General features: G+C 40.3%; 5 protein-coding genes across 6 annotated transcripts in view; 3 read left to right on the top strand and 2 right to left on the bottom strand.

Annotated features, from left to right (window-relative positions):
* The first annotated feature begins 21,272 nt into the window (after positions 1 to 21,272).
* CAPRIN1 (cell cycle associated protein 1) lies at positions 21,273 to 49,903 on the top strand. The gene is made up of 19 exons (XM_015863535.1): positions 21,273 to 21,462; positions 21,746 to 21,951; positions 30,101 to 30,163; positions 31,465 to 31,551; positions 33,345 to 33,583; positions 33,702 to 33,784; positions 34,935 to 35,072; positions 36,344 to 36,396; positions 36,483 to 36,569; positions 39,107 to 39,262; positions 40,109 to 40,217; positions 40,647 to 40,708; positions 41,412 to 41,522; positions 41,790 to 41,939; positions 42,147 to 42,297; positions 43,257 to 43,451; positions 44,997 to 45,097; positions 45,888 to 45,951; positions 47,253 to 49,903. The coding sequence occupies exons 2-19, from the start codon at positions 21,748 to 21,750 to the stop codon at positions 47,315 to 47,317; spliced, it is 2,118 nt and encodes a 705-aa protein (XP_015719021.1). The 5' UTR covers positions 21,273 to 21,462; positions 21,746 to 21,747; the 3' UTR covers positions 47,318 to 49,903.
* Positions 49,904 to 52,848: 2,945 nt separating this feature from the next.
* NAT10 (N-acetyltransferase 10) lies at positions 52,849 to 73,187 on the top strand. Its single transcript, XM_015863532.2, has 28 exons — positions 52,849 to 53,097; positions 54,042 to 54,133; positions 54,788 to 54,959; positions 55,250 to 55,372; positions 55,958 to 56,019; positions 56,877 to 56,991; positions 57,689 to 57,796; positions 58,629 to 58,762; positions 59,128 to 59,221; positions 59,607 to 59,705; positions 60,081 to 60,217; positions 60,732 to 60,856; positions 61,180 to 61,330; positions 61,809 to 61,905; positions 62,308 to 62,424; positions 63,298 to 63,399; positions 63,504 to 63,578; positions 63,984 to 64,100; positions 64,289 to 64,422; positions 65,975 to 66,023; positions 66,643 to 66,736; positions 66,824 to 66,934; positions 67,310 to 67,482; positions 68,017 to 68,136; positions 68,878 to 68,976; positions 69,393 to 69,466; positions 71,493 to 71,576; positions 72,445 to 73,187. Exons 1-28 carry the CDS (start codon positions 52,990 to 52,992, stop codon positions 72,536 to 72,538), a joined length of 3,060 nt encoding a protein of 1,019 aa, XP_015719018.1. The 5' UTR covers positions 52,849 to 52,989; the 3' UTR covers positions 72,539 to 73,187.
* A 5,153-nt stretch (positions 73,188 to 78,340) lies between these two features.
* ABTB2 (ankyrin repeat and BTB domain containing 2) lies at positions 78,341 to 204,327 on the bottom strand. Its single transcript, XM_015863534.2, has 17 exons — positions 203,056 to 204,327; positions 122,392 to 122,538; positions 119,534 to 119,744; positions 97,258 to 97,410; positions 94,115 to 94,280; positions 92,741 to 92,830; positions 92,162 to 92,263; positions 90,574 to 90,670; positions 89,259 to 89,394; positions 87,366 to 87,592; positions 86,454 to 86,632; positions 85,747 to 85,852; positions 85,528 to 85,630; positions 84,775 to 84,865; positions 82,962 to 83,030; positions 82,056 to 82,169; positions 78,341 to 80,787 (listed from the first exon to the last, which is right to left on the bottom strand). The coding sequence occupies exons 1-17, from the start codon at positions 203,918 to 203,920 to the stop codon at positions 80,590 to 80,592; spliced, it is 3,054 nt and encodes a 1,017-aa protein (XP_015719020.1). The 5' UTR covers positions 203,921 to 204,327; the 3' UTR covers positions 78,341 to 80,589.
* Positions 204,328 to 218,751: 14,424 nt separating this feature from the next.
* On the top strand, positions 218,752 to 235,323 carry CAT (catalase). The gene is made up of 13 exons (XM_015863594.1): positions 218,752 to 219,023; positions 222,575 to 222,746; positions 223,885 to 223,995; positions 224,815 to 224,945; positions 225,584 to 225,688; positions 226,863 to 226,988; positions 227,941 to 228,132; positions 228,686 to 228,838; positions 229,620 to 229,758; positions 231,161 to 231,291; positions 231,903 to 232,010; positions 232,610 to 232,696; positions 233,132 to 235,323. The coding sequence occupies exons 1-13, from the start codon at positions 218,958 to 218,960 to the stop codon at positions 233,195 to 233,197; spliced, it is 1,587 nt and encodes a 528-aa protein (XP_015719080.1). The 5' UTR covers positions 218,752 to 218,957; the 3' UTR covers positions 233,198 to 235,323.
* Positions 235,324 to 245,816: 10,493 nt separating this feature from the next.
* The window catches only part of ELF5 (E74 like ETS transcription factor 5), a 13,498-nt gene continuing 12,515 nt past the window's right edge, over positions 245,817 to 246,799 (bottom strand). For both annotated transcript variants that reach the window (XM_015863606.2, XM_015863607.2), the window contains exon 7: positions 245,817 to 246,799. This exon is cut by the window's right edge and continues 193 nt beyond it. The gene's annotated coding sequence lies outside the window, so the exon portion shown is untranslated.

Genomic DNA, 246,799 nt, shown 5'->3' with positions numbered 1-246,799 from the left:
TGATTTCACCAAAGACAGCACTAGTCTGTAGTTCTGGAAGTGTACTGGCAACCAGAACATCTGGTTAAAAAAAAACAACAAAACAATCTCTTTGTATAGCTAAATTTGTACAAAATGCAACTGAATTCTGTTGACTTTACTGTGGTTGGCATTTCCTCCCCAGTTCTATTCCTAGCTCTACTTCTGCTCCCCAGTATGAATCTGGGAAATAATATCATTTAAACCCTCTCATTTACTTGTTTTAGTGCTTAATTGACTGCAGAAATGAAGTTAAAAATTTGGCACAGTTTGATTGGACTACTGTGCATTTCTGGTGTGCCCAGACATCTCCATGTTGAGGCTAAAGTGTGTGCTTCTAACCTCCTCATTGGAGAACTCTCTGGATACAAAGGGTGTGTGTCTGTGGTGAGAGAAGCCCTATCTCACTGAAGTAGAGCAGAGAAAGGAAATGACTCAGGCATCAAAAGGCCCTCCTTCCTCAGGGAACTATCCTTAATCAGTATTATCCCACTACAATAACACTATTTCAGAAGGACTGTGAACCAGAGCACTGCGTAGCCATGTAAACTGCTTCCTGTATTTGCCAAACAAAACAGCTGCAACGCAAAAGTGCCAGTGCTTCTGTGTTAACGTTTACCAGTTTCATAGTGCTACTCACATTACTGGGGGCAGCCTATCAGTTGGTCTCCATCAAGTTCTCAGTACCAGTTGATCAGTACAGTATCTGCTCTGGGATTACTCCCAGCAGATACTGGTGGAGGTAGCTAGCCAGCCAGATGTCCACCTACACCCCTTATTACTGCAACTATATATATGTATAGATATAATAGATATATATAGATATATAACTGTGTGCATATATATATATATAAGCAGAAGACAAAGAACCACATATTAAAGCAGAATCATTCAGAAGGCAAGGAGACTTGCTTACAGCTACAGAGCAGTTCCTCACAGGCAAGCTTCTTCTGCAGAATCTAGAGGCAGCTTACTCACGTTTCCAAGCTAACACAATCCCTTTCTCATGCACTAATCACCCTTTCAGGCCATGATCTATATTTTTCTATACAACAGCACTCCACAACTAATAGAATTTACCTATTAGTCCTGCTATGATAAAACAACAAACACAGCTGTTAATCCCACTGCCCACCTTGCTGTAATCCTTCTCCCAGCAAGACTCCTTCTAAGTTTGGAGCTGCCTTGCCTCTCTTCCACAGTCTTTCTTACCAGCAAAGAATAAACCAGACTGCTTGCATTTTGCTTGGCTCAAAAGGCCATAGCTATGAAAACTGTCCTCATTACCCTTGCAAGAGCTATTGCAAAGCTCCTTCCTGGGATACCCTGATTAGTCATTGCTATAGAATTAAGCTGGGATACTTTGTGCTGCTTGCCAGGAACCATGTACAATCTCTACCTTTTGGTTCTTGATAAAAGGCAGCTACAGAAATTGGCAGCAGAAGCTATAGAATAAAGCAATGGGTCCTTCAGAGCCCAGGGACCAGAAGCATTACAGAGACTCAGCTCTTCATAATTAACTCCGATTAGACACAGCCACAGATGTGCAGCATCTCAGCAACAAATGGGCCATTTGTTCTTCTTTGATTTGATAGAGGAGAAGCTCATGATATGACAAGAAAATGCCACTTGTAACCACCTCTCCTCTCACCATTCCCTTTTACAGCTGTCAACCAGCCATCTCTGAGGCTCAGCATGGAGGGTTCTGTACACATCCTACAGTAAAACTCATACCCTGGATGGGGCAGAAGCTTCTGTTCCTTATAGTCACATCTACTGCTTGCTGCATTTGAAATTATGGAAGGAACTAAATTCTTATGTAGGAACCAAGACTCTACTGTAGCTGGCCCTGTGTAAGCACACAGCAAGCAGACTTTGATTGGAGGAGCTTTCACAGCACTATCAGACAGGATAGAACAGGTGAACACAGAAGACAAGACTGGATAAATGCTAAATAACAGCTGTTACCCAGATTAGAGTAATAAGCATGCTAAACGCACAATGAAAAGTATTCTTGCATTTGTTAACTTCATTGTGTATTTGCTTTCAAATATGCAAAGTAATCTCAAACAAGATGCAAAAACTTAGCTAGTAAAATCTGCAAGGTTCTTTCTTCATAAGATAGGAAAAAAAATGAATTTTAGATATACAAAAAATGAACTTTGAGCGTATCAGTCAGATAATTATGTGCCCAAGAAGACACTGAGGATGCCCAGCTACTCAGAATTACTTCATCAGCGTGGGCTTTGCTCCCAAGAATAAATTAGCTGATATCCAAACAGACTTAATATGGGCATTTCAATATGCTTTGTAAACACTGGCTTTGAAGTCTTTCCATGCAGACTCCATAGGCTTACAGAAGTCTGACTGCCATGGCAGAGCTTTGTCTGGGAGGTTTCAAAACAAAACCATAGCACCAGCCTTGGGCTCTGGGTTTGGTTCTAGAGTTGGGAGTCTTTAACCAAATGGACTGCGTGTTTCAAACACAAGGAGTAAGATAAAAACAGAACAGTGGAAAAGAACATGTGCCTCTACTTTACAAGGAAATGCATGGTACCAACTTCAGCTTCTATCTCAGCTGGTTTCTGGTTACTGCCTCAGTGGGAAATGATAAAAATGCAAAATCAATACATTAGGATCTCCTCGTCGCAAGAGGTGAAACTAATGGCCTAAATTTACGGCTGAAGCAATTTCATTGCAGTCACTGCAGATTCTCACCATATGCTCAGGCTATTTTACACATGATGAAGCTGAATGGTATTGATGGCACTGTGACAGCTGTGATGTCTTATTTCAACTCAGAAAATCTGTCTGAAAACTTTCCACTCTATAATAATCCTGAGGGGATAAGTGTAGAAGCAGCATTGCATATCTGATGCTCAAGTCTTTGTATGAGATTTGCAAGAATAGCATCAAAGAATTTGCCAAGGAAAAAAAAGACTTTTCTTTAAGTACTCTGTATACAAATAAGACACCACCTGCAACAAAACTAGGCTTCAGTTAAAGCCACAGATTTTAAAAGAGACTATGATGACACCAATGAATTAAATGGGAGACATGGCTAATAATGTGAAGTTGCAAAAATAAATCCCTTCCTTATTGCACTGACTGCCAGGGTACAGATCTCCTGTGACCCGCTTTAACTGAACTTCTAGGTGTCAGCTGACAAAAAGAGAGGTTAGCATTCTTTTCTGCTTTGGATAAGGTCTTATCTTTGCCTGAGAAAAAAAAACAATAGACATTTTTGCATTTGGGACTCTATTCAAAAAACACTAAAATCAAAGCATTCTTTCCACTAGTTTTGGATTAGGAAATAAACTGATGGGATAAGGAAGGATGGTCTTTGAAGGACTCAGGAACTATTATTTCAAGTATTGGCTGTACCAGAGGTTCCCAGGGCGCTCTGGGAATGACTGCCTCATCTGCCTGTGGAGATTTTCCACGCACATAGTCGAACAAATCACTGCTTCCTTCCTACCCACCTTTCTCTAGCTTGTCCTTTAAACTCTTTGGGTAGGATCCGTCTCATACAGGACTCTGTACAGCACCTGTCAAACTGGAGTCCACAATGAGACAAAATTATCAAGAAGGCCATAGGAGTGAATGGAAATTATGGATTCATGGGAAGAATATTACTTAGTAAATATTGCTTGAAAAAGCCAGAGGTTCAATAAGCAAAACATTAAATACTTCACACTGCACTGCTTTACTCTCCATTTAAACTTCCTTAGATGGATTGTTTTCACATTTTGTGCTGAAGGTAAAAAGCAAGTGAATTTCTTTAATGAATTCTTTCTTAAAATTCCATCATTAGAAACGTCCACCAGAATGTTAGCAATTCATTAGAAGCTCAGTGAAACAAAGAAACAAGAGCATCAAGAATATCAGCAGGGCCTTCCAGAATTTGCTTTGATATTCAAATAGAAATTGAGAAAAAAAAACACCACTTGAAAACCTAGTTATGCCTCAGTCTTTCACCATACTGCAACCATGTAACGTCAAGCCATTAAAACAAATAGATAAACAATAAATCCAGCAGCTATCTCACCCAAGATCTCACTGACCCAGACTGCAGTCAGCATCTTGTGGAGCTAGCTCGGGGTTTTAGGAAGGTGAAAGAGGGTGATTTTGAGTCTACTTAGACTCAGCTATCCCATTTATTATCGCTGTCTGAATCGCCTCCAAGTTGGAAAAGACAAAGCAATGCTCTATGGAGCTACTTTGTATCATCACCACATGCAGAGCAACCCAGACTGCATGGCCAAACATGTCCTTATTTAGAATAAACAGACAGTGGCTGTGACTTCTCCTTTTCACTGAGGTATCCAAAGGAAGATTGCCTGGTACCTCCCTCCTTTCTGCACATTAGATAGGGACAAGGTCACTCTCCATTTCATCAGCAGCATTGAATTTGTCATCCGTAGGGCTTGATTTAACGGTAGGATCTAGAAACACTTCCCACTCACTATTGCTGCCATAATGTTACCTAAACAATCACAATCTTTAACCTCCTCCAAACAGCTTTCTGTGAGGTGAGCCAGTACTGCACAACAGCAGCACCACCAAGACTTGGAGGCTGCTCCTAACAAGTGGACACATTTTAAATAAACAATGAACCTCTGGGGGAACATTTAAAGGCATCCTCCTTACTCATTAGAATACCAGGAACATCTGCATTTCAGCAGCTATCACCATTCCAATCTACTTAGTTTCACCAACCTAATTTGGCTAGATGTTCTTTTTCCCTCTAAATTTGCTAGCTATGCATCCATAGACATCCTCATTCATAATAAATCACGAGCATTAGGGATCTGAATGTGTTTAATGTCTATAGCAACCCAAGGCAGATTTGCAAATGAAACCTTTGTTTATTATGGCAACTAATCAGGAAAAATCTTCTTTCAGGATTATAACATTAAATCAGAAAGGGCAGAGGCACAATAAATCAAAGTCTCTGGTAATACAAGGTGGGGGGGGGGGGGGGGGGTGGGAGGGCATACCTGGATAAAAAAAAAATATACAAACCCAGTTGGGTAAGCATTCAATTCACTGAGATACAAAAATCAGTCTTTCTGGGCAAGATAACAAAAGAGTGAAAAGCTAAGTTCAATAGCAAAAAGTATGCAAGGTCAGATCCATCTTGCCTTTGTTAAATGAAGTCTATAGAGACTTCTCTTGATAGAACCAGATCTATCCAAAGCATAGGAAAATACAGTTAGTGATCTGTTGCAACAGATTCTTGTCAGGTTCTCCAAAATTACTTTGTAAATGTCTTTTCTTCAATGCTAGACTTGTCCCTGGCTATTAACCATCTGCCCAATTGTAGCACTACTTGAAAGACTACCCAGTGTTAAACCTCAAAACAAAATAAATGTTCTCTAACACAGGCTAATATGTGTATAAACAAATGGAAAAATAGATCGCCTTCTGATGGTTATATAAGACAGCAGGAAACACACCCACATGAATTTGTCTACACACAAACTGTGCTATGTTAACTTAAGAGAGCTCCCTTGAGAATACAACATTTGTTGTAAGCTGAAGGGGAGAAGTTTCTCTATGCAAGGGAACATTCACATCACCTTGGACCTGTTTTGGCTCCTTCCTTGTTCCCTGAGCTTCTTATCTATCAGCATGTACCCCCTATTACTCTAGGCATGCCACAAAGCAGTTGCTGGCCCAGAATATTTGTAGACAAAAGCTTAGTTATATAGAGATCTTCATAGCATAGAAATATTCTGGTAGAAAACCATAGGGCTGCAAAAAATCTCATAGTTAATTACATGCCTAAGAGGTTTCAGATCAAGAGCAGATGTGGTGCAGAACATCAGCTTTCTTCCCAGTATGCTTTAACCAGAACTACATAAAGGGTGTGAAGTATACAGAGTCCTTTAAGAAATGTAGAATAGTCACAACTTAAATAAAATCACCTACCCAATAAAAGTGCAGTGACAACTGCAAGGAGTGAGGAATGCTCAGGAAGGATGGTTACAGAAAAATGCTCTACATAGGGAAGGAGCCCAGAGTTAACACAGAGGACCAGAGGCCAGGTTGGAAATATTGGAGTAACCGCAACAAGCCTGGCTGCCTGCTGGCCCTCCTAAAGGCTGTAGGTACCCATGAGGATGAGCTGCCAAGGGAAGCAGGCTGTTATTTCCACTGATCCTAGCTGTGGGGAGCTTGGAGAAAACCGGCTCTAAGAAGGATGGTATTCCCTTCAGGGTCTTCCTTGGAGAGCAAAAGCTTTTAAAGAAGAAAGGATGGAGAATTAAAAGACAACGGATTGCTGGCACATCGCTGACTGCTGAAAGAAGGCAACCTGGTCTCCTGAAAGCATAATGACAGGTGCCATTCTGCTGGTACCTCACCTGAGGTAATCTTTACCCAAATTTTTCATGCTTAGGGCTCCAGGTTTGAGCTTTCCAAACATGCTCTAGGTGGGCAGGCTCCATGTTGCCAAAACGCAGCTGAAGGAGCTGATAAAGTTGCTTAACAATAATGAAAGAAACACAAAGTACAAACACAGGCAGTGCAGCTGAGGCACAAGTTGCCGAGTGCTTTCTCTGCAAGGCAATGATAATGAGGAGACACAGCTATCCCTCCTCCCATGTCCCAGCAACTCGGAAAGAGCGAGCAGAGGCAGAGGAAAGGGAAAGGCTGTGTGGTCAGCGGGTGGGGTGAGCCCACCGCCCCACACCATCCTTATCGGCTGTCACAGAGACCCAAACACGCCTCTCACAAGGGTGTGTAAAACAGTCTTCAAAGTGATAGCAACGGAACCAACTGAGAAAAGGCCTGAGAAAAGAAATAAGAACAAAAACTTGCTTTTTTTTCCCCCCCCGTTCTTCTTTTCTCCAAACCCATCCTGAGCACAGAGCCTGCAGCCTGGCAGACCAAATCATCTGCATTAAACAAGTCACCTCCAAGGGCTGCTTTTCTCTTACTTTTGGGAAATGCCCCCAACACAACCTCTGTCAAATGCCACAGTGTGTGCCAGAGTACAGCGAGAAAAGGAAACATACAAAATGTACTGAGCTCTGGGAAACTCACGTAGGAGGGCGAGCAGGGTGAGTAATAGGGAGTGAAAAAGTGCTTAATCATCTGCTGGTTGGTTTTTAATCTTCAAGCTATTTCATATTTGAGAGAAGCTGAACATAAATATGTTTAACACACCCTGAAAGATTCAATGGGTCAAATTCATCACTGATTCTACACCACAAATGCAGTGGACACATCAATCCAGTATGACCTAAGGATTTGTTCTGCAAGCTGCTGAACTTCTTCACATCTGCTGCAGTGGGAGGAGGAGGGACTCAAACTTCAAAGGCACAATGAATATCATAAACTGGGTGCAAATACAAAGGGTTCATAGGAGGGAAAATGAAAGAAAGTGAAGGAAGATAGCAAAGAAGTTAGAGAGGAAAGCTGAGGAATGAGATGCTGTATATGATTAAGGCCAAACTTGTAGCTGGAACACAGTGACAAGAAACCACATGGTTCACTGTCATGGAAGCACTCGAGTGCATCCGTTAACATAACGGCCCATCTTTATGGGAACAACACACAGAAGGGCTTTAAAATTCAAATCATAAATACTTAATGCTAACTTTCTTTTTTCCTGTAACAGAAATTTTAACAGCGAGCAACAGGAAAAGTCACAGTAAAGTCAAACTCGGAGTCAACTTTCCTGTCTCCATAGCACAAAAAGAAGGCAACGTTTTGTGACGTTAAAAGGCACTTCTTTCACATTATCCAAAGACTTTTATTTTCTATCCAGTGAGCAGCCAAGCCATGCAAAGCACTGCCATCATGTTTAAAATCTAGCTTACGCAACAACTCCAGGCTGGATTTTCAGTTCTTGTGCAAATAACAAAAGCATTCCCAAACACACCTGGAACAATAAAAGAGCCACACAGTTTTCCTGACCATCTGTCAACTAACCAACAGAAACTAAGACAAAAATGTTTCCTGTCAATGTTTTCTTCCTTCTCCCATCTCAGAGTTGCCCACTAAATTTCAACTCTGCCCGTTGCCAAAGTCCTGCAACGAATGACCTAAGATTCCCTACATCATCTGTGAATGATGACTTGAGAATAACCCTTTCCACTCAGATCTCTTCTTTCTTTGGCTGCAGAGAGTGGGGATATGGGGTTGAAATCCAAGGGTCTGACATAGCACAATCCATACATCTTTATAAAACTGTTCATAGCAGCCAGAAATTTATGAATTAAACCACACTTCCCAGTAGAGTGACTTTGTTATACCTCACACATCAAAAAAAAGAAGAAATTCCAAGACCGCCTGTTTACATTTGCTACTATGAGTAGTAGAACTTAGTTATATATTAAGCTTTAATGATAAGACACAGCATAGGCAACATGAACATGTTTGTGTATGGATGATTTAAAGGTGCTCTGCAAGAACAGACATGTTAACCTGTAAGGTAGTGCTGAATAAGTACTTGGCCAGGATCAGAAGAACAGACAACACAGTGAATCAGTCAAAAATGAGAAAGGTTTTGGAGCTCATACAAAAATACAAACAGCTGTGGGGGTGAGAGAAAATACCAGGTGACTGGCTGAAGGCAATTACTATACCAAACCTGGCCAAAAGAGATCCTGCTGATCAAAATAATTACGGAGGTGTAAGCTTATTGTCGGGACTGAGAAAAACTCTGATGAAAGCAACAGTCAACAGATCAAAGCCAGCTCTAGATGGAACAGTGAGAGAAAAACCACACTGCTTCAGAGTAGGGTGAAGTTGCATTAATCAGATATTCAGATTTTTACAGCTGATGGGGAAAAAAAAAGGAAGGAGGTTCAAAAGTGTTTGCTACCTTCCTCAATGCCACAAAAGCATTGCATTTGGTTTGGAAGGAGCTACTGTAGAACACAGTAGAAATAATCCAACAATCAGGTAAGCATATTGGTAATATAAACACTGGAAACTCCTGCAAAGCAATAGGAATTGGCAGAAAATTAAACAACTGGTTCAAACCCAGCCTGGTATGAAACAAAAGGCCACGAATTCACCAACACTTTCAACAAATACTTCAAACAGACATTAGGATAGTAATGGCATTAAATAGCAGCATCTGTTATTCAGGTATCCAATTGCTGCTGATGGAGTTCTTCAAAAGGAAATAAGTATTATGTAAAGTAAGAATGGCAGAGAAACAGATAGCAGGAAAGGATGTTAAGTCAAGGTCTGAGATCTACAGAAATACAGTGGAAAAAACATGGCAGTGAGGGAGAAAGGACATAGATGACAATGACACTCACAGATCAAAACCACCAAGGGCTGAGCAGTGCAGAAACTGGCCTGCAACCAAATGGCTGGACATTTCCTACAGGAAGGTGATAGAATTGCATTTGACAGAGGCATAAGCTCTAGACAAGGATGTTATACTACCCCTGAGTTTGCACAAATGAGGCAGGAAAGTCAACATATTACAGTCTCTGCCTTGGCCAAACTCCAACTCAATTAATTACAAATCTGTCTTTTAAAACTCCCTTGAAGTTTCAGCTAGATAATACGTTCTTCCCTGCATGTCCTATGAGGTTGAGAAGTGTCACAGCCCACCGCTGAGCCCTAGCATGATTTCTGTGTGCAATTCTTATGTCAGGTCACACTTCTGAAGGCCTGGGGACCCTTGAAAATGGGAATTGCTCGGTAGGCCAAAGATGATGAATCCACAGAAAAATAGCAGTAGTCACCTTGCTATATATCTTCCCAGTGTGCAGTTTTTTGTGTGAACATGCTCATTAAACCTCTCCTCTGCCTCCTAGTGGATAGCATACAGAAGAGAATAGCAAGAAAAAAGGAAGGCAAAAATATGTAGTTTCATATTCCACAATATAATTAATAACAAGACCCGAAGATCAGACTAAAACAAACTGGTATTTGTTACTTAGAATCATGGAATTACTCTAGTTGGAAAAGACCTTAAAGATAATCAAGTCCAACTGCAATGTTACTTATAGCAGTAACTCTTGCATTCAGTTCTCACTCTCACTTCCCTTGGTAATAAAGCTCATTACAATACTTTCATTGACTGCAATGGTATGAAACAGAATTCTTCTCTTTAAAAACTGACCAAACCCTGCACAGAAGGCCAAGAATACTGAAACATTCAGTACAGAACTGATTTTAATTACTACAGACAAACCCCACATCTATTCCTGGCCACATTATAAATAATTCTGACCTTAATACAAAGGACAGAAAAATTGCCTTCTATGCCAGGAGGCTTTGCAAGAAGGTGGTTTTCAATCTGGTGTAAGTAGCAGCACATAGGAAATGCAGATTGCCACTTCACTTTCCTTCAGGTAAGCAATCAATGCTCAGTTTGGTTTCCAAGTAAGTTCAGTATCTGCAGCTTATGCTGATGTTCTGTAAACTTTCAAACGAGACTAATGATACATCAACTCAAAATCAATGAGAGCAAATGCAAAGACTCCTCTAAGCTTGATGAATGCATCCCCAGATCTATACATTACTGCACACCAGAAATCACAATGAAACCCAAGGGTTTCTGGATGAGTAGAGCACATTAAGGCTTGCTGGAACTATTTACAAAAAGATCTTTGTTATTTTGTATTCTGATGCATACAATGGCTTTGTCAGATAGGAGAATAAAAAGTCAGTCCAACCAGCTGGGCAGCAACCCTGCTAAAAGAAACCTGAGTGACTTGGTGAGTATCAGCTCACAGTGTGTCAGGCAACAAAGAAGATCAGAGGCATCCTGGGCTCTGTTAAAAGGAACATTAACTGCACAGAGTTCAGTGCCCAGCCTTGGAGGTTTAGGATATAGGCCCAGAGAGCATCCAGCACCTTCCAACCTGAGCTATTCTCTGATGATCTGATTTGAGGTATCTCAGATCATAGAAGTTACCTAAAGTCAAAGAGTTTGGGGATATTCTTCTGGAAGAGAGGCCTGACTGATTCTTATCTATCAACTCCTTCACTGATTCAAGCAGACAAGGAGATGAGCTTCAAAGGCTTCAGGAAGAAGACCATCTCTTGCTATCAGGAATATTTTGACATCATTTGCAGTGGAGCTGAAGTGTGGCCCTTAGGCCCTCCACATATACTGTACTCTCCTGTGCAGGACAGAGGAGCCGTTTCATGCTCCAGTATAAAAAAGGGGCTGGGGGTTATTGTTCCCCCTCTGTTCCTGCCGTCGTTAGTTACAAAGTAGATATTAAAAGCGGTGCTGGGGCGCCCTCTTGTGGTTCAAACTCCAAACACTTCCAATCTCACCCATTGCCTTCTCACCTCAATACAATTAATCCATCTCCTCTAACGACTCATGCATCCCCGAGTCGCACACAGTATTCAAGTCGTGACGGTAGTTACTTTATTAAAACTATTAATGGGTACTCGAACAGGGTTTTCTGCTACACAAGCACAAGGACTGATGTGGGTTGGACTAGACCAGGTAAGTCCATTCCAACATTACTCATCGATTCTTTTAATCTAACATCATGGCTGTGTATCAAGTAATATTCTCCCTTTTATTTGGCCAGCTCGCAAACTGCAATTTTCATCCTACAGTGTGTATCCAAGGGTCGGTTCACAGTGAAAATTCACATTATCCACAGATACAAATTCATTCCTTGACAACTTTCTTACCACGTATTTCAGGTACCCTTACTGACACACTTCCTATAACAGCCATTCAAGCTCCTCACAGAATAACTAAATATATATCACAGACGATGCTAATTTTCATTTCACAGCAGAAAGAGAAGTTGAGAAAGAACTGGGTGACCCAGTTATGGAAATCTAGCAACTACTAGACCAAAGGACAGATTAAAGCAAGGAACAGGCAGCAGACAGCCATGACAAAATGCTTGCGCTGTGTATGAATAACTAGTAGCTTTCAAGCCTGTGTCCAAGTGAATATTTGCATGGAACGTTATTTACAAACCTTTTCAAATGTTAATTGCAACCAGTCTTGCAAAAACAAGCACCCCTGTTCACAGACATATAATTTGAATGTTCTCATTTCTTTCCTACACTGTTTGTTTTATAAACAATGTTTTCTTGTTGGCCTGGCTTTCACATCACAGTTACTACCTTAAACATCATCATCTCTTCAGCCATCAGACTGCTTCAGGTAGTCTGAAGGAAACTGGAATGTTTGCCCAGTAACAACCCTACACCAAAATACTGGGTTGTATGAACTCTTGTGTGAGTTGTATATCCCTAGTGCTTATTACAAATCACATATTTTGCAATTTATATTTTGACGCAGTATTTGTTCATTGCAATACAACTCTTCTGTAATGTAAGAACTCTAGGTCCTAATCTACCAAATAATGGCACTTCTGGCATGCTGAGTTGTGATGGCAGAGAGCACATACAGCATTTCTCCAAGTTACAACAGCCTCTTCTCCAACAGTTTCCTTCACAGGAAGCTGTTATCCTTAAACTATTCTCCTTCCTTCAGTTTCACCCTCCACCTTCTCCAAAAGACCTTGTGATTCCTTGGTAGCAAATCCTCACACAGAGGGAACATTCCCCTGCCAACCACCCCTCCCCATAACAGAGTATGTAAGTAGACCTGTGGCCTCCAAGCTGCAGTGCTGCATCTTGCTAAGATTTTTGGCACTCAGCACATTTGCAAATAGAGAATGCAATCTAAATGGTTTCATCATTTAAATGCTTTCTCTAGCTTGCTGTTGGATTAGGGCTTCCTCCTTCTCCAGCAGCTGTCCCACATACTGCCAAACACAAGTCTTGGCTCTTGCAGTGAGCTCCTCAGGTCTAGCAAGGCCTCCTGTCTCAGAAGTGGTGATGCAGCGAATCTTGGTAGGCCTCTGAGGAACTGCTGCAAGCGTGCTTCCAAATACCGTGACGGTAAGGAAAGTGTTCTGCATACCAGCCAAATTGCATTCCCTGTTAATTCTTCATGACATTTCCCAGCCTTCATCCTAATGAAAATTTCTCTGCTATTAAGTAATTAAAACATGATGTAATTATTTTTTTCTAATTAGATGATTGTTCTGCCTTGCAGTTCTTGGAGTGCAATATGTTATTACTGCAATATGTTAGTTACTAATGTCAGTGAATTAATCTTTTTCTAAACCTTGAAATCTTGTGTTGGTCCCCAGATAATCTAGTATTGTGCTACAGTCTCCTTATGAAAGCTGATCTTAAACATTTCCTCAGCTGTGCTAGAGTCCTAACCTGCATGTTCATAACACGCTTAAATAGTTGCCTGATAAGCAGCTCTGCTGCTTTTCTAAGACAATTATAACTCATTATTCATCAGCTTCTCTAAAATTACCCAGGGGACTTCAGGGATTTGAAGATGAAGAGTTTGGGCTTCATGACTAGAAAGATCATCACTCCAAAAAATGACTGAGCATAGTCATGCACAGGCTGCCAGCAACTGCTTCACAATGGGAGGAGAGACAGGACTTGAGAAAAAGCACTGATCCTTCTGACCAGACCACAGCCCTGCAATACTTGCATCAGAACAGCACAGAGACAAGTTCCACTGAGAAACCATCAGCAGAGGTGAGGTGACAAAGACCAGGTCTATCCAAATCCAACAGAATAACAGAACATCCCTAGTTTGGAGGGACCCATAAGGATCACTGAGTGCAACTCCTGACTCCACACAGGACCATCCAAAAGTCAACCCCCATGTCTGAGACTGTTGCCCAGATGCTTCTTGAACTCTGGCAGTTCGTGGCCACAACAAGCCTGTTCTATACCTGACCACCCTCCCAGAGAAGAACATTCTCCTGATATTCAACTTGAATCCATGTTCAGGAGGGCTTGAGCACAGGCCTTTTCTAACATAGTTCAGTGTTGTTCCCCCCCCCCCCCCAAAAAAAAAAAAAAACCTCAGATGTTAAAGGACAAGAAAAATCAGCAATAAGCCTGAAATTGTAGGTTATCACTTGCTTTAATGTGATTTTAGGCCTTTGTTTGCTTGGTTAGTTTGGTTTGGCTGCTTAGTTGAGCAGAAGAATTTGGAATCCTTTAATGGAAGAATTCTTCAGCATATGTGGGTTGCATGTGACTTTGAAGAACATAATTATGTACACTTACTACAGTGCTGAGAAGTCTGATGGAAAAGGATTACAACACCAGCGGCACTGCTAAAGACAGTGTGCCTTCAAAAGGTAGCTGTAATACTGCCACACTAGGAAACAGTTGTTTAATCCAACCATTAGTTTTTACTCAAAGTACCTGTACTTGAACAGAAGGTTTGTGAAGTCTTTCTCAAAATAGAGCAACTGAGCCTCAAGAAATGACGATAGCTTGCTAATCATCAACTTGTTCATGCTCTCTTCTGAACTGGAGATATTTTATACCTATATACCTTCATTCTGTATTCTTACTACAAATATTCACTCTGAGATCCAATTCTACTACTCCTCATAGTCTTTGAAAGTCAGGACTTAAACATGATGTACAATGAACCATAAAGCATCCCTTTACTTCAGTTACATTCTTACTATTTAAAGACTGTACTGTACAATTTGCACTTGTTCTTTGTTAACCACAGAAGCTTCAAATACTGTTTACAGCAACTTCCAGGTCTTACAAACACACTAAGCACACTTGACTTCTCCATCCGAGCATATTTTATATAAGAGGTTTTCTGTATTCCCTGTTTTTATCTGTGTTGTTCTGAAACAGACATTACTAAAAATAATTGCAGCTGCATGATAAAGCCTGAGATAGGCAGGTCAGAATAAACAAGTACACAATGTCAGAGGGGTACATTCTCACCTCCATGCAGAGAAGGGGAATCATTGAAGTTCATCAAGTCCAACTCCTGACGTAAAGGCAGCAAACTGCAAGCCACTTGTAGATTGAGCTGCATACTAGAACTTCCTAAATTGTCTTTGAGGTGCTATGCCATTATTCACAAACATTCAAAGTGACTGGGAATAAAGGAGATAAGTAACAATCTACATAGATTTATTATAACCAAGATATGTCAAGGTATTTAATCTCCCTTCTTGAAGAAAACCATGTGGATAGAGGAGAGGTAGGTTACAATTTGACCTCAGTAAGGCTTCTAATACTTCCTCACACAGCTCACAAGTAAAATAAAAATATATGACCTAAATGAAGGTACTCTAAAGCAGAAGCAGATCTGGTCTATTTAAAGAATAATTGCTAGTGATTCCTCATCAAAATGAATGGAATATCAACAAGCAAGGTATCACCAGAACTTGTTCATATTTCTTCACCACTGAATACTTTCATTATGACCTAGATGGTGGAACAGAGGTTATAAATGTTGGAAAGAAATATCAAACACTTTGGAGACAAAATGAAGAAGTCATCACAAGAGATTTAACTCAGTGCTGATAAATCAATTTAGGCAACAGTAAGCAGCTACATACACTCATGTTGGAGGTTAATGGGCTAGCTGGTATTTCTGCAGATCTGGAGGTGATAATGGATTACAAGCTGAAGCCCAGCATACAGTGTGAGTTTGTTGCAAAAAAGCAAGCAGCATATATAGATGCACAAACAGTAACATACCCTATGAAGCACATAATGTAACTGCACCATGCTGTCATCAAGAAGGACTCTGAAGTAATGTACCCAGTTTTAAGCACTGTATTTGAAGGTACGTACAGACCTGTAGGAGACAAGGGTGAGAAAAACATCAAGAATGATCAGAAGTATAAAAAACATCACCAGTATGGAAAGACTGAAGGAACAGGGGCTGCTTGACCCACTGAGAAACATAACTATGTTATCATATTGTGTTATGCGTGATGTGTTATGTATGATGGCTTCAAAGAGAAAGAACTGATATTAAGCATGAGGAAAGTGGCTAACAGATGCAAATTGTGAATAGAAAACTACTGTTTAGGAATGCATTATGGTTGGAGTTGCAACACCTGTCATGTCAATACCCAAAACAGCCATTAACAGTAAAGAAATGCACAAATTTACTCAAGATCTTTGGAAAATAATTAGAGGGGGAATAGGCATAAAATAACCTAGATCACATAGTAAGCTTGATCCATTCATATTAGTTAATTCAGGCAAATAGAAAGCTCTGAGCAATTTTGATTTACTCCTCAGTGCAGAGACTTTTCCTTTGGTATGTATGACCAACCTTCCTGTGTAGGCACTGTCTACGAAAAGGAATGCTTGAAGTACTTTGCATGTACTATACAAAGCAAAGTACTGCCCCACCCTGGGTATTTACTTTTGAAAGTTGAAGGTTTTTGTAAGGAAATACTTTCCATAACCAGGCCAAAGAACTCTGACATCAGTAGAAACAAGTAGGTTTTATACTGATTTTCCATCAATGCTTTCATAGAGAAATCTATAATTCAGCTGCATTTGGTATTAGATTGGAACTATGCTAGTTTTGACTAAGTTTGCCATCAAACATCATTTAGCCTCATTTGAACCCAAATATCTTCTGAATTTATTGATCTGGATGCTACACTCAGTGTTTGGCATCCATTGCACAAAATTTCTAATTTAATCTTATTCAGATAAAAACACCTACTGAGCTTTTAATCTTTATTCGAAGAGAGGTTTATTTCAATGGTGTTTAATTTTTTTCAGTCAGCCTTCGGCATTAGGTAGAATGGGAATTTATCTGCCTTGAGAAAATTCCTTTGGGAAAGGAAAAATCTAGATAAGAATGAAGTGGCAACTTTCTAAAGCTGCCTGATAACAGTAGAAACAGCAGCTTTTGAAATATGCAGATTAGGCCCATTTTTAGGTCTCATTCAGGAACGGACTGACAAATAGGTCTATGATAGCAAGCAAGAATACCTTCATCTTAGCCTTAAGTATTCTATTTAAGGGCAGGGAAGTACAATAAAATAAACTTATTATTTTACTTGTTTATTCAGAAAAATTCTGAGTGTAAGGGCCACAAAATAATACGCAGAGAACAGTGTGCTAGGTCATTTTGGGGAGGCAGCAAACTGATGTACTGAGTGGGAATGCTGGGGAGACAGAGGTTTAACTACTATCCCAGAGAGGCAGGAAATAGATTTAAGAACACAGGCCTGGAACGAGGACAAAACACCTTGCTGGAAAGTCACCAAACCCTTTGGCCATGAGGGGAACATGGAACAGGAAGGGCTGAGGTGTGTCAGGACTAACAGAACTGACATACTGAGACAGATGAGGAAAGCACTGCTGAGTCCTCACTTCAGTGAGGCTTTACATCCCCCACAGACTATTTGCATTACAACTGAGCCTTGATTACAGGTACAGCAGCAAGCTTAAAGACTTGATCTCTCCTCCAACGTTTTTTCCCCTTGTAACAGGTTGGTTATGTTTTTTACAACACCTGCATCTGGTTTTGCTCATTTGCTTTTCTGAGGGCTAGAAACACAAACAGAGAAGCTAATAAAAGGTAGCATAAAATAATGTCAAATAAAACCTAGAGATAACTAGCATGGGAAAAGTCTCCTGAGAACATGAAGAGCAAAGCTGAATATCTTCTTGCTCTGGATTGCCACACTAAAAGCTTCCCTTTATCTCAAGCAGTGTTGTCTAAAGGTTCACATTTGTAAAAGCGCTGCTTGTACTTGCATTCGTTCGGGACTTTCACTTTCCATAGTGACTAAACAAATGTGAATCCAAAATGACCAGCTCCAGATCTGGCTTTCACTTACACTGTTTGCAATAATAAAATGCAAACCTGGTGTGCTTCAAATAAATCTTATCTAAAACAAAACTATGCACAAGTGTGATTTTAACCAGATAGATAACTGGTGAAAAGACCTGAACCCTAAACCAGAAAAGACCAAACTAAACGGTAAATGTGAAAGGAAAATATTAGTGCTGACTGCTGATTTCTTCCAGACAACTCAGCTGTATCACTACCACAGTGAATGACAACAACCTCATGCTTCAGGACTATTTAGATAGTGTTATCCCTCTGATTACATAGGGCCCAAAGGTTACAAAAGTTTCCGTCAAGTTCAAGTTCATAGATGGCTCCATTCTCCAAAACACAGAAACTGCTTAACCAACATGTTTAACTCCTTCTATAATTGAGTGACTGTTGCTATCACCTACCTAAACTTCAGCAAAGCCTTTAAAGCTGTCTCTTAAAGCATTTACCTAGAAAAAACTAGCAGTCCATAGCTTAGAAAGGTATGCACTTTACTAGATAAAAAAAACACTGGATAGCTAAGCCTGGAAAACATAACACAACAAAAAGCACTGAAATAATAGCAGAGCAACAAGGTACCAGGCTACAACAAGTGAGAATTTGCTCAAACGCAACAGCTAAAAGCCCAAAAATAAAGACACTGTTTACCTTCAGAAGACCCCAGGTATGCAAAGAGCTCCAGTAAAACAACCTTACCTCCATTGCCAACCCTTAAATGAGACCAGGGAGGGGGCGGATGCTGGCTTCTCCCCTTCCGGTCACTCAGGTTCATTACATGCACCTGAGCTCCCCTGGGTTGGCCCTGCTTTCCTACCAGGTGCTCAATCACTTAGCATTTCCACTGCCGTGGTGACTGGAGTTAAATCCAACTGACAATGGGCCACAAGCTGTGTTTTCTGGGGGCTAGTATCAGCACATCTCCTGTTTAAAACCTCTGATGACCTTAACAAGGGGATTGAGTAAGCTCAAGTAAGCTTGCAAGTGACACCAAACTGGGAAGAATCATCAGTCTGTTTGAGTGTAGCCTCCCCTCCTTCAGAGCAATTTGGATACGCTGGAACACTGGGCTGAGGCCAGTGGGATGAAGTCCAACAAGACCAAGTGCTGGGTCACACACTTTGGCCACAATAACCCTAAGCAAGATTACAGCCACAGAGCAGAGAAAATGGAAGACTACGTGGAAGAAACAGACTTGAGAGTGTTGGTTGATGCTGACCAACACGTGAGCTATCTACCTGCCTAAGTAACCAAGAAGGCCAACAGTATTCTGGCTTGTGTCAAAAACAGCGCTTCTAGCAGGAACACACAAGAAATCATTCCTCTATACTCAGCTCTGGTGAGACCATATCATGAACATTGTGTTCAGTTTTAGACCCTGTACAATGACAATAAAAGAAACATAGTGGTTACAAAAACCCAAAAGGTTATTTACAGGAAAAACTCACCCACATGGAAATCATCAGTCTGCTAGGAAATGCTGAAGCAACATCCACCAAGAAACAATCTCCAAGAGATGCTGCCTTAGTGGTGGTCAGCCCTTAAATGGGGTCTAGAGGAGATGGAGTCAAGCTCCACCCCTTCCAGGAGCACAGCTAAATTACTCTCACCTGTGCTCCCACAGCTGACCCACACTTGCCTCAGCTGATTAATCAGAGGTTCACGCTGTGATTACCAATTTCCCATATACTCCCTCACTATAAAAAAGACATCAAGGCTCAAGAGGTTGTCTAGAAGAAGTGTAACAAAGCTGGTGAGGAGTCTAGAACACAAGTCTTATAAGGAACAACTGAGGAAACTCAGTTTGGAGGAGGCTCAGGGGAGACCTACCTGAAAGAACACTGAAGCAAGGTGGATGTTGACCTTTTCTCCTGTATAACTAGTGATAGGACTAGAGGGAATGACATCAGGTGGTGCTAGGGGGAGGTTTAGGTTAGTTATTAGGAAGCCTTTTGTCTCTGAAAGGCTGATCAGGCACTGAAATGGGCTACTCAGGGAGGTGGTTGAATCACACTCCCTAGAGGTGTTCAAGAAATGCTTAGATGTGGTACTAAGGGAAATGGCTTAATGGGAAAATACTGGTGGTAGGTGGGTGGTTGGATGGGATGTTCCTGGGGGACTTTTCCATTCTGTGTGTGATTCTGCACATATGCATTTTGCATCTGTGTGTAAGCATAAAGATTGATTTAGGATATCCTGTGATTAAGTTCACGAATCTTGTCGTCTTTGAATTCGTAATCAAGTTGCTATTTAATTATTACTTATTTCCCTACATCTTCTTAAGTCTCTCAATTAGCTAATGATTACATGCTGTTATAATCCAATCCTTTAATTTACTTCACATTACCATTGTATCTTAAATTACTACCGAACATAACCAAGTTAAATATTTGTTCATGTCTGGTGGTGACGCATTGCTTGAATTCACTAATGTCATTTTTTCAGTATGGTATGAGAGTCCCTTTGCAGTTCTGCATACATATGTAATGCTTTGTTTATGCTTTAGTGCATAAGCTCAGTTATAGAGTTCTATCTTTGGCCGACAAAAAGGCATCCACTGTAATTATGAANGATACATATGTAATGCTTTGTTTATGCTTTAGTGCATAAGCTCAGTTATAGAGTTCTATCTTTGGCCGACAAAAAGGCATCCACTGTAATTATGAAGAGCTTTGATTCAGTAATTGTCACATAATTATTGCTTGTGCAATCTCATGTAATAACCGTTCTCAGGAGCAGTATCATTAGCCTTTTTGCGGGACTGAAGACTCGCTATTTTCTTGTGCACTAAGAATCAATTTTTTACATTGATGGACAAAATCTTTATTCAGAGCCAACAGATATTGCTTCATTTACTATCACACATCCTTCCACCAACTCTGCTTTTTGTTTTCCTTGCAGATTTGGCGTTCTTTGGAAATACAGCTTTGAGTACAAACGATGCTGACTTTCAACATCTGAGGACACACTTGTTTAAGTGAAATACATGGGATTGGCTGATTATTGCACTTCTCTTATAACCTGTCATGCAAAATGCACTGATCTGGAAAGCAAATTGCCCATTATAAATTGCCAAAGCATCCGGCTGATATTTAAAATGCATGAATAGATGTAAAGGCTACAAAACAGTATTTACAGATGCCATGAAAAAAAATTCTGAATATTCAGGTATTAATTACTAAAGAAAATTCTGAGTATTGAGGTATTAACTACTAAAGCATGATGTCAAAAGAAGCTCTTTTTATTACCAACCCGAATTAACTCGGGGGCAGCTACAATTAGAACTGGGGCTGTGTGACTGTGCACAGGGGGGGCTGGGAAGGAGAAGGGGATTTCTCCTTTCTGATGTGAAGAGCCATTCGAGGCACAGCTCTCACTTGCGCTGCTGCTTTCAGACAAACACAAAGCCCAGTAGGACATAGGCACACAACAGGGGGCTCCACACGGGCACACAGGGGACAACATGGCGGACAGCAGTCGCCCCGCCCCGCTATTGTGTCTGGCGCTGAGGCGCCCACCGCGCGCCTGAAGGACCCGAGCTCCAGCGGCGCGGCTGGAAGGCGCCTCCTCCGCCTGCTCGCCGGATTCAGGCGTTCTCCACGGGCACTCTCTGTATCCGAGGACCCCGCGTCGCTCGCTCCCGCGCCGCCCGCCTTACGCGCTCGCGTGCGCGCTCCCGCTCTCTGCCATAGTAGCGCTGTGCGGAGGTGGAAGGAGCGGCGCGGGGCCGGAGTGTGCTGAGGCGGTCATATCTCAGAGCCAGAGCGCGACGCACCGAGTCCCCCCCTCCCCTTGGGCCACTCACGCACACGGTGAGGGGGGCGGCGAGGCCCTCCGGACACCGGCGGGGTGGGGAGGGATGTGGGGGGGTGTTAATGGCCGCGCTGGGGCGATGACCGTTGGCTGGGCGAGCGGCGGCGCGCCTGCCCGTCACGTGACCGCCTTGAGCGCGCTCCCGACGCCGAGTGAGTGGCGCGGGAGCGCGCTCGGCGGGCAGGTGCGGCTGGGCGGGGAGAAGCGGCCGAGTGCGCGCCCGGCCTCACGCGTGTCCCCTGCGGCGGCCTGCTCTCCTCACGCCCGCTCTCTCCCTCGCAGAGATGCCCTCGGCTACCAACAGCACCATGGCGAGCAGCGGGAAGGCGGGACCGGGCGGCAGCGAGCAGGCACCGGCCACGGCCCCGGCGGCGACAGCGGCGGCCCCGCAGGCGTCGGGAGGCAGCATCACTTCGGTTCAGACCGAGGCCATGAAGCAGATCTTGGGAGTGATCGACAAAAAGCTCCGCAACCTCGAGAAGAAAAAGGTGCTCGCTTCTCCCTTCCCTCCTCCTCCCCAAGCCTGGCTGCCTCCAAAGGGAGGTCGCGGGCCCCTCGGGTTCCCCCCGCTGGGCCCCGGGCAGCCCGTTCCCCGTCCCGCCGCTGTCCCTTCCCCGAGCTGGGCCATGATGTTCCCCACGTCCCCGCTCCGGGCCGCGCGGGTTGTTCCCGGTGTCGCCCCCAGGGGCCGCCCGCTGGAAGGTTCCAGAAGGGCGAGCCGCGCTCTTTAGGCCATTCCCCCCTTCCTCTTATGGGGGTCCCCTCCGCAGGCTGACCCCAAGTCGGGCCCCGCTCAGCCCCAATGGCCGGACTCAGCCCTGCCCCCCTTCCCCACCGGGCTGTGGCTGAGGGTTGGGGCCGACGGGTGTAGCTCCGCTACAGATTGCGGCCCCCTCCCGGAGAGCCCCCAGTGGCGCGGCCCCCTCCCCCTTCCGCCTTTTGTTCATTGCGGCGTGTCTCTGCCGGGCTGTAGTGCGGAAGGGCCGCCGTTCCCGGCCTTCCTGCTGCCCCGCACCCCACGGGCAGCGCTCCCCCTGCCCGCTGGAGCTGACCGAGCCGTGGGGCCGGGGCTCCGCGTCCCCCCCGAGCCGCGCACATGGAGGCAGGAGCTAACATGGCGGCGGTGAGGCCGCCTAAGCCTCCCCGCCGGAACTGCATTGTGCCAGCAGCCCGCACAAAGCCGGGCCGCCCCGCCCGCTGCTCTTCGCTTCGCTCCGCTCTTGCCCCTCGGGAGTCCCGGGTCAGCTGAGAGCGGCCTTTAGGCAGTTATTTATAGAAAGAACCGCTGCTAAATCCGTGATCCTCGGCGGGTTCGGGTTTGTGACAGCGAGAAGATGATGCCGTGGTTAGTGGGGATTTACACGGCGCCGTGCCGTGCTTTGAGTTGTGGGATGCAGGGAGGGGTTCCCAACCCTCTGAGCACGAGGGATCTTTCATTAGGGCACCAGCAGGCACGGAGCCTGTAGACGGACTGGGAAACAGCATCTCCAAACTGAAATTTGGGACTTCTTTGGGATTTCTTAGTGCTGAGGCCCTAAATCTGTATTAGCTCTTAAGAGTTAATAAGCACAGTTACACTTAAGCTTTTTAACCTGTGTTTTAGGTTCTAGTAGTCTAGACGACTAGAGTACGGCAAGCAAAAACGTTAGCTCTTACAGATGAATTGCGAATGAAGCGAGCTATGTTTTATTTTGCATCTGTAAATGTGTGTGTATGGTGGTTTCTCACTTAAACCCCACAACATTGGATTTGCTACTGCTTAAGAAGCAAAAAGAAATAGGCTGGGAGCTTTTAGATAAGCTTAGAATTGAAGGATCACTTCTTGACCCTTGTCTGAATACTGTTGTGTATGGGAAATTGGTAATCACAGCCTGAACCTCTGATTAATCAGCTGAGGCAAGTGTTGGGTCAGCTGCAGGAGCACAGGTGAGAGTAATTGAGCTGTGCTCCTGGAAGAGATGGAGCTTGACTTCACCTCCTCTAGACCTCATTTAAGGGCTGACCACCACTAAGGCAGCACCTCTTGGAGATTGCTCCTTGGCAGTTGAAAAGAAGAAATGAAGAGGATCAGCATGCCCTTACTGATGTGCAAGGAACCTTTCCAGCAGTGTTTTTATTTACGTTTTCAAATAAATAAATCACACCTAATTTACACTTGGCTTGTCCATTCCCTTCTGTTTGAATGGGCCTTCTGGAGGGCTTCTGTAGTACCTGAAGTTAAAAGGGTGTGTGGAAGGCCATTATTTCAATGGAACACAGTGAAATATTAGGGTTATTGCTGATTAATGACCTGATTCTTGTTATTTTTTGTATAACTGCTGCTGTGGCTGCTGTGATGATGTTTTGATCATTATGGCGTCATAGGAGCTATATGGGAAATTGGTAATCACAGCCTGAACCTCTAATCAGCTGAGGCAAGTGTTGGGTCAGCTGTGGGAGCACAGGTGAGAGTAATTTAGCTGTGCTCCTGGAAGGGGTGGAGCTTGACTCCATCTCCTCTAGACCTCATTTAAGGGCTGACCACCTCTAAGGCAGCATCTCTTGGATGTGGTTCCCAGCTGACCAAAGGCTTCCATATGGGTGAGTTTTTCCTGTAAATAACCTTTTGGGTATTTACAATTACCATCTTATCGTTATTGTCGCCATACAGCTGCTGACTGCAGGGTAAGTAGCTTTTTTTTCTGGAAAAGTAATTCCATTAAAATTACTTAGAGTGTCTCTTTGGGAGAATCAATGCTCTGCCTCCCCCTCCATTGATCCATATGTATTAAATAAGAGTTACTGATCTGTCAACTTGAGCTTGTCTTTTAGTTGGGGAACCAACAGTTGTTGAGTAGATGAGCATTCTTTCATTGAAGAGAACAATCAATGTGTAACTTACCGTACATGTGGACTTAAGTATTTCTACTGTATTACTTAATAACTTTATGAAAACGCATAAATTAATCTTCCATGACCTTTTTTTTTTAACTATGGAGAAAGCAAAATCACGCTGATTAGTGTCCAGTTGGGAATGAGTGGGAAAACTGTATAAATCACACAGAAAATTCCTGCTTAGCTGAACATGCAGTAGTTTGTCAGGTTAGTTTGAGGGCTCCGTTTTTGAGAGCTGTTATAACATCATATTTGTCTAAGACGTGCTTCTGGTGGATGAAGAGTAAGAAGTACTGCCTTAACTCTGAAATGCAGTGGGCAGCTTTAAGTTTAATAAGGGTTATTCCTTCTGAAGGAACTCAAAGTTGGAAGTAAATTGTTGTCACGTTCCATTTTAAGCTCTGAGCACAAAGTTGCATGACCAGCAAAATATGGTATAGAACTCATAATGTTACTCAGCTTTGTACTATTTTGCATGGGTCTGAGTATTTTGGAAATAGGAAGGTGTTACGGTTTTATGTTCTTCTCTTAAAAGTTATCTCATTACTTCAAACAAGTCTGGCTTAGTTTAAAGGCTTTTAAGAGAAACTGAATTGTTGTTCGTAAATGTATGTGGAAACATGGCCTGGAAATGTCTGTGTTGTCTTCATCTCTTTGTGTTTGGAAGTGGTAGGAATGCCAGCCTGTTTTTTTTCTTTCTTTCATTAGGTGAGTAGATCCTTTCCAAATGAAGCTGATTGAATACAGATCAAACCCATGTCCTCTTACAATGGGGAGTGAAAAAACAAAGAGAGCCTTATGATTCAGCTAATAAAAACAATGTTTAAAACCAAATATTCTCTGAAAGGGACAAAATCTCTCATTTGCTAACATGCTTTAAGATACTGGCAGGCAATCACCTAGATGATTCTTGGGGCACTGCAGCTATGAAGTACGTTATCTTAAAGTACTTGATGTGACCTGGCCTTGGTGTGTTTGATTTACAGTTGTAAAGATGAGGCATTGTAGCTGTTGCTGGTAATGTAGGATCCTGTTGCTTTATCAGCTTATCTTTGAATTTCTGAATACATGTAATCCCAATTGGGTTGATAAAATTTAAATAGCCTCAGTAACTGTTATCCAGCTACTATTCCAGACCAAATTCCTGTGTATTCAGGTTGTTCTGACCTAACAGGCAGCTGTCCTCCCTATTCAGTAAATTGTTGGATTAACAGCTAGCGGCCTATAGTAGAAGCTGAGATCAGTTTTCTATTCCTGTAGATGCAGCTTGTGATAGCAGGAAAGTGCCATGTTCCAAGTGGCCTGTCAGCATGCCTAAGTGCTTTTGTACCATTATTTGGGCCACTTGGATGTTCAGGGACATGTTGGGTCTTCCCAGAACCCTTCTCCTTGTGAAGCTTGGTTCTACCAGCACTTTGCCCTGTAAGTGGGCTGTTTTGTTTTATGGCAATGGATCAGCGCTAGGGTTAGTCTGGATTTACAGCCTGTGTGAGTCCTGTCCTGTTAAGATGAACATAACTGTCCCCGTTGCCAGCACGGTGCAGGTGTCCTGTCTGCAATCTCTATAGCAGTGGAAGCATGCAGGATACGTTGCTGATTGCTGCAGCTATTATGGTCTGTCACTGTTGCACACTGTTCTTCAAAGAAGGAATCGTCACCTCCTCTTTCTCTTTTTCTTCACCCACACATGTAAGTTGATTCTTCTGGAATGCTGATCTAGAAGTTACTGAAAAACAAGTGCTGCTTCAGTAAGGTCCTGTTGCCGTATGTGCTGGACGAAGTATGGGGCTAGTTCAGATTTATCTTTAGAGATGAGACGTGACTTTGAAAGAGTGTTAGAGATTTCAGAAAACAGACTTGAATTAGTCCTCTCAACCTTTTCATTGCTGTAGTGAGGTGTGTGTTAGAGAGTTTGCTTCAGTGTGTTGGTGTTCACCCCCTTCCCTTCCACACTGCACCTTTTAATGTACGCATGTGCTGATGCAACTAGCATAAATGATATCGTTGGAAGTACCTGGTTAAATATAGTGCCTCCTTGCTCCTGGCCTCCACCCTTTTTAAGGGTTATTTTTAATCAGATCGTTCCGATGATCCAGTTTATAGCATAGCACTGTAAATGATTCCTAGCAGCACAGCTGAGTGGTCAGGCATTTTTGAAACCAATATTGATTCTGAAACTAATGTCATGTAACTGCTTATTTTTTCACTTTGCTTTGACTGAATGTCAGCAGGTAATGAGTGAATGAGTTTCCTCTCACCTCAGTGTGCTCCCTCTGCCTGGACATGTGGCCTGTATGTAGTACTTTCCTCCAAGGGAAGTCTAAAGCACTTCAAAAATCTCAGTGAAGAAGAGCTGAAGTGTGGTGGCTTTCTGTCTGCAGAACTGGGGTCTTCTGACTCATGAGCTGTTCAGTGGGTTATTTGTATGCTTACTAAGTATTTTCTGCCCGTTTAGCTTATATACTTCAATGTGAGTGAAGGTGAAGTTGTGGAATGGGCATAAAGTTAAGACAATCCTTTCTTCTTGCAGACACTGCAGTAGGTCGTGGAGTGGGAGTTTTACTGCAGTTATTTTACAGCACTAATGCTGCTGTTAGATTGCTGTTAGTTCACAGTGCAGATTAAAAGCATTGTCCTTCCTTAAGCTTCTGTAACATAATGTTCTGATCTTATATTTTCTTGGGATTGATAAAAAAAATGCACATTATCACAAAGATTTCAAGTGCCAAGTAAGCAACTGAGTACACGTTTACTTCTCCTCTGCATTGCAGCTGAAAGGGCTTCCCTCCTTTTGCTTTTATGTTTCTGATATGAATGCATTTAGGGCAGAAAAAGAGAAGTAACTCTTCCAATTCTTAGGAATAGACATACTACCCTTCCTTTTTTTTCATTTTATACAACCATGGAATGAAAACCATATAAACAAAATATTTATGTTTGACTTAAAATAATTGACCATTGAAGAAAAACTTCACAGTATTTTGGTTACTGCACCAGACTGTGATACTGTGATAGTAGCAAAACATGTGAGTTTTTTGCAGCATAGTTTTGCAACGTGTTCAACAAAAGTTTTATAGGAATGGCTTGGAAGAGACCTTAAAGATGATTAAATTCCAACCCACCTGCCACCCACCAGCTCAGGCTGTCCAGGGCTCTGTCCAACCTGGTCATCAACAGCTCCAGGCATCCTCAGCTTCTCTGGGCAACCTATTTCAGCACCTCACCATTCCTTCTAACTTCCAGATGGCCTCTCTTTTAGTTTAAAGTAGTTCCCTTCTCCTGTCCCTATCAGACTGCATAAAAAGTCAGTCTCTCTCATGCTTGGAAGCATGGAAGTACTGTTAGACTGCAGTGAGGTTCTACCAGAGCCGTCTTTTCTCCAAGCTTAACAATCCCAGCTCCCTCAGCTTTTCTTTATAGGAAATGTGTTCCATCTCTTTGGTCGTCTCTAAAATCATTTAAAATACTTCTCTACTTACATTATTGTCCAGCCACATTTTCATCTGTTTTAATACTAGGCAATGTATTTGAGAATTGAATTTCATTGTTTCCTGATGTGGTAGATTTCCAATACACTGAATGCTTTTCAGGGCAATTCTGTTGATGTGTTTCCAACTGTGGCTGCTGCATTTGACAGCTTTTTTACAGGGCTAGCATCTGTCTCCAGCATAAAATTCCCTATAATATGTTGTTAGAGCTCAGGAAGTTCTTATTTCTTGGACTTGGCTTAGGCCATTACCGGCTCTAATGCACTGTAAGGCAAAGTAGTGAAATCCAGTGGGTAGAATTTTCAAATAATTGTTTTTTTGTTTTGTCTCCAGGTGATACCGAAAGAACCAAGTCACAGCAGTGTGTTTCTGTGTTTGACTAAGTGATGCTGCACATCAAATAACAGCTACAAATAATATAAGCTTTGTTCACAGAATCACAGAATGACCCGGGTTGGAAGGGACCTCAAGGATCATGTAGTTCCAACCCCCTGCCTGGCAGGGCCACCAAACATACTAGATCAGGTTGCCCAGGGCCCTGTCCAACCTGGTCTTGGAACACCTCCAAGGACGGGGCATCCACAACCTCCCTGGGCAGCCTGTTCCAGGACCTAACCACTCTCCTAGTGAAGAACTTCCCCTTAACATCCAACCTAAATCTTCCCTCTTTTAACTTAAAACCATTTCCCCTAGTCCTGCTATTGTCAGCCCTTTCGAAGAGTTTACTCCCCTCCTGGGAGTAAGTTCCCTTCAGGTATTGAAAGGCTGCAATGAGGTCACCCCGCAACCTTCTCTTCTCTAGGCTGAACCTCTCTTCTCTAGTTCAGCTCTTCGGTAGTTCATTCTAAGAGGTCTGGGGTTGAGCAGAGGAGGTGAATTAACTAGAAAAACTAGTAAAGAGACGAAACAAAGACCCACAAATGAGCTGCCACCAAAACAAACAAGCAAAGAACAAAAAAACCATGTAACTCAGTGACAAATATAAGCTAAAAGTATGGTTGAATCAGGGTTTTAATTCTTCTGTGTTCAAAAAGAAGTTTGCCTGCTCTCATTTTCATATTGTTTTTATACTAGATCAGGAAAATTATGAATAAGGATCATTTAAAAGCTTTTAAGAAGTTCAAGGCAAGCCTAATGAAATTATGATCAGTTGTGATAGGTAGAAATAGTAGAAACTTAGATATCTTTTGTAGAGAGTGTTTTTACAGCTAGTTAGCTGAGATGGGTCGTAAACACAGTGCAGCTAGACAAGCAGCCGTATCACCTGCAAGGACAGTTAGAATAACAAGATGCCCTGGGATGGTGAGAAACTAGCCATGGTTCTGGGAACTCAGCAAGGGAGTAGCTTTCAGGATGATAACAAGAAGCTGCAAAGATACTTGGGGATGGTATGTAATTGGGAACCAATGATGAGCTCCACTTTTGCAATATGTATGAGCTAATTATCCGTATTATAAATGTACACGCAGTCAAGGAATAAACGAGATTAGCTGATCATATGTCTGTGACAGGTGTGGTCGTCTGCTTTTCTCCCGCCGTTCTGCAACAATCTTTATGTTAGACTTCGCTTCCTGCCTAAAACCCTTAAAGTTCAGCCTCTAAATCCTTTATGTTCTTTTGGGCCTGCATAAGTTTCACCTGCTTTTGGTTACTGTCAGCATTTTGCACAGTTTTGTTTTTAAGCAGGTTAGAGACTTGGTCCTGCTGGAAATGAAGCTAATGATCCCCTTTCAGTGTCTCTCATAGAGAAAGAAATCTTTCTGCCTTTGAATAGAAGTGTTTTATTGTTGTTAGCATGAGCTGTGTTGATGGCCATTCCTGCACTATCTAAACTAGTACAAATGGGAAGAATTAGAGTTTTGAGTCTTATTAGCAGTGGCTTTTTCCTCTATAGTCAAGTTTTTGGTATTGTACTGATATTACTGTGGCTCAGGACTCTGTTCAGTTCTGTAATTAGGAATGAAAAAAGTGTGCAGTCAGAACATTCTCCACATGAGGAAAAACGTGTCCTTGCTTGGAAACTGAGGTAGTTCATGAAGATATGTTGTTCTAGCCTAAGTAAGAGTTGTAAATGCTTTCCAAGAGACATATATTTTCATTTTTAACCCAGGGGGTGAGTTTTCTTGGGTACTGTTTCTAGATGATGGTTGCATGTTTGTGTAATATGCTACAGTCTGCATTTACTGTAATATGACAGTATTTGATTTTGCTGGCAGAAAAAGCGGTAACTGATTTTGTCTCTGTGTAATAGGATCTTTCTTTCCTTTCCTTTCAGAGCAAACTTGATGATTACCAGGAACGAATGAACAAGGGAGAACGTCTAAATCAAGATCAACTGGTAAAAAGAACAAAATAATAACCAGATTATTCTTAATGTTGGGTGATGTTTTGGAGGGAAGAGATGAATTTCACTTCCTTTTACACTTGTTCAAAGCTAGGTTTTTAAGAGCTTAGACTCGACTTCTGTTTCTTATTGTCTGGAAGATCTTAGTTTTTGTGTTCATAAGAAACTGAGGGAATCTGTAGAGGAATTTGTCATAATGCTTTGTTATGCTTGGTGAGGCCAGGTTGCAAGCAGGCTGTGGTGAAGAACGGCCTATGTTGTAATCTGGTACTGTTGAAAGAGCTAAACAGTACCTTGAAGGTTCCCTGGACATCATTTCTTTTTCTTCCTAGAAAATGTGCCCAGGGAGAACTTAAAGAGCTTAGTCATTTGATCACACTTAACTTAAAAATAAACAGTCTAGAGGTTTAGCTTAGATTGATTTCTGCAGGGCTCTAAGGAGCTGTGACCCGCTAGGTAAACTGGGCTTGCTATCTGTATGTATATGTATGCGTGTGTATATCTCTAGATACCTACAGAAAATGCTTCTCTTTCTGTTCAGGCTGTTAAAGCAGAAGCTTGTTGAGCTCACCTTAACAGCTGTTTTCTAGTTGTAATAAATATGAAGCAAGTATCAAATTCAGTTGTATTACATAAACATGTGTATTGATATTAGAGATTGCCAGGTGCTTAGTAATCAGCAATATTTTGTTGATGATTTTCAGCATGGACAAGACCGAAAAAAGCATACTCAGCAGCAGTTGTAGCTGTTCATGTTACCTAACTCAGTTACTTCCCTTGTTACATGCCATCTTTTCATCTGTTTAGTCTTATTCTATTTCACTTAGACTAGTGAAATGGCATCAATTGATGTATTTCTGTTTTTTTTAATGGCAGTATTGTGAAAATAAGCCATGAGAAGTTTTCTGCTTAAGCAGGGAATTTTGCACATCAGTTAATAAGGTTCTTACTTGTATTGCAAACAGAAGTATCTGGAGATTTGAAAAACAAAATAGTTCATGCTCCTTGCTTTTCAAAGAAAGTCAGCGTATTCATGCACATTGCAGTGTACTTCCTAAGAAAAAGCAGGCCCTGAAGACATACAAGACATGTGCAAGTTCCTTCCATATTTTGGCCAGTGAGAGTTCAAAACTTGACATTGCCGCAGCTTGTTCACAGATGGTTACCTGTGCAGCTGTGCCTCGCTTAGAAATTGAAAGTGCAGTAAATAGTTTTTTTGGAAGCAGATATTCTTTTTTTTCTGATTGGTTGATTTTTTTTTTTTTTTATTTATATTTATTTTTTTGCTTTTTCAGGATGCAGTGTCAAAATACCAGGAAGTGACAAATAATCTGGAATTTGCTAAAGAACTGCAAAGGAGCTTTATGGCACTGAGCCAAGATGTAAGTAAAGCGATCTGGTGTGGGCTTTCAGCTGCAGTGTGTAGCACTTGGGGTTTAAATTGACTTTCACCAACACCAGGTGCAGCAGTCTCTCTTACAGAAGGCTGAATGCTCATTGTATCTGTGTTTGACTATTTAGTGTTAGTATAGTACAAGCTTGTGACAGGTTTCCTCAAAACTACTCCTAGAAGATGTTTTCTGAAGCACTGCCTGAAGATACAGGAACAAAAATGATGTAATTTCCTGACAAAAGAGACATTTTTAAGACACTGATCACTGGACAGGCCTCTTATTGCCATAAGTAATTTTTTTTTTCCTAAAAGACAAGAGGGATTTCACAGGCCTACTTCTTTGGGAAGTGGCTGAATGTTTTTATTTCCTTATGTTAGCTTATCAAGTTTCAGCAATGGAAGGTATTGCAGTTCCTTTTCCAAGATTTTTCTTGTCTTAGGAATTGTAAATGCAATCTGAAGCTATGATTTGTTCAAGTTTCAAGACTAAGATAATTTTCATAGATTATAAGGTAACTGAATACTACTTAAAATAGATCATCTTTGCAACTGCTGTTGTGTCCAGGCTGTAAAACAATAGTGTGATCAAGAAGTTCTGAAATTCCAAGACAATTCCAGTTACAAGAGCAGCTTTTCTCTCTTCTTCAAGAAGAAATTCAAAAGACACAGTTTAGACCTATTCAATGTCATTTCAAGGAAGAATTAATGCAGGTGCAAACAGAAGTCATAATCCATCCCACATGAATGGAACATTGTAAACTTAGTTAGAATTGATGACTTACAGACAGAGCAATAACAATATTAGAATTCATCAGTGTTAAACCAGTCTGCTGCATTAACAAATGTATTCAATTTAAGAACAAGCGATGTGACAAAATCAAGGACAGTCAGACCCTGCCATTATAGGCTGCTCTCTGCATTTCTTTTGATTGTAAACTTAGAAGCATGTAAGCCAAGCCTTTGTTGGTTTATATTTTTTGTTTGTTTGTTTTTGCTTTGCTTGCATCAGGTTTCCATGTATCTTCATGGAACGTTTGTAACAAAGCTTCTTTCCTCCGACCTGTATGTCCTGAAATGTTTCCTGGTCAGCTGACTGCCAGCAGAAAGGGGGAAAGCCTTTCATGGCAACACATCCCACGAGTTCCGTCCCATTAGTACTTATATTTATCTGTTTTAAGTTGACCTCCAAGTAGTTCCAGTGAATGCCTTGTACCAACTGTGATGGGATATGGTGTATAACTGCTCCATTAGTTCTAGTGACCACTGTGGACTCTTTAAAAAAAAATAAAATCTGGATCGCTTTTATACCTCCAAATTGTAAAGCATGAACTTGGGCTGTAAATAGCCATAATGCTTGTTTAAAAGGTACTTTGCTTTGTGCATTTCTTTACTTTCATGTATATCAAAATCATTTAGACTTTACAGAATAATTCAGAAATGAGGCTGATAATATTAATCCAAGCTTGTTTCACACAGCACCTTTGTGTCTGAATCTTTATACATTAGGGCTGCAGTTGCTTGACTAAATGACTCATAAGTCATGCAGAGAAGATTCATTCAGATAAGAATATAATGAAAATCCAATGTAATCTAATGTTTATGGCATTGATTCTAAACTTTGGCTTAATTTGCAGGCTTTTGACTTTGCTTGAAAGATAATTTTCACGCTTCACTGATAATTCTGCTGTAATGTTAGATTGATAAGTGGCAGTTCAACATCCATCTTTACTAACCAATAAAATACATTTCCAATCTGTTTAATTCCTTTTTGAATCTGAACAGATCCAGAAAACAATAAAAAAGACAGCTCGCAGGGAGCAGCTGATGCGAGAAGAGGCTGAGCAGAAGCGTTTAAAGACTGTGCTAGAGCTGCAGTTTATTTTGGACAAGTTGGGTGATGATGAAGTGCGCAGTGACTTGAAACAAGGATCAAATGGAGTACCTGTACTGACAGAGGAGGAACTGACAATGCTGGATGAATTTTACAAGCTAGTTTACCCTGAAAGAGACATGAACATGAGGTGAGCTTATAGGGAAGTACTTTCCTTTACGGTTGTCGTTCAGTTAATGATGTGTATTTATTTAGTGATTAAATTACCACAAACCTAGTAAGAAATTAACTCCTTATTAATTTTCAAGGTTGAATGAGCAGTATGAGCAAGCATCTGTTCACCTGTGGGACTTACTGGAAGGGAAGGAAAAACCTGTTTGTGGAACAACCTGTAAGTATTGTGTCTGTTTTAAAGAGACAGTGCACTGAATTTGTGCTTGACCTAAATTACAGTGTCTGATGTGAAAGAATTCTGGTAGTTAAATGACTTTCCAGCATTTTATAGTTGTTATTTTTTCTCAAACGTTGCCTAAACTATAATGGCATACCTCACTGAAGTACAAATTCAGCATGTACTGTATTTTTTTCACTGATGCAGCATTGCTCAGTATTTAAGCATAGTCCATTCCTACTGTTTCAGCAGTATTTTACTACTGTTGATGCTTTGTAACAATTCTTTGTTTTCTGGAAACGTGTGTATGGACCAGGAGCTTAGACAGTAACATGATCTAATATATAAACTGGTGTGACCTTATTTAGTTTGATGTGTTATTCTCCCTGTCCCTTCCTACAAAAACACTTTATTTTTGTTTCTGACCTAATTTTAAACAATTGTAAATAGGTGCATGATCATTCCCATGGATTGCATCCTTGCAGAAATGTCAATTCTGAGACAGTAGGTATTGCTGCCTTTCCAATATGGCTGTACAAATTTGTTCTAGGCTAAGATGCTGCTGCATTCATATGGGGCACTGAGTGCAATGAAGGCTTGTTCTTGTTTCACTTGCAAAGCCTGTTCTGAGTCACTTTCCTCAGGGAAACAGTCTCTGTGATGATGGTACCTTTGTAGATTGGTACCGATGGCTGTTGTTTTTTCTTGAGAAATTGACTTGCATTGAGGTTTCTTAAGTACAAAATCAGAAAGAAATTGGGTTGATACTTCAGTTGGTTCTGGAAACTTTTCAGTCAAATCTAAGCAACTTGAGATTTTTGAAATAGTAGTAAAAGTATACTTAAATTTGAGTACCTTATGCTCGCTTCAAAGTGTTTCATTAGTTTACTGAATGGTGTTGCATATTCTTCTCTTTGCCCTTCAGATATTTGTCTGAATTAAAGCAGATAGTATGTTTATTTAATATGATCTGGTAATACAGATGGTAGTTCTGTAACAACAATAGTGTCTGTTCGGGACTAGTTTGGGGCAGCAATGTCTTCCTTGCAAAAGGGCAGTAAAATGTTCTTGGGATCTTTGGGAAGAAAGGAAAATGAGTAGGATAAAGATTAGTGTTGAGTGGCTGTTAATTTTTAACTTCTTTTTCCAGACAAATCCTTAAAGGAGGTTGTTGAACGTATTCTTCAAACTAGTTACTTTGATAGCACCCATAACCATCAGAATGGATTATGTGAGGAAGAGGAGGCAGCGCCCACACCTGCAGTAGAAGACACTGTAGCAGAAGCTGGTAAGAACGTGAAGATCCACTGTTTTCTGGCATGTTTTTGCTGTACTGTCAGGTCTCTTTGGATTCATCAGGCTAATGAAATTGCAAATGTAATTTTATGTACAAAGTGTTTTGAGTAGAAATTTAATTACTGGATTATCAGATATACAAGTATCTGGGCAACCTATATAGGGACATTCAACCACTTGTTAGACCCTGTTCTGAGACATGAGGATAGAAGAGCAGAACAGCATTTCTGATGAGTTCAGTAAGAGTTACTTTAGCTAGTTACTTTTCTGAACAGACCCTAATCCTTAATAGGGATCACACTGTTAAACGTCCTCAGTTACCACATCAAAAAGCTGGCTATTGTAGCTGTGTACCATCAGCTGAATGGAGAAACAGTGTCACCTGGTAGGATTTCTTTTTTGAACACATCCTTCAGCATTTGTCCAGCATGTCACTTGCAGAAAGAAGAACCAAAGCCAAAACTAAATGATTTAGAAGCTGTTTTGTGCAGATGTGAATTATTTCCAACATCTTTCCTATTTTTTTCTTGTTGAACTTAACAGTTTGCAGATTCTTAAATAAAACATTTTGTTTGTAGTATTGAAACTATCAAAGATGTAAGTTCTAGCTGCTGGAGCCCTTCCATTTTGCTGTCATTCCACCACTTAGTCCCTTCTTTAGAAGGGAGAAGCATTTGAAGTAGAGTATGTTTACACACAAGGAATTTGAAAATGTGGTTCTATACTTGAAGAAAAGATTCCTGCCTTTTTTGTCCTTTTGAACATGCTGTGGAGGATAATAAATTTGGAGGTAGCAGAATGTAATTCTTCATAGTAAGAGTTTTACGTGAATTGTTGTATTTTGGTTTATTATTTTCAGAACTTAAGAAATCTTTGTTAGTGCTTAGTTCTCTGTTCTGATGTTTTCGTTGTTCTGGGGAAGATGTTTCTTTATCTGCCATTTATGATTAAATTTGTTTCTGAGCCCAGCAGACATGTAACTATAGAAGTTATGTTGAGGCTCTAATTTCAGATCTAATTAGGATCCTACCTGCTTAAGGGTGTGTGATGAAGCAGCTCTTTCCTTAATGTATAGCAGGCTTCTAATGTTAGGTATTAACATAAGTCAAGTGTAAATGTTTATCTGTTCATTCTTACACGTAGTGGTTCTTCCTGATTACTAGCTATCTTCATGTCTTCAAAGTATATGTTTTTGGTAATGTCTTGTGGGTTGTTTTTTGTTTGTTTGTTTTCCTTCACATAAATGGTTTATTTTTCTCACAGAACCTGATCCAGCAGAAGAATTTACTGAACCTACTGAAGTTGAATCGACCGAGGTATTATTCACTGGACATACTGTCATTTTATATAGCTTTAATGCCACTTACTTTTACTTTCATACCCTTTCTTATTTTTATTTTAGTATGTAAACAGACAATTCATGGCAGAGACTCAGTTCAGCAGTAGTGAGAAGGAACAGGTAGATGAGTGGACAGTTGAAACGGTTGAGGTAAGATCTTGTGTACTGCAGGTAAAATTGTAATCCCTGTTTCCACTGACTCACAGTTCATGATGAGTTGCAGTATTTTACCCTCTCTCCCTTAACATGTATAAAAGTATATATTTAAATAGGCTTGAATTGACTACTCGCCTTTCAGTTGTATATTTAGCTCAGGAGTAATTAAAATAAAGACAATGCAGCCTGGCTAAGTATGTGGAGATGTTGCTTTGTTCAGTAGTGGCTTTTGGGAAAATATAGAATAAGGATTTGGACTTAGAAAGACTTATAATTTTTTGGGGGGGAGATTTTTTACTGTTCTTTTTGTTGTATTTTTTTTTGTCTCTAAGATGACTTTTGTGCTGATGTAGAACATCTGTTAAGACCAAATAGGAGCAACACCTCTCAGATGCTGGAGATTTATTTTTTGAGTCACTGTAGTTTTCTGCAGCACCAAATTCCAGAAGGCTACTTTTTTAGACTCTGCTTCTTTGGTGCCTTTAGGTTCTTAAAATGTTGGAGAGGAATGTATTCATCATCTCTTCAAATGATGAAAAAAGGTGTTATTTTGACATTGTTATTTATTCTGCCTGATCTTACAGTGTATTAATGAAATTTGTCTAATGGCCTTGTGGACCACTAAGAGATTTAATAATATTTAGGGTGGATGTGAAGCTTCTGTAACTAACTTTGCCACATTTGTGAAAGATTATAGTAGTACCTTCTCACCCTATTCTGTACTTCCACTTAAACTTACTCTACGATACCACTGCTATTGAATATGGTCCAAGAAAGAATGGTTCTAGGGGTATTAGGTTGTGGAATTCATAGAAGACACGGTAGTTTAATGTTGAAGCCTAATTGGCTTCAGTCTGTCTTGAAGCATAATCACATCTGTATTTATACCAAGTGTGCAGTGTAGCTCAGAGGTTTTCTGTAGTCCTTAAGGTAAGTAGTATGGATGAAGACATGAGAGAGTAGGAATTGTCATTATGATTGAAACCTGGTGTGCTTCCTTGTGCTCTTCAAGTATTAAGACTATTACACTGTTAAAAACTTGAGACACTTACTCTTGGGAATCATAATATGGAGTAGTCATAGTATGGTGGGAAATATTAAGTGACTTCTGAAGTTATGGCCGCATTATTTGTAAACAAGTAAGACAGATAAAAATTGTCCTATTCTGTGTTTCTGATTATTCCAACAGCTGTTTTTTGTGTGTTTTTGTTTTTTTTTCATGAATATATTAAATGCTTTAGAGTGATTTGGTCTTAATGTTACTTTGAGTGATAAGATTTTCTAGCAGTAATTAGGTTGGTTGTGAGTAGCTGCTAGTTTTCCTCCTGGATTCCATGTAGTCATCTGGTTGGCTTTTTTCATTTCATTTTAAAGCGTTGTAATACAAAAAGACCATATATGTACTTTAGATGGCGTTTTCAAAAATACTTTTTTTAGTCATGGGGCTTTCTTACTTGGCAATAACCCAGAATTTGCAGTTGGGGGATGATAGTGTAATAGACTGGAGCTGTCATGCTTGTTTTGCATTGTTGACAGCCTTAGGGCATACTTAAGGGAATTGTCAGAAGAGTTTCTAGTTGTATGCTAATAGTAGAGAGCTCGGCATGAAGGGACTCATGAAGAAGAACTCAAGTTGTGGCTGGCTTATACAATTGTTAAAACATCTATTTTTTTTATCACAGGTTGTTAGGGATTTGGTAAAGAGAAAACCCACCATAGTTTGTCACAAGTGTGCAAAATGTAACATATCTGTGCAAATGTGCATATCTGAGCAAGGGAGGGTCATGTGGGAAGGTGTGCGAGGTTTCTTTGAGAAGCTTTCAAAAATAAATTCTCGGCTATGAGGTTGGATTGAGGGAGCTGAAGTTTAAAGTTCAGACCAATGATAATAGGACAGGTCTTGTGGTTCACCGTGACTGCTGTACAAAATGTCTTCTGAAAGTCTTGTGAGAATCCAACTGTTTTAGGTAAATCTAATTATTTTCAACTTCCAGGTGCACATATGCTAATTTAAATCCTGTTCTACTGTAACTTTTAGCTTTGCTTATATATTTAGGAGATGATTATTAGCGAAGCTCGTGGGAATAAAGAAGCAGTAGACAAGTTCTTGTCTTTTAAAAGGGTAGTTGTAGATGTGAATGCAGATTGCAAATGATGCTTGTATATTATGGGAGTTACCTGAAAAGCGAAACTGATTAGAAAAGCAGAACTACTGCAGCTTCTTGTGCATCTCAGTCATCCTTGTAACAATCTGCTTTTAAACTTCTTGATGATGGCTGTGTTTACAGGCTTGCATTCAGCTTTCCTGGTTGCCCTATCATCTTCAGTATGGTGGTATTTGAAAGCTTTCAAACCTTATGAATTGCACAGATCAAGTCTATTGGAGGCTATAACGTTTTTTGTTAAGAACACTGTAGTAACTATGTCCCTAATGAATAAAAGTTCCTTGTATTATGTAGCTACTGTCTCAGTTGTTTCTGTGCATTGTTACCTTAAGCTGAAATTTCAGTTAGTTGTTTGTTTCTTGCTAGGTTGTAAATTCACTGCAGCAACAAACACAAGCTACATCTCCTCCAGTTCCTGAACCTCATACACTCACTACTGTGGCTCAAGCGGATCCTCTTGTTAGAAGACAGAGAGTACAGGACCTTATGGCCCAGATGCAGGGTCCATACAACTTCATGCAGGTATGGTGAAGCTCCTGTGGTATTCACAAGTGGAAAAACAAAATAGCTTCTTCTGCCTGGCTTTTAGTTACTCAAAGAGCCTGGTGTAGATCAATTGAAAAATACAGTGGTCTTAGAAGCCTTAGAGTGCTGTATGGCAGTGTCCCGTTCAAAACCCACTAATCTGTATTGCTGTACGATGATAGTGCTATTTTCATTTTTTGCTCTCTGCAGAGGAGTTGAAAAGCTGTGGACGCTGGAGTGTGTGCTGTATTGTGACTAAGTGAGACAGCTATAAAATAGCCTTTCTTTAAGCCAGCTTAAAATTTTGTACTATGAAATAATTGTACAAAACTTCGGGTAGTTTTTTGGAGGCTTTCTAAAACATAAACGTTTCCTGAAGTTTCTAGCATCTTCTAACCTCTAAAATTGTAACCAACTAGAAATGGGAATTAAGCGCTTGTATCAGGAAAAGCTTCTCTTTTTGCTCCATAAAAAAAGAGTAATCACCTTGATAACAAATGAGGCATATGCTTAAGTTCACTGGGATTTCAGTTTGGTTTGTTTGGGTTTTTTTTCCCCTAAAGAGCCAGATCATCTCTATTCTTCCTGACTGTTCTTTTTCAATTGTTATTTTGTGAAATAAGCTCTAATTTATGTATATAGGCTGAATTTTCATTCTGCTAAATACTTCTGGAATTCTTAGTATCTACATTTAAAATATATGGCAAAACTAGATATTGCCTAACTGTGGGCCTAGGCTACCTTCATTGTGACCTGGTCGGTCATTTCTAGAGTCTAAGCATCAAATCCTTCAAAAATCCAATAAACTAGATTTAATTTCTGTATCACTGTTTTTATTCTAAGGACTCTATGCTGGAGTTTGAGAACCAGACACTTGATCCTGCCATTGTATCTGCACAGCCCATGAATCCAGCACAGAATTTGGACATGCCGCAGATGGTCTGCCCTCCAGGTTTGTAATGGAAAATACTAAATATAAATATCGGGGAAGCCTGCAAGTCATCTGTTAGAAATGTTTCAGTTACTGTTATGTTGAAGGGATCATCATGAGTCATTTAGCGGTACGTTTTAGGTGTATTTCAAAGAAATGTGATTGTACTTCTGAGGCGTATTGTTTATAGATTTGGATCTTCGCTTCCTGCTAGTTGGAACATAGAATGTTTTTTAAATGGGTGAAAAAGATTTCTGCTCAGTCTTTTGGTAACTGCGGGGTTACTTTGTATGGAAAACTTACTTAGTATTTCAAACATAGTTTTGCCAAGCTAGGGGAATAATTATCTACTATGATGAGGTCTCAAATAACTGAATTAGATAAGATAGTAATGTTATTCTTGAAAAGGTTTTAGTGTACTATGTAGTAAGTGAAGTTATTTTATTTCAGTTCATACGGAGTCAAGACTTGCCCAGCCTAATCAAGTTCCTGTGCAACCAGAAGCTACACAGGTAAAATGTTTAGGAAACTGTATTTTGTAGTTAAAATTTTATTTCATTTGCTTATTTGCAACAGAAATGGCAAAGAACAGAATCGCAGTCTGTATCTGTTCTACTGACGATCAGACTAAAAGCAGATTTTATAGCTTAACTAAATAGGTTTTGTTTTTATTTTTGATTTGTTCTCTTAGGAATTTGTCCCAGCTGCTTGCTTGTATAATACTTGATACTGGAGTTAGAGAGGAGTCAGAATAAATTTGAATGCAGTTTTCAGTTGAGCTCTTGCAATTCCTGTTTAAGCAGCATTGGCCTGTTTCTGCAATGCACACGCGATATTTACCTTTTCTTCATGATGTGTCAGTTTCTTACTGATGGTTTAGTGATTACAGAATTAATAAGAACTTCCTGATTTTCTGTTATGTTTGTATAATGTCTCTTGCATTAACACAGATAGGTGTCCAGCTGATTAATAAGTACCAAAAAGAAGAAAATTTGGTGGGGGTGGGTGATATGACAAGTCAGGCTATGTCAAGATGAGGTGGGTAGTTCTCTGCTAGTTAAGAAGCAGTAAATTTCTAATGGTTGTAAAGTTTTGCTGAATACATAGTTTTACTAAAGAGTACCTATGATGCATTCCAGAGTTCTTTGATACTTGTTACAGTAGTGTCTGTGAGGATCAGTTGACTTGGAGGACTTTTGGTATTTATTTTGTCAGGTTCCCTTGGTCTCTTCTACAAGTGAGGGATATACAGCCTCCCAACCCATGTATCAGCCTTCTCATACCACAGAGCAACGACCACAGAAGGAATCAATTGACCAGATTCAGGTAAGTCAGATTTCATAGGGGTGGAAATGACTGTTTCCAGATGGGATCAGATGTTAATCTTTGTTTATATGAAAATAAATAAACTTTGTGACCTCATTTACCGATAGGTCTGATTCAGTTCATTATAAGTTCAAAATTTTGAAGGAGTCTGTCATTCATAGTGAAATGTTCACTGTCTGAAATTAAACTAAGGCCTTTCCCTTTAAGGGAAAAAAGATCTCAGTACTATTCAAAAGCTACCAGAATGTTGTCTGCTTTAATTACTAGGCTTCAATGTCACTGAATGCAGACCAGACCCCGTCATCATCGTCGCTTCCCACTGCATCCCAGCCGCAAGTTTTCCAAGCTGGATCTAGCAAACCTTTGCATAGCAGCGGAATCAATGTTAATGCAGCTCCATTCCAATCCATGCAGACAGTAAGTAGCAAATGAGTTTCGAACTATACTTTATTCTGGTAGTCATTCCTTTTGTTGTTTCTCACAGTGTTGGAATTTGTTGTGTAGTTGCATAATATAGTCTTCCATTATTCTCATTTGACTGTATTGCATTATTTCTTTCAATAATTTGAGAATTCATATAAAAAAAATGGATTGGAGCAGAGCTCTATTTTTCTAACATTATAGGTATTCAACATGAATGCACCTGTTCCTCCTGTTAATGAGCCAGAAACCCTTAAGCAACAAAATCAGTACCAGGCCAGTTACAACCAGAGTTTCTCCAATCAGCCGCACCAAGTAGAACAATCAGATCTTCAGCAAGAGCAGCTCCAGACAGGTAAACTAATTTCAGAGAAAATTAAAGTGGTCACAGCTTTGGTACAGCAGATAATCAAGGCTGTGAAATCTTAAGATAAGTAGTTATCCAGAGAGCTATAGGGAACTTCGTAGCGCCATATGGCTAAGTAAGGTTGAACTGAAGTAGTGCTTTGTGTTGAATAATGAAACCTTGCTTTCCTGCATATGAAATAGGAGGGCTAATCTCTTAAATGTTGAGATCTTGCTTTAACATTTGGTGTCAAACTAAGGTTTATAGCTCTTTCACTCTTAGATACAGAACTACATGTTACGCTTACTGAGCCTGTAATCCTTGGATTGTGTTCACAGTCCATTTCTGATGATTCCTGTGATGTGTAGATAATGTGGCATACCTTTTTTCAAGAAGCAAATAGTCTCAAGCTATCTATCCAGCTTTTGCCACTTTGATCTATGTGTTCTGTAGGAGGAAAGAACCCCCAGCCTGTACAGGCAAAATGGCATCTCAAAACCACAGTCTCACCTTTAGTTAGCACAGCTGTGTCCAGCAGAGAGAATGTAGAGTGATAGTAAAGATTTATTAGTGGCTGTCTGCCAGTTCAGACAGAAAGAAGCTCCAAAAGCAGGTTAGCTCTCATTATTTTTTACAGTATGTGTATGTTGGTGATTTTTAAAGGAATCAAAATGGCACACTGATAAATGTTACCTGCATTAGGAATATTTGTTGCTGAGCTTAGGCCAGAGGGTTCTTGGCATTGATTCAAAGTGGTACAGAGCTTATTTACCTTCATTGACATATCACCCAGTATGAAATTTGATGCAGTTCTGCAGATTAATTTTCTTCAAATGGTTAAGCATTTGTTGATGTGTTCAGTGGTACTTCAAAGCTTTGTATGTTGAGTTTGAAGATAAGCATATGTGGGAATGTCAATGGAGAAACTCAGGATTCTGTACTGTACTTTTTCCCCACTTCAAATATAGTGGTTGGTACTTACCATGGTTCTCCGGACCAGACTCATCAAGTGGCAGGTAACCACCAGCAACCTCCACAACAGAATACTGGATTTCCACGCAACAGTCAGCCTTATTACAACAGTCGGGGAGTTTCTCGTGGTGGATCACGTGGGACTCGTGGCTTGATGAATGGTTACAGGGGACCTGCAAATGGATTTAGAGGTAAACAGCTTAATTAAGCACTCTCATCTGACTTCTTTCTGGATATACTGTGTCATGATGCTGTGTGTTACACTGACCTACTGTGATTTGTATACGCTAGTAGTATCTTTGTAACCTATTGAAACTTGAAATTTCTGTTTACTTTAGCTTACTTAAGCAGCTAAATAAGCTACACTTAAGCAGATAAATTTTTGGTCATAGGTTAGACTCTGAAGATATAAATAAATTAGTCTTTTTTCTGTTCTACATTGAAAGCTGATGATTAGTTTGTGTAGAGGAAAGGCTAATTCAGGGCCTAAAGCAGTGATTGAGCACCTGGTGTGAAGGCAGGGCCAACCCAGGGAGCTTAGGTGCATGCAGTGTGATACACCTGAGCGACCAGCAGGGGTAGAGCCAGGATCCACACCTTTCCAACCCTTAAATGGGCAAGGGCATCTCTTGGTGGAGATCCCTGCCTACCTGAGGCCTTTTAAAGGTAAGCAGCTCTTTCATTTCTGCATTTGTCGCTGCTGCATTTGGGTTTGTTCACATCTGCTATAGTCAAAGAGTTTGTCACCCTGTTATCCCTTTATAGCATTACAGTTTATTGAGGCATTTGTTGCTATTGCAAGCACAAACATGGAATTATCCAACAGAACATGTTCATGAACATCAGTTGGCAAGTTCAGAGGCCAATTGATATTTCAGGAATGTTTTGTTCCCAGTTCTGTTAGAAATAGTCTACTTGAAAGAATTTTCTCTTCCATCATATTGAGAATGAGTTTGATTATACAGTACTAGAAGAACAGAAATGCAGATGTCAATAATCTGAAGGAATTTATAGGAGCAGAAGAATGATGTGATAGATCTAGATGGATAAATAAAAACATTTGTGGAGCTAATTTTATGTGGCTTTCAGTATTGCAGAGATATAGCCAGGGTATGTATGTTAGAATAGGAAAGATGCAGTTTCCTTTTTGTGTGTTAAGGGGTTAGACTAGGGAATATAGCACTTGGTGTATTTGGATCCCCTTGCCCTTTTCTCATCCTCTTAAGTGACTGGAGAAAAGAGGAGGAACTTATATAATAAAAAGACAGTTGATTAGAGTTGGCAGTACTGTGTTCACATTTGTCTGTTTAAAATCAATCTGGACTTCAGATTTTAGACTTGGGACTGAAGCCATGCTTGTGCTTGTTTCCTGCCTCAGAAGAACCTTTACTCAGTAGCAGCTTGAGTTGGCTGTTGTGACCTTGCAGGTTGCAGCTGTTAGATTTAGATCCCAGTATTACATCTAGCTCTGGTTTTCTGTTTTGTAAATTAAACCTTAAAATACTGGAGAAATGCACATAATGGTTCTTTCCTCCCAGTTGTCATTTGGGTTCCTTGTAATAAATAGTATTATTGCTGATGTTGCAAACACTTGCTTGACTTGCAGAAACAACATTACTAAATGTGTTTTTTCCTTAGATTTAGGTTAAAAGCTTTTTATGCTACCATTTAAAAAAAAAAGCCTTGTGTAACAGATTGTCATTTCCAAGTTGAAAGACTTGTATATTTCTCCTTAGGAGGATATGATGGCTACCGTCCTTCATTTTCTAACACTCCGAACAGTGGTTACACGCAGCCCCAATTTAACGCTCCTCGAGATTATTCAAACTACCAGCGGGTAAGAAAGCACTGCAAGAAATATGTGTGCATCAGCAAAAGCACAAGCGCAAGTCAATTAGTCTAAAGTTTTCCTATGACTTTTACAATGCTAATGAAGACAGAAGTTATAGATACTTAGAAATAGCAGGATTTGACGTGGCTGGTTATAATTGGGAGCGCTGTTTGGCTACGTGGTCTCTGAAGTAGCTAAGGCAAAGTTGAGTTGTGAAAACCTGAGAGAGTTCTTAATATCTCCGTGAGAAAGGACACTCAGAACTGTGATCCATTGAAATTCTCAAGCTTGTAAGGGGGCTGCCCATCTTCTGCATTTCTGATAAGTTACTCTGAAATTTGTATAGACTTCCATTATTTTTTTTTAGGAAATGTACAGTCTGCTCAAAGCTTAGTCTGACTGACTGGAAAACGACCTGCTCATCCTCAGCCATGTATTTGTATGCAGATGAGATGGCTAATTTTGATACTGTCAATTAGAATCTTCATTTTGTTGACTGCTCCTATGGGAAACCCATCTGTGTTTGACCTCTGTGTAGTTTGAAAAATTGAATACTAGTTCTATTTGCATTTGTTGTTTATATTGAAGAAAATATTGTTCTGCGTTATTAGAGCTGCTAGGTACTTGAAGGAGTAAGAGCTTGTTTTTCTCATGTTAATTAAAACTAACAGTGCAGTCTGCTGAAGTTACAGATATTTCATCAGTGTAGATGGTTTTAAAAGCTTTTTTACTGAGACCTATTAAACCAAGAAAAGCCCATGTTTTATGTCATAACTTGTCCATTTTTATGTTTCAGGATGGATATCAACAGAACTTCAAACGTGGTTCTGGACAAAGTGGGCCTCGGGGAGCTCCTCGAGGTAATTCCTGAGTAGAGTGTATTTGATTTGAGCTGAATGGAATCTTTTGATTGAATTTCTGGAGTTTGCTATTAAAGAAAGCAACCTCAGTCCTTTTCCAATAGATCACAGTTGAGCAATAAGCTTTATTTTCCCTGACTTCATAGTTGACTCTGCTTTGGAAGGAGGGATTGGACTTGGAGGGTCTTTTGAGGTCCTTTCAGGCTTGAGTTACACTGTTACCCTATGAACTACATGTTGAATGAGGAATTATTTGAGAAGAAATTGAAAAGATATTTGCTTTTGGTGCTTTCAAGTAGCAGTTAATAATGAAAGACTTGATGCTTTTTTTTTTTTTCTCTGAATCTGTTGTAATTTAAAACCTGCTTAGTTAGGTGCTTGAGTATTCTGTAAGTACCTTTTAGGTACTGAAAGGCTGCAGTTAGGTTCTATCCTTCAGGCTGAACAGGGCCAGCTCCCTCAGCCTGTCTTCCTAGGGGAGGTGCTCCAGCCCTCTGATATCTTTGTGGCCCCCTGGGCCCTCTCCAGCAGCTTTCTGTTCTCACACACTGTGAGCTGCAGACAGTCCCGTTCTTAATTAGGAAAGAATGGAAGTAAAAGGAAAGAATGACCTCATTGCAGCCTTTCAATACCTGAAGGGAACTTACTCCCAGGAGGGGAGTAAACTCTAAAGGGCTGACAATAGCAGGACTAGGGGAAATGGTTTTAAGTTAAAAGAGGGAAGATTTAGGTTGGATGTTAGGGGGAAGTTCTTCACTAGGAGAGTGGTTCGGCCCTGGAACAGGCTGCCCAGGGAGGTTGTGGATGCCCCGTCCTTGGAAGTGTTCAAGACCAGGTTGGACGGGGCCCTGGGCAACCTGATCTAGTAAATGTGTATGTTTGGTGGCCCTGCCAGGCAGGGGGTTGGAACTACATGATCCTTGAGGTCCCTTCCAACCCGGGTCATTCTGTGATCTGTGTAAAAATGTGATTAGTTAGCTTGCAGTATTTAAAATTGTGGCAAACCAATGATTGTCTTACATTACTCCAAAAATTCTAGTTTCACTCTTCAGATCTCATGAGTAAATTTTTGCATACAGCTTCATAGTTTGGGGGAAAGTATTGAGATAATGATGAAAACCATAAAGGCAATCTGTACGCCTGTGAATGTTGATGTAAAGAAACTTCTAAAAGCATCTGCAGCCCAAGTAGCAAGATTAAACCAGAACCTGTAGTTCTTTGGTTTGTGTTCTGTTTTGTTGTTGTTGCTGTATTTGTTTTGTTTCCATGCATAATTGTTGTGCCTCTCACATATTTTCTAGGTCGTGGAGGGCCCCCGAGACCAAACAGAGGGATGCCTCAAATGAACGCTCAGCAAGTGAATTAAACGAATTCACGGGATTACGTTACAACGCCAAAAACACACTGGCCAGTGTACTATACATGTTACCAGAAGAGTTATCATCTATTTGTTCTCCCTTACAGGAAGTTTGTTGTAAAGGGACTATTTTCATTACCCATAATGACAGGACTACAGTTGCCAGCTTTATATTACCTGGATATGGAAAGAAACGAAACAACGTTTACTCTGCATGTTCTGTCCTAAGCATCATCTTGAGCCTTGCACATGAGATTCAGATTCCTCACCCTTGCTAAGAATAATGCAAAAAAGGCAATTTTCAGGGTGATCCAGTCTCTCCATGGTTAACCGAAGTGGCAGGAAAAAGCAAAGACTCACTTCTGACATAAAAAAGTGATGCAACAAATTTGGATGTAATCTGCAAATTCGTAAAGAATTACTGTGGTGGCAAAACCTAACGTGACGAAACTTAACGTTCCCATGAAAGGATTGAAAAAGTGAAGTGTGGCTTGGTAGAGCAACTGCATTTCAGCTTTTTCATATTAAACTGAAGCACTGAACAGTTAAAGATGTGTAGCGATGCATATTTCCCTAAGTAGGCTTATAGCCAGTTTCTGACAAAGAAGCAGCGCCCTTAGCTACAGTGTTGCTCATCACCAGGGCCCCGTTTACTGTGGCTAAGGATTTAAGACCGCTTGCGTAACTGCTAATGTTACTGTGTAATTTTTATTTTTGAAGAAAAAAAGCTTTGATTTGGCACTTGAACCAAATTTTGCAACAAACGCGAGTTATAATCTGGATGGCCACTGTATATTTGATGTGAAGTATTTAGGTATCTCTTTGAAACACATTTAAGTTTCTTTGATAGCAATGACTTTTGTAAGGATTGGTACTCTCTATCATTCCTTATGACTTGCACATTGTCTGTCACTAATACTTGACTTTGCTGTATTATCACCTAAATAACTGATGCCGGTACTGATGGAAATCTCTAATGGATAATCATAACACTTTTGGTCACATGTCCTTTTGTCTTTCCTGCAGCCTTGAAGGTTTTAAGAAATCTCAAATGCCCGCTGCTGCTGCCCTTTTAATTGCTATCTTTTGAAAAGCACCAGTATGTGTTTGAATTGATTTCCCCTTTTAAGGGAAATGACAGCCAGCAGTTACAGTTCTAATGGTATAAGCGAGACAAATAAAACATGTTTATAAAAATTGTATCCCGAACACTGGTTTTCAGCGACTGAAACAAATCTAATGTAATGGGTTTACACCGCATAAGGTTTTCTTTTTTTCTCAATGAAAGATTTTCCTGAACAGTTGTCAAACTCTCGTTTTCTGATTTGATTATATTATATCTGTGACATGTAGGACATCGTTCTTCGTGTGGAGCCTTTCCTTTTCATCAAGGCAGTGGTGTCTAGAAGAAAAGGTCTAAGACTAGGAGCTGGAAATTACCAAGTTTTACTCAAGTTTTTACTGTATACTTGTGGTATAATCTTCGGAAAATCACTTGTGCCTAACTTTTGTGCACACGCACGCTCTCTGCAGTGGGGAGAATATATTGATAGCTGCCTCCATAGAGGTGTTGGTAGTTCTGTTGCATTTATAGCATGTGCAAGAAGAAAAGTGCTGTGTTGCTCATCATATATAATTCCTGCGTGTGGAAGGTTGACGTTAAGGAACAGCTACCCATTGTTTAACTGTTGTATACAAAACTAAAGGTTGTTTTTGCTGAGAGGTTTGCTCAGAGGGACGTTTCTACTTTGTATCGCAACTGAACTTTCAGAACTTCTTGTATTTTTTGACTTCGTTGCTGAATAGTCTGCAATTCCATACAAATAGGTGGTAATATCACTTTTCCATCTCACATGTGAAGAGCACAAACAAGTTTTTACAGAGGAGTGATAAGCTTTTGAAGATGATGCTCCACAGCAAACATTTGAATCAATGCTGCTGGCCAGAAGCACAGCAGTTGTAGTCAAGGCCTAGGAACATTCCAAACCAGTGTAGAGATAAAAACTGCAGTCCGGTAAGAAGTTGCTGTTGTGTGTCTTTTTTAGGAAGCTATTACTGAGATAATAGTCCCAATTGGTTTTCTTTTTTTTAACTGGAAAAAAAAAAAAAAAAAATAGAATACAAACCCTTTAATGCTGAACTGATGTAGGAAGCAGTTGATTTCTTTCTTTTCCTTTTTGTGTGCATCAGCTTACTTTGAAATGGTTGGTAGAATATAAGCTATTCAGCCTTTTCTGTTGCACACCAAATGCTAATTCAATAGCTAATTGTAGTTGGGTAGTAAACTTGCAGCATACTGAATTAAAGACCACTGAATTGATCAGAACATTCCGCTCAAGTTTTTATTTTGAAGCATAATTTAAATTTATTAATAAAACCCGGGTGTTTGAGAGGCCTCTTATTTGAGATGCAAAGTTGTAAGCCTTTTCGTGTATGAAAATGGTCTTTAGAATAGCTGTTCTACTGTATGCTGATAGAGGGAGATGTGTTGCGATAATAACTATAAAACAAGTACTTAATACGTGTTTAATCTGGGAATTTGCACTGACTCCTTTAATCTCAATACATGCAGCTAATAAACAGTATACTGAAAAATTGCCTCGAGTCACACTATGGCACGTAGATTCATTAACTGGTTTTCTGGCCTGTTCAGGGGGTCCATCAGTCAGCTTCATGGTTGATTGTAAGGGCCCAGCTTGTTTTCTTTGTTTGGTCCACTGCAGTGCAAGTGTGGTGCTACACGTTTTAAAAAGCTATTGAGAGAGAGGACTTGAGAGCTTTTAAGTACCTTCACTGCTTAGATGACTAATAGATCTGAGCTGCATTCGGATCAAAAGCAATTCTAGATCGCTTTCATTTAGGAAAAACAAATCTGTCTTCTGAACATCAAACAGTTATGATGGTAAGAAAGTGCAATAGGTAGCAGGTCTGGCCTGGTTCTGTTGTAGAGCCCTTTCTGGACACCAGTGAGCAAATTCCATACTTCTGTATTTAGATTCACCAATTGTTTCCATGGTAGTTAACTTTATTTTTCTCTGAATTGGTCTCTTTGCAGCATAACAGAAAGTAATGATTGTCTTCTGGCATGTGTAGCTATTACGAGAGAGGTGTTTTTATTCCTAACTGGGACTTCATTATCCAACATAGCAAGGCTGTGATAACATACAGTGTGTTTGAGAACCAGCTTTTATCGTTGCAGTCTGTAATAAAAGGATTCTTGAGTAAATCATGTGTAAAGTGGTTCCAGAGTTTCCCAGATGTTTCTGCCTAATATTGCTGTGTCTGGGACACTTAAGACCTTTCTGGACAATCTTGAGCTGCTTGTACTTAAGGTCAACCATGTCCTACTTACTTTTCCCTATATATTGGCTCTCTTCTGAAGAACAGCCCACCAATACAAATGTTGGATTTTGCTATGAAGATAATTCTTAATTCTAGGCTTAACTATGATTTTTCTTGTCAGGATATAGTAGTGAAGCATTGAAGTCTTATGATCAGACATGGTCCAGACTAGCTGCAAGAATGATAGTGATGGCAGGCTAAGAGCTACTGATGCGTACTGCTGGGACTCTGTAACTTTCAGAGAATTTCAGGACCTTAAAAGTCTTCTCAAACCTTATAATTTAGGTAGATTATCTGATTAGGTTTGAGGTTACCTTAATGTATATTGTTGTATAGAATGGGCGAGCTGTACTCTTCCCAAATGGCATTTGAGTAATGACTTTGGAAAGGGAGGTGTTGAAATGGCTTTAACCCTAGGCAAATATTCAAAGTGTGATAATAACAAATAATAAACAAAAACTTCCTGTGATTAACTGCAGATAGGGCAAAAACTTCGTAATCCAGCAGAATAAGGTAAATGATCAGAAGATTTTTGACCTTCCTGGTCTTTATTTGAAGGTCTGGCAGTAGCCGAGCCAGGTAGCTGATTTCTTCTTTTTAAACCATTTCTTTGCAATTATTATTCCTCAGAAATGCTTATCTGAGATGCAGATGTTAAGCATCAGTGGGCAAAACTGTGCTGTAATCTTCTGATTTCTCCTTATCTCAAGTCTGCTGTAGGTAATAAGGGACGTGAAGAAGCTGCTCGTTAAGTTCTGTGAAAGACCATCGGAGTCACACTTTGAAAGCTAAAGCTCCTTCCTCTTGTCCATGCAAAACTCATCTTGAATGAACTTTTTGAGGACTATAAAGATAGGAATTCGTAGATGGAGATGAGGTTTGCAATTAAATGAACAGAACTGCCTCAGTCTTTCAGATCCGCGTACCTTATTGTTACAGTGTTCCATCTGCCTTCTGTGTAGAACAATGAAGGCATTTAATCAGCTGAGCTGACACCATCAGTTCTGCAGATAAGATGGGTAGTTATCTTTTACCTCTGAGTGACCTGAAAATCAGTGCTTTGTTTGAGCTGCAAGCAAGAAGTCCTAAACAAGAAAGTTTTCCTTCTGGGCTTCAAGAGATAGTGGTTTTCTTTTTAAAACTTAAGCTTAAATATAGTTATGATCATCTTCTAGAAAATGCCTTGCAAAACTGCTTTGGGATCCTTGTAATTCTTTCTGTAAATCATAAGGCTACCTTATTCCATCGCAACATCAGAAACTAAGCGTGCAATTAGTCTTATACTAATGTCACATTCCTTACGTTCAGCTGCAGGATTAAGCACAAGAAGCTTTTACGTTACCTTTGGGAATATTCCGTTCTTTAATGTGAGATCAGCACACTCTATGCTCATGAAGAAAGGTAATGACTTAAACTCCTTTTGTTTGGCCGTGATGATTTTTTCAGAGGGGGAGGGAGAAGGTCCTTCAAGCTGTCCCAGCTGCAACTATTTGCATTTTGTGGCATATTAAATGTTTTTCATCCCAATCAGCACATCTTAAAGGATGCAAAGAGGATGTTTACTGTTAGCACTGCACCTGGCTGTTTGGGGATTGATATTGCATTCAAATAATCTAATTTAAGCATTAGGGAATGTAACCTGAGGGGAAAGCTGTAAGTGGGCTTTTAATGAAGCTTGAAGACTATACCTGAAAGAAAGCTCTGACCCTCATCTATTTATATAAAGATTTAGAGGCAGCATCTTGGATTTCTGTCTCTTTCTACATAATTTCATAATCTGGGTATGTTGGATTTCAGGTGTGGTATCACAGAGCCTCTGATAAGAAACTAATTTCCTAAATGGCTTATCTAGGAGGTGCTGTTCTATTTGTTTTCTTAGGCTTTTTAATATGATGTGATCAGTGTTGTTTGTGATTCTGTAGGTCTAGCCTTAATGGAAGCAAGGAAAATAGTTTCCCATATTCACATCTTAAAGCCAACTGGAGCAGTGCTATAGAGAACTGTATTAGCAATATGCTGTTCTAACTCAACAGTAATGCTTGTTTGGGGTGAGACTGATGAGTATCAGCTCTTAATAGGATAACAGCTGCACCAGAAGTCATGTTCCTTCAGCCCCCATCCCCCTTTATTCCTTCGCCCCGCGCTGAGGGAGCCGCCGCTGTCAGGCGCTCTCCGGGGCAGCCTCTCCTCGAGGTCCTTCCTGAGCGGCGTCGCTCTCGCCCTGCGCCGCGCGGCTCCCACGTGTGTTGGGGGCAGCTCCGCGGGCGCTGCTTGTGGAACCGGCGGTTTCGGCCGGGACACGGAGTGAGGGGAGAAGGGCCGAGAGCTCGGACGGCAACATGCAGCGCCGCAAGGTGGACAACCGCATCCGGGTGCTGATCGAGAACGGGGTGGCCGAGCGGCAGAGGGGCCTCTTCGTGGTGGTAGGTGACCGCGGCAAGGACCAGGTGAGCAATGAGCAGGGACGCCTCCGCTTGATGAGGTGCTCACAGCACTTCTATCCTGGCCTTTGGTGTCCGGAAAGCAAATGGGATCCTGGGGCTCCATCAGGAGAGGGGTGGTCAGCAGGGATAGGGAGCTGATTGTCCCTCTCTACTCTGCTCTTGTGAGGCCCCATCTGGAGTACTGTGTCCAGGTGTGGAGCCCTCAGTACAAAAAAGACATGGAGATTTTGGAAAGGGTCCAGAGGAGGGCCACAAAGATGATCAGGGGGATGGAGCACCTCCCCTATGAGGACAGGCTGAGGGAGTTGGGTTTGTTCAGCCTGGAGAAGAGAAGGTTGCGGGGTGACCTCATTGCAGCCTTTCAGTACCTGAAGGGAACTTACTGCCAGGAGGGGAGTAAACTCTAAAGGGCTGACAATAACAGGACTAGGGGAAATGGTTTTAAGTTAAAAGAGGGAAGATTTAGGTTGGATGTTAGGGGGAAGTTCTTCACTAGGAGAGTGGTTAGGCCCTGGAACAGGCTGCCCAGGGAGGTTGTGGATGCCCCGTCTTTGGAGGTGTTCAAGACCAGGTTGGATGGGGCCCTGGGCAACCTGATCTAGTAAATGTGTATGTTTGGTGGCCCTGCCAGGCAGGGGGGTTGGAACTACATGATCCTTGAGGTCCCTTCCAACCCGGGTCATTCTGTGTGATTCTGTGTGATGAGGTGCTCAGAGCACATCCATCCTGGCCTTTGGTGTCTACAGGGATGGGGCATCTGCTGTCTCTCTGGGCAACCTGTGCCAGCGCCTCACCGCCCTTACTATAAACATATTCTTCCTTTCATCCACTCTGTTAATTTGAAACCATTTGCCCTTGTCTTGTCTCAGCAGACCCTGCTGAAATGTATGTTGCTCCTTGTTAGCTTATGAATACAATCATGCGTTGATATTTCTGTGTCTTGGCAGGTGGTTATACTGCACCACATGTTGTCCAAAGCAACTGTCAAGGCCAGGCCGTCCGTCCTGTGGTGTTACAAGAAGGAGCTGGGCTTTAGCAGGTAAAGGGGCCTTTTGCATCTCGTGTTGCAGTAGTACTCTGTGTGAAGGGGAAGCTGTGTGGCTGCTCTGCATAGTACGGGCTGATTTGATTATCAGGAGAAACAAGTCTTATTTTTGCAGCAGATACAGGATGCTCAGTTTTCCAGAGCTAAGATTTGGCTTCACTGGTATGGTTGGCATCAGTGCTACGTACTTCTGGTTTCCTTATGTAGTTTCAACACTAACCCTGTTGTCCTGAGCCAATTTCTCCCTCACCTTTCTAATCTCAAACAGCCAAAACTTCAGTGCCTCAGTAGTATGTACAGCTGGGTACAGATGAGGCATTACAGTTGCTTTCATTTCAAAAAGGGGTTTAAAACGTTAGTTCTTAGATTTGCGATCATACTTGAAGTCCAGGCACAAAACTGGGAAGGGTTACTTGAAACTGTGTGATTCCAACCAGATGATTTCTTCCAAAAACAGCTGGTTCAGTGTTGTTTGTGCTGCTCTGGGCCAAAGGCACTGGGGAACATACCCTGAGTACAGTGTTTGTAATGCAAGACTTTTCCTTGGAGCCCGAGCTCTGAATTCCATTTAGACTTGAAACTAGGAATGAGAGCAGAGTCTTCTCAAACCATTTCCCAGAAAAACTTACATGGAGTTTTATTCTCCAGCCACCGGAAGAAGAGAATGAGGCAACTGCAGAAGAAGATTAAAAGTGGAACCTTGAACATAAAAGATGATGATCCTTTCGAATTGTTTATAGCAGCCACAAACATTCGCTACTGCTATTACAATGAAACTCATAAGATCCTTGGTAACACTTTTGGCATGTGTGTGCTTCAGGTAAGGAATTCAGCTTTTTACGTAAAGGATGTTGCACTAGTATTGATTGCTTTGAGTTGAACAGCTGCAGTAATTCTATTTGTTGCTTCTGTTACTTAAGTTTTGATGGCCTTACTTATGAGTTTTGTGGGGGGTCACAGCCTTAGAATTGTAATGGAAAGTTGGTTAATGCAAATGTTAAGTTTAATTCAAACTCTGATAAATGTTTATAGTTCTTCTCTTCTTTTTAGTAGCTGCTATTGCACTTGAGAATTCTAGGCAACTTTAAGGTTTATTTTTTCATTTCCAAGGATTTTGAAGCCTTGACTCCAAACCTGCTGGCTAGAACTGTAGAAACAGTGGAAGGGGGTGGAATTGTAGTAATTCTGCTGAGAACAATGAACTCACTGAAGCAGCTCTATACAATGACCATGGTAAGTTCAATGCAATATGTCTGTTTTACATAGGCAGGTACATTTGGTGATGTTAAGTGCTTAGTTTTTGCTTTTGTTATGGGTTGGAGTCTTCTTTCCATTACTTCTGCTGCTGGTTCTTTCATTTAACCTGGAGTGAGGTTTGTGTTTGTGCAGTTACACCATTCCTTGTGCTGCCAACAAACATAGCTGTGTTTTCTGGCCCAGTGCTAAGTCACCCAGAGCTTCACCATTCCCATGTTTATAATGCCAGTAGGTGAATTAAAGCATTAAATTATTTCTACTTAGCATCTCTGTGCTGCTTTAAATGTTCTGTATGTAGTAGATGTGGCCTTTAAATCAGACAAGAATACGTAAGACTGCACTGAAAAGTCTTGGTGGGAGAAGTATGTTTTTAAAGCAGTATTTGGAATATCTGATTGTCTCAGCAAACAAAGTCAGAATCCAGTCTGGGATGCAGCGCTGATGGAGAGAGTGAATGTAGTCCACAAGGGTGGAAAATAAATGGGATTGTCCCATGAGGTAATAATGTTTTAAGTGTCTCTGCTACTGCTGCTCCTTCTCCAGACTGACTTTTTGTTTCAGGATGTCCACTCTCGATATAGAACAGAGGCACATCAGGACGTGGTAGGACGCTTTAATGAAAGGTATGTCATCGGGCATTCAAAGTGTGTGTCAGAAGGGTGCCTAGAGCAACATCATGTGTTCATATCAGGAAAGTATCCTGTAAGTTTGCATGAGAATTAGGGATTCTTTGCTGCTTCTGTGAAGTTTATATGTACTGTCCTGGAATGAATGTTATATCTTGTTGGAGAAACTGTATACAAAATTTTAGCGTTATATTACAAAGGATGTGCAAATTTTCCCAGATTTGTAAAATCTTCTGAGTTCTGTTATTGAAATGCTACATAGAAACATGTACTCTAGATAAGGAAATTCAGATACTTGGTGCTTACTATACCTACTATAAAACATGAAACTGCTCACTGTGGAGTCTTCTCTGTGGCTTTAGAACTTCCGTTTAAAGGTGATTCCTCTCCTTTTGTTGTATCAATGAAGTTGTTATTGAGTGACTGAGCCCCTGCTGTAGCCATTGGAAAAAATCGTTCTTTTGCATGCAAGGGGTATTTTTGTGGTGTCTGAAATTAGAAGGATGAATAAACCAGGCGCTGACCACAGTCTTTGCTGGTGGTCAGCATTTGTCACAATTATCTTGAACTTCTATGCAGCCACCTCCCGCTTAAATGCTGGAAGTTGCTTTCTAGTTCTCTTGGTGGATCATCATATGTTAGCAGTTTTCTTTGGAGGCGTGTTCCCCTGTAAGTGGATGTCTGTCCTGCATAAACTATCCTGATAAGAGGCATGTTACCAGTTATGTGAACTTGTCTCATCTTAGTTTTAAGCTGCTGTTGCTGTAAACACTTAGAACAGAGGTTTAATTAATCATCAAGATGCAGTAGTGTTGCTAGTGCTTTTACTGAGTTGCCTTTGCTTGACTGCTCAGGTTCATTCTGTCTCTGGCCTCATGCAAGAATTGCATCGTGATTGATGATCAGCTGAATATCTTGCCCATCTCCAGTCACGTTGCAAACATCACACCTGTTCCACCACAGTCACAGGTCAGTAAGCAATGACAGACACTTCTCACTGGGAGAAACTAGTCTGAGTTGAAAAGCATTAAAGGGCTGAAAAAGAGACGGCTTTCCTTTCACACTGATTGATATCAGATAATGGCATAGACAGATGCCTTTGGAATTTTCAGTGACAATTAGGAAATTCAGAATCTGTTTCTACTTGAAATGGATTTCTTTTGTGTCTGAGCTAATTGATTGGCTTTCAGAATATTGGCATTGGTTAGAAAACTGACCAATTGCTGCTGCTTCCTCTTAAATTACAGTATGTAGATCCCATATGACAGGTATAATGAAGATCGTAACATTTTGGCTTATCCTGAAGACTGAAAAATGGATTAAATTCTTCAGAAAAAAATTGTCTGTGGTCTCTTCTTTCTATCACTGCCACTATCCCGTTACCACACACTGAAAAATACTATGCTTTTTTCTTCCGAGCTTGGGGAATCCAACATACTTGTTGTATAATACATCACTGTTTTGAAAATGCATTAAAATTGAATTGTTAAGTATCTGTCTACACGTTTAAACTTTCCTTTCTTTAGAGAGCTTATTCAACTTGTGGTAACGCTTTCTTTCAGATATCTTTCTTTACCTGATAAAAGATATCCCAGGATGTCACAAAAGTGTAATTGTGCTGAGGTGTCCCGTACTAATCCTGTTATGGAAAATTCTGTGTTTATAGGAAGATAGTCTCCGGCCACAAGACTTGGAGCTGAAAGAGCTGAAGGAGAGCCTGCAGGATACACAGCCTGTAGGAGTTCTGGTGGATGGCTGTAAAACCTTGGATCAGGTTGGTGTAGTACTTAAATACAAGATCCCGTGTGCTTGACAAATCACTGTAGGAGCAGGTATTTGTGTCTCATCTCTCAAGTAACCAAGTCTGAAAGCATGAACGTCGATGGAAGCTGTCTTAGAGTTCTTGAAAAATTGTTTGGACAGAATAGCTCAAAGACTATAGTGGTGACTTTCTGTATGAGGATGAGAATAAATGAGAGGGCTAAAATGGAGACAGGAAGCTGATCTGGAGAAGTCAGCATTTAAAAAGTTGCTGATAGCTCAAGGGTTTGTAATAAGCAGGAAATAAATGTTAACAGTCTGTATTAATGTACTCTCATAACTGCTTCCCTGACACTTTTTCTTAGTCCCGTTTGAGAATCACTGACTAGTGTAAAGGAAGGCAGCATTGTAAGTTCTTTCCTGTTTCAGAATAGACACTGAGAAGTTGCTGTTCAGCACAGAGTTTCTGAGACTTGTGCACTGCTTTAAGGCTTTTTCATAGTTGGCCTTCTCACTGTCCGGATACGTTCATATTCCTCTGATAACTCCCTAGCAGTGTACCTCTTCCTATCTTTCTGAATGTATTTTGTGGTCATTGGCTTGGGAGCAGTAATTGAGCTGTGATGATTGTTCATGTGTGTTTTAGCCTGACCAAATTCAAGAACTCAATGCGTCAAGAAGTTTCTTTGGTACCATTTGTCCGGGCTTTAACGTTCAGCCTTCTCATCTTGTTTTAATTCTCCTCCTTCCCTAAGGAAAATCACATGTGGCTGTAGCAGTAGGTCTGAGTAATGCTGAAAACAATTTAATCAAAGTGAATTTTTTTGCACTTTTCTGATCATCAGGCAAAAGCAGTTCTGAAATTTATTGAAGCCATTTCTGAGAAGACCCTGAGGAGCACCGTGGCATTAACAGCAGCCAGGGGACGTGGGAAATCTGCTGCTTTGGGACTGGCTATTGCTGGAGCAGTAGCTTTTGGGTGAGAAAGGTCCCCCATGTCCCAAGTATTATTTGCATCCATGAAATTAAAAAAAACATGTGATAAGGTTTAATATATTTACAGTTTCCAGTCCTACATACTTCCCTTCTGTTGTTCTTATATTTTTTAGTTGCTGTGTAAACTGATATGCAAGTTTGTTTTGTTTTATAGTAATCAGAAATCTTCAGTCTTTCAAAATTTATCACACAGTAAATAGTGAGATAAGTATATAAAAGAATCTGCTGTTATTAAGTAGGAAAGAAATCTGGTTATTAAGTAAAATCAACCCCTCCTATTAAAATAAATCCTTTGTGTGTAAATTTGGTAGAAAAAGAGTTAAATTCTTGTTTCATTTTTCTCTGCAGTTACTCCAATATTTTTGTCACATCTCCAAGTCCTGATAACCTTCACACTCTCTTTGAGTTCATATTTAAAGGCTTTGATGCACTGCAGTATCAGGTAAGGAGGGCACGCAGTTTTACAACGCTTTCATAGAGTCCCTGTTAGGGGACTTGCATCTCATCTCCATTGTCTGTTGTGTATATTGGCTATCAGCTTTTGCCCCCACCAGCCTGTTTAATAATGCTCTGTAAAAGCGAATCATAGTATGATTACATTTACCTGTATTTATAGGTTGGGAAATTTGGTTCCTTTCTGTGTAAAAATAGTTCTTAACAGGTGAATCTTCTCGGTTCTTGGGCTCCTGAAGGTTTTGTTACGAGATTTCTCAACTGTAATCTGAAATACCAGGCCACACGTAGCAAACGTGTTTTGATGGTAATGATAAACAGTAGTTTTCTAAGCTCTTGGCCTTTTCATATGATTTTACAATGTTTTCTTTTAGGAACACCTTGATTATGAGATTATTCAGTCTTTAAACCCAGAGTTTAACAAAGCTGTTGTCAGAGTGAATGTGTTCAAGGAGCACCGACAGACCATTCAGGTAGCTGGCCTTTGTAGACTGGCCTTTCTTTTTGTTCATAACTGTTGGCTTTATTGATTGGTGTAGTTGTTTGTTTTATGTAACGTGTAACTATCCTGGATAATTGTGCTTTGAAGCAGACCCTGAATCTGGTGTGACTTTCACAAAATATTTTAGATCATTGAGGTATTTTGGTGATCTGTGCAGATAAATGCATGTGGAAATGTTTAAAACTATATGTGATTGATGCTCCCTTTTTTAGGATAACATGAACTCTTCCCTGTGGGTTCTCTTCATTCTTGAGGAATAGGGATAACAAACAGATTGTCAGATCTCAAGCTTCACCATCTCTGATATTTCCCAACGTTGTTGATGGTGTGCTCTCATACCTTGCAGTACATACACCCAGCTGATTCTGTGAAACTGGGTCAGGCTGAACTTGTGGTGATTGATGAAGCTGCTGCCATTCCTCTCCCTCTGGTGAAAAAACTGCTAGGTCCTTACCTTGTGTTCATGGCTTCTACGATCAATGGGTAAGACTTACGCATCACCGGTCTACCTGGGAAAGCAGTTTTGTGACTGCTAATGGACCGTTTCTTGTCTATTGTGTTTCTTTTTGTACTCCACACTATCATAATTGGGTCTTGCTGATTTTTGATCATGTGGAACTGTTCTTAAGAATAACAAAGAGTCAGCACTAACACTTGCTGCTTTCCTTTTGGTTCCACTGCATGTTCATTGAGTATTTTCCTTATGCCTCTTCTGTTCTGCTAAAAGGAGCATATGAATGATATTACACAGTCTGTTAGGAGAGGAGTGAAGACTTCTTTCCAGTATGATGAGACTAAAAATGTACGGGGTAGGTTGCTCTGTCCTATATGTGCAACAGTAACAAAACACAGCAATTCTCATAGATGGATGAAGCCATTACAGGCCTCAGAATGGCACATAATTCTGCATATCAGCATAGTTCTGTGTTGGAGCTTCCTCATGGCTCAGGATTGCCATTTGGTCACTTGCTACAGACTTTTGTCTTCCGTTTTGCAGGTATGAGGGTACTGGTCGATCACTGTCTTTGAAGCTAATTCAGCAGCTCCGGCAACAGAGTGCACAAGCCCAAGTCTCCATGACAGCCGAGAACAAATCTACAGCTACAGCCAAACTTGCCTCAGGTACTTCATTGATTTCTGGACTATACTGTACAGCCCCGATGTTTGGTGTCACTGCTCAGCAAACCCTATGTCCCTGTACTGTGCAGCTGTAGGATGGTAGAGGTATGGGAAAATGAGGGAGCTCTTCTCATATCTTTTTTCCCTCAAGATTCTCAGATGTCAAGGCATTTAGGGGATCAAAGCTATGCAAGTAGTGATCATTGTACCTTCCTCCTGATGTTATATGAAGAAGCAGGCTGTGAAGGCTCCAGCTGGAACAGTTACTTTTCAAGTGGTTTCTCTACTGTTCATATTTGGGTGTGTTTCTAATCTCTGTCTTGCAGCTCGTACGTTGCATGAGGTGTCCCTCCATGAGTCAATCAGGTATGCACCTGGTGATCCAGTTGAAAAGTGGCTGAATGATCTGCTGTGTTTGGACTGTCTCAACATCACCAGAATTATCTCCGGTTGCCCACTGCCTGAGGCCTGTGACCTGTATCCTTACTCAAGTGATGTGCTCTGGTAAAATATATTGCTTTTGGGTGATGCAGGCTTTCACAAGCTGACGTATAGTGAATTCTCAAGCTAACATAATAACCTTAGAGCATGATCTTTTGGCAGAAGTAAACTAAGACCACGTTTCTGGAGTTGAGCTCTTATCACTGCCTGATAAGATGCCTGTGATACCAGGACATTACTAAACTTCATTATTATTGCAGTGACTAAGGAAGGGCTGAGCAGAAGGAAATTCTGGTTAGAGTTATGCTGCGTTAAGCTTTACAGATTAAAGGAGTGAAAGGTATGAATGATACCCAGTCATTAATTCACTCGTGTAGATAAAGCTGTAGACTCCTAATTGCTTAAGCCAGCACATATCCTGAGGCTGAATGGAAAATTTAACTGTAAAACCAAAAAGGAGGTGTTTTTTTATCCCTGTTTTCCAGGGAGTTTAATTCCTTAACCCTGCGTTTAGATATTATGTAAATAGAGACACACTCTTTTGTTACCACAGAGCATCAGAAGTTTTTCTGCAGAGACTGATGGCCCTCTATGTGGCTTCGCACTACAAGGTAAAGGTCACGCCGCTCCTGTTAAAATTTCAGCTAGGAATTGTGTGGAGGGAGCACTGCTTGTTTCAGGAAGTCTAATTGAATTGGTGTTCAACGTCTCAAAAGAGATGTTGTTTGGTAGCATAACAGCCACAAGCTGCCCTGTTAGGAGATTCAACTGTCAATATCATAGAATCATAGAATTAGCCAGGTTGGAAAAGACCTCGAAGATCATCAAGTCCAACCACAGCCTAACCATAGTACCCTAACTCTAACAATCCTCTGCTAAATCGTATCTCTGAGCAATATATATTGTTCTAGTTCCAACTTTCTTAATAGCCCTAAATTCAGACAATGGAGGATTGTTTAGAGCTCTTCTTGTGAAATAACATTTAAGCTTTCTGATCCATATTTACCTTCTAGAACTCTCCCAATGACCTCCAGATGTTATCTGATGCACCTGCCCATCATCTTTTTTGCCTTTTGCCTCCTGTTCCACCTACCCAGAATTCGTTACCAGAAGTACTTGCTGTTGTTCAGGTGAGTGCGTCCTGTATCTGTGAACTGTTGTGTAATGAAGCAGGGATAATACACAGTGAGGAAGCAGTGTACTGTCCAGGAGTAGAAGGTGGCTTCAGACTGTGTTTTTAAGGACCACAACAGTGTATTAAGGCTGTTTGGGGTTGTTGTTGGTTTTCTTTACTTTTTGTTAACGCTAATTGCTACATGAGTACATTGTGATGCTGTAAAATGTTTTTGTGCTGAGAAGCCTTTTGAGAAGCTCAGCTGCTGGCTCAATAAATGATCATCCTGCTGTTCCGAACGCCTGCCAAGACGAGCTGATTCACTGGTTCATTATGTGTCTGGCATTCCTTTTACTCGCAATAGAACTGCAAAAATACAAATTCCTCAGACAGAGATGCCCACAGTTGTAGAAATACTTGTCCTTGACTACCTGACACAATGCTTCCTTCTTTCCTTGAGAACACAGATTATTACTTATTAGTGTTCAGTACAGCTAGTTAAATTGACTGTATCTTAAATGAAAAAAAAAGGCCCATTTACATGAGAGATATGTGATACTTAAAGAGAAGTACTGGGAGATGAGATTTAATGTTTGCTGTTGGCAGACTACAGAAAATACATAGAGCACATCCTGTGCTTTAATCTCTTTTGGCTTCTTTAGTACCATCGTGCCTGCTCATTAATGTGCCTTTTGAGACTGTTGTAGGGACAGAGCCTGTTCAGTGGCACATATCTGTTAGCTCACCATGTTGCAGGATAGGCATCAGGTGACATGTCAGTTCTGCATAGTGAACTCATCAGCTGAGGACAGGTTTTGGTATTTTCTGGTGGTATGACTGTGAGAGAAACACTTTTTCTCCATTCATGGCCTTTTACCTTTTCTGGCAGGTGTGCATGGAAGGAGAGATCTCTCGCCAGTCTATCATGAACAGCCTTTCTAGGGGAAAGAAAGCTTCTGGCGATCTTATTCCCTGGACCATTTCAGAGCAGGTAAATAATTTGGCTGTGTATTTGTACTATTGATGCCTTTCAGCACTATTGCTTGTTTCCAAAGTATCCTGAGTAATTCACATTGACTTTTGTCTCTTATGCAGTTCCAGGATCCAGACTTTGGGGCCCTGTCTGGTGGGCGCGTTGTTCGCATTGCAGTTCATCCAGATTATCAGGGGGTAAAGTATTTTGAAACCCAGCTATTAGTAGTCAGCAGAGCTACTACCAGTCAGCCAGACCAGAGCTTTGTCTGGCCCAGTATGCAGAGTAGATCTGATGATGCTTATTGTTAATGTAACAAATGTTCACACTGGTGTTTGATATTTTCAGAACACCAGAGGTATGTAGTGACAGTTATTGTTCTGTCCTGCACTCCTGACTGGGCTCTTGTTATTTTGGTCATCCAGCTGGTTCTGTATTATTATTACTCATGGAGTTCTTATGTTGTAATCAAAGTACGTTTTTGCAGTGGCTGAGTAATTTTTAAACTTAGATTGTTATTGGATTTGTAAGGGGAAAATGTTGTTCAGCTTTAGAAAATAGATCTGTATTTTTGCTTATAGTGTATTCTTCCTATTTCACAGATGGGCTATGGCAGCCGAGCTCTGAATTTACTGCAGATGTACTATGAAGGCAAATTCCCATGCTTGGAAGAAAAACCAGTTCAAAAGCCAAAAGAAATTGCAACTGTAAGCAGTGAGGTATGGAACTCAGTATATTTACCATATTTCCCATTGTGCTAAGCTATCTACTTCTCACTGTAAGACTCAGTATTGATTTCTCTAAGTAAATACAAAATATTCCTATTTATCTTTTATGCAGAATGAAGGATTTAATTAGCAGATTGCCCTGAGCAATGCTGTTAACTCATTTCCACTTTCTCTTTCAGACTGTTAGTCTGTTAGAAGAAGTTGTGACACCTCGGAAAGACTTGCCACCTTTACTTCTCAAACTGAGTGAGAGACAAGCTGAGAGTCTGGATTACCTTGGAGTATCATATGGCCTAACACCAAGATTACTTAAGTAAGATCTTGTTCTGTTTACTAGGTACACCCAGTGTAAAAGTATAACTACGGAGATCATAGAACATCTATAATTTGTGAACAATATAAATATAGATGCAAATATTTTACCTCTCAGGCATTCTTTTCCTTTCTCTGTGCTTCCACTGATTTCAAAATCTGGGCAGTTCCAAGCCTTGTACTCCTGCAAGCCCTTTTCTTGTGCAGTGTAGCTGAACCTGATCACTTAGTGCGTCCTCCAGAGTAGTTTTTCCTCAAACTCATTGTGAAGGAAAACCCATTTTCTTCTCCATCAGCTCGGGAACTGCTCGTTTTTTCTAAGCTCAAACAGTGAGAACAACCTGTAATAAGAAGGGATGAGTTAAATGCTCCTTCTTGTGACCTCTAGAAACACAAGCTGCTGCTAACTTCCAAGTTACCTGTTTGTTTAAATTTCTTAATGTAAATACATTTCAACAGAAATTTCTGCTGTTTCTCATTTTTCTCACCAAGAGGAACTGAGTTACTGCAGCAAGAAATAATTGAGAAATTTTACTAAAATTTGCTCTCTGTGTCATAGTTTTATATAAGAAGTTAAACTTTAATAAATTGTAACTTAAAGAAAATATTACGCAATACTGTAACACATTTACATTTCTGAGACTCTGTATGGAAAGTTGTGAATTCATAGTTTAGGAGACAGCTTCAAAACTGTGTAGAATTCTTCCTGTTACTAATCTAACAGCAAAGTAGTAGTTTACCACCTGAAACTTTGGTTCTGTGCATGGCTTTGTTCCATGACAAGCACACTGCAGTCTTCATACCAAAATATGAGGGTGACTTATTTGGTGGAACAGAGCATCCAAACTGAACAGTTCTGAAAAAAGTCTTAATCTCTGTGAATTAAAAGGAAATCGTTCATCATTATTGAGCAATTCCTTTCAGGACAGGAGGAAGGAATAAGCGTTTACTGCTTTTTGAATTGTTTGTCTGTTAGGTGTGGTGGGAATAGGTAAAGCAAAGAGGAATAATGGCATAGAGTTGCTGGGGTGCTCATGTAAGGCTTGCTACTGAAATTTGCAACAACCTGCATGGCTGATGAGTAGTCATCCTTTAGGCTGTGGAGGCGGATTGCCAGTGACAGTTGTTCTGGGGCCTGACTTTCTTTTGTCTGAGACACCATATGTTTCGCCTCAGCAGGACTTTTACACTAGTATTCCTTTTCATGGGCAAAATGAAATTAGTATCAGTTCACAGCCAAGATGCAGGAGAGGAGGATGAAAAGGGATATCAGCAGGATTTCTCAAGTCTGTCTGGGGCTCTGTCTGGTCTGTAGGCGATTATTGAAGAGGAGTGGAGTCTCTGAAGTGAATTATAAATCCTTCACAGTTTCCCCAGGAGATCCTGTTGGTATTTTCTGTCAGTGTTAATTTTTATTATTTATTTGGCTGGGTAGTGCCTACCTTCCAACAGTTGTTGTTGTATAGTAAATAGATTTTATTTAACTACAAGTATTACTGCAAAATCAACAGCTCCATATTTCTCTCTGTGCTTTCTCTTGTCATTTTCCCTAGGTTTTGGAAACGTGCTGGATTTGTGCCAGTTTACCTGAGGCAGACACCAGTAAGTAGGATACTGTTTCTGAATGAAATCCAGCCCTGTTAAAATCACTGGGCGTATTTCCATTGGTTTCTGAGAGATCTCATTTGGGCAAAAACATTTTCTAAGGCTACATTTGAAGTTTGTTTTATTTTCCTTTTGGTCTAATTGTTTACTAAAGGAATCAAGTATTAGGGTTGTGAATGTGGAATTCTAAGTACTTTGCACTTAAAGAAATAGAGCAAAGGTGCAGGTGGTCAGGGTTATTGCTGTAGTCAGGGGTAAAATAATCAAGTTGTTCTTGAACTGACTGCCATCATTTTTCTAGGTATTTACCCCAAGTAGCTGTAGTGATTATTGTACTTTTGGAGAGAACAATTTTCTTGTCTTATATCATTGCGTTTTGCTTGAGTTTTTCTGGCTCTTGTGCTGTACGTTGTATTTGCAACATTAGTCGAATATCTCAAGGAGCCAAAATCCCTCAGCATGGGGGTTTACCAAATTGCAGAAGTTAATCGTTTTGTGGTGGTCATCAGTAGCAAAGGATATTTGAGTCGTTGATTTAGAAGACCTCTGCCTTCTTTAGTTTAGCATAGAATGCAAACGGTTGATGCTGATGATGAAAATGCATCTTCATTATTAGAATGATCTGACCGGTGAGCATTCGTGCATCATGATGAAGATGCTGAATGAAGAGGACGCGGAACAGGAACCTTGGCTTACTGCCTTCTGGAAAGGTAACTGAACTAAAACTAGGAAAAAATGCTGCAGACTTTATTCTGGAGGTTCACAGGACTAATTTATGTTTTCATCTTGTTGTATAGATTTTAGGAGGCGGTTCCTTTCTCTGCTCTCCTACCAGTTCAGCACATTCTCTCCCTCGCTTGCACTGAATATCTTACAGAACAAAAATATCAAGCAGCAGTCACAACCCCGTGAGTATCCACGCTCAGTATATTTATCCAGATCACAATTTAAAGTCTTTGTATAAGTTTGTCAGAGTTCTCAAACTTATGCACTATATGAAGTCTCTTGTGAAGTGCTATGTGTTGCTTTTAGTCATTTTCTGTGTCTAATATCACGCTTGCATTTTTGATTAAAACCTGCTGGTCTGTTTTGACAGTTGCAATGCTGTTGAATAAGCAAGCCAGTCTGAGCAGCAGTGGTATTCCTAGTGTCTTGCCTTCTGCAAGTATATTGGGATAGCAGTTGGACTTCAGTCGATGATGTCTAAAAGGAGTTTGTTAAATACTGAGATCCTGGACAGCTTCGAGGAACAGTCTTGATACTGATGTCTCTTTATTGTTCAGCCATCAGCCGTGCTGAATTAGAATCTGCTTTCATCCCATATGACCTGAAGAGATTAGAGATGTACTCTCGCAACATGGTGGACTATCATCTTATCATGGACATGGTACCTACCATTGCCAGGATGTTTTTTCTCAACCAGTTGGGTGATATCTCTCTCTCTGCAGCACAGTCGGTATGTTTCACTATGAGAACAAGCCAAATTTCACCTCTTTTCACTTCCCTGCTGTCTCATAATTTTGGAGTGGTTTCCCATTTCATGGCATTTTTGAAAAGCCTTTGCTTTAGGTGATTGCTGCTTCTGTGATCCTTTTCATGATTTCTTCTGCTTATCATGTTATTCTACTTTTAGTTTTTGCTTTGAATAAAATCAGTAGAGGATCATATTCTGTTGTATGTTCAGTGAAGCATTCCATTCATTTGTAATACTGTGTGAACTATGGCTGAAAAAAGCCTTAAAGTCTTGTTTCCTGAGCCTATGCCTCATCTATGTAGTCATCAGTATTAAGTATGGAATGATGCCTACTGACTACAGAGTAATTTAGAGGTTTCACTGCATCTGAGCAAGGCTTCAGCATGTACTAGAGAAGCCTGATATTGTCGGAGTAGAGTGAGGACTTGGTAAAATGCAGGGGGTTAAAGGTTACTGTTGATATGCTAGTGTTTGCTCTAAAAGCCTCTGCAACTGAAATATATGCCATTTCTTCAGGCCCTTCTTCTAGGGATTGGCCTACAGCATAAATCTCTAGACCAGCTGGAAAAGGAGGTGGAGCTGCCTAGCAGTCAATTGATGGGTCTCTTCAACAGAATCATCCGCAAAGTAGTCCAGGTAATTGCATCATGACAAGGTTTGTCTTGGTAGTATCAGACCAAGGAGTAATTCCAGTACCAAGTGTGATGGCAGTCGAAGGCTGAATTAGAACTGTGTATTTTTAATATGGCCACAAAAAATGATGGTTAACTTATTTTGTGAGAATGGAAAATCCTTGTGGAAATGGCAGTATTTATGCTATTGATTTGTACTTTGTTTTCCCAAGTGAGAGTGCTTGATATGTTTTTAAATAGCGAAGTGCTCATAACAAAATGCTGAGCGTGCAGCCTGTGATGCCAGCTGAGCTTGAGCCATTTGTTTCTGGTGGTTCACTGCATTGGTGGTATCACAACAAAAATCAAACATGAGACTTCCCCAGTATCATTTAGAGATGGACTTGAACTCCAGTGAAATCACTATAGAAACTTTGTGTCTGTCTTTCTTTTTCCCTAGTATGTTAATACAGAGTATTGTTAACTGTCAGCTTTCTGAGCTTGTGCTAGTGACAGTGTTAACTAACTGTTCTTAGTTTTTATACTTTTTAATGAAAGCTATTATGTATTTTTTTCTTAAGAAAGCAACCTTGAGCTTCTTATTTCAGTATGACTGAATGTATGCATCAAAAATAAATAACTGCCTGAAATATTTGCGCAGTTAGAAGAGTTTTTGCTTTGGGGACAACCAGCATTTCTTATTTATTTTAAAGCACCAATGTAGAAGATACAGTGTTTTACATGTGCGGGCTTACTTCATTTTCAGTTGTTCAACACCGTCCAGGAAAAGGCTGTGGAAGAACAGATGGTAGCAACGAAGGACATTGTAATGGAGCCAACAATTAAATCTTTAAATGATGATTTGGTAATTATGAGTTTTCTTCCTAGTACACACATAAACACTCTTCATGGTGCTCTCTCAAGCATAGAAACCTTGCAATCAAAATGTTCTTGGATCAGAAATATTCCATGTCATGTCTGTTAGTTTTTGGTAGTTATAGAGCTAGCCAGCTTTACATTGCATTCTTAGTCATGCTTTTCTAATCAGCCATACAGATTTTCATAGAACGTACAGAGGTGTTCTTGGAGTAATGCATTACAACTATACGTATAGCCATTAAATAAAAATGAAAGTACGTAAGAGATAAAAACTACAAGACCATGTGATATTTGTTTTATGAGATGTTCTTCCATTTGAATAGGAAAAGAGTTTTGCTTGTATTGCATGGCTAGTGTTGCACTTTACACGTAGTAATACATCCGTGTTCTGTCCTGTTGTAGGAAGAAGCTGCAAAGGAATTCCAAGAAAAACACAAGCAAGAAGTGGGGAAGCTGAAGGAAATGGACCTTACACAGTAAGAATTTATCTGTATGAGTCTCAGCTCCCAGTTTTTCCCTGCTAGTTATTTGAATGCAGGGTTACCAGCTCTGGCACATCTTGCTGAGACTTGTGCGCAAGGCTGAGGTTGTAATATGATTGCAAACCATCTATAAATGAGAAAAAGCAATGAGCGTCTTTCAGTATTGTCCAGGTTGGATAAGTATATGCCTCTATTCTGACGAAAACTTTGGGTTTTTTGTCCTGATAGACAGTAATTGTTTTCATCAGCTCTCTTGGCAGTTGCTTTGTTTCACACTCAAAACAAAGAATCATAGAATCATCAAGGTTGGAAAAGACCTAAAAGATCATCCAGTCCAACCGTTCACCAAATACACCTATTACATTATTTGCAGTAGAAGATAAATTCAGTAGCAGTGCTTATTTGTTCAGGGTCATTCACCTGTATAACTCAGTACATTCATTGTTTTCCTGAAGAATGTGGCACAGGCATTAACTTTACTTTTTGCCAAGCGTGAAGGTACTGATTTCCTTTTCTCTGTCGATGTTTTGCACAAAGAGAAAGAGGTGATAAATTTGCAAACAACAGTTTGATCAACAGTAAGGTCTGTCTGTGGAACTGCAGAACTGAATTATTAAAGGTGGAGCTCATCATTATACTGCTGCACATAGAAGATGTGGAAATGCTGGTTCAATTCCTGGTACCTCTGGCATTAGCTTGAGTGCTTCCGTTCCCCTTTGTCTCTTTATATGGTAAATTATGTTACTCTGGCAAGAACTCATACTGTGTATCCATATGAAGCTCTTGGTCCTGGCTGTGTAGAGAATGTATATTATACATATATAATTTACCTAGTACTATAACAAGGAGTAATAAAGTAAGCATCCTGAGTGTGGACTCCTTATAATTTGATACAGTAGTTAGTTTCCTCAAATCTGGATATGTGGGTCATGTTGTGTGATGGCCAGTTTTTCTGTGTGCAGCTGGCTTCAACTCCAGTAAAAATAGTAGCTGGCTAAATTTAGTATTCTAGTATTTAAAAAGGAAAACAAACAAAACAAATAACCCATCCAAAAAAAACCCCAAAAACTATACAAAAACACCCCAAAGCCAACAGAAAAGAACAACCAACGAGAGCTTCCTTCACTCACTGCCGTGTGCATGGATGCCTTTACAATACTGAGTTGCTTGCTGAACTTCCTTGAAATGTCAGCAGATGTCTCTCTCTGAACCAACAGGAATTCCACCTGCCATTTGGATCATCTCCCTTCTCTCTCTTCTCCTCCTTCCCCCCCTTTTTGTCTCATAAATCCATTGCTCTCTACGGGTATTACAACAGAAAAAGGAAGTCTAATTTGGCTCTAGATCAATCAAGGTTAGATCTCTGAGTCTTTGGTTTTCTTTTTTGAGGGTAGGACAAAAGTGGATGTGATTTGAAATGATTTGTAAGTCGGTCACAGTAGGGAAACAAAATGATCAGTACTTTTTAATTGAAGTTTTAATTTTGGTTTTTATATCTGATAGTATGACATGCCTGTTTGTCATTTTGGACCATGTTCACTTTTTCTTCATCCAGAAACAGATTTCTGTTTGTTTCTCTGAGGAAAGAGGGACAGAAATCTATTTTGAACACTTGAATACAGGTCATAGAAAACTAAAGAAAAGTCCAAGCTGTTTGGTTTGGCTCTGTTCAGTGTTGTACAGCCTTGTATGAACAAAACCTAATTTTCTGATGTTTGCAGCACTGTCTTCTGAGAGAAAGAGCTTCATCTGCCACTGGCAAGCTTTGGCTGAACACTAGTATTGGTTGCTATTAACCTATGGACTAGCTTGTTTGCTGACAGAGTCATGGCAAGCTATTGTATCCCGTTGCCTGTCTGGTTTTATATGTATTTCCAAATACTGATTTGGTGGGGTGTGATGCCCTGGCTTTGTTTGAAGTTGAGTACTGTCTGTGTATGAACACAGAATTGCCTATTTGTCCCATTCTACTTAGACCTGAAAATTTTACTTGATTTTCTTGTACCTTTTTTTCACTTAGATACATTATCCAGGGTGATGATGAAGAATGGAATGAGGTGCTCAGCAAAGCAGGACAGAACGCATCCATCGTCAGTGTGAAAAGGTTAGGAAAGTTGAAATACTGTGGAAAGGTCTCTCCTGTCTTTCCTGCTGGCTTTAGTGTAATGGACAGCACTCATTCCGCATCCTTGTCCTGCTGCTGTAGGAGCCTCTGATGTTCCCATTGGAGAAAAATGGGAAATTGGTGGAGGATTCTTTCAAATTTGAGCTTAATCCTGCAAGATGTTGAGTCTGCCTTTCTGCAGTTTGTTCCTTCCTTTTAGTCCATCTTCTTTTACCTTGCACAACATGGAGGTTCACCTTGGGGGTTTATAAACTTGCCTATTTCCCTTGCTTGTTTCTCCTTTCCATGGTGACTGACACCTTAATTAATTGTGGTCTTTCTTGCATTTCTATTTCATCTTTTGTGTGTTCGTGTTCTTTTCATGGATGCTGGAAGCTCTGAATTTCTAGAAGTCTTACAGTAGTGAGGGAGTCTTATCAATACTTATAAAGACTAGAGTTCTTGATCTAGTCAGAATCTAGAGTGAAACTGTGTACTTACATCTACAGCTGTCAGTGATAGTAGGTTTTTTTTAGGCAGTCTAACTTGCAGATGCCCCGTGTGAATAGCCTTTAGGAAACATGTCTTATTCAAAAGCAGTGACAAAATGTAGCTAAAAATAAAGATCTCTTACGAGATTCAAGTCAGGCTAAGGATTTTGTAGTCTAGAGATTGTACTCTTGTTCATGCTTTCTGCAAAAGACTCTGAGCGACCCATGAAACTGGAATTATTTCTTTCTAGCCACTTTCTTGGGGTTGGCCCAGAAGTCTTGAGGCAAACATTTCTGTGTAGGCTCTCCCCACTTCTCCATAGAACCAAGTGGGCATCCGGCGTACTTTTAACAGATATTTTCTTCCCATTTCCCAGTGAGAAGAAAAGAAAACTAGATGCACTAAGAGGACACAAGCAGCAGAAGAAGTTTAAGAAGACTAAAGATATAAAGCAGAAGCGGAAGAAATGACTCTAAAATGAATCAGTGAACTTGAAATAACGAGTGATGGGTCTGTACCATTCTCCTTTCAAACCAAAAGACTTTCTTGAGGAGCAGGAGGGTGAGCACTGAAGGGAAGGAAAAGCCTAAGAGGCATTTTAAAAGTGTTTGTATTAAGAGAAGTGCAGTGACACTGCCAGGAGACTGTCTGCGGAGATGTTTTATGAAGTGTGACTGCAGGGCTTGTGTGAAGCACTCTGCAAAACACTGGGATATTATGAGGGGTGCCTTAGGAGCTACAGTTTCCATTCAGACTGACAGATCAATCTCTTAACTTTCCTGCTTCTTAATGGTTGATGTCTATTAAAAAAAGAGTTTGGATAACAAAGCATGAAAACGCATTATCCTTTGGTACACGACTGTGTTGTAGCATTGCTGTACAGCTGGATATATTCAGATACTGGTCAGTAATAAAACCATTCCTTTGTAGCTGTTGGGAGGTGCCACCATGGGAAACACATTTAATTTGGGGCTCGTTACTCTGAGCCCTAACCATATTGTCAGTCCCTGCTCAAAAAATTTCAGAACACTTCTGTTTTGGAACACAACGTTTAGTTTCTGCATACTGTGCTCCTCAAACAGCTGTAATAAAAGGCTCTTTTACATTCCCATTTGCTTACAAGGTCTCAGCGTTCCCATTGCTCAGTAACCTACATTTCCTAGTTCCCAGACAGGATAAAGTGATTAACAGTTGCTGGAAAAGTGTCTTTGACTGTTGTCTGTCTTGCTGTCTGTTCACCAAGTGATGCTACTTGGCTTTGTTGGAAAGTTTTCTGTGAGGGTTGCCAGGAAATCAGCACTGTCATACCAACACCTGATCCCAGCCATCTTTAATAGGGGATAGGTAAGCTCCAGCTCTGCTACCTGCTTGGCAATAAATGTGCATCAGTCTGGAATTAGGATTTCTTGTGACTGCAGACTCCAGAGACTTCAGAACCAGGGCTGACTTCTGATACAGAACTCTCCCTGTTCTGAACCTTGCTGCCGTTGTGCATTGGCTTGATGTTCCAGCATAAAGATTTAGAAAAGACTTAACTACAGGCAGTGTGTAGCCATGTGCTATTTACTTGTAGATCTCAGAGCATCTTTTTCCAGAAGATCCTTAAAGAAGAACATTCTTCTTTGTTAACACACTATTTGTTTTCTAGGATGATTTTTATAAAAGATCTAAATTAAATGTAGGCCTCGTACAACACAGCCTGCATCTACCTTTGGTTAACAGACTGAAAATCAGCAACAGCACATCACCCACACTGGGGGGCAGCTGAGATCTGCAGCTGCAGCTCTTAAAGGCTTAATGAGGAGCCTGATTATCAGCCAGCTGTGCCCAAGTGGCTGCAGCACCTGGCAGCAATTAGTGGTGGTTGCTTGCCTTGAAATGGCTCTGAAGAAGTTGGGAAAGGAGCAGATAGGAAGTGTGAGACTTTTTGTCTTTGGAAAGTCTTTGGGAAGAAAAGGTGAGTGTGAATTCTGTATGTTTTTACTGTTGCTGCTGTTAGCAGTGGGATGATGTCGGCTTGCTTACTTCCAATGCTCTGCTTTGAGAGATGCAGCAGCATTCTAACAGGCTGCAGGAGAAAGCTTTTGAGGCTTGTAGAGTCCCTTCAAAGCACACCAAAACGTAGCATTGATGTGACACCAGCAGTTTAATTGGATTCTGTGTGGATTGTTGGTTTGTTCATGTAGGTGGTAGTGTTCTGCTCTGGGTGCAGATGATGGTATCAGAATGCTTTCTTTTTATTGCATGTTAAACTTTTGTGGTAAGAAAACATCAATTTCTTAAAACGTCAAAGTGGTGTGAATTACAACATATATCTTATGAGTACTGCTATACTCTGGTTCTACTTAAGCCTTCATTTTTTATCTTTAAGGGGATTTTTAATAGTTATCTGCATGTTGTTAAGGCTCGGGAATTGTTTGACTGTCCTTTGCTTCTGCTGTGACTGTACCAGAGCTGTGACCTGCACAGCTCAGTGGACCACTCTTTTATCTGTGGTTATGATACAAAGCTGTTCCGATGCCTGGAACTGGAGGGAGGTGGAGGTTGTTTCAGGAAATACGGTCTCATGCTGGTAGGCTGCAAGTGCCTGTAACAACTTGGCTGTGTGTTTTATTGGCACTGTCTTGGGGAAGGTACATTTACTTATTGATGCAGGAGCCAGACTGGCAGTGGGGAAGAAACAAGTAATTTCTGAGCCTAAGTCCAGGGGTGCTCAGAGATCTGGGAGGGAGGTGTAGGATGCTTTCTGAAATAGAGGTGAGGATGTAAGAAAGGTGATCCTGTCATGTCTCCTTGTATGCTTTTTTTTCCTCCTTAAGCCAAGTTCTGCCAACCTTTACTAATGAGTACTGTGACATAAAATAGGAAACTGGCGTGTTCTGCCAGTAGTGAGGAGGTGATCGGTGAACGTATTCATGTAGTCCAGCAAAGCTTCTTGTAACTCCTAAGTCAAAATAGAAGGTAGTAGGCAAAATTAAAATGGATTCTTCACGCAAATGAGGATTTTACTATTTAGCAGCATCTGTGTTCAGCTGTCTCTCATGCTTGCTGTCTGTTGTGGGCTGCAGTCATATTTGCTCTGTTACCTGTGAGTTTATCCTTTAGCTGGAGGGAAGGACTTGAGGGCTTTGAGCTTTGTGTTTGTACTTGCACTTCTCGGGTGTTATTAATGACTGTGCCCCTCCGTGCCAGACTGGGAGTTGTACTGGATCAGAATTATGCTATTCCTACTAAAATGACTTTATTCAGAGCTGAACCGTTCTTCTTCAAGTTTTCCGTATACACTGTGATTCCTGGCAGCTTCTTGGATTCCTCTGCCTGTCAATTGCTCTTTGAACAGCAAAATGGAAAAAAGATCTCACTTTCTAAAATAAGTGAGAGAGGTGGTTTTATTTTTTCTTTTTAAATTCTATTTTACCAACTCTGGTCAAACCACATTTTATTTTCCTCTGTCTGTGCTTTAGCTCAAATGAACTGGGTTATAATCCCAGCTGGAGGAAGGGCCAGGTGGATGTGCTCCAGCAGCAGGGCAGGGCTACCTGTCTGTCCCTTCAGTAGCTGAGGTGCAGCAAGCTGTCACACAGCATGGAAGCTGAGAAGGGAAGGGGTTCTGCATCTCCAGATGTTACGGTCTGTTTTGTTTTTGTTTGCTTCGTCACAATAAGTTTCCCTCTGACTGAGATCATGTTACTTCTGTACCAGGGCACAGAGGGGATGTATGTGCGAAGAAGTCTGAAGTGGGCTGTTGTCACAGTGTGTGCTTGTACCTGAAGGCAGAGCCCCCTTGGCTCTCTATGGTCCATGTTTCCTGTGCTGGGGACAGTTTCTTGGACAACTGTAACCAGATGCTATAGCATTTCAGGCTGTTTTAAACACACCAGGTCAGCTTAAAGATTTTTAACCTTGCTCCCAGGCTGCTGATCGAGTGCCTGGCATGTTGCTGTACATCAGCTCTCTCCTGTGCTCACACCAGCTTGTTTGCCTGCGGTGACAGAGTGCTGGGGCTAATTGGTAGCGAGAGGAAAAGCCACGTTTAGTGAGCAGCAACCTGCAGGTGGTGGGTAGCTGTGACCTAGTTGTCAGTGGAATCATCCTGCTCGCTGGAGCCCATGAGCTGTTTTGACAGCTGGAAGGAGCTGACCTCTGTGAGGTATCTGGGAGGAAGTGAAAGCAATGAAGCTGAGGACCTTCCCTGCTGCTGGGAGCTGGCTTTATATTGTGGGTGGAGGGTGAGCTCCCACGGCTGTGCTACTGCTCCTGTGAGTGGTTTGGAAGGTAAAGGTGGTTGTGAAGTGCAAAGGCTGAATGTGGAAACACAGCTGTACCCTCATGGCTGAGCTGGCACTGGAGGCAGAGCTGAGCTGTGTAATATTCTGTATTGCCTGTCCTGTGAGTGGTTTGTGAAGCCATGGGCTTGGACCCTTCCGACTGAGGGCAGGAATGGCTTTGAGCTGGCTTGCTTTCTAGTTATGAGCAGTAGGAAAACAGGCAGCTCTGGGACTGGAAATGGCTCTAGTTCTGAAACTGTGCCAACCCATACCAGTAAGGCCATTTTCCTTGCTTGTGCTGTGATTTTTTTCATCATGCAACAGCAGCTTTGTGGGTTTTTTGTTTGTTTGTTTGTTTGTCCTTCTGCATGGGCAAATAGTACTGAGAGCAGTATACTATATTTGCTGTGCACCAGTGGATCCCTTTTACTCAGAACCTCTGGGGGGAGCCAAATCTACCTTTTGCATCCTCTGTCACCAGCAGTGGAGGCAGCAGCTTACAGCCCCCATTCCTCAAAGGAGTTGCCACTCTCCTCTCGTGTTCCCCTGGCTGTGTCTGTTACAGCAGGTGCACGAAGCAGTATCTGGTTGCTTGCACAGTGTTTGGGGAGGGCAGAAGGCCAGTTGGTAGCAGTGCTACATTCACTGGTGCTTACCTGCTGTGTAAGGGCTTATCATAAAGTAGAGAGGTTTTATTTGTCTCTCCAAGTGTTCAGGCAGGTGTATAAGTGCTATTTCCTCTGCTCTGTGAAACCGTACAACTATGACCAGTGCAAAGTTTTGCACCAACGTGTTCTAGGACTCCAAAGGCAGTACTGCGTAAAATAGAGGTGTGTGCAACTAGTTAGATGAAAAAATTCTGTTTAATCTACTTTCTAGAGCAGAAGTGCTCCAAAGGGAATCTTAGATCTTTGTCTGCTATGACTCTTGAGAACAAGTCAGGATTTGCACTGGTTGTACTGGTGCAGTACAAAAGAAAGCATCCCTTGTGCATCATTCCCAGCAGTATGCTTTTAGATCACATCAATCATATGCTTAGAACTGCTTGCGAAGCTCATTTACTGTAGAACTGGATTTCTGGTCTTGCCTCAGCAGAGAGGTGTGCTGCACAGCGCCCTTTGTTTAGGTGTGTGCTGAGAAATTGAAGGAAAGAACCATTAATGGGTCCTCGACAGCTGCACGCTTGTTCTGGCTGTATTAATGGCTTCAATTCTGAAGTCCTTAGAATTGGTGTTCTAAGAAGCAAAGTATTTGAGTCCTCCTGCAGGGTAATGCTAAATCCAGAGTTACAGTTCAGGCATTATCCGAACACTGCAGGGGGCTGAAAGATTTATGGGGCAGACTTAGAGAGGGAAAGAAATAGTTATTTCTGGGTCAAATTCTTGCTGTCAGCAGAAAGAAACCTCTGTACATCTGACTTCACAGATGAGTAAATGCCCTTGCTCTTTGCAGCCTGGTTATAGCAAGCCACTATTTTTGATGAGTACAATAAGAGGAAGAGATTGTGAGTGTGTCTAGCAGCTTTCCATTCAGGTATTCTGTTCTTGGTCATTGCTGAAATCACTGGCTTTGTCATCTGATTGTTAGGGATGAAACCCATGCAGCTGTGGCTGTCTCCTTAGCCTCTGTCTCTGGGGAAAGCTGTGTGTGGGTGACACTTGTGGCCAGGGTTCAGGAGGGCTCCCTGTGCTGCTGCTTACCTGACTGCAGGTGGTTGCCTGTGTGCTCTTCAAACACTGTGCTCTGGAATGAGTCCTGCTACCACCAGAACAAAACAGCAGCCACCTACACCTGTCAGAGCAATCCCAGCCTTGTGGGTGCCAGGGGCGTGACATAAGAAGCGTTCCCTGCTCCATCACCTCTTCTTTGTTACTGTTAGAGTGGAGTGGGTCAGACCTTTAAGTCCCGAGGTCTGACTGAAATGTGTAGGAGAAGAATCCCAGAATTAGGGTTTTTCTTTCACAACTGCTTCTTTTCAATGAAGGGCACCCAGGTAAACGTCTCTTGAGCAAGGAAAAACGCAAGTTTCATTTATTACACCAAAATAAAGTGTGAACCCAGGACAGGGGAATGAATGCCTCTTTATCCCTTGCTTTGAAGCAGCAAGTTAGGTACGTATACCAAAGCGATGCAAGGTGGTAGAAGTGCAACTGCCTTTTCCACAGAAGTTTTAAAATACGTTTTTGTCGTTGTTAGAGAAGCGGAATAAATAACAGCAGCTCTGTATTTTAAAATTACGTTGTTAATAAAATCCCGGTACATTTACATAAATGACAACAGGAATGTACAATTAACAAAGCATTGTAATATTACAGCAACAAAAGAGGACCTACATTTTTGTACAGATAGCTGGAGCAGCTGCTTGAAAATACCTTCCAAGATAGGGCCATTTGTGGTGGTTTTCAGGCAGAACAGTGATAATTTTGTAGCATCTTTATGGCTTTCTGGTAATAAATAGGGTTACTGAAGCTGGTGATCTTCAAAAGTGGATGTGTACACAAATTGGTGTGTGTGCTCTGACCAGCATGTCTGTCAGATGACTGATTGTAGGCTGATGGTTCTCCTTGCGTGCATTGTGCCTGTGATGCAAACCCCTCAGGAAAGCAGGGATGGCAGGCTTTGGTGAATTTAGGGATGCTATGGTTCATTCTCCATCTATTTAAACCACTTCCACACCTTGCAGTGGAGCTTGTGCCCAGTTGAGCCTACCTCTACCAGTGTGCTTAGTTACACTATAAATTGTTGGATTTTTTAAGTGGTAGTTTCCCACCTTGAAGTGTTGCTTTCTCTTCTCCTTCATCCACCTGTAGCCAATGAGCACATCTTAGTATTTACTTTTGGAGGGTGCTTACAGAGATCAGGGGAACAGCAGAAGGTTGGTGAGAGCAAGGTGTGTGGCTGTATACAACTAACCAGCTTCTTATTTAAAAGGAGAAAGATAAGTGACCTCAGACACTAAACCGCATCTTGAACTGTTTCCTTCCACTTAAGTCAACTAGGAGAATGTTTAGCGCAAGGTCTTTCTGAACAGAAACATTTATCTGCTGTGAGCAAGGAAAAAAGGTGAATCTTGAGTATTTCGGTTGAGGCATCTTGTATAAGTGCTGCAGCCCAAATGTCAGAGCGCAGCCTACCTCGAGGCAGCAGTCAGCATTGAGCTGTGCACGGTCTTCCCTGAGGTAGTGGAAACATCACCCCATGGATGAGGATGTGGAGGCAGAGACTTGATTTCAGAGCTTGTATCCCCAGCTTCTCTCCAGAGAGAGAACAAAGCATCAAGCTGTATGTTTCTCATACTTCTGGGGAGAGTTTTATTGCTTATTTATGCTATCAGACAGTTTTTCAGCTTAGCGATAGCTGCTTCTACACCTGAGTCTTTTAGAAAGTATCTCTTGTGATGTCAGGTCTTGCAGATAATGTTCACAAACATGTTTTTAAGGTAACAGTGAATTGGGCTATCAAACCTTTACTGTGAAAGGGTAGACAGTACTTTTTCCTCTCAAATTGGATCCAGATTAAACATTTAGCACAGTGAAACCGTATTGTAAAAGGCTTTCTTCCCTCCCTGCCCCAGCTTGGATCTTCATATTAGGTGTGAAGAGTGTAATTCCAGAGTTAGTAGTTCCTACTCAGCCTCATACATCTACACAATTTCTCCCTCAAGGTGCAAACAGTTCAGGGGAAAACTTATGCCAGAGTCTCCTGCCATGTGTGGAAACTGGTGTTTATTACTGCAGTGAAGGGGTCTGCGTACATCAGCTTCTGTGTTCAGACTGATGACTTGTTGAATGGGCAGTGGTCCATAGGATTAGAATACTCCTTCTATGCAGCCTTTCTACAAGTAAAGTATCTACACATATGAACTCGGTGGCCATTGTGGTATGTAGACGGATGCTTAAGACTACATATTAGGTGTTAGATCTAGGTAAATTGCCTCACTTCTCTACCAGGCCTGCATTGTACTTTGTTTGAATGGCAGCATTGATGTTTTCAGTTGGAGTTCTTTGCTTGCATCCCCCGTTCTTGATCACACTGTTCACACAGTGTAGCTCTGACAGTAGTAGCACAGAGAAGCCAGCTCCCCTCCTTCAGTGGGACGAGGCACCCCCCCCTTGCTGATGGGGCATCTGTTGTAGGGGACTTCCAGCAAGAACTGATGACTCCAGAAGGCAGACAGGAAAGCCTCAGCTCTGCTTGAGGTCGTGTCCCTGTGCAGTTTGAACCAGTGCTTCCGACACAGCCTTGTTCCTGCTTCACACCCTTGAGGTGACATACACAGAATGCAGGCGGCCAGCCAGGGTTGCCTGCAAGTCCCGCAGAGGGTCCAAGCCTTGCACTTTGCTGTTCCTGCTGTAGATCAGCTGTCTGAATGAGTCCTGCTCTAGAAGAGAGCTCATATGTTTGAGGAAGAAGCCTTCACAAAAAGCTGCTAGTTCAGGTGCGTTATGAATCTGCAGAAGAGTACAGTCAGTTAGCTCTTTATGTCACAGACCTACAGAACGTGCCTGGGCCTAATTTCATTTCCAGTGTTTTCTGAGATTAAAAAAACAACAGTAATGACTATGGAAAAGAATTCTGGAAGGACCAGTGATGACTGGTGATTTCTTTTGATGCTTTTTGCAGGCACAGGTGTGAGCAGAGAGGCATTTAAGCTTTGTTTAATTTCTTCCCCTGGTGGCCTGCTGCTGGCAGAGCCACGGGGCCTGCAGACCAGTCGCTTCCTCTTAAAGGAGGAGAGCAGCTGCCTGATGAGGTGGCCAAGGTACCTGCTCTGCTGTGCAGGCAAGGAGTGCGTGCCACAATGTAAAGTAACGCATTGCCAGATGGTTAGCACAACTTGTGGCAATAGGAAATATGGTTCTGCTAGAGAAAGGAGGTGACTGTAGGAAAATAGGGATTTTGCTCTTCTGAAACATGGTAGAGGGGCAGTCTGGCTGTGATCCAGTTTCCTTACCTTCAGAGCTGCTGGGGGCAGCCAGGTAACAGAAGAAAAATGAAGTGTTCAGTACTTGGAAGCACTGTGTACACACACTGGGGTTCTGGGAGCTTTGTGCAAATAGTTATTTAATGAAAAGTACTAAAGGCAAGGGAAGAATGGTCCTTTCCACCTCTCTACTGTTCCATAAAGTTAAATTTTAGGCTGTAAAATGGACCAGCCTGAGTTCCGTGGGGGTTGGAGGGGGGGAAAGGCCAAGCATGATAGCCAGGCAACAAATCAAATCCATGCACCACAATGGGCTAACAAGGGTGCACATCACTGCCCCTAATACTTCTGCTTGTCTTTTAAGGGATCTGATCCTGTGTCTGACAAACTTGTGGGAATGGCAGCTGCTTCCTCAATGATTTTACTGATAATGTAGGTTGGGTTGTTTGATATAAAGGTTTCTGCTTAATTGCAGTACCAAGTGCCTCTGCTGCTCTGAGAATGTGAATCTCTCAGGCTTTGCTGAATGATGTTGCTGTTTCAGCACCCCAAGTCATCTCTACACAGCTCTGTAGGGATCTCTCATCGATTTCATACATGATTGCTTTGGATGGAAAAACATACTAGTGTTGTGTAGAACTTCACAGGCTGAAACGTAATACATCATCTCATTTGCGGTTGTGGCTGGGGCAGTTACCAGCATAGCAGGTACCTATTCTACACCCATTATATTTAGTCACTGAAATGAGACTGCTGCTTCATTGTGATTCTCAAATAAGACAGTTTGGCATGTACCTTTGCATATTTATAGATGCTAACAGAGTTTTCCATGCTGATCGTCTGGGCACAGAGGATTTCACAGTGTCTCTGGAGGCCGTCCAGTTGAAACAGGCTGGCAGCCGACAACAGCTATTAGGAGGAGAGAAGCTCGTGAGCCTTGAAAGAGTTAGGGAACGTGGACAGACAACTGACGATCTCTTCTCTGAACACTTTGTGACTGCCTCGTTTAATGGCTCAGTCCTCACGAAGGAGCAGAAAGGCCACTAGCACAGGCTTGTTTCTCCTGCATTGGTGCTGCCTTTTGTCACTATGACAGACAAGACCTAGACTGCTGAACACCCCCTTTTCTCAAAACAAAGTGGAACAGCTGTGCATAGTCTTTAGCAGTGAACTTCAATCTCACCAGACCACTTGTGACTAAACAGCATTATTGTAAGAGGGCCCATTTGTAACGGGCAAGTGCTCTTAGTCTGATCTTTGCTGAATCGTAAGTAGTGCTGCAGAAATTCCGCTTGTTTCACTTGCTTCTCTGTGATCTTTAAGCCCCTTGCTGTTTGGCTTGCTGCAGGCAGCAGAGCTGTGGCATCAGCTACGCCATCTCTGTGCCCCACCATAAATGCTGCACAGCTTTATTGCTGCCACCTTCCTTCTCCCAGTGCAGAGAGGAGAACCTGTAGAGGAAGGTTTCACCCTGCTCTAGTACTGAAAGCACTGCAGTGGTGTGTTGTTGTTTTTTTTCCCCCTTGCATCTTGTGGACATAATCTCAAATAATTGCTAATTATCCTTTCCAAGCAGCTACACTGAATCTCTAAACTTCTCTACTCTTGGATTGCAAGCTTGCTGTTAGCTCCTTGTTTTTGCCTTTCAAAACCTGTTTATGTCCTGGTGCACTTAGCAAGTTTAGAAGAAAATACTCTCACCTCTAAGATATCAGTGGTGGGAATTTCCATGGATTCTGTTCCTCCATAGTATAAGTACTGCATCAGCATCTGGAATGGGAAGAAGGCCAGCCGTGAAGCTGTTATCACTGAAGTCACAGGGGGCTGTGAATGACTGCACCTCCCCTTCCTGAGCAGACAGGGATCACATAATGTGCTGGCTCCAGTCTCCACTTGGCTCTTTTTCTGCTGTTGTAAGTTTGCTGCCTTCTAATACTTATTTCTTCTCAGGCTTTGAAGGGGGCCCTACTGAAGTTTTTAAGCTGTGTGATAGCATGTCTCCGATATGAACATCCTTGTAAAAACCTTCTTGTTTGGTAAAGCCTCGCAGGCTGGTCACACAGCTGCCAGCTAGCTGGAGCACTGAGTCTGCCATGCCATGAGCATGTGTGTTGCAGGGACCCCCCAGCCACTTGCCTCCCCTGCTGTGCTTCTAATCAGCTTCCAGCCTCATCCCCCACCCCCATTGGGGCAGGAGGAAAATGCCTAATTGTTTGCAGCAATGGCTCTTTGATCTCCATATGCGCACCCCAGCTAAACCAGGACAGCCATATTTAGGGAACAGCTCAGTTTGGTATTGGAAAGGGAAGACACTCCCCTGCTCTTATACTGTGCAAGCAGGTATGGATGCATGCTGTGCTTACTACTTCTGACAGCAGTGGTAACAAAATTAAGCTTGTACTTGTAAAGCTTTCTTATTTGAGCAATGCGAGCACAGGGAAGGCAAGCTGCTTTCCAGCAGAGCCCTGAACAGAAACTAGAGCTCCAGTGATCCAGTTTGCTGTCCCATCCTCTGAGTACTGTAATTGAGATTACTGTAGAATGTCAGAACCTGTTTAACTAGCCTGATTTTATTTACCATCACATCATATAGCTTCAGGAAGTATTCACATTGTTTTACCTCTTTTTTTATTAGTTGCACTCTTAAGTGAAGCAGAAGTTTCATCTTCAGAAACCTTTTGATGTAAAAATTTGTTAGGGATGTTTATTTAATTCCCTTGATTCTATTTCACTTTTTGTTACTTCCGGAGCTGCATAGTTTGGTGTTGGATAGATGGCATCCAAACTTCTATAGCCCCTTTCAATTAGGACCAAGATGTTCCAACAGGCACCTTCCATTCTCTCAATGTGAGGTGATGTTACTGCTGAATCGCAGCTTTGTATGCATCATAGAAAGAGCTCAGCTCTGTTGGGAAGCAATTACAAAACCCATTCTGCACTTTAGATTTCTCTGTTTTGTACCTTTCATCCAAATGTGAAGTGCAGACCTGGAAACCTGGAATAACTTAACTGGCACACTTCTCTGCTTGTTTTTGTCCTTGGGTATGTGCTAAGTAACCATCTTTATCTACATCATGAATTTTAGGCCCATTAGACCCAGAAATGTCATAAAAGTGAAGTGAAATTCTTGATTTTGAGCCTTTCTTGAAAAGGATGTCACTAATTTCTGATAACGTGATTTGAATTAATATGAAGCCTGGTAGTCTGCCTGCAAGTAACCTTACCTTTTGGTTAAAAGAACATGAGATTTGCTCAGGAACCTTTTACAAGTAAGTGAAGAATGTTTTGCCAGCTCTATGGAAGAGCCAGTTGTCTAGTGAGACTATAAAAATGTAAGCTGTAAGTTTCTGTTTGGATTTAGTCCTAGCTGAAAAGCTTTAGACAGAAATCAGACTCATGAAATACAGAGGTTGAATTTAAACCCATCTCTAGTTGTAGATTAAGTCTGGCCCTTGCAGCTTTCCCAGTACGTGAGAAGATGATGAGTAAAGAAGAGGTGGGATATGCTACATACCTTGAAAATATTGTATTTCATATCGCTAATTTCAACAGTCTTGCTTCCGTGGCTGTCATGTTCCGTTTTATTGGTCATCAGAGTCTTAAACCTGAGAATAATTTTAACAGATTTCTGTATTATTACTTCACACACCCATTGCCTTCTGACAAACAGCATAAGCAAGGTGAAAGAGCTTCCTTTGTTACCATTTTTAAGCTGACAACTGACACATTTCTTTTAATCTAAAGATAATTGTTTTGGAACTTCAGGGGCAAATTAACCAGTAAATTGCACACATCTCCTTCAATCCCATGTCATAATAGTTGAAAACACTTATTTTGCCAGTGAGAGAGATATATGTGCATACCAACCATGGCTGAAACGTGGAACAATTGTGGCTCTAGCTAGGAAACTGAGGGGGGTAATTAGAAAGGTGTGGAATGCCTGGGTCTGTGCACTCCCAACTACTGCACTGGTTTCTAGGAGTTATTACTGGTCAGTCCATGTCAGAGCAGCCCAGGACTTCCTTAACACGTATAGGAATGACTAGGAAAAACTGAATGGCTAGAAAAACTCATCTTTATGCTGTGTACTTAACATTAGCAAATATGTTAGAGATTGCTCCTGCAGCCCTGAATTATTTCTGCAGTCCATATCCTCAGCAGCTGCATTACTGCAGTGAGTGATTAAGAATTAGTCACAAAAAAAATAAAGAGGGGCCAGAGCTTCCTTTTATATTAGATATAGAGCTGTAGAAAGTGAGTTGTTTACCTGTTAGAAGCAGTAACCAGCAGGACTTTGTGTGCATAAAACAGCTTTCCTTCCACTAAGAAAGTCACATCAGACATTTCTTTATTGTTTAGAAAGTGAGGATCTGGTAAGGTAAGAAAACGAGAATGAGGTTTTTTGATGATTTTTGGTTGTTTTTGAAACCGTGTGTGCTTTAAAAGAAATATTACAAAAGCTTCAGTGTTTGGGTGAGCATCTTACCGAGCCGAGCTGGCAGTGTCTTGCGGATTTCAGGAATACTGGGTATAGGACTGCTGCCATAGCAATGGGTGAAGATGGTTGCGAGCTGCTGATTGATGGAATCATTCTGTGAGGAGGATAGAACAGATAACAATCAGCACTTTGATCTGAGAAAGTTTCAAGCATTTTGTAACAGCTCTCTCAAGGCTTATAGCAACTGCTCCCCTAAGAACAGCCTCTAAACACAAGGACCAGCACATGATCTAACAGTGAACTCTGAAAGAATGCTCTCAGCAACAGTTTACAGGCCAGCCCTCTGTCATGAGATAGTGGTAGGCTATGAGAGAAAAGAAGGAAAATGTTGCTGAACAAAAGCATTGTTCAGAAAGCTCCTAGAAGACACTACTGAGGTAGCCTGAATTGCCTGGTACTGTACTGGTACTGTTACATTTGCACGGTTTCAAAATCCATTTGCTGAACTGCACTTTTAGCAGAATAGCTTTCAATGATACAGAAATAAATGTCAGTACTGTGAGGGCTGTTTTTATGATTCCCTGTCACTTGGCTGTGTATGAATGTAGATAAACGCTGTCAGGGCCATCTTAACACTGCAGTAACAGGTACTTGGCATATGCACTGGCTCCTGTTTGATGTGTCCTGGCTTATACAATAGCAAAAGACCTGGCTCAAACACTTAATTTTGATACTGTTACAAAACTAAAGATTACTTTGCTGGTTTTGAGGATCTCAAACATAAGCTGTAACCCTTCATTAACCAGTTCCTCATTATAGTCTTCTTCCTTAATGGTGACGAATTCTCGTAAGAGGGTCTGTACAACCGAATAGCGAGATTGGTAGAAGGTTGTCCGTAGCGATTCAATCCACACGTGGAGCTTCCATGGGACTCCTGTAGCCAGACCAAAAGAAAGGTGATGAATAGAGAATGAACAGTGAGTAGATACCTCTGTTAGCATGTAATAACACTGAAGTGTTAGCACTGAAGTAGATCTTTACCTATTGCAGATACGTTTTTGTCTTGTCATTAAAGGTGACTGAGCTGGGTCACTGACAGATTAAGCGACTTGTCTACAGCAGCAGAGGTCTGGTAAACTGGTCCAGGGCCTTTTGCTGATTGCTAGGGTCCAAAGATTCCTTGTTGTGTGTTTCAATTCATCATTGGTCAGAACCACAGAATAAATCTGTACTAAACTTGTTTGAATACCTGACCCTACACATAGCATGAGGTCTTTGAAGTTTGTGTGTCTACTGTCAACCACAAGAAAAGCTGCTCTTTTCTGCCTTCAGATCAAATCTGTTCTTTCACCTCTAGATGAGATCAGTTTAACCCCTGATGTTACCTTTATATTAAAGGGGCTAGCCTTATAAACAGCGTACGTGAGGGAGAGAGATGCCCCTTGCTTTTGATTATTAGGAACAGAAGTGGACATGCCAAATCAGTGGGAATTTGAAAAACTAGTAAGAAGCCTTAAATCTTGTTTAAAATTACATACAGCTGTTTCCCAGAAACTTAGGATAGATTTCCATTTGGGGTTGCAGGCATTTGTCCAAATGAAATGGGGAAAAAGCTTCACTTCTGAGTGTGCACAAGACTTAAAAAATAAATGAGGAAAACACCTTACCAAGTCCTCTGAGCTCCATGGTGATGTCTACATAGCCATGCTCAGCGCTATAATACATGGCCTCTTGCAGAGCCTTCATTCTTGTTTTACATAACTTCACCTGGCCCTCATTGGAGCTGCCCTGGCTGGAGGTGTCACTCTCCACTCCCTCAGCCAAAATCTCTTCCAATGAGAGGACATCTCCCTTCAGTTGCTGGGGCTGGGTCAGGAGCTTGCGCAGAACGTTCCTGAGGAGAAACAAGTAGTATTGCTTATTAATAAATGAAATAGCAGTAATTCAGGCAGGACTGATGTGATTTGATTTTAGAAGTATGGCTTAGCAAATGGAAAATCTTCCCAAATAAAGAGTTGGGCTTTGACAGGCATTTCACTGATACAGAGCAGCATTTAAGACTCTTTCCTTCCTCCCACCACAAGATAGAAATTGATGGCCCTATAGCCTGGACAAATTAATGCAATATGCTCTTGTACCTTAGCAATAGCAGGGCATGCTTCAGAGGGTTGGGGCAAAGTGATTTTTATTGCAGCCTACGCTTTGGCACACTTCTAGAAGCACACTTCCTTCTGCCATCTCTATCTGTGGTAATAACTGCTACAACCCTTGCTGTTTCCCTGACTGACCAACTTCAGCACTGTTGTTTTAGTTAGCATTGCTTTCTGTACCAGTAAATAGAATAGAAACCATTATAAAAAAAAAAAAAAAAAAGAGAAAGACAGTTCTGCCTCACTAAATCCAGGGAGAATCTTCTGGTTTGGAATTTCACCGAGAAGTTACAAGAAAGGTTTTACTGTGTCCAGACACCCACTTTAGGCTGCTTGCATCATTGGTCTCCCTGCAGACAGCTGCAGACAGCTGCAGCGGACATCCTCATCCCTGTTAGTCCACCCAGACACGCAGCTGTGACATCGCACTGCCACTAGCTGGTGCTCTCCTTGCACCCACACGACTCCATGTGACCAGAACTGCAGGCTTTCCATCACCCTCTCCCATCGGCCTGGAGAATAAGCCTTGAATTTCAGTTTGTATGGTTGGATGTCACAGCAGGTTGTGGGAGGGGAACGGAGTTGGGATCAGATCCGTAGTTTCACACTGTAACTAACAGCATTAGGCTGTTCCAGCTCTGCTGAGTTTGGGCCTCATTTGAACTTGGGATGTTTTCCCTGGTGTAGCCAGATGTGTGGCATGCCTGGAGGTGCGCTTTTGGCTCTGCTCTAAAGAACATCCGTGTGCCAACAAGGTAGCTGCTACTGAGCACGTTGCCATAAAGGTGTGTGGTAACACTGCAGGAGCCCCCTGGATATCAACTCAGCCCCTCTCTGTGGGCGGCATGAGCCTGTTTTAATTGGCTCGTTATGCTGACATTTCTCTGGGAATTGAAGAATTTCTGGATGAGTTTGTACATAATGTCTTATTTCTAAACAACCACCCTGCAAGCAGGGTTAGAAAGCCTAGTCTAGCTTTTCAGTGACTGATCTCTTGGCCGGTCATCCAGAAACCAGTGATACATTCAACTGAATTCTGTAGCTGTTTATTTTTGTCACTTCTTAATATGATCGGAATCTGTCTCAATATCATGAATATCATCTTTGCAGCTATCCCATAGGTGGAATTTAATCTGTGAAAATCTTGCATGATTTTTTTATTTTTCCTCAAAGGGCTGCAACAGAAAACAGCTACTGGCTTAAAGTATCAGTCCCCCCCAGCACTACCTACATCATAATTGGAATAATCAAAGAAACTAAGCAGAGCTTAAAAAAATGGTTGCTATCAACACAGCCTTAACACCATCTTCTGAACTGCACACCTGTGGATTTGGACATAAGATAAGCAATACACCTACAGCATGTCAGCCTTACAAGAGGTTTTTTGCCTGAACACGAATGGAGCTTTACCTGTGTCCGTGTGCAGCTGAATGACTGAAACAATTCATATCCTCATGAAGTGAAGATGACATGCCATTGACTTCCAGCATACTCAGGAGGGGATCGGCGCCTCTGCTTAGCAATAGGCTGACCAACTCGTAGTTCCCTAGGGAACAATTAACAGAAATAGCACGTCTCTTAATTTTCTGAAATGTAACTCAGGACTGTTATCAGACAAAGTATACCAGCAGCTTTTAGGCTGCCAACTAATGCTTTCAAAGCACCCCGTAAGCATGCGTTAGGCTTCATGACATATCTGAGAAGAATGGAGTCACAAAGCAGCTAAATGACAAAAGAATGTGCAACTAGCTATAGGCAGAAACTGGTCTGGCACTTCCAGTGCACACAAGCAGCCTCTGCTGTTCAGTTGGTGGGTGAGGTTAATGGAGAAGGCCAGAAGGGGGCTGCTGACCACGGCTTCCACCTTGCAGACAGGTATACTGGTGCAGTTCACATTCACCTGGGCTCTTTTCCACTGTTTTCATAAGATACAGCATTGAGGGGTGGCAAGAGACCTTGCACAATGTGTGTCTTCCACTATGGAATGGGGGGAGGAGGCCATATTTTTTTATCATTTCAGTAAAGCTTGGAGCAGATAAGGCAGAGATTTGTGTTTACGAAAGCACAAAAATAAAGCAGAAAGAAATAAAAGGGGGAAAAAAAGCTAGAACTTACATGCTGAAAAACAACAGGTACTTTTAGACTAGCACAGACTTGTTGATAGAATGCTAAAATCTTTACAGAGCTAGGTAGAAATGCAGAATTTTACCCATCTTTAATAAATTAATCAAACAAATGTCTTTATATAGCAGTTTTTCTTTCCTCAGGCTGAATTTAAACTTGTTAATTTTTGCATCTGGAAGTTATTTAGATCCAAGACGTGCCTAGGCTAGACAGTAGCTGTTTTATGTTTCTTCACAGAGCCCTGTGCAAAGGAGGAGCTGTTTCAGCTAAGCATGGAGGCTGCTGGCAGGAGATAATAGTTGGTACTAGTGGCAGAAGTGGGCACTCATGTAGTGCCCATCAGCTGTTGCACATGATTGCTGTCAGTCACTGCCAACTCAGGTTGAGTTCATATTAGTGGCTTAGAAATGAAAAAGAAAAAAATGCTGATTAGCACCTAGTGCTGCCCCTTTGGTATCTTTGCTGTATCTTACAGTACCTGCAGACCACAGTGCAGAGCAAATACTAACACATTTTACAGATCCCTGGGCCAGGCATCAATCAGTAGTGCTGATTTTGTGACAGCAAAAGACAGAGCGTGCCGTGGTTGCACGTAACTTACCTGCTGCTGAAGCCAGTTGAAGTGGGGTCTCAGCGTAGTTGTCTTCTCCACTGTTGACAGCAGAGCCCTCAACATGGGCACCAGCATCCAAGAGTAGCTGCAATAGATGCATTAAAAACAAGGATTTGAGAAAACAGCAGTTCAGCGATGCACACCAGAAAAGGCTGTGTGCTAGGAAGAAAACCAGAAGATTCATGATGCGTGCATGCACACAAAGGGAACATCTCAAAGGCAAAAGACTTTTTGCAGGGCGAGTTTCTCATGTGTGTCTTTGATCATCCTAGGGCTAAAGCCTCTTCACAAATGTCAGTTCAGAGATTTATTTTCTTTTCCTTTACTGTACTTTCAGCAGTGAGTTTATGCTTAAAAAAAAAATAAAAAAATAAAATTCTCAGCTGACATCTCTTATTATGAACTTGGTTTTACTGCTTGTAATTTCCCAACTAAAAAGAGCTCTGCAATCAGAGTGTCTCTTGAGCATAGGGAGTTCATCTTGTTTAGTCTCATGATGTGGGCAGGAAGCAGGATACACCTTCAGGGAATTAACCCTGGAGGCCAAACATAGCCCTTGGTCTCTCCCAAGCCTTGTGGAGCCTGTCTAAGAAGGCTCTAGCAGCCTTAGTGATTTGCCATGCATGGAAGTGGCTTTCTTTGAACACACTAATCTACTCACAAGGCAACTGCAAATATCCTAGATAAAGGAGTGGTTATGCATCTCCTATGGCCAAGCAGTGCTGGCAGTCATCAGCAGAGGGGCACTCACTCAGAGCAGCACCACTGTAGCAACATTGATGAGCACTGTGCTCCAGCCAGCAGCAGAGGTTCTTCCTCTGAGCGTGAGTGTCCAGATGGCTGTAACGGGTAACGCTGTCACAATTAAGCAGTTTCGGCCATCCCTGATTAATGGCACTGGCACATACATTCACATTTTTACTATAAAACTAAAAGAGTTTGTAGGGCTTGACAATCGGTTCATTGGCTAGTTTGCCAATGAATAGCTGAGATGCCAACTATTTCAGGTAATTATCCTATAGTAGGCCTTACATGGAACAGTGATTTCATACACAGAATCAAGAGAAAGCTCTCATCAACCCTTTAAAAGATGCTTGCTGAAGGAAAGATTTTGTGTAATCCTTAAAAATTTTAAAGCAAACAAACACGGTGGGTATGCAGTCCTGTAGGAGCTGTGATCCATCTGGCTACAGAGAATCACACCATTATCTCCCATGTAAATTAAGGCTGCCCAGCCCTTGCAGTACCAAAGGCTGTGCTGGCAATTTGCCACTTGAGATCAAGTATTTGTAATTATTTACAAACATACACAAAACATGACTATACAACCCCCATTTGCTTATATCTTTTTTTCCCTTTGAGCAGAAGGTAAATTAAATTCAGCAGTCACTGTCTTGTTTTGGTATTGGTTTTGAGCTCCCCTTGAAGTCTGAGCAGAATATCAAGGATTCCACTCTATTCTGCTGCCCTTGCATTTATTCCATGGAAGAGGGAGCAGGGTGTGTGGATGCTTAAGCACTTCAGTCCCTCAGTATCTTGGGCAAAGATTCCTGACTGAAGACTTTCTTCTGCTTACCTGAACAACAGATATATGCCCATGTAACACAGCAAAGGTGAGAGCAGTCCAGTGCCGGCTGTCAGGATGGACTGAAGGGTATCGTGGAGAGGTACTGGGAACCTGGGCAAGGAAACCAGGTAGTTATTAACCACTGCAGCATCTGTCTTCCATAATCTTCAGATTTCCACATAACTGGCTCTCCCTTTGAAAGTGATGGCCCCAGGGAGCAGTAACAAATACCATTTAGTAAACACTGCCAGCACAGCTCACTCTGTCCTGTCCTCTGGGCATTTTTAATGGGCTTACTGGTTTCTCCTAGTGGCAGCTCTTTAAGGAAGGAGGCCCCTTCACCCGACCATGCCTATTAGACATGCCAGTAAGTGCTCCAAGAAGTCCTGAAGGTATTTTCCCCTCTCCCAAACCTCTGAAGCAGCAACTTCTGAAAGAAGTGCCTTGCCCTCAGATTGTGGCAGAATCTTCCAGAAATGAAGACCTCAGTTGGTAGGAGAAATTTGATAGTGATTTAATTACTGCTCTCCTTAATTTACAGACTAAGGATGAATGATGATGAGGAGGAGGTGGTACGCCATTACTTACTGGTATATCTAAATTTGCTCCAGCATCTATAAGCATTTGGACCATTGCTTCATCTCCAGCAGCACACGCATACATCAGTGGGGTCATACCCTTTAGGGGAGGAAAAAAAAGTTACCTTTCTATATCAACAGCAGATCTGTCATGGATACAGAGTTTGAATGATAGGTACAGAGTGTGAGTGTGAGTGTGGGTGTGGGTGTGTGTGCATAGGTATACATTGAAAATGTTTTGGTTTCAGTGTAGGGCTGACTCAACATGCTAATAAGGAAAGGCACTGTGGTCAAAAATCAGAGGTCAAGACTGCTACAGTTACTGAGCTTCATAGGCTGCAAAAAAGAAATAGCTTTTTTTTCTTCTTCTTCTTTTTTTGTACCATTTGTAGCCATAAATAAATGACAGTAGCAAGTCCTCAACCTTTCCAAAGCTGCCTACAAAGCAGGGTCCTTACACAGAAGAAAAGCAAAACTTCTCCCAGTTTGCTGGCTGGCTGCAGAGGAGTGTCATGATACAACAGTGCTTGCTCTCAGGGCAAAATATCAGAACAGGGCAATTCTGCTCTAGAAGAACAAAAGTCCTTAGGGCTACATGAGCAGAAACTACAAAAACTTAAGGAAAAAAATAATAATGAAGGAAGTAAATGGCAGACTTTCATAATATAAATCTGCCACTTTAACAAAGTCGATGTCAAGGGCACCTGTGAAATGATACGTCTGTGATCAGAAAACTGATGTGGGATATGCAAATATAAGGTGACTGCATAGTTAAATGTAGTCTTCAGCAGGAGCAGTTCTGCCCATGTTTGTATGCATTTTCATATACCTTTTAAATTGCAGGATGCTAGAAAATACCGTGGAAGATTTACTCATTTCACAACTGGCTCTGAAAACCTTTCTACTTGCATGTAAATCCTCCCTACTGGTAAATAACGTATTGTTTTTGAGATGTGACAGGTTTTTCTCATTGCTGTGACATCTATAATGAATGTTTATTTGGGAGAGGTGGATGTTGTTTTTATTATTATTATTATTATTATTTTTAATTAGAAGGTAAATCAGTGTATTGAATGATGTCCCAGAGAGCAGACTGCAGTTACTTGATGGAACTGACAGCACAAACAGAGGCAGCTAAAGACTTCCCAGAGTAACAAGTTCTTATGCTTAAACACAGCTTAGGAGGGAACAGGTGAAAATAAAGCATGATGAGCTTTCAGCAAAGCTAATACTGACTGAAATCAGTGCTACTGGGATTCTCTGTGCTGTTTCATCTATCACACTGCATTGAGAACAGACAGTTCACTTCAAACAGGCAACCTACATGGAAAGGAACACATAATTTGATGCAAAAATTGTGCATGCATCTGTTTATATGGCACACCTGATCATCCATGGTATTAACTCCATCGGCTCCCAGTGCATCTATTGCTTGATTGATCAGATCTGTCCTTCCGCAGTTCAACATTCGGAAACCCAGATCCTGCTGGAATCTTTCAGTAGCAGCCTTAGCATCCAGTCTCCGGAAGGAACTAAAGCAGCACTCAGGTCTGTGGAGGACAAAACAACTTATGGATTTTTTGTCTTTTTTTTTTTAAACATCACCTCCTCCTACAGAAATCAGGCTTATGAAATGTCATGGTTTTACCTACTGCACACCATGTAATCATTTCTGAAGCAATCTGGCTAAACTTCAGTCATACTGGAAATAGAAGCTTTAGTTCTTAGGGACAAACAATAAATTCTTTTACTATTACAGGAAAAAATGGTGCCAAGAAGAGGAATTTCATCAGTGCTTTCTGTGGGAGGGACAGAAAGAAATCCTTATTCCCTGTCACTCAGCCTTTCACTTCAAGGGCACCTGTGGACCAGACTACTGCAGCAGTGTGGTGGGAGGGCTCGCAGGGTGCAAACCTGCAGCAACTGAGTTATCATTCATTCTGCTGCATGATAGGACGTGGCTGTAACATGATAGTGCATCATACATAGACAAGAACATATTCCAAGGAGGAGAAAGAGATGTAGAGAAGGTTACACGTATACAAAACACCAGCCAAGTAGTAGTACTATAATGAGAACATTAGGCTGTCTGACTGCTGGATGGTTATTCTGAAGGAAGATCCTTATTTTTCAGATTGTTCTCTGAAAACAAAAAAAAAACTCAACAAATTTCATAAAAAGCCCCCCCAAAAATATCAAATCTCATCTCTTCTCCTGTTCTTCATGGAAATGAGGTAATGTTTCTGTGAGGCTTTGTTAACTCCTTATCCTCCAGGTAACTATCAGATAGCCTTCATCTCATTTGGAAGTAGTCCAGAAATGTAAATCCCTCTGCTTGTGCTGAGAGCTGTCAGTTCCAGAGCTGGAGGCCTATCTCCCTCACTGACCAAACATTCCCAAACTGGAGGTGAGCACTGATACGCTCAGCTCTTTGATGCTATTTCAGGGTGAGTGCCTTCTCTACTAGTTGTCTGGTTTCATCACAAGCTCCTTCTGCAACCTGTCAGTGAGTGAGATAGTAGTTCGCCAAGTTCCTTTGAAAAGTGAGACTCTTTCAAGGAGGCTGACCTGGAAAGTCTGTATAGGCTGCCAGATAAGTAAAACAGAAGAAAGACTTGGAATGGATCATACCCAAGTATTAATTCAACTGCACATTTTGTATGCTTCTGAACTACATTGGGGCTGATGACAAATAGGGCCCAGCTGCAATGTAAAATATGCTGAGTTCACAAAACACTCCTGGGCCTGGTGAGCAGTCCCATTGCATGTGGGAAAACAGCATCACTGCAGCTGCATCAGGGTGCAATTTGAGGAGGAGTCAGCAGGGAAGCAGAGTGACAGACTCAGAGTCACCCGCTCTTTGGAAATACATCCATAAATAAAATGCAGCTCCCAGGCAGCAAGCACAGATATCTGAAGAGAAGATCTCTTAGTTATCCAGATCCTTGGTTAGGACACATGCAGTACAGTAAGGCTTACTGTTAGATGTATATGAATCCTAAATAGAGCCTAAGTAATAAATCATCTTGCTCTCTAGTAAGGAAATTGGCATAGTATAATGATGCTGCAATATTATTATATAGTAATGGTATCATATTCTATATAATCACTATTATTATCCTATGCAAACAAGTGAAACAAGACATTATAAACTTGAAAGCTGTTGAACCTTACAGAATAAATTACTTTTTTTTAAGTACAGGTATCTGTTTTTGCACACTGATTCTATTTTGCTAAGAGGCACAAGCCACCCTGCGCTGTTGGAGCAAAGGGAGAGGGATGGGGGCACCATGCACTGCTGAGCCCTGCAGAGCAAAGAGCAAAGCAAGGCATTGTAGAGAGCTGTCAGAGGGACAGAGCAAAGAGGTGGGCTGCAGTTCTTGGCGTGGAAGTGCTAGGAGCACATCTGGAGTCAGCAATCTGAAGTTACTATTTATGGGCTTTGCTCCTCAGGGACCTGCAAGCTCAGGCCATGCAAAACTTCCCAATAGAAAAATACTGTATACATGCCGGTCTGTAGTAATTGCTTGACAGCATGCACTTCTGTGGTAGAGGCAAAGCAGCTTTTTCTTTTAGAGTGTGATAAAAGCTACAGCATTCTCCATGAGCCAGGGAAAGAGCTCACACACGCACAACTGCTGTGCAGCAGCTGTACCCACAGCAGGTTTTCCATGCGTGACTTGTTACCCTGTCAGAGAGAGGCAAACTCGCACGCTTCCTAGGATAAAGCTTGCACCCGTGCAATGCCCAGATGGCAGCTCCTGTGTATGCTTGGCTTCCCCCTGCCTGTGGATGGAGAGCACAGGCTGTCTCTTAAGTGTTTTGTTTTTCCTCACACTGGAAACAAAAACAAGCACCCAAATCCCTGCCTTATTATTTAAGGTATGATCTATAAAGTAAGGGACCACCTGTGTTTTGTGTGCCAATGTGTAAAAAAAAAACTACCACAGAGATAGAGGGGGGTTCCTTTGAGGTGCAGAATTTGGATTCAGTTTTGAAAGAAAAAGACAGAAGTGGCATTCATCATTACTTATGTGTCCAGCCCCCTCATTTAACCCATAGTCAATATGGCAGATAAAATTCACTCAAGAAAACCTGCAGTAGTGTTCAAGATATAACTCTGGTAGCAAAAGCAGTGCTAGTGACAGCAACTTTGAAAGACAACAAACAGTGAGTAAAATACCTATGATGTGCTAATGAACCAGGCTAATTATAAATCCTTGTTCGATGTACATGTAAGAGGAGGATATTAATAGGTACTTAGGCTTTTCGCCAGGGCATCTGAGAAAGCAAAAGATTATCTTATAATTAAGACTGAGGCATAAATGAGTGAATATTTATATTGCAATCTTTCTGTCTCATTCTTCCTGCACAACTTCTGGCAAGACAAAATCCTTCTACCCCAACTGTGGCATTAGGCCAAAGGTTCTTTATCTCCTCCTAAAACCTTGAGCACGTATTATATATACAGTATTCTCAGATCCCACTCCTATGAAACATGCGAAGTAGAGCACTCAGTCCACCTACTTGAGCTGCCTGGGCTCACAGTCCAGCCCAGGTAAAAGCAGCCTGGCTGTCTGCCTGATGTCATCACTGTCCACTGTTAAGCTGCGTCGGTGCTCAGCATAGGTGATAGCCACTCGCATCCACTCCATCAGCGGCGGCAGAAGCATGAAGGGACTGCGTAAACAAGGAGAAAACATGCCATGGTTAATGTGGGTCTGCTGTCTTCTGCTAGGACTCAGCATCAGCACATTTCATCACTTCCTCTGCCTGTATGTGAGAGGCAGTCAGATAAAGCCCATCCTGCAAAGGTAGCTCTGTCCTCCTGCTCAACAAGGCAGCAGGTCAGCAGGTGAGAGACTGTGCACAATTGACCCTTTAAGACCACTGCAGAACTGCTGCAGCAGCTTTGCTTTTATGTCATTTTCCCCAGCAAAACTTGCAACACTTTGGACTCGGGGACAAATGAGTAGAATCCAAGAAATAACCAACATGGAGACAACTCGGAGGAAGAATACGTGTATAACAAACAACAAATTGTAAGCACTTGCAGAAAAAAACAAAACAAAACAATTTACCTGGTCTTAATTTGTACAGCACCCACACAGTGAGGTTTTAGTCTATATCAGGAATTTCAAGGCAATAAAGCAACATAAATATAGCATTAACAACAGTGCCAACAGCCATTTTGGGATAGCTTATGAACAGCCCCCCCCCAATTCATTCCCATGAATGAAAACAACACTAAAATTACCCAATAATATATGGGTATCATAACACTCATACACAACATATCTCATCTCCCACTACACAGCCAGAGTGATCTGTTATTTGCTTGATTTCCCCCAGGGATACCTGCCACCATGATGTGAGGCTCAGAAGTGCCAGCTGTAATTGGAAACACCTCTCCCATTTCTAGTAATGAGTTTACTCATGCTGAAAAAAAGCCCTTTTCATTTAAGCATTCAAAAGAAAATAACTGAGGAGATAAGGTACAAGTTCCTTTATAAAGCTGGAAGTAAAAAGATGCATACCAGAAAATATAAAATGATATTAATGAAAGCAGTTGAACCCATGAAAGGCATTTTCAAAGCAGTGCACGTATATGTGTGTGCACATCTGCCATCACAGTGAGAGAGAGCAGCGCCGATCCCATTAGAAATCATTTTATCAATAATGAGATTTGTAAGCAGAACTGCCTTTGGATGGCTTTGAACATCCTTCAGGCTGGAATAATTCTACCCCATCTAATATGTCCTAGCTCTTTCAATTTTACCAGTTGCAAAGCACACTCTAATAAGTTGCCATTTTCTACTCCCAAACAAGCCTGCTTATTTTCCCTCTGCTCCTTTCCTTCTCAGTGGCAAAGAAATATCTACAAAATCACATGTCTGTCTAAATATCTGATCAATCCAGGACCGCCAGAGCAAGAGTGTTCTCAACGTGACTTGCTGCTTTTACCAGTGTTCTTCTACATCAATCAACTATAATATTAGGGCTCCTACATCCTTCACTATGAAAACCTTGCAGTAGCTCACCAGCTGAGAGACCTTGAAGCTCAGCTTTAATTCCCCAGCCCATTTAAGCTTACTAACTCACTCCAGATCTGTGGGATGATCACTGCAGCCAATAAGCAGCTCGGCCAGCTCAGAGTTGACTGACTGCCCTGAGGGAAGAGCAGCAATCCAGACAACTCGTGTTTGGGAGATGTATTCAGCAGTTGGCTCCAGAGAACTTCTTTCTGGCCTACAACAGAGCCAGCATTTACACCTTTTAGCTTCAGGCATCGAAGGGAGGAGCCTAAATTCAGTATCTAAACTGGCTCTGTGTTTAGCAGAGCCTCTAGTCTCCTCCCAGAATGGCGAGCACAGAAAGACATGCTTAAAAGGACTAGAATGAAATACTCAAGTGCAATTAATTAATCACCCATCTTACAAGTAAACATATCTGGAACCTTTTGTGGCTGTGCACAATTTTGGCCACATCACAGCATCCCTGAAGCTTTCAAATTGGGATCATCACTGGACAGAGAACCATGCTGATCCAGCAGAGACCAGATTGCCTTCCAGGTAGTGAGCCAAATCTGGGTAGCTGTTATGCTGCTGCAATAAGCTGTGCTCAGCCAGCAGAAAATACCATTGAGTCTGCACCAGAAATAACACGTATTAGGAAGAATCCTCCATTTTTTAAACACTGGCATGTGCCAGGATCCTAAATGGATTGCAGGCACAAGCAGATCTTGAACAACAAAAGCCTGGCTGGGAAGGAAAGGGAAGGAAAAGTTGTTCGTTTTAAATAACAAGAGATTTTTCCAAAGGCTTTAAAACTCACCTCAGTATGCTACTTAGTTACCCTGCATCAAAGGAGAACAGACTTCAGACTGCAATAAGTGTCAGAAAGGATGACTTTCTCTTGCTGCTGTCCTAATCTGTCCCAGTCACACCACTCACTTCACTATGCAAGCAAATAAATAATTATTCTATCAGTAATGAGCTCAATCTCTATTTTGCTTACAGGCTCTATTTCCCCAGAAAACTTCAAGCTTGAGGATGGAATTTCTGTTCTTCCTTCTGTTCCTTTCTTCACAGTATGCTTGTGGGCATGCTAGCAGCAGCACTTCTTCACTCATTTTCTCCCTGACAATACATTACGCAAGCAGCATGATCTAAGCAGGGAGAGATGCAGTTCAGCTGAAGTAAATGCCAACGCTGGGTTGCACTGCACTAAGAAAATAAATGCAATTATTCTTTTTTTCCAGAAAATAAATGCAACTGTCATCCCTATGGCTCTTAACCTGGGCTTCTGTCTGCCTCTAGGGAAACACTGATCATTTCACAGTCTGAAAAACACCGGAGGAGGATGGAGGGGTGAAAACTCCACGGAAAATTAACTGGGAAGATGCCGCAAGCTAAAAAATGAATTTCTATCTATGTATTTCTGTCTGTGCCATGTTCTGGACAGTGCATTTTCCTCATAATTTTCTGACATTTGGAAGCATTTGGCAGCTCATTAAATTCTGCACATGAAGCGATCCAGCCCTGGGAAACTGTCATATTCCCAGCAGCAGTTCACTGGGGGCACACACTGTGTTTTCTGTGAAGAATGCCATCACTGCTTTGTTCAGTTTCTTGTCATCCTGCCTTATAAGAGAGCAATTTTACATGTAAACTGAGATAGTATACAGCAGTAAAAAGTGAAAAGAACACTCCTTGCTTACTACATGCCTTGTAAAGAAACACAGTAACATCTGAGAACACCACGAGCACCAATATTTTATCCATCACTTGCTTAACATTCGCTCCACTTTGAACCGGTCAGACCCGCCATTGCCAGGGGGCTCAGGTTGGAGATGTGCTCTGAGAAAGAATGGAATCTATTGTTGTTGTTTTCCCCTTGTTTGAACAAAAAATGCATTCTTCTATGAAGACATAATCAAGAAGGATGGTGGCAGCCACACTTGGCAGAGAACTTACAGCAAGTTCATTTGTTGAAAGGGTTTGTAGCTTTTCCCTGGAAATGTGCTGCACTTAACTGATTACAATTGCCTAGGACACGACTGGCATGTGGGGATCACGGGTGGCAATCTCTGAGGGTATGCTGTGGGATCACAGACTTTCAGAGTTAGGTCATTCATCACAAAGAAACTAGTCTCCAAAGCCAGCTCTAGTCAGAATTTTTAAGAACCCTAAGGCCAAGGCATTTTTGGCAGAGGGAAATTAATTGTGTGCAGAGAAGGCGAGACCTCCACAGGAGTCAGAAGATGATGCCATTGGTATGCCATTCAACACTGAATGTTAAGAAAATGCTCGTGGAGCTTCAGTTTTGGAGGTGAGGAACACCTGGCTTTTCAAATGAAAAGAGTAAGTCTCCCTACAGGGAACTTGCACAGTGCCAAATTCCTCCCTCCTGCCTGGAGGGTCCAGTGACAAGATTGATGAATAAAGGGGGAGTGGAGAAGGAGGAGATGTTTTGCCTGCTGCCACTTCTTTTCCTTCTGTTTAGCTACAGCATACGATACTGAAAAAGCTCTCAGTATTACCTGTTTCCCACTTTCTCCCCCCATCTTTGTTGCTGTTGTTGTTGTTTTTAAAAGGAATGAGCTTAAAAGTCGCTTTGCAAATGTGCAGGAAGGTAAAGGAGCAGTGTGCCAAGCAGGAATATTGGTGACTGTCCTGTGGCCAAGCAAGCTCCTAATGAGGGGTCCTGGGAGACAGACGTACAGTGAGCAGAACTATGTAGGGGTAAAAAAAGTGGGAATAAGATCGATCTACAGGTATATGGTGATTTGTGTAGGAAGGCAGCCAAGTGATGCGTTGTTTGAACTTTACACCAAGACAGAAAAAACTCAAGTATGACAACAGAGTCAAAAAGAAAAAAGAATAATATTTAACGAGCTGGAGAAGGAAAAGACTCTGAGGCAAGACAGAGTATCCCAAACCAAACCATTTAATGTCAAAGTAGAAAACAGAGGCAAACTTAAAGCTTGGATTCTCAAACATTAAACCATTCTGCAAGTTGCAGCAAAGAAAGTTCACTGGGTATGTAATTATATGTGAATAAAGTAACAAGAAAAACACAAAATCTTTACTCCAAAACACAACCAGCTTAAGCCTGGAGCCATTCCTTTCATATTCAAGATATTTTACTGAACTTGCAAAAACCTACCACATTTACAAAAAAAAGATAGGAATTGCCATCCCCATTCTGATCCAAAGATCATCTCAACTAATGCCACGTCTTTCAAAGCAAAGAGTCCCAGCTCTTCACAGAAATGGAAAAAGAAATCTAATAGCAGCCAACTGGCCTAAAGGGAATGTTTTCTTCTGAATTCCCTTGAAACAATGATTGGCTCATGTCTTAGAAGATAAAGAGATTTTAGTGGATCATTATCAAGCTGCTAAGGTCTTGGCTTGGTTCTGCCACAACACTAACTTCCAGAGTTTAGTGAGTTATCCTTCAGTGGGACACTAACAGAATGAAAAACATCTGGATAATATTACATTTATTGGGATCCTTTCTGCACTGAGTCTGCCTCCACAATTTCCTCTGCTGATAGAGCATAAAACGATACAAGAATAGTTTTAATCTAGAAATGGCAGTTCTGATCTTTACTAGCAACCACAGAAATCATTTTTTTTCTGCTCTTGTCTGCAAGCTTCACTGAGAAATGAGACAGGTTTTATTCTACATTAGCTACAAATCACAATAAAAAACTCATTAAAAAAAGCTCACTAAAAAAAAGCATTAAGTACATGGGTACTCACTAAGAATCCTAAAAAGATACTTTAGTGTATGATTTCCTTATTGTTTCTTGTTTTAGCAACAGGGAAAAACAATTTTCAGACTGAAAGCAAATGCTTCTGTTGTTCTAGAATGTGCCATGTGTAATCTAGAAACACATTTGTAACATCTGTATGCTGTGGCAAAAGGAACTCAGTTTATAGGCAGATGTAAAATAATTAAAACCAACTTAAACCATACGTAGGTGATGATAAGAGTCAGATAAATACACACGATAGCTTTAAGTATAACAACATCGCCATAATGATTTAGTTAAGGATGTGACTTACTTCCATCAGCCTCAAGAGCACACAGAGCCATTTGATCCCTATCACTGCAAGTAATCACCTCAACAGAGGAGACATCATGGAATGGAATACCACTGGATTTGCTCTTCTGCTCCTCCCCACTCTTTGACATCCTAAAGTTCTCCAAATGTTAAGGCTTACTGCAAACAATCAGGCAGGTGAACTGAGGGGCAATTCTTGCATAACTCTGGACCTAACTGCAGCCTTAAGCCCTAACCAATAGACAGCTCTATGCTTAAATCACTTGCATGAAGGTTAGACGCAACTTTGTTGACAGATTTGCTGAATCTCATGCTTCACACTGAAAACAGCACTTGCCAATGATGCATGTGTGAGCTTGTAACACCAGACAAGCAGAGGCCAATTCTGTACATCCCTGAGGGCCTTGGTCTCAAATGCAGCATCTGAGTGGCTGTGAGCTTCCCCAGCTCTTCACACAGCAGATCAGCAGCTCTGGTCAGGTCTGGACTTTATAATGAACTGCTCATTTGCATCACATCTGTTGAGCCTTTCCCATATAAAAAGGTAACCATTCTGGCTTCCAAGCCTCCCCCATTTTGCCAGGACAAGGCCTTTCACTGTAGCTGCTCTGAAGGAAGCTTACACCCCTCTGCTGCCCCTCAGGCCTGATGTGGCCAGCAGCAAGGACACCTCACTTCTGCATGCCTCTCACACATTACTCTCTGCTGCTTGTGGTGTTACAGTTCAAGTTTCTGAAGGCCCATACAGCTTGTCTTCAGTTACACAACTGGTCACAATCTGCACCAACCTTTCAGCTGTCATTAAAAATCTATTTGTGTGCAAAATCTGAAGAATTCCCTTTGTGCCCTTCTACTTGTGTTTTTAAGCCATTAGCAGACTACCATAAAAAGAGAAAAGAGAGAGTCAATTATTGTGGATTTTCTGGGTAATTCAGTCAAAAGGGCCCCTGAGAATTTGCAGAACAACCAGAAGAGGCCGGTGTGGTTTGTTCCAACCTGAATCGGTTTGATATTTAGGGCCCCACAATCAGGAGCCACCCAAACAGACCGACTGAAAAGATGTTGCCATGTGCTACAAGCACAATTCCTGCTGCAAAAGAAAACACCGATCCAGTTTGGAGCGAAACATGAGTGCAAACTACAAGCATTAACTGAAAGAGCCTGTAACAACATGCTATGTGATAGGCAGAAACAAACACAGGCAGAAAGCCAGAATGGGTTGTCTATTATTCTTGGATTAACCTTGATCTTGTGACCAGAAAAACCAAGAGGTATTCTTACAGTTCATTCCAGGTGCGAGGCTAGCAAATGAAAGCAAACCACAGTGCACTACCTGCAAGAAGATTTACCTGGGTTCAGTGTGATTCTTCACTATCCAGTGTTACAACTCCTCCTCCATCTTTTTTTTTTTTTTTTTTTTTGCCCATTATGGTTTATTCCTGCAAACACTAGTCAGATGGAGATAACAGGCCTGTTAGTTACAACTTCAGTCATGCCAATGTGCATATGTTAAAAACATATGCTGATTTCTCAAGCCAAAACCAATCTGCCAGATTCAATCACAGAACTAATTTTCAGGGCCCAGTTGTAAAATCTTGAATGCAGAGCATTGCCATGCTTACAAAAAATTGCCTGAAGCTCCTGAGTCGCAATTGTGGGAACAAAGAGGCAGTAAGAGAAATATTTTTGGTGCAGTTCTGGAATACTCAGAACTGTTTAATTATAACTGTAAAAGTTTGCTCTGCTGAACAAAGACAATCCCGAACAAAGCACAGTTTTAACAATAAATCGGGAAACATTTCCATTTATTTTACAGCACAAACTAAAATCTGATTCATATTTCATAAGACAATTTTTCAAGCATAAGATATTGGTAGATAGAAGCTAAACATTTAAAGACTAAAAGATGATTCTTTCATATTTCAGAACAGCAAAAAGGTAGATGAAACTTTTATTTCCATTGCTTGACTGATGTTATACTTCTGTGCTATGTCATGCTACTGTGTGCATGGCCTCCTTGTAAATTAATCTCACCTGACACCAATGTCAATGTATTCCTAATGAAAATGTAAATAATCTTTAGGCTTTTTACATTCGTGCAAGTTTAGCATGAAGGCATGAGAATCACCCCAGTACGTGCAGATGAACAGAACTGATTTTGGAGCTCTCTTAGGTAAACAAAAATCAGGCATTCATTCCAGTCAGTGATGTAATTATGTAACTCAGGTTCTGGCTGCTGTACTACAATCACAGAAGATTCCACTAAATAACCAAAATTTTAGAACCCATTTTTCTTGAATAAAAGGCAATCAAGCCCACAGGGTGTAGCATTTGTGAATGAATAGGCAGTACTCATCTCTCTAAGCCAGTGCCAGGTAAGACACATGACACACGGCATTAATGAAAGAACATGACGAGGAGTTACATCACTGCTTGCTGAAATAGATGCAACCGCAGCATTTTCAAAATTATTTTGTGAGAGAACCCTATCTGAGCCTTATTAGCAAGCTGTTCAATGAACATACTCCTCTCAGGTCTTCAAGGATCTCTCATTTTGTTCCTCAAACTCCTGCTTTACAGAAATAAAGTACATACACACTTAGTGAATGTCAGTTAGAATTCTGTGTTTCAGTACCTCAATGTATACCTGCCTGCTCCAGTCAGTAAGTTCAAATGCAAAGGAAGAATAAAATGCACGTGGAAGGTGACAAACCAAGATCTTTCTTCCCAGAGTTTTTACCTGAAAGAAAACTGAAGCAGCAAAAATTTCTGAGGAATTAAGTAGTTTTCACTTGCTTTTCTTCACCTTTGTTACCTCTGAGCCCTGAGTACATGCTGGAACTGTACATAGTGAGGGTAAAATTTACACCTGGGTAAATGACTTTTCTGTAGGTAGTCAAACTAAGTTGGTTTGGTCACCTACCCCTGAACAAAGATTAAGCAAAATAAGCAACTCAACATAGAGATTTTTGCAGACAAAAAGAGGATCCAAAGTGAGTTAATTGAACTATTGCAACATTTCTTGTATAAGGAAAAATAGGATACCCAGATGGAAAGTCATTTAAGGAACATATGTTTCTGTGGTGTTCCAATGCATCAAAATTCTTCAGAGAGAACCTTCCCAAAAAGTTTGGCAGCCACATCAGGGGACTCAGCACAGCTACCTGGCACAGTGCAGTGCTGCATAAAGGTAACTCTTAATCGCACTTTCTGGATACTGGAAGCAATATAATTGCAGCAAGATGCATTCTGAGCAGCTTACAATAGTCCTGTTATAATTTCATACCAAACTACTTATACTCCTCTCAAATAGCTTATCAATCTTCTCCTAGTGTTATCTTGTGGATAACTCATACTTCTGTACTGAAAAATCTTAGCAGTTCTAAAGCACTTGTATCAGAAGATCCTACAACTCTTTGGAAGTATATCTTTGAGAGGAGTTGAAGAGGTTAAGAATGGCTAAGTGAATAGTAGCAGCTTTCCAGCAAGCTTAGGAATAAATACTTACAGCCTCTGTTTCTCTGCCCTGTTCTCTAGCCTTTAAGATATACTTTCTACACCACGCAAGAAAGATCTTTAGGTACAAAGTCTTCAGTTGAACTGAAGATCCCAGCAGTTTGACTTAATGTACTTCTTTCAGCAGCACTGCTTCAGATTTACACTGATAAGTACAGAGTGTAAAATATGGTTCATCATCTTTCCTCTCTGAGCAAACACATCAGACCTGCATGCATTGTATCAGCACGTGCTTGCTTAGCCCCAGAAGAATCCACAAACCAGAGCTGAATCTGCTTAGACATGTACCTCATTTGAATAGGATTTGTATCGCAGAGCAGGCATACTTTTAAAAACAGTCAGCTCAGCATTTACCATAAGAACACTTGATGAAAACTGCACAGTTTAGCATCCTAAGTGACAACCAGGTCATGGCTGTACATGCACTTGTAGGTAGGGGACCAGGAAATGCAAACTGCCAGAGTCTCCTTTAAAAGGAGACAAAGCAGAGACATACAATCTAGGATTACCCCAGGGAAAGCTTAGTTTCTAATCCCCACAAGGTCAAAGAGAAAGAATGATTGTTGCTATTACCATAAATTATACCCAGAAACGTTTACTCTTCAGAAGAGCTTAGCTCTCAGGTCTCTGTAACAAAGACGTCAGGAGCAATAAGAGAGAAAACCCCAACAATCTGCCAACCATGGCTGCTGCACTGCAAAAACCCCAAACTGTGTCTTTATTTAGCTGATGCTTTAATAAGGGCCATGCTAACTCCTTCCTCAGGAAACAGGCAAGTTCTGCACGTCTGTAATTTAGTCCAACAGGAAATAATATTAACTTCGATTGGAAACAGCAATTACTGAAAAAGAAGAAACTTGCTGGCTTTTTCCCATCATTCTTGGCAATATTTTCAGAACTTTTCATCCACAGTCACTACTTTTTGCTTATACTGCTTACAGGAGCACTGTGGTTATCTTTGAAGAATTATCTTTAGGAAAAAATGGAGACAGATTGATATTAAATGACAAATAGAGGCTCAGTCAGTCCTCTACAACTTTTAACAGGTAGCTGCTGTCCCAAAGCTGAAAAAATGAAGCCAGGAGACCTTGCTTTATTCGCCTCTGTATTTGTAAAATATCTTTTTTGTAACACTCACTATAACAGTTCTGTTCTAACTCTTCCTGCATCACTGCTCCTTCCTTTTTTATTATTTTTTTATGCTACTTGGCTGCTTAATCTTCTGATGGTGGAATAGCAAACAATAAACAATACATAACATAGAGGGTCTACAGGCACTGAGCATTTGTTTGTACTAGCCTGGAAAATACAAGCAACGAATTCAACAGGCTCTTATTTTCTCCTACCTTCTTTTTGATCTGAGCAGATGGAAACTTAAGTGCAGAAGCCAAGAACTTAACACTGAAATCTTCACAGCAGTTACGGTAATTACTGTAGCTGTAGTTACAGCAATTGCAGAGTGGTAGCATACACACACACAACGGCTGTCATCTCTTTGTTACTAAAGAAATGAGCCAACAATTAGCTGTGTAGTTCTCAAACATTTTCACAAGTATGAGACGTGCCAGAAATGGCTTTGGGTCAAAGCCTGTAAGCTCTGACATCTACTGTAACAGTGTTTTTCAGAAGAAACTTTTGTAACAGCCAGGGCAAAGACTGTCAAAAGGTGGTACTGCTTCTCCAGTTAAGTGGTAAGGAATAGTTATTACCTGCTAAGAGAACAGACAGATCTTTAGAAGTATTTATTGACACTTATCAATGACTGGGAAATTACCAGGTGACAGACACAAAGCAACTTTAAGGGACAAAAACTGCCACTAGAACCACAGAACAGCTGAGGTTGCATGGCACCCCTGGAGATGGTTTTGTTCAAACCAGGGTCAGCTAGAGCAGGTTGCTCAGGACCATGACCAGCTTCTGGTAACTTCCAAGAACAGAGCCTGTACAACCAACAGTGACAACTTGCTACAGTGTTCTTATCATAGCACCCCAGGGCTCACTGCTGGGGCCACTTCTGTTTAACATCTTCATTGATGATCTTGATGAGAAGATTGAGTAAACCCTCAGTAAGTTTGCAGACAACACCAAGTTGGGAGGGAGTGTTGATCTGCCAGAGGGAAGAAGGTCACTACAGAGGGATCTGGATAGACTGGATCGATGAACCAAGGCTAACAGCATGAGTTTCAATGAGGCCAAGTGTCAGGTCCTGTATTTTGGTCACAGCATCCCCAGGCAACCAACCCAGGCTTGGGGAAGAGTGGCTGGAAAGCTGCCTGACGGAAAAGGACCTGGGGGTGCTGGTCGACAGCAGCTGAATATGAGCCAGCAGTGTGCCCAGGTGGCCAAGAAGGACAGTGGCATCCTGACTTGTATCTGGAATGGTGTGGTGAGCAGGACTAGGGAAGTCATCCTGCCCCTGTACTCTACATTGGTGAGGCCTCACCTTGAGTACTGTGTTCAGTTTTGAGCACCTCGGTACAAAAAGGACATGGAGGTGCTGGAGCAGGTCCAAAGAAGGGCAGTGAGGCTTATGTAGGACTTGGAAAATCAGCCCTATGAGGTGAGGCTGAGGGAGCTGGGGCTGCTTAGTCTGGGGAAAAGGAGGCTGAGGGGAGACATTATTGCTCTTTTCCAGTATCTAAAAGGTGCTTACAGTGAGAGTGGGACAAGCCTCTTCTCACTGGTGACAGGTGACAGGACAAGGGGAAATGGCCTCAAGTTGCGCCAGTGTAAGTTTAGGCTGGACGTTAGGAAACACTTCTTTACAGAAAGGGTAGTTTAACACTGGAATAGGCTCCCCAGGCAGGTGGTCAAGTCACCATCCCTGGATATGTTTAAAAGCCATCTGGATGTGGTGCTCAGAGATATGATTTAGCAGAGTGTTGTTAGAGTTAAGGTACTATAGTTAGGCTGCAGCTGGACTTGATGATCTTTGAGGTCTTTTCCAACCTGAGTGATTCTATGATTCTATCATGTTAGGTACAGTTTTATCACATGAAAGTAGAATTTTCTGTATTCCAGTTTGTGTCTTTGTTCTTTCACTGTGCACCAATTAGAAGGATCTGGCTTTATCTTCGTTTCCCTCCCTACTGAAAATATTTATAGAGCCTGATAAGATCTCCCTGAGCCTTCTCTAAGCCAGACAAAGAAACCCCAGCTCTCAGTCACACCTCAAATGACAGAAACTGCATTCCATTCATCATCTCTGTGGCTCTTAGCTGGATTCTCTCCAGTATATCCATCTCTCTTCTTTACAGGGGAGCCCAGAACTGTACCTGTACAGGGCAGAGTGGAGTGTAAGGATCTCTCTCTCCACCTGCTGTAAATCCTCTAATTTAGCCCAGGATGATATAAGCCACCTTTGCAGCAAGAGCACAATGCTGGCTTATGTTTGACATGCTGTGTGATAGAACCTCCAGCTCCTTTTCTGCAAAGCTACTCCAGCTTATCAGTCTCCAGCATGTACTGGTGCCTGGGGTTATTCCTTCCCAGACACAAGACTGAGCATTTCCATTTGCTTATCCTAACTGAGATTCCTGTTTGACCAGTTCTTCAGCCTACTGACGTCCCTCTGAACAGCAGCACAGTCACCACATGTAACACCAGATGTATCAAAGATTCTCCCAGTTTCATATCACCTACTAACCTGCTAGGGATGCACACTATCTCATTATCCAGATGATTAATTAAGTTGTTAAGCAATATTGATCCCACCATTGACCCCTGGGATATATCAGTAATGAGCTGGACTTCGTGATGCTCATCACAAATGTTTGAGCCCTCCATCAGGTCTGATCAGGACCTGACCTATTGGTGTCTGTTCAGTCAGCTGATGGTCTCCCATCCGATTCTCTAGATGATTTAAACTAAGCAGTGCACACAGGAGGAGAGCACGTGGGCACAGCTCAGTCCCTTCCAGCCTTCCCCTCTTTAAGTGCACAAAGATGCCCCTTCAAGGTCTGATGTGCACGCTCCACAATAGCCTGGCTATTGCTTTTGCCAGGAGTACCTAAGGTATGCTTAATGCCCAAGCTGTTCATGTTTTCAGGTTTATAGGCACTGCAGCCTCATCTCTTTGGTATGTTATTATGTCAGTGTAATTGTTTTTCACATATGTTTAATGTTTGATTTCTTTGCAGAGTAGCCTTAGATGTGCAAATCACCTTTGGGGTAACAGGGAGTATGCAGGGGAACCTTTACAGGGGCTGCAGATAATAAAGAGGGGGGAGATGTTGGGTATTGGGCAGGTGGTGCCTGCATGCACCAGCAGTGGAGTCATGGAGGTCATGGGTATCTGACAAGGGAAGTCATATGTACCAGTATATAGGGTTTGTGGCACAGCATTAAACTTGTACTTGCAGTGTTACACACTGTGTGTGAGTCCTGTCTGTTCCCCGGGCGTGGAGGCACGGTACTTTCACTTGGCAGACTTGATTTGTCACCGGATCAGGAGGCGACAAGCCCAGCAGCTCCCTTCCCACTCATCTAGCCTATACCTCATCAAATTCGTCTATAAGTGTGTTATGGGAGACAGTGTTGACAGCCTTGCTAAGTAAGACACACAGCACCCACTGTTCTCCTCTCATTCACCAAGTTATCACAAAAGGTTTCCCCTTTGCAATCCACAACTACTCCCACCCACTCTTTTGGCATCAGCATGTTTTGAAATAGTTTCCATGATTATTTCCTCCTACCCAGGGTCTAAAATAAGGCTAATCAGAGTCTTCTCACTGAAAATCACCTAAGAAAACACAGTATAACTCTCACTGGTATTCTACCAAGCCAAGCACTATGGTCTCACAGCAAAATGGAATGACATCAAGATCCCCCAATTTTACTTTCCTTTTGTTTGCCTAGTATCTTGTGGATATGCAGCATTTATTTTTCCTCTAGTGCTCTATCAAACTGGTTCATTATTTCAGATCAGCAAATTGATAAGACAGGGTTTGCATTTCAGCATAAGTTATATTGGTGGAATAACTCCAGGAAGAGCTCCCAGGGATGCTAGGTCTTCATGCAAGAAACTGCTGTTTGCTTACTAGTCTGTCATCACTGATAGTTCCATAGCACTCACTAAGCACAGGTGCTCTGTTATAGCTTCGCTGTGCTCCAAGAGAAGGAAACCATCTGGTCTGAAAGGGACCTCTGGAAACTGGCCAGTCCAACCCTGGGTATTCACAGCTCTAACATTCATTCAGTTCATATACTAATATAATATTTTAATATCACTTGCAGCTGCACAAAACAGATCAGATATTTTTATTTACATTTTCATAGGCAAGTAGGCACCTTGATAATTTACCAACAATTTTGAGATATGATCAGCAAATGCAGTTCACATGACTCTCATGGAGTCTGTCAGTAATCCCTACTGGAGTGCTACTTACCTCCTGCAATCCCTATTGTGTCTGATGAACTGAATCCTCTTGGGATCAAAGGAAGAGATTTGAGAACTACAGCAAACAAGCTCAGAGATGAGGTGGATTATCTATGATAAGAAATATGAACGCTTGGCTGGCATGAAACCAGCACCAGCTGTTGCTGCAGTACTTACACATTCAGTCCTCTGGCCCAGACTGTCCACACACTCAGGCCTCAGAGACACAGCAGCCCTTCCAGTCAGAGGACCAGGAAAGTCAGATTATCTGCTTACAGGTGTTTAAATATCAAGTCACATATTCACACCTTCTAATCTTCTAGGTCATCTGTTCCTCTGCACATTCACATCTGAGACTTCATATACTAATCCTTAACTACTGTTCACAGAATCCAATATGTATTCACTAGTAAAGTTTCAATAGGCTGACTTTTTGATGAGTGGCTTCAGATACAGTTACTAGAACCAAATATTTGTTTCACTGTGGAAGTTAACATTCACCTGTAACACTTTCCCTGTGTGCCAAGGCTGGCATGGGGAGGCAGTCCCTTTACTCTCTATGAAGTCTGTTCTGTGCTGCTCGATTTGGTATTACAGTGATGTTCTTCTCCTTGCAATTCTGCAGAGAATTTAAATAACCTATGTTTGTACCACACCCCTATTTCAATTCAGAAGATCAGAAGATACAGGCTACTTTAGAAACACTCTAGTTAATGTTACAAATTGCTTACAGCCAGCAATATGGGAGAAAGGCTAGTCTGTTCCAGGTGCAAAGTTAAAAACTAGAATGTTTGTTTATATAGACAACATAAAAGACAGAAGAAGAATCCAGTAGACTGTGTTGCCAGTTTCAGCAGTTACACTTGGATTAATTTGATCCTCGGGGTTTGCAATTAATTCCCCTCGCTACTGGCAAGGTCACTCCTCACTTTTCCATTTTATAATCTTTGAACATGAAGAAGTGAACTACAAAACAAAACAACAAAAAAAAACCAAACAAAAAACATGCTGATCCAGGATTTCATCCTGAATCTCTCTTCAGTCTTTCAGATAGGACGTTAGGAGCTTATATGCAGATGTCCAATCTGCACGAGATCCAATGCTCCTAAGAAGTCAGTAGTTTGAGTGTTTTGTGTTGGGGTTTATTTTTCTGGGTAGATGTTACTACTATAGAATGTGCTGAGACGTAACCATACAAAACAGGAAGGTGAAAATTACTCACCAGAAGCACAACAAAATGACTGATTCCTCCTGATAAAATATACACATTTTTAAATCTCAAAACTGTGGAAAATGCCAAGATATATTGTGCTGCTATTTAGTGTGGGCTAGAAACAGCACTACTGATGTACAATTAAGTTTAGCCAATAGATGCATGCCGACTGTAGGTTATTAGCCTCTGAAAGATGGCCATTCACTCTGTCTTCTTTGTGAATGAATATCCCACAATCACAACTGAATCCAACATTAGCTGGTCTATGTCTCATACAGGCAGAAAATAGATACTAGCAGCATCTTTCCTGTGTAACATCAGTTTCCTTCACCATTACTCATTTATAAACTCTTATTCTTCTACTAAACCTACAAAATTAATCCCCCCTCATCAATAGCAAGTTGGGGTTTTTTTGCTTTAAAGAGGAAAAATGAAACAAAATCCATCACCTTTTTGGGCTGATGCTTTTTGGGGAAGGTGACCTCTGTGTTTCTGAACAATCACAGTGACAAAGTAAAACCCCAGACAGTACTGCTGACAAGGCAGACCCACACAGTTCTGCATGACTAACAGTTTGTAGCTACAACAGACCCTGAGATGAGGACCCAAAGGAGCACAGAGTTGCTGCCCCCACTCTTAACAGAGGATACTGGACCTGAAAAGTAAATGAAGGATAATTTACCAGAAAGCTGGTTTTACAGAAGAATTGCAATAAGTCTTTCATGTGTTTAGTTATGCAGCTGCAGAAAGAGCAGGAAGATACTAAGATCTCTCAGACAAGAGATCCCAGAATTTATTTCACTGCAGGCTTTTTAAAAAACACATCTCACTGAACTAAGTATATCAAGTTCTCTTCCTGATTGATCGTGGCAACAATAGGATATGGCTGTAAAAGAAAAGAATTCAGACATAAATATATAAAATTTGAATTAGGAAAGGCTAGGCCACAGATAAATCTAAAAGACAATGATGTAGCCATTCCATTTAATAAAATTCCACAAACCTGCACTTTAAAAGAGCAGAGGGGAAAAAAGCCTCATGACAGACCACTCAGTGTCTGGAAACATCCATCTGGAGAAAAGATTTGTTCTTAACTAGCTCTGAAAGCAGTGATACTTCCCAGTGATGTCGATGATGCATTTCAAGCAATCACAGGTCTCAGCAGCAGGCTCTGCAGGTTATTCCTGATTTTCCTTCTTTTTCTGCTATTGGATGCCCATGCAATAGCAAGCAAGACTTTCTGGATACAATTGGCATTAACAATTGAGTTGTTAGTATGCTCTTTAATGTGAATTGATAGCTACTATAAAAATCGATCCATGTGATCAAATCACTCCTGTCTCAAGTCACTGCAGAATTAATATTTAATGTTCCAGGCCTTTTCTGAGCAGAGGGGGAGAAAGCACCTAATTGTGAGGGAAAGAGCTAAGGGCTCCAATTATTCCTAATGATGAACCTAAAGATCATCAAGAAAAAAAACATACTAAGTAAGATCAAAGCAATGCTTTTCCAAATTAAGAATACTGTTAAAAAAAAAGAAGAAAATGATATGAGGAAGCCATCTTCATCAGGTAGTCACTGAGGATTTAGAAATAGCCACAGCACAGGGTTTCTTTATCAAACACTGCCAGACTCTTGATAAGAAGCTAAACAAGAAGACACTTGAAAGGAGTGCTCTAGAAAAGCACAGATACACGCTTAGACATTTTTTTTTCCCTCAGTAGAAGTCAATGGCGTGTCTCTGATGTATGTGAAGACAGCCTGAATTTTACAAAGTGAGAAAAATAAAACAGGATTGTAAGACCACCGCTCCACTCTATCTGGTTTGAGTATGAGTGCTTGAATCTGAAAGCAGAGCAGGCTGAGATACAAACTTGAACAGGATTTTGATGTTCTATCAGGAACTCTTAACGTAGACCTATCTCTGGTTTCCATACTAGCCAGAGTAAACTCGGACTTTATGCCACAAGACAAATATCAAATGTTTTCATTTAAATCAATAGGTCAAATACTGGAAGAATATAGCCTTTGAGCAAACAGTACTCAAAAATAGCATGAAAGAACTACAGTCATTCTCCTGGCAGCATCAGATCCCTTCCCAATAAATAATGTTTTAGAGCAGGCATTTCTGGAAATACTCCACAGAACACAAATAGATAGCTCAGCTGCTTCTTTCTACCTTGCTAACACAACACAGGAGATTAGACTCTAGCCCACTGCTCCTGTTTGACCCCTCCTAAAAGATATGGTATACATACTGCCCATGACTGCAGTTGGCTTCCTGCAGTGTCCACAACTTTTCCATCTGGAACTCCATCAAACTGGCAAACCTTGAATTTTACTGTTGGTGGCTGATCAATTCTACGTTGGCTCTGGAATTTTGCTAGTGTTTTGCTGGATTTTCACTACCAGTCTGATGGGTACTGTTTGTGTGCTTCTGCTGATGTATATTGTTTTTTGTTCACTGACTTTTGGATTAAAATAACACACTAATAAACTCAGACATGTAAAACTTGGCATGCCAGCAATTCAGAGAGCTCACAAAGCTCTGATCATAGAATCATGGTGTGGATTGGGTTGGAAGGGACTTTTAAGATCACCTAGTTCCAACTGCCCCGCTATAGGCAGGGACATCTCTCTCTAGACCAGCTTAGTCACAGCCCCATCTGGCCTGCCTTGAATGCTTACAGGGAGGGGGATTCATAGCCTCACTGGGCAACCATGCCTGTGTCTCTCCACCCTCACAGTAAAGAATTTCTTCTTAACATCTAGTCTAAAACTACCCTCTTCCAGTTTAAAGCCACTTTTCCCCAATCTGCCCTTATAAAAAGTTCCTCCTCAGCTTTCCTGTAGGCCCCTTTCAAGCACTGGAAGGCTGCTATAAGGCCCCTCTGGAGCCTCCCCTTCTCCAGGCTGAAAAACCTCAGCTCTCTCAGCCTGTCCTCATAGCAGAGGCGCTCCAACCCTCCAGTCACCTTCATGGCCCTCCTCTGGAAGTGCTCCAACTGATGTGACTGATGCATGAATACTGTTAGACAAGCCTAGAATTACCTTCAGAACCTTCTGCAGACCAATAATATTGGCTATAGAAAATTGATTTATAAGACGCAGATTATCAGCTACACAATGGAATGCAGGATCCAAACTTTTCTTAGGATTCAGGTTACACTGACATTCCTACTATACATGCTGTACACACGCAGTAATCTGTACTTCTGAGATCTCAAATCCAAACAGAGATAGGATGAAGGCAGTCAATGGCTTCTATTTCTGGCTTTAAGTCTGCTCCACTGCCCTAGCTGTCAATTAATCCTAGGTAGGCTAGTCCATCCAGCTGTAAAATGAGACTAGAATGCTGACCTCAATTTGTGCTCTACAGGGAGCAAATACTCCACAAGATAAGTATCAATCAGAGAGTAATCTTGTCTGCACACACTGTAAAAAGTAAGACAAAAGCTTTGTATTCCACACAGGGAAAAAAAATAAAGAGAGAAGAAAAAACTTAGTTTACCTTTGGATGGCCCTTCTCAAATCATAGTATCCCATAAAGAATGCCAGCAAACATGCTCTACTGCTCTGGGACATGATCTCACACTGCAGAGCATTCCCAAGTTCAGCTAGCTTGACATAAGCAGTAGGGAAAAAGCAGAATAGAAACAGAGCAAGGAGAGAAGGAGTGCCACATGGCTGCTAACTCTCCATGGCCCAGAAGCATGCTGTCTGATCTCTTATACAATATACACTAAGATCCCTGAGAAACTAAAAATAAATAAATAAAGCACCACCCAGCTGAGAGACTTTTTACAGCAGCAAAGACAGATGTACTCTCTGCTGGCACAGACAAGTTCTGAGCCTTCAGGCAGTTGGGTTAGTGAATAAAAGCATCTGGGTCTCAACTTTAATGTCTAATTCATTTACCAACATATTGCACAAGTTGCACACTACTTGCAAAATGCCTCCTCAGGTAGCTTTTATTTGACACAAACAGCAGATAGTTTACTGCTTATGCAGCAAATTCAGTCAGTTTGGGGTTCTGCATGTTCATAGAGTGAGCAGCTACATAAAGGGAAATACTTCAAAACTTTCGCTAAGCATATCTAGGTGCTTTCTGTCTAATTTTGCCTGTTCTCCTTCCACTTCAGTGCCTTCACCTGGAGGTGAAGAACCAGACATAGTGTCAGAATCAACAAACTTCCTACAGCTTCAGTCTACTGGTAACCCAAATCATTCACATACTAGAGGCCAAACAAGAAAGATCCTCTGTCTGCTGAGATGTAGATAGACAACTACATCTACCCCATTCCTGCAGGACTCTGTAGTTTACTGTCCTCAGTATTTTAGCTGTCCTTCTCTTTGCTAAACTTCAGATTAGTATTCAACAATGAGACTTACACAGCAGGCTGCAAACTGAAGCACAAGCAAATACAGATCAGGTCAGCATTACTGGCCCTTGTTTGTGACAGAGGTTTTTTCAGTAGAAAACAAACTAGGATTGCATTGTACATCACAAGAATATTCCAGAGAGGGGGCATAAATGCACAAAAGAGTTTGCAGAGTTTGCAGCTGATGTAGCTCAATGAAGAATAAAAGAACTGCACAGTTTGCCAACCCACATTAGGTGAATCAGTGCTCTCATCTGTTAAGCCATAAGTCAGGTACCTTACATGCAGCCTCAACTATTTTTCCTCTTAAGCTAGGGATGAGTAACTATCTCCTGTACAAAGTGAACCAGCAATATTTTTTACCAGAGGCTATATTAAACATTCACAGAGAACAATACATTAAATCACATACAAATATACCCTGAAGCACATGAAAGTTAAGGCTGAAAGTTCTTTTCTGACATACCAGGCAGAATAAATTTCATTTTCAGGTTTAACAAACTTCTCATAGCCAACTGTTTAATTCAGTGGGCCTCATATTCTGGTGTTTTTTTTCTTCCCTAATGCCATTTTTCCTCCATTTCAATATATCCCCTTTAATTTCCTTTACAGCTGGTCAGAAAAAAATGGCAGAAATTTCCCTGACAGCAGCTGTTATAGGATCTAGTGCAGATTTTTAAATAGAATAGAGTTGCAGCTTGAATTCCAGAAAAACTCCAGTAAACCATGCAAAGAGAAATGGTTGGGAGCTGTTGGAGAAACGTCCAAAGTAGGAGACAGGACTGACCTGCAGCATCAGAAACATACTGACTGAAGACAGTGAAGATAGACAGCAAAAACAAATTGGCTCAATAAAAATTAAAGATAATTAATAAACAACACCCACAGGCAACCCAGCAAGAAGCAGAGGAAAAAATATGATAATCCCCATGTACATATAGAATAGAGCAAGAAGAAAAAGTGGTTTAATTTCTTTTAGGATTTTAGAATAAATTTTTTTCAAGTTTTTATAATAAATTTTCAGAATGACACGTTAACATGATTTCAAATCAACTTTAGAAGCAGAGGCTGTTGGTGAAGCATAAGGTGCAAAGAAACCACGCTATTCATAAGTCTTCACAGATGTTCTTCTCTATCTGCTGATCCACCCAAAAGACACCCTGCTTTCTTAGTTCGTGAATGTGGTTTCTAACCCAGGCTTCAACACATCACCATCCTACAAAACTTCACAACTGCCGGCTGCTTTTGGGATGGACCAGGAAACAGCCACCTGCTTGATGCCCAGCAGGCTAAAGGAAAACCAAAAAGTAACTTAGTTTAAGTACTGGCTATTGTTCATTAGAAACAAAAAACTGCGATTTAGGTAACATTTCTGAAATAAATACATAGCTTGGTATGCATTTCAAACCAGGGAAACTTATGCCCTGAAAGACCTAGGTCTCTCTGCAGGAAACAACTGCAAGTTAACCAGTTATCTGTCTGCCTTTGAATTGAGGAGTACAAGAGCACAATCTGCCTGACCTGTCAAGGAACTTGTGGTGAGGGCTCTGAGGGCTCCTGGGCTCTGTGCTGCCACTTGCCTGTCAGGCAGTCTGCCAAGGAGCCATGCAGGAAGGAAACCGGGGAGGTTTCTAACAGAAAAAAACATCCCACTGGAAAATTTCTGACCTACTCTAATAATGAGCCTACTTTCAGAGTCAGGTATGATGCTGGCAGAAGGCATGGCAACCTACTGCATTTCCATTTAGTTACTGGCTTCCTATATAAATTTCTTTCTCTACCGGACACACAGCATCGACTGAAGTAAATCTTTAAGCAAGGCTGGCCATAAATCCTTTTGAAATTCCACACAGCAAATGGCATTCCTTTTCCTGAGAATGATGACAATTGTTAATTGGTGCTATTCAGAAGGTAAAATTTTCTTTGGTAAGGTCTTTACTGCTTTAGGCAACCACATGTGCTTTTGGCAGTGTCTCCAGACGAGCCCTGTTGGCAGCATTCAGTATATGCCTCGCTCGGAAAGATTGCATGAAAAAACAGCTCACTTTCCAGTTCCAATTCCAAGGCTTAGTAAACTTGGCAAGGCTGACAGCATAATCTGGCCTGACTGCAGGAATAACTGATGCCTGATAGGTAGCATCCTGCAAAACTGCCAGGGCTGCTCAGGCACACACAGTTCTTCAACAGAAGGAAACCTTCCTAGTGCAACTCCTCGTCTACTAACAGTTCACCAGCTTACTTACCGTTCATTGTTCAGGGTCATTCTTGGAGGATCAAGGTTGGGATTCTCCATAGACTCCATCTGAGGACAACGTAGGAAGTAATAGAGGGTGTGAAGAGCATCAGGGGACCAGGAGATGGGTTGCTGCTGCCGAGTTTGCCGAATGGGGCTCATGCCTGGGCGAATGGTGTTCAAGCACTGCATGTGGTGCATTGCCCGTGATACCAAGTCACCTGCAAAAAGAGAAAGAATGCAAAAGTCTCTTATTCATCCACAGTCCTCTTTTAGTACTCTTTCAGCTAAGTAAAATCTCTCACTGCTGAGAGAAATGCCTTTTGTGTACAGATACTCTTTTTATTTCACTAAGCTAAAAACTGCTCTCGAGACGATGCTTCTTGCAGTTTGTTCTAAGAGGAATCTAGCTTTCTTTCAAACAAAACCTGATGAGTTAGAAAATAGAAAATGGAACTCTTCTCAGACACCATGCATTCAGAATAATAGCCTTCCAGTGATTTTTCCATCCTGTTTTAATGCTTTTCTCCTTTTCTCCACCATGTAAAAAAAAAGTTTCTTGCCTGCCTACAAAAACTGTTTATATTTTAGTAAAATCATTGTCTGAGTTCAGAGCAGAGCTTATACGTGGCAAAGCCAGTGGTACCAATACGAATCCCTTTTTTTTCTAATCTCCACAATCACTATTCTATGTTAAAAGATTATTCCCATTTCTTTCAGCTGGGCTCTGAGGTTCAGGCACTTATGACAAATTAATGATCTGTTCAGTAGAGAAACATCTTCTTTTAGGAGCCTGATTATCTTCTCCTCACTCTACCTCAATCTTCTTCCAGAACAATAAAACATGTTGCCCCTATTAAGCAGCTGAACTTTATCATGTTGTCTGTCACAAGCTGTACCATGAATTTGCCTCCGAGTCTTGTAAGAATTGCAATCCAGAGCTTTCTGAGCTGCTGAGTCCCCTCAGTCTTTGAATTTGAGCTAACCTGCCTCTGTACTATTGAGCACTTGAGAGGCCTTAAAGACAACCTGCATTACACAGTTTTTACTAGGAAAAGACTTCAAGGCTCCAGATTTACAAAAAAATCACAGAGCAATAACCCCAAGATAGCAGCTATGCAGAAATTCTTTAGTCACATAAAGCTGACATTTGTGTAATATACTTGCTTTGGGCACACCCTGCTTACTCTCCTTTTATTGTGGTACATTACAAACAACATGAGCTTTGCAACAAAGGCTTCAGACACTACATCTTTGAGTAGTGTGACTACCATACCACTGGTCTGAGCGATTGCTATACATAGCTAGAGTCTATTTTTTCCTCGAGAGAATCCTCTGCTGCTTTACACTCTCACAGGAAATGTTACTCCATTGTGCCCTCCAGTTACAATACTGGGAAAGGATGGAATTGAAATAGTTACCCCATCTCAAAGCTAGATCCTGAGAAAATGTCTTAAACTTACCCATGTGAAATATGAATTATTCTCACCTCTCTCTGAAATTATTAGGAAGTCATTTGTTCTTTTATGACACAGCAAGACACTGAATTTGCCAACCAACCTCCAGCTGAACCCATGGAGTTCTAGTGTTGCACAGGTGAGGGGGAGACCCCCAGAAAGGTTCTATATGTCTATACAACATTATTAGTGGTTCAGATCAATGCAATACTAAAAAAAATCTCCATGTGCAGTTATGTCACTTGTTCATTGCATAGTACATTCAAGCTTAAGGACCCATTTCAGAATGCCAAAGCCTTCTAACGTCTCTGCCTTTGCACGTCAGTAGCCCCAGACTCTTTGCACTCTAATTTTACAAGAAAATCATGAATGTTCTGGCATTGGTACTAACACAGAAACCTGCACATTACAGAAGAAATGCATTTGGAATTCAAATTTTCAGTACATAATAACGTTCCTTCTCCTTTGCACACTCACTCTCTTTATTTTTTTGGCAATGTTCAGCAAAATTAAATTTAAAAAAAATCAGCAGGCAACTGTATCAGGAGATCCATTCACTGGGTGTAGTGACCAAGTTGGCCAAAGCAGGGCTGGGGGAAGAGAGAGGAAGCTGTATTCAATCATAGACCCATGCTACAAATGTTCTCTTGTGTTTCAGGATAAATAGAGGTGTGTTAAAGGAATTTCAAAACCTCAAAATTAAGGCAGGTTGCAAAATAAATGGTGAAACCCACAAACTCCTTGCTGGCCCCTGACATTCATTAGCATTCACATGGTAGAAACTAAGAAAACGATGCCAGCAGAAACGTTGCAAGAGAGAAGTAGACTAGGAAAACACTAATCATTTTTGTTTACTTTAAAAGGGCTTTGTGAGTAGTCTAGGAATGGAACATTTCATTTGGTTAGCATTAAAAAAAGTTTTGAAAAAGTTTTTGTTACTGAAGTGCTCTCAGGTGCTTTTTTTCCCTCCACTTTTTGTTTTTTAATTAACCAAAAAGCTTTTCCTTGAATAACCCACACTCTTGACATTTCCACTGCATAAACAATAAGGAGAACCCTTTATGCCACAAAAGGAGGTGCTGCTGCTACGTTCCACAAAAGTACAAGAAAGTCTCTAGAGGTATCCAGGCAAAAGCATCCATCTTCTATTGGTACTAGCTGCACTAACTACCAAGAAGCTGGAAAAAACACGTCTTATGCATCTCCAAGGTGAGTTAAATACAAGGAAGCCTAATGAAATAACCTGATTTTCATAAACAGCACCACAAAAACAATTAAAACTTACACAACATTGGCCAAATACTCCTCACACTGTCAACAGTGGCAACATTCCCACTGACCACAATAGCAGAAGGACTGGCTCTCCTGCTTCATGGAAAGGAACACACACTCAGTTACAACTGAAACTTACTCAGTTCAGAGATGCTTCCAACACAAGTTGCCAACAAAGACTGCTCTAAAGTTCGGAGTTCCAGCTGGGCGTAAGCATCAGCCCGTCCATCGCTGCACACAGAGCCATCATTGTATGGGCTGAAGTAAGCAGGCAGAGACAGCACACCTAAGGAAGAGAGCAAGAAACAGAATTGTTACTAGTGAACTTCTGGGAGTAGAAAAGCCATTCCCTGTACCAATAGCAGTGATGCAGAGCTCAAACATATTTTCACCTTCTTCAGTCAGAGGACTTGAGCTCTTTAGAACAGATCAAACAAAATCCAGTAGTGCTATAAAAATCATTGAAATGGATGAAACAGAGCAACTGGGATCAGCAAGGCTGGACATTTCTACAGCTTGTAAAAAACAGAAACTGTAGTTGAGATAATGCTACATGAAAAGCTTTAGTGAAGTCCCTCATACTGTTTATACAAAAACTCAGCTGTGCACATACAAGTTGCCTTTGAACAGCTGCATGCAGATTTCTAGATATAAGGGCCTAATTTTAAAAGGTATAGGCAATAACCTCAAGTCCATCTGGGGTAAACGGTAGCTGTAATCTTTGTAACTCCAAAAATAAAGCCATAGGCCATGCCAGCTCTTTGAACCTGCGTGCAGTTTCAAATATGCAGACTGTGGTTTCAATAACCGTGAACCTTTGGCTTTGCCAAACTACACCCACAAGTTTTGAGGTTGACTATATTCTCTATGAATGACCCCTATATTAGAGAGAGAGATTAGGAAGGTAATTATACTGCACACATGCCTTCACTGCACACACACTCCTTCCATTCTGAAGTATTTCATCTTCTTCCATACATGACAGTTAATGCACAGCAACTAAATGGAACTAAAGCTTTACAAGCAGTTTTGTGTAGTTGTTACTGGGACCTCATCCTACCTGCACCATGTCTGCCCTTACAAGTCATTTGAATTGTTCATAAACTAGAGATTATTTAGATGAGCAGGCTGGGAAGGGTAGTAGCAATAACCAGGGATACTTAAAACAAAACTATGAGACAGTTCCATGCTAATTTGCAAGTTATCTCTAAAAGGGGCAGACATTTTCCTTCCCCCAGTCACTCTTTCTGCCCTATATCTTTGATCAAGCATGGCAAATCTGCAGCCACATTGCAAATCAGCGCTTACACAGATCCCCAAAATATAATGACTATTCTGCTTTCCTCCTAAAAAAAAAACCCATCAGTTGATTGGCTTTTCTTCAAATTAGTGAGCTGAATTGCTTTGCCCTGTGGCCACAGAACTGTTCTGTGTGGTACAGAGAGAAAGGGGGACTGTGACCTCTACATCTGACGGGAGAAAGGGAGCAGGGATATGTGACCATGGCAGGATGGGAGAGGAAACCCACTTCCTCTGGAGGCACCCTGCTGTGTGATCCAATGACACCCAGCATGACACTGCATCCACACTGGAGCAAAAGCTTTTTGCTGTCAGCTCAGCCAGTGTTCTTGTAACACAGTGTGTGCAGTTGCAGCCATCCTGCTAATTATGAATCAACCCACAACTCCAGCAGTAGCATATCTCCTGAGCCTAAATTTTCTGTGATTTTAGGCAAGGGGGCTTTTATAGAGACTTCTGCCTGCACTCTTACCTTGCCGCATCATGTATTTTTGGGTTTTCAATTTTGATCCATGAACAGCTATACAAATATATTTCAGTTTCAATCTACATTTCCTTCCCGTCTCACCTCCTGACCCCAGCTGAGTCTTAGATGTGGAGACACTTTGCTCATACTGCAGTGACCTCCTGTCACGTAGGTGCTGAGCTTGTCAAACAAAGCTCTTGCCAGCTGAACTGCAGCGTATTGGGCAAGACCTTTGTTTCTTTGTCTTGAAGTTTTCTTTTGAAACCGAATGTATGCTGAATTGATCTCTCCTACTCTTTTCACATCCTCTTCGCATCCTGCTTGGTGCTAAAGCCAAAGTCTGCATCAAAAACTTCCTGGACAAACTGAGGATAAGGGAATGATTTATCCCGTTCTATTTCTTCACTGTGCACCACTGTTAGTTAATGGGGAAAACTCTGCCAATGCCCTCTGTAACCTGAATAATTAGGAATTCAAGGCTTTAAGAGCTAGCAGAAGCGATGCATTCAAACTAGAAGAGCTTACTAACTATGCTGTAGCCGCCTATACAGAGCCTAAGCCACTTCCTTTTCCACGCTAGAGCCATGAGAGGATGTTTTAAGACATATGGATTGGATTTATGGCAGAGGGAGAACAAAAATAGACTGATTTGTCAAAAGTTTCAAATAGAGGCATATAATTCTACAGAGGCGAAAACAGAAACTGGCAGTTACATTATTAAACCACTCTGAGCAAAAAAATGGGGTGTTATTTCCCCTGCCAGCCAGTTTCAGTTGGTTCCGTTTTCTAAAAAGGAATTTAAAATAAAGATTTGCAGAATGATTTAGATTGGCCCCAATGTGAAACTACACCCTCAGTTATTTGGTTCTTTGTTCTCCAGGTGCTGTGGGCAAGAGGAAGCAGGGATGATTTATTTACTTTTGGAGAAATTGCTCATACAAGATAGTTGCAGACAAGATTTATGCTCTCACCTGCTGTGTTACCATTGAGGAATATCCTCAGTGTACCAAGGAGAAGTAAGGAAGTTACTAAGCCTCTGGCCCTGTGATGTCACCTGGGATTTTCATAGGATTGTGGTAGAGGATGAATCAGGCCCTCCTTACAGAAGGCTTCCCAGAGGCTCACCCAGTCTGGCAGGTCTTTTTAGGTTCTGAGCAAGCCCGGGAAGTGGAAATTACATCTCAGTGCTGCATTTGAGATGGACTGAGAGCAGACACTGGATAGGCAGCAAAGCAGAAATTTAATCCACAGTTATTACTGAAGAGCTTTCTGGCCCTCACCTTGCAGTGAGGTGATCTTTATTTCTCTTTCCATATATTTCCACTAACTGCAGAGTTGGAAAAGCATCACAGTCATTCTTTGGATCAGAAATTCAGGCACAAGAACATCTGTAGTCTAGCCTGGACTACTGGTATTATAATTAGGAACACAACCTTCTCCCCCCCTCCACCCTAATTGGTATTAAAAATTATTTGATAACAGAAACAATTGCATTGCAATGCCTTCCTGTACCCCAAATGGTGGTATCAACTCTCCTCCCACTCAAACCAAACAATTTGTAGATAAAAGATATCATGAATGTAGAGACAGCTTCTATTTATACCCAGCATTCATATTTCTGTATATTTTACATTTGCAGCAACACTAATCTCAATCATGGTTAAAATAATGAAAACTATAATTGAAATAAACCCATTATTATCTAAACACTGTTTATGTTTCAAATCATGGCAGAACTGCTGATTTACATCCTGATATTCAAGAATGTTTTTATCCCCACACAACAACAGTGTGGAACAGCACCTAATTACTGTGCAGGAATGAGCCATTCATGCATGTACACCCCCCTTCTTATATTATCTGATGTGGGCTATGTTGTGCTTTATACATTTTTCTGGCTCTATCCTGGCATTCCAGACACAGTTTTCAATTACTCAAGATTTTAAATAAGAATCTAAACCCAAGCAAATTAAGTGAGAAGTATTAATTTTAAATTAATTAGGCTTAGAATAAGCCTAAAGAGCACAACGAGTTAAGAAGTCACTTCTCAGGATGGTGTGCAGCAACACCCCACAGCCCGATTGAAAGCACGTTTGCAGTGCTGTGATGAAGGCACAGCTGGCTAACAATTTGCTTCTGATATTTCCATAGCCTTTGAAATAGCAGCTGGAAATAAAGGCATACTTATTCTCCCACAGTTAATATATGAAACCTGTTCATGGGCATTTGCTGCCAATGATCTTAAAAGGCTTCACAACTGGGTGAAATTCCAGTTAAACAGTTCTTTAAACTGAAATTATTCTGCTTGCCCACAGATTTTGAAATTGTTGTCTGTAATCTGATGCTTTTTAACGGCAACTGAAAATGTTTCCAAAGTCTGAGCAAGGTCCAGGGAAAAAGTCTGATCACACCCTTGGACATCTTTCTACTTCAAGAGATGCAGCAGCTCTGCCGAGAGCTTTGGCTGTAACATGACAGCTCATGAGATGACCAGGGTTGCACACAGTGTTGCTTGAGTTGGGCAGTTGGTCCAACCCTCGAGCAAGGAACTTTTGGTAAGGAGCCTTGCATCAAGCCCAATGCTCTCTGGTGATTAAGAAGCTGGCATTGACTTCTGCTCTTTTGATATCAAAATACAAAGAAATTCAAACACTTTTACCTTTAAAATTGGAATGTTTAAAAACCTTAATCCAATTAATTTTTAAAGTACCCATGTTATCTTCACACTTTATGCTATTTGCACGTTATGTTCATGAACTATCCATCAGTTTTACCTTGCTGTAATCATTTTCTCTGTGCTTTCTCTGCTTTAACCTAAATCCTTCATGCTGGGACACAACTTCCTAAAGATTAACACGTCAGCTGTTTGAGGACTTTCAAACACTTGCAAGACGTCTGGAGGTTAAGATGGGGCCACTCAGAAGTGGCAAAGGGCCAATGAGGCTTGTCTGGAAAGCACTCCAATTCTGCAGTCTGGGATTCCTCACGGAAATTGCCCAGGGTACTAACTCCATTATTTCAGAAATGCACAACTTAAGATCTCAGGAGCTGGCTGTATTCATGACAGCTTAGGCAAAGAATCAGAAATACAATTAGGATGGAGCTCACACAGCAAACTACCAAGCCAGAAAAGTACGCATTTTTTTGCCCTGTGATAAACATAATAGAGTCTATGAGACAATACAATGTGCATTGATTTTTCCCTTTGGCCAGAACAGAAGTGAGTTCTACAGGCAAGCATTCTTTTTGTGAACTGTGTGTGCACTGCATCTAACAGTGGGAATCTTTACTGAATGCTACCACAATGCAAATGAGAACAGGAGACACAATTCTATTTGACAAAACCAATTAGAAATGAAAGTCATTGGAACATTTGGGTTCCTCTTTAATGCTTATGGATTGTTTCTAAATGCCCCTAATGCAAAAAGTCACATACATGAAGTCAAAACTGCTGTCAGTGAGAGCAGAACTGCTGTGCCACAGAAGCATCTTAGGAACTTAAATATAAGGAAAAAAATATGGCCTCAGTTTTCAGCATCAACATATTTCTGCAACATTTGGCTTGTGATAAATTCTGTAAGAAACATTCTCAGAGGTGAGAACAATATTTGCTCCCAATGAGCTGAGCTGTGATTTGGAATTTTGAAGGCAGACAGTAATGACCTGACCACACTGAACAGCCAAATCTCACTCATTTCAATGCACTCGGTAAAAATCTCACCCAACTGCAATTGCAGTTCCCACATTGGAATTTGGCTGTGACACCAGGATGGCTGTCACCTTGCACAAAGTCCTATCATTCTTCACGGCAAGGAGTATTCAAAGCTTTTCCTCAGGTTTTTGTTTCCCATTCTACCAAGCAACACAATGCCATGCAGTTTCCTCTTGCCAATCAACTCAGTACAGACCTAGAGCACACAGTACCACCTAGAATTAATGCCAATTCCTAACACTCTGTGTTTCCTCCTTGCCAAACTACTATCACACGCTGCTATGATCGACCCTCTTATTTTATGAAATAAGACAGGTTTGTTCTGACAGAAACTAAACAAACAAAAACTTGAAATAACAAGCAATAAAAGTGTTCCTGATATAGCATACTGAAAACTAAACACATCAGGCTATATAATCAAGTACAGTCATGCTACAGATTGTGAGAAATACTTCTGATCAGGAAACAATGAATATAATTACTAACATATAGGAAAATAATATGCTGCTATAAAGCAGGCAGGAAAGCCTTGCAGTTTGTCTCTGCCAGCAGTATGAAAAATCAAACAGTTCCTTGTATCTGCATGCACACTAAACAGCAATAATGAGTTGAAAGCAGGAGAAAAAGCAAAAGAATAGACAACTTCTGAACATAGAAAGAAGATTTTTAAGTATCCTGCAACTGCTGAGCTGAATCTCCCTGCTGAAGAGCCGCTGTCCTAATGACATAGTTCTGGAAGGATCCAAGGGATTCATTCACACAGCCTTTAACACAAGTTCCCTGGTCTCAGTCTAACTGCCCAGAAGGACAACGTCTCCTTCAACTCAATTTTTCCACATCCTTACTCACAAACACAACTAGCCAGAATTATTGGTTTACCTTGAAGGAAATCTCAGAGTTGTGATGCCATCTGTGAGGACCAGGACTTCAGGTGCACCGCAGCATAGCAAGTCATAGAATGAAACCGACTCAGCTGCCACATATGCCTAAATACACAGCATAAGCCCAGACAGCAGCAAGCAGTTAAGAGGTGAAAAACAAAAGCTTAGATGTCAGGCAGAAGAACATACAGAAACTTGTACAACACCCTCACACAGACATTGGGCTTGAAACACAAACATGCCCACTCACTGTTTGCCTGGACATAAGGATTGTTACCAGAGATGCTCTGTCACAAAGTATAGGCTCCAATCCTCGCTGTTCCTCGGTGTCAGCAGGCACTACTTGACTGAAGTACCAAAACACTCCAAAATAGACTTTTAAGGTACCCTCACATGCCACTACCCCTTTGCTAAAGTCTAGGGCACTGCAGGACATCATGTTCCAAAAGCAGGTCAGAGCAGTGCAGTTCCCAGTACAAGAGCTAAGGAATCACTGCTCTGTACATGCCACCAGAGGAAGAGCAAAAGACTATTATTACAGTTACTACAAATCTTTAAATGCTTCGTTTCTCCTAAGTAACTGTGTATTCATAACTACATCTACAAACATGATGCAAACATGCCTCATTTTTGCTAGGAAAATAACGGGATTGGGTTGAATGCTGGAGTGGAGAAGGTAGGAAGTATCTGTAAGAACAACTACATTTGAATTCATCTGTGTCAGACAGGACTGAAAATAAATATAAATGCAGGAGAAAGGCCTGGGTTTAGTACTGAGTCAGTACTTATTGAGTCATTAATCCCACTTCCATATCCCTGTGGTCTTCTGGACAACCACTATCCTGGCTTGGACTCAAAGTGCTTAATTGAACATGAGCTCAAGGGAATATGTCCTGGGTTTATATTCTAATGACTGCCAAAAAACATTACAATTTTTATCGTTAGAAGCAGCAGCATACTTTGCAAGATAAAAGGTATCAGTGGTTTTATGAACTGGTGATTATCCTCATTTCCATTTCTTCAATAGGGAAACAGAGACAAAAGGAGGGGAAGCAACTTTCAAAGCTCATGCATCAGAACCAAGTCTTTGCAAAAAGTCCAAATCATCCAGTTCAGAAACTTTGGCATTAGACCTTTCCTGCATGAGACTGGCCAACACTGAGCCAAAGAAGAAATACAAAACCAGAATGCTGTGCCAAAAAAATGAGCACAGTCCAACATGCAGAGAAGACAGCCATTAACTGGCTGCGTAAACTCCAACCAACCAATTTACTCAGTGTCCTAGTTCAGTTCACTTTTCTGTAAAATGGGGATATTGCTTTATTCCCATTAAGGGCACTCTGACAGAACAACTGTATTGTTTCAGTTCTTTCTGATTTTTCTCCTTTATGCTATTTAACAGCAGCGTCCCCATTTCCTGCATGTGCCAATAGGACTTTTCTTTTTTGTCCCTTAGCAACAGTATGTCTTTTATTTATGTAGCCCTTTATACCTTCAACAATCCCTAAGTGCTCCGAGACACAACAGCTACTGAGATGAAAGAACACAGTATTACAGCAACGTGTAATCCACATCAATGGGGCTTATGATACAAGAAGAGAAGCTTTACCCAAATGATGGGGTTAAGGAAGGCAAAATAGATTCTAACCTAATAGAGATTCTGGTGTGCATACAGTGGTGGGACAGTTATTCTGACAAACATGGCAAAACATGTTGTATGAAAATGACTGAAATACATATTTATATACACAATTGCATCTCCTCAAACACTGAATCCTTCAGCACCATTACTATGGACATCAGTGAGAAGAGTTTACTATCACTTCCTCAATCACCTTGGAATTCCTTAGATGTCTCCAATTTAGTTCTTTCTGCCATAAAAACAGCTTCACTTGGATTAACCAGGAGGAATGTAGCTTATGCCTGATAAAAGTGCAGGCACTAGCTACTGCCCCAATATCCTCTTACAATACTCCCTTCTAAACCACTCCTTATTGTTCACTGTCCTTCCTGAAATATGGTCTTTGAATCATGCCCAGTTCTCCAGATGTGGTCTGACTAAGCTCTTTGTACATGCCATAATGACCCCTCTTTATTTGCCTTCAATTCTTCTATTTATACATCCCATGATCTGTATGCTTGCCAAATACAAGGAAGATAGTAAACTTATAGCCTCTGTCACTCTCAGTTCCTTTTCTCAGGAAATCTCTAGATAGATAATCTGTCCAGGACAGTCCTCCAGAATAACCCTTCCAGTATATCTACTACTGGCACCAAGCACTCCTTCTAGTAGGAGGATGTTTCTTCCAGAGCAGAGCACAGAGCAGATGTCAGTGCCCTAGGAGCAGAATAAAGCTCTGTGCTGTGTGAGCAGGGAACAATGCATGTGCCCAGGCCATGGTAGACCTCCCCAGGCAGGGTAGTGAAAGGGAGGCCCTGGTGCTCCACCAGCCCACACGGCACCACACAGCTATTCCAGGGTCATCTTCTGAAAGTAGGACTCTACACATCCCCTGCCCTTAAACTTTGTATAAGCTAATGGCCCAATAAAAGTCTACCTCCATTAGACCTTCCTGTCTGTAGTAAACATGTCATTAAAATAAAATTCTAGGAACTGTGCTTGCTTACTAACATCCAGGCTGCAATTATATGAGTCAATGACTTAAAATATCAGAGACACTTATTCTACTATTCTATTCATTTTAATGAAGCCATGAGGAAACAGGAACCCAATGTAAGAAAACTACTGCTCTAAACGACAGGACTTTTTATGTGAGCCAGGAGTTGTCTCCATCAGCTGTTAGCAACAGAGATCCTCTCAGGCACATCTGAGCAGTTTTGACTTTGGCCAGGCCAAAACAAGCTTCTGTCACTCAATTCTACATTGACATTTTACCTAAGCTCAGTCCTAAGACCATAAAGTCTGACCTCCAGAGGGAATGGGTCTGGAGTATTGCTCACATACACACTATGCTTGTAGCTAAAAAAGGTTCAGGGTTTGACTCACTGAGCAGACAACACAGAACATAGGATGGGTAACCTTGCTATTTTGCAACAAAGTAGACCTCACCTTCAAAGCTGTCATCAGCATAGCTACAATAAAGTACTGGCTACACCAATATTAACTTGCATGAATCTTTTCGCCATTTTTTACCCCAATTTCTTAATCATTTTTGCCTAACATTAGCTTTGGTCAGCCTAAGTTTTTAGGACAAGTGTAAACACAGACCTCTACCACACAGATAGCAATTCTTTGTGTTTGACATGTGCCTTCAGACAGGGGTTATTTTCTAAGAGTGTTTCAATAGTGTTACCAGAAATTTAGCACTTTTATAAAGACCAACAGCAGAAGTGCAATTAAGGAATTCCACTTACTCACCATTTGCTGAATTTTCTTCTCCATCTTTGCAAGACTATTTCACACATTGTCTATAGTACTCAAGAACCAGCTCCTACCATCTACATTCATGCCTGGATTTCTTCAATGCTGTATCCCACTTTCTCCAGCTTATAGCACCTGTTTTACTTTCTATTTTGCTGCTTGCATCCTTCTTTCTTGCTCATCTATCATCTATTCATCATCACCATGTTTGCAGTTTTCTAAAGCTCAGAACAAATTACAAACAAGGGTAGACACAAAACTTATTTTTGAAAGCACTCTTTGGGGGTAGCAACAACATAAGAATTTGGCAACAGTTTTAAAGCCCACAGGAAAAAAAAAAGGGGGGGGGGGGGGAGGGAAATATCTCCACTACAAGGCTCTGCCCTGTATCTCACACTGTATAAATGCCAAATGCATTTCAAAGTCTCTTGGTTGCAGCCATTTATAGTTTGTATAAAAAGCATAACTTGTACACTTCCATTAGAGCCCTAAATATAACTGCCCCAAGCAAGTATTCACTTTTCAAACAGTGCCTCTTTGAATGTTGTTTCCAACAAAACGCTGCTGCCATTATATTATTTATAGAAATTTACATTAAGATCTTGGTTAGAAAACTGCTCGGATTGATGGATCCCCAGCATTGTTTTAAAACTCGAAATAGCTCTGAAGAAAAGCAGGTTGCCTGTGTTTTTATTATAGAACAGCATCTTTTTTGCATAAGCATAAATAACAGCACAGTTTACAGTTCTCAGACGGGGTGGGCATGGTTCTCTAAAGAATCTCAAAACACTGCCACATGTTCCTTTTTTTTTTTTTTTTTTTTTAAACTATGGCATCTGTGTAGAGGATGACATTTAGAATCTCCATGTTCTGATGTTTTTAAATAAGGAGAATGCATTTTTGTATCTTTATTACACACATGCACCGTATCTGTAACAGATTTAGCCATGTAAAAACTCATTTTGCCGGTGTGCTATCTTCCCACAGCTTCTTGCACACAGTAATTCCAATTATGCCACTTTATACCATGCAGCATCCAAAAAAGTCAAACTCAGTAACGGAGAAGAATCAGGCCATTGCCAGCAATTATTTTCTCAATGCTTAGAACAAAATGATTTGTAGAGGTGACCAGCCTCCTTCAGGATAAGATGGTAACAAACAGGGAAAATTGCCTGATTGCAGAAGTGAAAAGGAAAGTATTTTTTTAGCAGAACACAGGTTCTCATAACTTAACACAACTGCATCCACTGGCACTGTCCCCCCAGAAGCAGAAACACCGAACAGCTCTCAGAATAAGTACACATGTGCCATAACAGCTCTGGCAAGAGTGCTGCCAGCATTCCCAACACAGAAGTGGTTGTTCAAACAGACAGTGAGAAAAAATAATCACAGAATCACAGAAAAATAAAAAAGAAAAAATAATCCAGTAATTTCTATGAGAGAACCAAAATCTTATTTCCTTTAAGTGCTGTAGAATCCCTGCTGCTAGCCGCAAAATAAGGTGGCATTTCTTTTGCATCTTCCACAAGAGAAGCTCAGCCCCATGCCCATAACCTGCTGGCAAATTCTGAGGGATCCACAGGGTAGGAGGCAACCTCTGGAGTGCCCACAAGCTTATCTGAGACTGTAAGACCTGTTCTTCTACACACCTTGCAATATCAGGAACCCCCAATCAATCTTTTGAGTATTCTTGAAGTGTACTGTAAGATAAAATAACTTGCTCACAGTCAAATGCAGAATCACAATAATAAGGATGACCTGATGAAGGACACAAACTGGATGCAACCAAAAAAGCAGGCAGATATGCTTCATTTTGCAGAGCTCTTTCCTTTTTCAGTTGGCATAAGTGTTCCAACAGTGAACAGGGACGCTCCTAAATTCCTGTGGAGACACTCTATGACAGTACCTGGCATGCAGATTACAGAGAACCTTCCTACAATACTTAGGAAAGTAACAGAAAACTACATCTCGGAAGATGATACTTAAGATAATTTCACCGACAAAATTATTTGACTGTGTATAAAGCTTCTATATTCATCCGACCATAAGATAAATTATTTTTTATTTTGTTGGTTCTCTGCTGAAGTCAGGACATGCTGCTCCGCAATGCAATTCTCTCTCTGACAACAATGTGCAGCATCTCCACAGCTAAGTAGCAGAGGTGTGCAGCATGGAAATACTTGAAAAGCAATGGCCCATACTACATAAATAATCCCATACTTCATAAGCATGCACTTTTTGGAACCAGCTGTTCATACGCAAACACTATGTTCTACTAACATTAATAGCTTTGACTATTGCCAAGAAAAACGTCTTAGGATGCTTTTTAAAACAGTCATGGAGGAAAGCAAAAGCTGCAACTGTGGGAGACACGTATGTTGGGAGGCTCAGCTTCCTAAGAATCTTCTCCTCAAATGTCACTCTGCTCTCTTCACCAAATTAGTAAAGCAACCATTTGAGTAAGAGGCTGTTCTTTTAAAACAGGAGAAGCTAGAAAAGGCTATAACTATACTCCATTGTCATTCCATTTAGGGAACTCAAAAACACAGACCTGGAATGAGTGAAGGACAGAATGGAATGAGGACCACAACACTTGGACCCAAAACCTTGGTGCTACACAGTGTATGTGGAGTTCATATTTTGTTTTAGACTCATCTCTCCCAGAGCAGAAATAAAACAGAGATGGGTAACATAGTAACAAAACGAAATGCAAAGGAAACTCAAAGAGGCTGAGAATAGATGAGAGGAAGAAGAGTACTGAGAAAGGAACTGAGAAAAAGAACAAAAAAACCATTCCTTGATGAAAGAATTGATGAAAGAAGGGAGAGCACTGGAAAACAGTTCAATAACTAAGAGCCACTGCTTTATCAGCATCTATCTTTATTATTTTTTTTTCCCAAGTCTTTCAGGATTTTGCACAACTTAAAATGCTCTCTAACCTTTAATCATTGGTATCATTTGATTCCTTTCCACTCACATCACTCCCTGAAAAGTAACATAAAAAATAAAAGGTGATAAAGCAGTGTTTGGACTTCTGGCTCTTAATACTGATGGAATCTGATAACCACTGAAGCTGTCTGCACAAATTTATTCAGTTTCCAGATGCAGCTCTTGTGGGTTAATTTCAAGATCAGCTAAAGATGACACAAAGATAAAGAAATCAATTCTGCTTTGGACCCTGAATATACATGTTTTGTTGGGTTTTTTTTTTTTTTCATTGTTTGTTTTGCTGTTTTTTGTTTGGTTTGTTTTCTGTTTAATTTATTTACTGTTTTATAGTTCAGGGCAAAAATAATTAGACAAACACTAACAGAAAAATGCTACAATCTCCTTACTACCTATTTTCTTTGACATTGTTGTCACCTTTCTGCCCCATTCTTGCTAATAAATCACCGATCTACACGGCCCTCCAGGCCTGATCACTGCTGCTTCATCTCAGTGGGAGCCAAATGATGATTGAGATGCCAATATATTAGGCTGCCTAGATTCAAAGAAGGATAAGGAACAAAGCATTTGTGCAGAACAGAGATGAATTAATATAAATCAAGTGCTGAGCTATTTTCTGTGATGGATTAGCACCTTTCTTTGACCTAATAAAGTCAAGAGGTCTCTGTGCTGACAGCAACTAATGTGCAAATATCTGTGCTCAGTTAAGCCAGGAGGAATGCTGATCTCCCTCTCACTGTTACTCTATCTGTATGTTTCTGGGTGTCTCACTCAGGTGTAAGCATGTACTCTCCTACAAAAAACTGGTAAACACAGAGCAAAAATAAATCCATGTGAGTCAAGTCCAAAGCTCTACTTCTTCTGAAATATGCAGCATCCAGTACTGCATTATGTATTGCTTAAAAACCATTATTGAGCTGACAGGTGGGAAAAGCTGCAGCTTTCAGAAACAGAAAATACTTCAAAGTCTTGCTGCTATTGTATGTTCCATTATTCTTATTTCCAAAATACAAGAGTTGTCCAAAATTGTCAAGAGCAGAAAAGAGCCATGCTTTCCTTATGTTTGTGTTCGCAACATGAGCCTCTGTGTTATGTCTTGGATGAGGTGCCTGGACACCTCAGTAAAAACAAGCTTTTTATCCCTCTGCTGTTCTCACAGCCAAGTCAGGATCTGCAGTACAAACAAACAGCAAGGAAGACTCACATCAGAGCTCTCACATCAACCTAACCCAAAGGTAACTGGCAATCATATAACCTGCTATCTTTGTCTGAAGACAGGATCACCTTTCACCCTTTCTGAAGAGCTAGCCCGACAAAAGATCACTGTTATAACATCCTTCAGGCCAGATTGCATCTATGTGTCACTGCATTACTCATTCCATGCAGACTGCCACAAATAAAAGGTAGCATCTCAAAGACAGCCACGGCATGATGATGAGCCAAAATGAGCCAAAGGCTTGGTACCCTAATTACCACCTACATTGTTTTAAACTTCCATTGAACTATCTCCAGTAATGGAGCTGCAGTGCTCTCTCTCCTGACCCTGGGCTTTGTGTTCCTGCCATCCACTTTAGTCGCAATTGGCATTTGTGCAGTTGTTTCAGAAGATGCTTCAAGAAACAAGAGGATGTCTCTCTTGTTATCCCCCCTTTGCAGGAGGCTTAGCTTAAGTCATGTCAATTCCCCGGATCAGTATGGGTACTGTATAAATGCACAAATACCAGTGCAGGACCAACAGAGGCAATGGGAACACACATTTGGGGCAAAAAGGGATAGGTGAGACTGTAGCAACTCCAATTTAGTTTGTCTTCCAGCTGCTGTGAATGCACACCCCTATACTGCCACCACATCTTGCAGAAGCAATATAAAATGCCAAAACGCAGAGAAACAATCAGGGTCCTTTAACTTTATTGGTTTTGTTTTTAGAAGGAAAAAAAAAAATAGGAAAAGATTTACTTCTAGAAAATAGCACAAAACTTACCCTCAGTTCAGACAGTCTGAGTCAAACTGAATTTGCCAAGTAAAAGAAGTTGTTTATAACAAAAGGAACAGAGCTAGAAATAGTTCCAGAAAATTTATTATGATCTACCTGACTGCAGCCAAAATATTACATCAGCCCAGATAGCCTGAGAACTGGAACAATATTACTCTCAAATTAGCAAGTTGCTTGGTATACCAGGAAGGGAGAGAGGGTTTTGCAGGAGGTTTGGGTTCCCTCCCTTGCTCTGCTATGGACCATGGGCAAGTCTGCCTAAACTTACTATCTGTAGCCAGCAAAAAAAAAAAAAAAAAAAAGCAAAAAAAAAAAAGCAAAAAACAAACAAAAAAACCCCACATTTTTTTTCTTTAACCCTTATTTATTTACTTATTTATTTATTTTAAAAGGTCTTAAAAGAGTCAGGACATACAGTATAACTTCCACTTCCAAAATTTTATCTTTTTCAGGGTTCCCACTTCAACTTGCAGCAACTGCTTACAATCCCAATACTCAAGGGTGCATATAAGCATGAAATTGGAGGCGAACTCTCTTGCTTCTTGCTTAAAGATGGATGAATGCAAGGTGTTTCCAATCCAAAAGATATTGTGGCCATTTTAGATGGTGCTGATGAGAAGTTAAACTCGTAAGTGCTAGTGTGCAAAGGAATTCTATGTATGGCGCTGTGTTTATAAGGAAAACACAACATAACTCACGCAAAAAGGGCAGTTGATGCTTGAGTATTTTAAAGATCATAATAGAGCACACTTTCTCAACATTCAGACAAAGTAACATCAAAACTAAATGCTGTGCTGAACTGACTATAATATAACAACAGCTGATGCAATAATGATCTTAGCCTGTCAGTGCAATTAAAGCATGCATACTCTTGACTTAAGCTACAGGGTGATTTCTCTCATTTAGCAGTTGATAGACTACCTGTTTTATGAGAGCCTAAGTTGCCAAGCATCATAACTCTCTGAAGAAGCTGGTATGAGATGATTAATTCTATAGCACCTTTACAGATACTTTTTATCTTGAATTACCTAAACACTTTTAGGCATTAAGCAAAGTAGTTCATAGGCAGTACTTCCTGGAAAAAGGAAATACAGCCCACTGCTGAGGTGAAAGAAAAAAACAGCTAAAAAACACCACAATTATGTCTTACCAACCTAGAAGGGAAAACTGCTATCTTATAGGCATAGAAGCTGTTCTGCCTTTCTTAAGAACTGATATGGGGAAAACTGAGAAATGAGAGATTGCAAATCCAAAGAATATCCTGTAGCCACAGCTCATTAAAGCCCTAGTTCTGTTCAGGACTCCTCCTCTCTCCTTCCCCACAAAGATAATCAGAGAGATGGCAGTATGGAAGCATCTCTGTTAAATGGTCAGTCAGTGCACCTAGTAACAAGACAGACTTGGCTGCCATGCATAGTCCAGCATCACAAAAATGTGTTGATGATGTTCTAAGAATCTTACAGTTGCTTGGAAGAGAGCAATTACTTCATAACCTTCAGTCAGACAGATGTTCCTACAGCACCTCAATAGCAGTTTGAAGCACATTCTCATACCATCATTTTCACACGAGTTAAAACTATCATGTAATTGCACAGACACAGGATTTACAACTGAGCTTAAATTATCTAATCACTCAAAGTTATGTTAATTAATATAGTAAATTTGCATACCATGTTCTCAAATGTCCAACTGTTCAGCTCATGTCACTTACATTACAAAAACTGAAGTTTTAATGAAGCATTTTGGTAAAGTTTAACATCAACAGTACCTTTCCAACTGCTTTAACTCACTTGTGACACATGTAGTTTACAGCTTCCATTACTTCCTGGCCTGAATGCATTTTAACAACTGCTATATTAAGCCCTGCTACTATGCAGCACATAGCAAAAAAACATACCTTTCACATTACTCATATAGATGCATTCATCATCTTAAAATGTGTTGCAATACTTGGGTAAAAAGCTGTGGAAGTATAAACGCCACTGGTTACATCACAGAAACAAACAAACAGAAACCTGCAATGAAGGAAAAGGAGGTAGAAAATCCTCTGTTAACACAACAGAGGATTTTTGTTTTTGTTCCTTAGCACAATGCAAATGCCAGGATAAAGGAATACCCATTTCCATGAAACTTATTGGCATCAATTGTGTGTGTTTTCCTCTCCAAAGATTTCTGTTTATCCATGTTATATTTGATAATATATCATTCTTCAGAAAGATCTCCAGGTGACAGCAAAATTAATTTTCTGATGATTTTTTTCTATCTTCCCTCTCTCTCCCCCCCATTTCATGCATGCTGGTGCATTCCAATGAAAGGAGTGTTCATCTTATGAAGATTCACTCACTACAATGGTGAATCCTCTTAAAAAGCTCCAGTAATCACTCAATAATCTCCCATAAGAGCCAACATTTTGCAAAAGAATATAATCACCTCTTAATCCTTTTGGGCTGGAAGAAGATCCATCATACAACACCGAAACAAAAGCATTTAATATCTGAGCTTAAGTTTTTGTGAAATCATCAGAAATCTTCTGAGGATGAAGAGGATCCCTTCAAGCTATCACCAGGTTTTCTCTCCATCAAATACCTCCATGAATACCAGCAGTATCTCCAGATGAAAAAATACAGCTCTTAAGTATGCATGGCAGAGCATTTCAGCCAGACTTACAGAAATTGTTGGGCCTTCACCAATTACAGGTAAGCAACCTCATGCTGTGACTTGAGTCAAGAGCTATTTAATCAACCCAGAAAGAGTTTGTCACTCACAGATTGATCACACCATCCCTAAGGTCCATGTCAAGTCTAAATCATACCACAGCTCATATTGTGTATGCGTATACATACACATATATATATTTGAGCCATGCAGTATATACAGGACTCAAAAACGCTACATATTTAATTCAGACTTTTTGATTTATGCTGCCAGATATCTTGTCAAGAAATAGAAGTTCATTTTTTACATTAGATTTTATTCCCAAATTTGCCCATTGTATCTCATAATGAAAGGAAGCGCAGTTAGATATATTTGTATTTCCCTTCTCCCCAGTACTGAAAAAGAAAATATGTTTTTGCCCACACATGCATACTGCCTCAAATCTGAGAATGGGACCTTTGTTTTGCAGTTGTAGAAAAGGAGGCACAGGCATCAAAGACTTTGTCTGACATCACTTGTCAGGACTGAGGCAGAGCAGGAAATCCAGTACTCCGCAAGTCAGGCGTGCTCCACAAAAGAAAGTGGGAGAACAAGAGGGGTTATCCAACAGCTCTTTTCCTATTTTGCAGTATTAACTGCTAGAATAGTTAACAGAACATCTATGCAGTATCCAGGAGAAATGCATCTCTGCAGAGCAGGTCAGGTAGCATGCTACATTGTACCAAGTTTACAGCCTAAAAGATCAGGACAGTTCTATGCATATGTAGTTTATTTAGCATCTACAGGTAGGAGCAACAAGGAAAAACAAAGATCAACAATAATTAAAAGTGATTCAAATCTCAAGTCTCCTTTAGTATTAACTTGGTTACCTCCTGGCTTACTTTATGTTCATTTTCTCCTAAGGGACAGAGCTATCACAAACTGCCTCACTACAAGAAGAGAATGAAAGAGTTTAGAAAGAACTCAAACATGAAGTATGCCATTTCTCCTGTTCACTCCCTTTGTTTAAAGGAGCGTCACTGTTTTGCCTCATTGCTTCTGTGCACCAGACTAACAGCTTCTAAGATTTTTCCACAACAGTATCCAAACCCAGCACAGTCCTCTGGATGATTTTTCCAGTGCACACATATTCCCCCAGCTGACTTCTTTCACTTCCAAGTTATTGTACCATCAGAATGACAACATGAGATTTATTAGATTGTAAATGTATCTTAAATAACCCAGAGAGGCGCTGACATTCCCTGCTCTCAGTGGGGCCTATGCAAACCCCTCTCTCCTGCTGGAAGGACAAGCTGAGATCAGACTGACGTAGAGTTTTTCAGCGGGGGACGATGAAAAATAAAGCCTGGGGGAGGGCAGATATTTTTAAGGAAAACTTCACCATTCTCAAAGAAAAAGGAAAACTATTTTGAAGTAGCACAATAAACCATCCGGCTGTGCTGAAACAGAGGTTGTAGTGGGAAAAGACTTAGTAGGCTGGAAAGGCAACAGTAGGCTTAGTACATAGCTCACGGGACACAGCAGCAGAAACATTGAATTTATTCCAGTCTGCAGTTCAATCACATGACTAAGGCATTTCCCTCAGTTTTCTCATCTGTTAAACAGTTAACAATACTGCTTCCCACTTATGAGGCCTCAGAGATGCCTGGAAAATGCTCTAAGAGGCAGAGGAAGGAAGCAGTATGGCAGACAAAAGCTCTCAGAGCAGTCTTTACAGAGGTGAGATCCTATTGTTATAAACACCGAATTCACAGTCCACTGAGACTAAAAGCCAAGTGCCAGTTCAGTGCTTTATATAAAACACAGCATTGTGTATCAGCCTCAAAGCTACTTCATAACTCCACTGTTTCTCCAGAAAGCATTCTTAGAAAAAACAACCCAAACAGCTAAACCACCTTCAGCAAACAGACACCGTCATCCCAGAAACCCTCTGACCAGATCCACCATGTGAGCACAGTGGCTGAACATTGCCTCTGTGCTCGTGGTAACGTTTATGGCCTGATGAAAGCACCACCTTTTCATACTGATTGAAAACACTTCCAAAACCGCTTATTCAACAAATAAGTCATTTTACAATGAGTCGGGAGATAAGGCTAAAACCCCTCAGTGCTTTCCTGGCCTTTAGTAGACTGACAGAAGATGAAAGGCAAGCCTGGGCAAGCAATGGGAGCAAGCAATAGATCTGTAATGTCACAGTTACACACAAGGGAAATTCTCATTGCCAACATATGACTAGAGAAAAAAATCCATTGTGGTTAGACTAAAAGACACAGCTTCAGCAGCCTTCATCACACCATATTTTACACAAAGCTTCACTGTGTTTCAAATGCCTAGTCCTTCAGCAGCAGGAGCACGAGGTTGGGTGTGCCACGAAGTGAGCTATGGAAGGATGTTGTTATTCCAAGCACAGCAGCAGGACACTGGACTTCTCAGATCATAACCCCAATGGGGTCTTTGGCTCAGAGGAACTTTCAGGGAGACATCCCCCCACCTCTGAAAAGGGGAATACTATGGACATTTTTATTATATATTGATATTTTCAAAGGCACCTAACATGTAAGGATACACTCCATAGATTTCTGAAGCAGTTTCTGACCAAAGACTTTTTCTGCTTCAGATTTGTACTACTTCGGAAACAGATGAGTCAGATTAAATAGAGAAAGGAAAATGAGTACCATGGAAGGAGGGCCATGGGTGGATTAAGTAAAAGTCCATCGTGTCCCACAGTGGAGTAGGTTCCTGCAGGTACTCAGACAGCAGAGGCTCCAGAGAGGATCATTTACTATAACTTTGTAGCAAGTAATGAACCCACAGGGCTTCCAGCTGGAAGCATGTGATCCACAGAGCTTCTTAGCAGATGAAAAGGCCTTTTTCCAGCAATGCTTCACTGGATGGCATCAACAAATACTTGGCTGAGCTATGCTCAGGTGTTCCACTGTCACCTCCTTCATGAAGCCAATCCCTATCGAAACTGCCTAGCACCACTCATTTATTATTCTACACATTACTTTATTCATGAGCTAGGTTGTCATCTTTAAATGAAAGTTATTTCTTCCCTTGCAGTTATACACCACATAATCTACCTGGCCCTGAGCAGCTTCAGCTGATGGCAGTGACATGAGGCCAGCTGGAGCCTATAGGCCTTTCCCCCTGGGGCTCTCTGGCACAGCAAGTCTGAACTGCATCCCAGTTTGTGACAGGCAGAGCCGTCTTTTCTCGAATAATAGCCAAAATAAAATGGATCGTTTCATCATGTAGGAGAGACTGATTTTTTCTTATTTATTTTTTTTAAATATTCCAAGCTCATTCCTTCCAAGAATAAAAGGCAAGCAAGTGGTCAGTACAGCCTCTCTGCTGCCTTTCACAAGGCCATGACTAAGGGCTGGCAGGCTCATGGCCAGACTCTGAAATGGATGAATTTCCCCTCCTTGCTCTTATAAAAAGCACAACATCTTGGCTCACCCTAATGCCTCTAATCTCTTTTCAACATTCATATATTCTCCCATCCAGCTCGAAAGTAATTGTGCTCTTGCAGTCATCTGTTTTGTTTTTTTAAAAAAAAAAAATAAACATCCCTTGTTCATATTCTTATTCAGCATCATCTGTCTGATCCTGCATGATGGAAACAGAGTGACTTCGGAACACCCATAAATCACACCACATAAAATAGTCTGAAATAACTTTTTCTTAGTGTTAATTTGTTTTACAGCCTATCATCGCAACCAGCTTAGCCTGCCACGTCTAACATCTGGATTGCTATCTGTAAGCGAATAGAAGGAAAATAAAAGAAGAAGCACTAGCTGCAGCTCATCCCACTGGAAGCCAAGGGTGAGGGAATGGCAAGAAGAAAGTCCTTGCAGCTATTTTCATATCTGCAGCATTTCAAAATATCAGTAACATTTTAATCATCACATTTCCTACAATATAAAGAGATCAATACTCTGTCAAGTTAAGTCTCCTTCCCACAAAATAATAACAATAATCACAACTACTTAAATTGTAACACCTCCTGTACATTCCAACAATTACTGGTCACTCTGCCATAGCAAATATTTAGGAGGACAGAATAGATGTCAGTCTTCCTCAGCTTGGCACAAGGAATGTCAGTCTCTCTTTCATGATGCTTTACTTTGGAGGCTTTGCATTTAACCTGTCACTTTCTCAAGATGCCACACACTGGCAGTGCAAGTGTCACAACTATGTAAACCACTTGCTACCACACTCAACTCATTACACCAGCTCCAATAAAAAATTTCTCTGCTACACATTAAACACAGAAAAGCCAAATCATGTTCGTTAACGATCTTTCACCAACTAAGCCATAGCGGGTAGGAGTTGTGTGGTTCAGGCCTATTCATACAGAAACTAGGAGTGAAACTGTTTCTTGGAGATCTCCTTGTATCTTCTGAAAAACAAACCCCAACATGAGTGGCTCCCTTCAAGTTCCTTAAGACAACAAAAGCCTACCTGAGAGTCAGCTGGTAATACCACATCAGACTGCTAAAATAAAGTGGTACAGCTTCAAAAGCATTGAGGGAAACCCTCCTGATGAAAAAGTGCTTGCTGTATTTTGCTAAATAGATTGTATCAAGCTGAAGCCTCATAGAAAGTAGAGGAAAGTGTTATTCTTAATTCTTTCCCAGTTTTTTTGTGGCTCGCCAGTCACATTTTTCTGCTAACACTTAGCTTCTCTGCACTTATACTTGGATACAGATCCTTGCAAACAATGAAACGGTCTAAATGGGTACACGGAGTTTCATCGTAAATAATAAAACCATAAAATTCCAATGAGAGTTCACATTAGGCAAATGGTAAGGCCAGTAAATCTGTACGTGAGCTTTGTCCTAAAGTCCATTACCAGAGCTCTAAGCCTGGATCTCTTTACAGGTAGTCTGGCTGATGTAGCCGATGATAATGCACCCTAAGCATGCTGCTCATTTCTGATGAGGCATTCTGCTATTAACACCAATATTCTTTACATTTGACATTGAATCCAGAATTAGACATGAAAGTTGGCCAGCAGCTGAGAGACTCTTGGAGCTGTGATGAATGACACTGACTGTACCCAGAGCCCCACCAGTAGCAGACTTACGGTCCGTGGCCACGTGACTTGTGCTGATTGCACCAATATCATTCCCAAGGCTATGGCTTCAGTTTAAAGTTGCCCTAAATGACAGCCAGCTGGCTTACTGAAGATAAGAAGTAGGATCCCACCCGACAAGCAGGCAATATGTACAAGCTCAAGCTCCAAGATAACAGGGCTTGGCAGGCAATATTTGATTCAGTGAAACACTGCACTTCCCTGCTGCATAGGAATGACTGAGGATAAAGCTGTTAAGCTTGGATACAAGAGTAGCACGGGCTGTTTAAACAAACAGACTACGTCACCAATTTGACATCTGCCTGCTTAGCTCTGCAGTGCCAGCTATATGGCTACGTGTGCTTTTGAAGCACTGGCAATGAGGGACAGCATCTTTTGCACAAGTTTCATAGGTGAGATTGCAGCAGGTTACAAAACACTCTCAAAACTTATATTAGTAACTGGTTTTGCATTAGCAGCTAAGAGAGAGAGAACAGAGAGAGGATACAGCATAATGAGGTCCCAGCGCAGGAAGGGAAGACAAGGCTGTGTTCTCAAAGCATATGCACATGAAAGGAAGAGAGGAAGGAAAGCCAGAAAACCTTGCTGTAGTTGACCACACTTGTTTTCCACAACTGAGGTTTGCAGCCACTCTTTTCACTACAAAAGAAGTAAAGTAAATATAAGCTGAGGATTTGTATGAGCTCTGTGGGCGTGGGAGCAGGACACATGACATCAGCCAGTATCACAGCATGCCTGTGAATCATATGGTAATCAAATGAGAAGTTCCTGCCCAAACAATACACACAGTGTTAGACTACAGGTCTTGTAGGCAGCAGCTCTGAGCTCATAGATTGAGAGCTAGAAAAAGCCAACATTACTGGCATTATGGAAGCCCTCAGCAGACACATCTAACAACAGAACATGAAGGACATCCGGGGCTCTGCAGTAGGTCTTTAGACCCCTTCGATTCTGCAGTGTTGGCCCGGACCTTATACATAATAAAGTAAATACAAAACCTTTAACGGTCTTCTTGGATACTTTTGAGCACCACCAAAAAGTTACTTATTAGGATAAGTAAAAGCCCAGACACCCTACACTTAGGCTCCTTGGAACCCAGCTCCGAACAAGACCTGCCCAACCAGGCCCATACCAAGGAAAGACAAAGACCTGGATGTCACCTCAAAATTATCCCACAACTTGGGGAACAGAAAAGCAGTAACACTCAACAAAACGAGGAACGTACACACTTAAACTGCAAATGCCAGAGCACAAGATTAAAATAAATCACAGCTGAAGCAAATCTAGTGAAAACCACAAGTATAATAAAAAACAGGCAGAAAAAACACAACGTAGCTGGGTCACCAGCTATGAGTTCTCTATGGTGTTTATTTTTCTCTGATAATGTTTCCAGTAAGCCCCAGAAAATAAATCTCATCGTGGAACCTATATGAACAGCCCTAAGTTACAGGAGTATATACATGGACAAATGCATGAGACACAGAAGAAGGTTTTAGTAAACAGTCCAGCCTGATTTCTGCTGCACAGTTTTTCTCTAAAATAACATCTGTACGCACTGAGGGGAGGCAGAGAGGAAATATTCTCCTAAAAACATGCTCCACTTCTTTTTACAAGCAAAACCACATACATACTCTACCACTGTTAGCCCATACTATAAGGCTAGTGTGATCAGCAGCCCCTGAGGCCTCAGGCTTTCTTATTTGAACATTCAAGAGTCACGGGGGGGTCCTACAGGAAAGGCCATATCCAGAAGCTATAAAAGCAAATAAATCCCAAATTGTTACACTTTATTCAACAGTCTGGTGAGAGCTTGCAGTGCTAGCTAGAGATTGATTAAAGTTACTGACTGAATTTTTACAGTAAAAGCACTGATAAGATCATGGGGCATACACCAGCTAGGGATATACCTGGGAAAAAAGCAAGACTAACTACTACTGACAATTAGTTCAGTTATTTTGCCCAAACAAGCACCCTGAATTCTGCTTTTCCATATATGCAGCCCCCCGCCCCTCCCCTCCTCTCAATCTTTACTCAACCTACTTCTTTATTCATATCCTCTTCTGTGGTTGTCAGAGCTGGGTATCAGAGCTCAGCTGACACCAAGAGCTCTTTGGGAGACAAAACACTGCTTTGTACTGTGGGACTTGATACATAGCAACGGAGTCCTGAAGCAAGCTTTGAATTTGGTGGAGAACTTGTGATGGTCCTGCTTACAGTGTAGAACAGCTTATGTTTTAACAAGGTGCTGCCACGCTCAGCTAAACCACTGATGGTCCCTTCTCCACTGCAACAGCAGAGCACACTGCACTACTAAAGATGTTGCCTAACCTATCCAAAATGGAACCACATACGTATTTAAGCAGCATACTAATTGCAGAGAGATCACCGCATTTAAGACAGACCACTGTAACAAGACTACCTAACAGCAGTGCTTGAGAAATGAAGACTCGTGTTTAACATGGGAATAAAAGACCTGCTTTTCCTCATGTGTACAACAGGATGCTGTGATGCCATGAACTTACACAATTTACATACCAACTTCAGAATAAGCAAAATGAGACTATGGCTCACACACTATTCTAGTAAATGAAAGGTTTTGCAAAAAAGCATAGGTAGTAGTTACACTACACAGTACATTCCACTGTGCAAGTATGCTTGTTTAAACTTTAGCAACTTCTTACCCTAAAAATCTAAAATGAGGGTAAGTTAAAGATACACTTTTCTTGCCTCTCAAAACTGGAGAATCTCCCTAAAAGCACTGTTAGGTGGCAGTAGGGAGGAGGTGTAAAGATACACCTGTCCATCTCTCACTCATTGGGCATTCAATCAGCACTATGCTTCCAGACCAGCTAGGTGTGAATTAACATATCAGACTTGCTTTTAATGGCTGGTGTTCCTTTCTCCCTTACTTGCATGACACAACGCAGGAAAACCCTGGTGAAACTAAGTAAATTTCCCAGTAAACTATTTGCTCCTCTTGAAGAGACTGAGAGTCTGGGTTGTATTGGCAGGAGGAAATGGTGAAAGGCTGGCAAAGTAAGCCTTGCATAACCTCAGCGACATCAAAGGCTCACCAGGGTTTTAAATCAGATCAAAATTTGACTACGCAGCACTTGCTAGAAACAATGAAAACTAAGATATCCTGAGAAGTAATTTATGATTCACACTCCAATTTTCAACAAGAACTTTTCTTTACAGTTCTTACACCTTTATTCTTGATAAAAATTAAATGTTTAAGGTAAGATTATTCCTATACAGTAAGTCAATGTATAGGTCTTCACAAGCAACTGCTTAAAATGACAGAACTCATGCAGAGAGCCTGAGTATTAAAAATCTATCTGATGCTCAGTAAGCATTTGTGTACAGAATTAGGAATAGATAAAGAAAGGTATAAAGAAAGAGGATAGTGTCATCAGCAGAGGGGGAAAAAAACCAAGCTTACTACTAGTTATGTTTTTGAGAGGCAAATAACTGACCTGAATGAAAACAGAAATACCATTTACCACATTACATTTGGCACCATGAATAATACATACATCTCCCTCTGTATTGAAAATAAAACTCTTAGTTGAGACTTGCATGGCTACTGTGCACCTGGAGAGTGTAAAGATTAAGTAACATCCTTAGGTTACAACTGGGAAACACACACAGTTTCGTAGCTCCTAGGTGAAAACGTAATATTTTAGCTGTCTCCCAGTCTTAGAAAAGCTAGGGTTGTATCTAAAACACATTCACTGTCTGATGAGGGACAGGTTAAAGCAAGAATATATCACGTTTCTGAGAGACAACCTAATCCAAACCCCCACCTTCCAAACTCTAAGGGCCACAGTTTAGGGTCAAAGCTCCCATGTACACAGTTTGTCACTTGCTGCTCATGTGCAAGAATTACACTGCATCAGCAGACTGCATCTCACCACCAGCCCCATGCACAGGGATCTGGCATAAACTTGTGGCTGACAAGAGCATCCAACGCCCTCAGGAATAAGAGTGCTGTCCTCTGGTTTTCCAGCTTACACTGAGGATAAACCTGCAGAGGAACCCCCTAACTCCCTGCCATCACTCCAGCCAAAGGGCAGGTGACATGCCACATCCACAGCATCTGCTTTTTGCCGACACTAACATTACCTCAGCCAGGCTGCACTGAAAACAGTTGTGTAATATATGTGTAAAGATTAAGACACATTGTGGAAACATCAGTATATGTACTTCGTAGTAGCAGAAGTGTCTGACACCCAGAGGATCGAAAGTATGACTTTTTTGCATAGATAGGTGCTCAGAAACACCTTGGTTCTTTAGTCAGCTTAGTGAGACCAATTTTCTCAGGAGGAACAGATATTTGAATAGCAACAAGGATGAACTATCATCTAATTAATTAATGGAAAAGACCTGGATAAAATGATAAGCCAGTGGAAAGATTAAAACCTTTTAAACTAGGTGCCTAGTAAACAGATCCATTCATTACCATTGATGCACTCAGACAGCACTGCTCTCTTTGCCATATAAAGTTATAATTAATTATGCAGTACAGCTATTGACACCTGAGATCTATTCAATATCAGCTATACTCTTACAAGACCAGGCTCTTTTGAGAAGAGAGAACTTTGTGGATATGTGATACCATCTCAACATCTGTTACCTTGGCACAGTATCTACCCAATAAAGCCAAAACCTCACATGGCAAGTTACAGAAGCAGGAAAAACAAAAAAAAAAAAAAAAAAAGAGGGGAGGGAAGAGTGTATTTAATCTCAAAGTCATGCATTTCATATTTTGTCACATTCATTTTATGATTAAAAACAATGAAGCACAAGAAGCTTTCTGACTTTTGGGGAAGCATTTCTAGCACCCTATTCTTAACAAGAGCTTCCTCCTGGGACTGCAAAGCCCTGGAGTTTGTCAGTGAAATGTGAGCAGCCATGCAGCATGTCACTGACACGAGACACTTTCTTTCTTCAGTAAAAGATACAGCTTTCACCTCAGAGAGTCCCAGAAAGGAGGAAAAAAACAACCACAAAACAGACAAAAAATAATTAAATAAATATAAAATCCCACAAGCTTAAATCAACCCAAATTGATAATGAACTCCAGGTTTGTTTTGAACTGCGCTCACTCTCTTCAATTGCATTTTTGCACTGAATGTCCCAGGAGACTGGTTTAGTATCAGGAACGTTTTGAATTGGTACATTCTGGATTTCATTACTCCCCTCTGGACAAGATGCATTTTGAGATCCCGAAACTTTGTAGAAATCCTGCTATAGCTGGAAAAGCAGGAATTAAAGCAACCAGGACAGAATAAACGGGGATGGCTGTGAGTCAGCATTCAAATTCCTGTTTTGTTTCAGCATTCACAAAGTCTGGAACGGGTAGGGGGGAGCAGCAAGGGGAAAGAGGCTTTCCTTACTGTACCAGTAGCACACAACCAAGTGTGTGGTATGGAGAGCTCATACAGTGAAAAGGCTGACTGGACAATGCTTAAAAAAATCTATTCCCGGATTACTTTATTTCTCACCTTCCTGCCAGCTGGTGGCTGTAGCTGCCGATATCTCATGTGGAACTAGGGAGAAGTTAGTGCTCTCCCTTTTGACAGGAGACTTGTTGTTGCAAGTCGAATATATTTAAAATTCTTTCTAACTGGTTCGTTTACTAACACACAATAATTAGCTTCCAGAAGCAATTAGCATAGCTCTAAAGACTTGCTCACTGAGATCACTGAGATATGTAACTGAAGTGTTATGTTTTTCTTTTATTTTTTGTCCATTTTCTTCTGTGTTTTTTTTTTTTTCTTTTAGGGGTTGGAAGGCAAACCAAACAATGGGGGTGGGAGGAGACCAGAGAACACGTTCAAAATGAGACTTGAATTAAAGCCTCAGTCAGTTCCCATGCAGCACAGAAATTACAGAAATAAAGGAATGCACAAAAGCAGTAAGTTAAATTCTGCAGTAAAGGTAGACTTCAAACTTGATTGCAATAATCTGGAAGATTTATATCTGTTCCTTATAGATATTGTTTCACACATTTCACTTCCTACAATAGTCATAAAGCTGTTAGAGACATCCCACACAGAAGATGATAGCAAAAATTAATGTATGGTATGTGTGCAGTCAGTTCCATTAAAGTAATTTGATTTTAAAGCTATTAATATTCTTATTTCTACAGCAACCTGTCTTCCCCTGATGTAGCCAGAGAGAATATTTCTAAGTATTCAAATACAGAGACAGGAAAATAAGCTGATAAGGTGGCCTGCAGGTAGTGCTTTGCACTGTCAGAGACAGAAGCAATAAAACACAAACTGTGTCAGCTGATTGAGATCACCGTCAAGGCATATTCAATAAAGACATTTCAAAAAGTTCAAGTGAGAACAACTGTCTGATGGCAACAAGCAGCGCTGTTTGTTGACAGGCAGTGGTTTGTCTTTAAAAACAAAACTGAATATGATACCGGAGTTCAAAGAAAATATTAAGAAAAAAATCTTGGCCCTGGTTTTAGATTTATGATAAGGCTTCCTCATCACCTCAGACACAGTTTCAGCTCCCACTCCATTGCTGAATTACTACTGCAAATCACTGAAGTATTTCAAGATCCTCCTTTGTAGTGAAAACACAGAAAAATACTGTTACTATAATCTGCTATAAAATCACTAGATGGATGGGACAATCTTTCTGCTTCAGATTTGCAGCTCCTTTACAGAACATTTACTTTAATCTTCTGCCTTTACAACTGAAGCAGCTGATCACTAGCTTAGAGAAAGCAGAAATACTATTGTACTCAGAGTTTTCCCACTTGCATCTCTTTCCCCATCTCAGACATATGCTAGTAGTTAGAAACAGCTAAGCAGCTGGCTGAAGCTCCACGTTTGACTAAAGGGGTTGGGGGGGGCGGGAATTGTGTACTAATGCAATGGATTACCTTAAAAGACACACCGCTCCTTCCTTGTCTACTCATGTTCTTGAGGCCAAGTAAATTGTAACCAACTAAAGCAGCATCAATAATTGAAATGTCTCATTGTATATATACACCCATGCTTAAGTAAAAATAATGGTTAAATAATGAAAGAACTCAGATTTTGCTAAAAGATACACAGACTGTGCACTTACACAGACTAGAGAGCTTTTTTAACTTTTAAGGACAACAACACCAACAATTAAGTTAACGTATCCTTTACTGAGATAACAATGGGAGGGAAAGGATGAGCCCTGCAAAGTGGAAACTCTCTTAGAACCACAAAGAGGAGCAGGGCATCACACACAGGACCAATAAATGGAAAGGAACATTGATAGCACCTGCTGTCAGAAACATCTGAAAGAAAAATATTTTCTGCCTTCTAATTTCTCTTATGTCAGAGCCCTGAAGTGGGCAAAAAGTAAAGACAGAGGTGGAGGTAAGAGCTGCTGATCTCTCTGGGCCAAGGCTGGGAGCACACAGCGATCAAGAACCAAATAAAAAGAGTTCAGCTGGTGGTGAATACGCAAATAGGGAAGGGAACATCATTTGCTAATTCCGGTCATCATTGCTGTAACATGAAACAGTGCTGGCAAGCATTGAACAGGCAACCATACAGTTTTACTTTAATGTATCACTTCAGAGTTGTAAGATGATGAGAATCCCAAGAACAGATGCTAAATTGGTGCCTACTGTAAGATGGATTCATTCACTTCCTCAGAAGCATGTCTGTTACACAAACTCCCAGAAACACTGGCATTATGCCCAAACAGCACTTATTCAGCCAATTCAATTAACGTTATCATTAAGTCACAATATATCTAATGAATGAAACAGACACATTACTACTTATTATCACAGCATTTCTCCTTGGAGCCATGTTACTGATGGGATGCAGAGAGCACATTCTGATGCAAGGGTGGCAGTGTGTGGATAAGGAAAGCTAAAACAGTCCAGACAAACCAGGTCCCCTGCCTTGCTTCCAGAGCTGCTCCTGGAAATAGAATTTGAGTTGTCTTGAATTTGTTCAAGGTCTACACCACACCTTCTTCTTGTAAGAAGCAAGTCTGAAGTAGAGAGATCCGTAAAAGAAAAATATGATAGCTTTTTTTGATCTGTTTATATTGACAGCAGTAATCTGGGAGCCTTTAGAAGGCTTAGATATTTTTTGAGAGGGTAGAGAAAATGCACTCTACACCCCTGCATGATGAAGGCTTCATGCATTGCCATTAATTAAATATGCTGCCAAATGGATATTACCAACCAAGATGTTAAGAGCTGTTCTACTATGGCTACAGCTCATTATAGCAAAATGGTGTAGGCAAGCAATTAAATGGTGATAGTGGAAAGGAATGGAACTGAACTCTGTTGGTATCACTATATTACAGGTGGGGAATAAAATCCTACAGGGTTCACCAGTGAAGCTTGACAGAAGCATTACTTATGTGACCTCACGTATGCCTATAATCAAAGGTGTGAAAAGAATAACCTGACAAGTCCACGGATCTCCTATGTCTGATAATTACTGAAGGAGACTGCTCCACTTCATTGAGAATGCATGTTAAAGAGGCCACTTGTTTAGCAAAGCAGCAACTTGTCAACAAGCTACAGAACATATTCTTAACAGAATTCTGACTCTATTCAATAGAATCAGGGACAAATAATTGTAGTTTCTAATGTGAGGTTTCTGAATGCACTGTTTTGTTTACAAAAGACAGTTGATCCAGTTCTCTAATCAAACCAAGTGCCACGATCAACTTCACTTATTCCTTAAGTTTACAGACCGGAATTCAGAATTTGCCTGATCTAAGAACGACATTTTGGTTTTAGGTCTCAGTCTCAAATCACTGCCAGAAATATCCATTATTTCTGCTATCTTTGCTGATGCTGTTTTCCAGGCAAAATGCTTAGCTGACTGTTGAGCATTGTAGAGATACTTGTGGTAAGTCTAATGAGTTAGTCTGATGACTGGAAGCACAATAATTGCAATAGCACAACGCTAAATATGGGTTAACACATGCTGCTAAGACTACCAAGATACATTTGCCTGCAAGGAACTCCAATGTACTACAACTACTCTGCCTCAAATATTCAGATCAGCTTTGGTATGTGTTACAGCATAGGAATACCTGCAATCTAGGAGAAACAAAGAAGATTTAAGAAAGAATATGTTCATAATTTTCACTTAAGTTGAACTGCTCTTTTCATTTGAGTTAAGAACTGAAGTTTCACTGCAGTTGCTGAACCTTCCAGAAGTTATTCTTACAATAACACATCAGGAGGACCTTAAAAGCCTCAGGGAGCATTTTCGTGTTTGTGAACTCAAAAGGCTCATACTCTTGCATCACTGTGCAAGGAGGGTGGCCCAGTAGAAGCCGCTCACTGCTGCTTTCTTGGGTACTCCAAGGGTAGCCCTGCCACAATGGGTGCACAAGGGGCTGCCTTCACATCTCTGCTGCGTATGGAACAGAAAAAGCTAGAATATCTACAGCTGTCTTGGCTGTGGTTCCTCAGTACTCAGTTTTGAGTTGGTTTAGACCTTTCTGACTGCTCTACAGATTTAGTAAAAGATACAGAAAGCTTGTTTGTGTGTTCCTACAGCTCTCCTCTGCTCTGAGTTTCTGGACAATACTGCTGTATCAGTAATGGTATCTGAATCTCTCATTACAAGAATTGAAACAGACAAGACTCAGTGGGTTCAATTTTTATCCCAGTTCAGCACTTCTTCCTCTCATAGCAGATTTTCTCGTTCCAAGCAGTGGGGTTTTCAGCACCCTCTGCAAGCCTACTTGACACAGCAAGAGATATACTGTCAGGAAACCCTTTTCCCTTGGTATTCAACTTGAAATTCCTTTTTGCTTCCCCTATTCTTTGCCAATTACCTCTCTGGAGCACACTAACCAAATCCATCAACATTTACATCTTTAAAATAATATGGCATAATTAGCTCCAGGGAAACAGCTTTCACCAAGCTACACATATTTATCTTTTTTAATCTTACATTGTTAATTTAATGCCTCCAGCCAGATCCTGAGTCATTTGCTACTCTCCTTGGAGCTCGTGCCAATTTGTTAGCTTTTTTTTTTTTCTGGCAGTTCAAATGAATAAGGCTGAGAACACAACAGGAGAGGAGGTCTTTTCTGAGCCATGGAAAATCCATATGACTTTAGTCCATTCTGAGACATAAGAAATAAAGCACATTAAAGAACTACATAAACGAAAACTAATTCCCACACTAACTCTCCGACAAAGGATGGTAAGCAAATAACCTGTTTTACAGACTGGGAACAAAACATCCTACCTATGGCCACAAGGTGAGAGGGTCAGAGTGAGAATTGTGTTGAAGTTCAGCATTTACCCAAGTCTTGATTTTACTTCATTCCTGTTGCTTTATAAAATAAACTCAAGCAATTTCAGTGATTTTATTTTTTTTCAATTTTTATTTTTTTTAATTTATGAAGTAGTGACTTAATTCTAATCATCCTGTAATTCTGCACTTCCATGGGCTCTGCTACTGAGTACCATTTTGCTTCCCAGGGTTCATATGCAGTTATGACAATTGACTTCTTTCCTTCATCCTCATCCATGTGAACATGTACTCTGAATCTACAATCCTCAGGAGCCCAATCCACTTAAGCTTTAAAGGAACTGTCAAAATACAGTATATCAAAGCATAAGACTGAGAACACGCAGCATCTCTGAAAAGCCACAGTGCAAGTAAGTATGTTTTTCAAAAACTGGAAATCAGAGGTGTAGATTTATAAAAAGAACCTAACATAAAGGTAAGATCCTTCCATTTCGGTAATAACAAAGTGTTGGCACTATTCAAGTAGCAGTTGATACTTTCAGCAGTGCTGTGTTGTTGATCTTGACAGCCTAAGCAATAGCAAGTCCTCAGAGAGTTCTGCAGTGAAACTGTTGCATGCCTGGCTGAAGAAGTAGCAGCTGTAGCATAAAACTATGCACTAAAGAGAATAAGTCTTAGCTTGACTTTTTTCAGCCATTTCTACACCTTCTACGCAGTTTGTTTCTTTCTTTTGTGCTCTCACTCTCTCAAAGAATGAATATTTTCTGTGCCTGTTTCACACATGACTAATTCTGTAACGTGTCTTTTCCAAAAAATTAACAAAACTTCACAGCAACAAGAGAAATATCGCAGTTCAATATCACCATATTAGTTCCAACTGCATACTTCCTAAGTAGATGATCCTATCTGTATGTTTGGTAATTAAATAGAAACAGAATGCCCAGAAGCCCTCCATCAGCTGCAAGCGTGGCATAAGTTTCTGAAGAACTATGACAACAAACACCAAGGCTGAAGAAGATATAGTCAACCTACATATCTGATGTACCCCTGTCTGTCTAACATGTATTTCATTACTGCAAATATTGTTCACAGTCAGGAGCTGAAAAATCATGATGAAAAGAATAATACAGAATTTATTGTAATTATAAATAAGATTCAGGTTCTTGCAGGTTTCTGCATCTTTAGACTACGCTGTGTTTTTAAACTTGTTATCACTATCACAAGAACTAAAAGCCAACACATTGCTGCAATGAAAACTGAAATTGTCCTGTGACTAACTATAGCAGCAATCACTTAAATAAAAAGGAACACAACTCTCAAAGAAGCAGAGCCTAACAAAATATCACAGGAGCAGCACTGTAACTGTACAGCTTTCTCGCCTTGAAACAGCTTGCAGGAGTCTCATCTGTCTCTTGCCACCTCAGTCTCAAGTAGTTTTCTTGACAACCCCAAGAAAGCAGCAAAATAAAATAAAATGGACTTTTCAGTCCACTTTGGTTGCTATCTGGTTCCCCTAGAAGAAATAGAAGTACCAAGCTATGGAGACCTGCGTTTTGCAGCAACCGTGGAAAAAGCCTACATCTTCCAAACAACATTAAGTATAAAAAGTTGGAATTGAAATAATAATAACAGAGGAGATGTTTGAGAAATCCTAGAAGAAAGTATATTCCAGAAAGACAGAAATTCCTGGTAGCACACCCCTTCCAGTATAGGTAAAATAACACCTTTAAAAACAAATAAATTAGAATAGAAGTGATAAATGCTCTGAATTCCGTTTCTTCGCAGGTTATCATCATGCCTATATCTGGATAGGGTAGAATGCAATTCGAAGGGAGATTTCATTTATCCTGGAACCTAACCTATCCCTGGGGAATCTGTTTCACTAAGTTGAATACAATACCTCTATTCATTCACCACTTTTTCCATTAGTTGCTTAGCTTTAAGGAGTCCATTCTCTGCTCAATCCTTTCCTCCACAGCCCCCTCCTCTGCCTCACACTATCACACAGCCACTCTGTGAGCCACACTACTTTCTTCCATTCTGTTATCCTTGCAATATATATTTGATGTGGTTGGCGTAGAGAGCCGATGTCTGTTTAGATTTAAACCATGTTGTAATTTGGAGTAAAAACATACAAAGCCATGGCTGAGCATGAAAGAAGAAATCTATTGCCAGTCTTGGAAGCTACAGTATGTCCCTATTGGGAATAGCCTAGTACCATGTTTAGTATGTTAGCCAGAAAGAGGGAAACAGCTGAGGTTTAGCTGGTCATTCAGCTCCATACTGTAGAGACGCCAGCATTCATTCCCCCAGCTATGCCGGGTGAGCATTTTACACATACTCTCATTTCTACTTAATGACTCTTCCACTCTTTCAAATAATTCTCTCTACTCCAGCAAGCACATGATTTATGGAACCAAAGCAGAAACAAATGGATTACACAGCTAATGAATGAATCAAACAAACCCAAGAGGCTAGATCATATGATCAACTAAACAGGATTGAGTTTGTTAAATGGAACTTCTATTACTTATGTCTTCGCACTTGGTTATACTAAAGTTTCAAAGAGCTACAATCCAGACAGATACTGCATTGTTTAAAAAACATAAGATCTTCAGAATGGATCTGTCTTCCCTGACATCTTTCTGCAGTGTTGTCTCCATCCAAATTAGCTGTGACTGATGCAGAAATCTCTCTTTGATGGCATACACAAGACTTTGGACAAAATAACTCAGTAGGGAGAATCCTCTCTCTGAAATTTCAACAACAAAAAGTTGTTGAAAGTCCAAGATGCAAAATAATTCTCTTGGAAAATATTCAGAGCTGCACAGTTTCATCTGTTCAGTTTTTGCCCTTTGAATAATAATACCACCTTGAATGTCTAAGATGGCTGCATACAAAGCGTACCCAAAAGTATAGCTTGGAAAAGGATTACCAGGGTATTCTGGCAGAAATTACAGAGTTGGTCCAAACTGGCATTCCAACATTTGCACAATGATAAAAAATTTTTTACCCTTATATCAGCCTGAAGATGATCTTCCACAAACATACCTATTGGGTTCATCAGCTTAAAATAATAAGCTTCCCTTCAAAACGTAAGCAGTCAAACTCTTACATTACATATACAGGATAACAGATAGTTCTGTATTGTGACAAAGAAGTATGTCAATGGAAAATGCAGTAATAGCTAAGGTTTGCTGCATCACAGCCTCCTAAGTAATTCCCAAGCTTCACATGACTCAGTCTATAGTATACAAAGCTCCCGTGTGTGCAATCTTTTCATTAACTGAGGTGACATTAGGAGCTGTGTCCCACAGCAGTTCTAATTTGATGTCTTGGGAATAAAGAAAAACTCTGATGCATACATTTGCTTATATCTCATACTTTAAGAGAAAAAAAAAATCCTAGTATAATTTTTGAGGGTTTTTTTTTTCCCTACAGCTTTTGACTTAAGGAAATCAGAGGTCCACAAAGCCAGTGGTGGGGTTTGTTTCATAAGATCTGATTATATATGTTTTGATTTTGCATAATCAAAGCCAGAGATGGTCTGGATTCAGTCCAGCTCTAGTTAAAGAGAAAAAGTGCTCCTTCTCAGAAAGGAATTCAGGGTGTTGTTTAAATACAATTCTATTTCTAACCTATTTCTGCACACCTAATTCAGATGGAACAGAACTGAAATAAATCTATTAACAGTCCTATTTTATTTTATCTAATCACGACAGTATGGAACTGTCAAATCAAGTTAGCCAATATTGGTGTTAAGATCACTTATCTGAGTTATATGCATGATTCCTTTGTCTTACTATCTGAATATTTTAAATGAAAAATCATGATTTTGATTGCAAGTTTCTTCAGCTTTTATGTTAACTGTAGTAAAATACACAAATAAAAGTGTATTTTAAATACCAAACTGAAATGCTTTAAATTTTCTAACTTTTTGTCCTACATATTAGGCCTATGCTTGGAATTTGATGAAAACTAATTCTAAAGCCCATTTTTGAGCTAACAAGGAATGTCAAATTTGGGGAATAAATTACTTGAAAAATATTGTTAGTTTTTCTTCCCCTCTGCCAAAGAATGGTAACCAGAGAGTGAAGAGACTGAACCAAAAATTATTTTAACTATTATATTTCAAACTCTTCCAATACAGAAGAGAAGAAACACTGTAGCAACAGAGCTTGTTCTATACACATAATTTGTCATTTTATGTTTTTAGATACATAGCTTGCAAATGTAATTTTGTAGCAGTGAAATTCCTACATAGGATGCTGCAGGTTACTCATTTTGGACATGTGGAGCAGATGCTTACAAGCTTTCACTCTTTCATCTACTTTTTAGGAGTTCTTTGCTTTAACCCATCTGGGTAACTCTAGCAGATCTAAAATCATTACATCCATTGCTTTTATATAAAGACTACTAAGACAAAAAACATCTTCCATCAGTGTAATGCATCGGTTGAAGAGAAGAGTAAGGTAATCAATTTCACACACAATACTACAGGGTCTGCACAATTAGTCACTACAAGTTTGAGCTGCAGATCATTTCAGCAACTTAGCAAGAACAGCCTTTTCACTGCCCAAACATAACTTGCTTTTACTAAACGAGTCTTATAAATATGGTTGATTTTAAAACCCCGAAACTCACTAATACCCACCAGCACTGTGATGACAAATAATACTTATTATTGGAGGCTAATATCATTGACTGAACCTTGCTCTGTACTTCATGCCATTTGGAGAAATAAGCAGCAAACACTATTTCTCCCTTTCTTTCCCAACAAAGCCTGACGTTTTATTTCATCACACTATTTTATTGGTTCTCACATCTGGATTATATAAATTTAAAACACAGTTTTCAATATCTGCATTGCTTAAGGTTACAGTATTTGACAAATCCTATTCGCCAGGCTGTCAAATTAAATTAACACGGGCAATAGAGAAGGGACAAAAGAATAAAGAGGTGAAGGTTTACTCCCTTCTGCTCAGAAAGTGAGAAAAAATATTAACCCTCCAAGGGAGCAGCACCAGCCCTGACAGACCGGCCTGCTAGAAAGAAAACCAGCAATATGATATAAATACATAAATTGTGCTGGCTAGCACCCCAGTACATAAAGCTGAACTGTCTTTATTATGTAAGCCATCAGACTCCTGCAGACAGAAAGCCAAACATCAGATGAGGCGCTGACAGCAGCTGAAGCATTAGTACTTGCTGTTTTTATCAGAAACGAACAGTAAACACACTAGGTAGTCCACATCTGACACATCTTTCAAGGATCCAGACAGAAACTTCAGAAAGACATTGTGAACTGACTGCAAAAACTGGCTGATCCCATGCTTGCTTCGCTGATCAGGGGAGTTAGGTCTTAAGGGATGCTCTTCATAGCAAACCTTTGAAGATGCTTCCTGCCTACACAGGATTTGGGGGGTTGGGGGTGGAGTTTCTGTGTGTTTCTTTAAATCTTATCCTTCAGAGTGGCTTTTGTGCTGACACCACGTTTCAGAGATACATACTGTGGAAAACACCATCAACAAACAAAAGCGCATACACAGCTAGGAGAAATAAAAAAAAATAAAAAAAAATGTAGTAAAACTCAGAGTGCTGGCCTGCATGAAGCAGCTTAATTCACAACAGATGTTTAACTCTACTATAGTGCTGATTAGCCTTACAGGTGGGACAAACTCATAACAAAAATCCTGCATGTGACCAGTGCTTATTGTAACTATTAAGAACAAATCTTGACTTACAGTCTGCAACAAGACGGCATCTTAAGGGCTTTGCAGGGATGGATAATTCTTTCCTCAGGACTACATGGGGCTCTGCAATCACCACTGCATTTCTGAGAAGCAGAAACTTGGAAAACCCCAAGTCTTGTTAGGTGGCCAGGCCCTATAGGTTAAGAACTGGTTCTCATCTTTTCTCCGTTATTCCTTGCAATTGTGTTTTTACTCCCAGCAGCTTTCCTGTATCCCTCCCATGTCTAGATGGATGGACTCCACACATTTCTCTTGTCCTGGGTCAAATTCTGCTATTCTCATATCAAAACAGGGACCACAACTCAAATAGACTCCGTGACACTCATCGGAAAAGAACCAAATGTTCCCAGCACCTGAGTCCACAACTGCTACTGATTAAAGTTACAAGAGAGCTCTAACATGAAACCTTAGGAGAAAATGACTCTCAAGAAGAGCTCTCAGTATGTAAACGAAGGCAGTTTCAGTTTGTTCAGGAAGTTCAGCAAACAAGGCTGCAAGCCCAGCTGAGCTGTGGTGACTCTTATCATAAGACAGAGTTAACTTTTAATAACTTATAATGTAGTTGACTGTCTGACTCCCAGCATTAACTTCCATATGACCTACTTGAAGATAATAGCATATTTATAGCTATACAGCCATGTCTTTCTGTCTATCTAGAAGTGAGTCATTCCAAGGGGGAGGGGGAGGTGAGGGGAGATAAATTAGGATAGATAAAGGTAAATTAGGTTGGGTAATGTTATACCTTATGTATACATATATAATTTACTATTACTATATGACTATTATCAGTCATATATATATATATATGCCCAAGAGCGGGGGAGGGGGGGTGTCAAAGTATTCCAAGGTAAACAAAGTAAGATTTAAGCAGGGGTATAAAAAACACATGACTTTACAGAAAAGCAGAGAAACTTCTGTTGGTTCCTTAAGACCTCATTTTCAGTTCCCAAAAATGTGAGGGATTGTTCCTAGGTTAATTACCACAGTTTTATGGTTTTCATGTTTTCACCAAAGGCAGCACATTCTCTTTTCCTTGACAACTTCCAGTCATAGCTCAGACATCTGAAATGAGTACTAGGCCATATGTTGTTAGGCATAGATAAGGCAAGTAGAGTTACAGAGCCATAGCTACAGCCTTATCCAACCTGCATGGTTAGGGACAACTCTCATTATAGACCAGAGGACAGCCACCAGAACTTTGCCCCATTCTGTTCTTTAGTCTCACACCTCTCCTCTACCTCTTATCATGCTCTTTTGTTTCTGTTATCAATACAGTATATATATGCATAATTAAAACCTTCTTGCAACTTCACAGGAAGCTAAAAGAAGAAACTCGACATCGTATTGTCATAGCCAATTTGACAAAATAGGACCTAACAAACTGCTGTTATGATCCACACTGCCACTGTAATGCTGAAAGACTGCTGTGATTGTTCCAAAAATCACAAGATGCAAGGAGCATTCATCTGCAGTCCCAACCATCTGCTGACAGGAAACATGCATAGATGTGAGCATCTAAACATAGACACTGTTAGAATTTTTAAAGACACCTCTTTATGGCAGAACTGAGACACTGCTAGGGAACAAAAAGAGCAAAGAAAATATTCCAACAGCAGTACTGCTACCCTGAGATATAATAAGGCAAGGCAAATCTGTTGAGAAATAAAGACTCACAAGAGAAGTTTTGAAATCACCTACATTAATATAAAAATATATACATATATGCATATTTGCTCATATATAGATCAAAACCAATTCTATCTGTATGACAATGACATGAACCGAGAAAGGAATCATGCTTACTGTCCTTTCAACTCATCATGTCTCTGCATCTTCACAGACCTGCCTTTCATACCGAGTCATCTGAAATCACCAACAAACCAATCCTCATTAAAATCACTTTAAACATCTTTTTTTCCTCAATTAAATGAGTAGGACATTAAAATAGCACACCACTGGACAAACAGTACAAAACCAAGCACTTGTCAGCTATGGCTGAAATCATAGAAGCATATCATCTCTACTCTTTATGCTGACAGGCACATGACATCTACCAGAAGGTGTTTTTAGAGTAAGCATGTTTCACACAAATGATCACCGAGGGCTCTTTATTTTGAAGAGAACCCACAAGGGAAGAGGCAAAGAACAAAACAAAGTAGCAATAATATGTGGAAAAGAGCTAGGAAAAGGTGAGAATTTAGTGAAGAAAGGAAGCCTACAAGAGAAGGAAAGCTGCATCCCAGCCTTAAGTCTTAAGGACAGAAGAACTTTGGTAAGGTCTCCAAGATCAGCTCAGACTAAGGGTAGACAGCTTGAAACTTCTCCAAAATGCAACAGGTTTGTACTTGTGCTGAGAGGGAAACTACTACAGACTATTAGCTATAGAAAAAAGAGATTGATATAGGAGAGGAAGGCAGGGAAACACCAACTTTTGTAGGAGGGGAATACCTTAATGTCACAAGATTGGCAAAAAGAATTAATGACTAGATCATGTGTCTACAAGAGGCTCTCAGGCAATATTTAGCATCAGCTCTGCTCCTCAGATGCTGAAAGTGCAAGTAACATTTTGGGACCAGTGTATCAGATTAGATTTTTCTTTCCCAAAGGAAATAAGGAGGAAAATGCTGACCTCAAAAACAAGCAAGATCCTGCTCATTTCCTTATCAATTGTTCTTTGTCTTTGCAAGAGAGAGTAGCTCTCAGCTGTTGGTACATTCTGAACTAAGCAGCAAAGAGCCTCTACCTCAGAGATACCTTTATAATCTTTACAAAGTCTGAGAGACCTAAGTAGACACAAGAGTACAGCAAAGCAGAGGTAAACTGTTCAGCATTTACCTCGGTAAAAGACTGCTTCTGTCCAAGAATAGGAACAACTAAGTTAGGAATAAAAGAAAGACTTGTCAAGCACACACACAGACCCTGGAAAACCACAGCTGATTAATCAGCATCTGAAATTGTTGAGGATGTAAAATCTCATAGAAAATGAGGCAGATCATTCAAGTCAGATAGAATCAGAAGTAATGCTCTGGTATGACAGATGATGTTACATGAGGGTTCTTCAGAACATTAATAAAGCTCAACATTATGATCATTTATCTGTTCGGATCAGCAATTCTCTGGGAGCACTGCACTCACTTAGCAAAAGGGAATCTCCATCAGATGTAGAGGAACATAAAATAAGGAGACCAACACATGGAAGTGCTCATACTTGCTTAGAAGGAAATATTTTTAAATGTCTGTTTATTCCAAAGCAATTTCCTTTTGCATTAAAATCAGTTTTATTTTAGATTTATCAGAAAGGAAAAAAAAATAAAAATGCCAGCTTTGCAAAGCATCTGGAAATAGCAGGAAGATAGAAAGCATAAACACAACTACAGAACTAAAAGTTTCAGAACTCAGGATCAACAGCAGTCTCAACCATTGGTTCTGGGAGCTAAAAATCTAAATGAATAAAGTGGAGGGAGGGGGATGAGGAAACACGCCTCCACAACACCATAACCTGGCACTTATGCCCCCAAAACCTCAGCAGCAGCACAAAGCAGGGCCACATGACAAAGCAGCTACTCCCACCTGTTTCCATCCACACTGTTATCAGCCATATTGCTGTAAGATCAAAGAGAGAAGGCAAGATTTGCTTGCATAGCTACCAATACCAAACGCCGCACATAAGACAAAGTACAATTAATAAAACCCTGATCTCATCACACTCTGTTTGGAATCAGTGTTGTTTGCAAATTTGCTTTCTGTGATTTGCTCCAGTCTCAAGTGAAAGCCAGAAAAAGCTGAGCTCCACAGCAACAAAAATGAGACCATATTTGGGAGGGACTGAACCAGGAGAAGAGGCAAGGTCAAAAATGCAAAGAAATGATGGAAAATGTTCCTGGTTTTGAAATGAGCCATACACCAGCTCCTTATACTACAATGCACACGTCATAAAACCTAAGTGCAACACCATTAGGCATTTCATGTTTCTCTTAGACATTTATTATTTAGACATCACTTCTCTTTTATGTCCTCCCTGGAAGGTCAAGACAAATTTTCTCCCATCATCTCCAAGGTCCAGGTTGGTAATGAAACACCTACCCCCCAAAATAATTGCTGCATTATACGCTGCAGTGCTGCATGTGAAAAGGGGAATGTGAAATGGCTTTATTCTTCAGGGAGCAGGGCTTCCACACAGAACATCAATAGCTTTCATGTTTCTCTCTTTCTTTTAATTCCTATTTTGAAACATCACACATCTTTGAGGTTATAAATAAAAGAAATCAAAACAACTTCTGTATTTCCTACTCATTCCATTGACCAGAATGGAAAAATGAAACCTTCCAATTGAAAGGGAAAAGACTCATGAAATAGACACAATAGGGAAAACCACAGTTTTATGCAATTGTTATACATTTTGAATGGTAAATTTTGGCACACCCAATATACTGGTGAGCAGAAGATTAAAAAAAATAAAATTATCCATTTGAATTTACTATTCTCTTTCAAGAGAAAAAGCATGCATGTGGCTTCTGTTTACATTGCCGTGTCTGATTCCTCTCTGTTTAAAACTATCATAAAAATGCCTGGAGTTTGGCTTTAGTATTTATATTTGTTCCCTGTGCAGCAATAATGAATGATACTACCCCACAGCATTAAAATGTAGCCTGAAAAATGTGACTATGTACATTAATAACATAAGAGGCAGTTTATTATTTTGATCCCTTGAATTTAGTGACTGAAGGAGGGAGTTACGTAGAAGGCCATGGTTTGGTTTTTTGTTGTTGTTTTGTTTTAAGCCATCAGCGTAATATACTTTTGCAAAGACACACACCGAACTAGGACTGCATATTCCAATTTCCAGTGCGTAGTCAGCTCCTATTTGATATCACAATTTTGACATTTTTGACAACTCTTTTGCACAGAGATTTACGTGTCCAGGCTGGCTAAAATGAATGCTTTAGCACAGCAAATTGGAAATCTCATTTGAAAAGCAGAGTTCATGATTTACTGAAGAGCTCTCACTATATTGTTCAATGCAAACTTCAGCCTGCATGACGCATCTATATTTCTGTTGCTACACAACTGCCCTCAGCGACACACAACTGGTTTGCACTTGCAGAAAATGGGGAAACACTTAACAGGGACAGATGTAAGAACCAGCCACAAAGCAAGGTAACCTGATAAAGCTCTTTTTATTAGCTACTGTAAGAAAGAACATTGATCTGCAGAGCTCCAGCTCTTGAATGCACAAAACAGAGTGAATTTCTCTAACAGTCCTTCTGAAAAAACAAGATTTGGCAAGGACAGCTTTGCTCCTCACAGCAATAAGAATTCCCCTGGAGAGCCATACCAGCCTGGCTCTGGAAACAGGTCAGTGATGGAAGTAGGGCCATTCCTCTCCTGAATGTGGAAAATGAATTTCTCTATTCTATTTTCCACTGTCAAGGGGCAGCAGAACGATGCAGAGTATTTACAATAGGCAACAATTTCAAGTACTGTAACAGGGTTGTAGCAGCATACTATTTTTGTGGTATTTCTGTTGGACACAAATACAACTCAGTCCAGCAAACCTTAGCTTTCACTGACTCCAGGTTTGAATCTGCAGTGCATATCCCAGCACGTAACCTGAAGGGTTCCATGAACAAAGCTAAAAAATAATAAACCATGTAAAATCCACACAAAGCTCTGTGCTCACTGCCAACCCCCACTCCCCCAGACACCACCAAGCTTACATTCCCCGCCTGCAGAGACCAGTAGAAATAGATAAGGGAAGCTATGTGACAAACTCAAAGACATGGCACTCCTGGCTGATGGAGTACAGATGTCTAAAACCAATCCGCACCTGATCCTCACCACACTGGACACAAATGACCCACGTTTTTTTCCAGCAAACAACTGATGCCTGTGGAATAATATCAGAGATTATCAGAAATAGTTTTAAAAGAACTGCAATTCAGAACATTAAGATACTGCTGTGGAGGAAATCACACCATCAGCTGTCAGCACTACAGTAAATGCAACTGTCTGCAAGCAAAGAAAATGACTAAGTGGAGAAACAGGAGAAGACAGAAGAGAAAGAGATGCTAGAAGCGGGAGCGAGACCAGGAAAGAGTAGGTTATTATTACACTTGGCTTGGTTGCTGAAGCCTTGTTTCATAGGACACAACACAACATAAAATATCAGAGGTTACAACTGCCATTACTGTACAGGAATCTAGAGAACTCTAACTGGAAAAAGGGCATAAAACCCTCCTATTGAAACCCCTGCTACCCTTGCTAAGTAAAAGAGCAAAGATGGCTTTTGTAGCATCTGCATGGGAAGTACTATTTACAACCTGTGTAATTCTTGGAAATGGATTCTGAAGACAATAAACCACACATTCCTTCTGACAGTATTTCAGTATTTTCTATATTCTGATGGACTTCTCATTATAACTTGTATATGAATGATTTTCAAATCACAAGTCAATATCACATATCCCAATATAAGCAATTCCAATATATACAACATCTAGATAACATCACACTGTAAGATGACAAGAATTTCATTTCTGCACAAGCTCACAAGACTACATGACGTTCTTACTCAACACTGAAGAGCTGTTTATGCTGCTGACTGACCTCAAACAATAGCTTGATTAATAAATACATTATGCACGTTAGTTACTCTAGTGAGAAGTGGAAGCAAATCTGTTCCTTGAAGTAAGAACTAATACAAACCAATTTTTTTTATTACTTTGATAAACTGGAAACGTATCCCTTAGCAACACTGTCACATCACCAACAGCCATGCAAAGACTCTACCTCCAGTTCATTCCTACTGGTTAAGTCAGTCATCAACTTAAAAAGAGAAGCATTGACCCAGAACAATAACCCAGGCTATGACAGGCTTTCCTGCCTGTCTGAGTCAAACAGAAGTGTTTAAAGATGAGTTCCACACCCTCTGATAAGAGGTTAAGGGAAGTTTTGTGTTTATCTCCTCTTCTTTGGGAAATACCCTTAGTATGACAGATACTCAGTACTGCAAGTAACACATCACCAATGCCTGAATCAGTGATACCAGGGATGTTACCAGACAATTTACATTCTGCTCACTTCAATGTTTTGACAAGCAATGCTGTAAATACACAGGGTAGTTCACATCCATTAACACAAAATCAAAACCCTGTAGGTTCCAACTGACTTTTTAAAAAGATATTAAGCATTCTGCATATTTAAGCTAGATTGTAAACTCTGATTCCATGCAAGCACACACTTTAGCACATGCTGGCTGCTGTTGGAAGGCCCTATTTTCCTTTTCCCTACCTAAGGTACATATTCTTACCCTTGGTCTTGCTCAGGATTATGCAGCCTTACATCTCAGTCAGGTCAGCAATTCACCCAATAGAAAACTATCTTTTATGACTGAAAGCAAGTTTTCCATTAAGTCAGCAAACTGATCCAACTAACCCACAATCACACCAAGTGCCAGAGCAAACATAAACAGTGGAAGCACATGGCTGGCTTGAGGAGAGGAGGATCTCATTTCACTGGCAGCACATACTTAGGCTGAATTCAGAGCAACACAAACCTGCATGTTGAATTTTCAACAGATGCCATTTCCTAGCTGTATTCTGTGAGTGGCAGAATACTGGATTATATCTCAAGACTGCTATAAAGTAGCAGCTGTTTGTATGTAGCCGATTCCTTTTCCTCTCAATTTGAATGAAGATCTAGATGCATGTGAAATAATTTGCTAGAACACTTTTGGTATGTAAGGAGTTATACACGCTGTATAAAAACCATCTTTCTCGTATAGGCTAACAATCAGTAAAACAAATAAATGAATGATGTATTATTATCAATAGGGCATGTTAACATTCTCCAAAGTCAAGATTCAGTACAGCAGTTTTCTCAGTTCTTGTCAATCTATTGTAAACAAGGAAGTTGGTGATTTTCTCAAGTTCATCTCCCATTTTGCATTAATTCAGCAGAACAATGTTCCTTAAAACAACAACAAAAAAAAACATCCTTCCATTCTTTATGTTTGAGAAAAATAACGGCACAGTGTAAGTTAAAAATATCAGAAAGCAAACACTGCTAAAACTGTTTGTTTATTTCTTTAATTATTTTACTTTAACTAACAACACAATTTTGAATAACCGGTTTAGGATTTTGGAAGATTAAAGTTGTGGAAAGAAGAGTTCTTACCCCCCAACAAATTAAAATCAAAACAAATTACAATTGGATTTTATCTAATTACTAAAATAAATAAATAATAAATATAAATAAATGGATAGAAAAAAAAAAAGAAAAAATACAGATAACTATCAAAATGTACTCCCTGCAAGAAAAACCCTTTTAAATTATCTGGGTTTGAAATGCCTCAGAGACTTGCATTAAGCCCCCTTGCATTAGTGCTCCTTTCTTCTGACTCCTATCTTCTGGGTACAGAAATCTATTTTATCCTGTCATCCATTTGTTATTTTACAGCTTTAGTTTCTGCATCATGCATCAGTTCTGCGGAGAAAACTTGGAATTCAGAAATTCACTTCGCAGTTCCCTTACTTTGGCTGGGCAGATCTTCACTTAACACTCCTCATCAGATTAATGTATTTTACTTCCGGTAAAGTAAAAAAGCTCTAGAGCTTGAGTTAAGTGATATGATGAACTTGGGCTGATCGCTTCAAAACTGAGCAATAGGTAAACTGATAGCAAACAGTAAAGACAGAAGTTTTGCAATGCTTTTGAAAGCTAGGCTGGAATATGGTAGGGATGCTACAGCAACTTTTACAAACATGAACCACTAGTCTGATGGCTACAGTCTGAACAAAATACTGTCAAGCAGGCCAACTTTAGCACTCTCTTATGGCAAAATGGGAATCTTAAACTGTAGCAGATGCTCATTACTTAAAAGCATAATTCTATTGCAATATCTGAATGTCTTTCTAAACTCAGTTTCTAAAGCTGAAGATTACTCTCAAAATTAGAAATAAATCAGCCAAAATGACAAGAAAGCCTGATTTAGCACCTAATGCCCAACATCCTGTAACAAACCTGTGAGTTTCACACAACCTTTTAAAATGGCTTTGAAATTATTATCTTCCACTACCCATCACCAGAAATAGAAAACTGTCTGCATTTAAAATATGCATTTAATTACCTCTATAATAGATTTATCTTTCTAGCAGATGTTGCTTGGAGTATCTAGAGACTGTAAAATGTACTCAACAAGAATAAAAATGTGTCTTTCTTTCTCCAGTGACATTGGTTTGTCACTATCTAGTTCCAGTCATACTGCACACTAAATGCATGGAGCCATCTGTGAGACAGCCTTAAAGCTTAAAAAGCAGCAGGAGGAAGTGTCAATGCTATTGTATATTCTAAAGTCATCCTGCTTACTCAACAGACCTTCTGATCTCTAGGCCAAGATTTCTCAGCAGATCAGGTTTCTATATTTGGAGAAATGGCTTATTTATAGTTTTATCACAATATATTCCTTCTGGAAAACAAAGAAAGCAGTCGTTTGAAAAGGAGAAACTGACCTGGACTACCTAAGTGTCAGAACAAGAATTACAGCTGCCCAATATAATTTTTACTAAGAACTACAGAGTAAATGCAAAGCCTTAGTAACTATAATTGTGCACTCTACTAACTTGTTGTCTGCTTGGTCTTTGAAAACTTCTGTTCCAGAACTGGAATGATTTGAAACTGCATGTACATATTAGCATAGTCTATCCCATTTCAACGTGGTGTGTTATTCTCACTGACTGCTCCAATAGGCTTGGACCATCCATGGTCCATGAATTACAAAAAACCTAAGGACTGAGTATCACACAATGAGGCTTTCAATAGATTTCAATAGATTTCACCTGTAGGCAGCTGCCTGCACTCAACAATCCAGAGGCTGCTTTTGTATTTATCATTTCAATCTTGATATTTTTTCCCACTCTCTCACCTGACTTAAACAATAGATAGTTACTTTTCTTATGTGTGCACAACTGTAGCTCTTTTTTCTGATCTTCACTGTAATAATTGCAAAAAAAAAAAAAATCATATCTGTTCTTCCTGAAAATACATACAGATTTAAAAACAGCTGAAAGACTTAATAATTTGCTTTTTCTTGATCACTGAGTTTTTTTCTGATGGGTTTTAATTGCTTTGGCTAGCAGCTATTTGATGTTCCTGTGATAATTTATCTTTGTTCAGAATTAGCTTAGCAATCCCTCTTCTTCAGACTGCAAACGCTGAAGAAAAAGTGAACTAAATCAGGCTCTTGTTCCTTAAGTTCAAAGGTACTAAAGAAAAAAAATCAGACTGAAATCGGTTAAAGCTATGATCAAATTCAAGAACTTAACATCTGGATTTCAATTAAACCGGGAGTTAATTGTTAACTGTCTTAACTCATAAGACATCAAGGAGTCAGAAGAGGGAAAGAAAAGTGTTTGATGTTAGTCTGAAAGTTGCTGAGCTATTAATCAGTAGTTATCAGTTTGTCTTGGATGACTAAAACTCATTAATATAAACGAGAAACCTGAAAGGATCACATTAGCATGCTATCAGTTTCATAATTTACAACACTGAAATAGCTAAAATAGTTAAGCTATCACACAATGCATAGACAGACAATTTGGCATCATTCATATTATTCCACAATTTGCCAAATATAGTTGGGAATGATAGGAGATTGTACATCTAAGTTGCAGAAGCTTTCACTCACATTTTTATTTTTCCCCTACAGCCCTGGCATTTCATGAATGAAATAGCACCAGAAGCATCCAAATATTTTAATACCTTTGAGCTTTGGCAATCCACCAGTGCCACCCATCTCTGTTCCCCTTCTGCTCATTTCCAGAGGCTTTTTTTTTTTGTGCTTAAGCCTCACGCCCACTAAACTGAGCCTGCTTTTTGCTAAGGAGATTAGAAGATAAAGGAGCTCCAGAGCAGTCAGCAAAGATACAGACTCTCATCAGTGATGACAGAAGCCATTCAGCCCAAGGAAAGTTTTATATTCCTTTTGATTTCAGAAGATACACACTTCATAAAAGCACAGAGTTTGGCACTTAATTCCAAAGCTTTTTGGTTTTGTTTCTATTGCCTTCCTGTGTGCAGCGTAAAAATTTTCCTCCCATCATCTTCATTACAGAAAACACGCAGCTTCTCAGATAAAGTCCTGTTTTAATGTTGGCCAGCTACCAGCCAGCACAAAACTTAGCCATTCACCAGACCTACAACACTGCTCACTGGCCAAACTTTCAATGTTAAAGAGCTTCTTTTGCCTAAATGGTATTATGAAAAGGAAACAGATTCTCCCAACAGAAAACAAAAAATAATAATACCCCATATTTAATCCCAGAAAAAAAAAAAAAAAGAGAGAGAAAAGAGAAAAGAACTTATGTCCCTAGTCACCGAATAGTTAATGCAACAGATCTTAAAAACAATAAAGTAATTTCTCATTTCCTGTTAGATATGCACTCAATTTGTGCATAAGTTGATAGCAAAACTGTCTTCAATTCACCTAGCCTAATATTGACGGAGCTCAGAGGAAGATGTTCCAATCCCAATAGCAGATATGCTTACTTTTGATACCTTCAAATGCAGATATATCACTTAGATCTAAAAAGCTCCGTTAATTTCAGTGAACTATACCTGATTTGAATCATTGCTGAAAGGAATAGCTTACACCTGTGCTTTCTAAAGCGACATCATTCTCTACACAGAAGAAAAGCATCCACCTTTGATGCTTTTTTTTCTCCACCAGCAGTCCCTTTAGCCTTTAGGTTTACATACTTTACAGAAATTCAAAATAAGCATTGACTTATTTCATGCTGCAGTTCTTTATATGAAGCTCTTCAAAGAAGATTCTTACTTCAGAGAGATAAGAGAGTTCTTTTGTCACACTGACATCTAGACTTTATTATCCTTTAATGGAAACTTTATCATTAATGGCAGCTCAGAACCTACGGAGGTCATGCTATTAGACACAACAGATATGCTCCTTTTAACTGTAAAAAGTCACAATTCCATTTGCTGTTTTCACAGTTCTGGATGTACAGTGATTGCTTTCTTTTTGTACATTCCTTCCATGGCAAGAACAGCTACAACCCTCACACAGAAACCCTGTAGGGAAAAAAATATAATTTTCAAAGACAAAGGGAAGACAAGGAGTTTTTAGATATTAGCCCTGAAACTTAGTACTGCTGGCTATTATAATTATTATGTATTAATAAATCCAATTTCACAGTTTTGCAGGTGAGGAACATGAGGTAAAAATCTTTCCTTCCCTCTTCCCTTTCCCCACGGACTCAAATAGGTTACTAATCATATAAATCACTTGGGCACAAAGCTTAATTAAACTCCAGATCTTGATAACCAGAACTACATGTACTAAAATTTCTAACCTTTCTCATATTTGATACATATTCTTAATTTAAATAACTAAGAACCACAAACTGGTTGAGGTGAGAAGGGACCCCTGGAGATAAAGTCCAATTACCTGTTCAAGTGGAGCCATTGCCCTAGGACTGCATCCAAGTGCCTTCAGGAGCATCTCTCCAAGAAGGAGATTCCACAACCACTCTGAGAAACCTATGCCAGTGCTCCAGCATGCACACAGCACTAAAAATGTTACTAATCTTCAGAAAGGAGCTGTGCTCCAGTTTGTGCCCATGGCACCTCTTGCCCTGGCACAGGGCACCACTAACAAGAGTGTGCCTTCATCCATTTTGCACCCTCTATTTCAGTATTTATGGGCATGGATCAGAGCCCCTTGAGTGACCTCCAGGCTGAGCAGCCCCAGCTCTCTGTCTTTCCTCACAGAACAGATGCTTCAGAACTTTCATCATCTTTGTGGACCTTTGTTGGGCTGTCCCTAGTAGTTCCACATACATATTTGGCTGACTAGAGAGGGCCAGAATCACCTCCATCTGCTCACAACATTCCTCCCCTAATGCATCCCAGGGCACCATCAGCCTTCTTTGCCTCAAGGACCCATTACTGGCTCACAGTCAGCTTACAGTCCATCAGGACCACAGGTCCTTTTCTGCAAAGCTGCTTTCCAGCTGGTCACCCTTCAGCATAAACTGCGGCAGGTGCAGAACTGTGCACTTCCCTGTGCCGAACTTCATGAGGAACACAAGGTACCCAAATTGCTTTCAGAGGGGTTTTTACAGACATGAAGGAAAGAATACAGGATTTAAAACAATCCAAAAAGAGATAGTAATGATTCCATCATCTTCCAAATAAACATACCTCTGTAGCTTCCTGGACCTAAAAAAGGCCTATGAAAACAGAAGGATTTTTCCTGCAGTTACTCAGAACTACTATCCTCAACAACCACCTGTTTCCTCCACTCTGAGGGGCAGTGTTTGTTTGCTTACTAAGTTGTGCATAAAGAAAAATAGAAGACCTTTCCTGTCACTCAACAGAAAGTATTAGGACAGTAAAAGTGAAGCCAAAGCAATCACACAGACACATACGAACAAGACCATAAAAATAGGAACACCTTAAAGTGGCACCAAAACCAGGCTAATTATTACTATTTCACAGCTTTGTCAGGGCACAACACTACCCTGATGTTAATAATGAAGAACTCGTGTGGCTGCCCCAGCCCCAAATGAAAAGAGGGGGTATTCTGCAATGTGTCTTACTTCCCACAGCCCCTGCAAATGACCCAGAGAGACTCGGAGCATTGAGATCCTCAGGAGCCTTCAGGAACTGGATACTATTTTGTCAGCTGAAATTCAGAGCAACAGACTCTTGGGTGGCTAAACATTACGCTAAAGATTAGACAGCAGTTATTTTATATGTGCGCTCATGGTGAATGCTTTTAAGATAAGGTACATTTTCCTTTCTTTAAAAATACGTACTCAATGGCAATAGAAAATTTACTAGATATTTTTCTTTCAATCCATCAAGTTACAACTTTCTCCTTCAGTTGGAAGCATTAACCATTACATATATACAAATCCATTCTGGAAATATACCTGACTACAAATGATGACAGCATCTACTTTGAATGCGATTATTCTTTGAAAGGTGCTCATTACAGCTAACTGATTCCTCTTTGATAGAACTAGTACCTGCAACACACACTGGCATTCAGCACTTCCAGTAGGGAACAGTTCTCTACATTGCTAATTAATGTGATTACACAACCCTCTCAGATACACTGTAATTATATTCAGGTCTATGGAGAACAACCATCACCATCTGCATATGTGGAGAGGGAAGTATTTTATTTGGATAGCAATGGGGATTTTTTTTCTCTTTAGCCAAAGGGGGAAGCCCCTATCAGGGGACTGCTTTCAAGAACTTGAACCCAACGTGTTTATGCTGACTGTGTATTATTCCCTGTCATGCTTAATGGGAAGTCTGTCAAGCTTTGTTTGCAATACTAGCAGTGGTAGGTTTTCTGCCACCATTTTTCCCCCCAGCAGTTCTGAATAATTGATGCGTTTTACAAATTTTGTAATTAAAAGGCCCACTGGAGTTACTATAGTAACAAGGGCCTTTAGAAATCAATTGAACAAAACAAAAAATAGGGTTGATTGGTTGGCTTTGATCTTTTCTCTTTGTTCACTGTTATTAAGAATATTCTGAATGACATTTCACATTCCCTCCCCCCCCCCCCACACACACACAGACTTCACTTATATTTCAGAGCTTACACTGTATAAACAGTAGTATTCATCATCAAGCCGCTGCATAAATATAGGTAACCTGTATATTATTTTATTCCTGGGGAAGGCCCTAAAATATGCCAAGCAGCATCACTTAGACTGCTTTAAGATAACCTAATGTGTTCCGCTGTCTTACTGGTGCTTACTGAAAATCTCCACATGGAAAGAACTCTGAACAACGATGAACACTGATAAAGATTTCACCAGTACTCAAGACTCAACTTTAGCTATAAGAACAAAACCTACTATTCATTAATTTCAAAGCAAGGTTGCAGCACAGTTAACTTGCTTTATTTTTTTGGAAGTGGTTTATTTAGTTTTGTTTCCAGTGGCATTTGACTCTTGAAGTGTCAGCTGAGGAGCTTTTTACTTTGAAAGTTTACTATAAAGAAATAAGCTCTTATTCAACACCTCTGTTCATTCTCAAACTATGTACTGAGCCAGACCATCAGTTATGACAAATCAAGCATTTCTTGTTTTTCTATTCTGTTAGCAGTTCAAAGAACAAATGAATGAGAACATGTTTACACTTATCAGACTTCATACTGTTATTGTGCTCTTTATATCTGCTGTTGTTTCCACAGAAATAAACAGGACACATTACTTCCAGAGCAACCTACCTATACCATCAATTATACTGACAGACAGCATAAGTCCTTCTAAACTAACATCATGTTACATTACTTTAAAATAACTCCTCCAATACAGAAGAGGAACAGTAGAACCTGTTATCCTATTACTTCAACTTCAGAAATCCTTCCTTTGTGAACAGTTGCCTCACATCCTTGCAGAACTAAAATGAAACACTGGATCTGGATGTCTGATACCACATCTACCCAAACACACATGAAGTTGTTCACTCTCCTAGTTTTGCCACTAGTCTTCTGAGTTATGGCCCAATTTGCTCTTTAAAAATAATGCCCAGTCTTCAAAACGGGTCCACTCCACAGACTCCTGGAGTCTAATTTTCCAAATTACAAAAGTATAAAGCAACTGGAAACTCCTGCTTTCTTAAGCAGAAAACTGAAGCACCCAGGAAACCAGGCAGAGTAGAAAGAAGTGCACGCTCAAGTCTCGTCCTGCCTTGCAGTAGGAACAAGAGTATGGTGTTAGATGAGACCTGCAAGGCATGGTGAGGAGTAAATCCACCACACGGCTTCTGAATAGCCAGTAAGACCAAAAATTTCAAATGACAAAACCGTTTCTTTCCAGAAAGGGCAAATTCAGTAACAATTCAAGTCTGCCACTTGTAAATCAATTTGCTAGAGTTTGAGAATATTGTAATTAAAACCTGTTATTTAAAATGTCTCATATATGACTTTTGAAATAAATTTACTAAACCAGGTAAGTTTACAGTCATGTATATTGGAGTCAGCCTAAATTTCCCTATTTCATAACAGGATTCACTCCATATTCTCCATGAAGATGGTCACTTTTCTTTTTCAACTACACTTTCACCATATTAAAAGCTACAATTGCTCCACTTCTGGGAAGCAAAACTTGTCCTTGGCCTTAAATAACCAACTTTATTAAATAACCTTTATTAAGGTTTTGTACTGGTCTCAAGGACCATTACTTGTGTGTGCCCCGATGGCGCAGTGTTAGGAATGCCGCCTTGCAACACCGGAGGCCCTGGGTTCGAATCCCCCCTGTGGCGCAAGTGGTAGAAGTGCTGCTCTGCTACACAGGAGGCTCGAATCCCGGGGGGTTGGGCTCAATGATCTCTAAGGTCCCTTCCAACCCTCACAATACTATGATATGATGATACTTAAAACAAGTTTCACCATAGACAAGAGATGTGAGTCCAGATTTTATATACACTGCTGTAACTAAGATGAAATCAGAACCTCTTCCTGAAGTTCAAGACTGATTTGTAAGTAATAAACAGCAGCTTTTCTTTCTTCTATATTTACATTCTGTTAGTCAACTTCTCAGGCCTTTGGATTTATTTTTTTAATATTTGTAGTTAAAAATATATTTCAGTTTCGTAATTGTTTGATTACAGAGAGCGTTTTTACCTATGATAAGTGGTTCTCATTTAACATAACACTAAATTGCATTCTGGTCCTTGAAGAAGCTGTAAACACAACAAAGAATCATTACCACGCAATGTTTGCTTTTTCTAGAAGAAACTGAACAGAAACATATTTCCATTTTCAACACAGAATGAAGTAACCAATTTACATGTGATTAATAATTCCTTAGAACACACTCTATGAACTAGACACGACACATTCTTTTGCCATAGCTCTCAGAGAGACTACCCCCTCTAATAATTACTCAGTATTTTAAGTCATTCCAGGAAGACATCACCCCATTTCTCACTTGGAATTCTAACAAAATGCTGAAAGTGTTTTACTACCACCCCCAACCCTCATTCACTGGGCTACAAATTCAAGCAGCCCTGGAGCTGATCTTCCCCTTTGCTACAGTTTCACACTGGCTGCTGCGCTGATCAGGAACAGAGAATAATGACACAATCAGGCTGCATCTACTTCAGCTCATGACAAGCTCATGGTGAAGCCAGTCAAAAGCCCCAGACAGATAAGTGTGATACTTGTCCATTAGGGGTTATTAGCTGAGATGAAACCCTCGAAACCCTTCACAACCTGCACAGGTTGAAAGTTACTCTTTTTCATTTTAACTGCAACATATTTTTCTGCCTAAGGTGCTACAAGACATACTAGTATTTGTAAGATATTAATAAAAAATACTTAACTTGAGATTTTTATAAAGTAACAATAGACTTTGCAGCTCCTGGCTTGAGTACTTTGTAAGCGGGGTGTGAACTAGAAGCAGCATACCAAAACTCACGCATCATCTTCACAAGAGCTTGTCTACCTCTTATTACACTACCTACAACACTTGGTGACCTGTACAAAAAACAGTGAACTAACACTGTTTTTCAGTAGAGCTGAAAGGGAAAAGAGAGACGGTTTAATCGTGTGTGGTATGTCCTAATTCTACTCAGCTGTATAATATTTAAAAAAAGAATGATGACAAGCCTTCTGACGTACCCAGCAAGAGTCATCATTATTGTGACACAAACCAAATCCAAAAATAGACGTCTAAGTACTTCAGAAAGAAAGAGAAAGAGACCTTCCCATAATGTGAAATAAGGAAGCCACCTTAGTTTATCATAAAACAGAAGTCAGATTGCTGCAGGGCTGAGCAATCATTTGTCACCAGACGGGTATGTGTAAGTTGTTGCTGGATACGACCTATGGTGAGCTGCACAAACAAGTTTCTGTAATGAGTACGCACACTGGTTTGCCTTCCTGCAACATGGGAATATTACTCAAATGTGGGTGACAGCACAGTGAGAGCTATTCCTCAAAACATTTCATCATGAGACACAGAATTCATTTCTGACAAAATGCCACAGCTGAGTAGAATGTAAATTCTTTAGGTTTACTGTTTGCTAGCATTTGCACTGCTCCCCAAGTCCACTGTCCCAGCCCACAAGCCTAAAGAAAAAACAATCAGGTAAACCAGCAGTTAAAAGAACTTGTGGAAGATATTCCAAACATCAATGGCTTTAAACTCAGTGAAGCCCTGTAGCATCAAAGGCTCAAAGCTCACTGGACTGCTGAAGAAACTCAGTGCCAACTGGTGCTTTGCCAAGTGCATCTTACACTCCGTAATTGCAAAATTACAGCTGGGCAGTGAAGAACTCAGCACAAAAGCTCAAAACTTTTAAAAACAGGCAGGACATCCAGAATTCAATCCCAGCTCTAACACTGACTTGAAAGGTAGCCTTGGAAACTTTCTGTGCCACATCAATAAAACAGGCATGATGCTGTGTTAGCTAATATACTCCAATGAAGTCAAGACTCTCCAGAGGAAAAAAAAAAAAGCTAACACCAACCAGCATTATCCCATTAGGTGGTCTTATTTTCACTTCCCTTTCTCTTTTAATGAGCCTCAATCAGTCTCTCAAACAAATCTTTCTATCTCATTTCTCCAACAGCACAGCCCTATCAGGGAATACGGGTCCCATATTTTCAGGTCTTGACTGTAACCTGTCACATTTATTACCACACACAGCTTTCCACATACACTGGCTTAGAAATAATGTGACCAAGCCTGGAGAGATCTGCAAGTATTTTGATCGATTCCAGTGACCGGCTGGCCACTCAAAAGTGGGAACAATGCCTGATCCTTTACTTTGAAAAACAAGAAACAATTCACGTCCTCTCCCTCAGTTCTGAGCTCTTCATGGAACACACCTGCAGAAATCACTGCAGAGAGAACAGTACAATGCTACACAGCAAATCCTTCCAGCAGGTGGTTGCTTACTCTTGTAATAATTCTCATCCTTACTCATACATCTCTTTTTTCTAGTGAGGAGCATGAAGTCAGAAAAGAATCCAGGGCTTTCTCTTCCCCCCCCCCCCTCCAAATTTCCCAGCGACAGTCTATATTCACACATCAGTTCTTCAAGAAGAGAACATGGTATCCATACTTTATTCACTAAAGAAAACTGAATTTGTTATTTGTGTTTGTGTTCTGAGTTTGGGTGGTTTTTTTCCTCCCTATGTGTCTACAGTAAACACAGGTTTAAACTTAAGCAGCTCTTAGTAGACTGTTATTGGTACCAGTTAAGCAGGTTTCATACAATACACTGTGACAACCTCTCCCATTTGTATGTGTGTGTGTTACCACAGAATTCTTAATTTTGCTATTTATGGTAAAAGTGCCAAGATGAAACCCCTCATTTTCAAAGTCAGAGCTAAAACAGGTATCAAAGTTTGCAAGTAGTTATGCTTAAGAACTGCTGAGCTGAAAAGGAAAAAAAATGACAAGAGAATAAAAACATGCCAAGACAGATCAAAGCAGTGGGGGTAAAGCCTGGAAGGAGGCTCATTTAAATAGCAATCTAAATACCTTCTCAGACAAATAATAAGAGATCCCACTACAATCCAGAACTGTAACTGGCATGTCAGAAACAGTTCTAACATGCCAGCTATAGAGGCTAGCCACCTTCTGTCCCGACCTAAATTCACTCTAGGTGCTGAATTGCATTTGTTTGCAACCAAAATGCTTACATCTCTCAGATTAGTTTATTCTGACACCTGCACAGGGCACAACCAAATAATTTTTCTTCGTAACCCAAAAGTTCAGATGGTTACACTCAAGCCCTACACAATCTCAGCTTCATCACTTCAGTGGTCGTGTTTTGGGAAAGGCAGTCTGGTACTTCTGCTCAATGGAACGGCTCAATGGCAACAGATGCCCACAGTGAGACATGCTTCTGATTCCACAGAAGTTTAAAGTGCACAACACACTGTGTAAACTCTGATAAGTTCCCTCTAAGTCTTAATGCTAGTGGGGGGGATAGGAATTAGCACCAAGTTTCAGTTCTACAATAATAAATGTTTAATTAGTAGGTTTCAGCATAATACAAAGGTGGTTTCTCTGTAATCTCTTGGCTAAAGCCTGGAAAGACTGTGAAAAGCTTATTCCATCTGGTTTTATGAGCAATATACCTGTATAAACCAGCAACTGAGACTCAAATCACAAACATTCCACTAGCTCAACCCCAGGACACAGATGACTAGTCATTCAGGGAGACTGCATGATGTTGTATTGCTGTATAAACCTTTTATAAGCACACACTTCAGATGACTTGCAAACTCAGTAGTGGCTTCCCGAGTAATGTGGCAAGCCCGAACTCATACCAATAAAACTTATATTGGACCAAACTACCACCTAGTATTTTAGCATTAACATACTAAGCAAGGAAACTGTTTTAGCAAGCCTGAAACCGTATGCATTTGTTCTACCTCCTCAGGTCTCCTCAGTAACTCCATAATTGCCAGCAGAAATGGCACCAGCTGTACACACATGTACATGAATGTTTCTCGGGGCACTTTGAAAGAATTATCTACTAAGCATAAAATTGAGAAGCCTGCTACAACATCTTCTCCAGTGATATGCGGGTACTTAGAGAAAGAGGTGGACCATTTCTTGGGCTGAAGTGCGAATGGGTTTCTCCATAGCAAATCTACACACATGGCACACCAAAAAGCCAATCCTGGCTCTCAGCCCTCTCCAGCTTCTGAATCCTCGTGAGCAAGAAATGAAAGAGCTGGTCACATCCACCAAGTGGAATGAATTAGCTGCTCACAAAAGACAGCATTTTACTCAAAAACATTGTGTGAATACAGAAGTGACAAAAAAGTCTGTGTTTCTGTAATGTGAGTGCATGTTTAAGAGTCCCCTCTGGATAATCTGTATGTAAATGAGACAACATTAGTTGCAAGCATCGCTGGGAACTTAAACCGGCTACACATTCTGAGAGTTAAGTAAAAACAGAACCATGGGAGAGAACCCCTAATTACCACATAGCAAGGGAACTGATTAAAACCATCAGGGCAGGGATCCTGTGTTTTGTTAAATAAATACACCAAGTTCAGCTTTATTGTTATTTTAGCTGATGAAGGAAAAATAAATTCTACCTCTGGATTCATGAAATAACCTAAATTCAAAGACTTTCTGGCAGCAGACTTAGAATAGTGAAGGACTTTTTTTTCCCCTAATGTTTGTATTTAAGTAACCTACTGCAGTTATTTGATTAATATTGAATACTGAAACACAGTTAACCTCATAGCATTTTAATGTTCTATACAGAGCCATTTCTTTGGCCTTTGGATTGTAGGGTGCAACTAGTAAACGCAACATAAGAAATAACATTTTAATCATTTCTTGAATCAAAAGCAGAGAAAAACTAGAGAATGTTTTGGAATGACGGACAACACCACCTCATTTATTCCCTAGCTTATATGGGTTTTTTGCTGCATTCTGCCTACCACATTCAGTATTCAAAACTGACTGCCAAGAGCTTGAGCAAACAACCTCAGTGAGGTCATTTCTTGAGTAGCAACTTCACAAGAGAGCTTACCTCATTTAGAGAAAGATGGCCATGAGTTTATAAGTAGGGAGCAAGATTCCTCTTGCTACCTGGAAACTCAACTTAGTTTCACTCCTCAACAGAAAAGCAGTTCTTCAGTTATATCAAAGTTTGCAGTCTGTAACTTACTGATAAACAAAACGTGTTAGCCAGAATTCTCTGCTGACACTTCCAAGTTTTAAGTATGCTAAAAAGATGCCTACTTCTTTTTTCCCCCCACCAGTACTACCAGCCTCAGAGGAGATCCCCACATCCGGAACCAGTATTGTTGGCTAATGGGGTTCCGTGTTCTGCTCTCCACAGCACTCTGTCTCAAAAAGTTGACAACTGAGCAACAAAACAATGGAAAGACGGAAAGGGAGAGGCATGAGTACACTGTAACTTGCACAATCACAGCACTGCTGTTTCAATTGACATAATTCACTGCACCTGCCTATCCATATATTAACAACTTCATTTCTGTGAGTGATATTCCATTCTATATTCTAGGATCATGAGAGATTAAGACAAACCATTACCTGCTTTTGTTAGCAGCTGGTATACAGAGAAGATGGCAGATATAGCAGCCTCATCTTTTAAATAAACACTGAGTGAGACTCCAGTGTATGAATACTTCACACCATAAAGCAGCAAACCAAAATTATCTGCTTCTTAGTACTTCAGTTGCATAGAATGCATTTCACCTATCTCTTAAGTTGAAAATTCTGTTTAGGTGAAATAAGGTTGTGCCTTCAACACTTGTGATGGACAGGAAGGTAAGGGAAGAGACATTAACACCTGAAACTAAATCTCAGCCCAAGGAGACCTTGTGGACAGGCTTCAAAACTATTGATTTTGAATGCATCCAGACTGTGAAAATACCAATGCTATTGCTATGATACACTGCAATAAACTGACAATATAACTGTACTCAGCTGAAATAGGTAAAGGAGACTACAAGGAGTCTGTAATAGGATTTGACTGCCACTGAGAAAACTTTAGATTTTGAATATCAGAAATAGTTTCAATTATATGAAAGGCTATGAGAAAACTCAGGAAACACTGCTCATGGCAAATGTATGCTCACTTCAGTGATGATTTCATTTCATTTCTCTCAGGAAACTCCCTAGAGCACTGCCTCAGTTTTGTGCTCAGGCAGACAGACAGTTCTGCTTGTTTGGTTTTTGCTTTTGCCATACTATTCACTAAGCTGTAACCTGGCCCACCGCAGCCTATCAAGCCTAGGAGCTCAGCAGCACCATACAAGTGGCATCCCAGCTCTGGAGGAGGCTGTAAGCAGCAGGCATGGACCCAATCAGTCTCACCTTGCCACAGGGCTGTGACACTTCATCCTCCCACACTTGTTTCTGTCTGACTGCACTGGAAATTCTTGGGCCCTAAGATGATGCCTAATGAAAGGCTGGCATCCAAGTCAGGGCAAGTATGCTCTGCAGCCAGGGTTACTGGGTGTTCCTCTGGTACAAACAACAGCATGCCAAATTAACAAAGATGACGTGACACTAACACATTATATGAGGCATTCAGTAAATGACTGGTTTAGACTGCCAACATCAAGAGGGATGCAGATAAACTGCAGAGCAGACGAGCAGAGGGTTCTTCCTGAAGATGGCCAGGGACTTAGAGAGAAAAGCCCTCAAGGGGAGGATGAGGAAGTTGAGCTTGTATAGGATGGGTATGATGACACTAAAAGGTGATTTAGAAGCAGCCTACAGCTACCAGAAGGGTAGCTATAAAAATTAGGCAGTTAAATTCTTCTCAGGAGTGCCAAATTGTGCACTGAGGGGCATCAGCCATCATCCACAGCTTTGGAGGCTCAAGCTGAACTCAGATAAACTTCTCTAAAAAGTGAGTTGGCTGCTCAGGGCCTGTGGCATCTTCCATATGGACATTTTCAAGGTTTAGCAAGGTTAAGCCTCTGCTAAGAGTTCAGCTCTGAGTAGGAAGTTGGATAAGATGACCTGCAGGAGTTCCTCCTAATCAGCATTCCAGTGATTCTAATGTGACCAAGTAGTTGTCAAAGGTACTTAAAAAGATTTTCTTGCCAAGAACTGCTCGTTCATACAGCTTCTCTGATGTCTGTGGGGATTCAGGATGTAACAGCATGTATCAATGACATTAAAGAGAAAAAAACCCTACAAAATATATAAATACAAAACACTTCATTCCTTCCCCAAGTGCTACTTTTGTCTTAGTTTATCACAGGCTGTGAAAAAGATAGGGATAAAGAGAGGGAGAAAGTGCAGTATTCGGAATCCACAAAAATAAACCTAATATTTATTAAAAGCCTGAACATTTGGAGCAGAAACACATACTTAAGCAACACTTAATGCCTTCAATACCACAGGCCACTCTGTTTGACTGTTGTTAACAAAAAGTGGCTGATTACTTGCATTAGGAAGTTGAATCCAAAAAAATAATGTCTCTCAATCAGCCAGTTGGGGAAAAAAAACAACGCTCCAACAGCTGTGTTATTGCTGCACAACAGTTGTGGGAAAGCAGAGCTATAAGGTCAGATTCTGATCTACTACATCACTGTAGAGCCAGACAACCTCTACTGCAGACAGAAGCCCAGTTCACGATGTGTAGAATAGACAGCAAACTGCAGCTCATTAGCATGGCTACACCAATGCCAATATTCAAACAAAATTATTACCATGTTGGTCTTAACTTCAGCTACTAACTGCAACAAGCCATAAGTATTTCAAGAGAAGAAGCAATTCAGACCCCAAGAGATCTCATTCTGGCTTACTCCATATGCTTCTACTAACTGTTACATCCAATTAAGGCCGTCAGTTTCATGAACTACTATATATTAAACAGCAACAGAAACCTGACTGTACCTTCCGAATAAAAAGAAAATGCTGAGTACCTTCCTTTGGAGTTAAATGAAGATTGATTGTATGGTTACCATTATGGTTTGATTTACAGGAATAGCAGACTGTATTATGCTCCTATGCAATCATAGCACAGGTTTCTGAACAAACCATTCAAACTTTTTGAAACGCTGCCCACTGACTCCTTCCCCCATCTCAAAACTAATCTGTGCTTTAATAGTTGATCACCTAGCCTTTACCCACAGTATACAAAAAAATCCCCACAACAAGTTAACAAAATTACAAGGTAGTAAACTCTTGTGATATGTATTTACCAAGTAGACTGAGCAATAATAAAGGTGCTGCCCAGCAAAACCTGGAATCTAAATACAGAAAAAAAGTAATTTGTAAATATAAAGCAGGGGTTTTAGAGGAGATGGAAAACACAGTTAACTCCTCTTTTTTTCCCACTGAAATACTTGACAGAAAGAGAAGGCTTTTGTGTTGGCATGGACTGAATAAAATGAAGCTGCTACCCCAAGACAAAAATGTATACATGACAACTCCAGAACAAGATGAGAACTCACAGCAGCTCTATTACTGCAGGTATTTACACAGCCTTCTTCTACTCCTATAAATGAGTAAAAGGAGAACAAACACTTCAAAAGGAACTCCTTTTAGGTTTGCTACCAATTGCATCCTAATTTAATGGTCTTAACCTGCAGACCTGAATACATAATGTATTTCTTAGCATCCCTGGCATTCTGAACAATAGATGCATAAGGTATTTTAAATAATAAATGAAGGTCAAACTAAGTGATTAATGGGTTCCTTAATGTGTTATGCTGATTTTCTTCCAAAGAAAGCAGCTGCTTTATATAAACAGCTTCATTTCTCTTCAACAGCAAATCCCAAGAAGTGAAAGAAATCACTCCCACACGAGTCCTTTAAAGCTCACTCTGTTCATCACTTAGCAGGCACAAAAAGTAACCTGTTGCCCCTGAGCAACAGAAAAGTGTCCTCAGATGAACCAGTTCTATACAATGAATATTATACATTTACATAGATGTTCACTGAGCGATCTCCTCACGAACATCCAGGAAAGTATTCAGGTTAGGAAAGGAAGTGATTATTAATACATATACACTCCCGGACACAAAATTCAAATCAGAATTTGTCTTGCAATCCCTAGCTATCAAGTACAGCTTCACTGTCTTCTTTTGGAAATTGCTATGGGTGATAAAGTCAGACAAAGCTAGGCCAGCTTCATGAATATTTTTAAGCAATAACTATTGTGCGCTCCCCTCCAGCTGCCTCAAGGGACATGAGAACAAAAGATCTTGCCCCCCTAAGCAAAACAGAGATTGAAAATACAAGTGACAGTAGCTTCTCACAATTGTGGAATATCAGAGGGAGCTATAATACACAACAGATTGTTCAAATCAGCCTTACTCAATCACTTGAGTACTTCTTTGTTATGTACTCTCATCAGAGAAATACTTGGCAGTATTCACATATAAATCATCAGCAGCTTTTTGGATCACTTCTGTTAATGTAGAATCAGCTCAAACTTTTCAGTATTAGGATGCTTCGCTAGAACGCTTTTCAGCAATACAATACGCTGCTGAAGGCTCAGGCAGATGGCTTGGCGGAGATAGTTTGCAATTTAAAAAAAAAAATAAAAAAAATACAGTGAGCCTTTTCCAGCTTATATCACAAACACGCAAAAAACAAAAAAAAACAAAAAAAAAAACCAACCAAACAAAAAAATCAACACATTCATCAGCTAGAAAGAACGGGGTCATGAAGCAGACTTCTAAGGTTATACCCTGACTAGGTTTGCTTTTATTTCAAACAGGGATTAATTGGTAGATTCAGTTTCTTCCTTGACAAATACATCACCAGTGCATCCAGCACTGCTTGGCAATGCTTGGCACTGTAACACGCAGAACTCACCATACTCCTGTCCTGAAGCTGAAAAGGGACTATATATTCTACCTAAGGCAAGCAGGAAGCAGTTCTTATAGACAGAGGAAAACTACTGCTGGAAATAGCCTGAAGAATGAACCAGCCTCTTGTATCATGCCCTTCTGCCAGAATTATGAGATATGTATGAGCCTGTGAAAAGTTTCAGTTCAAGTTTGTATCACAAGTTTGCTGAGCTTCTATTCTGCCAATCCAGAACATGCCACTAGCACATCACTTTGTCTTATTGTTATTTTTCAGTCAAGAAACATAATACTTTCAAAAATTAAATTAAAAACTGATGAAGAAAGTATTCCTTCCCAGCATCTGCTAAGGGAATACAAGTTGAAGAGTTGTGGTCTCTTCTTCAGGCATACAGGCAGCTTTGCTATCAGTGCAGTCAATTACTTCTAGGTTTTTCTGCTGACTTTCTCAATACCAGAGAGGAAAACCACGCTCTCCAAAGCAAGTAATCCCAGCTTTCAACCTGCAAAGGAAACACACTGCTATCTCTGACGCTATGATCTATCCAGATGCCTTCTTTAGGATTCCATTCAGCTAAGTTCAGATATTATCATCAATCCTATTTTATTTTAGCAGGCCACAATTTAAACTATGTCTGAAACTGACACTGCAGACTATCAGGGGTAGATATGAGAACACTCATTTTCCTCTACATTAAAAAGCAGTGAAATAGTCATAGAATTTTCATTAACTGTCTGTTCAGGGTTATAAGGAGGCAAAACTGGAATTAGTCAAGGTTTGTGACACTCAGATGTCAGAGACTTACGGCCCACTGAAGACAAATGTCACATCAATTGCTCATTATATTAACTCAGACAAATTTGGAAGGATATTTAGAAGAAATAATTTAAGCTTCCTTTTGTAAGTGAGGTCCAGAATCTATTTTTTGGATCTGTTCAGACTCTCATAACTCTTATCAATCTTCCCCCCAAAAATGATAACAATACTCACTATCAGCTTCTGCTGCAGAAAGCTGCACACAACACAAAACTCAGCCTTGCTGAAACAAATCAGCAGATCTGAATTTCAAATAATCTGAAGTGGATTAAACACGGGTTTTCTCTTAAGTGTCCACTTTTATTTTCCACCTGGTAATTACTTCATAGCTACCAATAATCAAGTTTCACATGTAAGCAGTGATATTCTTGTTATATTGGCAGACATTACACACTATTCTCCTGTTTGCCGATTTTCTCCTAAGTTTTCTTTCTTTCAAGAATGTGAAATTGCCATTAAATGAGAATTATTTCTGTTGAAAGGCTCATCTTCTCCCCTGGTGACTTACACCATGAAATAAATATTTAAGAGTGATGCTAAGTGATCATCCAGACCCCCACATCCTCAAAATTATACCAGAAAATTTAAACAAGCTCTAAAGTGGTCACATTACGTACAATTACAAAGTCCTTCACTTTCCTTCCAAATAGTACTTCACTACAGCAGGCCTGAGACATAGGAGAGCTTATGAGTTAGAACTCTGATCTAAAGTTCACTTTGTAAAACTATACTTTAATATCTACTATTGACTTATTCTCTGGCAAGAAACACTAGTTTTCTCCTGAAATTATCTATCTGAAACTATGCTTTGCACCGGCCTTGAACAAAATTGTTAAGAATTAAAGAGTTGGGTCCACAAATTCACATTAAATAGCTCCCCAACTAGCCACGAAAAGTGAAAATAAGGTATCTCACTTCAGGATCAGAAGATGAACCAGCCCTGAAAAGCTTTAGTTGAAATGCAGGCTCTAGAGACACAATACTGAAAAATGTATGAAATGTGATTAATAAAATCACATTAGTATCACATACTGGAAACTACTCTCACAGGAGCCTTTCACTACTTCTTAGCTACATCTGTTGAACATAAGTATTGCCTAATATCTCCTATGCTTCCACCTTCATCTAGCAACTTTCTGTAGCAAGAGAAAGTATGCTTATGCCTGGGAAATCTTGGAAACCTAGCTATTTGTTTCCAAATACATCTACCTTGAAGACTGCTGTGCTTTTAGAAAGGTAAGGAATTATTCCTCTTCTCTCCACACATACTGCATATACAGAAGAACTGTCTAACAGAATAAAGCAACACTGCCCACTGAATTTTGCTTATGCAGTTGTTGATGTCAAGCATGCGGAGTGACAAACTGACCAGGAGACAAAAGTCTTGCTGTGTATTTGAAATGCTGCTACACTGCTAAAAAGCTAAAAAAAATGAGATCCACATAAGAATAAAACTCTCATAATATTTGGAGTCCTCTGGGATGCTCAGCACTACTTCTTGTCCATGTTGCCACACAAATCTTGTTCAAGCATGCAAACAGAGAGTTCTGAGCTTACTCCATTACATTTGGTGAGTCCAAATACCCAACTACAACTCTTGGTGAGCAGGATCCCTGGTAGAATTCACACACAGGATTTTTTCTGCACATTAAGGCTGAGGACAAACATTTGTGCAAATACCAGATGAGGCAACAAGCCTCCCTGGGCTTCCAGGGGAGCCCACATTAAGAGAGCGTCAGAGAGATTCAGCTCAGCTAATACCCTCTGTGCATCTCCACAGAGCATGTGCAAAGGGAAAGCAGTGGTGAGGGGCTGCTCTTTTGTTTGACATGCAGAGACAAACCTCCGAGGGTACTTAATATACTTTGGAGGCCTGATTCTCCACTGCTTTACTCTTCTGTCAGGCCAATGTGGCCAATTAACTGCTGGTTGAATCAGGCCCCTCATATGTAAATGGATCATTTGAAATGATACAAGTTACTTTACATGGAAAAAATTCAAGCTTTCAAAAAATAAGCATATAAAATATAAAAAGACATTTAAAGTACACATGCGCGTGCACACACAAGCCAGTTTTACTTTACCCTGCCTGTTCAGTAGAACAGATAGCCTGTTCTCTGACTCTCTTTTAACTGCAAACCTTATACTAGCTCTGTATATTTTGGACCCTTTCCCATCCTACCATGATTTCCTGTCTGAGTCTGCAGCCCATGGCAACAGCAGAAAATTGGAGGACAGGCTCTGCAGATGGTGTAGGCCCAATGCCCTGTGCCAACTTAGTATCTTCTTCCATAACATATGTGTTATCTAAGTCTTGGCTACAGGGAAGGGTTACCTTCCAGCTAATAAATTATATTAATTCTGATTTATAAACTGTGCTTGCCTTAGGGAAGCTCTGGCCTTTTGCAGAGCACATAAAAAAAAATCAAAACAATTCACAAGCACACAGCCTTACAAATACATCATCATGCTATAAAAAGAAAATGATATTCTGAACTGCCATCAAGGAATAAGAAAACTCGTGGTTTTATCACTTCATCCCAGCAGGTGACAGCTCACTGGGACTATTTAAAAACAAAGCAAAACACCCCCCCCCCCAGATTTATTGATGTACAGCACATACATCATCCCACAAAATAACCTGTGATGAAAACTTCAATTTCATATCAGCAACAAAACTTTGAGAGCTAAGGCTATACACGCAGGGAAAAGGTGCCAGAAACAACTCCAGAGCTGCTTTCCAACAGGAAATATAGTGTTAACATGAATCTTCCTTGAGTGACTTTAATAAAAGACTCTGCATTGCCCTGCCCTGACAGAACTTAGGGGGTGTAAAGAAAACCACACACGTTTTTTAAGGAGTAATATTAGAAAAGCACACACTGTTGGAGTCATCTGCTCACTGGTGAATCTACAGAACCACACCAGCATATAGATGCTTTAACTCCTGCCAGCCCCTGGCACAGAAGCATTACTCATAACAACCATCAAAGCTTCTCCCACTTAAAGGTGTAAAGCCCAGCAGCTTTCGATGCAAAGTACTCAAACAAAACTACCTCAGGCAGACATGTGGCCTCAATCCAATTGATTTCAGTGGAAGATCCCAGGCAACTGCTTAGGAAACAATCTACTCTTTTCTGGTGAGTAAAACCATACCTTCACTATTACAATGAATTACAGAGTAAAACAGATGAGCTACTGCCATATTACATAATGAAAGTCTCTGGTCTCAGAACTGGTAAATAAACAAAGTAAAGAGAACCAGCTTTTACCCTGTATGATTCGGTCAAGCCTGGTTCTCAACTCTAATCCATTTTCTTGACTTCTTGCCTTCTACTTTTACCACTAAAGATGTAATCATTATTGAGAACCAAGAGGTTCACAAAACTATGTTCTGAGATAAAATGCAAGGTCCACAGCACCTTCCTTGTGGCCTGTTTATCCTCAGAAGTTAGACACATCCCTTGCACTGAGCTATCACAGAAGAGCAAACAAATCAACCATACTTCCTTCTTCCTTCTGCTCATGCACATGCAGTGCAGGAAACAAACTTTTCAGTGTGTCATAATGTATTTACAGTCATGAGTGCAATTATACACTCATAAATATCTTGCCAGTGTGCATGTTTGAAAACCTGTATTCGTGCAGGGAACCAGGATAACTTTATCCATGACAAATGCTTGAACTGAAATTTCTCTGCATATTCAACACAGTACACTGAGTCACAGCAAGATCAAATAGCCTCACAAACTCAGATTCACCATTAATTTAGTTGATCATTAAGAAAAAAAATAATAATAATCAGATTTCTTTTTCTGCACATCTCAGTTCATTTTCACAGATAACAAGAATTTGATTTCATCATGTCCTGAATACTCACTGTTGAAGTCAAAAGAAACATGAAACTTCTTGATGAATAGAACATTTTCAGAGAATTTGTGTTGTTTGTTTTTTCTCCTAATTGCAGATGGACTGCCTCAAAAAAAAGAAAAACCTCAGTAACAATCAGGACAAAAGGGGCAGTACTTGCTACTCTGGATACTGATTAAACGCCCATTAAAGCTATAGAAAGCAATTCCTTTCTCTCTGTCAAAATTAAGCTTTAAGTAGTACTTCTCAGACACTCTGAGTTTGCTTTCAGTAGCAGTTCCTTGTGAACAATTCTGTCAGTTTTCCTACTTGCTGGTCTTACTGTCATCACCCTCAAACATCGCATCAGTTTAGACAAAACTGATACTCACTGAAGCCAAAACTTCTACGCGTACTGTCAAAACATAAGAGAACTCTGCATGACACTTCTTGAAAGAAAATCCATAAACCCATAGACAAGCTTTAGATGTCTTCATATATTGTTAATAGAAGGAAATGGTTTATCTTTATTAGTTGTTTTTAATATGACTCGGTTGCTTACTACTATAGCTTTCCATGTTCTTCCTCCCACTCTAAATTAAACAATCACTTTAGTGAAAGCATCCAAAGACACCTTATAAATCTGAAATGACAACTTACAAGTACTAGGATCCATACTAAGACCATAACAAAGCTGAACTAGTTCAAATCCGGAGAGGTTTTTATGATCCTTATCCTGGCAGTTTTGTTTAGTCTAAGCTCAGCACAAGAACAGGGCACATACATTGTGAGGAAAGATAACATTCAGAATTAAAAAGCAGAAATTTAGTATGCAATTAACCAGACATTACATCCATGCCCAAAAAGGAAATAAATTTTGTTACATAGGATCTCGTGTTATTATACATCCTCAACATTTTGCTTAGATCTGTGGTATTAATTCAGAAAATTGGAAAAAAAAAAAAAGGAAGAAAGGAAACCTCTCAACCATTTGTGATGCATAAACAGATGAAATTTTCTGAGGACCAATTTGTGGTGCACAACAGTAATGTCTCTCGTGGATCCAATTAATTATTTTTCCCAATCTCAGCATACAATAAAGCACTCCAAAATATTATCTGTGATAAAAAGGAATGTAAAATCCAAGGCATCTGGTATGCTCCTATTGATCTCCTCCTAAGGTTTCTTGGACAAACACTGAAGAATTAAAAGGGACAAGGAGCCAATGGAGCTTGAAATCATTTTCCCATCTTTAGAATCAAATAATCCTCTCAGAAACCTGAAAAGACTAAGCACTCCTCTCTGGCTTTAAAAAAAAAAAAAAAACAAAAAAACTTGAGAGAGGGAAACAATAAACAAAATACTCTCCTTATATTCAAGATACTTCCCCTGCTCCTACTAAAGCAGTACACACTGTACAGGCAAGGTTCCCCCTAAGAATCGAGAGAAAGTCACAAAGGCTGGGACAACACTTTCAGAAGGCAGTAAGGGGTTCCACATTAAATTCAGCAAGAATCAGACTCACAAATGACAAAAGGACATCCAAAAAGACAGTGCTCCAGTGTAACAGTGTGCAGACAAGTGCTCTCAGCCTTCCTGCACTTACACATACTTATGGCAGAAACATGCTGCTTCTCCAGCCATAAGGGGTGGCTGAGTCCCACACTATTTCAAGTGGGAGAGATTAAAAGAGACTGCGGGACAGCCAGTGGCTTACTCAAGCAGAAACAAAGCTAAAGATGAGTGAACTGTCCCAAAGCAACTTGACAACTGCTGTTCTTCAGGGATTTTTTGCTTTAATCTGCTAGATTTGTCATCGGTCAGTACAGTATGGTGTATTAGATAGCCATTTAAAGAAAAAGAAAAAAAGACCAAAAAACTGTATTTATAATAAATCCATAAATTCTATTAAAACAACAAGAAGGGGAAAAAAAAAGAAACTTTGAAGAAAGAATAAGAGGCTAATCTGGCCCACTTCCCTGCTTCTGCAATTTGCCAATACTCAACTCTTGACCTTCAGCTGAAAGAGTAATGTGCTTTTCTCAACAGCAGTAAAATGTAAATACTAGAGGAAAAATCAATTCACTCTCATTTTGGAACTAAGAAATAAAGTAAAATAAATCCAGAGCTATACAAAGCCAAGAAAGTAATAATTAAGTCTCTATATGTTTAGCTTTTTAATGTATCAGAAGTTCCAGCATAAACATACCATTATATTTTCTTCTTTATTCTTCAGGTCCCAGTCAGAAGTCTTACGTAAATTGGGCTAAAAATGAAAGCGATAAAAGCATCCAACATGGCTGAAAGATTATAAGCACGACAGAAAAGGACAAGCGGATTATGTCTTTCATGGTGTTTCTTCCCTCTCATCCCTGTAATATCATAAACAATATTTACTTTGATCTTGCATAACCCCCTAGCAAATTCACCAGTTGTTATAAGTCTACATGCATGAACTGAAAAGCTCATATGAAATGTTTATTTGGCTCCAGTTCTCAGTCTTCAGCTCACAATTATACCATAGATATCCTTAACCATCACAAGCATTTTGGTGTCGCTACAGGAGAGCTATAGCAATTACTTAAGCATGTTTTTATGCAGTTTCTCTTTTTTGTTGTTGTTGTTTACATCAAGAATTCTGCATTTCTGCAATGGGAGTGAGAAATGCAGCCTCCTGGCAGACTGCAGTGTTACAAAAACGTATCAGCTTTGGCTTTGTTTTTTAAGCACTCCTCAGAAAACAAACAAAAGAACCATTCCACAGAAGCAATGTCTAGACTGAAATTTCACTTCCACACACCCAGCAGAACACCTGTCAATAGCCAAGATGCATCTTCTAAGAAGACGACAGCATAGTTTGCAGAGAGGGAAAGCCTCATAAAATATGAGCTATGTACACCAACCTAAGATGATTAGGAAGATGTTTTCCCATTTACTTACTTTTCCCATTTACATTCCTGAAAGCTCTCTGCACAACTGAATGAACAAAACCATACAGCAGGATCCAGAAGGTGGTGATGTGAACTGAGGCATGAAGAAGGTTAAGTAACCTGGTGAACACCAAACCATTTTTAAAAAGGAATTGGTTGAGGTGAAATAATAGGACAACAAGTGCAAGACCTACATGTGCTCTGGCTTCCAACTGATCTGGGATATCTGAATTAAATGCATATACAACACCAGAATTTTAATTTATTCAATAGAAAATTAAATGCATTCACAACAATTCATGTGACCCAAGATAATTATTCTCACGGATTACAGACCACAGTCTGGGCTTTGCTGAGCATCTACTTCAAAGGTAGGACCATCGTAAAGATCTATTCCAAGCAACTGCTTCCTAGAGGACCACCACAAAAACAGCTGGCCAGACTACAGCTCTGGAAATCACATAAGTAATAGCCTTCAAGCAAAGGAGTAGGATGTTAACAATTCTAAATTACTTTCATCTGCACATAACACATAAGCAAGTAGGTTTTAATAGAGAAGGACTTACTAGTTTGTGATTCCATTTAACTTGTATTTAAAGGGCTGAGCCTTAGTTTCCAGTCATGAAAAGCACATCCTTCCCTCAGAAGCTATTTTCAAACTATTAATTCTATTTCACATACTTCATGCCCACAAAAGGTACAACAACCCTAGCAAGCTACAGGCAGGTATAGCACAGGCAGACACTTTAATTAGAGACTCAGCCATGCCCTGCCCACAGCTGGCCAGTCCCAGTGCTGAGCTCTCGTCAGTCAGTGAGCCAGATGTACTAAATCATACCTACTGAAGCCAAAGACTTCCTAAGTACTAGGATGAGATCACAACCTCAGCTTTATTTGTGACTTAAGTCAGAAGGCAAGTCTGGGTGTGTTTGGGTGGAAAGAACAAACCTTAACTTCCTCTATCAGCATTTGTGCATCTTCTCCTCTATTGTTGCTTTCCCTTGATAAGCTCTGAACTGTCAACAAGACTTCATTTAAAAGGCTTTCCTCACTCATGAATGCACAGCTTTGTCCTTAAATTGACACCAGTGCTCCAAACTATGTCTAGCAGTAGTATTTCTTTAAGCTCATGCTGTCTAAGGGAAGCAATCAGAGTCACAATGAATAAATTAAGAAATCATGAAGTCACCATAGTCCTGGCTTCACTATTATCACAAACACACTTAGATTGAAGCAGATGTCAAGTGTCAGGCACTTGTAAGTTCAAAACAACACACAAATTAATCCCATTAAAACCAGAACATAAGAAATAACCAATTGCTTATCAGCCTGCATTCAGTGTGAACTGACATTTTCTCATGTTACCTACTGGTGGAGTAGAACTTACTACACAAGGTAGTTATCCATTCATTGCCCAGAGCATAAGACTGCAAAGCAGGATTTCTCAACCTGTAGGGTGCAAAGGTGTTTATAAACACTGATCACATGTATTAACTTGAAAAGCTTAACATTTACTAAATAAGAGCTTGTTTCCAAACTGTAAGCTGGAATGATACAAGGGTAGTAACAAAGATGGTGACAGATATTCAAATGTTACTTACGAGGGAAAACTCAATGAAATTGATACCTTCACTGGGAAATGCTGAGGCAGTCTCCACCAGGGAGCAATCTCCAAGAGATGCTGCCTTAGTGGAGATCAGCCCTTAAATGAGGTCTAGAGGAGATGGAGTCAAACTCCACCCCTTACAGAAGCACAGCTAAATTACTCTCACCTGTGCTCCCACAGCTGACCCAACACTTGCCTCAGCTGATTAATCAGAGGTTCAGGCTGTGATTACCAATTTCCCATAAACATTCAAGGGAATACAGATTGCTGAGGAATTTGCTGGGCACTTCTGAGTAGCTAGAGAGGTTTTTTGTTTGTTTGTTTTTATTAAGAATCTTCTTTAAAATTTCATTGGCTCAAGACAGTTGGTCAAGATAAACACCTGACTTAGTATTTTATATTAAAGCCATAGCAAAGCAATAATACCTTTAGCCTTATTTTTCCATTTTCTTTACACTGCCATAATTATCTTTATGCATGAACTCACTTCTAGTTCAACCTTAAGATCTTTGGTTGAAGTTTTCAAGTGTGAGCACTTTTTGAGCCTCCCTCCCTTCAGAAGTAACATAGATACTTAATTCCTAAGCACGTGTCCCTCTGCAACTTGGTAACTGCTTAAGTGAATTCTACTCAGTCTATTATACATAAGAATTTTCAGTACTTCTATGTGCATATTCCCTATAACACAAGGCTTTATGAACTTAAACTGCCTTAAAGCGTTGCATAACCACATGTTCCAACACCAGGCTGGTGAGTGACAAAAATGAGAGAGAAGAGGCAGGAAGCTCTAGATGGGCCAAATTGAATCATATCAGGGATAGGCACAGAAATCAATTATTAAAGCAGGAAAGTGTTACAACATTAAGACTGAAATCTCACCTCAATGCTATTAACATAATTTATTCAAAATGCACTACCTGCTATGGTACTACTGAAACTGGTTTAAGAAAATCTCCAAACCAAGTAGGATTAAGATTTGTGAACAATCCTAACATATATAACATCCATGCAATGAGGGAGCACTCAAGGAGGAGGAAGAAATTTGTAATGACAGTAATTAATTAGGGAAGTTCACTTCCAATCATCTACTCTCCCTGGATTAGATAATTAAGAAAACTCTGAACTCAATTCATACTCCTTGCTTTAGCAGCAATCCAAACAGCAATACACATCAGCCTGAATACCACAGGACATAGACTTCTTTTTTTCCTCCAGAAGTTCCTTCTGCACACACCCAGCTCCTCAGTTTCATAGGAATCAGTTGTCACCAACATTGATTCCACTTGAAATCCAGATGTCAGCATTTGTAGATGGCAGTTACATACAAAGGGAATTTCAGCGCTTCATCTGCAACCAAATGAACTGAAAGGATCCAAATTTCATTGCCACAGTGTAATATCAGCAATTTGAAAGAATAATTTAAGCCTGCATAACTATGTTGTTTGTTTTACTACCTGAAAAATACATACATACACATAAGCCCTCCATAAAGAAAGAAGTAATAGGTATTTTAGCTTTACTTGATCTCCCTCTTAACATAAGATTCATATCTGCAGATGCTTATGTTTTTAATTGTGCATCTAGTGGTTTGCATTTATAGCAGACACGAGCATGTGTATACAAGCACCAGCAGAGAAATTGTCCCTGTGGGTTTGCGGATACAAATCCAGGCTCTTAAACATGTAGGAGTAGAAGCACAAAAGATATGCTGAAGTATGTTTGTACAGAGGTGAATGAAGCTGTAATTCAAACAGGATCATAACTACAGCCATCTCGTTTGCCATGGAAACGTGCATGAAGGTCTAACACCTGATCCAATGAGCAGAAGTTGCTTGGTGAGGCCAATGCATCAATTGTGCTGTATACAGGCTGAAAAGTCAGCAGCCATTTTTAAATCACAGCACCAGCTAAGCTGGAAAAGACCTTCAAGATCACTAAGTCTTCAAGGTCACCATCAGCCTGACCAACCAAGTCCCATCACTAAAGCATGCCCCTTAGAGCCACATCCATGCCTCAAATACCTCCAGTTGCCAAGACTCCACCGCTTCCCTGGGCAGCTGTTCCAATGCCTGATCACCCTCTTGTGAACAAAATACTTTTACTAACAACCCGAACCTTCCCTGGTGCACCTTGAGACCATTTCCTCTCATCCTACTACTTACCTACTACTTATGACCTTTCTCTAGGTTTCTCGATTTTCAGCCAATGCACTGATGAGGCTGCCAGACAGCCAAGAACTCAAAGGACACTTTTCTGTCCATTTTAGTGGAGGAATGGAGGGTCTTTTATGCACTCTCCCACCAATGTACCAAAGCCTGCCCCTACACAGTAAGAGGCACGATCCAAGAGCATTCCAGACCAAAGACGTTTACTCACATTAGCAAGGGCAGGAGGGGTTCCCCAACCCATAGCACGCTTTCACCCACTGCAGTGTTAACAGAAGATGGCTTAAGCTTGCCAGCAGGTGCAAACAAAATCCTGTCCATGTCTACCAAGCATGCTGATCAGGTATTAGGGAAGGCCAAAACAGAGATTAGACACAGCTATAACCAGGGAACTTCAAATCACTGCTTAAGATGTACGCATTTCTGTTAGAGACTGATATGACACGAAGGACAGATGTGGTGGTTTATTGATTTTAAATGATTTCTACACAAGCTGAGGTACAGCTGTATTTCTTCTCAGCCTCGCTTGCTGACAGCAGTTGCAGCCCTCCTCCCCAAAATAACCCCCTCCCAGCATGCAGCTTTGCTCAGTTCTTGTGAAGCTGATAGCTTATTAAAATTGATGAGGCTCTTTATGAGCACACCGGTTTGTTCAGTTCAGATAACAAAAGGACATCTACTGAGAAGTCACAAATTTATTCTCTCAGCACTGGATCTCAACACAGCACCGAGGCGACACTGAAATAAAACTTATTTCACACCAGCTACGTAACTATGAAAGTAATTTTTTAAGAACTGCATTGCTCTGAAGAAAAAAAAAAAAATCAACATTAAATCAGCACTAAATTTTAACCTCTCTAAGCACAATGAGGTATAGAGGAGAAGATCAGGCTCATAAGTGAGACTAAACCCAACATTCATGCTTAATACTTGGTAGACAGTCCTGTGGTTTTGAGTATCACAGAATAAAAACTCATCTGTAGAATAATTTTGCCAAGTCAGTTATTCTCAACAGAGACCTTAAAGTGTTTCAGCTAAGAGCTATGTGAAGAAACAGCATTACTGAGTTAAATTCTTTTTTCATCTTTTTTTTTTCCCCCTGCAACATCTGTCAACACTTACATCTACAGAACATCAAGATGTGCTGATGCATAAAATAGCACAGCAGGTGTATTGGCTGCCACAGGAGTGTTCAGCAATAACCAGAGACTTCAGTACAACCTAAGTGCTGTTGTTAATATAGCAGTAATATCAAAACATATCTGAAGCACTGACAGTTCAGATCAATTCAAGTAGAAGAATCACATTTCCAAGGCCAGTTCATATTTCTCCTTGTCTCCCAGCAAATGTTTTAAATGGGTTAACTCTAATATTCCAAGTTAGAACGTGTAAAATTCCCTGTGAAACTACTGGATGCACTTCTCTACTTGTACTTTATCAACCCAGGGCTATCATACATCTCCACCTAGCTTAAAATGGAAAAAGAAACACGTATGCCAAGTTATGAGACTTGAAGGAAAATAAAGAACCAACAACAACCATTCCAGTTGCTATGTTGCTATTCAGCAGCTGCTTATCATTTTTGTTGCCTTTAAAAGATGTTTCATTTTCCTTCCAACTTCCACTGCGTTATTTCGTAACATCTCACAGAGACTCCATGAACACTTAGCCCTGGGAGGTGTAAGCATACCCAGAGAGCTCCACAGAGCCCCACAAGCTCAGGTGGCATTGCTCCTTCCAAGGCAAAACTTAAGCAAACAGCAGAAACTACCTCAGAGATGCTACAGATTGTTGATTAAAGAACAGCTTCACAGAAAGGCTAAAACAAATAAATAAACAAACCTTAGATTATTGTTTATTTAAAAATAAAGCTGAAATCCCCCTTAAGCATCGAGAGCGTTAAGCTTCACTCTTCACACACCAGGTGTTAATTAAAACGTTTGTTATAATAAACACTAAGCTTTCAGCCTCCAAAGCCATAAGAATATCTACTGGACTACTTTATTTGATGGGAGATGAGTTGCAGAAGGAGAACAGGTCTAAATACCAGTCTCTCAGGAACTTAGAAAAATTCATGTATTCACTTACTGTTTCTTAGACTCCAAGGAAGCATGCTATCCTGATCTAATAATGAAAATCGTATTCAACAGAACTTAATGCCATAAAGGTCCATTATGATAATCCTCTGCAATCTTCTGCACGGTGCATTGCCAAGGATTTCATACAGAGATTGCAATGCTTGACTGGAGTTGGAACTCAACCTCTAAGAGCTTTTTATCTCTAGCATCAAACTCTGTACTATACGACAAAACCCAAACATGTGCCAAGTTTGGAATTTACAAGTACTCCATTAAAATGTTCTTAATGTAAAAAGAAACCAAGATGACAGTAAAGCAGTGAAGAGCGTTCCTTACTCTGGAACAAACCCAGTTATTTTACCACTAGATCTACCTCAGATTTAAATTAGAGACAAAATCATTTGAGAGCACCGCAGAGAGCAATGTGAATACTAGTAATTTGCAATTCCTATGGGGAGAAAGAATAAGCAAGTTATTTCAAGCCTTTGACATCCACACTGTGACCTTACAATTGCAAGGAAAGCCATTTAGAAGATTCACTGACTTGTGTCAGGTAAAATAATTGTGACAGACTGTCACAGGAAATCACAGCGTACCTTCATATGCACCTTATCCAATTTTCAGATTTAAAAAATGCATTCAGTTATTGACAGAATTGATCTGAAAGACAAGAACAAAAGACAGCAGAGAATCCAATGCCCCCACGACCAGCGACTGCTTGGTGTTGCACTACACAAGCGTTATCATAACTGACCATTTGCTGCTCTGAATATTTATAAGCATTCCCTGCACAGTCACGCTTTCATTGAGCACCACCTTCCATTCATTCACTGCTGCTTTTCCAAGATCTCTTAAGAAGGAGGAAAAAAACATATATAAGAAGAAGAAATCTCTTCAAAGGACTGACTTCCTTTTACACACAGAACCAGGCAGGAGCACTGAATGCAGAACAGCTTGACTGCACCTAGAGAACCACAGTATTTTACTCCACCTTACGATGAACAAGAGAGAGAACTGAGTCCTATTTTTGTACCTGGTGACAAACACTCCCACAGTACGCAAACAATTATGATAAGCATTTTGGCAGAAGACAAGACATCCCCATACCTTTATAGACTCGTATCAAAGAATCTGTAGTTCAAAAAGTAGATGTCTGTCTGCTATGGTTACATCTTGTACCAGAACCAGGAGCGCAATCCAGGCTCTTGGCATTTATTTCACATATGTTTAACCACTGGACAGAGTGCAGATAGAGCACACGAGAGAGGGTTTGTGCAGCCATCCTCATATGCATTAAGAACTAAGCAGTCTGACCTGATGTGGAGATGCTGCAGCACCAAGGAGTTGCTGCACCTCTACACCAGTGATCTGAATCACTGTTTGGACACAGGGTAACAGTGGGCAGTCAATGCACCCACAGAGCAGAAGTCAACGGAGTTGACCTTTCCCTGTCAAAGCATTTCATCAGCAACATTCACCCAATGTATCTCTGCTCCTAAGAAAATCTGTTCCTTTTCTCCAGCTATGAGATTACCTTTTGAAGAGGATCGAGACACTTGGTTTTATACACAGTTAAAACAGGAAAGTATGCTGCATAGAACATCTGACCATCACAACAGAGCCAGCAGAGGTCACGAAGCTGTGTGTGGTACATACATTACTTGTCCAAATTAAATGCTTCTCTAAACTTTCCATGAAAAAAACACTGGCTCTCCTCAGTGTGACGACGCAAAACAAACAGAGCAGGTTTGCAACAGGACTGTCAAGACTTAAGCCTTTCAAATTGCTCCTCATTCTCACACGAGGAGGCCTCCGTCTGCTTATTTGCTCAACTGTTTAAAAAAAAAAAACAAAACCAAAAACACAACACAAAACTGTTTTCTGGACAAGTTACAGACGTAACTTAATGCTGTGTTATTCCCATTACCAGGACACCATCCCACATACTCATTTTGGCAAGCCAAGCACAAGCTCGTTTATGACACGAGCGTAATTATAACACAGACTTCTGGTGAACTAGAAGCAAGTCTAAGTAAGATGCAGTCAGACTTTGCTGTTCAGAAACTGAATTTCACTACCACAAAGGGAAAAAAAAAAAAGGACCTCAAGGTTGTTTTCCCTCTCCAGGCCGTATGTGGGAACAGCATCTTTATAGACGAAGCTGCGAAGCTGTCAGTGTGACTTATTGCACATTGGCTGGAGACCAAAGTAAATTTTGTTCCAAACACGAACTGTATTTTTCAGAAGAGCTGGTCTCGCAACGCACATTTGGCCTCCTGAGCGCCAAGAAGCGTGTTCACATGCCAGTCTGAGCAGGAACACTCCCAGCAGCAGCTGGTAGAAAGTCAGGAGACATCTGTTAAGTCAGCAGGGTTTGGCTTCCCACCACCTCTGCACCTCATACGAACTGGTACGCCCTAAGAAAGCAGTGCCATTCCTGTCTGGTATGAAGTCCCACTGTACGTGTGCACAGAACACGCTATTTGGACACAGTCCGGATGAAAAGCAAAACAAACAAAAAGATAAAAGAAAGAAGCCCGTGGAAAGCGCCTGTTTTCATGTGACATTTGCCGAGACAAAGGACAATCACAAAGGCTGGACCTTACCATTAGCGTTCTTGCCACAGATGAGGTGCTCGTAGGGCTGCAGCACTCCCCAAAGCTCAGCATCGTTGTTGATAACCATCTCCAGGATCTCAGCCGAGATCTCCCCTCCGCCGCCGTCGGGGCTCTGACTGGCCAGCACCCTGCCCTTGATCTCTTCCACCAGGTTCTCCATGCACGCCGTCAAGGAGATGGCCGCGTACTCGTGGATCCTGACCGAGATCCTGGTGTCCACCATCCACCTGAAGAACCTCCCCACCGAGAAGGTCAGCCCGCATCTGGCCGATTTACCCTTCCTCAGCCCGTCTCCGGCGCTCATGCTATACAGGGAGAGCGCCCTAACGGTGGCCAGCACGCAGCTCTCGGCCAGCGCCCAGCTCTGGATGAGCTTGACGGCGCTCTGCACCTCGAAGCGGGTGCACTTGGAGTGCATGACGCTGAGCCGCTGGGCCTCCCTGGAGACGCGGATCAGAGCGCGTCTCAGCAGCTGCGAGAGCCGTCGGACGGCCTCGTGGGAGAAGGGCCGGCAGCTCCCGTCCCCTTTCGCCTTTCGGAGGATTCTGCCGACATCTTCATCGGTCCAAGGGTACTCCTCGAGATCCGGCAGCCTCGGGCACTTAGAAAAGATATCCGCCACCTCGGGGTCCTCCGGCAGCACCGTGTTCACCGTATCCCAGCTGTTATTCCGACTGTTCATGGAGCCCGAGTAGTACCACCAGTTGCCCCTGTGCTGAGAAGAGGTGAAGGCTTGCGAGTTGGACTTGGACGAGGAGAGGCTGAGGGACCTGCAGGAATCCCCCGCCCCATAACCAGAGTCCAGAGTCAGATCCTCCAGGGTCTTCAGAGTCGAGCTGTATATCCCAGCCATAGGAAAAGACGGGCCGGTCCAAACGCCGGACGCACGAAAAGGCGAGGCCGGTTCGGATCCCTCCCGCTTTCAGCGACCCGGAGTCGCCGGCCCCTCCGCCAGCCGAGCAGCGGCGCACAGGGCAGGAGCAACCCCGGCAAGCCGAGGGCCGGCTACCTCCATGCCGGGAGCCAGCCACGCTCGGCCATCTTCCACCACGGAGCGGACGTTGGCTGCGGACGGGGCGGCGTCGTACCGGACGGCTCGCGGGGCTCCGTGGGTCGGGCTGCAGGGGAGGCGCGCGGCGGGACACTTGCACACTTGCGGCGGCTCACAGTCAACTTCTCCGCCGGGAGCCCCGCACGGCTGCATGCAACGAGCTGCGGGGAGAGGCACCAATCGGAGGCACCGAATGGGATGGTGTCGGCCAGTGAAATCCGAGCTGGGCGGGCAATATACAAAGCAAGAGGGTGGGCGGGGCGCAGGGGGGACGCGAGGACAGCGGGGTGCGCGACTGATGCTCTGCTGAGCTCCGGGCGGCGCGTGGCGGCTCGAGCAGCGAGAGAACAGCCGCCTTTGCGACCATCCCCTCTTAAAAGCCCTCCAAAGCCCACCCCGCTTTCCTTTGCGTCCCGGAGCGAGGGTGGCGCACGCCCGGTTCTCCCCCTTCTCTCTCCCCCCCCCCATCTCCTCCGCTGGGACCAGCGGCTGAATGGAGGATTGTGCGGGCTGCGGGAGAGCGGCGAGCCGGCCGTAGAAAGGAGCCTTTGTGCGGCCGTTTGCACAGCACAGACCTTCAGCCCTCTCTGCTCAGCAGAGCGGGGCGAGGGCACCACCTGGCGGCTGCACCGCTTGCAGCCCCCCCCACCAAAGCAAGAACCAGCATCCAGGCGGAACGCGATCCTTAACCTTCTTCCAGTGCCCTGAAAATAAACTACCGCAACACCTCAGCGCTTCATCTGTGCTCCACGGGTAGTTCAGATATTGGACTTTTATTTCTGCATCGTTCTGCGGTCTCAGTTAGCAATTCAAACCCTTGCTTTTTGTTGGATTTTTTTTCAGGCTTGAGTGCTGTATTTAAGAGCTTCAAGCCATCACAGCTGACCAAGCAGGTGGTGATAAGCACCTAAGTGCAAGACAAGGCATTACAAGTACACTGTTGTAGGTCCTGTGCATTTGATCAGTACACTTGTTCCACAAAACACTGTCTTACCACTTTTACATCCCTATTTAATCCTGCATGATATATACAGACTAATTGCAAAGTTCTTCCCCTTAGATTTGCTTTATTCCCACACAGTGCCTTGGCCCATTCAGACCACAGCTGCTGAAGTTCTCTTGCTCCCTTCCTTTCCCCTTACATATCCCCTACCTCCTGAAAGCAACAGCACTATGCAGCAATTCCTTGCCCAGTGCATCAGATCATACACATCCTCCTTTCCCCTCCACCCCCAACTTTGCACTAAACCCTGTAGGAATAGAAATCAGACCGGGAGAACAATCTCTGTCATTTCTCACACTAAAAGGCCTTTGTGCTTTGTCCTGTGATGCCTGTTCACAAAGCTTGCTCTACATTTCTAAGGCTCTGTCTGCTTCCCACCGACTCATGCTATTACAAAATCAAGCATGAATTGCTGAGAACTGCTACCTAGTTGACTGGTGGAAACTTCATTATTTGAAGAAAATGCAGCTTGCTTGTGTACAGCTTTACATGTCTACACGTTACATCTACAGTTCTCGTTATCACACTTCCCCACTCCTCCCACACAGTTTGTTATTCCTACAATGCCAAGTAATTTAACACCACAAAGATCACCCAACTTAACGGCACTAACTGCCTTCTCCACTCCCTCATGCAGGATATCCTCTCCTTTAGAAGTTAAACTCTTTGCCATCTTGGGAATTTCACAGGCAGTATTTCCTTATAGGACAATACTCCACCTGGTAAATCCTTCTCTCCCTCCAATGAAGTGAGAGCACCAACCTTCTCCCAGAGCAAACAACAGAAGCCCCTCAAGGGCAGAAGAGATATTCCTCACTAGAGCTCTGAACCTGAAAACGTCCCACATGATAAAAACATAACGTTCTGGGACAGGACATGGGAAGAGGGGAAATAAAGAAATGAAGATGAGATGTATTTGTGTGTCTACCAGCACTTCCTAATTTCCCACTGGTTATTTATCCACAGCAGAACAAATTCATCACATTACCTATGTTCACCAGTGTTAACTCACTGCCACAAAAGAGCTAAATAAAGAAGAGGGCATGGAAGGATGCAATCAAATTATTTCCTTTACATGAAGAGAAAAAGAAACAGTTTGCTTTCAGACCAGACACATGTATTTATAACTCAACTACAAACAACATTATGAAAACCAATTTATGCATCCAGAATGCAATTACTATTCTGGCCAACCCCCAGAATATCAAAGCAATGGATTTCAAAGCACCAATAAGAACAAGTGGACATTTCTTCATTTATAAAAACAAAATAAGCACTGTGATCTCTTCATATATGCTTTTGGACTGAAGCCATCAGGAATCACAGGTTTAGACACTAAGAGTCAACATTCTCTCTAGAATTGTTAGTGTTAATAACTGAAGTGTTAAGAATGGAGAAGCTATCAAAAGTCTCCCAAGTACATAGACATAGACTTCAAGTATATAACAACAAAAATCCCATAATAAACAAAACCCTCACAGTCTATGTAAGGGTGTCTAATATAAAGATGCTAAACAAAGATGAGGGCAAATACTCAAAGGTTATTTGTAAAGGAAAACTCACTAATGTCAATGTCTTGACCAGAAAGCTAGGGCAGTATCCACCGAGAGGCAACCTCCAAGAAATGCTGCCATGGTGGTGGTCAGCCCTTAAATGAGGTCATAGAGGAGGTGGAGTTGAGCTCCAACCTCCTGGGAGCACTAGATTACTCTCACCTGTGCTTCTGTAGCTGACCCAACAATTGCCTCAGCTGATTAATCAGAGGTTCAAGCTGTGATTTCCCATACACTCTAGAACCCCCATTTTCCTTCATTTAAAGGCCTCAGATATAGGTGTTATCCCAAACTTGAATATGCTACAGATTGTAACAAAGTCTTAAGACTGTAATTCAGATACCCATTTGTATTGATGGTAACTATACAAGAATGCCAACTACAAGGATAATAGTAGAAGTACAGAAGGGATAAAGAAGGAAAGGGAACTCACCAGTGATGACTCTAGAAGCTGAGGCAATCTTCGCTGGCAAGCAATCTCCAAGAGATGCTGCCTCAGTGAGGGTCAGCCCTTAAATGAGGTCTCAGAGGAGGTGGAGTCGAACTGCACCCCTCCAGGGAGCACAGCTACATAACTTTCGCCTGTGCTCTCGCAGCTGACCCCACACTTGCCTCAGCTGATTAATCAGTGGTTCACACTGTGATTACCAATATCCCATACAGCATTAAAACTAATTAGAATTTAAAAGTGTAATTGTTCCCTGACTTATAAATGGCAACCAAACACATGAGATATGATTTACCAGAGAGTTATTAGAGTTAAGGTTTAATCTTCTCCCTGTCTCAGTTTTATCTGTGATTTAGCAGAGACTAAAACCATATTTTGCTATCGATAACTCCACAAAACTTTTCTGCCTGCTTTTTTCTCCAGTTAATCCAATAACAAACATTTGTTACTGTATGGTAACCACTGAGTCCTGACCTGAAGCACTGATGGAGCACCTGGGGAAAGGATCCGGTCAGCCCTGGGAGCACAGGTGAAGGCAATTCAGCTCTATGACTTGAAGCGGTGCAGCCTGGTTGCATCTCTCTCAGACCTCATTTAAGGGCTGACTGCCACTGGGGAAGGACTTCTTTCTGGAGCTTCCTTCTTGGTGAAGCTTTTTTTCCTGCAAACCTGAGATCTTCTGATATGGGTGAGTAACTTTCTTCCTTCATAGCACCTTTTTATTGTACTAGTACTTCCATTACCACGCTTCTGTTGTAGCACCTTTCTCATGGTATTGGTCTACCTAGTTGTGACTGTTGCCCTTACAGGTCTTGTCTCATGGATATCCATGAGATTGTCAAAGCAGTTATTTCCATTTTTATTTTTATTTTTTTCTCCCAGAAGTTGCCTTTGTTTAGGAATTAGCACTGATTAGTTTCTCTGTCTTTCCCACTTTTACCCTTAGAATCTGGGTACAACTGATAGTCCTAGAAACAACTTGCAGATGTATTAGGGAAAGGAAGTACTTTAGACTAATCAGAATTGATTCATGAAGAGGAAATGGGGCTTGGCTAACCTGACAGCCTTCAGTGAGGAAACACTCTCACGATGGATAAGAGAACAGCAAATGATATCATTTATCTTCATTTTGTCAATGCTTTTGATGGATTGTTCTATAATGTTCTCATTGGCAAATTGATGAGGTATAGCCTAGATAAGTGGTCAGGGAGGAAGCCTGAGAGATGCCTGAGTTGCTGTACTTAAAGAGCTGTTTAAAATCTTCTGCTGACAGTTAGCGGGTGATTAAAAAGACAATTTTGTGAAAATGGATGAAAACAATGAGTTATTGATTAAAAAACATCAAGGGGTTCTTGACAGGCTAAAGAAATGTTCAGAAAGGAGTCCCTTGGAGTTCATCAAAGGTAAATGCCAAGCCCTGCATCTAGGGAAGCACCATGTAGATACCTGGGAAAGAATAACCCACATTAAAAGAAAGAGTTCCACTGGACAGCGCGTTCAATGTGAGCCGGCAGTGCATCCTTGTGGCAATGAAGGCCAACAGCATCCTGAAAATGCTTAAGAGAACTGCCAGCAGGTGGAGAGAGGGAGCACTTCACATCTACTCATCACTGATAAGGCACATGTGGAGTGCTGGGTCCAGTTCTGGGCTCTCCAGTACAGCAACGACATGGATGTACAGGAGAGTCCAAACACAGCAGACACAGATGATTAAGGAAGCGGAGTTTCTGTCATATAAGAAGAGGTGAGAGAGCTGAAGCTGATCAGCCTTGGGAAGACTGGGCTGGGTCTTTGTGAATAAATATCTGATAAGAAGCAGAGTAGAAGATACAGAGCTAGGCAGGCTCTTCTCAGTAGTGCTCATTATCAGGCACGGATTAAAATACAAATAATTCAGTTTAAATATGTGAAACTCTTTTCCTGTGAAGGCAGTCAAACTCTGGAGCAGGTTCCCTAGGCGCTTCCCAACCCTGATATATTCTAAACCAAACAGAATGTAGTCCTGGATAATGTGCCATACCTGATCCTGCTTTGTGGGTTGGATTTGATGGCATCAAGAGATGCCTTTCAAAATCCAATTAATATCTAAGAATGGAAGGAATGTTGAAGATGCTTTTTCCACTTGTAGATTTAGGAAAAGCGAATTAATCTTGGAAATAGCTAATAAGATCTCATCTAATTTAAGATGTAACCATCAACAGACAGAATAATTCTGTCCAGAAATTGTATGTTTTGCATATGGGTGAATATGGTATCTGACATTAAAAGTCTTCCATGCAGCTGAATGAGTGTTACAGTAAGAATACTGTAGATTATTCTAGGAGATGGGAAATATGAAAGTTATGGATCTGTTTCATCCTTTTGTTCCAGGAATAACAAGGGTGGAAAAAAGCTCTTAGAGTAAGAGAGAATAGCATTTGAACAGTGTGTTGTGTTCCTGGCTCATTGCAATATAAACTTTCTTGTTCACTAGCAGCAAAGTCTCTTAACAGCAAGGGTTGGTGGCAGGCAATCATACAAGGCAATTTGAAACCAGATGAAGGGGAGGAGACAGACTATTTGCTTCACCAAAATAGATGTAAATAATGCTATTTTTCCAGCTCTTTTTCAGCTATTAATACATAATACATAGCAGCTAAAAACTGACACCAGGGTAGATTTTCATAGCTACCTAGATACCTAGCTCTGCTATAACACCAGATCTTACAAGCCTACATGTGATTTGTTGCCAGTGGAAATAATTCCTTTGAGGCACTTGCAGTAATAATGGGGTCACACATCATATTTCCACTACCATTGCCTGTACATGTAGAAACCTGCTACAGTCCCATATGCCAGAGTACTTGTGTATTTGGAAGAACTCTGGGCACTAAAATTACAGTAATTACTGTAGCCATTCACTGCCTGTAATATTTATGTCTCACTCGACACCTGATAGAACAAATCACTTATACAGATTGGAACGGATGCGTGTCATGCTTCCTGGCACATGTTTACTGAAATAATGTTTATATCCTGACGTCTCTCTTACTAGTCAGTAATATAGTGTTGAAAATAACATTTATCAAGGGTCTGTAACTGTGATCACTGAGTCAGTGGGAAGAATAGCTGTATAGATGGTTAAATATTGTATTTGTCACTATGCCCTAGCAGGATACTTCATGATGCTTCATCTTCTAACTCTGCAATAAAATGGATGCCCTAGACTGCGTTAGCTAATGCTTAGAATAGTGTTCAGATATAGTGGCAAAAAAAAAAAAAAAAAGACAAATGAAGGGGAAATGCAAGGGCAAAACCTTAAGAGTCTATTCTACTTTGTGTGGAACAATTTATATCCTTAGGATGAAAGCTACAGTATTTTTTATGGCACTGGTATATATAAATCTAACAATAGCTTTTTAGCTGATATGGTATCTCGCTCTACATGGGTCCTGCAAGCCCTAAGGATACCCATCATTGCCCACATGGACAGTCTACACAGATCCCTTTCTTTCTGGGTGGACTTAGAACTTTATTTTTCTTGGAAGTAACAAACTTAGTATCAGAAGGGTTCACTGTATCACAGCAACCCACTTACCCCATCTTTGTTGTGTGGAAATAAGGCAACAACAGTGTTGTGCTTCAAGATGTCCACCAAATGCCTACGTATTCGCCTATAAGAAAGATGAATAGCAGGTTTCCCACTGATGTGTGAACAATTGCTGTTTGACACACCCCACATAATGGGGCTGCCCATGAACACTGATGAGATGCTGCATGTGGCACAGTTTCATACAGATCACATTCTGTGATATGGCACTATAAACACAACATGCCCTGCCTCACCAAGTAGTCAACAAGTGTACAATACCTTGCATATGTAACTGCTTAGAACAGTTGCAAGTATTGCTTGGAATAACATTTGAACTGCATAGTAATGAAGATTCTGACTTTATAAATAGAAAGCTTGAGATAGAGGTCTGGTTTCTTTCCCTATTCCCTACTTCTGGATGAGGTAGCACCTCTTTTGGTTCACAATATATTGGTGAAAAAACCAATGTTGTGCACCATTGCCTATCTTTTTGCAGGCATCTTCTCAAAGACAAAGCCTGTGATATCGTATGAGAAAAGCGGGAGCCTTAAAACTTTCTTATAGGTCATGTCCTCAGCGGAGAGTCAGATAAGATGGCTCATAACAACAAGAAATGATGGTAGAGAAAAAACAACTGCAGGAAACAACTAAACAAAGAGAGACAGGTATAGGAAAATAGAGTAAAGGTAAGGAAAAGCAAGCTGATGCATATTATGAGATGTACAGTGTGCTAATGGGACTTTACTGCTTTAACTTATCCTCAATGAAGAGTGAATCAAAAACTTTGTGATACTTTCAGGTGTTTTGCTTCGAGTTGGAGCATGCCTTTGAGGTGGTTAGCAGTGTATGTTCTTGCCTATTGTGGATCTGGTAGTCACTACACAGTCCACTAACAATTGTCTAATACAGTGTCCAATGAGCCTTCCTGTGCTCACTGTTGATTAACTCATGTGTATGCAGGTACTTTGAATGTCCTCTGTAGAAGGAGTAAATCAGAATCTTCTATGCTGTGTGAGCATATCTGTCACCTGGTATATAGTATCCCAATCAGAAATGGAAATCCTGGGCTGAACAAGTGCTAAACTGTTGCATCTCTGTCTGCTTTCTGAGGCTGTCCTACACTAAAATGTCAATAGTGCCTACTCTGTTTTACACTACATGTTTTCTAATGCCTGGATTTTTCTCTCTGCCATCCATGCTGGTATGCTGTATGTGGCTCAGGGAGTCTGTTAGAGTGACAGGACCATGAGAATATATGTTCTGAAATTAGGAACCTTGGAAAGGGAGGGGTGGGGTTTTGATAGAAAGTGTACAGGAAAACATCAGTAGGAAAAGACAGGAGGAGCAATGAGTGACACTTCACCACACTGACGCTGTCAAATAGCTTCTATAAACTGCATTCCATGATGTTGGTGTTGGTTTCATAGGATGTGTGGGTGAAATGAGGGTTGCACCCAGGCTGCGCTATATTTTCTGGTCTGTACAGAATAGGTTTCAGTGAAGCTGAACCTAAGTGCATGGAAATGCATGGGCACTTGTCAGAGCGGTTTCTTCACAGAATGTGCATCCTACTGTATCTAGTGTGGTCACAGTCTCTTCTTTTGGCTGATTAAAACTGTGATGTATCTTAAGAGAGCTTAGGAGTCTGTAAGGCTTTCGTCTCTCTGTGGTGCTGGTCTCCTCTATGGTAATAATAACACCTAGTAACTGTCTTATTCCTGCACAGCATAGACCCCAAGACTAACTTGTACTTGAAAGAGCTATCAGATTTCCTCCTATACATTCCTTCCTATAGGTAATTAGTTTCCTATCTTAAGTCCGTATCAGCCAGAAAAGGAAGAGATGCCAGTTCCAGTGCCAGTTCACGAGGTGCTGTACAGTTACCTTGCAACTGATAGTCTTGACAGAAGTGCATACAGTACTCCTATATACTAAATAACACGAGTTCTTTAACTTGTGCTACAGAAATGTACATATATGCTCCTTTAATTTTCTTAGATTTGAAATGTCACTTCTCACCACTGCTTACAGAGTAAGAGGTTGTTTCTCTCTCAAAGGTTCTGTAAGAGTTTCAGCAAATCTTTTTACTCTGTACCACTTCATAATAGCACAGGAGCATTCTTCCAACAAGGAGATCACTGGCATAGGCCATTTTGTTATTGCCACTCAGGCTGAAATATACTCTGTAGGCAATAAGTAGATAATCACCAACTCCTTTTTTTCCACCTGCGTCACTGGGAGGATATACCTGTGACACATCATCTATAATAGAAGTCTCACAGTGCTGTAGATATCCTATATGTATAGCACATCTCAGTTAACCCGTCCTGAAGGGAAAAAAAAGAAAAAACAACCAGGAGAACAGTCTCTATGATTCAGTAAGAGCAGGGCTGGTGCCAGGATTCTGAATAATGGGACCCATAAGAATTCAATGAAAGGATGAACAAGAGATGTATCAGAGGCTGGCAAAATGATGAAACTGAATGATGAATGTTGGGTGGACGTCACAGGATAAGTCATTAGAACTGGTTTACAACAAAAACCTCCTTGTTCAAATGCCTTAAAATATAGGGCTCTCCCATCCATAGGAAAATGCTTCAATATTATCAGCATGCTAGTCACCCACTGGTGTTTATTATATTATATCTTATCCACTCACAGTACTGCAATGTCTGTCTTTCTGTTAAAAGCCATAAATAGGATAATTCACGTTCTTTGTGTGTGTGCTCACTGCATTACTGTAAATTTTGCTTTACTAAATAGTTCAAGTTTTTTAGTGGTGTTCATTTATTGTTAGTCCTTCTGCTTCTTTGGAATTCTTTTGGTTTCCAGCTAGAAGCCAATACTTGGTAAACTCAGTCCCTAAAGGCAGGCTCTTCAGAAAATGTATGATCTGAGGGATGCTGTGGGTAAATTGAATTCACATTGGAATTCCTCCTGCAGCCTCTATTCTGGCAAGACATGTCAGAACTCAAGAGAGAATTTCTCTCCCTGTTTTTCAATATAATGGGAGAAAGAGAGAGATGTGCTCATGTAATTAATGATGACTGTAAGACATACTGTATATATACATACACATATGTATGATTATAAAATATCATTAATACTATAATACATGCAAAGTACTGAATGGATGTTACACGTGCATCCCCAGTGTTGCTTTTCTAAGATATTTGAGCATTTAAATTGAAGGTACTACATCCTTTTTGCTATATCAGGACACAAGCTTATTTTGCGGAGATATGCTCTGATGTTTTCTAATCCAACTTCCCTTTGAATGTGAAAAACTGACTTAGGTGGCACAACTTTAAAACTTTATTTGAGCCTTTTTACACTGGAGTCTTTTTCCGGTTGTTGTTGTGACAAAAGAAACAATGGTTTGTAACAACAGTTAATGTGCATTTCATTCACGTGTATGTTTGGTGGCCCTGCTAGGCAGGGGGGTTGGAACTACATGATCCTTGAGGTCCCTTCCAACCCGGGTCATTCTGTGTGATTCTGTGATTTGTATCTCTATGTGGTGATTTCCCTGGTATTGTAAATGGCTTGTAAACCTCTATTTTCTAAATGTGTTTCCATGGTGCATTAAGAGAATTAGTAGCTAGAAACTTATCAGTATAATCCAACTTGTATCTTAGGTTCAACCACTGGGAGGAACAGTAAACACAACCCCACTCCAATTATTTATTATAACTACAAGGTCCTTTCCACCACTTCTTGAATGTCATGAAACAAGAAAGTTCTGTGCTTATGTGTCAAAGTAATTATTTTGCTTACCAATAACTTTTATAAAACAGATCATGCTTTTAAAACATAACTCTCCATACACTTTAAAACCTGGATGTTTTTTGGATGATCCCAATGCTTACATGAATGCTGTGAAGACTGCTGTAGTTACTGAAGCGTTTTCATTTTTTAGTTTATTAGTAATAAACTCTAATTCAACTTACCAATATGAGGCGATAAATTTTCCTTATAGAGAACCACAGAAAGCCATAGATAACTCAGGTCAGTCTTATGGAAGAGAACTAAACTCAAAGGAAAGCAAACAATGACCTCTGTTCGTTTTGCATGCATTCATCTGTAGCTTAAGCAGTCAAAGGCTTTTATTCTACTTTTATTAAGCCTTTTATTCTACTTCAGCAGATATCAGAAGTAGCCCCTGGCAATTGTTAGAATCTTAAACAACAACAACAAAAGGCTATCTTTGCAACTCATAATGATACGTAACTAGTCAATATGAAAAGCTGCTTTTATGAGAATGACTCAAATGCTGCCATTACACAAGACAGCTGGAGCAAAGGGTATCAGCAAGCTGCTGGCCATATGGCAGACACTGTGATGAACCAATTATTCCAGGCTAGAAGAGCAATTTTATTTTTATCTAATACCCTACTAACACTGCTGTGTTTCACTCTGACTTGCTTCTTTGAATCTCGTAAGAACCCTGTAATTTTTTTTGTGTTCTATTTTATTGTCAAAATTAAGATATGTAAGCAGATGGTATGCAGACTTTTCCCCAGTATTCCATCCTTAGCTTCCTCCCTCCTATTATTATGCAAAATATACTGAGAATGACAGCTACTTAAGATGGGGGAAAAGAGAAAAAATCACACCAAAATAAAAAAAGATTTTCAAAGGAACTGAGAACCTAGAACTCCTATCTCTTCAAAGAACACTAATTAGTGTGTTAGTACCCTAGGATTAATTATTCCCTTGGTTCTTATTTGCAACCATCTCAAGGGGGTAAACCTCACAATCTTGCATCTATTGCTGTTAGCTCTTTTAAATAGGGCGACTAAAGAGACAGCCACCATTCTTTCTCTTCAATAAAGCAGATTTTAGAAAGCGAGTTTCTTCCACAATTCATTGAAACTACCTTAAAAAAATGAGTTATGCTCAGCATCAACTGATGAGCTACTTTAAAGGCAGTGAAAATGAATCAGAGTGACCAGCTAGTTTCCATGAAATATCTTAGAGTGTATTTGTGTTTTTAGGACAAAAAGTTGAAAGAGAACAGTACAAGTGGATTATATTCATGTTAGAATTATCTGTAATGGAATCGTGACTGGTATTCTCTGCACTAGAAATCTGCAGTAATTACATCTGGGTGATTCCATGAGAAATGGAACCGTCAAGTCAGCACATCAGATTATTATATATGTGAAATGTTTATGTGACACTCTAGCAAACAAATCTCATATCCCTACTGTGCTAGTCATGTGCAATGGAAATCTTTTGGTGTATCTCTGCTCACAGAGACTCACAGCTTACTTAAAGAAATAAAGAAATGAATCCAGGCTTTATTTAGGCACCTAAATGCTACTTAGATTTCTAACATAGATCCCTATGGTATCATAATTTTGACTTGGTGACTAGATCATATAATTTCTAGTTACTTCCCTACTGTTTTTAAAGGCAGCCACATTTAATTATTCATCCCTTATAAATTCTTTGTACTGTCTTCTCAGCCCCCTCTTGTTTTCCAGTGTTGATTTGTTACAGCAAATCTGAATCATTTGCTGGCATTCCACTGGCTGGTTTATTATCTTTTTTTCCCCCATAAACTTCAGATGATCACAGTGTTGTTTCTTCCAGTCATATTCATGACTATCCACAGAAAAACAATCAGAATTCATTGTCAAGGGCCATGTGACCAAATGATAAGTTTTAAAATAGTTTTAGTACGAAAATTAACTGAAAACTGACACACTGTGACTATGCCTGCCTACAGTAATCACTACTGGTGCTATTCACCTTACAATGTAAACATCAGTCACTCAGAATACCAATAATGTGGGTTTTTCTTTCCAGTTAGATAGAATGTTCAAATAATAAGTAATGTTGGCTTTATTGGGTATATATGCAGCTTCTTTCATTTGGTTCACGTCTTGCACAGCAGTACTCAGAGTCATGTAATAAAGGTAGGTAGCTATGGCTTTTAGAGTATTATAACCATTTTCCGTGTTAAATAACTATGCTTATGTAACAACATATTTGTGATGTTAAATGATGACATTCTTTGATTTTGGCCTACTCTTTTATTTTCACTTGCTAACAGGTGTAGTGTTATTCCTGGTACAAAAAATCCTGTTCTTGCTACAGAATTAAGCCATCATATAAAATTACTATTGTATCAAGGTCTCTGTTACACCAAGCATCTGTATTAATACCTGCAAACATCCAGCAAACCAATTAGGCACTTGACTAATTCAAAGCACAAGTCATTCTGGATGGGTGACCCATTTAAAAGATTAAGAGCTTCTGATTTTAACAATAGTAGAAATCATTACTGTGTTCAGCTTTAAGTCTCTTCTTACTAAGAATGAAATATCAAAGGGCTAAAGCAAGTTGCAAAATACGTTTTTCATTGATAATTAAATAAATGCTTCATACAGTCCTGCTAACAATACAGAGAATAAATGCAGGCAAACATTTGTAAGCTTACTCTTTGATGTTTAACTTGAAAATCAAAGACAAGAAAACATGTTAATACAATAAAATTGTTTTTATATGATTTACATGATGTGGAATATTTTTATTGATACTAAATAAAATAATTTTAATAAAATGATTTTATTACGTTTCTAAGAATAAAAATAGAGTACTGAGATATCCAACTAAATATGTGTTTGAGAGCCTCAACATATTAAAAGAGCTGAGTTTCTTATTCTACGACTGCCTTTATTTTAGTTATCTCTAGAATTACACTGCAGCTTTCTTTTCAGCACTAAATGTGAAACAGCTTCTTGACAGTGATGATCAGAAGTACTGCTTATGCAAATTGAGAAATTGCAAGACACAAAGATGCGTAAAGTAAGTTCAGGTGGAAAATAAAACCAAGCCTCATCTCTAGATGATGATTTGGATTCCCTATAAGATGTTAAGTTTGAGTAAGAATGTTGAGTATCATTAGGAGTTGGGAGAAGAAACTGAGTATGTGATTAGCTCATTCATGCTTAAATTCCCTTTATATATAGAAAAAAATTACTAATGTTAAACTATTGTGACTGGTAATTTCAGAAAATCTCAGTTAAAAATGAAGTGTGGTTTGGATTATGTCTCAGAAAAACACACAACAACAGAGAACCGGTCTCCCCAGGTAAACAAAGATGATTAATTTGGAATTGTTTGAAGTTTGTTTACATAATACATATATAACAGGAGGCTTTCCCAGGCAAATGAAATGCCTCGGGAATCATATATCATAATGGAAGGGGGGAGGAAATAAATTAACGTATCCACAGCAAGATACTTGTGGAATTTAAACTGGTATTCACCACTTTCCTTACTGAAAAAACAGTCTGTATTTCCATAACATTGAGATAAAAATACTTGCTTTAAGTTTAACTTAGTCTTGGATATTACCTTTCTTATCAAATGCATTTCCTTAGTTTTAATGAAACTAAAGAAGAAACATTTATGAAAATATGTGCCAGATGCTTTTTCTTGTATTTTAGCATATTTTACAAGCCAATAATTCATCTCCTCTTGTTCTTTTTGTACACATACAGGTATGCACATAGATCTATGTGTTTTTCTCTAGCATTAAAACCATAACAAGGAGGTTTATTGGAGAGAGAACTTCTTTTAAAGATACTCTTATTTTGAAGCAGGTTTGTATCAAACAAGCTTATATACACACGTTTGTTTACAGAAAACGTTAAACTTTAAAGGAAAAGCAAACAAAAGCTTTTCATAATATCTACATTTCCCCCATTTTGCTGGTTAAGCAAAATCATATTAAAGTTGCTTGACTTTAACAAGCGCATAGATGCTCTCCTAATGTTAAGTATCCACGAGAAGAACTTTTTATTTGTTTTTATATGCAGAAGTTATCTTAAAAACATACAAGCTTTCTGAGGAGATTAGTATTTAAGTCTGAATGAGTGTCTGATAGGATCACTGTATCTTCTTGGAAATGGCTGAAAAATATTGGAAATATGGGTGTCCTTTCTGACACCCATGGGGGAGGGGTTGGGGAGGGGGGTCCGTCTCTCCTGACTGACGTTTCTTTCAGCCATTCAGAGCTTGTTCTGCCCGCTGGATTCGGGGCTATTGGTCGGGAAGGCGAGGGGGTGGGCGCAGCGTTGGGGTAGGTACCGTGGGTGCGGTCGCTCCCGCTACTCGTTGGCACAGCGGAGTTCGGTTGGGTTGGCTCGTTGAGGTTGGCGGTTGTGAGTCTGTTCTTAGCAGCCGGCTCTGATCGTGCTTCTGTAGCTCCGCAACGCCCTTCCTGCTCGGGGGTCTCCTAAGCTTACAAAATGGCTGACGGACGGGACGTCGCATCGGATCAGCTGAAGCAGTGGCAAAGCCAGCGAGGCTCGCAGGTATCGTTGGGGTCTATGATGGGAGAGAGTGGGGCTGCGGAGAGCTGCCAGCCGGCCCCACCGGCCGTTGTGCGCCGGGCACGGTCAGGGCGAGGTGCCCTCGGCCAGGAGGGGCGGCTGCCAGCCGGGCGCCGGTGCTGCTGGCACGGACACTGGGCACGGCTGGGGCTGATCGATGCCCAGCAATGAGCTGGGGGACTCTGCTTATGAGGAGGGCTGGCTGGGATCGAGTGTCCTGTTATTACAGCGGAGAACTCGGTGAAAGAAGGGTTAGGGGGTGGATTTGGGGTGAAAGGTGGGTTGAAATCACGTAAACAACTATATAGGACTCTGCCTTCCAAAGACAGAGTGTGTGCCAGAGTGCTTGGCTGAGGTTGTAAATGATGCACCAGTTGGCTACCGTTCCCTTTCAGCGAACCCCTGTGCCAGTTTGCTGCTTGGTATCTGCTGACAGAAATATGTATATGGTGTTAAACACTCCTACTGATTGAATAGAACGGCTGCCTTACTAAACATGGGTGGCTGCCATAGTTCCCACTGCTCATAGTTATCTGTTGACTGTTTTCTGTTCTAAACAGCACTCTATGTAGGCAACATTCCCACGATCGGTTGTTGCTTCATCATATTCCACCATGTTTTATAGTATTTTCATGTAGTGCAGCTAATGCCTTTTGTATTAGTGCCAGCTTTTCTGTAATGAAACAGCATTTAAATATAGGCCAAAGTTAATGTGAAGATTGGGAGGTAACACGGAGTCTGTGTTTCATAAGGAGTCATGAGACCTCAGGAGAGAAGGTAGGGGTGACTTATTAGAATTTTAAAGTAACATATATAAGGTGCAAAGTATCGGTAATGCCTGGAAGAACGCACTTTGATGCATGGTGTTTACAACAGCTGTGGCTAAAATCCTCCTGGCTTTGTTTCTTTCCTTTCTGTGCTTCAAATCTGTGTGTTTATCTCTTAAGGCTTTGACTTTATGCAGCTTCCAACCGTTTGAAAACACAGGCAAACTCAACTCCAGAAGTAGTATGAGAGTTCTCTTAAAGCTAATGTGGTTTTTCTTCTCTCACCTCACAGAGATGGAAGTTGTTTTGTATGCCCTGCATGCCATTATCCAGAAACTAGGGTGACTATATATATCCTGCCAGTTGAAAGTGTTTATACTCCTAGTTGTAGGTATATGGGTTGCAGTCCTACAGCTGAGCTTCGTACAATTTGGAAAGGATAAGCAGGGCTATGCAGTCTGAACAGGTGGCTTCTCAAAGCAAGCAGTGAAACCTTTTATTTGATTGAAAACTGAGCAAGGTATAGGTATGAGAATCAGTAGAAATATTTTTTTCCCTTGACAAACTAGAGATAATGTTTTAATTAAAGCATCTATTCCTTTGGCTTAATGTTCTTTTTCTTGTTGTGTTTTGTGCAGTACTCAGTAAAATAGCACTGGCATCTTTAGAGCGGTGTATTTATATGTAGTGCAGATATACACACCAGTAGGAAAAAAGCTTATATATATTTATAATGTATTTAAGGAACTGGAAGTATAGACTGAATGTGCTGCAGAATTCCAGCAGATGCAACCACTTGTTCACTCTGCAGGTGATATGGGGGAAAGAACTGGAAAGGTGAAAGTGCAAGAACTCATGGGTTGGCAAGAAGACAGATTACTGGGTAAAGCAGAAGCTGTATGTGCAAGCAAAGCAGAGCAAGGCCTTCATTCCTTTGCTTCCCTTTGGTGAGCAGATCGTGTGTGACATCCTTCTGGTCAGTGTGGGTCAGCTGTCCTAGCTGTATCTTCCCAGCTCCTGCTGTCAGGGTAACATGAAAAAGAAGAAAGTCTATGGCTCTGTGCAAGCACAGCTCTGCACTCCTTTGGTTTGAGTGATTCCTGCTGTTGGACTTAACTGTAACACAAAACTCAACCCATAGATTGCAACAATTTAAAGCTGTGTCTGTTACAGTTTCCACCTTCATTCCTTTCAAACCAGACTATACAATTTAACTTGTAATGAGCTTTTCTCCTTGCTTTTGCTCAAGCCTGGGCTTGCCTACTGTCTATTAGTCCCTTGGAGCTGTATGTGCTTCCACCTGACCTTACTGTGAGCCACAGTCCCTTCAGATGTCTGTCTGCTATGTTGTAGACTTATCCAGCACCATAGGTGCTTTGAGGTCTGCCTGTTCTGCTGTGAGCTTATTAACAGGGTGTAGCCTCTTCAGGAGCATGCATCCTGTGGCACTGACTTATCCACAGTGGCCTTTTCAATGAGCCTCAGTCCCTTCAGAGATTGCTTCTGACATGCCTGCTGTGTTGTGTACAGTTGCTTTGAGGTACTTTCACAAGGTCTTTTCCACAGATGCTGCAAGGTGTATCTGCTGTGGTGCAGACTTCCCCATGGCCACAGATGCTTCAGGCTGTATGTACTCTCACATGGGCTCATCTGCAGGGTCAAGTCATAGAATCACAGGGCTGGAAAAGGCCTACAAGATAAGATCATCTAGTCCAACCATCCTTCTGTTACTATTGCTATGGCAAGCCATTAAACCATATCTTGTAGCTCCTCATCCAGATAACTCCTAAGCTCTACCAGGGATGGCAATTCCACCACCTCCTTGACAATCACTCTGAGTAGAGTTCATTCTGGTGTCCTGGCCTGTCCAGCCCAGGCTGTAGCTGTTATCAGAATGTTCACAAACACAGTAAAATAAACTGATAAGGAGTAGAGCAAATGGCAGAAGCAAAAGCAACCACTAACGAGCACCAAACTCCTACCATGCAGTAAGTCAAGTAAGTCCTGTTAGCAGCTAAACAGCTGAAGCATCTATATATCTGGATCTAGTGCTGTTCCTTTCAATTCTGTCATCAGCTTGAAGCCTTTATGTCCCACTTTGGGTGGCTGAAAAGATGGAGTTATGGTATGTCACAAGTGGGCAGCCCTGCACCACAGAGCCACTTGCTTTCTCTCCCTGAATGGGATGGGAAACTGGAAAAGCAAAATTGTGTGTTGTTGGTTTGCTAGGTAAGGCAAAAGTCATGTGTGTGAGCAAAGCTAAACAAGGAATTCACTTACTACTTCCCATTGGCTATCAGATGTTCAGCTGCTTTAGGAAAGCAGAGCTCATTGCGTGTAATGGTTCTCTGGGAGGACAAACAGCTTCATTTCCACTTTTACTGTGGCTTGTATTGTAGAGCATGATGCTATGTGGTATGAGATGTCTCCTTTGTCAATCTGGATCAGCTGTACTGTCTGGATCCCTTCCCTGGTCCTTGTGCACCCCAGTCTGCTGGCAGAGCAGCAGGAGAAGTTTGTTTTTAAAAGAAGTACTTGCTCTGAGTAAGCACTGCTGTACAACAACTGAAACATCAACCTGCTGTCAGTGCTTTCCTCGAAAATCCATGGCATCATATAAGCCCCTATGAAGAAAACTTAGCTGAAACCATGATACACGCTTTTTTGGGTGTCCTGTGACACAGTAGTTAAACAGATACATACGTTATGTGGTTTAGATAGAGGACTTTCAATTTCTAGTGTTGATAGTGATTTTCTTCCTTTCAGAAGCCAGATGCCTTGACCACTGCTGCTGGCAATCCAATAGGAGATAAGCTTAATGTTATGACAGTTGGGCCACGAGGACCTCTTCTTGTTCAAGATGTTGTTTTCACTGATGAAATGGCTCATTTTGACAGAGAGAGGATTCCTGAAAGAGTTGTACATGCAAAAGGAGCAGGTATGTTTTATAAGTGTAATTTTCTCCCTGTGGGATCATGTTTTAAGAAGCTTTTTAGTTGGTGTATCATTACAGTTGGACTGAATTGGATTATAATCTATCATTTAATTAACAACAGTGAGAGCGGCAGGTAAGGCCTGGTTTAGAAAAACTATGTGTAGATTTTTGATCCAAGGTAAATGGATCAAGTGTGTGAAATTTAAAAACAAACAAGAAACCACAAATACAGCCAACCACAAAAAGTACCTGTAGTAATTAAATTATAATAAATAGATAAAGTGCTGTAAGTCTGCACGATTAAATTTATACCAGTCATTATGCCAAGGGTCAAAGCTGAAATTTAAAGCACTGAAACTATTAAAAATATAAAAATATAATTACAGCCCTTTGATTTCTTTTATATATTGTACTATTCACTGTACTCTCTGCTTCATTTGTCTGTTGCTTCCAACTACCCCTCTTCTCTGCAAGGATATATTAAGCATCTGTGTTTTAGTATTTGTTTCTGCGTTTTTTTGATTAAAAACTTCACTCTTTAATACCTGACGTATCTGTCTGCCAAAGATAGATGATCTTTAATACTTGAACTAGAAAAAAGTCACATAGAACTGACACCACTGGTTTCTGTTGAACGTTGCTCTAAAACAATTAAATATGGGACTGAATCTTGTAATAGAAATCTGTAGAAAAGGTAATCGTTGGTAGTGTAGAGAGAACTGTGTTGCTTTGTCTTGTTTAAAGACAGATCATTGATTCTGAAACAGTTACCAAGATCAAACAAATACTTATCTTCCTCTTAGGTAAATGTATAAAATCTTGGCAGAATAGCACTCAAAGAGTTACAGCTTATTATTATGTAGAGTAGAAGTGAGATCTGTACTGCTGCCAGGAACTGTTAGCAGTCTGTTAAGATGGGGGCGGGGAAGCGCACAGTGCAAAGACTGCATTTTGTGTGTTGTAAATTTTAATCTGTACAAACAAATTGGTGGTTTAGTGCATAGATTTTAAGCCATTGTATTTTCATATTTGTTTGCTTGTTTTTTACTTTATGTTGTGTGTTTAACCATAATTGAATAATATGTGGTATGAGTGGAAGGAAATTATGTAGAACTGATGTTTTGAAACTATATTTCTTCAGGTGCCTTTGGCTATTTTGAAGTGACTCATGATATTACCAAGTACTGCAAGGCAAAAGTGTTTGAACACATTGGAAAAAAAACCCCAATTGCTATAAGGTTCTCCACTGTTGGTAAGGCTTTAAAATTGCGTATCTTTATTTTCATATGTGTGTGTATGTATGATATAAAATCTATATATATCTATATATCCCATAGTTAGCACTGATATCAGTGTTGGAGTTACAGAGCAATTATGTTGTCCTTAAGATATTTTAGATGTTTTGGTACCAAATCCCTCCTCTGTGAATTTTATTTAATTTTTAAGACCTTAAACAGTAGCAAACTAGTTCTACGCCTTGTAGCACCAGGCACCAGCCCACTGTGGATACTTTTTTCCACTGGAAAGTGAAAGAAAGGGTGGTCTGTACTATTTCTGGTTCTTATGGAAAGCTTTGTTTCTGGAGGGATCACGGTCAACACTTTAAAACAGCAGCTTTACTCTTTAAATTTGAAAGCCTGAAATCTCCTAGTTCCTAATGATGGCTAACATTAATAGTTGCTGAATGCCTCCAGAACACTTGCTGACATGTGGCAGATACTGTTTCTGTGGTATAAATTCACCTGCTGAAAAGATTACTTTGGATAAAGCAAGGGGTTAATGAAGCATTACAAGTCTTCTGTAAGAAGCTGCATTTTCATTGGGTACATTACTTAGATTGCTGTTCTCCAAGTGAGAGCTTTCAAAATGGGATTTGATATAATAATGTACATTTAGTTAATTCAGTTGCTTCAGATGCTCCCTGAAGTATTATTGCAAGTATGCAAAACATTCTTGGAATGCAATAGATTTTAGTTAGAACCAAGCAACAACAAAAACCATTTTCTTAGTATCTTAGTTTTATTCTTTGGTTACTTATCATAACAATTCCATATGTTTGTGTTTCTTCAAGCTGGGGAGTCTGGGTCAGCTGATACAGTTCGTGACCCTCGAGGCTTTGCAATGAAATTCTATACAGAAGAAGGTAACTGGGACCTTGTAGGAAATAATACTCCTATCTTCTTTATTCGGGATGCAATGTTGGTGAGTAAGCACTGAAGACGATGGTATTTTGTGGAAGAGACCCAAAGTTTTTTCATACCTTGTTCTTGCTTTACTGTGAAGCAAAAGTTGTTTTGACATACTTTTAAGTTCTATCCATTAGGTGTTCCAAAATGGTTTTGGCTTGGTAAGGTGATGCTTAAAAAAAAAAAAGGCTAATACTTTATTACTTATATTGTTACTTTAATAACAATCATGCCTAGTTATTGCTAGTGCACATCCTACAGGATAACAGCCCGCAAGTAAACAAATAGTGGTTTTAACTTTCCAGTTTGATCAGCTTCATTAGTGTTCATATGCAAAGTTAAGAGTGTTTGCCTTTCATTGGACAGAAGTTGAAAGCATTTTCTGTCTTTGAACATTCTGTTTATTCTAATGGTAAATATTCTGCTTTCATAGTCAAATCAGTAAAATTAGAGTAACAAATCTGATTGCAGGAAGTAAAATTCAATAGAAGATTTTTCTTAAAGCTTTCTATTTCTCCAGTGTTTTGTTCCTTTCATAGCTAAAAATGTTGACTAAAGCTGCCAATCTTGTTTTGTACATGTATACCATGTATTTGGGGATATGAAATAAAACTTGTTTTTTCCTCTCTTCCCTTTCTTCCCTGGGCAAATTAGTTTCCATCCTTCATCCATAGTCAGAAGAGGAATCCTCAGACTCATTTGAAGGATCCAGATATGGTATGGGACTTCTTGAGTCTTCGCCCTGAGTCTTTGCATCAAGTAAGTTTCTCTTCTCTTCTAATTTCATATTACGGCAGCATGTTTTTAACTGAAACTTTTTTTCTGGAAGCCTACATAATATTTTAGGCACAGTAGAGTTCAAAGGCCTTTAATACCTTTGATATTAAGGTTTTTAGCACTTCTAGTTTTGCCTTTTTTCTTTAAAAGAGTATGAAAAAGCTAGATTTCTCTCATTTCTGTGGTCATATTTTACATAGAGATGGAAAGAAAGTTTGTATGTTTCCTTAATACTAAGCCCATGGGAGAGCTGATTAACAATGAGCCTGTATATTAGTATCAGCATATGAAAAAGAATGCTATATGAAAAGCTAGAGAAAATTGAAATACAGTTGTGTTTTTTAAAATTAGATGGTTTCATATAGTAGTTTTCCAGTTACTACTGCTTGGGAATAGAGATACAACAAGCATTGTTTGATTGTAAACCTGAAGAAAAACAGCATTCTGAGTAATGCTGGTGCTATGTTTGTTGCCTAAAGACACTTAGGGGTTTGTTATTTAGGACTTAAAATTTCAGGTGTTCTTTATTTTATAGAAAATCTTATTTCTATTTAAATATCTATGCTTTTTTGCTCTGTGTTATAGAGAAAATCACAGCATTATCACTAGGTTGATGTGTTTTTCCTTTAATATTTAAAGTGGGTGTAACTCTTTGAATCCTTGTTGCATGCTGTATTGGAAACTGGTAATCACAGCCTGAAGCTCTGATTAATCAGCTGAGGCAAGTGTTGGGTCAGCTGTGGGAGCACAGGTGAGAGTAATCTAGCTGTGCTCCTGGAAGGGGTGAACCTCAACTCCTCCTCCTCCAAGACCTCATTTAAGGGCTGACCACCACTGAGGCAGCATCTTTTGGAGATTGCTCCCCAGTGGAGACTGCCTCAGCTTTCTGGTCAAGGCATTGACATTAGTGAGTTTTCCTTTGCTAATAAATTTTGAATATCTACACCATCATCTTTGTTAACATCTTTATGTTAGCCACCCTTACACATGTGCAAAATCTAAGAAGTCTTAGTTTATTAGAAACTTAAATTTCTCTAGGATGTTGATACAATATTTAATACTAAATGTTTACAGTGATATAATAAGTGACCTACTTTCAAGTGGTTGTTTAATTGAGCTGTTAAATGAGCTAATATTGTTGGATTCTTCTCTTTAGGTGTCTTTCACATACAGTGATCGTGGTATTCCTGATGGATATCGTCACATGAATGGATATGGATCTCATACTTTCAAACTTGTTAATGCTAGTGGGGGAGCTGTTTACTGCAAATTCCACGTTAAGGTGTGCTTTTTCTCCACTTAACTATTGGAAGTAGAATTTATGCTAAATTCCACTTGAAGATTGTCTGAATGCTCTGTATTTTACTTCTACTTTAATTCAGAAGATAGTTACTTAGTGCATATACTTAATATATATTGTGTGCGCGTCATTTCAAATCGATTGCATGCATTTAATATATGTAGAGGATGTTCTGTAGAACTACTACACTGACGTATGCAAGGACAAAGAGTATAATCCTCTTTCTGAGATCTGTGGCTGAAACTTGTAGAACTTTCCTACTTTGTTGGGAAGTAACTCAGTAGCACATCCCACTTGCAAACAACTTCCCTGTTTTAAAGACAGTGGAGCTGCCTAACTTGTTAAACTTCAGTTAGTGGAGCCTGGCTGCTTACCCCTGAAGCAAGGCTTGAGAAACCATTATTCTAAACTAAGAGGAACTGCATAGCAGCTTTTAGTCCTTGAGTTGTCAGATGATTATTAAAATGGCACTATAGTTCCTGTTGAGGATGTCAGAGAAATTTCAGAAGAAAGAAATTTCAGAAGAATATTTAAAAAGACAGATTCTATATGAATCTCAGACTTTCAGTATTTGCTAACTTTCCGTCAGTTTATTTTGGCATGTGATCTGTGGGAAGAGATGATATGGTGGGACAGTAGAGGAGCACCCCATCCTATGGGGGGAAAGGAGAAATATCTTCACCTTATGATCTGTAGAGATCATATTTTCATGTTTGTTTGTATGTAGCATAGCATTACATTTATTTCTGTTTTATAAGAGAACTCACTTTTACCTGGTAGCCAGCTGTATTGCTACCCAGACTGGTATTACTGTAGACTGGGACAGTCATGCTTTTAGTTCTTGAGTCTTGTTAAAACACATTGTTGTTATTATTGTTTATTTCCTTTAATTTTTGCATGTCATACCTGGTTCTACTGCTTTTGTTCCTTTTAGACTGATCAGGGCATCAAAAATCTTTCTGTTGAAGAAGCAGGGAGGCTGGCTGCTACTGATCCTGATTATGGAATTCGTGATCTTTACAACGCCATAGCCAATGGAAACTATCCTTCTTGGTCTTTCTACATTCAAGTTATGACTTTTGAAGAAGCAGAGAGGTTCCCATTTAATCCTTTTGATTTGACTAAGGTATCTCTGTTGTTCTTCCTTGCTGAAACAGTTACATTGTGTGGTCTTGATGTTGGTCTTGTTTTATGTCAGACTTCCAGATGCTGTTGCAAAGAATGGCACTTAGGAAGGTAGTAATACAAATTTACTTTTTTTTTTTTTTTCCCCTCAAATATTGCCCTCCCCAAATGTCTAAATACTTCTGACCTTGAAACTGCAGCATGACGAAAGTAAGGCTAGTTTATCCAGTTGCTTTTTCTTAGTAGCAGAAAACCATCATGCTACCAGTTCCACATACAATGCTGCATTCCTAGGCATCTCTTCAAGTGCCTGTGGGTATTTCATTTAAGCAATCATGTGCTGGGATTATGCCATGAAGCAATAATTTTGCACAAATGCTCCATATGAATTTCAAAGGACAAATTCCTCAAAATGTCTGTTAGTGAAGTAAGAAATAATTCAATAATGTATTTTCTCTCAGTTGAGACTTTATTAAGCAGCACTTGCCTGTTTTGTTACTTAAGCTGCATAATACTGATTACATTTATTTTAATGCATGCATTTTCTCTTATAGATTTGGCCACATAGTGACTACCCTCTCATTCCGGTGGGCAAGATTGTCTTGAACAGGAATCCTGTCAATTACTTTACGGAGGTGGAACAGATGGCATATGATCCTAGTAACATGCCACCTGGTATTGAACCTAGCCCTGATAAGATGCTGCAGGTAATTCCTTGGGTGAAATCTCTCATTCTGTTTATGAAAGCATTGCAATCACTTTATGTAACAGCAGTAAAATAACTTGACGGATAGAAAGCAATTGTTTTTTTGTCTTTAAATAATAACAATTTGTTGATATGCTTATCCAGTGTTTAAATATTACCAGAATGGAAACAACTGAAAGAATGGAAAATCCAAAATTTAGAGGGAATTTGCAGTAACTTCTTGCTATGAAATCTATTGGTCTGACATGAAGAACTGTGTAAGGCCTTAGCGGCAATACTTGCTTACTTAAACTTTTATAGAATAGTTTGGAATTAGGAACTCTTGAGTGTGAGAAGTGGACTTCAAATGCTCTGAAATACAGAGAGAACTAATCTTAAATTTAAATCTAAACTTAAATATAAAAATTGCTTACAAGTGAGAAAATACTGATATTGTTCTTTAATGTTTAGCACTGTTGTGGTGTTACATGTCTAAAATTGAAAAACTCCTGTGTCAGGATAGTGTTAGTGTTCTGAAACAAATCTTGTTGGTAATTGGTAACAAATACCAAGTTGTGTAAACACAACTCTGCGTGCTGTTTTTCCACAGGTAATTTTGTGAAGTCAGTTTCTGTCTGTTTCACTTTGAATGTGCTTTAAGTGATGTCAGGGATATATAAATATGCGTAGGAAACCATCTTCTGCCTTTTACTATTTAGTGTATAATGGTTTTAATTGGGATATAATGGGTACCTGCTACTTGCTGAAAGAGCTTTTCTTAGTGTTTGTAATGCGTGTTTTAGGGTCGTCTTTTTGCATATCCTGACACTCACAGACATCGTCTGGGACCAAACTATCTGCAAATTCCTGTGAACTGCCCCTACAGGGCTCGCGTGGCCAATTACCAGAGGGACGGGCCCATGTGTGTGTCTGACAACCAAGGTACTAATAGAAATCCTTAAAATATGCTATTTTTGAAGGTACTGCAGCTTTTTATTTTCACAGGAGATTAAAGATATTTTCTAAACAGTTTTTATTTTACTTCCTTGTTTCACAGTGAGAAACATTACTATGTTAACATATGTCTTTTTTACTAATTTAAAAGTACATATATGTTGGTTACTACAACTTCTGGCTTGTATCAAGAAGCTGATTGTTCCAATTTAGGTTTTCAGATTTTGTGTGTATTTGTCACTTGTGAAAAATATTCATTTGCAATTTGAGTGCCCGCACATTGTACATTGTATGCATGCATACAAGCTGTATATGCATACATATAATGGCTCTATATCTCTTTCATTAATCCAGAAAACTGGACCTCATTTCAACATTTGTGTGGGAAGTGTATTTGAAGTCATGTAAGAATAGTTTTATTTAGAAGCTTGAAAACACATGTTAAGCTTCACTTGATTGAAGAGCTTACAGACAGGTCATCTACAGAAAGGGGGTTTGCAGGAGAATGTGGCCAGTCATGTGAATTCATTAATGTCCCTAATTTGTTCATTTACAGGCTTCTAGGGACAAGCTTATTGAAACAGTTTGAATTGAGAAGTTCTAAAATACTAATTATTTAATATTCAATATGCCTGAGAAATGGTTTCACAAGTTAATTACTGTTTCTTTGTTTGTACTTGTAGGCAAAAATCTGCTCTAAAAATTAAAGCCTAAATCTTTTAAGAACTCCATATCTGCTTTTTTTTTCCCCCTCTGGTTTCCAAGAAACTGAAAGGGAGGAATGTAAATCCCAAGGCTAGAATTAAAGATTCACCTCTACTGTGTGATACATTGTGTTAGTGTTTGCCCACTGTTGACTGACTTGTATCTAAAAATAAGCAAGTATGTACTTGAGCTCCGATTCATGCCAAAACCACGTATTCCTCTGGGCTATGAATAAAACTTCATGAAGGAGGAAGTGAAAGTGTTGGAAAACAGGAACTTGAAAGCAGCTCCTGCTTCTAAGAAGCTTTGCAAGTTCATTGTGTTTAAAATAAACTGTGTAAGGGTCAAATTCAACAAGATTTCAAGTAAGCCGGCAGAAGTATGTTTTCATTGCCTTTGGACTAAAATCTTGAATGATTCCCATGACTTTATTAAAATTCTGAGCAATGGTGTAGAGGAAGTGGCTGGGCTTCCCAATTTTTGAAACAAAGCAGTTTGTTTTTTAATCCTGAGATCCATGTAAATTCTTCTTGTACTAAATGTTTTTTAAATGTTGGCTGGAAGAATGCTGCTGTCGATAACTGTATGTGGGTAACTGTTTTCAAGAAGGTGAATCAAAATTGGGTAATTGGTTTTTAGATTATTTATTTTATTTTTCTTGCTATTTTTTGTGTTCTCTCTTCAGGTGGTGCCCCAAACTATTATCCAAATAGCTTTACTGGTCCAGAAGATCAGCCTGCTTTGAAGGAGAGCCGCATGTGTGTTTCAGGAGATGTGCAGCGTTTTAGTAGCGCAGATGAAGATAATGTGTCTCAGGTATGATGCATAAAGGGACTTCTGCTTATTGCAGAAGATGAGCATATAGGCTGTATGAATGATATTAATAAGGATCAATCAAACATGAATACCTTTGATGCATTTTGGCTAACCTGAGATTAAGCGCTTATAAAATTTGGGAAGATGTCTGTACAGCTTAATAATGATTAATAACTGAGTTCTTGCTGACAGAACCACTAATGAGTTCTCGTAGAACTCTGACATCATTTTCTGAGCATTCATATGTAGTTTTTTCCTGCAACTGGTCTATGCAGATACCAAAACTAGAATGTGCACGTAATGTAATGAGCTCCAGTTTCTTAATCTGGGGTGCAACAGTACATATTTGTTTTTGTTAACTAGGTAAGCATTAGTGATTTTAAGCTAGGAATGGCAAGGGTTGTTAGCAGATTTTCTTGGGGAGGACGGGTGCGGGGGGGGGGAGTAGTGGGAGCAGCAAAAATTGGTTGCATATGGAGGTGAATTTAAATATTGCTCTACTATAGGTAGGATTCTTTATTATCAAAGAAATAATAGCTAAATATCAGGCTGCTGCTGGTTGAATGACTTGCTTTTGGAAATGTCAAAATAATTTCTTTTCTAATTTTAAGGTGCGAGACTTCTATCTCAAAGTGTTGAAAGAGGATGAACGCCAAAGGCTGTGTAAAAACATCGCTGATCATCTTAAAGATGCTCAACTTTTCATTCAGAAGAGAGCTGTAAGTAGTCTGTTTTCTTTCAGTCTTCGATCTTTTTTCCACACTCTGCCAGGCAGTCTAGCAACTTTGCCAAAGTAGCACTGTGTGCCTGGAAATGAAGATAAGGAATACTGCTTCTAGATAATTTGTGGACTTTTCTTTCTTATACAGGAATTGCAAGCAGAACATTTTAATGTGTGAATATGTATAAATAATGTAGAATGTGTTAGAAGGACTTATTCCCAATGAGAAAAATTAGAAGTAAGCTGAACATCAGGGATGTTGTCTGGTTTACTTTGACACTTAAAAAATCAGATGACTGTCAATGTAACGTTTTCCTCTAGTTAAGGAAGAGATGGTGAGTTTCAGGGTGGGTCTAGAGCTTTTTCCTAGTGGAGTTTTATTTAAATTCAGGACAGGCCTTTTATATATCATTATAGAAACAATGATCCATTGTGTTCATTACTCCTTTCTGGTAGCCGAGAATATGACTGTTAGTTTTGAAAATATTTTTCCATCCCTCTGTTCTTCCTTCTGTATTCAGATGATAGAGCACAGAATAGGGGAAATGTCAAAGAATGTCTCAAATGGAGAAATAAAGTTATTGCATTCTTGTTTAGGTGAAAAACTTCACTGATGTTCATCCTGACTATGGTGCGCGTATTCAGGCACTGCTGGACAAATACAATGCTGAAAGTGGGAAAAAGGTGCGCTAATGACTTGTGTTGCTGAATTTTGTTGAACCAAATATTTTAGTTTTATTCATATGTTTACCAGAATGAAGAATCTATTTTAACTCACATTTGATTTTAAATGGGAGAAGTCAGTGCTTGTGGAATTACAAAATGAGGGAACATCGTTCTACAACAAAATTATTGTTTAATCAACATTAAATTCAGTGTAGTTAGTTACTTTTCAAAGGCTTGAAAAATAAGTGTAAATGCTTTGCAAGGTGTTCAGGTTGATTCTTCATACCAAATTATTTTCTGTTTTCTGTAGTGGTATAAAAGACACTTTAATGGGACTTGTCTGACTACACAGAATAAGATATTGTTGCTCAATTGTACTTCTTTTTTCCCTGCAATTTCTGTGACTGCTTTAATGGAATTTGCTCTGAATATTTTTCTTGTATTACTTTCTAGGATGTAATTAGGACATACGCACAAGCCACTTCTCGTGTGTCTGCCAAAGAGAGATCCAACTTGTAAAGTGTGCTACAGAGAATTACCATATGAGTTTTGCGTCCATACAACTGCAGGACATCCTGTTGAAAATGTTATTGAATGTAGCAGAATTCCTCACAAATTTTTTACAGGCTTGATTTATTAAGCTTTCAAGTGCCTGTATCTGTACTGGAAACAGTAAGTAACACAAGCTAACAATCCTAGTGCCTTTCAACACTAGTGCTTTACTGCTTGCTAAAAACATGGTGTTTTCAAGGAAACTAATTACAAAGTTTTCATTTCCAAGAGAAAACATAATTTAAAGTTCTATTCCTTTTTTTTTTTCTTCTTTTTTTAAATTTAAAAATTTCTCTGGTTAAATTGCACAATAGGACTTAAATACTGATACTGTGATTATCCTTATGGATAAACTTGTTCATGTTAAAAAGCTGAGATTACTTAGTATTTTTAGTGAAGTAGTTACCTGTGTGTATTTGTAGGCTCTTCCTTTTCAATTTCATTTTTGTCTTCCTGAATTAAAACAATACCTATGCACTAGTTCTGGTAAAATACTGGTTATTTCTTAATTCCTGTTGTCAAAAATGAGTCTGAATAGGAAGCTTATCTCGTATATGTAATTTTCATTCCAAACGCTTATTGAAGGTAACAAATCTCTACTTATTAAAGCGGTGTCAGAGATAACTGATCTCAGGGAGACAGTGAGGGCAGTTACTTCTGTAAGGGGTGAAAAATGTTTTTTCTTATTTACAAGAATTTAAATTGAAAAACATTGATTTTTCCAAATGTGTGGAATATTAACCTCTGAATACATTTACTTATAAGCTTAGGTGCTTTAAACTATTTCCAATAGCTCCTGAAGTTATTTCACTGCTGTAATCTGATGTTGTTGTTTGTTGCTTAAGCCAGAGCTGGTTTTCAGAATTAAAGTCTAATTGAAAACGGTATGTTTGTATGAATATGCATGTATCTTTACTGGAATAAAAGGGATAACGCCTGATTTTAGGCATGCTGGTATGTTGTGCACTGTTTGCAATTTAGTTAATTAGTACAAAAAGAAATTGAAACCATTTGGATTAAGATGTATTCTTTATTCTTATAGTTCAAAGGAGTTTCTTTAGCATATTGACATTTTATCTGCGGTTTTGGAGTATGACCTTTAATAGTACTTTATGAACTGAGACATAAGTGTTTGTATTTTAGCTATACACAGTGTGTTCATACAACAAAGCCATGGCTTAAGCTATTTTTTTTCTAGAGGCCAAAATCTCAGCAAGTGTTTTTTCTTAATTAACGTGAAAGTATCACCCAGTTATGGGGTAACTAGTGTTCAAACAGATGGCTGAAATTTAGAATAAAAGTTTGTCATACTTATTACACATCTAAGCTACTCCTAATAGAGTAAAAATGGTTTTCTAACTGCACACATTAAGCAATTTGCCATGCATCTATCTTTCCAGCAAGTATTAATAATTCTGCCTGTTACTTCTCCCTCTTCCCTTACCAGAGAGTAAGATCGATGCATATATGTAATCAGTCCAGATCTTAGTTATGCAACATTGCCCTCAATTTGAAATATATCCTTGCCTTGTTTGCCTGCCAGTATTGCTTCACTAGCATTTGGATTGGAGGAAGCATGAATGATGATAAATGATTTCAGAGCTGAGATACTACCTTTTAAGCAAATATTATACAAGTTTCAACAGTTGGTGCATTTGCAGATCTGCTTTGAATTGTATTTAGAGTAGGTGTACTTCTGGATTTAGATTTCAAGCATGAATTGGCTTTATGTGAAATGATACAGACAGATTAAAAAAAAAAAATTGATAAAGTTAACTAAAAACATTGTATAAAGCTACTCCAATTCATTTACATGCTAACCTGTTGTGAAAAAAGATCTGTGTGATAAAGTAAAATGATACTGAACGATGGTCTGTTTTACCCTGGGGTTTGTCTGGGCAGTTCTGTGGTCAGGCTGGTGGGAAATGAAAGAGCTGCATAAATGGGCAGGAGTTTTTCTTGCTGGCACAGAGAATCTGAATGAGTTTTGGGAAAGAGTGAGCAAGACTTAGTCTGTAATTTTTGTGATCTCTGGTAAACAGATTATGTTGCTTTTTATTTCTGAAATAAAACAATTAAAAACTTCTTAGCTACATGTTGCCTCTTTTGTGAGCATCTATTCAATCAGTTTATTTTAAATGTAAGTATGAATTTGTTAATTTGAAAAGGCAGGCTGGCAAGGTGGTGGAGTTACTCTTTATGTGAGACCTCAACTACAGCGTATTAAGCACCACTTGCAGGGGAATGGTGAACAAGTGGAGAACTTACAGGTAAGAATTGAGAGGCAAGCTAACATAGGTGATAATGTTGTGGGTGTGTAGTATAGGCTGCCTGATCAGGGGGAGCAAGTGGATGAGGCTTTTTACAAGCATTTGGAAGTAGCTTCACCATGCCTGATATTTGTTGCAGTATGGCCAGCCACGCAAGGTCCAGGTGGTTCCTGCAGTGTGTTGATGATAACTTTCTGAGACAGGTGGTGAGAGGGGCTGATAAGGAGGGGTGTGCTACCTTGTTATTACTAATCAGGAAAAGCTGGTCACAGTAGTGGTGGTTGGGGGGGAGCATGGGATGCAGAGACTGCAAGATGGTGGAGTTCCAGATTTTGTGTGGAAGAAACAAAGCAGTGAATAGAATTGCTGCCCTGGACTTCAGGAGAGCCAGCTCTGACTTTTTCGAAGACGCACCTGGAGGTATCCCATGGACTAGAGTGTTAGAAGGTAAGTGGGGCCTGGGAGGACTGGTTGGCACTTAAATAGCACTTATTCCATATTCAGGATCAGTGCATCCCTAAGAGTAAGAAATCGGGGAAAGGTGGCAAGAGGCCTGCTGGGTGAGCAAGGAACTCATGGATAAACTGAAACTCTTGAGGTCTCTTCCAATCCCTGTGATTCTGTGAACTGCGTGCCTCATACATGCTGTAAGATAACCTTAGCAAAATAGTGGCTAAACACATCTATTGATCGTGAGTTAGAAAGGGCATTATGACACAGCACTCATGGTGGTTTTAATAAAATGTTTAACACAAACAGCTGTTCCTTAACCTCAGTGGCATGGACAGATAAAGGCAGTCTGAACAAATGATTGTAGTTAATAAATTGTGCTGCAGTTTGTACTATTTCAGAGTAGAGGTTAGGCTAAAACTTTGAACAGCGTCTAGTCAGAGTAAAGCTAAGCTCTGGGTCGTGAGGAGGACCAAGGAAACATCTAGTAAAATGGGATAGTTAGTTAACAGTTGCAGCTATGCTTTAACTCAGAGCAGCTGTGCTTAAGATTGACCACCTTTGGTTCTACAAAGTTAACAAAGATGGGTGTTATAAAGTAAAACCTGCATTTTTTTTTATTTCTTCTTTTTTTTTTTTTTTTCCTTCTCTCTGTTTTAAAGGCTCTAGAGTGGGATATTAGGAGGTAGGCAGCACTGAGCAAACAATAATGTTCTTTGTACAAGTAACCCAGGTGCATGACATGATCTCATTCATATTTTGACTTTGCGTTCTGCTCAAGTAAAATTAAATATTTGTTTTCTAGGTTATTGCAATACAGTTTTTGGTTGTGTTAAGAATTACTCAATTTCTTTATAGTTTTTTAGATACTCATTGGAAACAATAGAAGGAGAAATGAGTCTGCCAGTTCTAAAACCTAAAGCTTCTCCAGGGTCTGTTCCCTTTGTTAGATGGGAGAGTGCTAACATTAAGAAAAAGAAAACAAAGTAGCAGATTCTAGTATTGCAGAAGATAGTACTTGAAGTGGGCTATAGCGAGAGACGACTGAGTATGTGGAATTGCTAAATCTCTGGGAAAAGGGTGAGGTAGATTTGGGTCGGGTAGTTATTGCTTCATGTATGTTACAAAAAGTCCTGAATTCACTTATTGAACGAACTAGAGAAGCGTCTGGTGAAAGCCACTCATGAGAATTGTCTGCTTAAGCTTGGTGTAGGTATCTATGACTTAGCATCCATAAAATCAATCTTGCTGATTTGCAAAGTAGTTTTACGCATCTGCTTATCTTAGAGAAAATGGCTGTGTACTGTTCTTTTGGAGAGCTGACACATGAGCTGATAGGCATGCAAGCCACTATTTCCCACAAAATAAGCAAGAGTCTTCTCTTATGAGATGCCACAGGAGGAAATGGTTGTTGTGAGTTGAATCCGCACTTCACCTGTGAGAGCTTGAGTACCCTCTGAGTGGGAGCTCTATTAATCCTTCTTTTTAATCTGTTTCATTGTTATCTGCGATATAAAAGTTAATTGCTTGAGTGAATGTGAAGAAATATCTACTTTTACACTAAATATTATGGGTATCAGTTTGTGATACTAAGAAAATATTTTATTGACTGTAAACAATGAATTTGTTGTGAACTTGTACCTATCTGTCTGTTTTCCATTTGCTGTGTTTCAAAGTTAAGTAATAGGCTGTATGAGTAGTTAATACTAACTTTGAGACCTTAATCTAGAAGTCTGCGCGAGGAAAACTTCTTCAAAGATGCACATAGCTTGACTGGGCCTTCTTGCAAAATGTGTTTTTAGTTGTGTTAAGAGCTTCTTTTTAACGTCACAGATAGGAATTCCAGACAACGAATGTTTAGTCATGAAAAAAAATATGTTCACTGTGTTACAGCAAGCCTTTATAGCCTACTTTGCTTGGGTGCTGAGAGGAGGGGGGAATAGTGCCATTGATTTGTTTGTTTTTTAGTAGTATGATAAAAGCTTGAACTATGTCATGGTGAAGTTCCACCCAAAGTTGAACTTCAACTCTAGTACAATTGGAGGTCTCACTTCATTGCATACTGAGAATAAACAGGCTTTCAGGAGCTGTGCTGAAGCTTATTTGCAGGTGTTTTTATTCCTTAATTTTTTTACATCCTGCTTACCAGAGCAGAATAACTGTGTTGTTTTTTTTTTCCTCTCCTAGAAGTTACAGCCTGACCTGTTTTGTTAAGTGACAGTAGTTTACTTTGAAAGGGAACTTTATATGTGGGTTACTTCAAACTTTCCTTTAGAGGAACTTCAGGGCACAGTTTCTGTTAATTTGTTAAATTTTGATAATTTATTGAAAACCTTGAAATGTTCATCTCAATCTTAGTTGAAATACTAAAAGTCAGAGCCAAATCTGCACACCCTGTTTGATAGTATATGATAAAAACTGTTCTGTACAGATTTACTGTGGCTGTTAACATCAGTACCTATTCTTAATTTATTCCTCTCAGTTGTTACCATTTTAAAACTGCCTTTTACTGATAATTATTTTGTTTTGTTTTTTAATTTTTTTTCAGTTACTTACTTCATACAATAAGCCTTTGTCTCAACTTGGGATTATTTCAGCATTGACAGAAGTTAGTATGTTTGTCTACACGTGAATGGCTGGGAAGCATTATTTCTTTTCCATTCTCTCCACTTAGATCTCAAGAACCTGTTTGACCTTGTGTAAATATTTTGTAAGGATTACTGAGGAGTGATGGAAGATGGTGTTCACAAACTAAGTTGCAACACTCCCAAACAGACTGAAAATATAAAATGCCTTAAAGCACTTTTCCCTGGCTCAGTGTTAGGGGTGGAAGGTGTGCACACTTTCAGCTTGAAGTCCATCTGTCTCTCAGCTGCAGATTCTCATAGGGTAGTGGCCATCTGGAATGGCCACTGAAAATGTGTGGACAAAAGGGTAGCTGAGCTCTTGTGGAAGCTGACTTATCACTGTCTATGTTCAGATGGCGCTGATGCGTGAGACTGTATGGAAGTTCCTAGGAGATGAGTCTCCTTGTGGTCAACCCAATCCCTGATCTTCCACTTCCCCTCAGCTTGCTTTATTCAGTCCATAGCAATTACTTTACCCTCCTAGATCGTATCCAGACTTTTTTGTTGTTCATCCTTACCTACATTAAATAGCTCTCTGAAACATTTTATTTCTTCACCCTGATGCTGTCTTTACACAATAGATCAAAGAAAACAAAGCACAGTATTTGACTGCCTGACCAAACACCTTTTGTTTGACTGCTTTAGTGAAAGTCTGCCCAGATGTGGCAATAACTAACCCTCAGTCTGGGCAGAGGTCTGTACGACCTGTTCCCTGCAGGCTCTGCTGAAGTAGCAGGTGTTAGGCTCTGGCAAGTAAGCTGGCCAAACCTGCGCTGCTTTCAGTTATGCAACCATTGCTCTGATTAAAGCTGTAACCTTTGACTAAAGTCTAATATATTGTCTTGCATTTTTTGTTTGTTTTGTTTTGTTTTTTTCCCCTGTGATTTTTCAGTTAAATGCAGTTAAATAAGGTGGTAAGCCTGGTTAAATAAGTTGGTGGACTGAGATGAGGTAAAAATCCAAATTGGCACATCTTAAGAAATGAAGAAACCACACAGCAGCATACCTCTACCTAATTGCTCTCACACCGCATACAGTTGTTTTTTGACAGTGTTCCAAATGTTGTGGAGGGAAGTTGGGAAAGAGAATGAAGAAATGTATAGCCATTTTGCCTGCTTTACTTGTTGCTTGTTTTTGTGCAGTCAGAGGTACTTTGGGCACAGAGGTTGTCTCAGAGGCTCATTTTTCTTGAGGTCTAAAACAAATTGCAAGCTATTTTTTGCTGGTTCTCCATCTCACAACTTTTTGCTTCAAAGCAAACATTCAAGTATTAAAGTTGTCTGTTATTTACTGTTTAGCATTACAACAGAAGGCACTGAACATGCTCATTTCATTAATTTCTAGCTGTTGATCTGGGTTGTCATTTATAAGGTAAGTTTGGTACCAACACCGGTATTTCTTAAAACATAGTATTTTTCAGAGAGAATGTATAGGAAGAAAAAATACTAAGTTTAAACTTTCAAGGTCATTTATAATGGAAATAGTCCTTTATTCCCCATTTCAAGATATGACTGGAAACAAGATAAACATTTTGGACTGTCCATTGACCATATTGTGTGTCCATTGTTCTCCTGACATTTAGAAAAGACTATCTTGAGATGGTGCTAATTTTATCTCCACTCAGTTTTTTTCATGTACCATAAATTTGTTATGTAAGAGTCATTTCTCATGTTTTTCTGTTGAGTTGCATAACTGTAATTTGTACGTGTTTTATTGTTTGGCCCTTGCAGTGATTATCTTGTGTGTAAAATCTCACCAAGCTATTAAATTTTCTGCTGAGGTAATAGAGGCAGCCTTTTTTTTTCCCCCCAAACCTATGCTACTTATCATTTAAAAGTACTGATAAGATTGATAGGAGATAGCTGTGGAAGAATTTGGCAGCTTCTCCTGTTTGCTCTGGCTCTGATCCATATTGCTAAGGCTTTCTTCTGTGGTTATCCACAGCCCTCCATAACAGTGTTACTCAATCTTCTGTACTTTGCAAATGGTCTTCAACGAATGGGCACTTTTTCAGCTCATTCTTTTTTTTATTGTGCCTTCACTTATTGCAAATCATTCTAGGAACCCAATAATGTCCAATGTCCAAAATCAGATGCAGTTCTTCACAATCAGAAGTTGTTTTAAATGAGTACTTCAAGTAATTTTAAAAGGCTATTAGAAGTAGTGACTTGCAGGTTAATGCTAATGTGCCTCAATAACGCGATTCTATGAGTAAATGTTGGTCAACAGGGGAGAAAAGAGACAGCACTTTGAATTCTGCTCCGTTCTTTTTCTTCCATGGTTTTCAAGACTCACATCCTTTACTCCCATGGTTCTGGAATAGCACTTTGTGCTGTTAACCTCTGACCATGACTGTACATTTTCCAGAGCAGAAGATAGTTTAATTAATAACAAATCTCTTCTGTTCTGACTGATGGTACTGGGTTAAAGGTTTTTAATTAAAAAGTCAGTGCTGAGTTTTCTTAGTTGGAAATGAGTGATTCAGGCAATCATTGAACAAACAATGCAAAGTCCATTCACTATCTAATCAGAGCGTTTCTTGTATCTTTTTTTCTACCAGGTGAGATTTCCATTTATTAACCTCTTCGCTGACATTATTAGGAGTAAGCAGTCTTAACTGCTGATATTCAGAGGACTTCGCTGTTGTTGTTCTAGAAGTTACTTTGTTAGAAGTTACCCTTTTATTTCAGGGTCTGAGGATGCACTCACAGTGGATGCACACTTAGTAATTCATGAATACACACTGGCTCCTCTCAATAGTGATTCAGAGTACCTAAATTAGCCCCTTTCTCTGCTTCGTTTTCTGACTGGCAGAGCCAAAGTCTGAGTCCTCTGAGCTAATTCAAGTTAATCCAGGTTCACTTTGAGCTCTAGAATCTGCCTTCATCTTGATGCTGAGACAACTCTATACCTCACTTAAAACCTTGGGTCTTGATCCTGTCCTTCTCTTCCCTTATTCTCCATGGTCAGTGATTAAGACCAAATAGTGAATGCAGACCTGGTTGCCTGTTTTCCTTTTATTGCGATTTAGTTGTGGCACAAAACAATCTTTCAAAGTGGAGGAAGAAATAATTCCAAGCAAAATGTTAGGAGCATGCATGAAAATGTGAGTGCTCAGAGCTCTGGCTGAGACCGCAGTGCAAACTGTTTTAGCTCAACTGTGGCCTCTGATGGAGAATTCTGGCATTGCAAATAAGCTGTCTTAAACGCTGTTAAGAATTTGAAATGAAGATATGTACTTCTAGGAGCAAGTGGTCCTACTGGAATACAGGAGTAAATTAAATGTAAAACAGATGCCTTCATCCTTTTAATACAAGGAATGTTCAGTACCATGTAACTCTAATAATAATAATAAAAGATTATTCTGCTTCATTTCAGTTTTGTGCTGAAAATAATTCATTTCTGATGCTGTGCTGTCTATCTAGCATTGCCTTACTCACACATCTCATTCAGGAGCTTCACTTTTTGCTGCAGAATATGATGGAGAAACAGTTGGTGCCTTCCCCCCCCACCCCCTTGGATGTGGATGGAGATAGTTTTTTCGTAGGTCTGGAAATGCGTTGAATGTCCTAGTGATCTCCAAGGGAATCTGCAGGTGCTACATGTTTGTAGGTAGGATGTTGGCATCTGTGATTACTAGTGAGCATGCTGCTGAGAAAAATAGAGTACATCTTCGTTCTCTCTTCCATGCAAATGTCAACTTGATTTGCTAAAATCAACGTATGGCCCCCAAAGACCATCCATGTCTAAAACCTGTTCTTGGTCTGATATTCTGGTCGGCTGGATCTGCATGAAGTTCATCACTACTTTCCTTTTTTGACCTACCATATAGCACAGAAGGCTTGAGATAGAAGAGCAACCAAGAATGTGTTTGGAGCTGATAAAGAAAATTTCTTCCTGTTCCCATGATGTTTTCACTTAGCATTTCAGATGACAATTCTTCTAATATTTGCCTGGCATCAGCACCTGTGTGCAAGCTCTTTGGAATAAATAGTGCTGAAGAGGTTTCCTCAGGGTGAATGAAAATCTTCCCTTACAGGATTTTCACTGAATAAACAACCAACTTAGTTCTGAGGCTTTTTCTTTTAATGACTTTAATGCTTTGTTTAAATAAGAAGAAATAAGTATTTGGAAAATTGTCGGTATGAAAATGTCACTCCAACTTCAAAATTCAGTCTGAATTAAATCTTGCTTAGAAATATTTATTCTAAGAAGTGACAGCACATGTTCACGGTAATATAATTAGGTTGTATCCTTGCTTACTAATAATAGATCAAAGGAAAAATAATAATTATTATGAATAATAGTTTAATTAGACATTTGATTTCCCTTTTTGTTTAATGAGAACTTGTGTATTAGGGAAAATGTAGTAAGAAATGTTCCACGCAATCATTCGTAATTCTTCTGTAGCTCATCTTGAAGATGATTTAACTGGATCTTATGTTAAAAACTAGAGCATATTTGCTTCTTGCACTTTGTTCCTGCAGGACAAGGTTAAAACTTTCAAAGCACATTCTTCAAGATCAGACTGCTCAAACTTGCCATCTTCTGAACCTTTAGAGTGAACCTTCAAACATGCTACTGCTTAGTAATCTAATATTTTTCCAAGCTTGAAGCAGTAATATGCAACGCACATAATTCAATTTGTGACAGAAAGTAGCTGACTTATAATCAGGCTTCTGTTCTGTCAAGACTTTGCAGGATTTTTGCAGGATAGAGCTTTGCTAAAGCTCTTCCAATTTGCACTGGTGAGTGCTGTGGTTCATGACAAAGTCACTGTCCTCTGCATTTGCACTGTGCTAGAAGCAGGTGGAGGTGGGAATCATCATGCCTAAATGGTGAAACTGAACTCCGTCATTTATATGATGTCTAGAGGCATAATCAGCCTGAAATCCTTGCTGCAATTGTAAAATGTATGTTATTTGTTGCTGAAATAGGGTAAGGTGCTTTCTGGCATGTGGAAGGGCTGATGTCTGGCTTTGATTTTTGCTCCATACCAGGTAGAATGCAGGTTTAACCCAGATGTTGCTGGAGAGTGACAAATTCTGTCATTTCATGCAGATAGTCGGGATTTCACTTGAAAAGCTGTGATTCGTCTTAAATGATGCTTTGCAAGGTAATCTCAAGTGACAAAGACGGTGTGCAGAATTACATGCTTTCTGAAGGTACCATGATCCTGTGCAGAGCTTGTGCCTGCCTTAGAGGGTGCTCCCTTTTCACAGCTTATAATGGTCCTACATAGGCATCAGGTTGTAAAAGATGGTGTATTTTTTTTGTGTGAGAGCCTTAGCAGTAGCGCAAGGTTTATTTCTTTCTGAATAAAATGGCTTTTGCAATCTCTTTGGGGATTTGAAAAATAGGCATTTGAATTGGCATTGTAAATGTCTATAGGTGAACAGTTTCCATGTGTGGCCATTTAGGATCTTGATTCTGTTGCCCGTTGATGACTTCAGTGGCACAGGAAGGCAATGTATGAAAAATAATGTACGTTTTTCTGTCCTGGTTTAGTTCTAGATGTGTTATCCACCTTGGGAGAAGTGTATTAAATTGCCTTGCTGTTTGTATTCTGCATTTGTGAGCATGAGGGAATAGCTGGGCAATGTTTTTTCCTAGATAAGTCAGTGCAGTTAGAGTTACAATGCTAACAATTTACAGTAGTTGACCCTTTTTAAGGCTTTCAGATTTTTATCAGATTGTTTCTAAACTGTGCTTAAACAGGCTGCTCCCTTCCAAACTGGTTCTTCACCGTGTGCTCAGACTTGTGGTTAACAATATCTGGAAATAGCTTTTTGCTGTGTTTGCTGTAACTGGATTGGCTGCTCAAGGAGGAGACTGAGTTGATGGATTAAAGTTTTGGCTTAGAATTATTTTTTCTTCTGCATTTCCATTCTTATAGCAGAACTGAAGTCCGCTGTATGTTTTTGAGTTGACTATCCCTGCCTGACTTCCCTCATGGTGATCCTGACCAAGGCCCCAGTGGCTACCCAGTCCCTGCTGGCCCTGTTCCCATAGCTGTCAGGGCTGGGTCTCACCCTCGGCTTGGCCCCACGGAGGTTCCTGGCACTGCCCTGGCCCACACTTGGAAGTGGTGGGTCAGGCCCAGGCTACAAGAGCCATGGAATGGTTCTGGGAACTTTTGGTATGAGTTATAGAAACCTGAAAGGAAGAAAGGCATGCATCTTCATTCAGTGTCAACATTCATTGTCAACAAGTTGAAGTGGGCAGGAAACTCTACAATCCTAAGAGGAGGTATTTAACTGTTCACATTTTAAGAACATCTCTACAGTAAATCTTCATGACTGTACTGGGTCCTAAAGGCTTGTCGATCTCCTTTGAATGTGGCACAAGAGGGCCACCTGGCTGTGTTTTGCAGGTAATGGTGGTGCAGTGTTGGTAATTCCTGCTAGCTTTAATGAGTTTGAAGGCTTGATTTCTTTTTTTTATTTTATTTTATTTTAATTAGAAGTCTAAACAGAATATCTGTACTTTATTTTGCTACCTAAATTACATAGGTATTAGATATATTTGACAATCTACATCCCTCAGTTCTACATCTTGTCATGGACAATATGTCATATGTTTCTATGTCAACTTTAGTGCCTTGCTTTGGTTGTGACTGATGGTTTTTCCTTCAGCCAAGTTGTTTTCCTGTATTATGAAACAGACAGCTGCAGTAAATGTTGAGTATTTTTCACAGCATGCCCTTTATGCTGTGTTTATATCCCTAAGGAATTTATTTCCCAGAAAGATTCTCTGTAGCTGTTATACAGATAAAAACAAACAAATGGCTGTGAAATAGGAGAAAGCGGAGCCTTTCCAAACACATATGCGTAATTTCTGGAAGAAACCTCATTGGTAGTGATCTCTCCTGTGAATTTTGCTGGCTATTGGTAGTGCTGGGGCATAATCTAAGTTCTGAAGTCAGTAACCTAAATCCCAGCTGTTGCCCACTATTCCCACGTAGTGCGGTACCTATAATGGGGGTTGCTGCATCAGCACTTGGTTCAATAATTGCAATTCTTCCAACAGGCACTTGCCACAAAATCTAATTCCTATTGCAAATAATACCATGTTTTTCTGAGTTGTAAGAAAAAGGTTTTAGGGTTAAGGAAGTCCTCGGTGGACTTGGATTATGCAGAGTAATGTGTGCAGAGCTGTCCACTGGAAAACAAGATTAGAACACCACTGAAACTCCCTCAATGCCACTTAGGGTAATCCTAAAGCAGTTGATACATTTAGAGTTGTAGTTTTAATTTATTATGTTGAAGAAGCAGTCCTTGTAAAACTACAGAATAGTTACGATACTTTGAAAAACCGCATCTGATTTTTCATATACCGCCTTTCAGTCTAACAAATTTGCTTATTGTAGGGTTGATCTATGGAGCAGCTGAGGGCATGCACCACACATTAATTTTATTGGTACACGTACAACACTGTGTCGTAAGCTGCTCTGAAGTGTTTGACTGATGCCTGCATAGATGTGGGCAAAAGCTCTTTAGAAACCTCTCCACAAATATTCATTTACATTTCAAAACTAATCTACTTCAGCAAATTCTTGTACCCCATCCAGAACTGCTTCTTCCAAATGCAGAAGCAACTTGAATTTGCCTTCATGAAAAGAAAAAAAAAAACAACAACAACAAAACAAATACATCAAATGTGTGTCATTCTACATCTTTGCACAGTTGGAATTAGTAGCTAAAGGTGGTAATTGCTTGATACATATACTTCAGAATTGAGTTTGATTCTTTCATCAACTAGGTTGACTGGACATATTAAATCCAGGCCCATAGAGGAGAGTAGACTGTGTTTTAGATAACATGTGGATTTCTGGCATATCTGAGAAATACAGTGGTTTAGAATGGAATGGATCAGAAGAGTGTTTTTCTCATCAAATGGAAAAGAAGCTTTTCTACATTCTTTAGAAAACCATAACATAACTGGGAAATGTCTCTAAATATTCCCCTATAGATGGCAGCAGAACAGGGAGGAATTTCATACTGCTCAGTGACCATATTGGCTGAGACAGGGAGACAGGCAGGATTTAATTGTCACTTGAGCAGCAGGTAAAGATATTCCTAAAGGCTTTGCTAGCAGACAGTGCTTGGCAGAAAGCACAAAGGCAAAAATGGCTCCAAAATTCAAGTGCTTTTTTTTGATGCTGTAGCCTGTCTCTTGAAGCAGACTCCAGTGAATTCATCCAGATGGGCTGAGGGGAAGAA

This window comes from Coturnix japonica, chromosome 5, assembly GCF_001577835.2.
Source record: "Coturnix japonica isolate 7356 chromosome 5, Coturnix japonica 2.1, whole genome shotgun sequence".
In the NCBI taxonomy this organism is placed as follows: domain Eukaryota; kingdom Metazoa; phylum Chordata; class Aves; order Galliformes; family Phasianidae; genus Coturnix; species Coturnix japonica.
This window is presented reverse-complemented; position numbering and strand designations above follow the sequence as displayed.

What these genes read in the sequence shown, in the direction of transcription:
- NAT10 (XM_015863532.2), top strand. Translation starts at nt 52,990, where the DNA reads ATGCAGCGCCGCAAGGTGGACAACCGCATCCGGGTGCTGATCGAGAAC. An exon ending in AGCACCGACAGACCATTCAG is followed by an intron (nt 59,706 to 60,080) that starts GTAGCTGGCCTT and finishes CATACCTTGCAG; the next exon opens with TACATACACCCAGCTGATTC. An exon ending in TCCATCGTCAGTGTGAAAAG is followed by an intron (nt 71,577 to 72,444) that starts GTTAGGAAAGTT and finishes CCCATTTCCCAG; the next exon opens with TGAGAAGAAAAGAAAACTAG.
- CAPRIN1 (XM_015863535.1), top strand. Translation starts at nt 21,748, where the DNA reads ATGCCCTCGGCTACCAACAGCACCATGGCGAGCAGCGGGAAGGCGGGA. An exon ending in GTCTAAATCAAGATCAACTG is followed by an intron (nt 30,164 to 31,464) that starts GTAAAAAGAACA and finishes TTGCTTTTTCAG; the next exon opens with GATGCAGTGTCAAAATACCA. An exon ending in GCAAGAGCAGCTCCAGACAG is followed by an intron (nt 42,298 to 43,256) that starts GTAAACTAATTT and finishes CTTCAAATATAG; the next exon opens with TGGTTGGTACTTACCATGGT.
- ABTB2 (XM_015863534.2), bottom strand. Translation starts at nt 203,920, where the DNA reads ATGGCTGGGATATACAGCTCGACTCTGAAGACCCTGGAGGATCTGACT. An exon ending in TCAGCTGCACACGGACACAG is followed by an intron (nt 87,593 to 89,258) that starts GTAAAGCTCCAT and finishes GTTTCTCCTCAG; the next exon opens with GAACGTTCTGCGCAAGCTCC. An exon ending in AGATCCTCAAAACCAGCAAA is followed by an intron (nt 85,853 to 86,453) that starts GTAATCTTTAGT and finishes TCCTCCTCACAG; the next exon opens with AATGATTCCATCAATCAGCA.
- CAT (XM_015863594.1), top strand. Translation starts at nt 218,958, where the DNA reads ATGGCTGACGGACGGGACGTCGCATCGGATCAGCTGAAGCAGTGGCAA. An exon ending in TGTACATGCAAAAGGAGCAG is followed by an intron (nt 222,747 to 223,884) that starts GTATGTTTTATA and finishes ATATTTCTTCAG; the next exon opens with GTGCCTTTGGCTATTTTGAA. An exon ending in TTATTCGGGATGCAATGTTG is followed by an intron (nt 224,946 to 225,583) that starts GTGAGTAAGCAC and finishes TGGGCAAATTAG; the next exon opens with TTTCCATCCTTCATCCATAG.